The sequence below is a fragment of the Ranitomeya imitator genome, chromosome 2, assembly GCF_032444005.1.
Source record: "Ranitomeya imitator isolate aRanImi1 chromosome 2, aRanImi1.pri, whole genome shotgun sequence".
NCBI classification, from domain to species: Eukaryota; Metazoa; Chordata; class Amphibia; order Anura; family Dendrobatidae; genus Ranitomeya; species Ranitomeya imitator.
This window is the reverse complement of record NC_091283.1, coordinates 811361426-811631127: the sequence shown is the minus strand read 5'-3', so window position 1 is coordinate 811631127 and position 269702 is coordinate 811361426. Positions and strand designations below refer to the sequence as shown.

The window sequence follows — 269702 nt, the reverse complement described above, 5'->3', positions numbered from 1 at the left end:
ACACACTACATACTCACATTCCGGTGTCTGTCACGTCCCCCGGCGTCAGCTTCCCTGCACTGTGTAAGCGCCGTCCGTAAGGCAGAGCGGTGATGTCACCGCTGTGCTCTGCTTTACGGCCGGCGCTGACACAGTGCAGGGAAGCTGACGCCGGGGGACGTGACAGACACCGGAATGTAAGTATGTACTGTTTTTTTTTTTTTACATTTACAATGGTAACCAGGGTAAACATCGGGTTACTAAGCGCGGCCCTGCGCTTAGTAACCCGATATTTACCCTGGTTACCAGTGAACACATTGCTGGATCGGCATCACACACGCCGATCCAGCGATATCAGCGGGTGATCCAGCGACGAAATAAAGTTCTGGCCTTCTAGCTCCGACCAGCGATGTCACAGCAGGATCCTGATCGCTGCTGCGTGTCAAACACAACGATATCGCTATCCAGGACGCTGCAACGTCACGGATCGTTGTTGTTATTGTTCTAAAGTTGCTCAGTGTGAAGGTACCTTAAGCCTTCAAGAAAGGCATGGGAGAAGACCATGCAATGCTCTTAGGTTCCTCGGCATGCTGATACTGTAATATCCGATTACATGTGGTGATCCTCTAAGCCAAAATTGGTTATACCTGATGCAAAAGTTATAGAAACTTTCCCATTCATTACCCTTAAAGGGCATTGGTAAGGGAACCACATGTGTTGTGAATTCTGTGGCAGAGCTCCCTCTTGTGGTTACAAGTGGTACTTCGGCTGATTCTCTCTGTGAGCTTCCGTTGGTGGAGGAAAGTGGTACTGCGGCTTCTGAGTTTCCTTCCTCAGGTGATATGGTGAAGTCGTTAGGTGCTGCTCTATTTAACTCCACCTAGTGCTTTGATCCTGGCCTCCAGTCAATGTTCTAGTATTGGACCTGTCTCCTCCTGGATCGTTCCTGTGGCCTGCTGCTCTGCATAGCTAAGTTATTCTTTGCTATTTGTTTGCTGTTTTTTTCTGTCCAGCTTGTCTATTTGTTTTTTCCTGCTTGCTGGAAGCTCTGGGACGCAGAGGGTGTACCTCCGTGCCGTTAGTTCGGTACGGAGGGTCTTTTTGCCCCCTTTGCGTGGTTTTTGTAGGGTTTTGTGTTGACCGCAAAGTTACCTTTCCTATCCTCGCTCTGTTCAGAAAGTTGGGCCTCGCTTTGCTAAATCTATTTCATCTCTACGTTTGTCTTTTCATCTTAACTCACAGTCATTATATGTGGGGGATGCCTTTTCCTTTGGGGATATTTCTCTGAGGCAAGGTAGGCTTATTTTCTATCTTCAGGCTAGCTAGTTTCTCAGGCCGTGTCGAGTTGCATAGGGAGCGTTAGGCTCAATCCACGGCTGCCTTTAGTGTGGTTGGAGAGGATTAGGGATTGCGGTCAACAGAGTTCCCACGTCTCAGAGCTGTTCTTGTTTTTTGGGTTATTGCCAGGTCACTGTATGTGCGCTGACCTCTATGTCCATTGTGATACTGAATTACCTAATCATAACAGTACTGGAGGCCAGAGTACTAATGATTCTCAATAGAGGGAAAAAAGAAGTTCTGAGACCATTTTTTTTTCTTTGCACTGTGTTTTGCCTTTTTTTTCCCCTAGACATTTGGGTAGTTCAGGACACAGGTGTGGACATGGATATTCAGGGTCTGTGCTCTTCATTGGATAATCTTGTTATAAATGTACAAAAGATTCAAGATTTGGTGGTTCAGAAGCCTATGTTAGAACCAAGAATTCCTATTCCTGATTTGTTTTATGGTGATAGAGCCAAGTTTGTGAATTTCAAAAATAATTGCAAACTGTTTCTGGCCTTGAAACCTCGCTCCTCTGGTGATCCAGTTCAACAAGTGAGAATTGTTATTTCTTTTTTGCGTGGCGACCCTCAAGACTGGGCATTTTCCCTTGCGCCAGGAGATCCTGCATTAAGTAATATCGATGCGTTTTTCCTGGCGCTCGGATTGCTGTACGATGAGCCTAATTCAGTGGATCAGGCAGAGAAGAATTTGCTGGCTCTGTGTCAGGGTCAGGATGAGATAGAGGTATATTGTCAGAAATTTAGAAAGTGGTCTGTACTCACTCAGTGGAATGAAGGTGCGCTCGCGGCTATTTTCAGAAGAGGTCTCTCTGAAGCCCTTAAGGATGTCATGCTGGGATTTCCTATGCCTGCTGGTCTGAATGAGTCTATGTCTTTGGCCATTCAGATCGGTCGACGCTTGCGCGAGCGTAAATCTGTGCACCACTTGGCAGTATTACCTGAGCTTAAACCTGAGCCTATGCAGTGCGATAGGACTTTGACCAGAGTTGAACGGCAAGAACACAGACGTCTGAATGGGCTGTGTTTCTACTGTGGTGATTCCACTCATGCTATCTCTGATTGTCCTAAGCGCACTAAGCGGTTCGCTAGGTCTGCCACCATTGGTACGGTACAGTCAAAATTTCTTCTGTCCGTTACCTTGATCTGCTCTTTGTCATCGTATTTTGTCATGGCATTTGGGGACTCAGGCGCTGCTCTGAATTTGATGGACTTGGAGTATGCTAGGCGTTGTGGGTTTTTCTTGGAGCCCTTGCAGTGTCCTATTCCATTGAGAGGAATTGATGCTACGCCTTTGGCCAAGAATAAGCCTCAGTACTGGACCCAGCTGACCATGTGCATGGCTCCTGCACATCAGGAGGTTATTCGCTTTCTGGTGTTGCATAATCTGCATGATGTGGTCGTGTTGGGGTTGCCATAGCTACAAGTCCATAATCCAGTATTAGATTGGAAATCCATGTCTGTTAACAGCTGGGGTTGTCAGGGGGTACATGGTGATGTCCCATTTCTGACTATTTCGTCATCCATCCCTTCTGAGGTTCCTGAGTTCTTGTCTGATTACCGGGATTTATTTGATGAGCCCAAGTCCGATACCCTACCTCCGCATAGGGATTGTGATTGTGCTATCGATTTGATTCCTGGTAGTAAATTCCTAAAAGGTCGACTGTTTAATTTATCTGTGCCTGAGCACGCCGCTATGCGGAGTTATGTGAAGGAGTCTTTGGAGAAGGGGCATATTCGCCCGTCATCGTCGCCATTGGGAGCAGGGTTCTTTTTTGTGGCCAAGAAGGATGGTTCACTGAGAACTTGTATAGATTACCGCCTTCTAAATAAGATCACGGTTAAATTTCAGTACCCTTTGCCATTATTATCTGATTTGTTTGCTCGCATTAAGGGGGCTAGTTGGTTCACCAAGATAGATCTTCGTGGTGCGTATAATCTTGTGCGTATTAAGCGAGGCGATGAGTGGAAAACTGCATTTAATGCGACCGAGGGCCATTTTGAGTATCTAGTAATGCCATTCGGACTTGCCAATGCTCCATCAGTGTTTCAGTCCTTTATGCATGACATCTTCCGAGAGTACCTGGATAAATTCCTGATTGTGTACTTAGATGACATTTTGATCTTCTCGGATGATTGGGAGTCTCATGTGAAGCAGGTCAGAACGGTGTTTCAGGTCCTGCGTGCTAATCCTTTGTTTGTGAAGGGATCAAAGTGTCTCTTTGGTGTCCAGAAGGTTTCATTTTTGGGGTTCATCTTTTCCCCTTCTACTATTGAGATGGACCCTGTTAAGGTCCAAGCCATCCATAATTGGACTCAGCCGACATCTCTGAAAAGTCTGCAAAAGTTCCTGGGCTTTGCTAATTTTTATCGTCGCTTCATCTGCAATTTTTCTAGTATTGCTAAACCATTGACCGATTTGACCAAGAAAGGTGCTGATGTGGTCAATTGGTCTTCTGCTGCTGTGGAAGCTTTTCAAGAGTTAAAGCGTAGTTTTTCTTCTGCCCCTGTGTTGTGTCAACCAGATGTTTCGCTTCCGTTCCAGGTCGAGGTTGATGCTTCTGAGATTGGAGCAGGGGCTGTTTTGTCGCAGAGAAGTTCTGATTGCTCGGGGATGAAACCATGCGCCTTCTTTTCCAGGAAGTTTTCGCCTGCTGAGCGAAATTATGATGTGGGCAATCGAGAGTTGCTGGCCATGAAGTGGGCATTCGAGGAGTGGCGTCATTGGCTTGAAGGAGCTAAGCATCGCGTGGTGGTCTTGACTGATCATAAGAACTTGACTTATCTCGAGTCCGCCAAGCGGTTGAATCCTAGACAAGCTCGTTGGTCGTTGTTTTTTGCCCATTTTGACTTTGTGATTTCATATCTTCCGGGCTCTAAAAATGTGAAGGCGGATGCTCTGTCTAGGAGTTTTGTGCCCGACTCTTCGGGTGTATCTGAGCCGGCGGGTATCCTCAAAGAGGGAGTAATTGTGTCTGCCATCTCCCCTGATTTGCGGCGGGTGCTGCAAAAATTTCAGGCGGATAAACCTGATCGTTGCCCAGCGGAGAAACTGTTTGTCCCTGATAGGTGGACGAATAAAGTTATCTCTGAGGTTCATTGTTCGGTGTTGGCTGGTCATCCTGGAATCTTTGGTACCAATGAGTTAGTGGCTAGATCCTTTTGGTGGCCATCTCTGTCGCGGGATGTGCGTACTTTTGTGCAGTCCTGTGGGATTTGTGCTCGGGCTAAGCCCTGCTGTTCTTGTGCCAGTGGGTTGCTTTTGCCCTTGCCTGTCCCGAAGAGACCTTGGACACATATCTCTATGGATTTTATTTCAGATCTTCCCGTCTCTCAAAAGATGTCAGTCATTTGGGTGGTCTGTGATCGCTTCTCTAAGATGGTCCATTTGGTACCCTTGTCTAAATTGCCTTCCTCCTCTGATTTGGTGCCATTGTTTTTCCAGCATGTGGTTCGTTTACATGGCATTCCAGAGAATATCGTTTCTGACAGAGGTTCCCAGTTTGTTTCGAGGTTTTGGCGAGCCTTTTGTGGTAGTATGGGTATTGACTTGTCTTTTTCCTCGGCTTTCCATCCTCAGACTAATGGCCAGACCGAACGAACCAATCAGACCTTGGAAACATATCTGAGATGCTTTGTTTCTGCTGATCAGGATGACTGGGTGTCCTTCTTGCCTTTGGCTGAGTTCGCCCTTAATAATCGGGCCAGCTCGGCTACCTTGGTTTCACCGTTTTTCTGCAACTCTGGGTTCCATCCTCGTTTCTCTTCAGGGCAGGTTGAGTCTTCGGACTGTCCTGGTGTGGATACTGTGGTGGACAGGTTGCAGCAGATTTGGACTCATGTAGTGGACAATTTGACCTTGTCCCAGGAGAAGGCTCAACGTTTCGCTAATCGCAGACGCTGTGTGGGTCCCCGACTTCGGGTTGGGGACTTGGTTTGGTTATCTTCACGTCATATTCCTATGAAGGTTTCCTCTCCTAAGTTTAAACCTCGTTTTATTGGTCCGTATAGGATTTCTGAGGTTCTTAATCCTGTGTCTTTTCGTCTGACCCTTCCAGATTCTTTTTCCATACATAACGTATTCCATAGGTCATTGTTGCAGATACGTGGCACCCGTGGTTCCATCTGTTGATCCTCCTGCCCCGGTTTTGGTGGAGGGGGAGTTGGAGTATATTGTGGAGAAGAATTTGGATTCTCGTGTTTCTAGACGGAAACTCCAGTATCTGGTTAAGTGGAAGGGTTATGCTCAGGAAGATAATTTCTAGGTCTTTGCCTCTGATGTCCATGCTCCCGATCTTGTTCGTGCCTTTCATATGGCTCATCCTGGTCCTCCTGGGGGCTCTGGTGAGGGTTCGGTGACCCCTCCTCAAGGGGGGGGGGTACTGTTGTGAATTCTGTGGCAGAGCTCCCTCTTGTGGTCACAAGTGGTACTTCGGCTGATTCTCTCTGTGAGCTTCCGTTGGTGGAGGAAAGTGGTACTGCGGCTTCTGAGTTTCCTTCCTCAGGTGATATGGTGAAGTCGTTAGGTGCTGCTCTATTTAAATCCACCTAGTGCTTTGATCCTGGCCTCCAGTCAATGTTCTAGTATTGGACCTGTCTCCTCCTGGATCGTTCCTGTGGCCTGCTGCTCTGCATAGCTAAGTTATTCTTTGCTATTAGTTTGCTGTTTTTTTCTGTCCAGCTTGTCTATTTGTTTTTTCCTGCTTGCTGGAAGCTCTGGGATGCAGAGGGTGTACCTCCGTGCCGTTAGTTCGGTACGGAGGGTCTTTTTGCCCCCTTTGCGTGGTTTTTGTAGGGTTTTGTGTTGACCGCAAAGTTAGCTTTCCTATCCTCGCTCTGTTCAGAAAGTTGGGCCTCGCTTTGCTAAATCTATTTCATCTCTACGTTTGTCTTTTCATCTTAACTCACAGTCATTATATGTGGGGGCTGCCTTTTCCTTTGGGGATATTTCTCTGAGGCAAGGTAGGCTTATTTTCTATCTTCAGGCTAGCTAGTTTCTCAGGCCGTGCCGAGTTGCATAGGGAGCGTTAGGCGCAATCCACGGCTGCCTTTAGTGTGGTTGGAGAGGATTAGGGATTGCGGTCAACAGAGTTCCCACGTCTCAGAGCTCGTTCTTGTTTTTTGGGTTATTGCCAGGTCACTGTATGTGTGCTGACCTCTATGTCCATTGTGGTACTGAATTACCTTTCATAACACACATGCATCCAAAATATCTCTGAAGAACCGAGCCCCATTGCGCTCTACTGCTGGACATGTATCAGAATAAGGACTACCTCTAGTATGGCAGGCCAGCTTCTTGAGATAGATGCAGGCCATAATAATGGGACACACATCTGCCATACATGCATATTCCAGCCATATATAGACAAGAAGGTTGGTTAGGGGAAAGAAATGGCATGAGCGGTCTCTTGTGGTCCTCGGGACACAGGTTGTGCACCCCAGCGTTCTAGTAACAGAAAAACAAAACTCCTGCAAAAAAAATGGGTCCATACTGTGATGGACATAAACAACACCAGAAGGACCCCATTAACTAACATTGGGGTTCATTTGGTTTCTGGTCATTTTAATGTGAAAAAAATCGTGACATGTTAAGCAGTTTTTTTATTAAAAAAAAACAGAATTGTGACGGAGCTTCTTGATGGAGACTTCGATGTAGGTGTGAACCTAGCCTTAGACACACTTCCATTCTGCCTATGTTGTCAGGGAGGCAGGGTGCGTGCGCTTTATGGCAGCTAAAATGTATGAAAGGTAGTAGAAATGTCAACAGACTATAAGGCTATGTTCACACGCTGCAGATTTTGCTGCAGATCCGCAGCTGCGAGTCTGCAGCGGTTTCCCATGCGTTTACAGTACAATGTAAAACTATGGGAAACGCAATCCGCAGTGCAGATGCTGCGGAAAAAACCCTGCGGAATCCGCAGCGGTTTTACACCTGCTCCATAATAGAAAACTGCAGGTGTAAAACCGCACTGGAATCCGCACAAAAACCGCAGTAAATCCACGGTAAATCCGCAATAAATCCACAGGAAAAACGCAGTTTTTGCCCTGCGGATTTATCAAATCCGCTGTGGAAAAATCCGCAGAGGACATTCTACGTGTGCACATAGCCTTACAGAGTTCAGGAGCTGACGGAGTACAGACAGCCTCTCCCCCAGAGGACGAGGACTGGTAAGAGAGCTGCACACAGAGCCTTTATGTGTGGGCATACTTCTACTATCCCGACCTATCTCAGTGCAAGACCTTTCATCTCAGGAGGATAGACAATTTCTGTACTCTACATTTAGTGTTCGGAGGCTAAACGCTGAAGTTCGGAGTTGAGGGGGAAGTCTGTTGGAGTTTTTTCCAGTTGCAAAATCTGGGTTCCCATACATTTTAATGGGGATCGGGTTCTGGTTCAAGTTCGGGTACTCTAACTTTGGACTAAAGTTCAAGTCAGGTACCAAACCAGAGCTTCCACGGGTCTGCTTATCCCTACTCAGGAGAGCTGCAGTGGCCAAGAAATGTCAGTATATTGATCGCACCCTGTGGTTAGGAGGACAACTGCAATATTTCCAGATTTTTATTTGGATAGTCCCCTAAAAAATAATCAAAAGTCTATAATTAAAGCCTATAAAGGGATTGTCCAGTTAAGAATTAAAGGGATTGTCCAGTTAAGATAAATTATCACCCATCCACAGAATAGTTGATAACTTCTAGATTGGTATGTGTCTGACCGCTGATATCTGCACCAATCGGCAGAATGGGGCAACTTCATCTCCATTAAAATGGATCAGTGCTCATGTTAGACCACAACCAAGTGCTTTTCTATGGGTCTGATGAGTACCGCACACTGCTTTTTCAGGCAGTTGCTACATTTTCCCGCTGCGTAGCTGAGTTACCCCTGCCTAACGTTCCTGTCCTCCCTTTACAACCCCTGCTTACCTCTCAGCTGCCGCACCTTCAGAGAAAAAAATGCCAACATCCCCCTATAAACAAAGCACCACTTTATACAGTGACACTGGCTCCTCTATGTGCAGCTTCATTGCCCTCCTCTCCTGTATTTATTCTCTGCATAGAATAGTCAGGAGTTATATGCCCCCATAAAAACTTCTCCCCTTCCTCTGTCATGGAGGCCTGCAACATTTCCTACTGCAAGGCAAATTGTGGAATACCACCCAAAGGATCATCTTGTCAAAAACAACACACAGCACAAGGTTATGGTTGCAGGTACATACAGGTCCTTCTCAAAAAATTAGCATATAGTGTTAAATTTCATTATTTACCATAATGTAATGATTACAATTAAACTTTCATATATTATAGATTCATTATCCACCAACTGAAATTTGTCAGGTCTTTTATTGTTTTAATACTGATGATTTTGGCATACAACTCCTGATAACCCAAAAAACCTGTCTCAATAAATTAGCATATCAAGAAAAGGTTCTCTAAATGACCTATTACCCTAATCTTCTGAATCAACTAATTAACTCTAAACACATGCAAAAGATACCTGAGGCTTTTATAAACTCCCTGCCTGGTTCATTACTCAAAACCCCCATCATGGGTAAGACTAGCGACCTGACAGATGTCAAGAAGGCCATCATTGACACCCTCAAGCAAGAGGGTAAGACCCAGAAAGAAATTTCTCAACAAATAGGCTGTTCCCAGAGTGCTGTATCAAGGCACATCAATGGTAAGTCTGTTGGAAGGAAACAATGTGGCAGAAAACGCTGTACAACGAGAAGAGGAGACCGGACCCTGAGGAAGATTGTGGAGAAGGACCGATTCCAGACCTTGGGGAACCTGAGGAAGCAGTGGACTGAGTCTGGTGTGGAAACATCCAGAGCCACCGTGCACAGGCGTGTGCAGGAAATGGGCTACAGGTGCCGCATTCCCCAGGTAAAGCCACTTTTGAGCTACAGAGAAGCAGCACTGGACTGTTGCTAAGTGGTCCCAAGTACTTTTTTCTGATGAAAGCAAATTTTGCATGTCATTCGGAAATCAAGGTGCCAGAGTCTGGAGGAAGACTGGGGAGAAGGAAATGCCAAAATGCCTGAAGTCCAGTGTCAAGTACCCACAGTCAGTGATGGTGTGGGGTGCCATGTCAGCTGCTGGTGTTGGTCCACTGTGTTTCATCAAGGGCAGGGTCAATGCAGCTAGCTATCAGGAGATTTTGGAGCACTTCATGCTTCCATCGGCTGAAATGCTTTATGGAGATGAAGATTTCATTTTTCAGCACGACCTGGCACCTGCTCACAGTGCCAAAACCACTGGTAAATGGTTTACTGACCATGGTATTACTGTGCTCAATTGGCCTGCCAACTCTCCTGACCTGAACCCCATAGAGAATCTGTGGGATATTGTGAAGAGAAAGTTGAGAGACGCAAGACCCAACACTCTGGATGAGCTTAAGGCCGCTATTGAAGCATCCTGGGCCTCCATAACATCTCAGCAGTGTCACAGGCTGATTGCCTCCATGCCACGCCGCATTGAAGCAGTCATTTCTGCCAAAGGATTCCCAACCAAGTATTGAGTGCATAACTGAACATTATTATTTGATGGTTTTTTTGTTTGTTATTAAAAAACACTTTTATTTGATTGGATGGGTGAAATATGCTAATTTATTGAGACAGGTTTTTTGGGTTATCAGGAGTTGTATGCCAAAATCATCAGTATTAAAACAATAAAAGACCTGACAAATTTCAGTTGGTGGATAATGAATCTATAATATATGAAAGTTTAATTGTAATCATTACATTATGGTAAATAATGAAATTTAACACTATATGCTAATTTTTTGAGAAGGACCTGTAGATTTTTATAGGAATTCAACTCCATATTACAAAACCAACATTGGCCCGGCCGATAGGCAGCTATGATGTGATGGCAGCTATAATGTGACAGGCAGCTATGATGTGACGGGCAGCTAAGATCTGACGGGCAGCTATGATGTGACGGGCAGTTTTAATGTGACAGGCAGCTATGATGTGACGGGCAGCTATTATGTGTTGGCAGCTATGATGTGACGGGCAGCTATAATGTGACAGGCAGCTATGATGTGACGGGCAGTTATAATGTGACAGGCAGCTATGATGTGACGGGCAGCTATAATGTGACAGGCAGCTTTGATGTGACGGGCAGTTATAATGTGACAGGCAGCTATGATGTGACGGGCAGCTATGATGTGACGGGCAGCTGTGATGTGACGGGCAGCAGTGATGTGACGGGCAGCAGTGATGTGACGGGCAGCTGTGATGTGACGGGCAGCTGTGATGCGACGGGCAGCTGTGATGTGACGGGCAGCTATGATGTGACGGGAAGCAGTGATGTGACGGGCAGCAGTGATGTGATGGGCAGCTGTGATGTGACGGGCAGCTATGATGTGACGGGCAGCTATGATGTGACGGGCAGCAGTGATGTGACGGGCAGCTATGATGTGACGGGCAGCTGTGATGTGACGGGCAGCTTTGATGTGACGGGCAGCTATGATGTGATGGGCAGCTGTGATGTGATGGCAGCTATGATGTGACGGGCAGCTATGATGTGATGGCATCTATGATGTGACGGGCAGCTGTGATGTGACGGGCAGCTGTGATGTGACGGGCAGCTATGATGTGACGGGCAGCTATGATGTGATGGCAGCTATGATGTGACGGGCAGCTGTAATGTGACGGGCAGCTGTGATGTGACGGACAGCTATGATATGACGGACAGGTATGATATGACGGGCAGCTATGATGTGATGGCAGCTATGATGTGACGGGCAGCTGTGATGTGATGGCAGCTATGATGTGACGGGCAGCTGTGATGTGATGGCAGCTATGATGTGACGGGCAGCTGTGATGTGATGGCAGCTATGATATGACGGACAGGTACGATATGACGGACAGGTATGATGTGACGGGCAGCTGTGATGTGACGGGCAGCTGTGATGTGACGGGCAGCTGTGATGTGACGGACAGCTATGATATGACGGACAGGTATGATATGACGGGCAGCTGTGATGTGACGGACAGCTATGATATGACGGACAGGTATGATATGACGGGCAGCTATGATGTGATGGCAGCTATGATGTGAAGGGCAGCTGTGATGTGATGGCAGCTGTGATGTGACGGGCAGCTGTGATGTGACGGGCAGCTTAGCTCATCGATTGGCTGAATTGCAGTCGATGTAGCATCAACACTGCAGACAATAACAGTCACCGGGAGCAGCAGTGGAGTTAATGCTGGACCCAGGAAGGGGGAGTAAAGCCCAATTTGTTTTTTAAACAAACTGCAGGAGAGGAACAGGATTTTCAGAATCTTCATTTAATCTTTAAGGCGTTATCTGGGACTATTTCATTGCGTTTACTATGGGCCTAAGAACTAACAAGCAGTTATTTGCCACCTAGCTGCCTGTTCTGCTTCGCGCCGATCTCTGCCGCATAGATTGGTCACAGCTGGTTATTTTGTGGCTTCCGCTGAAGTCACGTTGACAGAGCTGCGGCTTCTCTTCCGCTGTTTTGAGTGACTGCAGACTGACAGCTGGCTCCCTACTACCTAACAGCAGGGAGACGGCTGTCACTCAGAATGACATCAGCAGTCACTGTCAACAGAGCGGCCTGGAAGAGCTGCTCTGCTGCTGTGCAGAAGCTGAGTCACCGGCAGGAGCGGTCGATGACCTGCTTGTTGTTTTTAAGCCCATATTTCAGAAAAATAAGTCTTCGACAATCCGGTTCACATTGCATTAAACCCGTCCGTTAGACGGACTACGTTACACCGCGGCATAACGCGGTCTGTTAACGCCGCCATTGAATCCAATAATGAGTGTGCGCTAGCGGTGTGCTGTCATTGTGTGACGGACCCCGAGACGCGGGCTGCAGCGTTTCCGGGTCCGTCCCCCTAGAGCAGATAGAGCTAGCAAATGCTCCATCTGCGCTAGCGTGCTGCCATGCCGGCACTTGCGTTAACAGCAGCCTGGTAACGTATGTGCTGAACGGGCTGCTATTAACACAATGTGAACCCAAATGGATCCATGTAGCTTCCCTTATTTAAAGAATACACCAGTTCGGCAGACTTTGTTCTCCGGCTCCCGAGTTTCCCACTACCGGACCCCATAAATAATACAATCAGTGCACAGCCACTTCCCTCAGCGCCAGTATTCGCAGGCTGCTGTCATGTGACGGGTACATGCACTGGCTGATTGGCTGCAGCGGTCACCGCCAAGAATAGCAGTGCTGACATCGCTGGGACAGAGTGTAAGCTGCTAATCCCTATGGGGTCCTCAAGAGATTACGCAGCGGTGGTCTAGTAGTAAATAAACGGATACAAAAAAACGGAAACATGCACAAATGTGTCCAAACGGATGGGTGTGATAGTCTATGCAGGCAGCTACGTGTCCGTGTGGACAGGTCCCTTCGCATAATGGAGTGTAATTAGCCTCAGTGAGTAGTCTGTACTCCTCTCCCTGCGCTCTGGGTGAGATTCCGTGGCAAAGTCCGCAATAAGTCACCACTACGGACTCCGCATGGCGCCGCAGCAGCAGCAGCAGCAGGCACCACCGGCCAGGCGGTCACAGTCAGACACAGACTGCGCGTGCGTGGCAATGATCACGTGACTGCACCAGGAAGTACTCCGCGTCCTTCCTTTCCTACGTCACTTCCGCCTTCTAAACATCGCGAGACAATCTGTGACGGAGACCGTTGTTTTGGTCGCAGGCCGAGGACCTTCGGTCGCTTTAGTCGCTGTTGCTGCTTGTCGGCGGTACGGAAGCCCGCAGGGGCCGCGCTGTTAGACGTCGCAAGTGGCTGCGTCCCCCAGAATGGAGGCGACAGAAGAGGAAGACATCTGCAGGGTCTGTCGCTCTGAGGGCACCGCGGAGAAGCCCCTGTACCACCCGTGCGTGTGCACCGGCAGTATAAAGTTCATCCATCAGGAGTGCCTGCTGCAATGGCTGAAGCACAGCAGGAAGGAGTACTGCGAGCTGTGTAAGCACAGATTTGCCTTCACCCCCATCTACTCCCCGGACATGCCCTCCCGGCTGCCCATCCAGGACATCTGCACCGGACTGGTCACCAGCATTGGCACCGCCATCCGCTACTGGTTCCACTACACCCTGGTGGCGTTTGCGTGGCTGGGCGTGGTGCCGCTGACGGCGTGCCGCATCTACAAGTGCTTGTTCACCGGCTCGGTCAGCTCCCTCCTCACCCTCCCCCTGGACATGCTCTCCACGGAGAACCTGCTGGCGGACTGTCTGCAGGGGGTCTTCGTGGTCACCTGCACGCTCTGCGCGTTCATAAGCCTGGTCTGGCTGAGAGAACAGATCGTCCACGGCGGTGCGCCTCTATGGCTGGAGCAAAACTTCCCTCAGCCGCAGAACGGCGCGGCCCAGCAAAACGAAGCGCAAGGCGCCGGCAACGTCGTGGTGGAAAACGCTGCTATGGACCATCCCGCCATCCCTCCGGTGGAGAACGTGGTGGTGGGTGAAAATCCCGATCAGGCAGAAGACGAGGAAGAAGACAACGAAGATGACGCCGTTCTCGAAGATGCCGCCGATGTCAACAATGGCGCGCAGGACGATATGAACTGGAACGCTCTAGAGTGGGACCGCGCTGCCGAGGAGCTGACCTGGGAGCGGATGCTGGGCCTGGATGGGTCGCTGGTGTTCCTGGAGCACGTCTTCTGGGTGGTGTCGCTGAATACCCTCTTCATCCTGGTGTTCGCCTTCTGTCCTTACCACATTGGACACTTCTCCGTAGTCGGGCTGGGATTTGACAGCTATGTGAAGGCCTCACACTTTGAAGGGCTTCTTACGACCATAGTCGGCTACGTCTTGTTGGCCGTCACGCTGATCCTCTGCCACAGCTTAGCCGCGGTTGTCAAGTTTCAGCGATCCAGACGAATATTGGGCATCTGCTACATCGTGGTGAAGGTTTCTCTACTGGTCGTTGTGGAGATTGGCGTTTTCCCCCTTATTTGTGGCTGGTGGTTGGACATTTGCTCGTTGGAAATGTTTGACGCCTCTCTGAAAGATCGAGAACTGAGCTTCCAGTCCGCCCCGGGAACAACCATGTTTCTTCACTGGCTGGTCGGCATGGTTTACGTCTTTTACTTTGCATCTTTCATCCTGCTTCTACGTGAAGTGCTAAGACCGGGGGTCCTTTGGTTTCTCCGAAATTTGAATGATCCAGATTTTAACCCAGTCCAGGAAATGATCCACTTGCCGATCTATAGGCACGTCCGGAGGTTTTTACTATCTGTGATTGTCTTTGGATCTATCGTGATACTGATGCTTTGGCTTCCCATTCGTATTATGAAGCACGTGCTGCCGACCTTCTTACCGTACAACGTGATGTTATACAGCGACGCCCCCGTGAGCGAGTTATCCCTAGAACTGCTGCTTCTCCAGGTTGTTCTCCCGGCATTATTAGAGCAAGGACATACTCGACAATGGCTGAAAGGACTGGTCAGGGCTTGGACTGTAACAGTTGGCTTTCTACTAGACTTGCACTCTTATCTTCTCGGAGACCAAGAGGATACTGACAACCAAGCAAATCAACAGGCCGCAAATAATCCTCTTATCCGAAATAATGCCATCCCTGTGGTTGGCGAAGGTCTGCATGCTGCTCATCAAGCCATTTTACAGCAAGGAGGACCTGTAGGATTCCAGCCGTACCATAAACCAGTCAGATTTCCTCTCCGGATATTTTTATTAATTATTTTCATGTGCATCACGTTACTGATTGCTAGTTTAGTTTGCCTGACGCTCCCAGTTTTTGTAGGGCGTTGGTTGATGTCATTTTGGACTGGGACTGCAAAAATCCATGAATTATACACGGCCGCCTGTGGTCTCTATGTTTGCTGGCTGTCTATTAGAGCACTAACTGTACTGTTCGCGTGGATGCCACAAGGACGTCATGTGATCCTCCTAAAAGTTAAAGAATGGTCGCTAACAATTATGAAGACCCTAATTGTCGCTTTCCTTCTGGCCGGAGTTGTCCCTCTCCTCCTTGGTCTTTTATTTGAACTGATTATTGTTGCACCTCTTCGTGTTCCTCTGGATCAGACGCCACTTTTTTATCCGTGGCAGGACTGGGCCCTCGGCGTTTTGCATGCAAAGATAATAGCGGCCATAACTCTAATGGGTCCTCAGTGGTGGTTGAAAACTGTGATAGAACAGGTCTACGCTAACGGAATACGCAACATCGATCTCCACTTCATACTTGGTAAACTGGCCGCTCCTGTCATTGCTGTTCTTTTGCTGTCGCTGTGTATACCTTACATTATTTCTGCCGCTATTGTACTGTTGGTCGGTGTCACCTACGAAATGCAGACTCTAGTCCAGCGACGCATCTATCCCTTCTTGCTGATGGTGGTGATATTAATGGGTGTCCTGTCTTTCCAAATCCGACAGTTCAAGCGGCTTTATGAACACATTAAGAATGACAAGTACCTTGTTGGCCAACGCCTTGTGAATTACGAACGCAAATCTGGAAAATCTAAAACTTCGCCTTTAACGTTTCCTTCTCATTTAGCACGAGAGTGAAGGGGACAAAAAAAGACTTTTTAATGCTGGAATCACATGTGCAGTTTTTGACCCTTTTTTTTTCCCCCCCGAAGTTCAAGCAGAGAGAATAAGTGTATGAATGTGCACATCGGTCTTATATGCAGCAGATGTTTTGGATGGGAAATCTGTTTATTACAGTGGCAGTATTGAGGTTGAATTTTGTTTTTTCTGAAATTTAGTTCACATTCTGCAGATAAAATCTGTAATGTAAATCAACCGGCGCTGTGGGTTTGAATTTTGCTGCTTTTAGGCCGGCTTTGTACATCTGATATTTGCGGTCCGAGAACAGACTGGTTACAGGTCTCCTGACAGCGTCAAAGGGATATATGAGGCTTTTGAGCTCTGGTTAGAGGACCTGCAGCCGATCTGTACTCGAACCATGAACGGTGGATGTGTGAATCCGACCTTATCTGCTAACTTCACTCTTTGCAATACAAAGGACGAAATATTCAGCATTTCTATGACAAAATTTGCAGTAGATTAGTCTAGTGTGCACAAACCTGAAGGGTGGCTCCATATGTGGCAGATTTAGTTGCCAGAGTTTCTGCAGCAGAGAATTATTTCCATTCATTTGAATGGGATTGTTTTGGTGGCAAGTGCATGGATTTCTGCAAGTTCCATTTACATGAGCGGAACAGGTGCAGAAATTCCTGCAATACATCTACCATGTGTAAATCCACCCATAGGGTATGTGCACACAGTTTTTTTTTTTAGGAGGTTTTGGAGTAGAAACTGAGCGGAGACTCCCCAAATCCTATTCAAAAACTTGAAAGTACTACTCCGAAAACTCTGCAAAAAGATTCGTGTGCACATAATCTTAGGCCGGTTTCACACAGGGCTGTGGAGTCTGAGTCAGTATAAAATTGACCGACTCGGACTCCTAAAATATAATAAATTGGATACAGTAATAAAATGCAGGATGTGCTATAAATGTTTTCATAAGAATTTAGGAAAGTTCTGAATTGTTCTTTAAATGTCTGTTCTGTTTCTAATCTAAGGATCTTAACTTTTAGTTGAGATGAATCTGTGCCGCACTCTATGCACGTGCTCAGTAGTGACCAGTGCTGTGGAGCACGGACTGATCGCATATCTGCCGACCCAAACTCATCAGTTTCATAGACATGAATAAGGCTGTTGAGTTCAGGCCAAGAGACAAGCAGCCAGTCCGAACTGCACCAAAAACTGTGTGGGTGATTCCAGCCTTATGGTATACCTCCAGGAACTCCGGCTGATAACCTTTTTTTTTTAGAGGAATGTATTAGCATTGGTGATCTACAGCACAGTACTCTCATAATCTTAGACGTTTGAAACTGCTCAGATGCATTGCCATTTTCATCATTGAAATTGTGTGGACATTGTACACCAGAGTGGATAAATGTCAGATATCTAATGAAGTGTTTTTGTCAGTATCTTTATTGTAAGTTTTAAAAATGATATAAATTTATTAAAAACTGCAAAGCAGTGTGATATGAGATCATAGAAGCCAAACATATGGGTATCACTAGATAATAGAAAATTTGAGAAAGGAACAATCATCTAATCTTTTCGGGTGCACGGCAAAACACTCCAGTAATAGCAACAGTCCAAGTTAAAGCTGGCACTCACACCTTCTTAAATAAATTGATTTATTGATACAGCAGCAAAAAAGGCACACAAATGGTTGAACACAACTGCACAAAAATTAAAAAGTCAGAAAAGAAATATCTGCTGCTCTCCCAGGCAACATGTTTCAGACCTGAATTGTCCTTTGTCAATTTAGGCTTGACAAAGGATCATGGAGGCCTGAAACATATTGCCTGGGACAGCAGCAGATATTTATTTTCTGACTTTTTAATTTTTGTTCAGTTGTGTTCAACCATTTTTGTGCCTTTTATACTACTAGATCAATAAGTCAATTCTTTTAAGAAGATATGAGTGCCGGCTATTGTTTGGACTGTTGATATATATGGGTCTCGCTGCTACCAAAAAGTGCGAATCGGTAAATGCTGAAAAGCAATGTCTCCAGCACTTTCTGGCATTTTAAAGGACACAATTCGCTCCGTGTACTACTCCTGTGGTCACTATTTAGTCTCACATCAATGGAAAATATAATTATATACAGTTTTTGCAAACTTGGGCAGCAGTCACACATTTTCTTGGACAGCACACGGACCCATAGTTTCATTGATCCACACACTCATCGGTTTTAGTAATGGATCCGTGGGAATAAGAGCGTGTTCTATCCTCATCTGTAACCACGGATCAGAATAGGATCTGCTATGAGTCTTGTGGATTTCACACTTTGATCTGTGAATTTCACGGATGCGTGAATAGATCCGGTCAATTCTGTGCTTCAATGTGCTGTCTGAGAAGAAGTAGGATAGGACACAGACATCTCACACAGATGTGTGGATGAAGCCTTAGTCTATGAGCACATTCAGGCGAGTCTAATAAAGGGTTTTTTTTCTGCCCATAATAAAGGCACAACACTTTCCCAGTTATCAGATCCAGATCTAGAGCACCACAGAATGCTATAATCCTACAGTTTTTAACGTACATTTACATGTCTGGGTGTTGCTGTCATAATACTGCCAAAAACATACCCATATTACGCTACTTTGAAAATGGCCTAATACGTAACCATGAGCTAGCCTACTGATTAGGGCAGAGAGTGATTGCCTAATCAATCCAGCGCATTGATTTACGGTAAATGAAAATTGCAAAAAAAATGGTTTGTGTCAACTTTTTAAAGTTATCCCCTATCCATTGAATGGGAGAATAATTTCCTGATTGATTGGGGTCCAATTGTTTGGACCCCCACTGATCCCAGTAAGTGGCCTTTAAACAGCCTCGACTTAATGGAACGGAGGTCGAGCATGCGTACCTCTGCTCCAGGCATTCGTTGTGACTGTCGGAGATGGCTGAGCCGCCGTACTCTGCTTTTCCCAGCAGTCCCATAGAGAATGAATGACGTGGAGGGGCACATGCTCGACCTGTTACATGCATTTGGGGTTTTGTAGAGCACAGTTTTTAGGATCGTAGGGGGTCCCATCATTTGGACCTTGATGTGATCGTGATGTTATTTCCTGATCAAATGCTAGCACAAACAATTAAAAAAAATTGTTTCTAGGAAATATAAATTATCGTTGAAAGACCTCAGAACATTGAAATAATATTCTCTGATCCCCCTTCTCGACACAAGGGAAAAGCATCTCCGCCAACCATGGGCTGAGACGGGTCACCACTGCCTTTCCCTAGAAGGGATTAGGAAGCACAGACCAGCGAGGACAGTGTAAGTGTAGGAATGGGAACTATGAGGGAAGGGTGCAAGTGATTTTTTTTCTTTTTTTTTACTTCTGGGCCTTTAAACAATAATCTTTATTCTTAGGGAAACCCTTTTAATTTAACACCAATGTGATAACACCACAGAAGATTTGATCACTTGTATTTAGGTTCCGTTAGTTTATCAGGACACTTTGTTGTAAAGAAGACAACGTATCAGTACTGAAATGTGACTTTTGTAAATAATTCACATTTAGAATATTTTCACCCTCATTGTATTTTGTCATAAAGCCAAGCTAAGCCTCTGTTTATAAATGGAAACTAATGAGTGCTGCTGGAGAACATAGCGCAAATAGGGTTTTATCCGGGATACAAATAGTTTAATATGATTGAATTGTACTCACCAGATGGAGCTAAAATTTAGCTTATAGAAGTATTTGCTGCAGCAGATCCACAGGTCCAATTTTGACCAACCGAAGGGAAAAAAAATGGGTAAACGTGGATTCACTCTGCTGCTGAATAACTGGAAGTCCGGGCGTATTATCAATATAAATTGTGGTTTTTATTCATTCAACGCATTTCAAAGTTCTAAGACTTCTTCATCAGGAAACACCACAAAATGTCCCTTTTGTGGTGTTTCCTGATGAAGAAGTCTTAGAATTCTGAAACGCATTGAATGAATAAAAACCACAATCTATATTGATAATACGCCCGGACTTCCAGTTATTCAGCAGCAGAGTGAATCCATGTGTATCCATTTTTTCCCTGTAAATGGAGACTAGAGATAGTGTATGCCACCAGATGAGGGGAGGTGTCAAGAGGTACAGGGTATGCCACCAGATCAGGGGAGGTGTCTAGGGATACCGTGTATGCCACCAGATCAGGGGAGGTGTCTAGGGATACCATGTATGCCACCAGATCAGGGGAGGTGTCTAGGGATACCGTGTATGCCACCAGATCAGGGGAGGTGTCTAGGGATACCATGTATGCCACCAGATCAGGGGAGGTGTCTAGGGATACCGTGTATGCCACCAGATCAGGGGAGGTGTCTAGGGATACCGTGTATGCCACCAGATCAGGGGAGGTGTCTAGGGATACCATGTATGCCACCAGATCAGGGGAGGTGTCTAGAGGTACAGTGTATGCCACCAGATCAGGGGAGGTGTCTAGGGATACCGTGTATGCCACCAGATCAGGGGAGGTGTCTAGGGATACCGTGTATGCCACCAGATCAGGGGAGGTGTCTAGGGATACCGTGTATGCCACCAGATCAGGGGAGGTGTCTAGAGGTACAGTGTATGCCACCAGATCAGGGGAGGTGTCTAGGGATACCGTGTATGCCACCAGATCAGGGGAGGTGTCTAGGGATACCGTGTATGCCACCAGATCAGGGGAGGTGTCTAGGGATACCGTGTATGCCACCAGATCAGGGGAGGTGTCTAGAGGTACAGTGTATGCCACCAGATCAGGGGAGGTGTCTAGAGGTACAGTGTATGCCACCAGATCAGGGGAGGTGTCTAGGGATACCGTGTATGCCACCAGATCAGGGGAGGTGTCTAGGGATACCGTGTATGCCACCAGATCAGGGGAGGTGTCTAGGGATACCATGTATGCCACCAGATCAGGGGAGGTGTCTAGAGGTACAGTGTATGCCACCAGATCAGGGGAGGTGTCTAGAGGTACAGGGTATGCCACCAGATCAGGGGAGGTGTCTAGAGGTACAGGGTATGCCACCAGATAAGGGGAGGTATCTAGGGATACCGTGTATGCCACCAGATCAGGGGAGGTGTCTAGGGATACCGTGTATGCCACCAGATTAGGGGAGGTAAAATAGGCGTCAGTGATAAATACAAAGTGCACATATATGGCGACTCAAAATCAAATTACTCGAAATTAGGAGAACTTAGACTCAAAACTGGCCACAAAATATAACAAAGATAATATTTATTAAATAAATTTGAAACAAAAATGCAGATAAATAATAATCACTAATAGCAAGTGCACAGCAACTGCATCCTAAGGTACATCCGTGTCACCCAGGTACGCAGGACAGGGCCCAAATTAAATGTAACAAACAGAACATATGATGAAAAAACATTAAGAACAAAGTACTATCTACACATGGGCTATACCATCTCAGACATATGGTGATCTTAGAAGGAATCTACATGCAGTGCCCACATAATAAAATAAAGATCATCACCTATGCCAAATATAATGATATACACATCAGAAGAAGTTCAAGTGGATAAATTACCCATGTGTTCAAAGAAGAGTCCTGTCCGGCTCCTGGGTGACACGGATGTAGCTTAGGATGCAGTTGCTGTGCACTTGCTATTAGTGATTATTATTTATCTGCATTTTTGTTTCAAATTTATTTAATAAATATTATCTTTGTTATATTTTGTGGCCAGTTTTGACTCTAAGTTCTCCTAATTTCGAGAGATTAGGGGAGGTGTCTAGGGATACCGTGTATGCCACCAGATCAGGGGAGGTGTCTAGAGGTACAGTGTATGCCACCAGATCAGGGGAGGTGTCTAGGGATACCGTGTATGCCACCAAATCAGGGGGGGTTTCTAGGGATACCATGTATGCCACCAGATCAGGGGAGGTGTCTAGGGATACCGTGTATGCCACCAGATCAGGGGAGGTGTCTAGGGATACCGTGTATGCCACCAGATCAGGGGAGGTGTCTAGGGATACCGTGTATGCCACCAGATCAGGGGAGGTGTCTAGGGATACCGTGTATGCCACCAGATCAGGGGAGGTGTCTAGGGATACCGTGTATGCCACCAGATCAGGGGAGGTGTCTAGGGATACCGTGTATGCCACCAGATCAGGGGAGGTGTCTAGAGGTACAGGGTATGCCATCAGATCAGGGGAGGTGTCTAGAGGTACAGGGTATGCCACCAGATCAGGGGAGGTGTCTAGAGGTACAGGGTATGCCACCAGATCAGGGGAGGTGTCTAGGGATACCGTGTATGCCACCAGATCAGGGGAGGTGTCTAGAGGTACAGTGTATGCCACCAGATCAGGGGAGGTGTCTAGGGATACCGTGTATGCCACCAGATCAGGGGAGGTGTCTAGAGGTACAGTGTATGCCACCAGATCAGGGGAGGTGTCTAGGGATACCGTGTATGCCACCAGATCAGGGGAGGTGTCTAGGGATACCGTGTATGCCACCAGATCAGGGGAGGTGTCTAGAGGTACAGTGTATGCCACCAGATCAGGGGAGGTGTCTAGAGGTACAGTGTATGCCACCAGATCAGGGGAGGTGTCTAGAGGTACAGTGTATGCCACCAGATCAGGGGAGGTGTCTAGGGATACCGTGTATGCCACCAGATCAGGGGAGGTGTCTAGAGGTACAGTGTATGCCACCAGATCAGGGGAGGTGTCTAGAGGTACAGTGTATGCCACCAGATCAGCCGTGCCTGCGCTGCAGGATGATTGTATCTATAATGTCCATTTAATTATTTTATTTGGTGGTATAAATTTTAAAAAATATTCTCAAAATGGCTCCAGCTGTGCCTGTGTAGTAGCGTCTATTGGCAATTCGATAGATTCTACTGTGGCGGCGCAATTTTGCCAGAGGAAAAAAAATGTCTCCACCAAGATGGCAGCGCCTGTGCAGTAGCATCTATCGGATCGCCAATAGATGCTACTGTGCAGGTGTGGCTGGAGACATTTTGAGAGAGCATTTTTTTTTTTACATTTATACCACCAAATAAAATAACTAAGTGGACATTATAGATGTGATCATGCTACAGCGCAAGTGCCGCTGCCTGCTGAATGTGATTTTCTTTTTTCCAATACATAATATAATCAGTATGTAAATTTGGGAGCAGGTCAGTGAGGGATCAGGGATCCATCATAAGCAGTGATGAGCGAGTGTACTTGTTGCTCGGGTTTTCCCCAGCACGCTCTGCTGATCTCTGGGTATTTGTTAGTGCTCGGAGATTTAGTTTTCATCAGCTGAATGATTTACAGCTACTAGCCAGGCTGAGTACATGTGGGGGTTGCCTGGTTGCTAGGGAATCCTCACATGTATTCAAGCAGGCTAGTAGCTGTAAATCATTCAGCTGCTGCGATGAAAACTAAATCTCCGAGCACTAAAAAATACTCGGAGGACACCCGAGTGTGATCGGGAAAACCCGAGCGACGAGTACACTCGCTCATCACTAGTCATAAGCCATCAGTATGAATACCTAAGCAGAACTCCACATGAAGCTACCCCGGAGCCTCAGAGGGGCACAATCTCTGCCAGACTGAGAGCAGAGCATAAAACAGCATATTTTGGGGGGTATACACGGGGAGTTGGGAGCTGATAGACATATTTGTGCGCTGCAGCGCAGGAGCAATTAAAGGTGGTGCCATTTGTTCAAAGGCTCAAAAACCGGTGACTGGTTCCCTTTAATCGATAAGGTTTTATCAATGCCAAATACCAGAAAGTGTCAAAAACAAAGTGGAAAGTGAACGACTAAAATGAGACAAAAAAAACACAGCAGAATTATATCAAAATGCAATGGAATAAGTCAGTACGGTAACCTAATTGGTGCAACAAACGCCCATTGTAGGAACTGAGCCGTAGGGAAAGTGTTTGGTTTTTTCTTGCATATTGCAATGACCATTTTCCTTTACCTACACCATTAATGTCAGGTCAGCAGGCAGTAATATCTAATGTAGAATATACTTCCCAGACCAGACACATTTTATACCTCTGCCGCCTGACTTTTTACTGCCACATTGATTTTCCTCCTGTAATAAAACGTAATCTTGTGTTAATGAAATAATTAGCCAGCCATTTATCTACTCTTATGGATAAAGTGTGTGAATGACGTCCCATGATGGTTTAATGTTTAATGAACAGCTCACGGTGACATTGGGACGTCCTGATACCGGTGTTTAATCTGATTATTATCATGACTACGGGTCCATGTACACTGCAGGATTATCGCGATACTGCGTTCCTAGGATTGCTGCTTTCCAGCTAGGCGGCCTGTTCACATAGTACGATTATTATCAACCGATGAATGAGAAAAACACTTGTTCGTCTGGTGCTGCTCAAAAGCCCATTATTTTCGACAGCACATTGTCCTGTGTAAACAAGACTCGAGCTGCCGATAACAATGGCGGCTTATGTGCATCGGTCAGGCTATGTGCCCACAATCAGGATATAGCAACGTTTTGGACGCGGCGTAAGTTTGCTGCATCCAAAATGCTGCGTTCTAATTACGCCGGTAAATCCGCATGTGTTGATTGAAGTATGCGGATTTACAGCATGTATTGAATGGCTATGGGTGAGACTAAAACTGGCGTCTCCACTGGAAGTAATTCACATGCCGCGGCTCATAAACTCGCACCCCGGATGAGTTTACAGTGTCAAATAGAAGCACGGTGGGCGTGGGATGTCTATAAAGCACATCCACTCTGTTTGTACCATTAATCATTAAGTCGAGGGGGCTTTGGTTTCACCAGACTAGTCGTTCCACTCACCTTGTTATCACACCCTTGTGCTTGTGATCCCATGCTTTGCAAGAGCCGTCATTCCCGCTGGCACTCTGCAAGTTTCACCCATGGGTGCGACTTTCATCATTTCATGTCAGTGCACAACGAAGCCGGGTGTACGTTCTTTGCCCTCATAGGCCCACTGCGCATCATGGTGAAGTATCCTGCCGTCCACAGAGGAGCCGAAGGCCAGTAGCTGGAAGGAGAATACTGATTACTGGGACGACTAGTCTGGGAAAATCAACACCACCTCGTCTAGTCGAATGCTAATTAGCATATAGCAAACATTTATTTTTTATTTTTTTTGCCATTCACTGCAGTTACATATATTGTAGAAAGGGCTTGTTAGACAGGAATAAACATATTCTGGTGGGTTTAGCCAGGTATGGGGGAACTGTCTGGTTCCCTTTAAGGTTCATTTACAAAAACTAACCAGCAGCACTAAATGGCTGCCAGTCAGTAGTTTGCTGATTGGAGGTCATTTCGTGCCACCAGTTGGTTTATGTAAATTAACCTTTAATTACTACTTTATATCATGAGCATGAAAAAGATAATTGTGAGTCGCCCGCCAGGGCCGTGGGCTACCCGGTACCAGGTCCAGTGTTCACAGTGGGATGTCACGGTGGCGACCCAGTTCGTGGCCCTGGGCGCCCATGTAAAAGGGGAAAGACTTTAAAGGGATTTGGTGAATAGGGTTAATGTTCGTGACGCCACCTGTGGTATTCAGTCAGTGGGGACCGACGCTGCTTTAAGGGGTCCACTGGGGTGATGTTTTGGCAGCTAGATGGTATAACTTCCCACAGATAAAGTATGTCCCCAGCGCTCCCGGTGTGTAGATGAAGATGGTGAATGGCGCAGTAAAGAACAAGGACACAGGTTTGCAGTCTCTTTACCTGGTTTACTGAAGTCTTCAGGCAGCCACAGTCCAGGGCACCAGATCACAGGGCAGGCAGGGTCCGGCCGGCTTGGAAGAGAATCCAGAGTCCCCTTTACCAGGCAGAGATGAAAGCCTTCCTCTAGCGTGGTGGTGTTGTCCCTTACTGCCTATGGCTTCAGATAAGGTCCTCACAGTTCTCTCTTTCCCCCATATAGGATAGGAGATAACCCGTATGACTGGTGTTGAGCCTTTTTACAGGGACTCTAGCACGCCCTGGGCTCTATAGGAGTCACCGTGCCTCCTGGGTACTAAGGCGGACAGGTAACTTGCAGTTCAGCTGTCCTGCCGGTCTCTGCTGTAAGTCGTAGAGTCCTTACAACCTAAGTGGTCCGGCTACCGGTTACCTGCACCTCAGAGGGAGGCAGCCTGCTCTTAGCCAGGCTCCCCTGATGTTACTCTCCTGTGCTTCGCTCTCCTGCACGCTCACTCAACAATGTTCGGCTTTCTGTATGTCTCTTTCCAGGAGCTGTGGTGCTTCAGACTACACGGCCCCTTCAGACGTTCTGACCCTCTAGGTCGGTCTGCTCCCTTCTCTCAGACAATCTAATCTGTTTCCCTCCAAACCACAATATACTGTATATAGGGGAGTCACCTAGGAAATAGGATCAAAAGCTCCCCCTTGTGGCCTGGAGTGTGAACATTTTGTGTGTATTGTGGGTACCTGATAAAAGATATCCATCAACGCTTCCAAATGTAACATCACTCTCCCCGTGAGGAAAGCAACGTTACTGTGATGACCAGGACCCTAGGGCGCCACAATTGCTTACCAGTAATTGGATTTTTCAAAACCATGACAGTACCGTACCGAGTATCCACACCTAGGAACAGGAAACCTATTGAAATGAAAGGGTGGTACCTCTCCATAGTCCTCAGTGTGCACAGAGAATACGAGGTAGCTGCACATATGCACAAACATGCCTTTGTCTTCACCACATACCAAAAGGCTTTTTTAGGGTATGTGCACACGTTGCCGATTTGCCTACAGATTTTTCCGCACTGAGTCCGCATCTCTTGGCAGAAAACGCAGGTGTGTTTTTTTATGCGGATTTGTATGTTTTTGAAAGCTTAATAAAGATCTATTATTGAACAAAAAAAAAAAAAGATTTGTGATGTAATTTCTTGTCCAACCTCCTCTTTTCTTTCATTTGTCCAACCCACACTCCATTACACACACAGATAGATATGGGATAGATAGATCATGTTATCTATAGATCTATGCATAGATCTATCTATTATCTATCTCATTCCTTCCATCTATCTATAGATCTATCTGTCTCATTCCTTCTATAGATAGGAGGAATGAGATAGATGATAGAAGGAATGAGATAGATGATAGATATAAGGAATGAGATAGATATATCTATAGATACATAGATTTATCTATCCATATATCTATCTAACCATATATCTATCTACATCTATCCATAGATATATAATAGCAAGGCCGATGTTTATTAATGAACAATATGTTTAATTTAAAAAAAAAAATGGTTTGGGCTCCCGTGCAATTTTCTGCGCCAGAGGGGGAAAGCCGACGGCCGGGGGCCTTATATTTGTAGCCTGGGAAGGGGGTAATACCCATGGCCCCTTCCCAGGCTATGAATATCAGCCCGCAGCTGTCTGAATAGCCTTTACTGGCTGTTAAAATAGGGGGACCCTTCCCCCCCAAAAAAAAGACGTGGGGTCCCCCTATATTTTATAGCCAGAAAGGCTACACAGACAGCTGTGGACTGATATTCATAGCTTAGAGAGGGGCCATGGATATTTGCCCCCCGGCTACAAATACCAGTCCACAGCCGCCCCAGAAATGGTGCATCAGTAAGATGCACCAATTCCGGCACTTAGCCTCTCTCTTCCCACTGCCCTGTAGCGGTGGGATATGGGGTAAGGGGTTAATGTCACCTTTGTATTGTAAGGTGACATTAAGCCTGGTTAGTAATGGAGAGGCTTCAATAAGACATGTATCCATTACTAATCCTACAGTAGTGAAAGAGTAAAAAAAAGACATAAGAATAAAGTATTTTAATATTCTTAATTTCACCATGCTTACAACTACGCCTAATTCCTGCAATGCCCTCGATCGCCTGCAAAAAAAATAAAATAAACCAACCGTATAATCCCTGTCCGACGCAGTCCTATTAATAACGAATGTCCCACAACAATCTCCCCTATAGAACAGTGACATCGGGGGATGTCACCGCTCTATAGGGCCTCCAGTGACACATTGACGGGAGACAATGGCTCCTGCAGTGCATCACTGAAGAGGTTACTTTAGTTCATTGCTCTCACTTTATGGCAATGCTGTGTGGGAATTTTCCCACGCAACAGTGCTGCAAGTGACAGTATGAACTATACTGTACTCACAGCGGAGGGACACAGTGCCGAAGGATACCTTCCGTCATTGTATCCCGAGGGCCGTGGAGAGTAGTCGCATCTGCTAATGTGGCAGCTCTCCACGGGAGATCGTCGTGAGACAATCGTTCTAATTGGATTACTGCGGACACAGGGAGTACGGTATATTTTTGGTTTATTATTTTAATTTTTTTTCAGGTGAGCGTGGGCTTCGGGAACAAGGTGATTGGTGAATGTGAACTATATATGGTGAATGTGAACTGTATATGTACTGTATGACACAAAAGCGCACAGCGAAGTGAAAAATACTCTGTTGTAAAAAATTCACAGTAAATAAGCAAGTGCTAGTCAAAAAATGAAAAAAAATACAGGGTATTTAGTTAATACGTTTTTTTGCAAAAAAATGTATGTTAAGCTGCTCCACCAATCGCCAAGGTATACCCATAATAGAGCAGTCCTATCTAATGTATATAATCCCTATCTGATGTATTTAAAACCTGATCATCTGTATAGTACCTGTAGAAGCAGGGTTCAGAGAGAAAATATCCATGTGGACATGCTGGATGGAACAGCTACAATGCAAATGACCCACAGAGGAGTGGTGGACTCCCCAGTCTTGTAGAAACAAGAGAACAATTATAGAACCAAAAACACATGGGCTACTTGCACAGTGAACAAGTCTGTAGAAACTATGTACTGTCTGTACTGTATATGTGTTTTTTTTTTTTACATTCAACACATTAGCCGGATGATGGGACTACTACTGTCCCATCATTGGCTAATGTGTCAGTTACTGTCACTGTAGCAGGCATAGCCGGATGGGACTTGTAGTCCCATTGGACGATGCCTGCACACACACACACACACACAATATGACACAGCCCCGCAGACTCCTAGACAGCCCCGCAGACCCCTGGACAGCCATGGCAGACCCCCAGACAGCCCCACAGACCCCTGCACACCCATGGACAGCCCCGCAGACCCCCAGACACTGACACGCAGACCCTGCACACACACATACACGCACATAGCTCCACCCACACTCCTCCCAATCTGCGTTTCATCCGCAGCAAAACCGCAGATCTTTTTTACATCTGCGGTTTTGCTGCGGATGTGCCTCACTCAATGCAAGTCAATGGGTGGAGAAACGGTGCAGATCTGCAAAAAGGATTGACATGCTGCGGAAAATACACCTCTGCGTTTCCGCGCGTTTTTTTCCGCAGCATGTGCACAGCAGATTTGGTTTTCCATAGGTTAACATGCTACTGGAAAACACATGGGAAATTGCTGCAGATCCGCAGCATCAAAAACGCTGCGGATCCGCAGGCAAATCCGCAATGTGTGCACATAGCCTCATAATTATTTTACCCAGTGGAAAAAAGAGGGAAAACATTCCACCACTAGAAAGAGAGCTAAATAGCATGGTGCTCTCATGGTCCAGGAAAATCCAACTACCGGTAAGCAATTACTTTTTCCCTGCACCATGACAGCACCGTACCGAGAGACTAACATACAGTAGAAGAAATCTCCAGGGAGGGACCACCGCTGAGCAGGGCCGGACTGGCCATCTGGCAAATGCCAGAAGGGCCTATCTGGTCATGGGCTGCCTTTAGTGATGAGCGAGTATACTCGCTCGCGTTTTCCCGAGCACGCTCGGGTGGTCTCCGAGTATTTGTGACTGCTCGGAGATTTACTTTTTGTCGACGCAGCTGCATGATTTACGGCTGGTACCCAGCCTGAGTACGTGTGGGGGTTGCCTGGTTGTTAGGGAACCCCCACATGTATTCAGGCTATCTAGCAGCTGTAAATCATGCAGCTGTGTGGACAAAAACTAAATCTACGAGCAGTCATAAATACTCGCAGATCACCCGAGCAGCGAGTATACTTGCTCATCACTCGCTGCCTTGTCTGCTATGTTGTTAACGGAATCCGTGTTCTCAAGACACCCATACTGTTTAGAGTTGTGATGGAGCACAAAGTTGCTGACTCCGTCACTTACCCCAGCAGGCAATGGGTATCATTGGAAATATTGGTCTTGTAGTAAATCTTGCTTTCCTCCATCCAGGGTAATATTAGTAATATATCTCATCTGATGCTTGGGGACGGAGACAACATGGGCCTGTGTGATTTCAAATGCCAGGGCTGAATTCAGCCCCAGTCCGTACTTGCCTAACAATAGTAGTCCCCAACCGATCAGCTGTCGTTTGCTTTGGCGGCCTCTGGATGCAAACACTTTAAACTGAGCGGCAAGATGCGTCTCCATTCCAGGTGTAGTGGCCATTGCCTTACTCTGCAGAACAGCAAACTATTTTGTTATAGAGAATGAGAATAAGAGCTGATCTGCGGCACTCGGGAGCGGCTGCGAAACATTGAAGAAGCGCCGTGCAGCTCCCATCCGGAGGCCACCAGAGCAAATAACAGCTGTCGGCGGGTGCTCCTATCGATAGGTCATCAGTACGTGAGACCAGACAACCCATGGAGGCTGCGTTCACACCAGCGTATAAAACAATCGTCAGTGTTTCATCCAAAAAATTGACAGGACCATTTACAGTATCTTAGGTTAAGGATTTGCAATGAATCTGTAACGATCGGATACTATACGGCTGTTATGCTGTGTCCCCATACAGAATCCGATTTTTTTCTGCGCACTCATAGACTTGAATGGGAGCATCTCATCCAGCATAAAGCAGACACTAGTGCAGGCTGAGATTTTTTTCACACAGATTGTCTGTGAAAAAAAAACGCTCACCCACACCGCCCCATTTAAGAACATTGGTCGAAGTGCTGTCATCCTATCAATCGGACTGAAAACCGGTTGTGTGAGCTCCGCCTAACGGGCAGATAGACCGCACCACAGTAGTGCCACCACTCCTTTACTCTGCCATCCAATAGTGCAGTAAGGTCAAGATCAAACGCATTTTCGGTCAGTTTTTTGCACGTCGACCAATACCAGTCAATGCGCCTCATCTACCATCGCTGGTGCCCCCGACAGCCAATCAGGACTCAGCTTCACTCTTTTAAGCTGCTCCTTGAAAATAAAAGCTGCACTGTGATTGGTTGCCACGGACATTGCAGAGTTTTTTTGTTTCAGTTTTGATAAAGCTGCCCCATGGTTTTAGTGCATTCTTCATTTTCCCCTCATGAAGAGTCCAATAATTCAGAATATCTAGTCCGAGTTTAACAGCTTAATAGATTTGACTGCAACTTTTTGCTTTTAACACTGTGGCATAACGTCCTGCATAACCGCCCTGCAGCCTTCATTGCAGACATGCGCAATGCGCATACATACATACAGCAGGATCTACTGAGCCATAGTCATAGTAAACCTGATCATGTGACATGTAATCACAGAGACCGCCCACTGGCTGCACACAATTTGGACTACGACAAAATGGCCGCCGGAATGTCTTTTAATGTTCTGGAGGCGGCGCTTCAGGCTGGGACCGGAAGTAGTGCATCAAAAAATGTGTCCTCCCATCCATCAACTTCCGGTTTCGCGTCTGTCATTGATTTTCAGTACTGATTCTCGTTGTCCCCCCCTACTTGCTGTCATGGCTGCCTGTGACTGGCCCCGTAGTATACCGCACTCTTAGGCCGGTGTCTGCACTCAGCGTCTGCTCGGTGATGTCCGGACCACGGTCTGACCTGCTGGCCGGGCGTCCTCAGCCTCCCATGCTGTGTTCTAGCTCCTGGCGGTGCCAGGCTGAGCTGGCATCTGTGCTGAAGTTGTCTGCCGCGGACTGTCCTGCCCAAAATGACGAGGAGACTCCCTCTAGGTGAGAACTCAATTTAAGGGGGTCTGTCACCCATGCAAGGAGTCTGCCACCCCTACAATTATTGGGGTATTTTATTATTAGCATAACCAGTTTATAGTCTTTTTTCCCCCTCCAAAATCATGTGTTTTCCAGGACTAGGGGTCGGCAATCGGCGCCATTCCCAGACTGCTGGGAGTTGTAGTTGCACAGCTGCAGGAATCCCACAGGTTGCAGACCCCTGGAATATAATGTGATGGTGTGGTGTGCCCCCCCGCCCCTCCCCCAGGATATAATCACGTGCACATATTGCCCTTTGCATTGCATCAGGGTGAGTGATGTCTGTGCCGAAACTTGACCCAGTGCGTACAGATTTCACATCGCAAAGGTCAAAACCGACAGCTTAAAGGGACGTCCGGCAGATTTAACCCCTTCTTTTCAGGGCAGTCTTTTATTTTTGTACTTTTATTTTTCCTCCCCTTTTTTTAAGGTTCATAACTTTTTAGTTTTTGTGTACACGTAGGCTTGCTTTTTTTTTAAATTTATTTATTAAAAAAAAAATGGAGAAATTTGTGTAATTAAAAAAATATTTGGTGTACATGCAATGTTTTTATTGCATTTTTAAGAGGGAGTTACTTATGATTCATCGGAGCACCAAGATGGTACGGAAAGTAAGCCCCCCAGATGACATGACAATTCATTGGTTTCCCACAATCTCATTGCAGTGGGAACTTATTAAAGTTGAAATATTGATGGCAGCATTCAAATGGTTAAACTGCAGCAATGAGAGCTGGCTCTGGTTGCTGCTTTTAGAGGCCAATGCCGCCCTATACGTGTGCTGTATGCTACAGGCTCAACTTCTGATCCCACTACATGCACCTGGACGCAACATATAATGTACCAGTACGTCCTATTGCAGGGAGGGGTTAAAATCCACATCAATATCCACTGCAGATTTTTTTAAATATTATTTTACAAAATTTCCTCCACTTTTATGCTACTTGCGACTCCCTCCCCCCCCTCACAAATCTGGACAGAAGATATGAAGAAGAATTAAGTCACTAATGTATATTTGTCATTGTGTTTCTTTCTCAGGGAGCATTGTGTACTTCTGGAGCTACCGACACCCTCTAAAGGAGACAACTCATGCACCTTGTCTTTACTGTGTGCAGCACAAGGGAAGGATCGGATCCTGGGGATTACGATCCATAGTGAAGCCCGGACTATTGAGATCTACAGCGCGTTGCAGAATGGCAAAGAAGAGGAGTACTTGGGTACCAGTCGAGGGGAGAGATTTTGCACTTTGGAGAGCAGTGGAGAAGAAAGTCCTGCAGTTTTGTACAAAGCTCACCTGAAATTCGAATTCCCGGTGCCGTCTTGTATTGTTAAAGTACGTTTTTGGCTAAACATGGCAGCAGATGAGAGTTCTTCACAGATGCTATTGAGCAAATATGGTGTCGATCTTGAGTCCACTCCATACACCAGCACCTGAGATATGATGTGTTCCTCACACCACAGGAAAGGGGTTAATTCAATCAATTTGGCATTACAACCAATCGACTGAAATTTTACTACTGTTTTGTAAATTTTCTATACGTTTTTATCAATGTTAAATTATAACCGTCACTTAATTTTTTTTCTTATAAATCGATAGCAAATGTGAAAATAAAAAGATATATTACAAAGTTTATTATAGAAATCTTCTTTCTCCTCCTATACTGATCATTCTTTCTCAAAATTCTCAATTCAAGGTAAAAATATGTCTTCAGGGAATAGAGACATTCCCATTACCGAGAGGAGATGATAGTTGGTGCTCATAAGGTTCTATGGAGAAGTGAGAACTTGCAGCAGAATGTCTGTGTCGGCCTCTAGCTCCTCCCCCTTCCATATTATTGTAACTACACCAACTGTCATCTTTCTCAGTAATGCAAAAATATGTCTTCACTTATTACCTATGCTACCCACGAACTGCGAGTGTAACCACAGTCCAGGAGGAGAAAAGAAGCAAATTTCCCTGATAACATATATCACAAAGTTTCTTACTTTCTTGTGTATTATTCATTTGTGTAATAGAAATTAAAATGACGGTTTGAATTCACCTATGCATCCAAATGGGCAGCGAATCGGCAAAACGCATATGAGGCAAAACTTTTCCTCATCTTCTGTCAGGAGCCTGAACTTTTTCACAAACTGAATATTATTTTTCAGCCATGTAATATGATGTCTCTGTAATATGCAGCCCATCTAATAGATAAGGATAGGTTGGCTTGTAAAGGGTTAATCCACAGGTCCACAGGAAGAGGACATAGCTGGTAGTAAAGGGTTAATCCATTAGAACAGGACATGGCTGCTTTTAAAGGGTTAATTTACAAGGAGGAGACATGGCTACTTGTAAAGGATTTATCCACTAGAAGTGGACATGGCTGCTTGTAAAAAGTTAATCTACTAGAGGAGAACATGGCTATTTGTAAAGGTTTAATGTAGAGGAAGACATGGCTGCTTGTAAAGGTTTAATGTAGAGGAAGACATGGCTGCTTGTAAAGGTTTAATCTAGAGGAAGACATGGCTGCTTATAAAGGTTTAATCTAGAGGAAGACATGGCTGCTTTTGTAAAGGTTTAATCTAGAGGAAGACATGGCTGCTTGTAAAGGTTTAATCTAGAGGAAGACGGCTGCTTGTAAAGGGTTAATCCACTGGAAGCGGACATGGCTGCGTGTACAGGGTTAATCAGAGTGACTGGAGAAGCTTCTACTAGATCTACCTTTGTTGTTGCAGCTTCTTGTCAACCTGTCTGTGGGGCACGTACAGAGTTCAGCCTATATATTTTTTTAATTTAAAAAGCCCCATAAATATCAATATTGACATTAAGCCTGTGTGTGTATGGGGATGCCATTCTGCTAACTGTTCTAGGTAAAACCACATGTCTCTTTCAGTCGGTTATATCTTTTACGTTCTGGCTAATATTTAGAAGTTTTACTCACTGACTTTTCTGTCTTCAGCTTCTGTCACTCGGCGGCCGGTGCAGTGTCCTGGTGAGCGAGATTTCAGTACAAATAACCCCTGTCCCTGATAGATGTCCTCAAGCGCCATATGTGCCGGGGTCGTCCATTAATCTGGATCGTGTGCAGAGCATTATGGACAGCATGGGCGGGAAAATGTCACCCGGGGCAGAGCAACTTATGAATATGGTGCGTGCACAGCAGAAGGTGAGCGCACATAATGCGGCATATAATAACAATGCTTGCTTATTTTCACATTTCTGGTTGGATATAAAATGTATTGAGATTTATTGTTTACTAGCTGAAGAGCCCGGCGTTGCCTGGGCATAGTAAGTATCTGTGCTTAGTTATAGCACCTCACTTCTCTCATTTTTCCATCACGCCTCTCATTTTCCCCCTCACTCCTCTTATTTTCCCCTCACTCCTCTCATTCCCCCCTAACACTTGTCATTTCGACCTCACATCTGTCATTTTCCGATCACTCCTCTCATTTTGCACTTGCACCTTTTCATTTTCACCTTACACCCCTCATTTTCACCTTACACCCCTCATTTTCACCTCACACCCCTCATTTTCACCTCACACCTCTCATTTTCCCCTCAGTATATACATGTTTGTCATCTCCCTTTTATATAATATACACCCATATGTCATCTCCTGTATATAGTATATACCTGTATGTCATCTCCCCTGTATATAGTATATACCTGTATGTCATCTCCCCTGTATATTGTATATACCTATGTGTCATCTTCTCCTGTATATAGTATATACCTGTATGTCATTTCCCCTGTATATCGTATATACCTGTATGTCATCTTCCCTGTATATAGTATACTAGATGGTGGCCCGATTCTAACGCATCGGGTATTCTAGAATATGTATATAGCAGCCACGTAGTCCGTTACCGCTGGCATTAACCCTGTGTGAGCGGTGACTGGAGGGGAGTATGGAGCGGGCGCCGGGCACTGACTGCAGGGGAGTAAGGAGGGACTAATTGGACTGTGGCCGTCGCTGATTGGTCGCGGTAGCTATGACAGGCGGCTGGCGAGACCAATCAGCGACTTGGATTTCCATGACAGACAGAGGCCGTGACCAATGAATATCCGTGACAGACAGACAGGAGGGCAGACGGAAGTGACCCTTAGACAATTATATAGTAGATACCTGCTGTATGTCATTTCCTCCTGTATATTGTATATACCTATGTGTCATCTTCTCCTGTATATAGTATATATCTGTATGTCATCTCCTCCTGTATATAGTATTTACCTGTATGTCATCTCCTCCTGTGTATAGTATGTACCTGTATGTCATCTCCTCCTGTATATAGTATATACCTGTGTCATCTCCTCCTGTATATAGTATAGATCTGTGTGTGATCTGCTCCTGTATATCGTATATACGTGTCATCTTCTCCTATATATAGTATGTACCTGTATGTCATCTCCTCCTGTGTATAGTATATACCTGTGTGTCATCGCCCTTGTATATAGTATGTACCTGTATGTCATCTCCTCCTGTATATAGTATATACCTGTATGTCATCTCCTCCTGTATATAATATATACCTGTGTCATCTCCTCCTGTATATAGTATATACCTGTGTCATCTCCTCCTGTATATAGTATATACCTGTGTCATCTCCTCCTGTATATAGTGTATATACCTGTAAGCCATCTCCTCCTGTATATAGTATGTACCTGTATGTCATCTCCTCCTGTGTATAGTATATACCTGTGTGTCATCTCCCCTGTATATAGTATGTACCTGTATGTCATCTCCTCTTATATATAGTTACCTGTATGTCATCTCCTCCTGTGTATAGTATAGATCTGTGTGTCATCTGCTCCTGTATATCGTATATACGTGTCATCTCCTCCTGTATATAGTATATACCTGTGTCATCTCCTCCTGTATATAGTGTATATACCTGTATGTCATCTCCTCTTATATATAGTATGTACCTGTGTGTCATCTCCCCTGTAAATAGTATGTACCTGTGTGTCATCTCCCCTGTATATAGTATGTACCTGTGTGTCATCTCCCCTGTAAATAGTATGTACCTGTGTGTCATCTCTCCTGTATATAGTATATATCTGTGTGTCATCTCCCCTGTATATAGTATATATCTGTGTGTCATCTCCTCCTGTATTAGACCGCGTTCACACGTTATTTAGTCAGTATTTTTACCTCAGTATTTGTAAACTAAATTGGCAGCCTGATAAATCCCCAGCCAACAGGAAGCCCTCCCCCTGGCAGTATATATTAGCTCACACATACACATAATAGACAGGCCATGTGACTGACAGGTGCCGTATTTTGAGTTTTGTGTGGCAACATGCGTGTAGCAACTTTTTGTGTGTCGAGTTGCATGTGCCTGATTAGTGTAGCAAGTTGTGTGCAGCAAGTTTTGCTCATGGCGAGTTTTATGTGTGGTGCGTTTTGAGAAGGTGCAAGTTTTGTGTGTTGCAACTTTTGTGCATGTAGCAATTTTTCCATGTAGGGATAGGGGCAAAATTGTTTGGTGAATTGGAACGCGCAGGGTTAAGATTTCGCCTCACAACATAGCCTATGACGCTCTCGGGTTCCAGACGTGTGACTGTGTAAAATGTTGTGGCTGTAGCTGCGACGGTGCAGATGCCAATCCCGGACACACACACACACACACACACACACACACACACACACACACACACACACACACACACACACACTTATATATACACACACACACACACACACACACACACACACACACACACACACTTATATATACACGCACGCACACACATATATGCACGCACACACACACACCTTTATATATTAGATGTAAATAAATGTAATTCGTTCTGTTATTAAGTGTTCTACAATACTCCAGTATTCTGTCTGCAGTCAGTCTTCATGGTTTTCAGGATCTCTGCTTGTTGTCATGCGATAGAAACTTTCTGTATTTTCTCCCTGTGTATAAATCTCTGCCCAGTTGACACCCAGGACCGGTATTTCTTCACCTTTTTCTCGCTGACGTTGCTATAGTCCTATAATATGTTGTATTGTAGTCAGGGGACACAAGTGCACGGTTTTGGAGCGTTTGGAACTACACACTGTCCACTACAGGTATAGCTCAGAGCTGGATCACCCTCTCACTTTATCATCTTTTCTTGTACAGGTGCTGTTGATCAGGTTATGTGATACTTTTGTATCTAAGCAGCCAGGAGGGATACTCTTGTTAAAGGGGCTGTCTACAACTTTGATATCGGATCGATGCTGATTCAACACCTGGCGCCGCCGCCAATCAGCTGCTACAAGCTTCATTGGTGATCGGCCCGGGTCCTCACAGCTCCATACACTGTCATTAAAGGGATTGTCCAACTTAAAGGGAACCTGTCACCCCGTTTTTTCAGATTGAGATAAAAATACTGTTAAATAGGGCCTGCGCTGTGCATTACAATAGTGTATGTAGTGTACCCCGATTCCCCACCTATGCTGCGAAATAAATTACCAAAGTCGCCGTTTTCGCCTGTCAATCAGGCTGGTCAGGGGGGCGTGGTGACATCTCTGTTTCTTCCCCAGCTTTCCGTTGGTGGCGTAGTGGTGTGCGCATGTCCAAGTGCCGAATCCACTGCGCGCAGGTTTGCATCTCGGCTTCAGGAAAATGGCCGCTGCGATCTCCATCTGCGCACGCGCGGCATCCCGCGGCCATTTTCCTGAAGCCCCGTGCAGCAGAGCACTCTATCTGCGCACGCGCGGCCTCAGGAAGATGGCCGCCCCCACCGATGACAAGGGTAATAGCGCAGATCGCGCGCTTTTTCTTCACCTGCGCGCAGTGGATTTGGCACTTGGACATGCGCACACCACTACGCCACCAACGGAAAGCTGGGGAAGAAACAGCGATGTCACCACGCCGACCTGACCAGCCTGATTGACAGGCGAAAACGGCGACTTTGGTAATGTATTTCTCAGCATAGGTGGGGAATCGGGGTACACTACATACACTATAGTAACGCACAGCGCAGGCCCTATTTAACAGTATTTTTATCTCAATCTGAAAAAACGGGGTGACAGGTTCCCTTTAAATAAAAGTTTCTGCAAAGCCATATATTGGTATTCAATAACAAATACTTGATTCCCCCCATCGCCCAAGTGCAGGCCACTCTTGGTATCAATAATATCTCTTCATTCAGTCACCGGATCTCTGTGGTCCTGTGATTGGCTGCATCGGTCAGGTGACTGTAACGGGATATGTATCAAATGATGTACTTGCACCTGACCGCTGCAGCCAGTCACATGCTTGAGTAGTCGGGTAACTGAGGAACGTCACTGTTTCCGATCCAAGCTGAGACTTCCGGACTGCCATGTGACTGGACTGGTGAATGTTCTTTTATTTTTTATTTTTTTTCCATACACTGTACTTTTTTGCCTTTAGAGAGACTTTCATGTAAATTGGACAATCCCTTTAACTGAAGATAAGCTCCCTTTAAAGGAAAATTATCTCTTTAGTTAAAGGTAACTATCTTTCCCTTGTAGCTCATTCTGGAGGACTGAATTCTTACATGCAGTGGTGCAAACCTGCAAGATCTGTACTCCCTATACGTGGGCAGACCCATTAGGATACACTTCTGCTATGTTTTCATTAATAGCGGAATCTTCTGTTTTCTATGGATTTTGGTCTGCAGCTATCACTAATCCTCTTTCTTTGCTTCCTTGCAGCATCAGGCACCTTTTGGGGCTCAGTTAATGCAGCTCTTTGGCAGTTTCCAGCATGGCAGAGACCAGATCAGGGAGGAGGCCAGACAACATAAGCATAACGCCAGCACGACTCCTGATACAAAAGTGGAAAACCAAGGTCAGGAGTCTGCGTCTCACTCCTCCGTTCAACAAACAAGTCCTGAGAATCCTATGAAGTCCGTTATGTCTTCACTACTGCAAACGACTGTAGGCTCGGCTGCCAGTCCTCAGGGTCCTGACGCTTTGGTGCCTCTCCTGCGTAATTTATGTGGACAAAACAGACAAGAACCATCCTCAGCACTAAAGTAAGTATCCTCTGCTGTTGCCCTATACATGACATAATCCTATATGACTGCAAAGGAAGTTTGCAGGGCTCTGGTTCGGCTGCCATGGAGTACCCATATGAATGCTAAACCAGTGTCTTGCAAACTTTTAGGCTCAACTCTACAAGTAGGTTTTCTGTTTTGTTTTCTTATAGGGTGACTGCTTACGGTCAGTGAATAGAAGCATTTTAAAGGGTTGTCTAGGCTTGGGTCTCACCCTATGTGTCTGCAGACCTGTAAATCATTGCAGCATGCTGTTAGGATTCTCTGGTGCTGGGAGCGCGTGGGTGTGCGACTGAACGTATGTAATTTGCATACATGCGGTCACATGCCGACTAGACGTGCACGGCCTCGCTCAGTATAAGTGAATTGAGCAAGGCTGGACATGTCTAGTCAGAATGTGGCCAGAAGTGTGAAATTGCATACTTGCAGTCACAAACCCGCCCGCTCCTGGCATCGGAGAATCCTGGCGGCGCGCAATGTGTGTATTCATAAGAGTACAGTCAGAGTCCCAAGCCTGGACAACCCATTTAATGTTTCCGTTCACAGGCTAAGAATGCCGTCCCAACCTTGTCGCACAGAGTCAATTACATTCATAGTAAGAGATATTGGTCTGTATTCGGCGGATTTGGACCTTTATTGTGTTTAGTGCACTAAGAACTGTATGAAAGAATAGTGTGCAAAGCTGGCCGTACTGCAGATTCATGGTCAGAAGGAAAGTATACAAAGTAATAACACAAAAAGGAAAAAAAATATAATAAATAACGGAAGGACATTTGCATCTAGCTAAAGTCTGTGTGTTTTATTGCAGAGAAGAAAAGATGGATCCGGCGTTAGAGAAGCTTCTGTCCGTACACATGGAGCGCGTGGAGAGGACACTTTTGGCACATATTGATAAGAGGATGAGAAGTTTACAGGAGCATCTAGATACCAGGCTGGACCGATTAATAAATCTAATGCAAAGCAATTCATTATCCCAAAACTCAACTGAAAAGCTAGTCAATGGCCAAAGTGAACACTGTCATCAGCAAGACTATGACTACGATGACTTGTCCATGGATTAGCTAGTGACATGTCCATCCTTCTCTCCGACTCCTTGCATGAACACTTTAGTGGTCTCTAGGTTTTCCACATCAGTTACCGTTGGGTTCTCGACACGAACGGTTTTCCTCACTTGGAAGGAATATAACCTACAGATCCAAACGTGACGCCAAAGCCAACATACATCATCAAAAACATTTTATAAAATGAATAAAGAAACTTTGCAGTAGGTTTTTAAAATTTCTTATCAATTTTCTTTCTGCAGTTACTACGCGGAGCGATGCATTGCCATGGTAACAGACAACAAACAATCTCTGTGTAGTCTGAGCCTGAAATCGTATTCCATGCTGGCAATTGTCTGTTAGTCAGAAGTACGAGGCTGCAGTATTACTCTGCACAGAATTTGTGGTCTTCTACCATAGACGCACATCAGTCTGCATATGAGCTGTAGACGCCAAATGATAGGAAATGTTTAATTGAAGGGTTATTCCCAATTGGCCAAATTATCGCCTATTCCCATCCGTTGACATCCATTGACAGTAAATGGAGTGACGTTTGCTCCATGGGGGCAGTTCTCTGGATCCATAGATATCTTAGCACTCAGCGATTATCATGCAGGTATCTTGAACAAATGGGAATAATCCTTGGAGAACTATTGTAAAGTTGTTCTCTTTTTCATTTTTGATGTATTGGGACAGCACAAAAATGGTTGCGGAGGAGCTCACACCCTTATGTTCTGTATACATTACATTACTCACTACCAGCGCGTCAGCTGTGGAGTCTCCCTTGCTGATTTGCAAGTATTTTGGTTATAGATGGTGTGGTATTTTCTTAGGTGCTGCTTATCTGGATGGTAATATATTCTCTACTGAATCGGAATTAAAGGGAATTGTAATTTTTGTCATAGCCCATAATTTGGTAATCTGAGCGACTCCAACAAAGGGTTACAGCATTAACCCCTTTGTCAGCAAGTTATGACATACCCTGACTGTAATGGGAAAAATCCTTTAGTTTTAACCTTTCTGCTTTGTGTAACTTTGCAAATACTTTGTTTTACTGATTTCACTGCGATCCTTAGTTATTTCTCCTGCATCCCTCCTTCCAACTTACTGTCACCAGTCTGCAGAGCTCTGTTTCCATCTTTTCAGCAGAATTAGGAATTTGGCTTCGGATAGGAGCGGAGAAGAAATGTTTCAGGTTACACAGGACTGGCAGAAGAAACGTTACGTACCAGCTGATGTGACATGTTGTCAGTGAAGGCATGTGGTTTTTCTTCTTGGTAATTCATACACGTCTTCAGTTCCTTTGTTAAAATTGCTATTGTGATTTTAATTGTTCAAATTAATTCAGTGAAAGAATCGAACGTTCTATTAAAACTGTTATTGTTGTCGCCTGTCCTCAAAATTGTGCCCCCTCTATATTTCTTTTATTACATCCGTATATAATGTAATGTGTAATATTTGCATTGACCGATGTGTTCTGATCTCCGTGTAGATGGTGTCCGCATTCTGATTGTAATGACCTGCAAAACTTACTTGGCCTGGGAGCACAAAGTGGAAAATTACTGCGTTTGGAAGCACTCCTAATAATTTGCCATGAATTCATCATTTTTGGTGCACCCTTACCCAGCGGCCAGGTCCGTGTCTCGTAACCGTTGCACTGGAGCTTGCAAATCTCTTTCTACCTCCCGGCTCCATGGCTTCTCTTCTGATTAGCCTTAATGGTGCACACACACCTTTGCACCATGGTGGCTTATCAAAAGAAGAGCCGCAGACACCGGCAGCTAGGAGGCGATTCACAGGACTTGTGTGCAGTGGACCCGGCCGATTTACCATTTCTGCTATCCTTACACATTGCTACCACTGCAGCAGTCTTTCCTGCAGTTTCCTTGCTCCACATTCAGAGTTTTTTAAGCAATACTTCACCGTATGGTGAGCGACCTATAATGCCATCTGTACAGTTTGCGATCTGCGCCATTTATTATTTAACATATTCGCGACACTTCTATTTCCAGAAGCCGGCATGTCTGATACTGCGATTTAGGGCCTCACCCTCTTTTTTCTGAAGACTATGCCACATTGACCCCTGGGGATGACCTGTAAAGTCTACACTCCCCCCCAGTCACTTCAGTCATTGTCACAGTTAGCACAGGCATCCATTTTATTTTTGTGTGCTCTGGACATGTTATCGTCGCTCAGGTATAAGTTGAAGAGTTAAAATGTCTGTACTTTTTCTGCTATTTAGATGGGAATGGTCACATCTGTGTTTTATCACAGGAGATAAGTAGAGTAACTAATACCAATGTGTGACAGTTTTCCAAGGTGACGGCGTTGCCTTCTTAATATTTCTTCACAGGTGTAAAGCAGCCTAAACAGCGCCAACTCAGTGATACCTGGAATCCACAAGACCTGAGAAGGTCTCCAGGGATATCTGACCTCTACAGCGCCCTGAAAAAGTATTCTTACCCCTACAACTTTTCCATGCTGCACCACAACCTTAAATATTTGTTATTGGGATTTTTTGTGATTATACCACACAGTAGCCAGTATTTGTGAAGTGAAGGGGAAATGATACAAGGATTTTTAAATAGTTTTTAAAATATAAATCTAAAAATTGTGATGTGCATTTGTATTCAGCCCCCCGAGTCAATACTTTGTAGGACCACCTTTCACTGCAATGTGAAATTGTTGTGGTATGTCTCATCAGCTTTGCACATCTAGGTGACATTTTTTGCCCCGTCTTCTTTGCACACTTGCTCTCACTCAGTGATATTGGATGGAGGTGTCTGAACAGCAATTTACACATCTTGTCACAGATTCTCAATGGGATTTAGGTCTGGACTGTGACCGGGCCGTTCACACGCATGAGTATGCTTTGATCTAAACCATCCATTGAAGCCCTGAAGTACTGGAATTAGATTTAGGGTTGCTGTTCTGCTGGAAGGTGAACCTACATTCCTGTCTCAAGACTTTTGCAGCCTTTAATGGTTTTTCCTCTACAATTGCCCTGTATTTAGCTCCATCCATCTTCTCATCAACTCTGACCAGCTTCCCTGTCCCTGCTGAAGAAAAGCCTCCCCACGGCATGGTGCTGCCACCACCATGTGTGACAGTGGGGATGGTGTTTTCAGGGTGATGTGCAGTGTTCGTTTCCCTTCACACATAGCATTTTGCATTTAGCCTAAAAAGATCTACTTTGGCCTTAATTGACCCGAGCACCTTCTTCCACATGCTAGCTGTGTCCTCTATATGGCTTTTTGCAAACTTGAAACGGGACTTCTTATGGCTTTCAAAAATTGCTTTCTTCTTGCAACTCTTCCATAAAGGCCAGAATTGTGGAGATTATAACTAAGGGCTCATAGTCACTTGCGACAAACTCGGATGAGTCTCGCACGGCAATACCCGACACTCAGGAGCGGAGCGTGCGGCTGCATGTATTGCTATGCAGCCGCACACTCCGCTCCTGAGTGCCGGGTATTGCCGTGCGAGACTCATCTGAGTGTCTCGCAAGTGACTATGAGCCATAATAGTCGTCCTGTTCCCAGATTCTCCCACCTGAGCTGTGGCTCTCTACAGCGCCTCCAGAGTGACCATGGGCCTCTTGGCTGCTCCTGTAATTAGTGCTCTCCTTACTTGGGATGTCCGTTGAGGTGGACAGCCATGTTTTGGTAGGTTTGCAGTTGTGCCATACTCCTTCCATTTTTGGATGATGGATTGCACAGTCCTCCATAAGATGTTCAGAGCTTCGGCTATTTTATTTATAAATCGTGATGAGTGAACTTGTTCAGATAAGGTGCTACCCGAGTGTTTTTGGTGTGCTCAAAAAAATGTGAGTCCCCCGCTGCATATCTCAGGGCTGTTTGACAGCCGCAACACATGCGGGGAGGGGATTGCCTAACAAACAGACAATCCCTATATATGATGCTGCTATAGAACAGCCACTAGACATGCAGCCGTGGGGACTCGAACATATTATTCGAGCACGCCGAAGACACTCAGCACCCAGGCAGGCCCAGATAACACCATATCTGAGCACGTTCGTTCCTCACTACTTATAACCTACCCCTGCTTTACTGTTCTCTATCACTTTATCCCTGACCTGTCTGGTGTGTTCCTTGGTTTTAATGATGCTGTTTGATCCCTGATGTTTTCAAATAAACTTCTGAGACCTTCAAAGAACAGCTGTAGTTATCCTGAGAAACAATCAATCAAACACAAGTGGACTCAGTTTACTAATTATGTGACTTCTGGAAACAATTAGTCACTCGGGATGGTATTTAGGGGAATCAGACTACAGGGGGCTGAACACAATTTTCAGATCTATATTTTTAACTTAATTATAAAACCATGTGTCATTTTCTTTATACTTCACAAATACTGGCTACTTTGTGTTGGTATATCACATAAAATCAAAATAAAATACATGTAAGTTTGTGGGTGTTTTGTGGAAATGTTCATTTTTAAGGCACTGTGCATATTAGCAATAGATCCTCTAAATCTCGTCCGGTGTGTTATGTCTCCATGGATCAGATTTATATATATTTTTCCATTACGTCCAACAGCTATTTTTTTTATTTATTTATCAGAGTGAGGTCTGGAGAATTTGGAAACAAGTCATCACCTTTATCTCCATCGTGTTCCTCCCACCATTCCTGATTCACTCTTGCCGTGTGACAGAGACATAGCTGTGCTGATAGATGCCCCTGCCATTCACGGAACATCAGTGCCATGAAGGGATGTATTTGATCTGTACAATATTTAGGATGGTGGTAGTGGTAAAAAAAAAATCCACCTGAAGTCCAGGACTCCAGACTTCCCAGCAGAACAATGCCAGTCTTCACCAGTAGTTCTCCTAGTACATCCTGTGCCATCTCTTCCACAGCCACCATGCACACTCACCCGGCTTTCCACTGAAAATTTGATTTATCAGACCAGACTACCTTTTTCCATTGCTGCATAGACCAATTTTATTTTTTAAAGAGTATTTCCATCTTGTACATTTGCAGCATATAATCAGAGGACATGCCATAAATTGTACAACAGGTCTTCATCCCATCGATGTGACTTCCAAAACGGGGTCTTAATACCCACCTCTGTCTTTGGAGAGGTGGGCAGGCAACTGGGCAAAATTCTTTTACATGGGCTTTCCAATCACTTCTCCCTGGAAGCTGCTTGCAATGGGCTACGTTCTCAAGATAGATTCACGTCCCATTGGTAGAACCCGTAGATATACTTTAAATGTGCAAGATGGAAATGCACTAGACATTGTGACCGGCCCCTGGTTACACAGCCACAAACTGTGCTACTGTGTGTTCTGACCTCTTTCTACCATAGCATTACCTTTTCCAGTAATTTCCCACCAGTAGCACTTCTGGGCTGTGGGATTACGCCAGGCAGGCTAGCCTCGCTTCACAGGTGTATCAATGAGCCCATGATCGTACACTAAGCTTACAGGTTGGGCTTCTAAGAAATCTAAGACAAGACATTGTTTGGAGATGTTCGGACCTGGTCATACAGCCATCATAATTTGGGCTCTAGGATCCAAAGGGTAACAGAGAGTGACATGCCAAGCCTGACATGCCACTGGAGTTCTAGTCCTCTTACTCTCTGAAGAAACAATTTGCAATTTGGGCTCTGTCGCTCAGAATCTTACACTTTTCCCTTTAAAAAATTTTTTTTTTCTTCCAACACATCTGCATTGAGGACTGACTCATCAATTCCAGACTAATATTTCCCACTGATGAGGAGTGCCATTGTCATGAGATGATATACACTGCTCCAGTGGTTGTTGGTTTCAGGTTCTTTGTGGCGCACTTTTTTGCCACAGGTTTCCAAAACGTTGGCAAAAATAATGTGGTCTTGCCATGAAAATTGCAGTAAAAAAAAAAAGTTTGTTTGCCACATGTGAATGCACTTAATTTTTACACATTAACTTGGTATCATTCATGCCAACCCAAACATACATAAGTCTTAATTATATCCTAATTATAACATTGTGAGTGGACGGAGGCGGCTCAGTAACGAATGTAGCAGCCATTAATTTGTTCAATGGTTCATCTTGTGTATTGTGAGAACTCGATTAAAAAAAATGTATTTTCAGAGAATTGTCTTTTTTTTTTTAGTAAATACTGAAGCAGGACAATGTGGAAGTCGGTCACTTATAGTTTTTTTTTTCTGTAGTGTTTAACATTTCTGCTTTTTGCCAAGTTTATTGGAGAATAGAATCTCTTTCCATGATTCAGGCTCAACCGCCTTTAACTAATGTTCACTAAAGTGTAGCCTATAGGCTCAGTCATAAACTGGGTCCAGTGTTTAATCTCCACAGCTGCTCTGCCTATGCAGGTGGCATCAACTGCTGAGCTCGGTGATCGGCTGCAGCGCTGTCAACATCACATTACCGTTGCATTGGAAAAAAAAATTGGGGCAGCAGAGAAACCGCACTTGACCCCAAGAGGATAACAGCCTATGGGCTAACTTAGTTGAAGAATGACAAACCCTTTAAAGGTGTGGTCTCATCTATTTATGGCAGATCTAGGGTGAGCCGTAAAGATATGTACTAGTCCCAGAGGTGGGACAAGTATCTATCTCCCGAACAAGGGTACTTTTGATTTAACATTTGAACTGGTTCCACCGCTGATGGAAAGGAGCACACTTGCAAGAAGAACCTCTGTTTTGGAGATAGGGCTCAACCTCTGGGGCGTGCACCTTTTATTTCGGACAGGGTGCTTCCCCGCATGTGATTACTGCCTGTGGATAGCGGTAACCAACTTTCTTAACTATTAGTGTTTCTTATAGACTGGTTTCACCTGTCTGAGTTTTACAGTCCATGTACGAACCACAATTATTGAACTGGCTATGGGTCTTCTGACCTGAACTCAACAGTCCATATGCCTAGGAGGTTGTTGAATTACCCACGACCAGTCTGGAAATCCAGGACTGCACATGTATAAACTTGTATACAGTATATGTATCCGGCCTTATGCAGATGTTTCCTTTAAATGCTTCCGTATACCAGGTATAATGCCGCTTCACACACAATAAAACTAGTTGACTACTGTGTGGTCCAGTATCTCAGCCACCCAGAAATTATTAGAGAGGAATTCATGGTTTTGTGCTTTTATTTTCAGAAGGTGTTCTGCTCCAGGGGAAGCACTGAAGTGCAGATATGTATGGAGTAATAGGTTATTGTGTGGCCACTGGGAGGTATCTGTATCCGGTCGGCTCCTTTCTGTAATATTTCAATAGCACCAGGGCGAAGATGGCAACATTGACCACCAGAACAGGGATCCCGACAACATACAAGCTGCCTTGATCGGTTTTGATAACTTCATCCTTCTTTTCATTGAACGAACCTGTCGAAAGAGCCAAAAACAGGAGATCATCGTAGTTGTTACGCTGTGGAACCTTGTGTAATATTGTTCATGTATCAACAAGTTGACGGACATAGACCTGCCATAACCTTGATGTGAGGAGGACAGTAAAGATATCGCAGGCTGTGTGACAGAAGTGGGCTACCAAGAGAAGAAGGTCATGTTTGGCAACCATTGTTGTGGTAGGGTATATTCTACTATTGGTTGATGCTAATGCTGTACTGTGGTACAATCGGCAATATGGGCATCTGAGGTTGACAAACTGGGAACCACATTGGTCTGAACCAAACTGTGGTCAATAATAACGTATCTAAAAATGTGACCACATCATGTGAGGTTGGGAGCCAGGTTGAGGTCTGCAGTCAGGTTGAGGCTCCACAACATCGGTTGCTGGTAGATTACGTGACTTGGGTTTGTAAAAAACAGAAGTATCCCACGTGCTAGAAATGTTTGCCCACCCCTGCTGTAGGGTATCTCACCTGACGCTTCCGATTCACTATGGCGCTTCAGACGGATTGGTCCGAGCACAGCGTGGGTTTTCCAAACCTTGGAGTTCAGATCTCTGCGCTGACGAGTGATACATCCCTTATTACAGCGGGAGCCGGGATCATTAATATCACATATTACAACCCGGCACTGGAGATACACAGAGGTGTGTGCATTCAGAAACCTAAAGGCGCTGAAACTGAACCGGGCATATCCACTGCCGGAAGGGAAGTTGTGGTAAGTGTCGTCTTTTGTACATCTGTAATAATAAAAAAAAAGATTAAGTAGTCAGTGGAGTTTTTCATTTGCAAACAAAATTTTTCTCCTAGAAACAGCGCCTCCCCTGTCTATAGGTTCTGTCTGGTATAACATCATTATCACACTCAAGTAACTAGGCATGGACTGCAATACCAGACTCAACCGGTAGACAGAAGCGGAGCTGTTTCCCAAAAAGAATGCAAAAATAGCCAAATTGTTATTTTAAATTATATCTATGAGCAATAAAACTTGTAAGGGTTTGGCGTTTCCCCTTCTTACCCGTTTCTGATAAGATCATAATTGGGTGCTTGGAAAGTTGACTGCGGGGATGTATAGCAGGTATCTACAAATACAGTCAGGTCTGGATCCTGGGTTCCTACTGAAGCTTGGAGGTATACGGTGTCGTTAAGGTCAATGAAGTAAGGAGAGTCCAGTACTGGAGAGTTGAAGTCTTGGGTGTGGTAGAAAGCCAGGCTGACGTCATATTTCCCGCTCTCCTGTTGGTCGTGGATGACGTCGTCCGTGGTCATGTACATGATCTCCGCTGTAGAGTCGCTGTCCAGCTCACAGGTCACAATGAACTGCAGCTCTTTGTGCCTTGTGATCACTCCACCACCAGGACGGCCATGGATTGTATTTGTGTAGTAAATGAGGTGGTCCTCAACCTGGAGAAAGGGAACCGAAAAATGTGAAGGAAATTGAGTATTTTTTTTTTTCAATTTGTTTCTTTATCAGAACTCTGTTGGTCACTCCAAGAAACACTCCGCCTATTTGCACAATGGCAATTCTTATTCTGGAGAATTTTTTGAGCATTTTTTTTTCATTTCCAGAAGTAGATTCAAAGAGTTTTTTGAAGCACTTTGGAAAAGATTTTTTTTTTCCCATGAAGCAATTTTTATTTTTCAATTTAGAAACTGCTTCAGTAAATGCTCCTTATTCTGGAGAATTTTTGGAGCATTTTTTTTTCATTTCCAGAAGCAGATTCAAAGAGTTTTTTGAAGCACTTTGGAAAAGATTTTTTTTTCCCATGAAGCAATTTTTATTTTAGCAGCCTTTTGATTAGACAGTGCCAAATTTGAGCGGATTGCATCAGTAACTCCTCAAAAACAACCTAAAAAAAATTTTGATTTCTTTTTTTTTTCCACCAGGAATTTTTCAAAAAAAGGAAGGGGGGGGGAAAAAGAAACACTCAAAACACTGAATAACTGATTAGGAAAAGATGAATAATGATTAGGAAAAGACTTTCTAGTGTTAAAGCAACTTTTCAAGTGTTTTTTTAAGATTCCTCTAAAAAACTTTCTTTGCACATATCCATAAACCAAGAAAAGAGATAAAAGGTAACATGGAAATTGTGACCGTACTGTTGGTCAGTCTACAGGATTTTCTGCAAGATGTTAGAGTGAACAGTTTTGTAAAAACAAGCACAAAATTGAGCAGTTGAATTGCTGCCATTTTTAGTAGATAGACACTTTAAAGAGTTGTCCTCAACACTAACACAAGCATCTTTGTAATTTACTTGTTATTAAAATGTCTAATTTCTCAAAAATAGAGGGAGGGTTTTGTTTTTTAGTTTTTTTTAGTTTACTGCCCTTTACCTTGATTACCATCCACCTATGCGGTCTTATCAGAGGTGGTCGGTTTCCCAGGCAAGGAACAGCTGCTTCTGCTTACAGAATTAGAGAGTGCACAATTTGGCGATGTCCAAGTAGAAATCCGAGAGGTAGGGTAAGCCGTGTGCTCTACAAGTACTACGGTGAGGGCATCCCTTTAAGGCCAGATTCTAGCCAATGGGTAGACTGAGTACAGGTATGATTACTGAGGTTCCAAGCAATCCCTGAGAGCATTGAATAGTAGTGCGCATGCACATCAGTCCCATAAAACTGAAGAGAATGGCGACTATGCATGCGCACTACCACTCCATTTACACGCGGGTCTTTGGACCCCTTTAAAAAAAAACAAACCTAGAGGTTTTGGCGATCCTGTGAACAGATGATAAGAGCAAAAATATAAATAATGATTATTAATTAGTGCAAATGAAATGATAAGCTTATTGTGTACTTGTACACCTCGTCTTCTCACCTTTTTAACTGTGCCGCAGCCTGAGAATGGCACCTCGAACACTAGAGGCTTTGCTGACTGAGCCACACAGGAAGGATCGATCAGTGTCAGATCAAGGGCATTATATCCCAGTCCGTTAATATAATCTGGATTAAGAATAACCGTCATGGAATCACCGGAGCAAGACAAGGAGCCTGTGACATAACACAAAAGCCATAAATGATAGACGCAGAGACATTACAGGAGACGGATACAGACGCTACAGTGGGAAAGAGGGCGAATCCAAAACTTAGAAAGCACATTTGGATTCTATTATGTGCCACCTTTTTCTTCTGTATTCCTGGTTATAAATTCATTTTTTAATTATTTTCATATAATTTTATTTTCAAATCTGATTTATCAGTCAAAATTGAACCTTGATGTGGCCATTAATCAGCTCAGAAGAGTTCAGGAGAAGAGAGATAAGGGTTACAGACGCTGCCATCTGAATGCTGAACAAGCTCAATTGGGCTTATTATGCAGTTTGTTGCACGGAGACCATAGAAGCTAAGAGGTCCAAAAAAGTTACTGAACCCAACCGCATAAATGCTTTTAGCCAAAAATACCAAACTATAATGTGAACCTGTCAGCATGTTCTTACTTATGGATGTACTGCTATGGCTGTGTATGTACTTGTCTCTCTATAAAAATTTTTTTTTTTTTTAGAGAGATTGAATGTGCCGGGCATGAAAAATGTAGCATAGAAGCCATATGCAAATCAATCCGGAAGTGCACTGGGGGCGTGTCAATGCACTTGGAAGAAGCAGTCCAATTGCTCTGAAACACCCCCCCCCCCCCCCCGTGCACTTACAGCATGATTTCATATGGCTTCTACAGGAGATGTCTCGTGAACAGTACATTAGACCTCTATCAAAAAGATATATAAATACACACAGTATAGAGTTGAGACCAGAAGTTTTCATGCATTATATAAAAAGACACATCTGAATGTTTTTCTCAATGTCTGACATGAAATCAGAATAAACCTTTCCCGTTTTAGGTCATTTAGGATTACCATAATTATTAATATTTGTCAAATGCCAGAATAATGAGAGAATGTTTAAGACATTTTTATTACTTACTGCAAAGTCAAAAGTTTACATACACTAAGATTATTATGCCTTTAAACAAATCTTGTCTGCCCATATGATGATGTCATGTGTTTGGAAGCTTCTGGTAGGTTTTTTGGCAACATCTGAGTTAATTAGCGACACACCTGTTGATGTATTTTAATGCACACCTGAAACACACTGCTTCTTTGTTAGGCTATCATGGGAAAGTCTAAAGAAATCAGCCAAGATATTAGGAAGAGAATTGTGGACTTGCACAGTCAGGCTCATCCTTGGGTACAATTTCAAGATACCTGAAGGCGCCTCGTTCATCTGTACAAACAATTGTATGCAAGGACAACCAAGATGGGAATTTCCAGCCATCATACTGCTCAGTAAGGAGATGGGTTCTGTGTCCCAGAGATGAACGTGCTTTGGTCCGACACATGCTTATCAACCCAAGGACAAAATCAAAAGACCTTGTGAAGATGATGGCGAAAGCTGGTAAGATTGTGTCAATATCCACAGAGAAACAAGTACTGTATCAACATAGGCTGAAAGGCCACTCTGCCAGGAAGAAGCCATTACTCCAAAAGAAGCATAAAAAAGATTAATGTTTGTAAATGAACACAGGACCAAAGACCTTCATTTTTGGAGACATGTCCTGTGGTCTGATGAAACTAAATTAAGCTTTTTGGACATAATGACCATCGATACGTTTGGAGGAAAAAGGGAGAAGCTTGGAAGCCTGAGAACACCATCCCAACTGTGAACCAGGGGGGTGGTAGCATCGTGTTGTGAGGTTGCTTGGCAGCAGGAGGGACTGGCGCACTTCACAAAATAGAGGTCATCATGAGAAAATAAGATTATGATTATCTCAAGACATCAGCCAGGAAGTTAAAGCTTGGGCGGAAATGGGTCTTCCAAATGGACAATGACCCGAAGCATACTGCCAAAATGGTAACAAAGTGGCTTAAGGATAACAAAGTTAATGTTTTGGAGTGGCCATCACAGAACCCTGATCTCAATCCTATTGAAAAGTTATGGGCAAAGCTGAAAAGGCCGATGGGAGCAAGGGACCTACAAACCTGGATCAGTTACACCAGTTTTGCCAGGAGGAATGGGCCCAAATTCCGACCAACTATTGTGAGAAGCTTCTAGAAGGATATCCCAAATGTTTGACCCAAGTCATTCAGTTTAAGGGCAATGATACCAAATACTAATGAAATGTATGTAAACTTTTGACTTTGTAGTAAGTAATAAAAATGCCTTAAAACATTGTTTCTGTCTCATTATTCTGCCATTTGGCAAATATTAATAATTATGGTAATCCTAAAATGGGGAAGGTTTATTCTGGTTTCAAATATATATATATATATATATATATATATATAAATATATATATATATATATATATACCGGTATGTACAAAATTTCTCTTGAGGGAGGGGGCTGGTAAGAACCCAACTTCTTTCATATGTAATATCGTGTTGATGCTCCCCTGGACTATATATATATCTATATATATAATTGTCTAAGGGTTTTTCCGTCTGTCTGTCTGTCTGTCTGTCCAGGAAATCCCGTGTCTCTGATTGGTCGAGGCCGCCAGGCCTCGACCAATCAGCAACGGGCACAGCGACGATGATGTCATAATGGTTGCCATGGTGACGATGATGTCATAAAGATTGCCTCGACCAATCAGCGACGGGCACAGTCTGCCGCGAATTCTGGAATCATCATTGTCCATATACTACGGGGACATGCATATTCTAGAATACCCGATGCGTTAGAATCGGGCCACAATCTAGTATATATATATATATATATATATATATATATATATATATATATATATATATACTTTGTGTCTCCTGTAAATTCACTGACTTGCCCAGGAATTAAAGCTGATTGGTCACCAGTTTTTATAGTGCAAACTACAGAAATTATTAAATAGATCTTAGACCTGATGACGCAGGTGTACTAACTTTGCAAATCAGTATCAGAGTAGCTATATAATTATTTTTTAAAAGCTTTCTTGCCTGTTATTAATATACTGCTAGTAAATTAGTATAAGGCTGGAGTCACACTAGATTGAGCGCTCAATAAAGATTTTAAAACCTGTGTGTTTCTTTCTTTCTTTCTTTCTTTCACTTTATTCTTAATGTGTGTGTTTTTTTAACCCTTTCAGACTAGTGGCTTAATAATGGATAGGTGTCTTATTGATGCCTCTCCATTATTAACAAGGCTTAATGTCACCTTACAATAGCAAGGTGACATTAACCTCTCATTACCCCATATGCCAATGCCACAGGGCAGTGGGAAGAGAGAGAGAGGCTAAGTGCCGGAATAAGCGTATCTTACAGATGTTCCATTTCTGGGGTGGCTGGGGGCAGATGTTTTTAGCCAAGGTGGGGGGGGGGAGCAGGGCAATAACCGTGGTCCCTCTCTAGGCTATTAATATCTGCACTCAGTCACTGGCTTTCCCTCTCTGGCGGAGGAAATTGCGTGGGAGCCCACGGCAGTCTTTTCCGTGAATTAATCCTTCAGTTTAACCCCTACAACTCCCAAATTTTGCACACACACTACTAACATTATTACGGAGGGACATATAAAAATCTAACGGATATGCAATGGTTTACTGTATGTAAACCATGTCTCATGTCCTGTCGGGTTCGGTAAGGATTTAGCAAAGGCCGACAATTGAATTACCGGCTTTTCTGCTATCTAGCTCTGTATGAAATATATATATATATATATATATACTAGATGGCAGCCCGATTCTAAAGAATCGGGAGTCTAGAATCCATATATACTTTATTTATTCAAATGTAAAAATAATACAATTAATAAATAATAGTAAGAAAGAACAAAAAATGGCTGCACTCACCAGCTCTTGACAATTCTTGTTATTTAAGGTACAGTTACACAGGATCCATGAACATGCTTATGAGGGGAGGGATGAAAGACATCAGACGACAACTTTGCGTGTTGTGGCAAATGCCACAACAACGGTTCTTTGCTTAAGAACAATGTCAGGTAGTAGAAAAATACCCAGTTAATAATAGGCAATAGTTCTTTGCAGGAATGCAGATATTAATAAATAGGCAGTTTATATTGCAGAGAAATTGCTGGGCAATAATGGACAATGTCCTTATGTGGCAAATAATAGAGCAATATACCCAATGTGGCAAAGAAGAGGTTAATAAACGGCAGTCTCTCAGTATAACAGTCAGTGAATAATAGGCAGTATATGGAGAAAACACCAAACAAAAGTTCAAAATTGGTGTGAAAATGTCACTGAACCACTTCACAACTAAATATATATAGTTTTGGTAAATGGTATTATCATTTTTTTGACGAAATTCGGCAGGAGCTTGAAGAGCAACGTCACTGGGCCCGCCTCCACGCAGTAGAAACTTGCTGTGAGGTAAAAATTCAAAAATCACACCAAAATGGCGGGCAGAGTGTGTCACAGTACGGCACGTTTCTGATTGGTCGCTCGCAGCAGGCGGCAACCAATCAGACACTGGACACTGTTGACGTCACTTATCTCCGGACATTAGCTCCGGACATTAGCTCCGGACATTAGCTCCGGACATTAGCTCCGGACAGGAAGTTGGCACAAATTGCAGGAAGTAGTATTCTAGGCAATTATATATTAGATATATATATATATATATATATATATATATATATCTCACTGACATATATATTATATATATATGTATATATATATATATCTAATTTATAATTGCCTAGAATACTACTTCCTGCAATTTGTGCCAACTTCCGTGGCTTTGTCCGGAGCTAATGTGCGGAGCTAATGTCCGGAGCTAATGTCCGGAGCTAATGTCCGGAGATAAGTGACGTCAACAGTGTCCAGTGTCTGATTGGTTGCCGCCTGCTGCAAGCGACCAATCAGAAACGTGCCGTACTGTGACACACTCCGCCCGCCATTTTGGTGTGATTTTTGAATTTTTACCTCACAGCAAGTTTCTACTGCGTGGAGGCGGGCCCAGTGACGTTGCTCTTCAAGCTCCTGCCGAATTTCGTCAAAAAAATGATAATACCATTTACCAAAACTAAATATATTTAGTTGTGAAGTGGTTCAGTGACATTTTCACACCAATTTTGAACTTTTGTTTGGTGTTTTCTCCATATACTGCCTATTATTTTTGTTCTTTCTTACTATTATTTATAAATTATATTATTCTTACATTTGAATAAATAAAGTATATATGGATTCTAGACTCCCGATTCTTTAGAATCGGGCTGCCATCTAGTATATATATATATATATATAGACTGTATATATGTTTCACGAATATTTGAGCCCATGGATCCATTATATGTCCATCTTGCAAGCCGGCAAGAAAATCACACCATACGGATGTCACACGGATACTTTGATGCAAGGAACTTGCATCCTCGCATTCCACATGGATCACTGTTCATGAAACATTTGTGCAATTCTCATCTCTTTTTAAACGGACCGATTTTTTTATACGTTGTGCGTGACGCCAGCCTAATACAGCCATTATATCGATTTTCAAAGTAAGTTCATCAGTCTCATCTGGACTAAAAGATATATTTTTTTGTATTTTTCTTCTTTAATGTATGACAGAGATATCTTCGACACTACTTTCAGCCAAAGATGTAAAAAAATTTTTTGTTACTTCTACTAAAAACGTAAGGTGGGGAGTCAAATACATCATACATGGTTATCCTGAGCCTATACCTGGGGGTATCATCTCAGAGTCATGTATGAAGATGGTCCACTTGTCCCAGTAAAGTCTACCTTATAGCATAGGCACTACATATAGGTCACCATGATTTATAGATTTAGCAGTGTCTCGGTACTTACTGTTATTAGATTGAGGTATTGCTGAATAATCAACAGAGAAACCATAATAGGAGTTTGCATAATCTGCGCTAAACAACAAGGTCAAAGTATTGGAAGTCGTCTCCAACTCAGCCACTGTGCGACCGCAGAGAATATCCAGCACTGGCGAATTAGTGTCCGGACCGTCATAGAGAGCAATGAGGTCAAAACGGCAGAGGGGATCAATTTCTATACTATATTGGAAGAACAGAGGAAAACAAAAAATTGCAATTAAAAAAGACACTAATCACAATGGATGAAGGGGTTGTCCAGCCGATACGTAATATTTAAAAAAAAAATTGTTTAGAGTTCCATAAAATATCAAGAGTCGCATCTCCTCCCCTTCACATATTAACTGGAGCTTCTGTTCTGGTGCTTCCCCAGTTCCCAATGGTCCCATCTCGACACCGCGGAAATGACCAGAAACACCAACACAGCTAATCACTTGTCACAACAGTGGCCAGGTTCAGCTTGTGGGTTTCTAAGCATGTTCTGTATTTCTGGGTGCTGAGAAGGGAGTACGTGAGTATCGGAAAGACGGAGTATTAATTCTATATTTTGTATTGAGTACCCAAGAAACATTTGATTCCTAAATGAGGAAACGAGTTGAGTTGTCAAAGAAACTTACAAGATTTCACTGAAGGACAGCTTCACTTTTGCATTCTTTGGAACTTCAAGGTGCCACAAACAGAATGCAAAGTGAGGATGGCGATTCGGATAATTGGGGCTTGAAATGGTTCCCGAATAACCTCGGAGGTTTCCTCCACAGTCTACAGCTGCGGAGAAGCCAAGAAAACGAAAACTAAAGAACAAAATATTTAAGGAAACAAAATAACAGATGGTCGACAAGTACGGACTTAATACAAACCCATGCATCTCCTTAAAGGAGGTTTTCCAGGACATTGGTTATTTTTTTTCTTACGGTACTAAGGACTTACCGACTGGTAGTTGCCAATCCCGGACATAACTGGAGCCTTGGCAAGTATAATGGGTTGTAATCCTTTGGTTAGAAGCAATTGCTCTCTCTTACCACTTCTCCGGAGGTTTACCTAAATTATGGCTACATCTATGGTCTGTATAGGATTACAGAAATTATTGTAGCATCGGTCTCTTACCATTTTCTGGAGTAACAGAATAGTACAAGAAATATGCAGTCCTCACAAACGCCGCGGAGTCAGTGGATACTCTGATATGCACACTGCCTGGAGATTCGTACACATTAATCCTGGGAGCGTTTGGACACAGGACTCCCAGAACGTCAAAATTCTCATCAAAGATCGTAATATTTTCTTGGGAACAGTCTGCTCCTGGGTTTAAACTAGAAAAACATTACAAAATAAGTCAATTATTACAACCAAATACTACAGAACTTTTATGGGTTATCCAAGGATAGGCTCATTCAGACGTCAAATTTTTACGTACAAGTGTTATCTACTCGCATCTGTGATAGTTTCCATTCACATGTCCAGTTTTTTTTTCCTTGGACTGAGCGGTCCACGGAAAATATCAGAGACATGTCTGATTTTGATCAAAATTGGCAATGCAAGTCAGTGGGTGCATGAAAAACATCGGACCACACTCGGATGACATCCAAGTGTGGTCCTATTTTTGCGAACTATCAGATTGGCCAAGGTCAAACTTTTTTTTTAATTTCTCCATGTACAAGAATATCGGATGACACTTGCACCACACTGTGATCAGATTAATCAGTCCAAGCTTCTCGAATGTGGGGAAAAAAAATTGGACGTCTGAATGAGCCCTTAAACAATAGAGTTTACTTTTTTTTTTAACAAGAGAGCATCACCCTCGACCATGGCATTATGTGGTAATGCAGCTTAGCCCTATTCACATACATATGTTAGATTATATTTTGGACAATGGGTACAACATGGCTACTGATCAGACTAAATTTAGTGGCTGGCAAAGAGTAAGAGCAATTAGATCTTTCATAGACTAGTATTTTAGATGTATACAGGTGTTGCTCCACTACTAACCATTACTGGTTGAACCTACATGACCATTAGTTCCCAGATCTTCTGGACATACATGACTCCTAAGTCTATCAATCATGGCACTTTCCATTAAATGGCTGCAAAGCCATCCAAGTAGTCTACAAACCAAAGACTATAGAAGAGGGCAAGAAGTCTGATCTTACTCGAGGATGGAGAAGATGACTCTGGTGGTCTCATTACTTGGTCTGTCTATGTTCCAGGTGCAGTCAGTATTTTCATTAACTTGGAGTTGCACTGGTTTATGGGATTCTGCAAAGCTGGCTCCACATCGTGCTAAAACAAAGGATAGAAAAAAAAGTGAGGTGAGATTCCTGGTTAAAATACTGGAAATTACTCATAACATGCAATAGAACTGGAATATAAAACTTCTAGAAAAATGTGAAGATTTTATGATTTTCACGGTTTACAGCAAAAAAGATCCTGCACTTTCATATCACCACTACAAGTTTTGCTTCCGACCTTCTTCCACTGTGTGCAGTATTATTAGTAGTATATTGCTACTACAGTATTAAATGTTATACTTTTATTTCATCTGGTTCATTATTATTAAGGTCTTTTTCATAAATCAAAAGTACAGTTCAATATAATAAACTTTTTAATATATCTTATCATAAAAATATGCTTCTTTCTTCCCCTTATCAGTCACTTCTCCTCTTTCTGACTCCTGAACTCATCATCCATTAAGAAAAAAAAAAAAACAGCTTCGATCCATCTTGCTCCAGACAAGATGGACTGCCAGCTTACCGTGGTGTCAGGATACACCTCTTATTATACTCTATGGAGAGAGAAAGAGAGAAGGGCAACTGATGAGCAGAGTCATAAAACAGGCACAGAGAACCATGTATAGGTTTTTCTGAGCGTTCTAACAAGTCTTTTACCTCACCCTAGAGCTGGATTCATATTTACACTGCTCAGTACTGTTGTATAATGAGGGAATCCTGCTGTGATGTGTATGGGAGAAATCATACAGAAAGATGTCTCCTCCCAGCAGCTCCAAGTCGAATGAAATGAAAATTAAGAGACATTTCAATCAAAATTACCAACCCGAATGACCACATTGTCAGTCAATGGAGTCCATTAGCAGGATCGGATAGAGACTGATGAGGAACCCTGTGCAAGAACAATATTTGGGCTTTTTACAGTCCAATAACTCATCATAATGCACAACTCCACCTGCTTTGGAGGTGGTAATGGCCCCCTCAACTCTTGGGCCCCTGTGGTACAGCGCAGGTTGCTCCAATATTATTGTCCACCCCTTTCCATCAGGCATCATTAGTGGCCATTGTATGACAGATTCATCAAGGTATAGCTTTCTAGACAGAAGCCACAGTGCAGATGTGAACAGAGTCTTACACGGGGCGCTATGTTAGGATGTTGAAGGGTGTACAACAGGTTTAGAAATTATTCCCTATTATTAGGATAACTTCACAGTAGCTGGGGGTCCAACTGCTGGGAACTCGACTGATCCTAAGAACTGAGGATCAGAAGAACCCCCGTGTGAATGGAGCACTGGTCGTTTATGCGCGCTTCCGATCCATTAATTTACTATGGAACCACCATTTGCATCCAGTTGGGTCCTATTGTAAAACCAGATCCTGTACAGGGGTTAAAGGGTATTGGGATTTCTCTGGAGTCTGCCAGATGGAGTGGCTTTTCCCAAGTCTGTCCAAGGCAGGCTTTTGAGCCTGTGGTCTCAGGCAGACATTACAACTACAAAAGGGGAGAAGCCAGCGCTGCTAGTGGTCAGAACGCAATACTAAAAGTGCACATGCACATATTAATTTCTGACTGTATATCAAAATGAGACATTTAGCAAACAATTGATCAATTCTTTGAGCCACCCCGCCACGTCACGGCATTCTCTTGGGGCAGTCCTACTCTACGATTTTTATATTCGCTGTGCCATTACGGCCTCCTTAATATGTTAGGAGAAAGACCACATTAGTCCCACTCTACGTTTTTTTGTTTTATTCACTGTGCCATTACGGCCTCCTAAATGTGTTAAAAGTGGGACCATATAGAATGCAAACCGTACCTGTAGCTTTTCTGAATCACTCCCATGGCGCCAGAGAGGGTATGCGACAATAACGGTCGACCAGGTCCAAGCATGGACATTTCAGATCTGACCTCCACAATGCCTGACCAGCACCATGGATAAAGAGAGAGACAGGCCCAGGCACAGGTGCACTAATTAAAACAGAGCCTCCTTAACACATTTAGGAGGCCGTAATGGCACAGTGAATAAAACAAAAAAACGTAGAGTGGGACTAATGTGGTCTTTCTCCTAACATATTAAGGAGGCCATAATGGCACAGCGAATATAAAAATCGTAGAGCAGGACTGCCCCAAGAGAATGCAGTGACGTGGCGGGGTGGCTCAAGGAATTGATCAATTGTTTGCTAAATGTCTCATTTTGATATACAGTCAGAAATTAATATGTGCATGTGCACTTTTAGTATTGCGTTCTGACCACTAGCAGCGCTGGCTTCTCTCCTTTTGTTTTTGTAGACATTACAACTACATGCAAAATTCCCAATGGAAGTTCTATCAGTCTCCCCTGCTCAGAAGTATGTGAGGATGACTTTTAGCTATCATGCCTTTCACCATGTACTACCCATAACACACAATTTCTTTGAACATTACATATAAAATAAGAAAATATTAGACCAAACATTTCCCAACATTTCGGATATTGAAATAATTTTTTCAAGGTGGTGTTATAAAGTATTCTAATTTACTGAGATAAAGACTTTTGGGTTTTCATTGGCTGTAAGCTTTAATCATCAACATTAACAGAAATAAACACGTGAAATAGATCACTCTGTTTGTAATGACTCTATATAATATGTGAGTTTCACTTTTTGTATTGAAGAACTGAAATAAATTAACTTTTTGATGATATTCTAATTTAGTGAGAAGCATTGTATGATTCCCCAAGATGGTCAACTATGACAAATTCTAAGAGCACAACAGAAAAAAAATGCCTGTTTGCCAACCCTAACAAGCCCAATTATGGTGGCGAGTCTGTCTATATGGTACTGTGCAAAAGATTTATGCAAGTGTTGAAAAAGTGCTACAAACTAAGAATGCATTCAAGAATAGAAGTGCTAACAGTTAATTTTTATCTATTAATCAAATATAATGTGAATAAACATAAGAGAAATCTAAATCGCTAATCAATGTTTGGTGTGATCACCTTTTACCTTCTAAACAGCGTCAATTCTTCTAGTTACACTTGCCCAAAGTCAGGGATTTTGTAGGGTTATATTCGGGTGTATGAGTAACCAATTATACCAAACAGGTGAGAATGATCAGCATTTTCATATGTAGGTCGAAACACAGTCTTTATCTGAAACAGAAACAGCTGTGTAGGAGGCTCAAAACTGCATGATGAACAGCCAAACTCAGCCACACGGGTGAAGTTGTGGAATACCCTTTCATGTCACAGGTCATACACCCTGGCAAGACTGAGCAGACACAACAAGACACAAGGCAGTTACACTGCATCAACAAGGTCTCTTCCAGGTAAATACTTCAAAGCAGGCTGGGGTTTCAAGATGTTGTTCAAGCTCAACAGAAGCAATAAGTACATGGCAATGACGAGGACCATATATGCAGTGGTCGGCCAAGGAAACTTACTGCAGCAGATGAAAAATACATCATGCTTCGATTTGAATTTGGAAGCAGTCTAGCAGTGCCATCAACTCAGAACTCAGCTAAGCTAAGATACATAACCATCATGAAATAATAGGGAGGCATCTGATTGCCTCCATATTAGTTCTGCAACAGGACATCGACCCCAATGCAGCAAATGTCATTAAAAATGATTTTCTAATTAAAAAACAACAAGGACTCCTGGAACTGATGATATAACCTCACTGAACCTTGATCTCAACATCATCCAGTCTATTTGGTATTACTTAAAGAGACAGAAGGATTTGTGCAAGCCTACATCTACAGAAGATCTGTGGTTAGTTCTCCAAGATGTTTGGAACAGCCTCCCTGCTGATTTCCTTAAAAAACTGCAGGTGTACAGAGAACTGGTGCGGTTTTGAAGGAAAGGAGTGAACTGATCACACCAAATATTGATGTGATTTAGATTTACTTTTTTTGTTTATTCACTTTGCACTTTAATTGATAAAAACAAACTATTAGCATTTCTATTTTTGAAAGCATTCTTATGTTGCGGCATTTTTGCCCACACATTTGCTCATTGCTGAAAATCACAAATGCTTAGCAGGTAAGGGTTTTATCATCCCCCAACTATCTTGAGAATAGGAGCCCCAACTCCCTTGGACTTCAGTGGAAGGAGAAGGCATAGCGAAATAGAGAAACTCGCTTCTCCCAATTCTGTAGATATTCCAAAGGTATTGGAGATTGGAAGATACTTTTAAAAATGAATTTTTGGTGAGCACCCAAACCTGCAAAGTCCTCAAACAAACTGATCGCCAGGATCACAAGGGACACCAGGTTTCCACTGGACCCCACTGGGTAATACTGGTTTTCAGTGGGTATGACAGTATATGATGGATGGCGTCTATAATGGTTATGGCCATTACTTACCCACAGGTACCACACCTTTCTCTTGAGCTAAACTAGTAGTGACAAAAAGCAGCAGGGTTATTAGACGTCCTGCAGAAGACATTGTAGAAGAAGTTGTTCGTAAATGAGCTGAGGTTAATATTGTGCAGAAAGTAAATAATGACATATATATATCAGCTTGTAGACCTGCCAAGTTCTTCATTGGGGGAACCTTCTGATAGGGACAGCTGGCGATTCTCAGTATGTGTCAGGACAGAATCGGCATGCGTAAGAAGTCAGCAGCTGCTCGTCTCTCATGGCTTCACGGTTTGGTACAAACATCCGTCATTTCCTTATTTAATACTGGAAATATCAATTAAAACTAATGGCATGATAAAAAAAAACACACAGATAAACCAAGATAAGTTTCCTAAAATGTTTCCCATTTACTTATGAAGGTTTTTTTTTTCTGGGAAGTAAAACTGATTGACAAAATGATTGGTTTGGAACAAATATATAAAAGAAACAATATTCGCCTCTCGGTTCCCCCGCCATTCTGGGTCCAGTGCTGCCTGATGCGCTGCCGATCTCTACTGCAGCTATGAATATACCATCGTAGGGACACAGGACACCTGTAGCCAACTAGTTGTAGTAAATCTGTGCTAGATATCATATACTGTACCCCCCTGCTAAAGGGAAAAGTCAGACTAGGACCATCCCTGTTCGTATGACAGAGCAGTCACACATGGAGACCATACAAACTCCTTGCAGAAGTTATCCTTTGGGATTTTAACGAGGATCCCAACCCTGCAAAGAAACAGTGATAACCACTAAGCCACTGTGGTGCCCAGCCCTGCAAAGCAACAGTGCTAACCACTGAGCCACTGTGGTGCCCAGCGCTACAAAGCAACAGTGCTAACCACTGAGCCACTGTGGTGCCCAGCGCTACAAAGCAACAGTGCTAACCACTGAGCAACTGTGGTGCCCAGCGCTGCAAAGCAACAGTGCTAACCACTGAGCCACCGTGGTGCCCAGCGCTGCAAAGCAACAGTGCTAACCACTGAGCCACCGTGGTGCCCAGCGCTGCAAAGCAACAGTGCTAACCACTGAGCAACTGTGGTGCCCAGCGCTGCAAAGCAACAGTGCTAACCACTGAGCCACTGTGGTGCCCAGCGCTGCAAAGCAACAGTGCTAACCACTGAGCAACTGTGGTGCCCAGCGCTGCAAAGCAACAGTGCTAACCACTGAGCCACTGTGGTGCCCAGCGCTACAAAGCAACAGTGCTAACCACTGAGCAACTGTGGTGCCCAGCGCTGCAAAGCAACAGTGCTAACCACTGAGCCACTGTGGTGCCCAGCGCTACAAAGCAACAGTGCTAACCATTGAGCCACCGTGGTGCCCAGCGCTGCAAAGCAACAGTGCTAACCACTGAGCAACTGTGCTGCCCAATATATCACTGTCCGAGAAAGGACCAGAGTACAGACCATGACTTCACACTAACAGGCTTTTTGAGTTCGGGTCAAGAGACCCAAGACAATTTACGGTCTGTACTTGGATTGTGTTGCAGTAATGTAATGTGTGAATTCAGCTTCTGCTTGAGGTTATAAAAAATTAAAATGAGCTTTATTTTTCTAGAAACAGTTCCTGGTTCCTGATGGATGTTGTAGCTTTACCCCATTCATGTAATTGGAGCTGCAATATATATTTATCTTGCTCGCTTATATAGCGCCATCATATTCCACAGCACTTTATAGGCATTATCATTACTGTCCTCAGTGGCATAGCTACGGGTTCAGCTCAGGGGGCAAAACATCTGAGTGGATCCCTAACTAGGTGACCTTGATCACAACTACGGTGGCGCATCCTAACAGTCGGTATTGGGGAACTCAGCAGAAAAGCATGCCATTAGTGAAAATAAAGTTCTATACAAAGGCCAACAATGATATTAGCATTATATAGTGACCTTATAGTGGCAGATACCAGTCCTGCAGAACACACAAGTGATTACAGTACAGTTATATATAGTGACTTACAGTTGGCATACATTTAGATGGAGTTGTTCACTGTTCCCATCTTTTCCATTTAGCCCAGACCGACATGACAACGAGATTACAGCAAAGACAATGTTAAGACGGTGTAGCAACTCACTTGGATAAATAGGTAACACATTAAAAACTGCAACTGACCCTGCCGATTCATGAACAAACTGAAGCTCCTGACCCCGCAATGGTTCCTGCGAGAACAGAGGTAACCCTAACCACAGACTAGAAGATGGTAACTTGGACCTATGCTGCCCAAAAGGCCGTCAAGCTTTTCACATTTCTCCTAAAGAATCAGAGGGCAGGGCAGAGCAGAGTGAAAATTACCTATTGAAAATAAACGCTGCTGAAATAGGAAGAGATCCCAGAGTGAGTAAAACAAACCACAAAATTAAGGATCAAGTATGTACTGTTATAAAATGTGCCACCTAGTTCCAAAAAGAGGTAGAAAATAAATGCAGGAAACAGAATATAAACAGCTAAGAGATAAACCTTAGCCGGTCTTTCACTGAGTGTCTTAAACTAAAGCAGTATGGCTGGACATCCAAATGAGACTATCACCAGCAGGAAATACCAGCAGGGGGAAAGTATATAAAGCTGCACCCAAAAGGTGATAGGACTGACAAATGAGTAAATGAAAACACCTGTCAGCCTAAAAAGACTGAAGCAAGGGTAACAAAAACTGTTGTGGCTCGGCGGAAAAAGGAGCCGACCACAAAGCACAGGCTCAAGGGTTTGAATTCAGATGCATGACAGACACATTTGACTTCTCACATTTCCAGCACCGTCTATAACCAACCTGCACATACTCCTCATTCTGCAGATGCCCTATTGCAAAGCCGCTGCTGCCATTTGTGGTCATATCTGCTGTGTGGTACAAAATCTGGGCTCCTCCTCTGCACAATATAATAATACCACTGTCCCTCTTAAATAGCAAAATGCCCTCTAGAATATACAATTGCCGCCTAGAAAATATTAATGTGTCCTAGAAAACAGTGTCCATATTTTTCCCCTAGAATGTAAAAATGTCCCATGTTCACCTTTCACTGTCACAATACTCTGAGTGACCCTATAACAATAATGCGTAAGTCCACACTTAACAATTTAACAATATACCCTGAGTCTCCCCATGTACATCTCCCTCACACACAGATTGATGGGCTCACTGCTTTCAAATACAAAATATAATGACTCCACGGCTCCTGTATACACAGTATAATTTCCCACCGCACTCTATGCAGAGTATAATGGGCCCACAGCTCCCCTATATGCAGTATAATGCCCCCACAGCTCCCCAATATAATGAGCCCACAGCTCCCCTGTACACAGTATGATAGTCCCACAGCTCCCTTATACACAGTTTGATGAGCCCATAGTTCCCCTGTGCACAGTATGATAGTCCCACAGCTCCCTTATACACAGTTTGATGAGCCCATAGTTCCCCTGTGCACAGTATGATGGGCTCAAGGCTTTCTTATTAAAATTATGATGGGCCCACAGCTTCCCTACGCATAGTAGGATGTCCTCACTGCTCCCCCAACAGAGTATAATGCCCCATACAGTAGTCCTAACACTCAATAAAGGCACTTAAACTGTATAATGGCCCTCACACTGTATGATGGCCCCCTCCATAGTCCACACACTTTATTATGGCTCTCACAGTAGTCCCCAAGCTTTAGGACTTTATTTTGGGCCCCACATTAGCTCAGTATGGGGTACTGTATGGTGGCCCCCATATTAGCTCTCACATTGTATAATGGCCCCAGCACGTTGAGGACCCTCAACAGTAGCCCCTAAAGTGTATGTAAGCTCCCCTCACACTGTAAGATGCCCCCACAGTCACACCAAAAGTTCTAAGTAGGATATCAAAAAGTTATATACTCACCTAATCCAGGATCTGATTCCGGACGAGTCCACTGGGCAGACCAACGAGTTGATCTCTCTGAACTACCGCTCTCAACCAGGACAGGATGATGGAATGGGATTCTGACCTCCTTGTGCATGCGCCGGTGCCTCTGCTGTAGCATCATCCTGTTGTGGCTGAGAGCGGTATTGCAGGGAGATTGTGTCTCCCTAGTCCCTACTCTATCGCAGAGCTTAAAGGGACTCTGTCACCTGAATTTGGCGGGACTGGTTTTGGGTCATATGGGTGGAGTTTTCGGGTGTTTGATTCACCCTTTTCTTACCCGCTGGCTGCATGCTGGCTGCAATATTGGATTGAAGTTCATTCTCTGTCCTCCGTAGTACATGCCTGCACAAAGCAATCTTGCCTTGCTCAGGCGTGTACTATGGAGGACAGAGAATGAACTTCAATCCGATATTGCACGACATTTAAAGCACCACACCAGGGGTGCAATATAAAAAACGCCAAACTGGTGCTTTAACGTGTGCACATACTTTTATAGATAAAGTCCACAGAATAAAATGGAACTGTTTTATATTTTAAAAACAAACAGCAAAGAAAAAAACTATCTTTTTTTTCTAAATTTCAGAATATTACTTTGAGGAAGAGTTGGATACAGAGAGGGCAGAAAAACAGTTAATATATATGTTTATGCCAGAATATACTGCAACTTCTGATAGAGGTCTAAACATGGTTATCTGGATTTTTTTCCACCTGTTATCTGCTCACTCTTGGTGTAGTATTTACTTACAGCTTGTCACATATGCAGACTGTAAAGTACAAGATGGAAAAAATGTTTTTGTCTGGTGCTCAAAGTAATTAATACAGGTAATATTTTGCTTTGTCGTACTCCAAATCTTTTTGGAGATGAAGCACCGCTAAATCTTAATTTAATAAATCGCTCTGAATTTGCTTTAACATTTTTCTGAATTCGCTGCTGCTGTTATTCAGATATCATCCTCTTTACTCACTTGGTATGGTTCCATTTTACAATCAACAAATACGCTGAATAAATTGTACACACAGGGTGTGAAAGCACAGCAATGAAGATTAGTTTGAGAGAAGGACAATAGTTCCATATAGGTTTTCAGGGCAGATGGAGGCTTTGGACTACTTTCGATTGGTGAATTCAAATTTCAAAAGATTTGCTCATTTCTGATTATTTTTTACATTTACAGCATATGTGCAGGATATGCCATAAATGTATGATAGACACGGGTCCATATAGTTACATAGTTACATAGTTAGCAAAGCCAAAAAAAAGACATTTGTCCATCCAGTCCAGCCTATATTCCGTCAGAATAAATCCCCAGATCTACGCCCTTCTAAAGAACCTAATAACTGTAAGATACAATATTGTTAGGCTAGGGTCACATTGCGTTAGTGCAACCCGTTTAGCGCTAGCGCTAGCGGGTTGCGCTAACGCAATGTTTTTAATGTGGCCGCGTCCCGGGGTCGCGGTAACGTCCCCGCTCTCGCAGATTCCCGATCTGCGAGAGCGGGGAACGGACCGCGGGCGCACCTCGGACGCTGCTTGCAGCATCCGCGGCGCGCCAGGAAACACCGGCGCGTCGCTAGCGCGTGCCGAACATGGCACGCGCTAGTGCTGCGCGTTCCCATTGCCGTGAATGGGCGCGCTAACGGACGCGTTGCACGGCGTTAATTTCGCCGTGCAACGCTGTCCGTTAGCGCGTTCCCATTAACGCAATGGGAACCTAGCCTTACTCTCCAGGAAGACATCCCGGCCTCTCTTGAACCCCTCGACTGAGTTCGCCATCACCACCTCCTCAGGCAAGAAATTCCAGATTCTCACTGCCCTAACAGTAAAGAATCCTCTTCTATGTTGGTGGAAAAACCTTCTCTCCTCCAGACGCAAAGAATGCCCCCTTGTGCCCATCACCTTCCTTGGTATAAACAGATCCTCGGAGAGATATTTGTATTGCTCCCTTATATACTTATACATGGTTATTAGATTGCCCCTCAGTCGTCTTTTTTCTAGACTAAATAATCCTAATTTTGCTAATCTCTCTAGGTATTGTAGTTCCCTTATCCTCTTATTAATTTTGTCACCCTCCTTTGTACTCTCTCTAGTTCCATTATATCCTTCCTGAGCACCGGTGCCCAAAACTGGACACAGTACTCCATGTGCGGTCTAACTAGGGATTTGTACAGAGGCAGTATAATGCTCTCATCATGTGTATCCAGACCTCTTTTAATGCACCCCATGATTCTGTTTGTCTTGGCAGCTGCTGCCTGGCACTGGCTGGTCCAGGTAAGTTTATCATTAACTAGGATCCCCAAGTCCTTCTCCCTGTCAGATTTACCCAGTGGTTTCCCGTTCAGTGTGTAATGGTGATATTGATTCCCTCTTCCCATGTGTATAACCTTACCTTTATCATTGTTAAACCTCATCTGCCACCTCTCGGCCCAAGTTTCCAACTTATCCAGATCCATCTGTAGCAGAATACTATCTTCTCTTGTATTAACTGCTTTACATAGTTTTGTATCATCTGCAAATATCGATATTTTACTGTGTAAACCTTCTACCAGATCATTAATGAATATGTTGAAGAGAACAGGTCCCAATACTGACCCCTGCGGTACCCCACTGGTCACAGCGACCCAGTTAGAGACTATACCATTTATAACCACCCTCTGCTTTCTATCACTAAGCCAGTTACTAACCCATTTACACACATTTTCCCCCAGACCAAGCATTCTCATTTTGTGTACCAACCTCTTGTGCGGCACGGTATCAAACGCTTTGGAAAAATCGAGATATACCACGTCCAATGACTCACCGTGGTCCAGCCTATAGCTTACCTCTTCATAAAAACTGATTAGATTGGTTTGGCAGGAGCGATTCCTCATAAATCCATGCTGATATGGAGTTAAACAGTTATTCTCATTGAGATAATCCAGAATAACATCCCTCAGAAACCCTTCAAATATTTTACCAACAATAGAGGTTAGACTTACTGGCCTATAATTTCCAGGTTCACTTTTAGAGCCCTTTTTGACTATTGGTACCACATTTGCTATGCGCCAATCCTGCGGAACAGACCCCTTCGCTATAAAGTCCCTAAAAATAAGAAATAATGGTTTATCTATTACATTACTTAGTTCTCTTAGTACTCGTGGGTGTATGCCATCCGGACCCGGAGATTTATCTATTTTAATCTTATTTAGCCATTTTCGCACCTCATCTTGGGTTAGATTGGTGACCCTTAATATAGGGTTTTCTTTGTCTCTCGGCATTTCACCTAGCATTTCATTTTCCACCGTGAATACCGTGAGAATGGTGTCCCCTCGCTCACTTATGTCAGCGGACAGGTGGCCACGCAGTCACAGCTCTGTCCATTAATTTCTATGGAAGTTATGAAAATTGCCGAGAGCACTTATTACCTTGTGTGACTGTGCAAACTTTACAAGAATAGGAGAGATTAGGAAACTTGCAAATTTCTCCTGTGTTCAGGGAACAAATACTGTATCATCTGTTATTCCTTCTTAGCAAACATTGGCTTAAGGTCAGCCTTGTGCTGGTAGAACATTTTGTAAATGTTTTAGTATATTGTTCTCTTAGTTTGTACTTGAGGAACAAACATATAGCACGGCACGATCCATCATGCACATCTGTGTCTTACCGAACACATAGAAAGTATGCCCCACCAGTATTTAAAGCAGTATGGTTTTTGGCCTGAGACCTAAGCAATAACCCAAAAGTTATATACTGGGGTCCTTGTAACCCTTGGTCAATTTCACTAAACTGAACGGTGTGAGACTTTGAATGTTCAATGCTTGAAGTGAATATTACAAGTTTATATATATAGGATTGCCAACTTTTGAGGAACATCTTGGAGACTCCCAATAAAAGGAACACACCCGGGAGAATTGACAAATTTCCTGGGTGCTGCTCAGACCTTCCACAAGGCAACACTTTCCCAATTTTTTCTTTGATGTGCTGCTGAGTCAGATACATCCAGAAGACAGGAATGAAGCACAGTCTGACAAGGGGGTGCGGTTTGTGAGAGGGGAAGCGTTTATGTCAAAATAATTTCTCAGTCCACAAACTGTGTACTTCATCTCCAGAATAAAGTATTGAAAAAAAATGTATCTAGTGGTGTTTTGGACTCTTCTTGCATATTGGATTTTTTCGTAGATCAAAGTGGAATCCGCCACCAGATTAGCACCGCCTCAACCTCCCTTTGAGCATACTACTTTTTTGCAAAAACATCAGTCATGCATGCGAGTCCACCACTACATTTAAACTCTTTTAAGGTTTGGACCCCTTTTCTGTTGAACCCAGGTCCAAGCTCAGGCTTAGTTGATGATAAGATATATATATATATATATATATATATATATAGCCTAATATTTAATATATATATATGTATATATATTAAAAATTAGGCTCCAAATCTGCAGTCACTCTATGTGGCTGCAGACCTGTGAATGATTTCCTGCTGCCAGCGCTGGGAACATGCCCACTAGTATGTGATTTGCATACATGCAGTCACATGTCAAGTTGATGGGCATGACCTCTTTCAATGCAAGTGTATTGAGCGAGGCCGGACACCTCTAGTTGGAATGTAGCCGGAAGTATAAAACTTGCATACTTGCAGGCACATGACTGCCTGCTTCTGGCACTGGAGAATCCTGACAGTGTGCACGGTGGGGGCAATGTGAGGTTCACAAGTCTGCAGACTGACTTGCAGCTGAAGGCTGGACACCCCCTTAATATCAAATGTGAACTGCGCACAGGAGAAGGTTCTTTATATGTAGCAGTACAGTATATTATACCTAGATGTGGATACGATCATATTCCTACACTTTCATGTCTACTTAGATCTTTATATCCCATGTGCTCGGTGCTGCACATTGTCTCCTCTTTCCTTCCTATTGTTGTATCTATAGGATCAGATGATGATATATTTATTAACTGACGTCTTATAAGAAGAGAATCAGTGAACTTCCAGGAAGCCAGAATCTATTCAGAAATCTTCTTGGGTTAAATTACCATTTATTTGTCCTATTTATTAGGCTCCACCAGGAGAGAAGAGTAGACGACGCCACTGACGTAAGCTGTGGGCCTGCACTATCATATATTGTGGTAATATGACAGATTATTAAGTGAATTGTGCACGTGGCATTATAAGATGGCAATACATTTATTGAATAAAACTATAAATGCAGCACTTTTGTTTTTGCTCCCATTTTTCATGAGTTGAACTCAAAGATCTAAGGCTTTTCCTATGTACACAAAAGGCAAATATAGTGTGCAAATTTGTCTAAATCTGTGTTAGTCCCCGCACACACGTCCGTTTTTTCTGTCCGCATGCAGTCTGTTTTTAAGGACCGCAAATACGGACATTTGCACACCCATAGTATTCAGTAGGGGTGCGCACATGTCAGGTTTTTCACATGAAACGTGCGTCCCTGTGGTAAACCCACAGATATGTCAGTTTTGTTAGTGCGGTGGCATTGCTTTTGACACTGTTCTTTTGTTTCGACAAAATTTTATTTTTTTGGGTAAGTTCACACAGGGCGTTTTTGCTGCGTTTTTTATGCTAATTTTCAGCTGCTTTTTCCATTACCAGAAAAGCCTATGAGATTTCAGAAATCTCATGCACACACATTGGTTTTTTGTGTCCTCAGGATTTTGTGTTTTGCTGCGTTTTTTGGACATAGAGCATGTCGCTTCTTTCAGCGCTGAGATCTCATCTCTCAAGAACTAGGTGCCGAGATCTCCATCTGCGCATGCGCCGCCCCCAGCAGCAATTTTCCCGGAGTCCACCGCATAGGAATCCATGAAACTGTGAGGGCTCTGGCCTTTCACAAAATGTCGGCAGAGCCCCCAAAGCAGCACCGACACCCGCAGCAGCACCAAACACCCGGAGCACCCAAGGCAGCGCGCTGCACATCCGAACCCCCCCTCATCCCAGCCTGCGGTCTGCAGCAACGCTCCACTCCTGCCTCCTCCAGCAGCGACCCTCGGACCCCGCTACCCCTGGTAAGCAATAAGACGCATGGATTATAAGAAGCACCACCATTTTATTAAAAAAAAGTTTTTATCCTATTTTTCTCCGCAAAATTTAGTGTGCATCTTATAATCTGGAGCGTCTTATAGTCCGAAAAATATGGTAATCTACAGACCTCTCTAAGGCTTCTTATCTTCCACAGCAACAGCAGATTGGCTGGTTAGGCCATGTTCACATGTTTCAGATTTGCAGCAAATTTTTGGTGCACATACAAGTAAATTGTTTTTTTTTTAAATGCCATTTCACGAAAGTGAAAAGATGCAGTTGCTCATTCTAAAGGTACCGTCACACTTAGCGACGCTGCAGCGATACCGACAACGATCCGGATCGCTGCAGCGTCGCTGTTTGGTCGCTGGAGAGCTGTCACACAGACAACTCTCCAGCGACCAACGATGCCGGTAACCAGGGTAAACATCGGGTAACTAAGCGCAGAGCCGCGCTTAGTAACCCGATGTTTACCCTGGTTACCATCCTAAAAGTAAAAAAAAAAAAAACAGTACATTTCCAATAAGACCTCATGCCATGAAATGGTTAAGTTGCGCCTTTACATAGGATGCTGATGTTTTGACAATCGTATGAAATATTACCAGCATCAAAGGAAACACAATTGTGTAGAGTTTGTTTGCATTTTTTTTTTACCTTTTCATTAAAGGGATCTCTCCCCTGGGAGCCGTACAGACACCTAATCTCTCCTCCAGTCACTGTATCCCATCTCCAACCCTTTATATCAGGCTCAGTGCACGCTATGTAGAATCAGAGCAGTATAGAATGGGGAGGTCACTGGTGTTCCTGTGCGGGCTATGGATTCTGAACAGCACAGGTAAGCAGCTTGTGATATAGATTGTCAGGATATCTTGTGCACTTATTGCTAAATCTGGGCAGTCTGATGAAACTACTACTCCTAGCAAGCAGCTGTGACGGCATAGTAGGAGATGTAGTTTCACCACCGATGGGGAGTAACATGGTGCAGACCATTGGAATTGTTTCAAAAGTTGTCATAGGTTCCAATTCTACAGGATAGAATACTGGTGCTGTATATTCTCTCTGCTCATTTTTTACATATGGGACATAAGTATTTAGGCATTTTAAAAGGGAATTAAAAATTCAAGGCTAAATTGATTCACTCGCAATAGCTCAATGAAAAAAAAAATCTAAATTACGGAAATGATAATGGAAACCACATACAAGAAAATCTAAAAAAAAACCACAAGATATCTTAAGATGTACAATATAGCAAAAGATATTATCAACAGCTAAGCAGAAAAGATATTAAAAGATATAAAATAGAAATAAAATGTATAATACTCAGTCTCCGGGGGAGTTCTGCTCTGCAGCACAGAGTTCCAGGTTAATTTCCATTCCGTAGTTTCATCTGGTCTTTGTCCTATTAGCCCCGTGATATCTCTGGACAGAAAACAAAGATGGGACTTTGCAGAATAATATACGAGTGTATATAGTTCGCATGTTCTAAACTAATTATTTAGGAGAGTGATCAAACGCCTGCAAGTCCCTTGTTCCTCAATTTTCAATGGCTAAATCAAATCTGAAGCTGAGTATTAAAGAGGTACAGTCAAACCGAACCATTACATTATCACTTTAATATGGCTGTTTTTTTTTCAGCAATTTTTTGGTTTGCAAACAAAATATCATGAATTTAAATACCGTAATTTTTTATAAATTATTTTTGTTTTGTACTTTATTTTGCTAACATATTTTGAGGTATTTTTCCCTGAAAAGATAAACGCCTGAAAAATGTGGCCAAGAATCTGGTGTGTTTTGAAGAAAACACCAAAATCTGTTTGTGATGAATTTCTTCCCCAGACAAACACGTGGGTTTCACTCCAGGTTATTTACTTTTTTTCCCTACCACCCAAGTCTTTTATGTTGGCTTTGGTTGATATGTAGATAATAACATTTATTTTAATATTCAGTATAATTCTATAATTGTTTGGCATCCTTGCAGTTCATGAATTAACATGCTGGGTGTATTTTTATTGATTTGTGTTCTTTTATTTTCAACCTTATGACATCTTAGTTATCTCATAGTGCGTTCTGTGCTATGAGGGATGTTGATGTTAGTTCACATTACCTACAAGTGACAGTGGATTGTTTTTGGTTTTAGATGTTTTTTATTTGTATGTTTTTTTTCCCGTAATTTATGTATAGTATCTAATAAAGCTTTTTATGTCTTGCTGAATGCTGGGTGTGCAAACTGTTTTTGTATTGCCTTTTTTTCAATTTTTATCAATAAGCATAGCGATGCTGTCGTGCGTCACAGGGCGATCGCCGCGGGTGAGTATAACAAAACTGGTGACAGGATCCCTTTAAATACCTTACCGTTCCTCAGTAAAGATATCAGTGAATTCTTTTTTTTCAAAGACCCACATTTTGTGGCTGGGATTGTCTTTAAGAATATTATGCCAATATAGGAATAAGGTGGGGGTCTAAGTATAACTATAAAGTCAGTGCAAATTACTAAACTGTTATCCATAAAAACCATCATAGGGTCACGTTCCCAAGTAGCATAATCTGTGAATTTTTCCTCTGCCATTTTTCTGCATTTGCAGGATTGAGATTACTGGATGTAATTTTTTGAAAACTGCCATAGCGTATTTTGATAAAGATACCTATGTGTCCCGCTGTGCAACATCACTATTTCCCCCATGTCTTTTTTTATGACCTTTGCCTATTACTCACTAGTTTGTATTTTCTCTTGTACTACAGGTTTCACCAGCACAACAAGAAGACTCAATGGTATATTCAATTTTCTATTTTTTTTAGATGATACTGTAATAATTGTGTATGTGTCAATGCAGCAGAGCTGAGTTTGCAAATTTGCCCAGCTCTTCGGACATGTATTATGAGCGCTGTGGTTGAATAATCCCAATGATGGAGATCAGTAAGTACAGTGATCGGCTATCTCCATCAGTTCCATAACTAATAGCGTGGCATCGAGCACTTGTGACCATGTCACTCCATTTAGTCCTGACTCTGGAAAGGAGGAACGGGGGATCAGGACTAGTGATGAGTGGGTTTTCCTGAGCACACTCGGGTGGTCTCCCGAGTATTTATGACTGCTCAGAGATTAAGTTTTCGTCGCCTCCGCAGCATGATTTACAGCTATTAGACAGCTTGATTACACGTGGGGATTACCTAGCAACCAGGCAACACCCACATGTACTCAGCCTGGTAATAGCTGTAAATCATTCAGCTGCCCTGATGAAAACTAAATCTCCGAACACAAATACTCGGAGACCACCCGAGCGTGCTCGGGAAAACCCAAGCAACAAGTATACTCGCTCATCACTAATCAGGACCTTTGTTTAATTTATGCCCACAACTCCCAGGAGTGAAATCCATAGAAGGAAAGGGTTAACGGCAGCACCACATCTTGTTTTAGTTAGCTAAACTAAAGAAAGAAAAAAAAGATCTGACTTCCCAAGTAATTGTATAATATGCAAAAACTTTATTCAAATGAACAGGTACAAGGGGGAAGGAGAAAAAATGTACACATGCAAACAATGGGAATCAAACACTAAAGTTAACCCACATTCATATAAGCATTAAGTTATGCGGGTACAATAATCTACTTTTATAAATCCAACATCCCATATGGCCTGGATCGATGTCTACCTAATCAGAGGTACACTAATATAGGAATCTATTAAGAGTTTGTAAGTATGCATGTGTACCTCAATGAGTCTAGCCAAATAGGACAGTGACATCCCTGGGTGGACGTGCTCCCACCCCGATGCGCGTTTCGGCTGAGTCCTCGTCAGGGGGCATACATGCATGTACACTGCTCAAAAAAATAAAGGAAACACTTAAACAACAGAATATAACTCCAAGTAATTCAAACTTCTGTGAAATCAAACTTTCCACTTAGGAAGCAGCACTGGTTGACAATCAATTTAACATGCTGTTGTGCAAATGGAATAGACAACAGATGGAAATTATTGGCAATTATCAAGACACACTCAATAAAGGAGTGGTTCTGCAGGTGGGGACCACAGACCACATCTCAGTACCAATGCTTTCTGGCTGATGTTTTGGTCACTTTTGAATGTTGGTTGTGCTTTCCCACTCGTGGTAGCATGAGACGGAGTCTACAACCCACACAAGTGGCTCAGGTAGTGCAGCTCATCCAGGATGGCACATCAATGTGAGCTGTGGCAAGGTTTGCTATGTCTGTCAGCGTAGTGTCCAGAGGCTTGAGGCACTACCAGGAGACAGGCCAGTACACCAGGAGACCTGGAGGGGGCCATAGGAGAGCAACTGTTGTGAATTCTGTTGTCGAACTCCCTCCTGTGGTCGTGAATGGTACTTCGGCGAGTTCTGTCTATGGGCTCCCTCTGGTGGCTTTGAGTGAAGCTGCTGCTTCTGAGGTTCCTTACACATGTGACGTGGTTTATCCTTTGGTTGGCTGCTCTATTTAACTCCTCTCAGATCGTTACTCCATGCCAGCTGTCAATGTTTTTGCATTCCTTCAGTTCGCTCCTGGATCTCTCTGGTGACCTGCATTCTCCTGCAGAAGCTAAGTTCCTTATAGTCTTATTTTGTTCTCTGTTTTCTTGTCCAGCTGGTTTTCATGATTTTGTCTTGCTAGCTGGAAGCTCTGGGATGCAGAGTGGCCCCTCCGCACCGTGAGTCGGTGCGGAGGTCTTTTTTTGCACACTCTGCATGGTCTTTGTAGGTTTTTGTGCTGATCGCAAAGTTACCTTTCCTATCCTCTGTCTATTTAGTAAGTCTGGCCTCCCTTTGCTGAAACCTGTTTCATTTCTGCGTTTGTGACTTTCATCTTACTCACAGTCAATATATGTGGGGGGCTTCCTTTGCCTTTGGGGAATTTCTCTGAGGCAAGGTAGGCTTTATGTTCTATCTCTAGGGCTAGATAGTTCTTAGGCTGTGACGAGGCACCTAGGTCTGGTCAGGAGCGCTCCACGGCTATTTCTAGTGTGTGTGATAGGATTAGGGCTTGCGGTCAGCAGAGTTCCCACATCCCAGAGCTCGTCCTGTATGAGGTTTAATTATCGGGTCATTCTGGGTGCTCCTAACCACCAGGTCATAACAGGCAACAACCCAGCAGCAGGACCACTACCTCAGCCTTTATACAAGGAGAAACAGGAGGAACACTGCCAAAGTCCTGCAAAATTACCTCCAGCAGGCCACAATTGTGCATATGTCTGCACAAATGGTTAGAAACCGACTCCATGAGGATGGTCTGAGTGCCCGATATCCACAGATGGGGGTTGTGCTCACAGCCCAACACCGTGCAGGATGCTTGGCATTTGCCACAGAACACCAGGATTGGCATATTTGCCTCTGGCACCCTGTGCTCTTCACAGATGAAAGCAGGTTCACACTGAGCACATGTGACAGACATGACAGAGTCTGGAGATACCATGGAGAGTGATCTGCTGCCTGCAACATCCTTCAGCATGACTGGTGTGGCAGTGGGTCAGTAATGGTGTGTGGTGGCATTTCTTTGGAGGGCCCCACAGCCCTCCATGTGCTCGCCAGAGGTAGCCTGACTGCCATTAGGTACCGAGATGAGATCCTCAGACCCCTTGTGAGACCACATGCTGGTGCGGTCAGCCCTGGGTTCCTCCTAATACAGGACAATGCCAGACCTCATGTGGCTGGAGTGTGTCAGCAGTTCCTGCAAGATGAAGACATTGAAGCTATGAACTGGGCCACCCATTCCCCAGACCTGAATCCGATTGAACACATCTGGGACATCATGTCTCGCACCATCCACCAATGTCACATTGCACCACAGACTGTCCAGGAGTTGGCGGATGCTTTAGTCCAGCTCTGGGAGGAGATCCCTCAGGAGACCATCCGCTGCCTCGTCAAGAGCATGCCCAGGCATTGTAGGGAGGTCATACAGACACGTGGAGGCCATACATACTACTGAGGATCATTTCCTTGGCTTGAGGCATTTCCACTGAAGTTGGATCAGTCTGTAACTTCATTTTCCACTTTGATTATGAGTATCATTCCAAATCCAGGCCTCCGTGGAATATTAGTTGTGATTTATGTTGATAATGTTTAGGTTTTATTGTTCTCAACACATTCCACTATGTAATGAATAAAGATTTACAGCTGGAATATTTCATTCAGTGATATCTAGGATGTGGGATTTTAGTGTTTCCTTTTTTTGAACAGTGTATTTTTCATGAGTCTTTTATGGTATATTGTTTAATTTGCACAGCAGTGCACCCAGAGTCAGGCTCCTGCTCAGCAGCTCCACTCAAGGACTACAATAGGAAGAGGGTTGCAATCACATCTGTGCCCTGGTGCCTAAAGGGCCCCAAAAATCCATTTGGCCTATATTAAAAGACCAATACTAATAAAGACTTGCATTGATTGAGGGCCCTATTTGAGTTATTGCATTGCGCCCCTTGAGCTTCAAGTTACGCCACGGGCTCCACTGGTAAGAAAAAACTCACAAGACTCCAATAATTTCTCAAAAGCAAAAATGACTTCATTTATTCCATTAAAAAAAATGGGAAATGAGTTACTATTTTTGGATGATTAATAAAGTGCTGCAGTTCTTTTTTGCAATGGTTTACCCCAGGGATTTATATCATGGACCTGTCTAACCCTGTACCTAGGATACCTACCATCCATTCAAATGAGTGGTAAACCATGCAATACATGAACAGGCTGGACTACCAGAGGGGAGAACCTTAGTAATGGTTTTTCATATTTTCCATCACCACTGTTATACTTCACTTTTTATGTCCATTGTTCTGCTACTGATTGGGGTCTCTATGTGTCACGCTATAGATGAGCCTTATTATCAGCAATCATAATTGTACATATTCATTATTTCAACTTCTTCCTGCTTAACAGCGTCCAGCAGCCCGACCGTCCAGGATGGTGAGTCACTTATACTTTATGGATTAAAGGGGTGTTTCGATTTTAACCAATTATGCCAGGTCCATTAGATTACTGTGTGTCATTGCCTTTCCCTTCACCCTTCTCCAAAATTCATTTTGCTGTCCTAGTCCTGTATTGATGGAAGATGTGGTAGCCATTGGCCCAATCTTACTTGTTTAATTTATTTACTTGTTTTAACTGCTTATTTATAGTTTGCTGTTTTATATACAGTATCGCATAAAAGTTTTAGGCAGGTGGGGAACAATGCTGCAAAATAGGAATGTTTTCAAGATTAACAAAACCCAAAGTGAACAAATAAAAGAGAAATCTAAATCTGATCAATGTTTAGTGTGACTGCACTTTGCCTTCAAAACAGCATCAGTTCCTTTAGTTATATTATTTATACAGCTTTTGAAGGAACTCTGCAGGGAGGTTGTTCCAAACATCTCTGAGAACTGACCACAGATCTTTTGTGGATGTCGCTTGCATAAATCCTTCTGTATTTTTATACAATTCCTCAAAGACTCGATAATGTTGAGGTCAGGACTTTGTGGGGGCAATATCATCGCTATCAGGAAACCATGTTCTGCTTTACATAGAAGACAGTTTTTAATGACATTGACTGTATGTTTGGGCACGTTGTCCTGGCTGGGTCCTGTGTAGCTGGGTCCCACTGGTTGCTTCCATTTTTCAAAACAAAGTAATCATGTTGTTGTTGTATCTTCCAGTGTTATTGGTGGACCACTGTCTTTACAAGCAGGGGTGGGGAACCTTTCTTTCTGCAAGGGGCCATTTGGATATTTATGCCATCATTCCAGGGCCATACAAAATTATCAACTTGAAATTTATCCTGCTATATTTGATAATTCAATTAACTCACTCCTAATTTGATGGCTGGAGCTGCTTCTCTTTCTTATCATCTGATGATGTTGCTACTCGCAACTGATTTTCAAGTTTTCAAGGTTTCCTCACAGTGCGAAATTGATCACCAGCAAGGTGGAGGTGGGGTACTGGTATGGGCTGGTATCATCAAAGATGAACTTGTGGGACCTTTTCGGGTTGAGGATGGAGTGAAGCTCAACTCCCAGACCTACTGCCAATTTCTGGAAGACAACTTCTTCAAGCAGTGGTACAGGAAGAAGTCGGTAACGTTCAAGAAAAACATGATTTTCGTGCAGGACAATGCTCCATCACATGCCTCCAACTACTCCACAGTGTGGCTGGCCAGTAAAGGTCTCAAAGAAGAAAAAATAATCACATGGCCCCCTTGTTCACCTGATCTGAACCCCATAGAGAACCTGTGGTCCCTCATAAAATGTGAGATCTACAAGGGGGAAAGCAGTTCACCTCTCGGAACAGTGTCTGGAGGCTGTGGTGGGTCATCATAAAGAAAGGTGGCTATATTGGTCACTAATTTTTGGGGGTTTTGTTTTTGCATGTCAGAAATTTTTTTTTCAAAATTTTGTGCAGTTATATTGGTTTTCTTGGTGAAAATAAACAAGTGAGATGGGAATATATTTGGTTTTTATTAAGTTGCCTAATAATTCTGCACAGTAATAGTTACCTGCACAAACAGATATCCTCCTAAGATAACCAAATCTAAAAAACTCCACTCCAACTTCCAAAAATATTACGCTTTGATATTTATGAGTCTTTTGGGTTGATTGAGAACATAGTTGTTGATCAATAATAAAAATAATCCTCTAAAATACAACTTGCCTAATAATTCTGCACACAGTGTACATCACAGGAGAGGCTAAGGCATATTCATCACAGGAGGGGTTGGGGGCATATATATCATAGGAGATGCTGGGGCTGCTGTCCGCGGTGAGCCCAGAGCGCGCTGACTCCATCCACAAAGTACGCCCTGACGCTGGCACTGGCCAGCATCAGAACATAATCCTTCATTGCACGTGCCGCAGCGATCAGTAGTGAATGCTGCATGCATACGTGATGGTGCGATATCGTGTGTGGGGTATCATTCTGTCTGTATGTTCATAATTTTACTGATTTTAGGAGTGTTTTCTTGTTGCTCTGTATCATGTTGTGCATTCCCCATCTTGTCTAGAGTCTTAATTACCTTACAAAAGGTCCAGTAATTGAATTAGCACAGTTACCATCTGCAGCCTGAGTGTGTCCATGCCTCTTGATGAACCACTGCTGACATTTCCTGACTGTCCATTCATGAGCCTTCTGATCCTTTGTGGGTGCTGATACTAAGGCCAGCACCCCAGAGAGACCTGGAGAAACCCTGATTACCCTGGAAAATACTGCTGAAGGAGCCCTTTAGGGAGAAGTATCTGGAGCCACACTGCCATATCGACCTCTAAGCGAAGGATTATGACTCTCATCTCCCGGGGCATTTATCCTGTTCCTGGACTGTATCCGTGTTCCTGGCTTATTTTATCCTCTGTGTGGTGGATTGTTTTATGAACCTTTTGGTTTGCATGTAATAAAGGTTCTTAGGACTGTTCACTCATCTCTAGCTTTGTTGATTGTTTGATAACGGAGTAGGACCCCGTGACAGCATGTATTCACAGTGTCAAGAGCAATAGGCTGTTGTTTTGTCAGCCGCTGACCCAGCCACTGCGGTCCCCAGGAATCTGGCTGGGGACTAGAGAAAAGACCACCAGACAGAAGTCCCTCACCCCTGGTTTATAGTCTTCACAGTTGCCCGCTTGTTGATGTCCTCAACCCTGTGGAATACAGGTAGATCTCCTGGCGTCGAAATCCGGCGGGGTGTCATGTGACCTTTCAAATAGGGAAATGCAAGGCGCCAATAATTATTCATCATTAACTAGATCAACTTTCATTAACTACTCTACAATACTAAACAGAAAAGCTGAGAATTTTCCATTGATTCTCTTGTTTATGTGATTCTCTTTTATTCTGCCGTACAGCCCCGGTGGCGCTGCGCTTGGCACAGGGTGGGCATGTGTGCGCTGGTCTTGTGGAGCTATACTACAAAGAAGCATGGTCCCCGGTATGTGATGATGGCTGGAACAGAATCAATGCGGAGGTGGTGTGTCGGCAGGCTGGTTGTGGGAGCCCCATCCTGCCCCTCGCTAGATATGGACGAGGCAGCGGGAATATCATCATGGATGATGTCAGCTGCGCTGGAACAGAGCAGACGCTGTGGCAGTGCTTACACCGTGGGTGGTACGTACATGACTGTGGCCCTCTGGAAAACGTAGGAGTCATATGCTCAGGTACTTGCACTCTTTCACTTTCTTTTTGTGTATGAAATGTTTTATATTATTAAAGAGGATGAGGAACTATCAGTTGCCATAAGGATGTTTTTTTTTTAACTTGGTCCAAATTGCACCGATCTTCTGAATCTGGCCTTATTTTTTGTTTCGTCTCCTCTCCATTTCTGAGATTTAGATCCCTCTTCCTCACAGAGATTATTGGGGATTGCAGCACCACCCTTGTCCACAGGTTGTGTTTGGTATTACAGCACAGTCCCATTCCCTACAATGATTGAACTAGACTTGTAATGCCAAAGTTTGAAAAAGAAGAGAATCCTTTAGTTTGTGTTATATTTTCTGGTTTTGCACTAAATATGTGTTGTATTTCTCCTATTTTATTTTAAGCAAATTCCAATTTTTCTGCACCTCAACCTCAAAGTGAGTACTCACTGATTGTATTTGTTGATTATTGATATAATGTAACTAGATTGTGGCCCGATTCTAACGCATCGGGTATTCTAGAATATGCATGTCCCCGTAGTATATGGACAATGATGATTCCAGAATTCGCGGCAGACTGTGCCCGTCGCTGATTGGTCGAGGCAACCTTTATGACATCATCGTCGCCATGGCAACCATTATGACATCATCGTCGCTGTGCCCATCGCTGATTGGTCGAGGCAACCTTTATGACATCATTGTCGCCATGGCAACCATTATGACATCATCGTCGCTGTGCCCGTTGCCCTGCCGCCAGGCCTCGACCAATCAGAGACACGGGATGTCTACGTCCTTTATGACATCATCGTCGCTGTGCCCGTTGCTGATTGGTCGAGGCCTGGCGGCCTCGACCGATCAGAGAGCCGGGATTTCCAGGACAGACAGACAGACAGACAGACGGAAAAACCCTTAGACAATTATATATATAGATTCTAAGCAACCAATGCTGGGGATAAGGTTTATATGCGAATTTAGGTGTAAGTGGCACTGATATGTACACATGATAATAACATATCTGCATTCATCCCTGCTATGTTATACTGTTGGTAAAACTTTATAGAGACAGCTAAGCAATTTAGGGAAATTTTAAATGGGTTGTCCATCTTTGGGGACGTTTCTTTTTACCAATATGGATATATTTCCACCTAAAATAAATTTTAGCCTTTGGGTTTCATTAATTTTTTGCCCCGTTTGCCTTCTATTTGTAACGTTTGCCCTGTTACTGCCGGTTGCAGAATGAGTTATCTGAGAATCCATCGCTGTGTTCTGACGATCTGACTGTAGACTGTGTCATTCTTTTACCCGTCTGCAGGGAAACAAAGAGTCTGTAAAAGCCAAATGGTGCAATATTTTTAAGGAAACCTAATTGAAAAAAAATATTTTTTAGTTTCAAAACATGCATTTAAGTAAAAAAGAAAATAATATACTGTCCCTAAAGATTCTTTAAACATTACAAAGTGCCTTCCATCTTCACCTTGGTCTTGAAGGCCACTGACAATCACTAGGCCTAAATGCTACATCATGATGCCATGGGGCAATGCACATTATGATATTATGTGAAGCTTTGGCTGGTTTTACATTTGCGTTTGTGCGCGCAGCGTTTGATCTGCATAGATCCGCATGCATCATGTGTACATATATTTAACATGATGTACGCAGGGACATGCGTTTGTATGCGTTTGCATGCTTTTGCGTATGCATGCGCCGTTTTGGGGTCCAGTTGCATTTTTGGAAAAATTGTCAAATATGTGCAGGCATGCGCATGCGGATGAGTGCGCAAAAAACCCGCAATACTGTCTAAGGGAATGCATGCATACGCACGTCATTGCGTACGCATGCGTTCTATGCGCTTGCATACTTCGGACTGTGCATGCAGCGCCCCAGAGTTCTGGTCATTGCAGTAATGTCGCTCTGCCACTAAGGGGAGCGATGTTATGTCTGATTGCACTAAAGGAGTTACTCTGACCAGGTATCACAAACACACATTACACATCACACTCCGGCCACCAGGGGGAGTGGTTCTATCTACTAGGCCACTCCTCACACTCTGGTAAAACTGGGGGAGAAGCAGAAAGAGCCCGGGAGAGTTTGGGAGAGGACCTGTCAGGGGTGGGATCCTGAAAAGCGGCCTAGAAAGAGGACACTACCTTGCGGCGGCATCTTAAGAAAGGCCACGAAGCGAAGTATAGTGTGGGAAAGTGAGAAGCGTGATCACAGCACAAAGGAGATAGAACCAGAAGGAGTCGTGCCCCTGAGATCATGGCAACATCCTTCTGAGGCGCGTAACCGGTGGCCAGAGCACCGAGAAAGTAAGAGACTCTACGCATTACTTTGAACCATGGCAGGACAGTTAACTCTAGGTTGGCTGTCTCACCTAAATCACCTAAGCAGACAAAGGAGGCAAGTGTGGGAGAGGGGCGACTCTAGGGTCCCGGAAGAACTCCAGGCCAACCCCATCATACGGGTGCGTCCTAGCCATATCATCTGGGGGACGGAGAGAGGAAAGAACATCAGAAACAGACATGACAGTTGTGAGGACTATCCCGTGGTGCTCAGCAGGGAAGGACTACAACACACAGGCGCTAGTTGGTAGGCACTGATTTCCACCTGCAAAGGGAACTCTAGATGTGCCTTCGGACCGGCCGGTCTCAGCCAGCCTTGTTAGCAGTGCTCTGGATTGCGGATCCCTAAGTCTCCAGTAAAGAGGTAAAGAGACTGCAACCCTGTGTCCTTGTTATTCATTGCACCTTGCACCACGCACCAAACCTTCACCTTTCATTGGACGCCCCTTAGCAGGGTCACGGACCGGGTCTAGCCACCGTGATATCCTCAGAACAGAAGAAGAAGAGGCCCGGTACCGAGTACCCCGTGGCCCTGTGTCTGGGGGCGCTCCACGCATGTCCAGGAACTGATTGAGACACGCCCATTGAGACACACCCATCAGGAAATATCGAATACATGCGCATAAAAATGCCAATGCGTAAGCTGATTCTGATAAATAATGCTGCGTAAACATGCGTTTGCGTATGCAGATGATACGCTGCGCACAGATACACAAATGTGAACTTAGCCTTAGTCACATGAAACCTAGTCATGCACTTCGCAAAATGGTGACTTATTCAGTGACTTGGCCTCACGACATGCCTCACCCTGTAGCATCATAATATCGCTTGAGACCTGGTGAGTTTCAGGGGCTCCAAAAAGCATAGTGAAGATGGAAGACTGGACCTCAGAGAACTACGTGAAGGACTGGCTGGGGAGTCCTTTGGAGGGACAGGTGAGGGCTGTGGCAGGGGGAGTGTAATTTATCTATTTATTTTAACCCATACATTTATTATGCCCTCGGGTTTGGAGAGATCTCAGACTATAATAACACATATTTGCATCAAACAAGTTCAATGAGAATACAATTTAGACTTTTTCAGCTGAATTTGAGCAAATCTGCCCAAATAATATCTGTATATTATTATTTTTTTTACATACAGTAGTATGTCCTTGTTGAGATCATAAAAAAGGATTTTAGGGATATTTGACCTGTTTTGTGATTTTATTTTTTGCACAGTATTTCAAAATGCTAATATAGAAAAAAATAATTATCTAATAACTTGCTAACGGTAAAAAACATAACTTTTGGGTCTTTAATTTGATGGGATCTAAGGTGTAACATTCCTCCTTGTGGAGAATGACAAGCCAAGCTTGGCATCTCAATGTGAGGAGGCTTATAAGCCTTGCAGTGCTCCAATGGGAAATATAATAAATATGCAAATTGTCTTTTCAGAGAGGAGGAGGATGTGAACTCTAGAGCCACCCATTGGAAGTAGCAATCTTAAAAGTCAACATCGACCCTATAGCGAGCTTTGCACTATGACTGTTAGGATGAAAGGCAAACTAGAATCTCAATTTGCAGACACTTGTTTCGGAGTGTTGCCCCTCATCAGTGCAAAGTATGACATCTGATTTGACTTTATGAGAGGCTTCTTACTGGGATTGAAAACTAGTGGTAGGGTTCCCCATCATACACTATGTGCCATTAGTAATACTGCTGTCTTTTTACAGTATTTGGTAGAGAGGCGCTTGGGCCATCTCAGCTAACAGGAGGTGCAATTGCTGCCTCTGTGCCCCCTATGGCTACACCCAGGGCCGGCGTCAGCACCCGGCGTACCGGGGCAAATGCCGGGGCCCTGAACAAATGGGGGGGCCCACTTGTGGCCGGGATACCAGGGAGCCCGGGCTGCTCCCCCAGCAGCTTCGCCACTACTTGAGCTCAGCCGTCACTTAAATAAACATGGCCGCGCACAGTGCACTCTGTAGCGATGTCTCTGCTTCTGCTAGTAATGACGCGGCCGGGCGGACACACAAGCAAAGTTAAAGGCACAGTGTCTGCCTGACCGCATCATTAGTAACAGACACAGCTGCAGCGTGCACTGTGGGTGGCCATGTCTGTTTAAGTGACGGCCATCGATCAGGCAGCACTCCCTCCATATCCACATGCCAGAGGAGCCTGATAGGTGACAAGCCTGGGGGAGGTGAGTGAGGCTTGTGTCTGTCTGTATGTCTGTGTATGCCTGTATGATGTGCATATCTGTGTATATCAGTGTGTTTGACTGTACATATTTATGTATTTTTGTGAATTTGTCTTCAAATATATGTATGTAAATATCTGCGTATTGTATGTGTATATCTGTGCATTGTATTTGTGTGCATGTCTGCGTATTGTATTTGTGTGTATGTCTGCGTATTGCATGTGTATGTCTGCGTATTGTGTGTGTGTGCGCATGTCTGCGTATTGTGTGTGTGTGCATGTCTGCGTATTGTGTGTGTGTGCATGTCTGCGTATTGTGTGTGTGCATGTCTGAGTACTGTATGTGTGTGCAGCATGTCTGCATACTGTATGTGTATGTCTGTGTATTGTGTGTGTGCATGTCTGCGTATTGTGTGTGTGTGCATGTCTGCGTATTGTGTGTGTGTGCGCATGTCTGCGTATTGTGTGTGTGTGCATGTCTGAGTGCTGTGTGTGTGCATGTCTGAGTACTGTATGTGTGTGCAGCATGTCTGCATACTGTATGTGTATGTCTGTGTATTGTGTGTGTGTGTATGTCTGTGTATTGTGTGTGTGTGCGCGCATGTCTGCGTATTGTGTGTGTGCATGTCTGAGTGCTGCGTGTGTGTGTGCATGTCTGAGTACTGTATGTGTGTGCAGCATGTCTGCGTACTGTATGTGTATGTCTGCGTATTGTGTGTGTGTATGTCTGCGTATTGTGTGTGTGCATGTCTGCATATTGTGTGTGTGTGTTCATGTCTGCGTATTATGTGTGTCCATGTCTGCGTATTGTGTGTGTGTGTGAGTGCGCATGTCTGCGTACTGTAGATGTGTGTGTATGTCTGCGTATTGTGTGTGTGTATGTCTGCGTATTGTGTGTGTGCATGTCTGCGTATTGTGTGTGTGTGTTCATGTCTGCGTATTATGTGTGTCCATGTCTGCGTATTGTGTGTGTGTGTGAGTGCAGCATGTCTGCGTACTGTAGATGTGTGTGTATGTCTGCGTATTGTGTGTGTGTATGTCTGCGTATTGTGTGTGTGCATGTCTGCGTATTGTGTGTGTGTGTTCATGTCTGCGTATTATGTGTGTCCATGTCTGCGTATTGTGTGTGTGTGTGTGAGTGCGCATGTCTGCGTACTGTAGATGTGTGTGTATGTCTGCGTATTGTGTGTGTGCATATCTGCCTATGTGAAGGATGAGGGGGAAGGCTAGGCCCTATGTAGTATATCTATATTTCTCCTCCGTATCTGTGCATCATGAATCGTGGTATGTGGGCCCACTGAGACTCTTTTGCCCGGGGCCCACAAAATCCTGGAGCCGGCCCTGGCTTCACCCATTATGATAGTAATGAGTAGATGAGTCCAGGATGAAGTATAATGGAAATAGTGTAATTTTTCCTGATTTATCAGTAAAACAATGACAATATTAACATTGAAAACTTTGTATTCACATTTCTCTAGTATTTCCTGTTGAGCTGCGCTTAGCCGACGGGTGGCATCGGTGTGCCGGCCGCGTGGAGATAAATTACAATAACTCATGGGGCACTGTATGTGATGATCTATGGGACATCAATGATGCCATGGTTGTGTGTAGACAGTTGGATTGTGGCACGGCTGTTTCTGCCTATGGATTAGCTCATTTTGGTGAAGGAATCGGAAACATTGTCTTGGATGATGTCAGTTGTGTTGGAACCGAGACTGCACTTAGCCAATGTCCTCATCGGCCATGGGGGACCCATAACTGTGTGCACGGGGAGGACAGCGGCGTTATCTGCACAGGTAAAATTCTTAAGGATGTGTATATTTATTGTTTTATATTGACCTTCTTCCCAATTCTGTCTTTTTCCCAGTCTTGAAAAATTCCATCTGACTATTTCCTAGTTATATCTACTTTTGGAAAAGCATCAGAGTGACCATTAGGGCAAATCATCTCAGGCGTTATTATTCTTACCAAACAAAAATCACAATTACTCTTAGGTAGCTGTAGATTTATACTAGGGTAATTCTTATCATGATTAAGGGTTAGAATAGCAAAGTGCTTGTAGAAACACACAGCTTGGCAATTAACTTGTAATTAAAAATCCTCTCCTTTATCAAGAACAGAGGGATTTTTAATTGTGTAGTTTACACATCACCTAAGTTAATGGCCACCACTGTGGAAAGTACCGTAATCAGTGGCAGATCTCCTAAGCAGCGCAGTGTTTACAAGATCTTTTCTAAAGAGCTTGTAAGAGCTTCTTTGAAGCTAGTTGGATAGCTAGATCGGAAAATCTTCAGTGTTGCTGCTCTCCTCCGATACTGCCTCTGCAGTATATTTAGGCACCCTGACAAGGGGGAAATCTAAATTGAACACTACTTTCAAGTCCACAGTGTTCTTTTTGCGCACCAAGAAACCTTGAAAGTAGTGTCCAATTTAGATTGTACCCAGCCAATCAGCATAATGTTTTTTGTGCTTTATTGGCTACTAGAAGAATGGCTGGCTGAATATACACAGCAAGGTATATAATGTACTTCCATGTAGTTCTGAATTATAAATGACACATGCTGAAAATGGACCTGTCATTTGTCTAAAAATATGACATATAAAGCACCATGAAATAAATGGCACTATAATAATAAATAATAATAATCTTATTAAAATCCCTGAGCTCCCTTGATTCTGCTGCTCTTTTCCGTTTTGCGCTGCGTCACTCCATTGCAGAGATATTCATATTCATTGAATTTGGAGCGCAGCATGTGAAATCTCTGCCTCTGATTCAACTGGGCATTTACCTTCAGAATTTTTATTCATGCCTCCCAGATGCTGACAGTCACAGCTTAGCTGCTGATTTACCAGTATCATACGCTGCCGTGCTGTGACTGGCAGCATCAGGGAAGGGTAAAAGCATCCCCTCCATAGAACGCTCTGAATAAACACTTAGATGGTCTGCAAGGAGAGATTTCACATACTGGCCTCCAAAAGCAACACATGTGAATATCTCTGCCATGGAGAGACGCAATACAAAATGGAAAAGAGTAGAAAATTTAGGGGAGGTCAGTGTTGTGTTTTTTTTGTTAGTTTTGCAAAGTATCTAACGTCAATATTTTTTGAGCCAGTGACAGATCCTTCTTAACTAAGTTCTCAATTTCCCCCCCCCAAAACAAAAACCTTCTCACAGTTTCATTCTCCTGCCAGTACAGCACAGGCTCTGACAGTGCTAGGGATCAATGACAGCAGAGGTCATCATCAGTTAAGTGTAGACCTATAATGCTAGTAGAATGGCTCGTGACCACTGCGGCTAATGATTGGCTGCAGCAATCACTTGCTGATCACTTGTAAGGTGTAACACAGGATCAGAAGAGGTGAGTGATGTTTCTCTTGTTTTAAAGAGTTTCCTGTTTTTTTTATTGTGCTTTTGGAAGCTGGTGAACGCTTTACGCTTATGCTTTTTATGTGTTTCTTTTTTTTCTCGTTCTTTTTCGACACAGGTGCTGGTTTTCAAACCAAAAAATCCCTAGGTAACATAAGCCAGAAAGCTTTTTTTTTCTTCACATTTTCACCATCTTTTACATATAATTTATTAATATCTGATTTTAATATATTTTGTCACGTTTTAGAGCCGCCTTCCACCACAGCAAAACAAAATGTGACAGGTGAGTTGTCCTTATTACACATGTAGATTGTTAATTACTGCCACAGTTGTGCCGATGCTCCATTGATATAACACTGGTTATTGTTTGCTGCCTGCCAGCTATGACAAACCATATCAGCGTGTGAAAACTGCAGCCAATCAGTGGCTTCTGTGGTCATGCGCCATTTTTCGCCACCGGAGGTCACATGATGGCATGGCACTCCATTGCTAGCAGCCCGTGATAGTGTTCTTTTTACGCTAAAAATGACTGAGCAAAATAAGTTTCCAGGCAAGTACGATTATGGCAATACCAAATGTCTTCACGACCTATGACCTAAAGCTACATCATAGGTCGCTTCCCTCCCTTTGTTGCCGGTTCTGGCACTGAGCAGCCATCTTTTCCAGTACATAACAGCTGATTTGATCATGAGTCATGTGCCCCTATTATCTCAGAATTTTTTACAGACACCATTGTGGGGAACATAATGATATCTTTATGACTTTTCTTTTCTTTCTGCCGGGTATTGAGGCGAGAGACTCACGCGGGTTTCTCGCATTGCAGTTGCAAGTGTGACACCGGCCTTACAAATGCACCCTGACTGTGACATACAGTAATATCAGGGGGTAATTACTATAGTTCCAACAACCAAACCTTCTATCTGAGAGGTTCTCTTAATACCCGAAAATAAAGTTGTGTAATATTGTCTGTATTTGGCAGGCAGAAAAATATAATAAAAAATGACGAAATGTCAGAAAAATATGACAAAATAATAACGAGCAGCATAAAGTTGTCATGTTCTTCTTTTCTACGTCCTTTTATCTTCAGAGATTCCTCTAAACCTGCGTCTTGTAAATGGAAGCCACCACTGCAAGGGACGCCTTGAAGTATTATACCAGGGTGTGTGGGGAACCGTGTGTGATGACCTATGGGGTCTGTCCTCAGCTGTGGTTGTTTGCAGGCAGCTTGGCTGTGGGCGCGAGCTGCAGGCTCCACCATTGGCGTTCTTTGGTCGTGGAAGTGGAAGCATTTTGCTGGATGATGTGAACTGTGTCGGCACAGAGTCTTTCCTGTGGACATGTCCTCACCGGCCATGGAGAGTGCACAACTGTGACCATAGCGAGGATGCAAGTGTAATGTGTGCTTTAGGTATGAAGATCCTTCCTTTACTTCTCATCTTTTTCTCAAAAGCCTTCAGGAAAATTTACTTTTTTCTACTTACATGCAAATATATTGGGTTAAAAATATTTTTTGCAGTTCAGTTTCATTCAAAATTTATTTAGCATTTTTGGCTTTTTCAAGCTCTTCGTTTCCATTCTGATATATTATTGTATTGTACCTGTCGCTTGCTAAAAAAAAATGAATTAAATGTCTACTAAAATCCCTGCGCTCTCCTTATTCTGCTGCTCTTTTCATTTTTGCGATGTGTCGCTCCATTGCAAAGATATCCACATTTGTTGGTTTTGGAGTGCAGTATGTGAAATCTCTGTAGTTCACCTGGTTGTGATTTCAGAGTTTTGTTCAGGGGCATGCACTTTCACCCCTCCTTCCCTGGCGCTGCCAATCACAGCTGAGCACTCTCTGAGACTGATAAGACCTATAGATCAGCTACTGACCTGTAATTGGCAGTGTCTGGGAGGGCTGAAAGTGTTCGCGCCCCAGTTGTACTGCAAAGCAGAGATTTCACATACTGTGCTTCAAAAGAAAAAAATGTGAATAATTCTGCAATTGATTGATACAGCTCAAAATAGAAAAACTGGCAGAATAGTTTGGATTAGGAATTTTTACAAGGTATTTAAATAAATTTCTTGAGCCAGTGACAGGTCCTCTTTAATTTCAGAACATGGCAGCCTATTGAGATCAATATGATGTACTGGTTACTCATACAGTAAGGTCTTATTCAGACGTCTGATTTTCACATATGAAAAACGGATTAAGTGTCAGCAGTGTTTTAATCCTAGTATCATCAGAGTGTGGTCAGTGTGTCAGTTTTTGCCATCAGTGTTTTATCAGTGATATTCACTGCTGAAAAAATAAATAAATTGTAAAGCTTCTCCTATACGCTACAATGTTTATCATGGACATGACATAGATAGGACATTGACGCCATCCATGTGCTGTCCTTGATTTTCATTCCCATAGACTTGTATTGGTAATTTTGATCTATGACGTGGACTAAAAACAGACAAACCTCTGTGGGTTTTTTTTGTGGACACATAGGGCCCAATTCATCAAGACTGGAATTATTCACACCGATGATGTGGGGCCGTGCTGGAGTCAGACGCTATTGATTCATGAGTCGGACAAACGGCCTACAACTCGGTTTACGTCTTGCCACAAATCCTACTCCAGTCCCTGCTGGAGTAAGATTTGTGGTGTAGGAAATGCTGCCGCTCGTCATGAATTTAACGATCAGTGGTCACCATGCTCTTGTCCCGCTCTAGCTTCGGCCATTTTGTCGGATCTGGAAAAAACTGTCGTGAGAATGTCACAGTTCACAAAATTTTGGCCTAAATTTTACAACTTTTTAAAACTTTTATGCCACATTTCTGATGTGAGAGCTTTGATGAATCGTGCCCATACTCCACTGAAAAACATGGACATGTGAACAGCTCCATGGATTATAACTGGAACATGTTCTTTCTGTGAAAACAGCAAAAGAAACACATAAATGAAAAATGGAAGTCTGTATGAGCCCTTAGGTAGAGATTTTTTACCTTGAGCTTCTTCTTGAGTTGGTATCTGATTCTGTTGAAGAGGGAGCTGCCTTCGAGTGATGTCAATGTGCCCAAACTGCCGTAAGTTGTTCCATTGTAGGAAAATTTGAGAACATAATTTCTGCACTGGAAATGATGAAGTTTAATGAGGGCTGAACATTACTCTAACTACTTATTTGCCCACTAGAGTATGTGTAACCAGCATGCCTCAGAGCTGGCAAAATATCTTTTTATGGTACGTTTAAGTGGATCCATCCCCAAACATCATAATACAATCTGCATGTATTATTAAAGGAGTTGTCTACTACTAGGACGGCCCCTTCTGAATCACTATGTTTCCCCCCAGTAAAATAATAACACTTATACTTACCTCCGGTACTGGCGTCCTTCCATTGGTGTTTGCACTGGCTCTCCTGGAGATCGTGTGACATTATGTCATGCGATCCCTGCGTCCAATCAGCAATGGCTTCACTCTCCTCTCCTACGGATGTAATTGACATCTGGAGGAAATGAGAGATCATCATCAGCAGCAGCAGTTCTCACTTCCTCCAGATGCCTTGATGTGTCCAAAGGAGAGGAGAGTGAAACCAGTGCTGATTGGCCTCAGGGATTGTATGACATAACAATGTCATGCAAGCCCTGGGAGAGCCAATGCCAATAACAGCACCGACACCGGAGGTGAGTATAAGTGTTATTATTTTACTGAGGGGGATACAGAGATTCGGAGGGGGCTGTTTAAGTACTAGACAACACCTTTAAATATATGTCTTAGACCTGATGAGACTGGTGTGCTAACTTTAAAAATCCATATCAGCATGGCTATATAATCCTAGTTGAATATTTCCCTCCTTGATACTAACATTTAGAGCTCGACTCAACTACTGGACTGCTCTTTTTAATAATAGGATTCTACAATCGATCTTATATGGATTTTCAAGGTAAATATACCAGGCTCACCAAGTCAAAGAGATGTATTTAATAATGAATGCAGTTTACATTGTGACATCTGGTGACAGATTTGCTCTTAATGACACATGCCATCTATGATCCTGTGCTGTAACATGGGCTTTATATTCTTCTTCCACAGGTTAGTGTCACATGAAGGCTTCCCGTTGGAATGGCAATCCTGAAGTTCTGAGTTTCTGAATTTCTGGCAAGAGATGTCTGAGTACTGAAAATACTACTGCATTAGCGTTACATATGTGAACATCTAAAGCTGTAATTGTTTTGTTCCTGTATTAGTATATGGACCAATAGAATAATTGACACCAACTGGAAAGTGGGTAACCGTAATGATATAACATTTTTGGGAATAAAAAATATCATGCAAAGTCACCTCTCCTATAGAACGAGTTGTAAACATGGATATAGATGTAAATAAATGTATAGCTTATTCCAGCCTTCAGTCTCAAAAGTGATTGTGGAGCGCCCCCAGACACAGGGCCACGAGTTCTCGGTACCGGGCCTCTCTAGTTCGGTTCTGAGGCTGTCACGGTGGCTAGACCCGGTCCGCGACCCTGCTAAGGGGCGTCCAATAAAGGTGGTACAGTCTATCAGGGATTCGTGACGCCACCTGTGGTGTTCGGTCAGGGTGACCGACGCTGCTGTGGGGTCCGCTGGGGTGATGGAATGCCAGCCGGATGGTATACCTTCCCACAGGTGAAGTGTGTCCCCAGGGCTTCCCAGTAAGGTGGATGGTGATGGTGTGTGGTGCAGGCAATAACGAGGACACAAGGTTGCAGTCTCTTTACCTCTTTACTGAAGACTTCAGGATCCTCAATCCACAGCACGCTTAACAGGGCTGTCTGAGACCGGCCGGTCCGATGGGCACTTCCAGAGTTCTCTTTGCAGGTGGAAATCAGTGCCTACCAATAGCGCCTGTGTGTTGTAGTCCTACCCTGCTGAGCATTCAGAATAGTCCTCACAACTGCTGTTCTCGTTCGTTCGTTCTTTCTAATTCTCTCTCGCTTGTTCCAGATGTTACTAGTTTCTCGTCCCCCAGGTATGTTATGGCTAGGACGCACCCGTATGACGGGAAGGCTCGGAGCTCTTCCGGGACCCTAGAGACGCCCCTCTCCACGCGTTGCCCCCTATGTCTTCGTAGGAAATTTAAGGTAGACAGCCAACCTATAATTAACTGTCCTGCGGAGTTCGAAGTAAGGCCTAGAGTCAGTTACTACCACGGTGTTCCGGCCACCGGCTACGCGCCTCAGTAGGATGTTGCCTCGGTCTCACGGCACGACTCTTACTGGCTCTCCTTTGTGCTTGATCTCGTTTCTCACTGTTCCACAATATCCTTCCCTTCGTGTCGCTCTCTCAGGATACCGCCGCGGGGTGTGCAGGCGCAGTTCCGTTACGTTCTGCTCTGTTCGCTAGGCACCTGCCAGGTTCCCACGCCTGACAGGGACCCCCCTGTGTCTTCTCCCTGCAACACCCCCTGCCACGGGATGTTGCCTGAATCCAACCCAGTCAGCTTCTGACTAACTTTCTATCCAACCCCTAGTTTTACCAGTGTGAGGAGTGGCCCAATAAATAAAGCCTTTTTCTCCCCCTAGTGGCCGGAGTGTGAAGTGTAATGTGTGCTGGTGATACCTGGTCAGTAGAACTCCTTCAGTGCCATCAGACGTACCATCACTCCCCTTAGTGGCAGAGCGTCATACTGCAACAACCAGATCTCTGGGGCGCTGCACTTGAAATGTACACCACCTCACATGCCATTATAACACATGCGACCCTTTGAGCCTCAGGACTTGAGTGCAAATTCACCCACCCTAGCAAAAGATTTTCCAAGATTAGCCACTTTTGGCATACTTATTTCATAGGTGGAGGTCCCATATACTGAAACATTTGTTCATATGCTGTATACTGTGGTGTTGCCATAAAAATGTAAGGTGGGAACAATCCCTTTGACAGAAACTAAAAATGCAAAATGTTTGCCTTAAAGGGAACCTTTCAAGTCATTATAACTCACTAAACCACCAACACGTCACTATATATGATACGAGTTTCATATTTTTTTTATTATTTGTTATTGTATGATCATGAAAAATATCTACGTGTTTCACACGCACTCCAAACCTTTATCTTGGAGAAAGAAAACTGGGTTGTGTTTGAACCGCGTAGCTTTTTTACATGGTCATATTTTTTGTAATTCACACGTATGAAAGGGAACCTGTCAGCAGGACTGTGCACAGTAACCAACACACAGTGTCAGGTGGACGCCGTCATACTGATTACAATGATACCTTGGCTGATGAAATCCATCTTGTGGTTGTTGTGTGCTCTTTATTTTCAGTTTTTAGCTAATAATATGCTTGTGCTCCATGGGGGTCTGTGGGGGTCTTCATGTGGTGCTCTGCTTAGGTGTATATAATGAAGACTGTCGACAGGTCACTGATCCCTCACTGACCCGCCCACTAGTTAACATAATGAATATATGTTATATACAGTATATATATAATCTTAAAAAAAATCCCCTTCTGTAGGCAGGCGCCGGTGGTGGCGCCTGCACTGCAGCACTATCGCATATGTAATGTGTATAACTACAGGTAATTTCTTTGATGTTATCCTTAAATTCCTAGAAAAAAAAATCAGTTTGAAAATGGCGCCTGTGCAGTAGCAGCTATCGGCGATCGGTCACTGAGGGATCACTGACCTGTCAGCAGTCTGCATTTTGAATACCTAATCAGAGATCAGAGCACCACATTAAGACCCCCCTAACTCCCCCAGAAACATCCCATCTAACAATAACGAGGCAAAAACAAAGAATTGATGGGCGAAGGTCGGTCACAGCTTTAATTTTTTCATAGAAATATATAACAATAAAAGGAAGCACATGAAACTTAACAAAAAAGACCAGTAGCCATATGGTTAGTCCGGTCTGTGGCACAGTGGCTCCAGAAACCACGTGCGCCACTTAAAGGAGCATAGCACAATTTATTTTAGCCAAATTTGTGCTTCAAGATTCAAATTGTGCTCCTTCCCTTCCAAGCCCTGCCGTTTGTCCAAACAGAGGATTCTGGCCACATGTGGGGTTTCACTGTGCTCAGAAGGAACTAGGTAAAACACATTTTGAGGACCATTTTCTTGGGCTATTCCGTGTAAAAGTGAAAAATTGGGGCAAAAGCAACATTTTAGAGTAAAAATTATAAAAATTGTTTCATTCAGCTTTGCATTAATTCCTCTGATCACTTGAAGGGTTATAACATTTCCTGACAGTAATTTAGAAGTATTTGGGGTGGTGGGGGGTGTTTTTATAACAAATGAAATCACTTTTGGAGAGTTTGCAATATATAGGCCCCTCAAAATCCATTTAATTCTGAATAGGTCCCTAAAGAAACAGGTTTTGTAAATTTCTTGAAAAAATGAGAATTTGCTACTAAAATTTTAACCCTTCTAACACCCTAACAAAATAAAATGGCTTTTGAAAAATGATGCAGATGGAAAGTAGACTTATAAAGGTGCGGCCAGCCTTTCCTTTGAGCTGGGTATTATATTGATGTGGTCTCCCATGGTTGTGTGTCCACTAATTGGGCCCAGTCCTTCCTCCCACCAATCACAGACAATATCCTCTTTAACGCCTGACTGTTGCGTGTCCATCACCTCTTCCTCTACGTCCTCCTCAATTTGTTCCTTGGCTTCTGTACTTTCACAAACAGTTTGCCTGGTACCAGGACCCCACCTCGAGCACTCTAATCCACCCTCCCATGAGGCTAGCTGCTACGCTGAGAGAGGGTGGAGTAGGGTGAACATGAATGTGAGTGAGGTGCAGGCAGAGATGTTATGGTGGATTGAGAAAGATGTGTTGTGCTAGGTGACACAAAAGCAGAAGGCATGTCCACTTCCGGAACAGCTGAAGGGCTCTCCCTCACCCCAAATGTAGGGGGTAAACAAGTGGAGTTTCTGTGGCCGGAGAGCTGTGTGAGAACACTTGACCCGGTGACGCAGGAGGAGGAAGCAGCATATGTAGTTGATGGAACTGCCAGTGGTTGGCGAGGACTGGTAGTTGGAATTTTAGCGCAGTGAGATTCATAGACTAAGGCATGTTAATTGTACATGTGCCAGTTCATGCATGTAGTTGTCAATTTATTGCAATTTTTGCCTTTGCTTAGTATTTTTTTCAAATTTGGCAGATAACGTGAGTTGGGCTATCTGTTGCTGTCTCAAAAAACACCCAGGCTAGGCAATCCTTGCTGCCCCTGTGAACTGCAGACTTGCAACTGGTGCTGGCCACAGCCAGAGATGTGGCTGAGGATGTGGTGCTTGTCGTAGTTGCATCACTCCATGTATGTGCGAGAAGCTGCAATGCTACCTCCTCATTCTCCTCCTGCTCCACCTCCTCTGCTTAGCTACTCAGCTGCTTACCTCTGGCTTTACACCAAGTGGGATCTACAACCTCATCATCATCCTCTTTGTTCTCCTACTCCTCACCCCGAGAGTCACCCTCCTCATCTTCATCAGCTCGTTTCATATAGTCATTGACTTTGAGAGCATACCAATGACCCAGCCTACCTACCTTTATGAAGGGGGTAGTGGTGGAAAACAAGGCTCGTTTAGACTTTGCTAAATGGTAAACAGTATAATCCTGTAGACTTTGGCTGATAGACCTTTCTCTTGATGTTTATACTTATGCATTACTACTCAGAATGTTGGCATTTTGCTCTGCAATTGTGACCAGTCTTTGTGCCATCTTTATTAGTCACATGTCGAATATCAACATCTTGCATAGTTTTTTTTATAAGTGCTTGCCTCAGGGTGTTTTCTGGTTTAGGATTCGGTAAATTGTTTCCTTTTTATTACTACGTAGTCATTTTGACAGATTGGTTTAATGGCAGAATTTTAGCTGGCCTTCCCTTCACTCAGTGCAAAAATTCAGTCCAAGTTCTGCATTAATCACCCTGACCCAAGGAGGTTGTTGGGCTGGCATCTAGCAGATTGGGCACATGATTATTATTATTATTATTTATTTTTATAGCACCATTAATTCCATGGTGCTGTACATGAGAAAGGGGTTACAATGATCACCTATTGGCCCCTCACAAAGGGCATCCAGCGTTCACACCATGCCCCCTAACCCTATTAGATTAATAAAACTTATGTTCCTTACATTTGAGATTTGCTATAGTTTTAAAATTTCATCTTCCCCTTAGGCAGGGTTCACATTGCGTCAATGGCAATGCGCTGACGGCATCCGTTACACAGCGGCACTAACGCTATGTAACGGATGCTTCAGCACACCGCATGTCATAATCCGCATGCGTTAGCGATGTGCCGTCATTTTGTGACGGACGCTTGGATGTGGTCTGCAGCATTTCTGGGTCTGTCACCGCTAGTGTAGGTGGAACATCAGCGCTATCGCGATTGCATAACACGATCTTTAAAAGGCACTAGCATTGGTGCAGTCCGTTTAACGCATGCGTTGAATGGACTGCACCAACGCAATGTGAACCCAGCCTTATTGTTGGGGTTCCTCAAGGATCAGTCCTAGACCCCCTCCTTTTCTCTTTGTATATCGCCCCTATTGGACAAACAGTAGATTTGGGTTCCAGTACCATGTCTATGCTGAAGACACCCAATTATACACTTCTGCTCCTGATATCACGCCTGCCTTTTTAGAAAACACCAGTGATTGTCTTACTGCATGTCCTCCCTCCATCTGAAACTGAACCTGTCAAAAACTGAACTCCTCATGTTTACTCCCTTTACTAACTTGCCTGACATTGCCATTTCCGTGTGTGTTTCCACCATTACTCCCAAGCAACGTGCCCACTGCCTTGGGGCCATACTTGATTCCGAGCTTTCATTCACCCCCCACATCCGATCACTGGCTTGCCCTTGTTACCTGCACCCCAAAAACATTTCTAGAATTTGACCTTTTCTTACTTTCGACTCTGCAATCTGGACTATTGTAAATCTTTACTAATCGGCCTCCCTCTTACCAAACTCTCCCCTCTCCAATCTGTCCTGAATGCTGCAGCCAGGATTATATTCCTCACCAACCGTTACACCGATGCCTCTACCTTGTGCCAGTCATTACACTGGTTACCCATCCACTCCAGAATCCAGTACAAAATTATTACCCTCACCCACAAAGCCCTCCATGGCTCAGCTCCACCCTACATCTCCTCCCTGGTCTCAGCCTACCACCCTACCCGTGCCCTCCGTTCTGCTAATGACCTGAGGTTAACATCCTCAATGATTAGAACCTCCCACTCCCGTCTCCAAAACTTTTCATGTGCTGCGCCAATTTTTTGGCATGCACTACCCAGGTTAATACGATTAATCCCCAATCCCCACAGTTTTAAGCGTACCTTAAAAATGCATTTGTTCAGTCTGGCCTACCGCCTCAACGCATTAACCTAACTATCCGTGTTGCCCATTCAAAAAACTTAAACCATAATCAGGTTCCTCGCATCATGTTCCCATACACTTTATGTATTTAATAGCCCTCTGTATCTGTACTGCTACATACTTAGCTGATAACCGGTTCATGCAGCATTACATGAACATCCGAATAACTAAAGCAATTGTTACCATCCACCCCTCGTGTCTCCCCTTTTCCTCATAGTTTGTAGCTTGAGAGCAGGGCCCTCATTCCTCTTGGTATCTATTTTGAACTGTATTTCTGTTATGCTGTAATGTCTATTGTCTGTACAAATCCCCTCTATAATGTAAAGTTCTGCGGAATATGTTGGCGCTATATAAATAATAATTATTATTATTATTATTATAAAATAATCACAAGGAAAGACAAAGCTTAGGACATTTTGTATAAATTATATATATCATCAGTATATAATCCTCAATTTATAGACAACTTAATGATTATTGGTGGAATATGTCTTCTTTATATACTCAGCCAATATCTGGAAGAATGTGGAGTCAGGATTTAGTGGATTTTAATAGCTTCTTTCTTCTTTCAAAACCTAAAGAAAATGAGATGAAGAAGTAGTATCCTGCCAGCCATGGAGGATCTCGTAGGCCCCGATTCATTATTAACATTGCGCCTGCTTTTTATCTAGTATTGTGTGTTTGCACCTCTTTATTGCTTGCCCCAATTTATTATTCTATTTGTGCCTTTTTTTTTAAATTCTATTTTATATGGCCGAATTTTAGCAATTTTAGATTAATTTATTGTGAGTTTTTAAAAAGTTGCTAGTTTTGGCCCAATTTCACTCTAGTCCCTTCATGGTGTACTTTTGAGTGTGGCCAAATTTGGGTGCAAATGTTTTTGGATCCAAATTGTGATTTTGGTGCCAAATAGTGATGAGCGAATATACTCGTTGCCCCAGTGTAAGTACATGGGGGTTGCCTGGTGGCTAGGGAACCCCCACATGTACTTATGCTGGCTAACAGATGTAAATCATTCAGCTGCGGCAAGAAAAACTAAGTCTCCGAGCACTAAAAAATACTCGGAGGACACCCGAGCGTGCTCGAGAAATCTCGAGTAACGAGTATATTCGCTCATCACTAGTGCCAAACATTGCAAAACCTGTTCATAACATGCAAAAAGTTTTTTTTTTTTGCTTCAAATTCTTGAATTGCCCGTGACATGTTGATGAATTTGGCGGCAAAAATGGAAACCAACATCACTAGACAAAAAAGGAAAGTGACTTAGAAAACCCTCAAATGATTAATCAGGGCCATAATGTGTAAACTATAGTGAGCAACTAAACAGTGCCAACCACAAATTCCCCCCAAAAGCTTGCCAAAATATCCTTGGTGTCAGTTTCAAACTGGCTACAATTTTTGTTGGAAGTGCTTTTTGTTGGAAGTAATCGAGGACATACTGTAAGTAGAGTATAGAGTCATTCATCGTTGTCAGATCTCTCATCAAGTACAGGGCGAGTTGTATTCTGCAGTGGCATGTTCATCTAAAAGACAAATGTATGATAGATTATTTGTTGTGGTAGTAAACAATCATCTCAAATAGTAGAATTTCAAGACTATTTGTTTTGAGATGACCACCCAAAGTTTCATTGAATAGTGTTATCTTAGTGGTGGTCTCAACGCAGATGGCCGGTATGCCGACTATATGGTGAAAGTCACAAGATATCTGCTCCGGATGAGAGGTGGCTTTTTGAAAAAGTTTCACTGTACGTGTTTTACGGTGAGCGCTTATTCATAGCTTAAAATGGAAGTCCAGCTTGAGAAAATATCCTTAAAGAGTATCCGTCTTTTTAATTCATATTTTGTAAATCAATAGTACACGTGAAGATAAGAAAGTTTGCAATATATCTTATCAGACAAATCTGCTTCTTTCTTATCCTGGATATCTTCAGATTGAGGCTAGTCAAATAACGACATAATAAAATGCTAACTACATGCAGTCACAACTGGGGGATGGTAACGTCATGTGGATCTGACCACCAATATTAAATGGAACCTGTTACCATGTAATCTGCAGGCATCAGGAAGAGTAGAGGAGATTGAGATATCATTTTGTGAAAAATGTTTCAGTATATCTTGTGTTTTAATCATTTAATCCTCCGCTCTTTTTGTGATTTTCGGTCTAGTGGGCGGTCCTATCCTAGTGACTGACAGCTTTCTTTGTATAAGAGTGCATATGGAGAGAGCTGTCACTCACTGATAGGACCGCCCACTGGACAAAGAATCCCAGAAAGAGCAGAAGATTAAATAATTAACTAACAGTTAAGGCAGGAGTCACACTGGTTGTATGTTTGCTCGTGCAACAGAATCGGGGCCGATTATGCAATTGGCACTCGGCTCAAACTCTGTCACAGTTTGAGCTGAGTGTCAGTGCTCTGTGCTCCGATCCTCTCGCATGAGAGAAAGTAAAGAAAGTAATTTCCCCATCTCCTCTGCAGTAATTGCACTTAGTCTTGTATGGGTGAGAGCAATCTGATTACCGGATGCATTCGCAGCCCCATAGAATAACACTGTTATATCGTATAGGACTCAGCCGTGTTATACGCTCTTGTGTGCGAATCCTTTTCTCCCAAAACTATATATCAGCTGCTCTATAACATGGGGCGACAACTGAGAGTCATAAGATGAAGGAACCACCCTCACCTTTCTCATAGTAATCATAGATCTTAACAGCTGCTGGCTTTAGGTTCATTACTGGATATTCCTGCTCAACTAATAATGAAAAGCTGGAGATGATATGTCCAATCTAAGGTTTGTAGGAAGAAAGAAAAGAGAACGTTGAGTGACAAGATGACACAAGCAATAACAGCAAATATAACCAGAGAATTATATCTTCCTTGGTTAGGATAATAGTAACGTAATTTGTGATCTCAGATGTTGGAGCTGCCAGCAGCGGATCTTGATGATTTGCTGGCCAAATGTACTCAGTGTGGCAGAACATACGTTAGGTAATTGGTGAGTTTTTTTACCTTAGTATTTGTAAGCCAAAACCAGTAGTGGAATAATCAGAGGAGAAATATAAAAGAAACACATCACGACTTCTGGATTTTTCACTGACTCCTGGTTTTTGGCTTACAAATACTGATATAAAACACTCACCAAATACTCAATGTATGAACGTGGCCTCAGAATGAAGATTCTCCCAGATAACTGAATAACATCACTGAAGAAGACCACAGAATAGGTTAGAAATCTGTATCTATAATGTTTTACTGAAAAGGATTTTCCCACTAACAAAGTACATTTCAATTAATCGATTTTGGAATAAAAATAAGTTGGATGTGTTAATAAAAAATGTTCTTGAGTAGAATAAAAAAGCTTATAATCTCCTCCGGTGCTAGTGCTGTTCCAGCAATGTCGGCACTTGTGGTCCTGGGGCTCTCGTGCATGACACGTGGTGCCTGACACCCAATCAGCGCTGGCGTCAATGCCCTGGCCTTCTGTCGAATTGAGCATGAAGAGGAAGTCAGAGCTGCTGCAGCCCAGGCTTTCTCTTCATGTTCAATTCGACAGAAGGTGGGGCCAGTGATGTTAGCGCTGATTGGGCCCCGGGCATCACATGTCATACAACTGCATGAGATCCCCGCGACTGCGAGTGCCGTCACTGCTGGAACAACGCTGGTACAGGAGGTGAGTATAAGCTTTTTTTATTTTATCGGGGCCAAATATTTAAATGAAGAAGAGGTTGTCCTAGTAGTGGACATCACGTTTAATACTATGATAAGTATGTATTATTCCTTAATTGAATATAAGATTAGAAGTAGATCAGACCTCATCCAGGTAGAGAGTCAACATGTCCTCCTCTTCTTCTGCCCGCTGAATTATCTTAAATGTTTTTAACTAAGTATGCACAAAAAAAGATAAAAACACTGATTTAGTATTCACAAGTATGAAAAATTAGGAAATTCTGAAAAAGCAAACACTTAGAGTAGCTGAGTCTAGATATCTTGAATGTATTAAATTAGATTATTCTTTTCGACCCAAAACTACTACTGTATATTAACGCTGCCATAAAATGGCTTTGCGCAGGAGTTACAAAAACAAGATTAGATTCCATCATGTGTAATCAGAGCAGATTTTTCTAGAAAAAAGTCATGCTACTGCTATTAGAGAGGTATACTTAAGAGCCTGTAAGCTTTGCTCTAAAGCTTCAGCACTCCTCTAATGCCACAGTGGCAAATCTGACTCTTCTAGATAGAGAGTATGGGAAACTATACCGCTGATCCAAACCTTCAAACTTCAAGAATGTACTGCCCCTAACAAATAGAATTTGGGAGGATGGGGAGCTGTGCGCTCCTGAAGAAATAAATGGTCCTTTAAGCTCATAGTTGAGCAGAGGTTGGTCTTTAGATATACTTTATGCCCATTGTGGGCTTTGTCCTTCTGTAACCTGGATCCTACTTGTGACCCAAAGTCAGGAATACCACCCTAAAGAGGGCATTTCAGGGTTTCTCATATCTTCCCTATGAAACACCTCCAATATGATTTCTCCAAAGATGGGTATCTTTTCAACACTTAAGTGCCATTTTTCAAGGCAGTACCCATGACTTATACTGCCAATAAGGCTTCAGTAGAATTTTTTTTGCACCAGTATCCTTCTATGGACTCATATATCCCAGAGCAAAACTGAATGAAGGTACTTTTATTTTTTATATTGTAAAATCATCTAAGGTTTTAAGGATATAACTAAAAAAATTAACACTTTTAATCCAGACAAAGCATTTCTAGTGATGCAATCCAAAAGTTTATTTAGCATTTTTTCAAGATGCAGTGAATTTAGATGAAAGCTATAAGGTGCTCACCAGTTCTATTGAGCTTTTTACTGGAGAAAAGCCTGACAACATCTTCACTTCAATTAGAACCATGTTCGATTTCTGACGTGATCCGGTGTATCTAGAAAAAGCAAATATTGAACACAATGGATCACTTCATTGTGAAACCTACTTTGCCAGGTTCCTTTAGGTCAGATCAATGCATACATTGTTCTAGTTGCCAGTGATTTTGTTTTTAGACTCTAGTATAACGTCCTAGTAATGTTATGGCCTTAAACTATTTGTGTATTTTTAGAACTTTAGAACTTTTAGGGTATGTGCACACGTTGCGGATTCTCTGCAAATCCGCAGCGTTTTTTGCAGTGCAGAAACGCTGCAGATCCGCAATTGATTTACAGTACAATGTAAATCAATGAGAAAAAAAAAATGTTGTGCACACTTTGCGGAAAATCCGCTGCGGAAACGCTGCGGTTTAAAAGAAGTAGCATGTCACTTCTTTTTTGTGAATCTGCAGCGATTTTGTACCCATTCCATTATAGAAAACCGCAGGGGTAAAAACCGCAGCAAATCCGCAAGAAAACCGCAGCAAAAACCGCAGGTGCGTTTTCTGCCAGGAAAGGCAGAATCCGCACCAGAAATTCCTAAGCCTAATCCGCAACGTGTGCACATAACCTAATTATGGCAACTCACCGTAAATTTGGAGGATACTTTGTAGCTGTAAATTGATTTTGGGTTGTGAATTGACATACAGAATAATTCAATGTGGACTTTAGAAATGGAACTTCCAACCCCATTCCCCACCTATCCATACTTGTGCCCCTTCTCATAATGACCAATTTCCCACTTCACTCAATGATGAAATATCCTAGACATTTTTATTTACGATTTTTGGTAAGTTTGGTGGGGCCCAGAAGATTTGCACATGAAATTTGGAGACATCCCTATATTTCCGAGGCCTCCCATGCATTGCTGAAAAGTTGACAAGTGCATTATTCGTGACTATATCTTGTCAGAATCCTCAATGACTGAAGATTTAGAGTTGCGTTATCAAATCCACCTCAAAATCTTATAATGAATGAGTTGTGGGAGAAAGGCACAATATTGAGTAAATGATGGCAGATTTCTATGATTGTGGAGGTCTGACAGCTAAAACCTTATCGACTTGCTAGATAGAAGGCACTCCCATTTTTGGGGACTATAACTGCACCTTATGAAGTCTTCTCTGATCATATACACACTATGCAACTAAACTTCAGGTTGTAGTTCGGTACATTGCCTTGACATTTGAGGTCTTGTGCAAAAAAAAATCCCAATGAACCCCAGACACATTATTTAATGATCAGTCTTGATTCCTAAATTTGAATTTTTTTTCACAACCTCCACTGCCACTATTGCTCCATTTCTCTATTTTTACCAACAGATTTAATTCCACAATCAGCAATTCTGTGGGTCCACTCGCTCCCTCACATTTATCAACTGGTACGTCCATTGCCACTTTCCTAGGCTCCATACTTTCCTTACTTATGCTGTGGCCTAGAATTCTTGTCATAGTCAGCTATTTTCTTTTATGCTTTAGGTTATTTCATTTGACCATTGTTTTCCATTGTATATACTTTTGTTATTTCATGCACATATGCACTTTGTTTATTTGTTATATTATTTATTATTTTATTTTTTGACCCGGTAGTTACTGATGAAGGTCCGGATGTAGGACCGAAATGTTTCTGTTATTTTTTGGACACCATTAAATCACCTGTCTTACGGTAAGTTGAGTGCTGAGTTTTTGCTATATATTGATTCCTAAATTTGACCTTAACTGATCAACAAGTTGTTGAACATCTGTAAAATAAGCCACCTCTGAGAGAGGAAAGATCCATCACTGGATATTGCTTATATGGCATAATTTGGGAGATTTTACAGTGCGTTGCCCCCTGGAACTTTTCAACCTTTTCTCACATATCATGCATCAAACATAAAGATACCAAATGTAAATTTTTGGTGAAGAATCAACAACAAGTGGAACACAATTGTGAAGTTGAACGAAATTTATTGGTTATTTTAAATTTTTGTGGAAATTCAAAAAACTGAATAGTGGGGCGTGCAATATTATTTGGCCCCTTTAACTTAATACTTTGTTGCACCTCCTTTTGCTGTGATTACAGCTGCAAGTCGCTTGTGGTATGTCTCTATCAGTTTTGTACATGGAGAGACTGAAATTTTTGCCCATTTTTCCTTGGCAAACAGCTCGAGCTCATTGAGGTTTGATGGAGATTGTTTGTGAACAGCAGTTTTCAGCTCTTTCCACAGATTCTCGATTGGATTGAGGTCTGGACTTTGACTTGGCCATTCTAACACCTGGATACCTTTATTTGTGGACCATTCCATTGTATATCTTGGTTTTGTTTGAGATCATTGTCTTGTTGGAAGACAAATCTCCGTCTCAGTCTCAGGTCTTTTGCAGACTCCAACAGGTTTTCTTCAAGAATGGTCCTGTATTTGGCTCCATCCATCTTCCCATCAATTTTAACCATCTTCCCTGTCCCTGTTCAAGAGAAGCACGCCCAAACCATGATGCTGCCACCACCATGTTTGACAGTGGGGATGATGTGTTCAGGGTGATGAGCTGTGTTGCCTTTACGCCAAACATATCTCTTGGTATTGTTGCCAAAAAGTTTGATTTTGGTTTCATCTGACCACCTTCTTTCACATGTTTGGTGTGTCTCCCAGGTGGCTTGTTGCAAACTTTAAACATCACTTTTTATGGATATCTTTTAGAAATGGCTTTCTTCTTGCCACTCTTCCATAAAGACCAGATTTGTGCAGTGTACAACTGATTGTTGTCCTATGGACAGACTGTCCCACCTCAGCTGTAGATCTCTGCAGTTCATTCAGAGTGATCAGGTTCTTCTTGGCTGCATCTCTGATCAATCTTCTCCTTGTTTGAGATGAAAGTTTAGAGGGACGGCCAGGTCTTGGCATTGGTGTGATACTCCTTCCATTTCAATATGATCGCTTGCACAGTGCTCCTTGGAATGTTTAAAGTTTTGGAAATCATTTTGTATCCAAATCCGGCTTTAACCTTCTCCACAACAGTATCACGGACCTGCCTGTTGTGTTCCTTGGTCTTCATGATGCTCTCTGTGCTTCAAACAGAACCCTAAGACTATCACAGAGCAAGTGCATTTATACAGAGACTTGATTACACAGAGGTGGATTATATTTATCATCATTAGGCATTTAGGACAACATTGGATCATTCAGAGATCCACAATGAACTTCTGGAGTGAGTTTGCTGCACTGAAAGTAAAGGGGATGAATAATATTGCACACAACACTTTTCAGTTTTTGAATTTCCACCAAAATTTAAAATAACCAATAAATTTTGTTCAACTTCACAATTGTGTTCTACTTGTTGTTGATTCTTCGCCAAAAATTTACATTTGGTATCTTTATGTTTGAAGCATGATATGTGGGAAAAGGTTGAAAAGTTCCAGGGGGCCGAATACTTTCGCAAGGCACTGTACACAAAAATATAAATGAGTTCTGCTCTAAAAGAAATACATCTGTTCATACTGTAGCTGGATCTCCATGATGAGCAACCATACCCCAGAAGTTTAGATTATTGCAGTTATACATTTAATAGTGTGAGCAAATCTGCTTAAATTCCAATTGGGCAGTCTGCTTTAATTTGGTAAGGAAATTAAATTTGCATCTAATCGAATGTTCCAAAATATTATCTGATAGACCCCAGCGCATAATAAATGCAGCTTGTGAAGAAAAAATGTTCACCTCACCAGTGACTTTCCACCATATGGTTATGTGTTCCGTCCTGCTTCTTCTTCTTTTCTCCGGCGTGTGACAGCGTCTTTGGGCATGTTCACACTCTACTGGGCTTTCTGCACTGTATAGGCCTCTGACATCATGATGAATGTTGTAAAGTCACAATATGCATTGCATGGGCCTAGCCAATGCCATGGGTGGCACACATGTGTCATTATGTCAGGGGCCTATGCAGCGCAAGAAACTACTGCACAAAGTGAAGAGGACATCGCATGCATGAGGAAAGAACGGAGCTTGGCTGTGGCGAAAACAAGATAGGTGAACAGTGAGATATGTATCATATTTTATTTTTAGTCCCTTCCCCAGACTTCTACAATTCAATAAAATGGTGGCTGACATATTGTTGAATTCGCATGAAGAGAATTGCAAAAAAATTCAGGTTCAGGAAATTCAGAGATTTTCTAAAATTCAGAGGGAATTAAGTTCGCTTTGAGCAAATTTTCTCATCTCTACCATTCAATCTACTTAAACTCACGCTACAAAAATGGTGATTTGAAGCTTCGCGGGGAGGCCTCTGGTGCACTGAATTGGTCTTACATCCAGACGGATCATAAAAGAAGCATCATTTCTCTCGGGAGGGACGTTATATTTCAGGAGGGCCTGCAGAATAATGAGCTTTATTAGAAATTACAAAAAAAGAAATAGAAGCAGAAAAAGAACCAAACTTGTATACGTCAAAGGGTTTTTCCCATATTCATAAATCGGTGCTGTTGGATAGGGCTTATAAATACAAGCAATTTTGCAATTTACTACTTGTTTATGAGATAGTAACATTTTTCTTTTGTTTACAGCTTGTTGCCTTTGAGACCGACCTCCCCAGGCAGACCGCAGACCATGTGCAGTGCTTACAGGCTCTTTTCTATTGAGCTTGTAAACACAATGCAAATTTAGCCTTAAAGACTATAGAATAAGAAATGCAGCTCTGGATTTCATTACATACTGAAACTTGGTAAATAAAACGTAATGCAAGATGGCTCAAGCTTTACTATATGACGATTAGTATCAGTAGTGTAAGTAGATTAGAGTAAAAGAAAATCAGAAAATTATACCAAAATATAAATGGTTTATTAATATACATAAAATTACATCAGGCTCTACATTTATGGCCACATAAGTTTAAAAAAAAGTTCAATATATAAAGTGCAAAATGAAGTGTACAAATAATGTATTTAACAGATAATTGACATTTCGCTCACCTGCACATAGACACAACTATTCCCGCTCGATGTTACTGTGTACTCTCCCGGGATGTCTGGGAGTGATGATCTCTGAAGCAGAAGTCGGTTGTCATTTTTCACTCGAAACCGTTCCTGAAACCCCTTGGTTGAAGTCAACGTCACAGTAGAATCTCCCTTGTCATTGAACGTGGCTTCTGCATATAAAGCCAAGGCCTGAAGAGCCACAATAGTGTCCTTTGCAAGTTGGAAAATGCAAAATTATTTTAAGAATGAACTTCAATCTACATCCAATTCTTAAAGGTAAACGGTCTCTTACTGATAGAGATAGCACGAGGTGGGGGGGGGGGGTTGTGCACAGATCTGTAGCGGAGAGAGGGGAAAGTATCTAAAGATTTATGGAGAGCAGAGAAAACAGACTTTAGACAAGGAGGAAAGAGGAAATAAGTGGAATGTTGGACTTGTTCTGATGCAGGAAAGTAAATGAGGTCAACAGAACCTTGGATATACACAGAGCTCAAATTCAGCATGCTTTACAGGGAAGGATATTCCTACAAGAGAAAACACTGACATTTTTGTGGGATTTTCCTTCCCTGTATTACATGCTGAATTTGAAAAATGATCGGACTGCAAATAGCTCTTTAGGGGGTATGAAAATGAATGAATAAAAATTAAAGACTTCACCTCAATGCCATTTTAGTACCTACAGAAAACCACAAACATATGTCAATATCAATGTTTCATGTCAAAAGTGTCCAAACCTTTGAAAGCGATTTGTGCTACAGTAGATCTGTTGTGAAATTAGACATTTGCCCCACAATTATGAGCCGTGAGTGCCCATGACCCCTTTGTTTCCTTAGACCACCTTGAACTATGTATTCATTGGGACATCTTGGGGAGCAGTTTTCTCATGAGATCACCATTTCTGAGTTAGATGATTGGGTTAATAACAACTTTCACTCTGACACGGTGAATTATCTTTCAAAACCGTTTGCCAGCCTTTTTCATTACTCTTATTTTTGACCAGCAGCCCCACATAGAATGAAAGAGATGGTGATCAGGCATTTGACCTGACAGCACAGATTTTTAGGACCTCAAAGATTGTCATTGAGCTATAAATAATTTATAAATAGTTTTGGAAGACTATAAAAAACTTTACCTGAGTAGAAGAAAAGCCTCCAAAGGCATTTTGCTGCTTGCTCAACCAGCTCACAATCTGTGCCGCATGGAACATGTCTTTTGTAGTAGCCGAGAGCAGAGCCAGTAGCACGTAAGACGTCAGTTCCACCTCCGTAGATGAAGCCCGTTGCCAGAAAGGCTCATTAGACACCGGTTGGGGTTTTGGTTGCCAATATAGTTGTCCATCTTTACCAATAGGCATAGTAAAAAAAAAACACATATAAAAAGGCAAATAAGACACACATGAGAGATAATAATAATAATAATAATAATAATTTTTATTTATATAGCGCCAACATATTCCGCAGCGCTTTACAAATTATAGAGGGGACTTGTACAGACAATAGACATTACAGCATAACAGAAATACAGTTCAAAACAGATACCAGGAGGAGTGAGGGCCCTGCTCGCAAGCTTACAAACTATGGGGAAAAGGGGAGACACGAGAGGTGGATGGTAACAATTGCTTTAGTTATTCGGACCAGCTATAGTGTAAGGCTCAGGTGTTCATGTAAAGCTGCATGAACCAGTTAACTGCCTAAGTATGTAGCAGTACAGACACAGAGGGCTAATACTGCATAAAGTGTATGAGAACATGATGCGAGGAACCTTTTTTTTTTTTTTTATTATAAATAGGCCACACAGGGATATTTAGGTTAATGCATTGAGGCGGTAGGCCAGTCTGAACAAATGAGTTTTTAGGGCACGCTTAAAACTGTGGGGATTGGGGATTAATCGTATTAACCTAGGTAGTGCATTCCAAAGAATCGGCGCAGCACGTGTAAAGTCTTGGAGACGGGAGTGGGAGGTTCTGATTATTGAGGATGCTAACCTGAGGTCATTAGCGGAGCGGAGGGCACGGGTAGGGTGGTAGACTGATACCAGGGAGGAGATGTAGGGTGGTGCTGAGCCATGGAGTGCTTTGTGGATGAGGGTAGTAGTTTTGTACTGGATTCTGGAGTGGATGGGTAGCCAGTGTAATGACTGGCACAGGGTAGAGGCATCGGTGTAACGGTTGGTGAGGAATATGATCCTGGCTGCAGCATTCAGGACAGATTGGAGCGGGGAGAGTTTTGCAAGAGGGAGACCGATTAGTAGAGAGTTACAATAGTCCAGACGAGAATGAATAAGTGAAACAGTAAGAGTTTTTGCAGAGTCGAAAGTAAGAAAAGGGCGAATTCTAGAAATGTTTTTGAGATGCAGGTAAGAAGAGCGAGCCAGTGATCGGATGTAGGGGGTGAATGAAAGGTCAGAATCAAGGATGACCCCAAGGCAGCGGGCATGTTGCTTTGGAGTAATGGTGGAACCGCACACGGAGATGGCAATGTCAGGCAAAGGTAGGTTAGTAGAGGGAGAGAACACGAGGAGTTCAGTTTTTGACAGGTTTAGTTTCAGATAGAGGGAGGACATGATGTTAGAGACAGCGGTAAGACAATCACTGGTGTTTTCTAAAAAGGTCGGTGTGATATCAGGAGAAGAAGTGTATAATTGGGTGTCGTCAGCATAGAGATGGTACTGGAAACCAAATCTACTGATTGTTTGTCCAATAGGGGCAGTATACAACGAGAAGAGTAGGGGGCCTAGGACTGATCCTTGAGGAACCCCAACAGTAAGGGGAAGGTGAGAGGAGGAGGAACCAGCAAAACATACAATGAAGGATCGGTCAGAGAGATAGGAGGAGAACCAGGAGAGAACGGTGTCCTTGAGGCCGATGGAGCGGAGCATAGTGAGGAGGAGCTGATGATCCACAGTGTCGAATGCTGCAGAGAGATCCAAGAGAATTAGCATGGAGTAGTGACCATTAGATTTAGCTGTTAGTAGGTCATTAGAGACTTTAATGAGGGCAGTTTCAGTAGAGTGTAAAGAGCGGAAGCCAGATTGAAGAGGGTCGAGAAGAGAGTTATCTGAGAGATAGCGGGTAAGACGGGAGTGGACCAGGCGTTCGAGGAGTTTAGAGATGAAGGGAAGATTAGAGACAGGTCTATAATTAGCGGCACAGTTTTGGTCGAGGGATGGTTTACATTTCACAAAGCTTCAAACATGATGGTGAAAAAACAAATAGAATTTTGTAAACAAAATTGGTTTGTGTAGCCATTTTCTGTGACTTAGGGCTGATATTTTACATGGCCGATTGACATTTTTATTAATATAATTGGTATAATTTGGAGTACATATTATGTTTTGATAGATTTTTATTGCATTATCATGTCAAACCCCCAAAAATATAATTTCTGGCTTTTCAAATTTTTTTTGCTTTATATAATTTAGCGTATAGGTTAGATAATTTTATAGATTGATAGAGCGGACTTTATGGACAGGATGATACTAAATATATTTTTTCATTTATTTTTGTAATGGGAAATGGCGAATAATTCTCAGCCATATCCATTAAAGCATTGGGCCTCCCAATTTAAAGGGAACCTGTCAGGTAAAACAATGCTATTACCTTGTAGACATGGGGTTAATCTGTAAGACTGGTGGACTGTACTACTATGTTCCTACCCCTGAAGACACCAATCCTGTCATGTAGATAATTTCATGTGTTTTAAATATATATATATATACATATATATATATATATATATATATGTATATATATATATATATATATATATATATAAAGAAAAAAGGAAAACAGCACAACAAAAATAAAAAAAGTGGACTTTAATGCCTGAACTTGAGAAAGGATAGTATATCCGAAACGTTGCCACGCCGTTCAGGCATTAAAGTCCACTTTTTTTCATTTTTGTAGTGCTGTTTTCCTTTTTTCTTTTTATATTTGAACCACCTGCAATAGTGGTTTGGAGAGCTTTGCACGTTATTTCAAGGCAGTATTTTGATGCTGTTCCTTTTTTCATCCTATATATATATATATATATATATATATATATATATATATAGTGTCATGTGAAATATGAACTATGTACTGTGGTTTTAGTGTATATTGTGAATAGCCTGTGATATTGCAGTGAACAGCATAGGGTAAGATATAGAGTAGGATCTAAGAATTAAGATAAGGACAATAGCCTTAGTACATACTGTTATAGGATAGTAACTGTAGTTAGCTGAAGGTAGAGTATAAGATACATTTAATGTTTGGGACTAGCCCACAGTGGGAGGAGGTTAGCAAGGTTAGAAAAGGGACTTCCTGATAGATGAGCAGATAGGGAAGTACAGGCAGATAGGGAAGTACAGTAACTAAGTAAAGTTCAAGTTCAGTAGGCTGCTAAGGCCAGCATGTACCTATCATTCAAGGCAGTAGGAGGCCATACTAGAATACCACGTGGACATTCCGGCAAAGTCAGCAGCTCAAGGCATGACACAGGGGCTAAAAGGCGCATGGCTTACTCCGGCACAAGGGGTATATGGATGCAGAACCGTGTGAAGGGAAGGTAACGAATCCTGGGTGCACTGCGGAACTGGGCAGCAAAATACTCTGAGGCTAACGGAGCCATTGGACATAGGGAGAGTGCAGGAGGAACTGATGGTAGGGCTGATGGTGTGATGGTGTGTTGTGCTAAGGAAGTAAGTAATAAAAAGTGTTGTACCCTATTCTACAGTTGTGCTCAAAAGTTTACATTCCCCGGTGTTGCTTTCTTGGCCTTTTTCAGAGAATATGAATAATATCACCAAAACTTTATCTCCACTCATGGTTAGTGGTTTGGTGAAACCATTTATTGTCAATCTACTGTGTTTTCTATTTTTAAATCATAATGACAACCCAAAACACCCAAATGACCCTGATCAAAGTTTACATAACCTAGTGATTTTGGCCTGATAACATGCACAGAAGTTGACACAAATGGGTTTGAATGGCTACTAAAGGTAACATCCTCACCTGTGACCTGTTTGCTTGTAATTAGTGTGTGTGCATAAAAGCTGAGTGAGTTTCTGGGATCCAGACAGACTCTTGCATATTTCGCCCAGCTATTGACATTTCTGGATTGTGAGACAGGGAAGGCAAAAGAATTGCCAACGGATCTACGGAAAAGGTAGTTGAACTGTATAAAACAGGAAATGGATACAACAAATATCCAAGGAATTGATAATGTCAGTCAGCAGCATTCAAACTGTGATTAACAAATGAAAAATCAGGGGCTCTGTAAAAATGAAGCCACAATTAGGTAGACCAACAAAAATGTAGTCCACAACTGCCAGTAAAAATTGTTCGGGATGCAAAGAAAAAAACAAAAATAACATGAACTGAAATACTAGACTCTCTGAAAACTAGCGGTGTGGCTGTTTCAAGATGCACAATAAGGAGGCACTTGAAGAAAAATGGGCCGCATGGTCGTGTCGCCAGATGAAAGCCATTACTACTCAAATGCTACAAAGTATCTCACCTACAGTATGCAAAACAGCACAGAGACAAGCCTCAAAACTTCTGGAACAAAGTAATTTGGAGTGATAAGACCAAAATTGAACTTTTTGGCAAAAACCATAAGTGTTACATTTGGAGAGAGGTCAACAAGTCCTATGATGAAAGGAACATCATTCCTACTATAAAGCACGGAGGTGGATCACTGATGTTTTGGGGATGTATGAGCTACAAAGGCACAGGAAACTTGGTCAATGTTGATGGAAAGATGAATGCAGCAGATTATCAGCAAGTACTGGTGGTAAATTTGCAATCATCAGCCTGGAAGCCGCACATGGGATGTACTTGGACGTTCCAACATGGCAACGATCCAAAACACAAGGCCAACTTGACCTGTCATTGGCTATGGCAGAACAAAGTGAATGTCCTGGAGTGGCCATCTCAGTCTCCTGACCTCAATATCATTGAGCCACTCTGGGGAGATCTCAAGCGCGCAGTTCATGCTAGACAGCCTAGAAATTTACAGGAACTGGAGGCTTTTTGCCAAGAAGAGTGAGCAGCTTTACCGTCTGAGAAAATAAAGAACCTCATCCACAACTACCACAAAAGACTTCAAGCTGTCATTGATATTAGCGGGGGCAATACATGGTATTAAGAGATGGGGTATGTGAACTTTTGATCAGGGTCGCTTGGATGTTTTGGGTTGTAATTATGATTTAAAAAGAGAAAACACAGTAGTTTGACAATAAATGGCTTCACCCAACCACTTACCATGAGTGGAGAAAAAGTTTTGGTGTTATCATTCATATTCTCTGAAAAAAGGCCAAGAAAGCAAAAATTCTGCCAGGGTATGTAAACTTTTGAACACAACTGTATATGTCGCAATCTGATGAACTTACATAGTAACATAGTAAAGCCGAAAAAAGACATTTGTCCATCCAGTTCAGCCTATATTCCATCATAATAAATCCCCCGATCTACGTCCTTCTACAGAACCTAATAATTGTATGATACAATATTGTTCTTCTCCAGGAAGACATCCAGGCCTCTCTTGAACCCCTCGACTGAGTTCGCCATCACCACCTCCTCAGGCAAGCAATTCCAGATTCTCACTGCCCTAACAGTAAAGAATCCTCTTCTATGTTGGTGGAAAAACCTTCTCTCCTCCAGACGCAAAGAATGCCCCCTTGTGCCCGTCACCTTCCTTGGTATAAACAGATCTTCAGCGAGATATTTGTATTGTCCCCTTATATACTTATACATGGTTATTAGATCGCCCCTCAGTCGTCTTTTTTCTAGACTAAATAATCCTAATTTCGCTAATCTATCTGGGTATTGTAGTTCTCCCATCCCCTTTATTAATTTTGTTGCCCTCCTTTGTACTCTCTCTAGTTCCATTATATCCTTCCTGAGCACCGGTGCCCAAAACTGGACACAGTACTCCATGTGCGGTCTAACTAGGGATTTGTACAGAGGCAATATAATGCTCTCATCATGTGTATCCAGACCTTGTAACTTGAGCTGTCCAATAAACTATTGTTTCTTTAAATGAACTTGGTGTTCCCTGAGTTGTGTGTGGCGGCTCTAGAAGATGGAGGCCTGAAGACCTGCGACCTATAAGTCAGTGTGATGCATCCCACACCTGACAGCACACTGGGACACGATTTTCCTGTAAAGTGCCAGGGTGTGATGGAGCAGTATCTCAGTCTTGGTGTCATGCTCATGCCCTGACTGGTGGGCATGAGCTTGGGGGGTTTGGGCCCCACTGTGCCACGAACCAGACTACCCTAGAAGGGGCGTGACTATGACAGCTGCCTTGGTCTTCACTGGAGCCTCTGATGGTGAGGTCAGGCTTGTCCGGCAGGCAGCTGCCAGGTGCTACTCCAGAGTGGTGTCTGGCTGTGGCTGCTGATCCCACTTGGGAAACAGGAACACCAGGATTGGTGCGGGCATCAGGCAGGACTAGCAGATGAGCACAGATGAAACTCAGACGAGTAGCCTGGCACGGCTGAGACACAGAGCTGGCAGAGACACAGGACTGGCAGGAATGGCAGAGACACAGGGCTGGCAGGCATGGCAGAGACACAGGGCTCGCAGGTACAGCAGAGACACGGGGCTGGCAGGCACGGCAGAGACACAGGGCTGGCAGGCACGGCAGAGACACAGGGCTGGGAGGCACGGCAGAGACACAGAGCTGGCAGGTACGACAGAGACACAGGGCTGGCAGGTACGGCAGAGACACAGGGCTGGCAGGTATGGCAGAGACACAGGGCTGGCAGGTACGGCAGAGACACAGGGCATGTTGGAGTGGTGTATGAAGGAACAGGTAGGGACCTGTTCACACAGGAGGTGACGGTAAGGAAACAAGCAGGAAGGAATGAAGCATGAAGGAACAGGTTGGGACCTGTTCGCACAGGAGATGCAGGTACGGAAACAAGCCAGAAGGAAAAGAGTATGAAGGAACAAGTTGGGACCTGTTCACACAGGAAGAGAACCGCAAGGCTGCAGATAGGAGCGGTAGAGTAGCAAGAGATAGCGCATCAACAAAAGTTAAGCAGAGCGGACCTGTGAGGAATGCGGAGAGGAGGTCAGGCAAGAGATTACTGCAGCAGCAGAAGCAAAGCAGAGCGGAACCACAAGGAATGCGGAGGAGAGCTGCAGCAAGAGATTTCTGCAGCAGCAGGAGCGGAGCAGAGTTGAACGGAGCAGAACCACAGGAGTGCGGAGCAGAGGCAAAGCCGCAGAGAGACAAGGGTAGAACCACAAAGTGCAGAGCCAAGAGCAGAGTGAAGGCACAGAGTACAGAGCCAAGAGCAGAGTGAAGGCACAGAGTGCAGAGCCAAGAGCCAAGAGCAAAGCAAAGGCACAGAGTGCAGAGACAAGAGCAAAGCAAGGTCGCAGAGTGCGGAGCCAAGAGCAGAGCAGAGAGGCTCTGCAGGGAAAGAAACCACAGACAGGGAGACAGAGATAGGACAAAGTTCAGACAAGGCAATGGAACAAGGCAAGGTACAAGAGCAAAGACACAGGGGCCAGGATATTCAGCTTCCTGGAGGGCAGACAAACAAGATACAAGGCAAAGCAAGGAGAACAGCCTTCAGAGAAGGCAAGACACAGAGCAAGGCTTGGCAGCTCAGAAGCAAAACACAAACTGAGCTAACACATTGCACAGGCCTAGTCCACTGGGTGGAGCTGCACTAAATACTGGAGGCCTCTTGGTAATTGGTCAGGAACAGATTAGACAGGTGCACCTGATTCCTATAAGAACCAGAGAGTTCAGGCGCCGCCCCCCTATGCACACAGCCAGGAAGCATGCAGAGAGCAGAGGCACAGATTATGGAGCTGGCAAGAAACAGAAACCACAACATGACCTGGAGCAGCGAGTAAAATAGTGTGAGAGATGAGAGGCCATGTCGTGATGCCAGCAGAGTTGTTACACTTGGCTACCGCTCGCTGTCACTTTACAAATCTGAAGGTTAATACTTCTGAAGCCATGCAGCGCCCACACTGAGATCCTCACTGCCAGGAGGAAATTACCTTTATTCAACCTGGAAACCTCAGGCTTTCAATCATAGGGGTGCGGCCGGCACGGCTTGAGTCACCACTCTGTGTATAGAGTGGTGGCTGTACCAACGTTCCCGGCACTGAATGACAACCCCTCTAATGCTGTCAGTCAGTGTCGATACGTGGTTTCAGCCACCAATCACTATGTATTGATCAGTGACAAAAACCACGAGAGCCGTACCCCTATGACTTAGAGCCCGAGCTTATTTCCTCCCAGTAGCGGGGCTCTCAGTGCGGGCACTGGGCAGCTTCAGAACAATTTTAACCTGCAGGTTAACCCCATATCTACAGATTAATAGCTTTTTTTACATGACAAGCTCCCTTTAAATTTACATAAACTACCTTTAAGCTGGTTAGTGCTAGTTACAGCTGTATTACCAAGCCACACTGCTGCCGCAACTGCTGGGATCAGAGATAACTCTGATTCCAGCAATTTGTCCCTTTTAAATGTCAATATCAACTGCATCTACAGAACTTACGGTGTTTGACAGAGAGGGGTGCTCCATGCAACACCTTCACAGCACACAGATGGGTTATTATTATAGTGAGGCCTACCTATTAGGATCTGGAGCCACATGTGGCTCAGGGGTCCATGATGTGTGGCTCGTGGCTGTCTTCATTATCACAGGTCTAACAAATAGCTGTGAAGCGCAGATTTCCAGATGGTAAGTTTTTTGAGTAGTTCAGCACTAAAGAGCAGATCTGGATGTCTAATACTTGCCTTGGGAGTTTAGAGATAATTTAAGTATTGTTAGCTGGAGACAGGATGATGAATAGGTGCTTGAAGCTGTATGCGACAGTGTGGTGGGAGCCCCTGTATAAAGGCTTGATGTGTGCATACTAAATGTGAGTATTGTGAGAACTATTGGATGTACGTATACTGCCTCGGTGTGATTTCTGTTTAAAAGTCATGATGCCAGTAATGGGGGCTCTGGTTGTCAATATTGTGAGGGGTGCTGGAGCTGGATGTGGCTCAGGACCCTCTGTCAGAGCTGAATGTAGCTCTCAAGATCAGAAAAGTTGGGGACCACTGTATTTGGCCAAGACAGTGACATGAGGTAGGTGCTTCAACTATTCAAAAATTGCCACCAGACGTACCTTTTTTCACAGCTTTCTGCTCCAGTTTGTCCAATAAGATCTTCCTGTAATAAGTGTCTCCATATAATGTGAAAGCATATGCAAGCAAGGCTTGGGTGTACATATTATTCACATTCAAAGCTAATTGTTGCAAGCAAAAAATTGAATCTCTAACAAGAGGGTCCTGGAAGACAAAGGCACTCAATTAAAAACAGTTTTTTCCAATTAGCTGCAGTAAAAAGACAAATAACAAACTATCGAGAACTGATTCAGAGTTTCACTTCCTGGCAGAAAATTCAAAGTTTTTTGTCTGTAACTGAGTCTATATCTGTCAGACCAGAAATGATAAGATTTTCATTTTTTTTTTGCTTAGGGGTATCTATTGGCCCCATTAGGAGCTCAACATTAACAGTAGAAGGAGCGTGTGTTTTTAGTGAGCAATTTAATCAAGATCTGAAAGATACAAAGAAAACCTCCCACAAAAATACACTGGAAATTAATAAGTACGGTAAGTACTTCTTCCCTTAATCACCTTCTTTCTACTCCTATTTTGTTCCATATTAATGAATGAATGAATTAAATAATTAAAACTAAGAAACCTATTTGTGTCTTAGGAACTCAATTACACCCCTTCTCCCTCTCACTGTCTTCTGTGTGTTGGTAAGACAACTGGCTGCAGCAGAAGTCTTCCCTCTGCCTTGTATGCAGTTGGACAAGATCTGATAAGCTTCACCCCTTGGCTTAGGTTCACATTGCGTTAGTGCAATCTGTTAAGCGCATACGCTAACGGAATGCGCTAACGCAATGTGCAAAAAGGGACTGCGTTTAGCGATCCCGCAAGCAGCAAGCAAGATGCAAGCAGCGTTCGAGGTCCGTCAGAAACTAACGGAACATCGCTAACGCATGCCAAAAATGGCATGCGTTAGCGATCCGTTAGTTACATTGCAGTCAATGGGTGCACTAACGGATCCGTTACATTGCGTTAGTGGCTCTATGTAACGGATTCCGTTAGCGTACTGCCACTAACGCAATGTGAACCTAAGGGAATCAGGCATCAGCTGATCAGTAACAAAGAGTGATCAACCTATACCTAAAGGAAGTGTGCAACATGGAGAACATCATCTATGATAGTTATAATAGTAGCAACAACAATGTAGTGAATATCAAGTTCTGCTTTTCCTTCTTTCTCTTCGTAGTGAAGGTTTATCTGAAAAGTCTGAAAAATGTTCAATCATTTTCACTCCTTTCAGCAACATAACTGACTCTATTGCAAATCTTGCCATGAGCATCAAGTAAAGCCCAACTGCTAGCATTTTTATTCAATATTGTATGATTGTTTCTGTTAACACAGATGTCTAATGGAGGTCTAACTCTTGAGATCCTTCTTGGAAAAATGAATCTTGGGAAATTGCCCAGTGTACAATCCTCTAAGAGCAGCCCTGCAAGTGCACTTTGCATCACCGTGACACAAGATCTAAAAATGTACATGTTACACTAATCCATACTCCATTCGTGCAGTTGATTACTTACTTGTGGAGATTTGCCTGCCTCCAGCAGTGCTATTGTAACATAAGTGGAAAGGGACACATCGTCTTCAACACCCCCCTGTAACATCAGTATTATTTCAGCATAAGAACCGAGGACATAGTGATATGTGGATATATAATCTCTCTTAATTCCTAAAAACATGTAATACAGTGAAGTACCTTCTTCCACTTAAGTCCACAGTGTTGGCACACATGGCAAAATGGAACCGACTCAAGGGTCATAACTTAAGTCAATCTTTTTCTCCCACAGAAATGAAAATTAAAACGAAAGTCACAAAAAGGAATTAAAATTCAAGAATTAACACAGCAAAAAAGAGCGTGCCGTGAGCGGCACGGTGGCGCAGTGGTTAGCACAGCAGCCTTGCAGCGCTGGAGTCCTGGGTTCAAACCCCACCAAGGACAACATCTGCAAAGAGTTTGTATGTTCTCTCAGTGTTTGCGTGGGTTTCCTCCGGGTTCTCCGGTTTCCTCCCACATTTCAAAGACATACTGATAGGGAATTTAGATTGTGAGCCCCAACGGGGACAGCAATGATAATGTGTGCAAAACTGTAAAGCGCTGCGGAATATGTTAGCGCTATATAAAAAAATAAAATAAAGATTAAAAAAGATTAAAGCAACAGTATTTATTAGCCCAGGATGGAGCAAACCCACAAAATAAAGATGGCGGCAACACGAGCAAAATACTGATGAGACAACTACTCACAACCTACCAGTTCATGGAGGAGGTGATTGGTTAGTATTAAAACTGCACAGAAAAAAGTCTTGTCTGATCATACCTTCATGGACGTTTGGAACAGTTTGCCCACATTTCGGAAGCAGCCGGTATAAAATCGGTTTCTTGTTAACCAAGCATAGGAGGTGCTGATCTGAGCTTCATCAATAAAAATGTGAGGTTTTGATTTACTGAACGTCTTCACAACAAAAGCAGTCAGCCTTAAAAAATCAAAGATGATGGTAAGTGATTGCTATTAGAGCTGCTCTTACATTTGGTGCCCCATGCCCTGTAGGTGCCCCCACATATTGTTTACTGTTATACAGTATACAAGCAATAATGCAGTTTCTAATATCAATGACGTCACCAGCAAATTGTTAAAAATAATTGTTAGCACTGTCACACAATGACAAAGTAAGCACCACAGCACCACGCTCATGTAATACTAACATACACTGTGGTGACCACTAGTATTATGAAATGTGCTCATTTTACACCCCAAGAGCCAGGATGTCAGTTAAGTTGGGTAATGCCTTACAATGGATGATGCCTTGTAGAAACCTTCTTGTTGTGCCCAATTATAAGTTATATTTGGTGCCCATACCAAATATTGACTAAATAATCTTTCTATATAGAAGCATAAACAATAATATATTACAATAGCGCAACCACTGTAATATAAGCACAGCGCCATTATAGCAGTGCCCTATAGACAGCAGAATTAGTGTTATACGATGTAGATATGAAACCACAATAGCAAAAAGGTTGTATGCCGCTAACAAGGGCTTTAACCTGTTGAGGACACACACCTCTAAGACTTGCCAGTCATCCATTCAGCTTTATGAATTTTCAAGTATTCCAGAATACTCACCACATATTTCCTTCAGGGTCATCTTTACCATATGCACTGTAGGATCCGTCATCACGTTTATACCGCAGCTGCCTCTGGTACCCTGAAAAACAACAAGTATATTCCAGGAAATCGCAAATAAAACAAAGCATTTTTCTTTCTTAAATTTGTGGTGAACTTGTCCTACCCTAGTAGGCTTACCAGGAGTCTAAGACATTCATACATTCTCTCTCTGTCATTCTGCAACAAAACTGATGTCACCCTAGCATCAGCACACATCTTCGAACCCATGGATCCCCAATCTGTGGCTCAGGAGCCACATGTGGCTCGCGGGCCTTTGATGCGTGGCTCGCGGCTGTCTGGCAGCTTGGAACATTATCATCAAATGGTGCCATTTGTGAGAATCCCAGTGCAGAAGAGCAGATCTGGAGGTGCTTATTGGGTTGGAGGGATAAATTAAGTACTGCAAGTGCTACGCTGGAGATAGAGCAGATGCTTGATGCTGGAAGTGATTGTGTGGTGGGAGAACTAGATACGTGGATACCAAATGGGGGTGCAGTGTGAACCCTTGGATGCAAGTTTTCTTCCTCAGAGTGTTTTCTGTTGGGAATCTTACAGTAGGCTGTCATTATACCGATAATGGAGGCTCTGGGTATCACTAGAGTGGGGGAAGTGGGAGCAAGATGTTATTAATCGAGGGGATTCTGGTTGTGACTCTCAACCCTCTTTGATCTGAAAGTGGCTCTCAAGTTAAGAAATATTGGGGACCTTGGCCATAATGTATAGTCAAGACTAAGAAAATTTTTTATAACTGCTTGTGGCTTCATGGGTTGGACTTCCCTAACCTATTCTCGTCTACACATTGTCTGTGACTATATCGATGAGATCTGAGCCAGTAAGTGATGTAATTTAATTCAAAGCTATAAGACAAGTGAACAAAAATTGGAGGAGAAGGAAGAACTGTCTTCAGTCGTGCAACACAAGAACACAAGTCATAATCAGATCTGTAACTCAACTCAAAGTGATGAACTATGAAGTACTTCTTGTCTCACCATTCTTCATGAAGTTGGTAGCTTTACTCTTAATTTCACTGCTCAGCTGATTAGTCTTTTCCAGATATTGCAGTACAAAAATATTTGGGGCAAAGCGAACCATGTTTTGTTCACCGCAACCAAAAGGCATGGTCAGAAGATTGTCTAAGTGCTCGAGGGTTGTACCCATCATATCTCCTGTAGGAAAAAAATAATCAACAGTGACCAAAATATATTAAAACTAATAGAAAGTGTGTATTATGGAAACATTCAAAAAGTAAATTAGAAAATGTATAATTCAGTTTTAGGGAAGAAAGAAAATATATGGTTCATTTTTAGAAGCAAAGTATAAAACAAAGATTAGAACCTGCGTTGCCAACAATCCTGAAATTCTAGCACAGTCTGTAAAAATAGAGCACTTTTATGCCCTGTCCACAAAAAAAAATTGATGGAGTCCGTGTAGAAATATATGAAGAGTATTCTGACTGTAAATATTACCATTTAACAGTTCATATAGAATGCAGCTGATATCTTAATGATGATAATGATTTATAATGGTTTTACAATGTGTCCTTAAAAAATATTGTCTGCTCATGATTTTTGGATAAGATGTCCAGAAAAAATAAAAAGTCAAGTTGACGACCCCACTACAGACTACTTTTGTAAAAAATATTGATAAAACAAGGTAGAAAAGTAAAAATGGGTAGAAGTTGATAATAATCACTTTCAGCAATATTTTAGCCATTAATAAAGTATGTAGATTTCAATGAAATAATTAAAATATGTAGCAATAAAACCGAGCTCATAATGAAAATTTGAACTTATGTTTTAATACAATAATTTGGTGTTTCTAATTTTACATAGAACTGCATATATTTATAATGCTTCACAAAAGAAACAGTTAAAGGGTTTTTTCCCTTACAGAAAAATTTTGGGTATAAACTTAGGTTCTATAAAAAACCCTTACTGAGTATTATTTAACCTCCGCGGTGCCAATGCTGACTCTTTGCCACTTTCCTGGCCTGTGTTGGTTGTTTGCAGAGCTGACATCACGTCAACAGAACAGCAACCAATCAGTGAAATCAGGGGCTCCTCGTGTCTGCAAAGACGAACAACAGAGACTGGCACAGTAGTGAAGAGCCGGCACGGGACCCAGAGAGGGTAAGTAATGCTCAGTTGTTATTTTATTTTATCGACCAATGTTAATATCCAAGTTTTCTGAAAGGAGAAACCCCCTTCAAAGTGAACTCTTAGTCCAATTTACAGGGCTAAACCATGGTCAAATCTCAACACTCTGCTGACAAAATAAATATAATATATCAAAAATGCAAAAATGACTTTTAAAAACAGCCACTATCTTTCGAGTCTGGGGTTCAGTGCTACAAAGAGGACTAATCAAGCGGCAGGACTGGAGTCCTGGGTTCAAATCCCACCAAGAACAACATCTGCAATGAGTTTGTATGTTCTCCCCGTGTTTGCGTGGGTTTCCTCCAGGTTCTCTGGTTTTCTCCCACACTCCAAAGACCTACTGATAGGGAATGTAGATTGTGAGGCCCAATGGCAACAGTGATGTTACTGTATGTAAAGCGCTGTGGAATTAGTTGGTGAGTAAAATATATAGATGTTTTTACTGCTAGCACAGCACTAATCTGTAATTCATGCTCCAGCTAATTTTTAGGTGGACCTATAAGCAATAATGCAAAGCTTTTCTTACCCACAACAGTCACATAAGCTCTCTCTGAATCTTTAAGAATATTCACAGGTAACGTTAGGGAGATCTTTTCTGTTTTAGAATTTCCTATAGAACAAAGATATTGAACAAGTGGAAGTTAAAAGAGCATTATTGTGTCATACTCAATCTCCTTCTTCGATGGTAAAATAATGACGATGCTTACCTTGTCCTGCTTGGGTGCAGATCATAGCGCTGTGAGACTTCTCCACCAAAACTCCACCAGGCTATAGACCCAAAGAAAGGATGAACTTGTATGGTTAGAGGGTCACATGTCATACTGAATCCCTTTACCTCCCAAAGGCCACAATAAATTTTAAAGGATTATTCGTTTTTCAAAAGTATATGTCATATATGACAGGTGTAGGTTGCACTTAAAAAAAATTCAAAAAGTTGGAGAATGAGGGTCTCACCTTAACAATGAGTGGCTTTATCACTGCGTCAACATTTCCCTGTTTAGGAACAAGGGGAACCTCATTATTACACAGATCTGGGGTGTTCATAGCCTCGGACCTCACAGTGATGTTCACCTCCCCTAGAAGATGTTATGAGACACAATTAGAAATCTTGAAATATTGCCATTTTCACATTTGTCACTTTGGTTGTCACCTTCTGCTTCGTAGAGTTCATTTTTCATCTCTTGCACACAGAACGGGAAATTAAAAAAGTTCTGAGTCTCAAGTAGAGGACATTCATAATCCTAATAGGTCATATGATCAGGTATCAAATCTTCAGATAAATGAATATTTTTTTGTCTTATAAGTCCCATAAAGTATTGGAACCACTGAATAGTTTATGGAAATGAATTATGATTTACAATAGTTCTTTCCATTTGGAAAATGGAGGAAAGCGAGGAATTAAAGGACATCATGATGCTATCTTGTATTCTGGCACGCTGATGCCAAGGTACAGAAGGATACATAAGTCTTCATCATTTCCAACGTAATTATTTTTTATCTTTGCATATATTGCAATAATTTTTTGATATTTAAGTTAACGGCTAAAAATGTTGAGTCGATATCCATTGCAGATTTAAAACAAACAAAAAAGAAGCAACGACTGCTAAACATTTGTTTTATTGCCTTATCCATTTCTGCCAACTTTTCACCTAATTTAGTTGAGTTCATACTTTACCCAGTTTGGAAGCTTTAACATTCCAGCTAAATATTTTACTTTCATCCGCGCACAGGCAGCTGCTGTACTGACACTGGGGGCATGCTTCCAGTTCTAACTCAAGAGAAGGTAATAAAGTGGTTTGGACCTGCCCAAAAAAACGGATCAATGAGTATCAATTATTTTAACATATTTGCATTGTACAAACAATTGGCAACGTGAGATAACAAAACAAAAATCAGAAAGGTGAAAAATTGTAAGGTCATAAGAACCATAACTATAATATAAGCGTAAGACAATGCTCAAGTGCAGAAGAGCCAAGCAATGAAGGCTTAACTTTTATTAATGCCTTCACGCCGTGGCCAATTTCATTTTTTTCCATTTTGGTTTTTCCTCCCCTTCTTCCAAGAGCCATAAGATTTTTATTTTTTCATCGACATACTGTAGCAATATGAGGCGTTGATCTTTGTGAGACAAGTTGTACTCTTGAATGACACCATTTATATTTAGAATTGAGAGTCCTCAGTGGTTGATACCTTTCAATGGCCAACTGAAAAGATGGTAATAAATTGCAAGCTTTCGAGACTACATACGTCTCTTCATCAGGCAAAGACTAAAACAAATTATGAAAGAATTTGTTTTAGTCTTTGCCTGATGAAGAGACGTATGTAGTCTCGAAAGCTTGCAATTTATTACCATCTTTTCAGTTGGCCATTGAAAGGTATCAACCACTGAGGACTCTCAATTCTAAATATTTTTCTATTTACTGGCTAACACGGTACCAAGATATATTTCTTTCCTGTACCATTTATATTATGAGATGATGCATTGGAAAGTAGGAAAAAAATTCCAAGTGCATTGAAATTGCAGTAAAAGTGAAATTCCACAATGGTTTTTGATCTTTTCATTTGCTATGTTCACTATATGGTAAAACTAACCTGGCAATATGATTCTCTAGGTCAGCACAATTATACAGATACTGAACCTATCTATTTTTTTTATTTAAGTGGGGGAAAAAATTTCGGAAATTTGTGAATTTTTTGTTAATGTGTTGCCAGTTTACAAGGCCTGTAACATTTCACTTTTATGGTAAAAATCATGATATCTTATGAAAGGAGAACTGTCATGACACACAGTTTTTCAGCAGATCCCAAGCTGTCATGGCAACCGATTTGCACCCTGTGATTACGTAACTGGTGCGCTAATGGGCAGGTGGAATGATGCTCCTCGTACCGCAACACATCAGAGATTGATAGAGGCATTTAACAGGTAAACAGCCATGGACGGAGCTTTGCTCCACCAACGGCTGTTAAGGGCACATGATCTATGAATAATTCAGCCACTATCTATCGAGAAGGACGTGGGCTCAGTGTGCGAGCCCGCATCAAAGTCAGGGACCTGTTGTATGATATAACTGTATACCAAATATTGGGAAAGGGCTAACAAAGGAAATAAAAATGAAGAGGGAATAAAAACACTTCAACACTTGAAATGAAACCATCAAGAATATAGGCATAAATGGGTCATAGAAAATCTCTAGAACCATTTTATAATGAGCTAAAAAAGTTTTTGTACATTTTCAGATTTATAGTTAAAAAATAATTAGAAAACCATGTATCATTTCCTTTACACTTCTCATAAAATCCCAATAAAATACATTTAAGTTTGTGGGTATAATGTTTAAAAATATGGACTTAAGAGGCAATTTACATATTATATTTCCCAGAGGAGCATTGCACGGCAAATAAGCCTCCTTACCTTGACAAGCCAGAGATGGTATGTCACTCTCCATAAGGAGAAACGATACCCCTTTGACCCCAGTCCAGAGCCTCTCACCTAGCCAAATTAGTTCTCATGCTTCACACTGACGAGGGCCAACAGCCCGAAACACCGTGTCTGTGAAGTGAGATATTGATTTGGCTTTTATCCTAAGTCATATTGCACGACTTGTTAAAGGGTTGATTGTGACTTGTAGGATCGCTACTTCCAACAGGTGGCGCTATAGAGTTTAAGTCCTCTTTTTTCTCAGAAGAGGCAATTTGCATAAAATATGGAAAATTTCACAGGGTATGAATACTTTTTCAAGGTACTGTATCTGAAAATGGGGACTTTTGTTTCTGCTCTCGTTAAAACAATAGTTGGAAGCACTTAGATTTTTCCCAAACTGTTAAAGTTGACAAGCTTTCGACATGATGTGCCCAGTTGCAAAAATTACTTGGACCCGCCTAGTGACTGCATATGTGATTAGGTGCCATCAAAAATGTCTGTGTTATTCTGCATGTAAAACATTGGTCTCCATCCTAGAACTACCTATTTTTGTGAAAGTACAAGTTAGAGAGGCATCAAGTTTGGAGAAAACTAATTTTTGTATTATTCCAAAACATATGTGACCATTTCTGGTACAATTGTTTTATTATGTGGCAGAGTAGGGGTTTCCTGGAGAGAGTGGGATATCTAAAACTCTAACCACAGTCACCACTAATACTATGCCACCCAACAAGTATCAAATAATGATGTGACAAGTAATTATACTGGGACCCGTCAGCAAAAATATCAAGCAGGCTTCTTTCCGCAATGACCATGATCACTGGATGTGAGATATGTAATGAAATATCCAAATAGACTTTGATCATTTTATCACCTTGATACACTGCTTCAAGTAATTAAACACATTGGCTTTCAGAGTAAATGTCTCTCCCCGGACCACAGAGTACGGCAAGGCAAGCTCCACGAAGTATGGCTGGAAAACTCTAAGGGGTACAGAGGGTGAAAGGCCAAATCCTTCCGGGCCCATACAGATGGCTCCTGCCGTCCAATCTGTAATAGTATCTGGAGATACGTGCTGGAGCTCAATCACACCGGAGTTACTGAAAAAAAGGGAAAAAGGGTCAGTTAATTATGATTAATACATAAACTTCGTAAACTATGGTCTCTAAGATTACATGGTCACAGGTTAAAATACAGGGTGTCCCTAAAGTCTGGATACATAGGACTCATAGGCAAAAATATTCACAGGTTAAAATACAGGGTGTCCCTAAAGTCTGGATACATAGGACACATAGGCAAAAATACATATTTTCAGGAAATGAAATTTCTGAATATTTTATTCAATCGGAATTTTAAATAACTTCATCAACATTCTTTCCACATTTGCGATGCAAAGTTTGATGCACTGTGCAAAATTCTATTATAGTTAATTAAATTAATTAAAATGATAGTTAATGAAACTTCCTATGTGCTCTAGGCTTTAGGGACCCACTGTATTTGTGTGTGTGTGTGTGTGTGTGTATATATATATATATATATATATATATATATATATATATATATATATATATATATATATATACATATATATATATATGTATATATACAGTGGGGCAAAAAAGTATTTAGTCAGTCAGCAATAGTGCAAGTTCCACCACTTAAAAAGATGAGAGGCGTCTGTAATTTACATCATAGGTAGACCTCAACTATGGGAGACAAACTGAGAAAAAAAAATCCAGAAAATCACATTGTCTGTTTTTTTAACATTTTATTTGCATATTATGGTGGAAAATAAGTATTTGGTCAGAAACAAACAATCAAGATTTCTGGCTCTCACAGACCTGTAACTTCTTCTTTAAGAGTCTCCTCTTTCCTCCACTCATTACCTGTAGTAATGGCACCTGTTTAAACTTGTTATCAGTATAAAAAGACACCTGTGCACACCCTCAAACAGTCTGACTCCAAACTCCACTATGGTGAAGACCAAAGAGCTGTCAAAGGACACCAGAAACAAAATTGTAGCCCTGCACCAGGCTGGGAAGACTGAATCTGCAATAGCCAACCAGCTTGGAGTGAAGAAATCAACAGTGGGAGCAATAATTAGAAAATGGAAGACATACAAGACCACTGATAATCTCCCTCGATTTGGGGCTCCACGCAAAATCCCACCCCGTGGGGTCAGAATGATCACAAGAACGGTGAGAAAAAATCCCAGAACCACGCGGGGGGACCTAGTGAATGAACTGCAGAGAGCTGGGACCAATATAACAAGGCCTACCATAAGTAACACACTACGCCACCATGGACTCAGATCCTGCAGTGCCAGACGTGTCCCACTTCTTAAGCCAGTACATGTCCGGGCCCGTCTGAAGTTTGCTAGAGAGCATTTGGATGATCCAGAGGAGGTTTGGGAGAATGTCCTATGGTCTGATGAAACCAAACTGGAACTGTTTGGTAGAAACACAACTTGTCGTGTTTGGAGGAAAAAGAATACTGAGTTGCATCCATCAAACACCATACCTACTGTAAAGCATGGTGGTGGAAACATCATGCTTTGGGGCTGTTTCTCTGTAAAGGGGCCAGGACGACTGATCCGGGTACATGAAAGAATGAATGTGGCCATGTATCGTGAGATTTTGAGTGCAAACCTCCTTCCATCAGCAAGGGCATTGAAGATGAAACGTGGCTGGGTCTTTCAACATGACAATGATCCAAAGCACACCGCCAGGGCAACGAAGGAGTGGCTTCGTAAGAAGCATTTCAAGGTCCTGGAGTGGCCTAGCCAGTCTCCAGATCTCAACCCTATAGAAAACCTTTGGAGGGAGTTGAAAGTCCGTGTTGCCAAGCGAAAAGCCAAAAACATCACTGCTCTAGAGGAGATCTGCATGGAGGAATGGGCCAACATACCAACAATAGTGTGGGGCAACCTTGTGAAGACTTACAGAAAACGTTTGACCTCTGTCATTGCCAACAAAGGATATATTACAAAGTATTGAGATGAAATTTTGTTTCTGACCAAATACTTATTTTCCACCATAATATGCAAATAAAATGTTAAAAAAACAGACAATGTGATTTTCTGGATTTTTTTTTCTCAGTTTGCCTCCCATAGTTGAGGTCTACCTATGATGTAAATTACAGACGCCTCTCATCTTTTTAAGTGGTGGAACTTGCACTATTGCTGACTGACTAAATACTTTTTTGCCCCACTGTATATATATATATATATATACACAGTACAGACCAAAAGTTTGGAGACACTTTCTCATTTAAAGATTTTTCTGTATTTTCATGATTATGAAAATTGTACATTCACACTGAAGGCATCAACACTATGAATTAACATATGTGGCATTATATACTTAACAAAAAAGTGTGAAACAACTGAAATTATGTCTTATATTCTAGGTTCTTCAAAGTAGCCACCTTTTGCTTTGACGATTGCTTTGCACACTCTTGGCATGCTCTTGTTGAACTTCAAGAGGTAGTCACCAGGAATGGTCTTCCAACAATCTTGAAGGAGTTCCCAGAGATGCTTAGCACTTGTTGGCCCTTTTGCCTTCACTCTGCGGTCCAGCTCACCCCAAACCATCTCGATTGGGTTCATGAAAACACACCTACAGAAATAACATGGGTCCCACACACTCGGTGTGCAGTTGTAAAGAGATGTTTAACTATACCCATGTATATACAAGGACAGTAACGTATACTCCGGATAATCATTGATCAAAAGAAAAAAAGGAGTTCTATACGAGATATTTCAAAAACAATGTTTTATTACAAAAATTTTTTTTTAAAATGTCAATGTGGTACAAAACGTATATATGTAGGAAAGGGGAGACCCTAGTACAAGAACATCCAAATCACAGGCACATAAATGTGTAAGTCACCATGGTATATATGTATAAATAAACATCCATGTTAGCACACAATGGTAGGATATAATACCAATTTCCATATGGACAAGTGTCCTCCATGCAAAAATAAGCAAAGAAACCAATTGTGGTGCATATCAAGTGAGAAATTTCTTACCCATAGTGAAGTGACCAGTGCCTGTGACTCTGGATACCCCCTGACGCGCGTTTCGCGTTGCTCCTTCCCTCTTTGATAAAGCAACGCGAAATTTTTGCATGGAGGACACTTGTCCATATGGAAATTGGTATTATATCCTACCATTGTGTGCTAACATGGATGTTTATTTATACATATATACCATGGTGACTTACACATTTATGTGCCTGTGATTTGGATGTTCTTCTACTAGGGTCTCCCCTTTCCTACATATATACGTTTTGTACCACATTGACATTTTTTAAAAAAATTTTTGTAATAAAACATTGATTTTAAAATATCTCGTATAGAACTCCTTTTTTTCTTTTGATCATCGATTGGGTTCATGTCTGGTGACTGTGGAGGCCAGGTCATCTGGTGTAGCACCCTATCACTCTCCTTCTTGGTCAAATAGCCCTTACACAGCCTGGAGATGTGTGTTTGGGGTCATTGTCCTGTTGGAAAATAAATGATGGTCCAACTAAACTCAAACCGGATGGAATAGCATGCTGCTGCAAGATGCTGTGGTAGCCATGCTGGTTCAGTATGCCTTCAATTTTGAATAAATCTCCAACAGTGTCACCAGCAAAGCACCCCCACACCATCACACCTCCTCCTCCTCCATGCTTCACGGTGGGAACCAGGCATGTAGAGTCCACCCGTTCACCTTTTCTGCGTCGCACAAAGACACGGTGGTTGGAACCAAAGATCTCAAATTTGGACTCATCAGCCCAAAACACAGATTTCCACTGTTCTAATGTCCATTCCTTGTGTTCCTTAGCCCAAACAAGTCTCCTCTGCTTGTTGCCTGTCCTTAGCAGTGGTTTCTTAGCAGCTATTTTACCACGAAGGCCTGCTGCACAAAGTCTCCTATTAACAGTTGTTGTAGAGATGTGTCTGCTGCTAGAACTCTGTGTGGCATTGACCTGGTCTCTAATCTGAGCTGCTGATAACCTGCGATTTCTGAGGCTGGTGACTCGGATAAACTTATCCTCAGAAGCAGAGGTGACTCTTGGTCTTCCTTTCCTGGGGCGGTCCTCATGTGGGCCAGTTTCTTTGTAGCGCTTCATGGTTTTTGCCATTGCGCTTGGGGACACTTTCAAAGTTTTCCCAATTTTTCGGACTGACTGACCTTCATTTCTTAAAGTAATGATGGCCACTCATTTTTCTTTAATTAGCTGCTTTTTTCTTGCCATAATACAAATTCTAACAGTCTATTCAGTAGGACTATCAGCTGTGTATCCACCAGACTTCTGCACAACACAACTGATGGTCCCAACCCCATTTATAGGGCAAGAAATCCCACTTAATAAAAGTGACAGGGCACACCTGTGAAGTGAAAACCATTCCCAGTGACTACCTCTTGAAGCTCATCAAGAGAATGCCAAGAGTGTGCAAAGCAGTCATCAAAGCAAAAGGTGGCTACTTTGAAGAACCTAGAATATAAGACATATTTTCAGTTGTTTCACACTTTTTTGTTACCGTATATACTCGAGCATAAGCCGAGATTTTCAGCCCATTTTTTTGGGCTGAAAGTCCCTCTCTCGGCTTATACTCGAGTCATATACCGGGAGGTCAGCAGGGGAGGGGGAGCGGGGGCTGTGTAGTTATACTTACCTGCTGCGGCACGGTCCCTGCAGTCCCTGGCTTCCCCGGCGCTGCAGATTCTTCCTGTACTGAGTGGTCACATGGCACCGCTCATTACAGAAATGAATAGGCGGCTCCACCTCCCATAGGGGAGGAGCCGCATATTCATTGCTGTAAATGATCGGTAACTGTGACCGCTCAATTACAGGAAGAAGCTGCAGCGCCGGGGAAGCCAGGGACTGCAGGGACCGCGCCAGGAGCAGGTAAGTATACGGGGAGCGCAGCGCTGCACAATATTTACCTGCTCCTCGCTCCGGTGCGGCTCCGTCTACAGCGTCCTCTAGCAGTGACGCTCAGGTTAGAGGGCGCGGTGACGTAGTCAGTACGCGCCCTCTGCTGAGCGTTAGTGCTGGAGACGGAGCCGCACGAGGAGCAGGTAAATATTGAAAGCGCCGGCGTCCTGAGCAAGAGAGGTGAGTGTGTGACTTTTTTTTTTTATTGCAGCACCAGCAGCATTATATATGGAGCATCTATGGGGCCATAATCAACGGTGCAGAGCAATAAATACATGGGGCACAGCTTTATAAGGAGCATCTATGGGGCCATAATGAACGGTGCAGAGCAATAAATACATGGGGCACAGCTTTATAAGGAGCATCTATGGGGCCATAATCAACGGGTCAGAGCAATATATATGGCACAGCTTTATAAGGAGAATCTATGGGGCCATAATCAACGGGTCAGAGCAATATATATGGCACAGATTTATAAGGAGCATCTATGGGGCCATAATCAAAGGTGCAGAGCATATATATATATGGGCACAGCATTATAAGGAGCATCTATGGGGCCATAATCAACGGTGCAGAGCAATATATATGGGGCACAGCTTTCTATGGAGCATCTATGGGGCCATAATGAACGGTATAGAGCATTGTATATAGCACAGTTGTATATGGAGCATCTGTGGGGCAATAATGAACGGTATGGAGCATCTATTTTTATTTTTGAAATTTACCAGTAGCTGCTGCATTTCCCACCCTAGGCTTATACTCGAGTCAATAAGTTTTCCCAGTTTTTTGTGGCAAAATTAGGGGGGTCGGCTTATACTCGGGTCGGCTTATACTCGAGTATATACGGTAAGTATATAATTCCACATGTTAATTCATAGTTTTGATGCCTTCAGTGTGAATGTACAATTTTCATAGTCAAGAAAATACAGAAAAATATCTAAATGAGAAGGTGTGTCCAAACTTTTGGTCTGTACTGTATATATATATATATATATATATATATATATATATACAGTACAGACCATATATACACTGTATATATATATATATATATATTATATTTATATATATTTATATGGTTTGTCTCTTGGTTAAAAATGAAGATCCTACTATGAAGTGAAGTTATTGACTAGGATGAGATCTGTCATCAAAATACAAAAGTACATACAGTTTTTGTCATTCTTTTTCAGGTATTTAAACAATGGGTCAATGGGAAACTCAAACTTTTCTTTAGGCAATTGCCTTAATTATCTCTTTGGACAACATTTTTGGTGGACATTTTTAATTTTCTAATTAATTCACCAAGAGTTACATTTTTAGTTTTCTGAGGACCACTTTTGGTTTTGCTATTTTTTTTAACACATGATCACTTTTGGGGCAAATTTATTAAAGGGAGTCTATCAGCAAAAAATGACTGTTCAAACCAAACACACGCCCTTTGACATGGCACCTTCTTACCAACCTACCAACTTGTTTTCCATCTGTTTCTTCTCTGATTCCTTTAACCCCTTCACCCCCGGAGCTTTTTCCGCTTTTTCATTTTCGTTTTTTGCTCCCCTCCTTCCCAGAGCCATAACTTTTTTGATTTTCCGTCAATATGGCCATGTGAGGGCTTATTTTTTGCGGGACGAGATGTACTTTTGAAAGATACCATTGATTTTACCATGCCATGTAACAGAAAACGGGAATAAAATTCCAAGTGTGATGAAATTGCAAAAAAAGTGCAATCTCACACTTGTTTTTTGTTTGGCTTTTTTGCTAGGTTCACTAAATGCTAAAAATAACCTGCCATTATGATTCTCCAGGTCATTACGAGTTCATAGACACCAAACATGTCTAGGTTATTTTTTATCTAAGTGGTGAAAAAAAATTCCAAATTTTGCTAAAAAAAAAAAAAATAAAAAATGCGCGATTTTCCGATACCCGTAGCGTCTCCAATTTTCGTGATCTGGGGTCAGGTGAGGGCTTATTTTTTGCGTGCCGAGCTGGCGTTTTTAATGATACCATTTTGGTGTAGATACGTTCTTTTGATCGCCCGTTATTGCATATTAATGCAATGTCGCGGCGACCAAAAAAACGTTATTTTGGCGTTTTGATTTTTTTTCTCGCTACGTCATTTAGCGGTCAGGTTAATCCTTTGTTTTTATTGATAGATCGGGCGATTCTGAACGCGGCGATACCAAATATGTGTATGTTTGATTTTTTTTAAATTGTTTTATTTTGATTGGGGCGAAAGGGGGGTGATTTGAACTTTTATATATTTTTTATTTTTTTTATATTTTTAATCACTTTTTTTTTTTAATTTTGGCATGCTTCAATAGCCTCCACAGGAGGCTAGAAGCATGCATAACTCGTTCGGCTCTGCTACATAGAGGTGAAGTACAGATCACCTCTATGTAGCAGAAATGCAAGGTTGCTTTGAACGCCGACCACAGGGTGGCGCTCAAAGCAATCGGCCATCAACAACCATAGAGGTCTCAAGGAGACCTCTGGTTGTTATGGCGATGCACTGCTGACCCCCGATCATGTGACGGGGGTCCGCAGTGCGAGCACTTCCGGCCGTGCGGCCGGGAGCGCTAGTTAAATGCCGCTGTCAGCGCTTGACGGCGGCATTTAACTAGTTAATGGGCGCGGGCGGATCGCGATTCCGCTCGCGCTCATTGCGCGCACATGTCAGCTGTACAAAACAGCTGACATGTCGCGGCTTTGAGGTGGGCTCACCGCCGAAGCCCACCTCAAAGCAGGGGATCTGCCAGCTGACGTACTATTCCGTCAGCTGGCAGAAAGGGGTTAAAGCCAGAGCTGACAATATGATAAATCACGGTCGAAAATAGATAGTGGGTGGGAAGATTCATTCAATTGTATGAGCCATCAAAAGGGTGCACTGAGCATCTGTGCTTAGTTTGAACAGTCATTTTATGCTTTAATGTAGTGTCACCAATTTTGTTGTAACTGAGTTTAAAAATATGATATTGGTCTGAACACCTCATTATATTGACTTGGACACCTTTTTTTTGACTAAAGCAAATATGTCTCAAAATGTTAAAGAAGTAAAGTCACACCGAGCTGCTCTGTCGATGTGACGTCACCGGAGACTGCAGAATCGCCGGCAAAAGCGGTCCATGGCCTCTCTGAGCCATTCCAGATCGGCACCGGGCAGTACAGGAAGGTAGTTAGCAGCTACCTGACTGTTAGTTCTTAGGGTACCGTCACACAGTGGCACTTTTGTCGCTACGACGGTACGATTCGTGACGTTCCAGCGATATCCATACGATATCGCTGTGTCTGACACGCAGCAGCGATCAGGGATCCTGCTGAGAATCGTACGTCGTAGCAGATCGTTTGGAACTTTCTTTCGTCGCTGGATCTCCCGCTGTCATCGCTAGATCGGTGTGTGTGACACCGATCTAGCGATGCGTTCGCTTGTAACCAGGGTAAACATCGGGTTACTAAGCACAGGACCGCGCTTAGTAACCCGATGTTTACCCTGGTTACCATCGTAAATGTAAAAAAAAACAAATAGTACATACTTACATTCCGGTGTCCGTCAGGTCCCTTGCCGTCTGCTTCCCGCACTCACTGACTGCCGGCCGTAAAGTGAAAGCAGAGCACAGCGGTGACGTCACCGCTGTGCTGTGCTTTCACTTTACGGCCGGCAGTCAGTGAGTGCGGGAAGCAGACGGCAAGGGACAGACACCGGAATGTAAGTATGTACTGTTTGGTTTTTTTTACGCTGGTAACCAGGGTAAACATCGGGTTACTAAGTGCGGTCCTGCGCTTAGTAACCCGATGTTTACCCTGGTTACCGGCATCCTTGGTCGCTGGAGAGCTGTCTGTGTGACAGCTCTCCAGCGACCACACTACGACTTACCAATGATCACGGCCAGGTCGTATCGCTGGTCGTGATCGTAGGTAAATCGTATAGTGTGACGGTACCCTTAGGCACATAGAAACAAAATAAATAGTCCTGGCTAACCCCTTTAAGTATTACCAGTTATTTGGATATTGAGACAACTTATCTGGATTTCCATTTATGAAGGCAACTCTTGATTGTAGACTTTGAACATAATAACTCTACCTCACAAGAGAGAAATCTTAAATTGGCTTGATGTTGTAAAAGAGTTCTTCAACAAGAAAATAATTCTGGGATCACCCAGTTCAGTTGTCTTGCCTTTCCAGGCATTTTTATGTTGCTGAGCTGTTCAATGCATTGCTTAATTTTTGGAAAAATGTACTAATTTATTGACTTCTAAAGTTTCTGCTTTCTCTCTGACAGTTTTCTTTCTTTTAACCTAGTGATGGTCTACTCCTTGAATTGTCACCTCTTTCAATTTCATATTGCGAATTCTGATGAACAGCTACCAAATGCAAATTCACCACTTGGAATTATCTCCAGACCATTTATCTCCTTAATTTCTCATGAAATAATAAAGGGACAGATCATACCACCTCAAAATCGCTGATGAGCTAGTTATACTATTACTTTTGAGTTTGCAACAATGGAAGGACTTTCTAAACGATGACTGTAATCCCTAAACAATTAACACATCATTTTGGTTAAAGACCTTGCAATTAAGTTGAAAACCTACTTTTCATTCATCACTTTTTGAAGGCTTTATTGCAAATCCTTGGTGGCGGGGTACAGAGACAGCATTATAAAAACATGCCACTGTCTAAATAATTCTGGAAAATAACTGTCAAACAATCATATGCATGTATTTTTTATCGAACACTATATTTCTAACCAACACTCACCCAATAGGTGTCAGTTCCCATATCCAAGTTTCTGGAAAATACTTTCTAGTGACCCCGACTTTTTCTAGAGGATCTATAATTTCATTGCCAAGCTGAGGAAGAGCTCCTATTCCAACAGCGCCTATTCCAGCAACACCACCAGCTCCTATTCCAGGGGCTGCACCAGCCCCCGCCGGTATACCTACTGGCATGACTCCTCCAAAACCGATAATGAGAATTAAAACAATAAGCATTAATATTTTTTTTCTTGCACAGTGCTTAAAACATTGTACTTAGTAAGCTCACACAAAGAAGAATATGTCCATTTTATGAAGCGGATCTCAGTACAAGCCTGTTCCACCAACACCATTATATTATATCTTGCCCATGGAAGTGAAAAAAATAGCAAATTTATTTTAAATGTTAATTTTAAAGGATGTTCTAGAGTTTGCAACCGCTTGCACTTTTTATTACAAACAGCCGTATTACATGCAAATACTAAAGCATTCTATGTAATTAGGGGGGATTCTAATTTTACTAGTTACCAAAAATGTGTTAGCATAATACTATAAAAGAAGGGAGGAAGAGTGGGAAGGAGATTGTTGCAGCATAAGCGGCAGTAGTGACCGCTGTGACTAGGGGTGAAGGCAAAGTTGCTGCATCTTAAATGTCCAAGTCCAATTCTGCATGTGACAAATTCCCATGTAACTTTTGCAATATAATTTAGAATTGAAAAATATATAATAATATATTTTGTAATATACCCCCCAAATGCCAGTATGGTTAATTTGGAGACTGTATATAAACCCCCAGATAAAGCAACACGCGAAACACGAATCAGGTCATGGGTGGCTATCCAATTTTCAATGTTCCCTTCGTTTGGTAATATATGAATATTTTTTTTATTGTTTATCCGCAAAGGCACCTTTTATATGATTGACTCTAATACTATTTCAATCCCACCTTGAGTCCTTGTATAATTTTTTTTGTCTGCATTTGACCAATATGTTTATTTATGTATATTTATATATATATATACATATATATATATATATATATATATATGTATATATATATATATATATATATTTGTAACAAATAAGGTACAGTGGGTATGAAAAGTATTCATACCCCTTTAAATTTTTCACTCTTTGTTTCATTAATGAGAAAATAATGAACTTTTATGAATTTACCAAATGGCTGCAATGAAACAAAGAGTGAAAAATGTAAAGGGGTCTGAATACTTTCCGTACCCACTGTACATTGTGATCGGGCTGCCTCCTCTCTTTATCCCATATTTGTGTAGCATCACTTTTTATTTATACTTTTTATATCTCAATAAAGATTATTTTTATACTGAATGATTTTGGATCACATCAATACTTATCATTGACTTTTTGCCTTACACCATATTTTACATGTTGGTACCTTTAAAACGTATAAAAAGTGAAAGATATTACAGAGGATGTATTGTCTTTAGATTTGTTTGAAATGTATTTGCATTTATAAAACTATCCCATTATTCAGAGATCAGCGCCATTCCAGGTCTCGGCAGCTCGACTTAATGCAGGGGAGAGCTCCTGTGTCAACAGCATTTCATCTGTGCTTGTGTGACAGGGGCTGGCTGACTTGCTTAATTTAATAACTAAACCAGTCCCATTTTATGTCATGGTCAATGCATTAGCAGAGAATCATACAGTAGAAGCTTAGCTATTGTACTGAGCCAGGAATCCAGCCTCCTTCACACACAGCAGAGATGATGTACTGACACAGGAAACCTTCTTCCTCAAACCGCAAGTGGAGATGCCTGGACTTGGGACTAATTTGATGTCTGAAAATCTGGATATATATTGTATATACAGATATATGTGATTTATGGAAGTGTGCTAGACAAATAGATGCTCCTCTCCACAAGTCTGGCACTACTTTAAATCCCCTTTATGCAGATGTGAGTCTGTCATATTCAAAAGGTCATTGCACCCTTGTGCACTCAAAGTACTAAAGAAAGATGTAAGGAATCATCAGAATATAATGAAAGCCAATAAAAGATCTGTCAACCACAAGTATCCTATTGGCTTAGGTGCAGACAGTGTTTGATGGATATTATTAGGCTTTTTCATGGATTTTATAGGTCTAAGGTTGAAAAGGAGATACAAGTCCATCAAGTTTAACCTGTACCTTAACATGTTGATCCATAAGAAGGCAAAAACCCATAAGGCAGATGGTAATTGCCTCATACTTTTTTAGGGAAAAATTCCTTCCTTACTCCACATACGGCCATCAGACTATTTGCCTAACGGTACCGTTACACTATACGATTTACCAACGATCACGACCAGCGATACGACCTGGCCGTGATCGTTGGTAAGTCGTTGTGTGGTCGCTGGGGAGCTGTCACACAGACAGCTCTCCAGCGACCAACGATGCCGAGGTCCCCGGGTAACCAGGGTAAACATCGGGTTACTAAGTGCAGGGCCGCGCTTAGTAACCCGATGTTTACCCTGGTTACCAGCGTAAAAAAAAAAAACACTACATACTTACATTCCGGTGTCTGTCCCTTGCCGTCTGCTTCCGGCACTGACTGACTGCCGGCCGTAAAGTGAAAGCACAGCGCGCTGTGCTCTGCTTTCACTTTACGGCTGGCAGTCAGTCAGTGCCGGAAGCAGACGGCAAGGGACAGACACCGGAATGTAAGTATGTAGTGTTTTTTTTTTTACATTTACGATGGTAACCAGGATAAACATCGGGTTACTAAGCGTGACCCTGCCCTTAGGAACCCGATGTTTACCCTGGTTACAAGCGAACGCATCGCTGGATCAGTGTCACACACACCGATCCAGCGATGACAGCGGGAGATCCAGCGACGAAAGAAAGTTCCAAACGATCTGCTACGATGTACGATTCTCAGCAGGGTCCCTGATCGCTGCTGCGTGTCAAACACAGTGATATCGTATGGATATCGCTGGAACGTCACGGATCGTACCGTCGTAGCGACAAAAGTGCCACTGTGAGATGGTACCCTAAGTCAACGTTTCTCTTGTAGTGCTACAAAATAAGTTTAACCCTTAAGTGATGGTCACGTCACAGTAAACAAGATTGCATACACCTATATTTATTCCTTTAGACTGCCGATGTCGCTCAAAAAATGTAATTAAAGGAGTTGTCCACCTTTGGGGACATTTTATTTATTTAAATGCATGTTTTGGGGGCTAACAATCATTTATGCAATTAGGTTTAATTAAAACATTTTCGGTATTTAGCTTTTACAGGCTTCTTGCTTCCTGGCACATTGTACTTTGATGTGATCTGTGATTATAAATCAGCTGAGAGGAGCTCAGAAAAGGATAAACCAGTTACAAAACCCCTTGACAGACCATTAGAATGGGTTAATTGACAGATTTTCAGCTAACTCATTCTATCCAGCAATTGACAGTGCGACACACAGGCTATAGAAGGATAACTGCAAAATTTTCAATGAAACACAATTGCTAAGTTATCCCTATTTTAGGTGGCAATCAACAATGCTTCAAATAGTCTGAGTGTGGTGCAGGGCTATATGTATTACCTCCAAACGGCACTCCAAATCCAACTCTTTCATTGGGATCAGGACAATGCACAGGTTTCTTAACCTCGGCACTTGTAATTATTTTTAATTCCATGTCCTGAAATTGAAAGTATAATAATTTAATAAACATTGAATGTGGAGAAGAATCAAAACCATCTGGAGTCAGGAGAAATTAAATCAATCATGTAGGGAGGTGATGTGTTTATCACTTTACTGGCGGTGCATAATAATACATACGGCAGGTGAAATAAGTATTCAACATGTCACCAATTTTCTAAGGTGCTATTGACATGAAATCCTCACTAGATGCCGGTAACAACCCGTCCAATCCACACAGGCAAAGAAATCAAACCATTAATGTCCATAAATTAAGTGATGTGTAATAATGAGAAATGACAGAAAAAGTAGCCTGATACTCAATAGCAATCGTTAATAAGCCATTGTTACTTTCTCACACAACTTGGCATTCAAGTCCTCCATGCCCTCCCTATAGGTCAACAAAGGTGGACCCATTGATGATACCTGGGGCTGTGTGTCTGCCATGCTAAACTTTGTGGATTATTTGAATAGTAACAATTATAATCTCAAATTTGCTTCACTTTTTTCACTCTCTTTTTTGGATTTTCAGCTCACTGGTATACATAACAATATCATATCTACAGCCACTGATAATACCATCATGCATGTCCACAGAAGTCATCCTAAACAGGATAATAAACCTGTACTATTCATGAATTTTAGTCCTTAATTTAATTAGATTGAATCTATTCTACATACATTTTTACCATTATTATATGAAGATCCATCATTGTTGTACGATACGCAAACTTAATACATACATGTCGGAACATATTACCTATATACGGAAATTAGTGTGGCAATAATCGCACCACATCAGCTGCATCAAAACTTTTTTTATAACTTACCATCAACTTCAAACAAATGTCTTCTTTTCAAATGTATGGCATAGAAAGGGTGAATAAGTCCATTAGGGGAGGAGACCACAGGAGGCGTTTTCTCATGAGGGAATCCTTTTGGATTAACCATCTAGGCACGTGCATGCCCAATGGTCTGGAGGTAGTGCTTCATTGTTGAGATTTTTCAAATATCTTTTATTTTTGTTTTCTAAAAGTTGCTTTTATTCATTTTTTTTTTCTGGAAAATGATTCATTATCAATCATTTTATTTTTCTTTATTTTATTAATCACGGTTTGGGTTTAGACTAGTCATGTGATCTTTTCAAACACCTGTCCCATTTGACCAAGTTAATATTAGGAATGAGTTTTACCTTCATATCAGCTCAGATAAAGGACGCTGATAGCATCTGAAACGCAAAGCTGCTGTAGCCCTTTATGTACCTGTGACTACAATGTTTTTTTTGTATCGTGGAAGTTTGGTTTTAAATTATTTTTCATGAAAAATATAATTTTGAAAAATGTTCTCGGCATTGGATACAACCTTTTTCGATAGGTGAGGGTGACAGATTTCGCATAGGTCATCATAACAATTGTAGTAGATTTCTTATTTCGGTGGCTGTCCTGCTAATTTCAAGGAATGATCCCTTCTCTTGTGTTCATTAAGACAAGTCAAAATCTAGTGCTTTCCGAATAGTGATGAGCTAGCGTACTCAGATATCGTCTTATCCGAGCATGCTCAGGTGTTATCTCAGTATCTTGGGCAGGTTCAATTAATATGTTCGAGTCCCCGTGCCTGCATATTTCCCCGCATGTGTTGCGGCTCTCTAACTTCCATGAAACATGCAGCCGCGGGGACTCGAACATATTAATCGAACACTTCCAAGATACTCAAATAACACCCGAGCATACTCAGATAAGACAATATCCGAGCACACTCGCTCATCACTAGTCCTGAACTTTAAGAGAGCAAAATGGCAGCTTTGAAAATTATCTTTATCTACAAACCTTGAACATGCTGTCGGACTTCTACTATAGATTCTATATAGTACAAAATAAAAAAAAATACTTGTTTACCACAAAGAGTTTATCAAGTTCTTCCTCTGTAGACCTATAACTAAAAGGGTTAGAGTAATAAGCTCCAGCTGGACCATTTTCACATGGAACAAGAACCACGTCGGTTGACATTGACATTCCAAATAGACTTGGATGGTGTAAATCAGGGAAGAGATCATAGACCTAGAGAAAAAAAAACATCATGGACTTTAGAGATATAAAATCAAAGGGTAATAGAAGGACAGAATTAATGTCTATAAAGGTGAGAGGATCATTTGGAAATTAACAGAATTCACCTTAGAGTTCACAAAATAAATGTAAGTTCACCAGAAGTTTGCAATTGGATTCAAAAGGGCTAGGAAACGGTTGCAAAAAATAGAAAAGTAATTAATACTCGCCCAGCTTTCTCCTGTCCACTTTGTCTTGTCACTGCTGCTCAGCATCTTTAGCATCTCCGGTGGTGACGAGTCGCACGATGTCATAATGCTATTTGTTAGTCATGATTACTTAAATAGCACCATCATATTAAACGGAACTTTACAGACATCATTACTGTCTCCATCGGGGCTCACAATCTACATTACCTATCAGTAAGTCTTTGGAGAGTTGGAGGAAACCGGAGAACCCGGAGGAAACCCACACAAACACAGGGAGAACATCTAAACATCTATTCAAATGTTATCCTTGGTGAGATTTGAGCCCAAGACTCCAGCGCTCCAAAGCAGCAGTGCTAACCACTGAGCCACTGTGCTGCCCACAAAGTTGTGACCTAATCAGTGCAGGAGATGCTGAAGATGCCAAGAACCAGAAGACGTTGAAGATGGTTGGCACTGGAAGATGCCAAGGATGGCCCAGTGATGACCACAACAGTGACAGGAGCAACAAAGATGACAGGACAGAAGCAGGGCTGCACAGCAAGAGAGGGTGGACCAGATAATCACAGTATACTTTTTTTTCTTTTATGTGTTTGTTATGCTTTGAAGTTTGGAGAGAACTCAAAGCATAATATTGCTCATTCGTTTCACATCGAAACAAATTACTTGGCCAAATTCTAGTGAAGTCCTGGATTCGATTTCAGTAGATTCATTCTTCACTAAATGCTAATGAATTAAGAAATATTCTTTGACTTTAGAAATACTATAGTAACGTTGTAATGTCATGTGATGCCACAGCGTGCAGTAATGTATTATGCCTGTCTTATTCTAGTTGAGCCAGAAAGCCATGGACTAGAGTGAAGAGGCCAAAAAGGGTGGATGCAATGGGGAAAGGGAGATTAGATGCCGAGGACTGGATGTCAGGCTACATGGACAGTGACATGTAACACTTTGGGCGCCCAAAGAAACTTCTGTCATGGAACGTAATAAAAGCAGTGTTTTTTTTTTTAAATACTCACTTTTTCAGCAGTTAACTCATTTTCTGGTCTCATCAGTACCACACTCTTATCCACCACCCTCAGACCACAGAGAGACCCAGGAGCAGCCTGAACCTGTAGAGAGACATCTGATCCTGGAAGAACTTCATCTGATGAGAATCCTACTGAAACCTAGATAAAGATGTGGTTTCAAAATGTTCACAAAGTTTTATAAAATTTTCTACATACAGTTTTTGAGCTTGATATATTTAATTTATACATTTTATAAATATTTAAATGTATAAGGCCAAAAAATATAAAATAAAATTGTATTACAGACTATATCCTCTTGGTCAACTCTTAACTTGAAATTTCTGCACTGATCAACTAATTACCACAGATCAGGAATTGTTTAATCCCTAGTGATGAGCTACTGGAAGTGAGAAGCTTTTGACACTTAGGTTTGCGATCTTTTGCAAGATAGAAGCTACTCTGTACCTTTACTCATGATCAGGGGTGGACATACCATTGGTGCAACCTACGTAGACACATAGGAGACCAAGAGGTCAGGGGGCCCTGAATACCATCTGTAATTCTGCAGTATAATCAACTATTGGATTGCAAAAGACCCATATTCTGTTCTTGCACGACTGCCCTATTCTGTCTATGTCTGTTCCTGCTCAAGATGATCAATCAGAGAACCAATTTCTGTGGTGTCAATGTAAAATGGTGCATTGTTCCCATTGGAGGGAAAACATTCCTTCTTGTATTACTATCTAATTTTTAGAAATCCACCAGCTATATCTCCCAGTTTTTGATTTTTCAAGAAAGATATCCAAGTCCCTCTTGAACTCGTGTGGTGGAGAGCTCCATGGTCTCACAACTCTGATAACAAGGAATCCTCATCTATTACAATGAAGCATCATTGAAGGTACCCTTATGCTACAAAAAATAATTATTTAAAAAATATTCAATATTTCATAATTGGGTTTAATGTCAAAACCGCTTATTAACATTCTTTTTGGAGAATTTAGGGACTTTTTACTAAATTTCTTTTTAATATTTACTATTCTCTTAATTACCTTATTCTTAAAGCATCTCATCATCTTGATTTTTAAGTTGTCAGCTACCATTTCTCCACTTGGTAGAAAAATATACGCCAGCACATGAATAAATGAAGAATCACTAACATTTACTGAAAATTTAAAAGAAAGGTCCCCTTGTAAATCTGTAAGAAAACAAAAAAATGTTATGACAACTAGTAATTTTTGAAATAACGCATAACAGCGAATCCTAAAATCAAAGCATAATATGATCATTAAATGGGTTGTCCCATGAATAAAGTCAATTTTAATCAATAGATCTTGGAATAATAATAAGTTCCACGATTGGATGTGTTAAAAAAATGTTCCTGTGCTAAGAGAATCTTATAAATGTGCTCCTGCTATGTACTGTGTAATGGCTGTGTCTGATCATGCAGAATCATGGTCTGGTCAAACCACAGTTCCCGGGCAGGGGAGGAATGATAGGTTATTATACTGATATCAGAGAAGCAGTTTTTGTGAGGTAAAACATTTTCCTGCCTTTTTTTTTAATCAGAGGAGCAAACTCTGGTCCCTTGAGCTCATCATAAATCAAGTCGGTCAAATGCAATATGAGATCAGCAGCAGTCGGAGCTCCTACCTTACTGATTTGATTTATGATGATCTCAGGAATCCGAAGACACAGCAGAAACACTTGCTCCTGTGATAAAACACGCAGGGAAATGTTTCACCTCACATAAAGCAACAGCTGCGATCCCATGCTGCCTTGTCTGTTTTCTTTCTTCTGTTTTTCACTCTAGGAGCTGTGGTACTGTATGTTCCGACCATTAATTGGAAGAGCTCTGCATGTTTAGATACAGACATTGCACAATATATACCAGGGGCAAATTTATAAGATTATCTCAGGACCAGAAATTTTTTTTGACACATCAAATTGTGGAACTCATTATTATTCCAAGATCTAATAATTGTAATATACTTTATTTATGGGACAACCCATTTAAACATTTATAGTTTTTCAAAAATAATGAATGCATAGAAGTAAGGCATTCTCACCTGTAACAGAGCTCTTTACCATGATTATCTGAGAACCAGATAATTCTATTTGACCCTTAGAAGTTACCTGCACCGGAGGAAGTAGGAATTAATATTTTGAAATTACCTGTTCATGTAAATAGACATCAGAAATCAAATTTGCCATGCCATGTAAAGAACATCCTTGTATGTGAATAAGTCTTCATTTCATATATCAAGATTAGTGATGAGCGAGTATACTCGTCGCTTGGGTTTTCCCAGGCACGCTCGGGTGGTCTCCGAGTATTTGTTAGTGCTCGGAGATTTAGTTTTTGCCCAAGCATCTGCATGATTTACCGCTGCTTGCTAGCCTGAGAACATGTGGGGGTTTCCTGGTTGCTAGGGAATTCTCACATGTATTCAAGCTTTCTAGCAGCCGCAAATCATGCAGCTACGTCAAGAAAACCGAAATCTCCGAGCAGTCATAAATACTCGTAGACCAGCCGAGCGTGCTCGGGAAAACCCAAGCAACGAGTATACTCGCTCATCACTAGTCAAGATGAAAGATGGAAATTGATTAAGATGTAAAATATATTTTTGCTAGTGGATGAAACAAAATTACTGGTGATCTTTGTCAACTATAGAAATTTACAGATACACAAAATGGACAAAGTATTGTGCCCTCTCCACATTACATCTACAGGAGCTTTTATTACCTCCCATTCTAAATCCACAAGCATTGTTATGGAGCTGGTTCACTTTTCCAGCAATAACAGCTTCCATTTTTCTGAGAAGGACTTCTACAAGATTTTTGAGGTGTCTGTGGGAATTTTTGCCCATTCATCTAAAAGAGCAATGTTGGGGGAGGCTGGGCTCATAATCTCTGGTCTAGTTCATCACAAAGGTCTTAGAAGGAGCTTAGTTCATGTTCTCCTACACGGAACTCCCCCAACCATGTCTTTATCAATCTTCCTTTGTGCGCTGGGGTACCGGCATGTTGGAAAAGAAAAGAGTCTTCCCTAAACTGTTCCTCTATGATTTAAGTTTACAATTGTTTAAAATGTCTTTTTTGCTGAAGTATTAAGATTTCCCTTTATTGGAATTAAGGTCGAATTAATCCATGAAAGAAAAGTCCATGGCATTATCCCTCCTCCATCAAATTTTACAGATGGCACAATACAGTGTCAGGCAGGAAACATTCTCTTGCAATTCACCAAAGCCAGACTCATCCATCAGATGCCAGATAGAAAAGTGTGAAATAGCACGTTTGGAAGATAGAAACTGCATTACTGTCATAGAAAATAGGAAAATGCTACTTTATGTACATATGGAAATTGAAAAAATGGAGCTGTAATATTGCTACAAGAAAATTACAGAAAAATTAAAGAACGGGCTTAGCTCATAAATTGACCAATTCATGGGAGCCCAACAGCCATCAACAAGGCGTAACTCATTCTTGGGACCCTAAACTGATGTCACCTCTCTTGGGCTTAAAAGCCTACAATTTATAAGGCAGGAAGGATCCAGGTAAGGCTGGGTTCATACTGCGTTAAAGCAGCCCGTTCAATGCCTAGCGTTGACGGGCTGCATTAACGCTATAGCATACATGCCATCGCGTTATGCTATACCGCCAGTGCAGATGATTCGTCTGTGCTAGCGGTGACGGAGCCTCAGACGCTGCAGCCTGCATCCGAGGCTCCGTCACTGAATGACGGCACATCGCTAGCACATGCCAATTATGGCATGCGTTGGTGATGCGCCCGATAATAGGGGTTAATGGCAACGTTAATGGACTGCGTTACCCCGCGTTATGCCATGGAGTAACGCAGTCCATCTAACGGACTGCAATAACTCAGTGTGACCCCAGCCTAATTAACACCGCCTTAGGCTGATGGGAGTAGGAGTGCACATGTCATGGGGAGTATACTATATACAAAACTGTTACTGCACCCCTACTCCCATCAGCCTAAGGCTATAATTAGCTGGATCCTTTCTGCCCTATAAATTGTAGGATTTTCAGCCCAAGAGAAGTGACTTATCAGGTTAGAGTCCCAACAATGATGTACGCCTGGTCGATGGCTGTTGGGTACTTTTTTCATTTTTTTCTGTCATTTTCTTGTATCAATTTTGCAGCTCCATTTTTCCAATATTCCATATGCACATAAAGTAACATTTACCTATTTTTAAGACAGTAATGTAGTTCCTATTATTCCTTTATTTTCTCAGTTTTAGTGACTTTGTTAGCTTGCACCTGTACACACTGGTTTGGATGTGCTGGTCAGTTTTTTTGCAGATCGAGAAGTGTGATCTGTCACTGCACAGAACATGTTTCCACTGCTCCAAAGTCCAGTGGTGGCAGCTTTGCACCACTCCATCCGATGCTTGGAATTGTGCTTGGAAACTCATGCCTTAAAACTCTTGGTTCAGTGTTTGTGCTGATGATAATGTCAGAGGAGGTTGTGATTCTGCAAGATCCTTTGTGACTTTTATGCCTACTGTTCTTCAGCACTCAGCATCCCTGCTCCATAAAAACATCAGAAATTTAGACTTCATGGTGAGGGCTCGGAAGTTATACATCGAAGGCAATGGGACTGAAAGCAAAACCTAAAATTCAATGATCAAGACTTAAGAGGTGTCTCCCAATACTTTGATCCATATTGTGTAATTGTTTTACATGTGATTAATTTTTCTCCAGGGGTTCAGATCAGTCATCATAAGACATGTGAATAATGTGTTGTATATAAAATGCCTTTTGGAAATTATGGCTGTTGCAACTTATATTATATCTAGCTACACTATTTATACACTTTGAAGTTATAAGCTAAGTTTCTAAAAAGTAAAAACTATATGCATAGAATTATCAAGATACTTTGCCTTACTAGAAATAGGGCGATACTCCATAATAATCCCCAAAAGGAGACTTTCCCTTCTTTTCCACATCAGATCCAGTAAGACTCAACCACCGCGCAGACTTCGAAAACTTTGCAAACATAATAAAGTTTGTATTGCACGTACCAGATAATATAAATCCATTTGCTTAGTATCTTTCTGTAGTGCTGAATTTCTTATTATATAGTGTACAAGCACCTCCTGCTGTGAACGGCATGAATTATCCTTCCCCAAAGATTTCAGGTTTAAATAACATTTGCTCGAAGAATAAAGGGGAAAAATTGTTAGCCGAGCATCATTTGGGTTCCAAACATATAATCTTGATCTTGGTTCGGGCTCCGTGGTTGTTGAAGCCTGTAAATGTGTCAGTAAATGTGACAGTAAATGTGACAGTAAACATATGAGGGCTCAACAGCTGAGTGACATTAGAAGCATGGCGCACATGTACCTTCAACCCAATCTGTTGTGTCCAATTGGTTGTATTTTCTAAGATGCAAGAAGCATGTCCATTGTCATCTGTCACCAAAGTCTCATTGATGGTTACATCACATTGTTCACAGGTGAGATGCACTTTTTGGCCAGTAACTGGGCTGTCCTTGGAGTCTGTCACCTTCATCTGCAACACATAAAAAAAAACAAAAAACAAACTCAGTAGAAAAAGACAACACTTCTACCATAAGGTTAATGGCATAACATTGTAACACGATTCTGAAAATTCCATTTTCTAACAAACTTTTGGAATTAGTAATTGATTAGGTTAGGTCACTTTAGTTACAGGTAACGTCACTGATGGCTAAGTGTGACTTTTCCATTATATCGCATTTCCACAGTTGATTCTTTTTTGGGATTCTTACAAATAAATCTACAAATCCGGTCTTGCACTTTTTTTTTTGAGTAGGTTGTAATATATCTGAATTGTGCATCTCATGTTACTGATACGTACTGTGACAGTGTAGGGCATGCCAGGTTTGTAAGTAGACCTTGGATCCAAAAATGATACACGGTAACTGTCAACTATGCTGGTTTCACTTGTTGTAGAAAGCAAAATTCCTACATGAGAATGGATTATTTAAAAACAAATAAAAACAAGAAAAATAAAAATTAGTGGTTGTACTTAATGGAGGAGCAGATTTTGAACATGTGTACGCGTTAAGTATTTATTGCAATCTTTTTAGCATGAAATGCTGAAACGCGTCTCTTGGCAGGAAGACGTTGCGCAAAATATGTACATTTTTTGCGTCGGTTTTTTATGCGCTTTGTTGATGTTTTTTATCTTTTCCTATTCATGTGATTGGGTACAAAATGCTGCAAAACCGCTGGAAGAATTGACATGCTGCAGATTTGAAACTTCTTCAAATCTCAAAGGAAAAAATTAGGAGCATGTGCATGAGATTTCAGAAATATTAGTCCCTTTTGCTAGTACTAGTGATGAGCGAGTATACTCGTTGCTCGGGTTTTCCTGAGCATGCTTGGGTGGTCTCCGATTATTTGTGACTGCTTTTTGTCCACGCAGCTGCATGATTTATGGCTGCTAGCCAGCCTGAGTACATGTGGGGGTTGCCTGGTTGCTAGGGAATCCCCACATGTATTCAAGCTGTCTAGCAGCCACAAATCATTCAGCTGCGTCAACAAAAACTAAATCTCCGAGCACTCACAAATACAAATACTCAGATACCACCCGAGCATGCTCAGGAAAAACCCGAGCAACGAGTATACTCGATCATCACTAGTTAGTACAGTAAGCGCTGCATTTTTTTCATGGAAAAATACAGCAAAAATGAAACATATGATCAAGCCCTTTTAGTTATCTGGGACTTTTGCATTTTTTTCTTATGATGCTAAGCACTTAGAAGTTAGCACTTACCTCACTGTTCTGTCCGGTGCCAATGTCTGCAAGCTCAGAGACCACTCCTACTGGTGATTTTGCTGCTTCATTTGACCTCACATCAACAGAGCAGCTCTTTCTCTTCTGGTCTGCCCTGTCGATGGTGGATCACTGTCAATGTGATGTCATATTGATTAGATACTTGGCTCGCCATCGCGTTAGGCTGAGCTAGCTTTCAATCAGCATGACATTGACATTGACACCCCATTGGTTAAGTAGAGTACAAGAGAATAAGCTGCTCGGTCAATGTGACATCAATGTAAGCCATAGAATCACTGGCAGGAGCGAACCGTTAGATCAACACTGGGCAGGACAGGCAGGAATTTAGAAACTGCCTGCATGTAAGTTCTTAGCCCTTAAGAAAAAAATTATAATGGATAACCCATTTAATCATTTATATTTCTTTATTTCTTTATTTCAATTTTTTATATTATTTTTTAAATTTTTCAATTTCAGTTATTTATACGTTTATTCTTATTTTAGAACATTTTTAAACATACTAGTTTCGGGTGTATAATAACGAACTACATCTTTGTACAAAAAGAGAAACAACTGCATTTAGTTAAACAGTTGTAAGCATGGGGATCATCATCATTCAAGTTCCTGAAATGCTGTATTTCTTAAAGAAGAAAAAACGAAAAGAAAAACTAACAAAACAGAGAATTCTTCCACTTTAAAAAGCCCAAAGGCTGACATATTTTGGACTAAGAAACATATCATTTGTCTTTGATGTAAAGAGATTTGGCGTTTGATATTAACATTTCATGTATGATGACAATACTGCTGAGCACTCAGTAGTTGGCACTTTTCAGCAAACCTACTGGTCATACAAAAAGTTAAGAAAGGCATAGAAATTTCAGAAAACAATGGCAAATTGCCATATTCTTAGATGCAAGGTTGCCTAGAAGATGCTGTACCTGGTAGTAGCACCCATTCTGTTAAGGCGTCAGGAGGTGTGATAGCTTAGAAATTGAAAGGTGGTTTGGCTATAATTGAGTCCTTACCTGTCCCTTCCTCTAAAATACTGACTGTTCCTTCAAGTTTTATTGGTTCAGTTCTATACACGTCACTTGATAATTGAAAACTGGAAGATCTCATAGTGTCAGAGAAGAGCAACCAAGGTGATCCAACTAGAAAAAAAAGGGAAAAAAAAACACATTTTTTTGATTTAGCATATAGCAAGCCATATAGAAAAATTACCATTTAAAAGTCTCTGGAGGAAACAATCCTTTATTCATATAGTGACAAAAGCTTTCTAGCTGTTGACAAATGTAGATACTGTTTTGTTTGTATTGATGCAATGAATAAAATAGCATTATTTAGCCTGGCAAAGCTGGATGTTGGCACCAGACTATAACAATAATGTCAGCAAAGAAATATACCATTGGGAATATACAGTGTATCAACCAGCTGTGTGACTTGAAGCTCATGATTCAGGATACAAAATCACCTACCGAGTCCCCAACTAGGTCATTAATAGTAATAGTCTTTTCATATTGGCCACAGGGATTATTTGGCTCCTTCCTAGGCTCCAGGGCCCAGGTGCACTTGCAAACCCTGCACCTACTATATAATTGCCACTGGTAGCCAGTTTCATGAAATATCAACCATTTTTTTTTAATTATTTTCATGTATCTTTAATGAAAAATAAAACAAATAGTTTTCAGTGAAAATTCAACCATTTTGTGTTTACAGTTCTTATGAGTTCCATGCATCGCTATGGGTACAGACAAAAAACAAACCCTAAATGATCTGCTTGTGTAAGTCATACATCCTTCCATTTGTTCCCCCTCTTCATTCTAACAAACATTTGTTAGAATAGCAGGAGATAGGGAATATTTGGAGAGATGTATAGCTACAGAATCAGATTACTCAATGTTTGCTTTCTACACATTACCATGGAAAAGTATTTATTGTGAATGGGAATGCAGACTTTTACTGCTTGCCTATCAATGATATTCAATGTGTTAGAAAAAAACAAAATCACAACTTTTATAAGGTATTAAAAAAAAAAGGATTTGGATTTAGATCAAAACAATTTATATAAAAAAAGGTTAAATTTAGTTTACTGAATAGCATAGATCTCACCTTTCCTTCAAAGTTAATACAGTTGCCAGGGGACCTAACAGGTGAAAACGGAACGAAGAATGGAGAATTGACAATTCTTTGACACAAGCTTCCCTGGTAAGTGCCTTGGACTGGTTTCCCGTAAGTGTACCTGGGAGATGAAACAACAAATAACAATAAAATAAATCATAAGATTACTTTCTAAAGCTTTTTTTTACCAAATAATTTTGCATAGTTGTAAAATAAACAAATGGATGTTTATTGTGTATGTTGAATAATTACAGTATATTGTATCTTGTGTGTACTGAGAAAATATATGGTGGCTGAAGTGGGTCTGGATTAAGCAGCCCTGCTATTGCCACAATTGTCTGGATTGGTGAAATTCAAATCTCTAACTTGGACAAAAAAAGTTAAGTAATTAATGTAATATAAAGATTTATAAAATGAAATCTCTTCTGTCTTCATGAGAACTTCTTTCCTTCACCCTTATGTGTTCCTCTCCAAGACTTCTCATGAGCATCCCCCTTACTATGGAACTCACTATCTCAATGTATCAGATTGTCTTCCACAATTGAAGCCTCGAGATGCATCTTGAAAACCCAACTCTTCAGAAACGTCTACAAACCGGCAATAATAATGTTAGCCAAAGCATTTTCTCTTTTGATTTTGAAACGATATTCATCATGTATATTTTATTTCCCTTACCTGCCACACGTCTTTACTGGAAAAGTTTGCATGCTTTTTAGTATACTATTCGGGAGCTCGAGGATGACTTCAAACTTTGGTAATACTATTAGGTAAAGAAAGAAAATACAAAAAAAGGCAAGTGATAAATATTTTACACCAGCACAATTCTGGAGAAAAAAAGAATCTGCTTAGGCTTTTTGAAGTTCCTCACCATATTCTTCCACTTGGAAAGTATGGACTTTGTTTTTTACCCGGATGGAATATGTTCCGAGTAAGGGCTCAGAGGAAAGAGAAAAAGATAGATCAGCTATTCCTTGTGTAAGACTTACATTCAGCATCTGGCCAATCCTGTTTTTTCCTGGATCCTATGGGAAAAAGAGAAAAGTTTTTGTATTTTTGTTACATTCCAAAAAAAAACATTTTGATGCTGAACCCAATGTAGAGTTGTTTGCAAATGACCACTCGGTAGATTGGCTAATACTGTAATGGACTGATCTTTTTTAAAGATAATCTGTCAGTAGAATCATCCCTCCTAAGCTATCTATATGGGCATGCAGGTCATAGAAAGTTAAATAGCATGATACTTTGATATCTGTGACCCGATGTCATAGGTCAGAGAAATCCTTGTTTTTCTTATTTATAACGAGCTGTTAAAATCTATGGGTGGCCACAAATCTAACTGACAATCTCTTTCCATAGCTTTAAAATAAATAAATAAATAAATAAATAAAATTAGCATTACCAGTATGAGACATCTAATGCCCGACACTTTGCTCTCATAATCACACATAGCTCTGCAGTTAGATCAGAGCTACCACAGTACAACGGAGATGAACTTTGTCTCATTACAAACATTTGCAGCAGCAGTTGTCCTTTCATACTGCTGTCAGGTCTGCTTTAACCAACACAGTACAGCAGAGTTGAACCATGTCTCATTACAGGCACAACAAGCTAATTTGCAGTTGTCCTCTCACAGTGCTGAAAGCTCTGCTGTACTGCCCTCCCCCACACTGACTGCCTATAAGATGGAAGCTGAAGCACTATAAAAGGAAAACTGCAGCTGCAAATGTGTTTGCAATGAGACAAAGTTTACTTCTGCTGTACTGTGTTAGTTCTGCTGCATTGTGTTAGTTCTGATCTTACCGCGGAGCTGTGTGGATTATGAGAGCAAAGTGTCAGTCATTGCATGTCTCATGCAGGTAATGCTCCATTTAACCCCTTACCTGCATCGGACGTACTATACCGTCCGATGCCGGCTCCCCTGCTTTGATGCAGGGCTCCGCGGTGAGCCCGCACCAAAGCCGGGACATGTCAGCTGTTTTGAACAGCTGACATGTGCCCCAAATAGGCGCGGGCAGAATCGCGATCTGCCCGCACCTATTAACTAGTTAAATGCCGCTGTCAAACGCAGACAGCGGCATTTAACTACCGCTTCCGGCCGGGCGGCCGGAAATGACGTCATCGCCGACCCCCGTCACATGATCGGGGGTCGGCGATGCTTGTATATTGTAACCATTGTAGCCACCCTGTGGTCGGCGCTCACAGCACACGTGCAATTCTGCTACATAGCAGCGATCAGCAGATCGCTGCTATGTAGCAGAGCCGATCGTGCTGTCCCTGCTTCTAGCCTCCCATGGAGGCTATTGAAGCATGGCAAAAGTTAAAAAAAAAAGTTTAAAAAAATGTGAAAAAAATAAAAAAAACATAAAAGTTTAAATCACCCCCCTTTCGCCCCAATCAAAATAAATCAATAAAAAAAATATCAAATCTACGCATATTTGGTATCGCCGCGCTCAGAATCGCCAGATCTATCAAATAATAAAAAGTATTAACCTGATCGCTTAACAGCGTAGCGGGAAAAAAACTCGAAACGCCAGAATTACGTTTTTTTGGTCGCCGCGACATTGCATTAAAATGCAATAACGGGCGATCAAAAGAACGTATCTGCACCAAAATGCTATCATTAAAAACGTCATCTCGGCACGCAAAAAATAAGCCCTCAACCGACCCCAGATGATGAAAAATGGAGACGCTACGAGTATCGGAAAATGGCGCAATTTTTTTTTTTTTTTTTTTTTAGCAAAGTTTGGAATTTTTTTTCACCACTTAGATAAAAAATAACCTAGTCATGTTTGGTGTCTATGAACTCGTAATGACCTGGAGAATCATAATGGCAGGTCATTTTTAGCATTTAGTGAACCTAGCAAAAAAGCCAAACAAAAAACCAATGTGGGATTGCACTTTTTTTGCAATTTCACCGCACTTGGAATTTTTTTCCCGTTTTCTAGTACACGACATGCTAAAACCAATGATGTCGTTCAAAAGTACAACTCGTCCCGCAAAAAATAAGCCCTCACATGGCCAAATTGACGGAAAAATAAAAAAGTTATGGCTCTGGGAAGGAGGGGAGTGAAAAACGAACACGGAAAAACGAAAAATCCCCCGATCATGAAGGGGTTAATGTAAAAAAGCCATATAGCCAAATTCTCAGGGAGATCTATGTCAGGCCCATAGATCTTATCAGCTCATTTACATATAAGAAAAATGTGAATTTATCTTGAATAAGACATTAGATCACAGATATCAAGCCATCATTTTATTTAACTTTAAGACATACATACCCACGTGGATGGCTTATGAGGGTAGATACTACTGACAAATTCCCTTTAAGTGAACATACTACCACAATATACAATACAGATGAAAACCCAAGCCGGATTAAGAACAGAAGCCATAATGGTGTTGTGAACAGAACCTTACTGCAGTTATGAAGATCTAGATATACCCCTAGATATACCCCTAGGTCTAGATATACCCCTTCCAGGTACCTAATTCTAAATGTAAATATATTTCAATCTGTTATAACAGCAAATCCTCATGATTTTTATTACCTGTAATTCGACAAGTGGAAGCTGAAAAAGAAACAGCGATTAGTGTTAAAAATACACAAATGATCATTTTGATATTATGTAGAATAAAACACAATATTTTTAGATAGATACAATGAAGAAGTTATCCACTACTATAAGATTTATGAGCTATCCGTAACATAAGTTATCAATATCAGATCGGTGGGTGTTCGAAATCCAGTACCCACACCAACCAGCTGTTACAAGATGGATCGAAATGATGTACAGACCAAAGCTGCACCAGTTCATTCCATTTATTCTTATGGGAGTGCTGAATACCACCTGAGTACAGCACTTGGCTTTCTCTGGCTGTCCCTTTAAGACTGATTAGATGGCAGCGTGCATGATTGACCACCATTCCATTTGTACTTGATTTTTCAAAGCCACAGTTCTCAAGATTGGTGGGGTTCCCAGTGGTTGGCCCCCCCAGGGATCAGGAAATTTTCTCCTTTAACATGTTTTGGCCATTTAGATCCTGCTATGACAGTGGGGTGTTTTGGCCTCAGATTCCATGGTTGGTGTTTAACTAGACACTGATGGGTCTTCTGGAGTGTGTGAATTCTGAATTTGTCAAATGACCCTGAGAGGCTAATGACATATTTCGATCTTTTTCCGTCAATTCGAGTGTATAGGCCAGGTATGAGACACAGACCTCTCCTCTATGGCTATGTGTGCGAAAATTCAGGAGGTCCGAGATTATTATTATTATTATTTATATAGCACCATTAATTCCATTGTGCTGTACACGTGAAAAGGGGTTACATACAGGGTTATAGATATTGTTAACAGTAAACAAATTTACAATGACAGACTGGTACAGAGGGGAGAGGACCCTGTCCTTGCGGACTTACATTCTTCAGGATAATGGGGAAGAACAGGAGGTTGGTATGCTGCAGCACTGGTGGTGGTGAGGCGGCTGCTTGGTTGGTCGGTGGCGTGGCAGCAGCTCGGGTGGTCGGTGATGTGGCGGCAGCTCGGGTGGTCGGTGACGTGGTGGCAGCTCAGGTGGTCGGTGACGTGGCGGCAGCTCGGGTGGTCGGTGATGTGGCGGCAGCTCGGGTGGTCGGTGACGTGGCGGCAGCTCGGGCGGTTGGTGAGGCGGCAGAATAGTTATTGCAGGCTGTAGGCTTTCCTGAAGAGATGGGTTTTCAGGTCCCATCTGAAGGATCCGAGGGTGGTGGATAATCGGACCTGTTGAGGCGTGGAATTCCAGAGGATGGGGATATTCGGGAGAAATCTTGGAGGCAGTTGTGTGAGGAACGAATAAGTGTGGAGGAGAGTAGGAGGTCTTGGGAGGATCGGAGATTACATGAGGGAAGATTTTGGGAGATTAGTTCAGAGATATAGGGAGGGGACAGGTTGTGGGTGGCTTTGTAGATCAGTGTTAGTAGTTTGAACTGGATTCATTGGGGAATTGGGAGCCAGTGGTGGGATTTGCAGAGGGGTGAAGCAGGGGAGTAGCGAGGAGAGAGGTGGATTAGCCAAGCAGCAGAGTTGAGGACAGACTGGAGTGGTGCAAGGGAGTTAGCGGGGAGGCCACAGAGGAGGGTGTTGCAGTAATCGGGGCGGGAGATGAGGAGGGCATGCACAAGAGTTTTAATAGATTGTGGGCTGAGGAAGGGACGGATTCTGGCAATATTTTTGAGTTGGAGGTGACAGGAGGTGGCAAGAGTTTGGACGTGCGGTTTGAAGGACAGGGCAGAATCGAGAGTTACCCCGAGGCAGCGGATTTCAGGTGCGGAAGAGAGCGTGATACTGTTTACTATAATAGATCAGGTAGGGGGGATATGCGAGATGAGGGAAAGATGATGAGTTTGGTTTTGTCTACATTGAGTTTTAGGAAGTGAAAGTTGAAGAAGGAGGCTATGTCTGACAGACACTCCGGGATTCGGGACAGAAGAGAGGCGACATCTGAGCCAGAGAGATAGATCTGAGTGTCGTCCGCATATAGGTGGTACTATAAGCCATGGGACTTTATGAGTTGTCCTAGGCCAAGGGTATAGATGGAAAAAAGTAGAGGTCCTTGGACAGAGCCTTGAGGGACTCCAACAGAGAAGGGGTGGCGTGAGGAGGTAGTGTGGGTGTGGGAAACGCTGAATGTGCGGTTGGAAAGGTATGAGGCCATCCAGGACAGGGCAAGGCCTTTGATGCCGAGGGAAGAAAGAATCTGTAGCAGTAGGAGGTGGTTGACTGTGTCGAAAGCAGAGGACAGGTCAAGAAGGAGGAGGATGGAGAACTGTCTGTTAGCTTTGGCTGTGAGTAAGTCGTTAGTAATTTTGGTCAGAGCAGTTGACAGTTGATTATTGCCTCCACAGATGGAGATTGACCGCGAAGGTTCAGGATACTGAAATCCACAAATTACTGTGCCTAACAAAACCAACTTTGCTACTCTGCTCAAAGTTGGACTGTTTCACTAACATTCAGGATCTTTGCCTTTCTGGTGAGAAAAAAAATGATATTTTTGTATCCAACTCCTGCTTTAAACTTCTCCACAACAGTATCACAGACCTGCCTGCTGTGCTCCTTGGTCTTCATGATGCTCTCTGTGCTTCAAACAGAACCCTGAGACTATCACAGATCAGGTGCATTTATACGGAGACTTGATTACACACAGTCAGATTAAATTTATCATCACTGGCATTTAGGACAACATTGGATCATTCAGAGATCCACAATGAACTTCTGGAGTGAGTTTGCTGCACTGAAAGTAAAGGGGCCGAATAATATTGCACGCCCCACTTTTCAGTTCTTGACTTTCCACAACAATTTAAAATAACCAATAAATTTCATTCAACTTCACAATTGTGTTCCACTTGTTGTTGATTCTTCACCAAAAATTAACGTTTGGTATCTTTATGTTTGAAGCATGATATGTGGGAAAAGGTTGAAAAGTTCCAGGGAGCTGAATACTTTCGCAAGGCACTGTATATGTTGTGTCCTCAAATGTAATTATACTTCAGTGACTATTAAAGGTAAATTGTGAGGTGTGAGGTCCTTGAATGAAACCCCATAGTGCAGCAATACCCACTTTGGCTGCTTATAGTTCATAGTGCATGTTCATCCTTTTTCCATTCCAACTCAGATCTGGGCCATCTAATTCCTTAGCTGCAGCTGTTGAACCAGTACAGGAGTAAAGTAGATAAAAATCATTTACACTGAGCCACCATTCTACTTAATCAACGTAAAAAAGACTTTAAAAAAACATAAAAACTTGATTGTTATATTTGGATTTTTTCTGATGAGCAGTTCTTAAAATCTATTGCTAGATGTGTGAAGAAAACTAGAAGAATGAACAAAGCATGAGCCTCATAAGTCATCTAGGGCTTATGTGTTTATACACGACTTACCTCCACATCTTCTGGTTGGAAGTTACTGTTAAGTGACACAATGCGAAATTTTACTGTGAAAAGAAAGCACACAATAAATATATAGGGCAGCCATGTTGAAGATTTGTTAGTTGTCCTTTACACGACAGCTCTTTCCAAAAGGGAGAAATAGAAGACTAATTGTTAAGACTCGGCATTGTATCTTAATTACCCAGACGACTATTTTTAGCAAACCAAGAATAGGCTGTCATCTACATTTTTTTGCTTTTGTAAGCCTGTAATAGTGACTTGTAAGCTGATATTTCACATAACATTGTGTGCTCTTATCTTGACTATGACTAGTGGTGGTTGCTGATATGCTAATTATGTCTTGTGTTATGGAGACAGTTTATTGACTTTGAAAGCAGAGAGGGAAAAACTATGCAAAAAAATTAAATAATCAAGTAATGCTACTTGATCTCATCACCATTCTTCCCCTTAATTGTGATGCTGGACTGAAGGACACTTGTTAAATCTATAAATAGGTTAAATGCCTCTGTATAAAGAGACTAAGAGACATAAAGACTGGGAGGGACATCCAGAGATTCTGCCAAGACATCCATACATCCAAAGGACCAGAGACCGGACAGCAGCCAATATCATGGCTCCATCATGAGGGAGACGGATCTTTTATTCTACAGGAAACAACCTAGGGGTTTTCGGCCCTGGTTGGAAGAATACAGATCTGCCCCATTGAGCATCGCTGAACCATGGATACGTTTGGAGAAGCCAGGTTGTGATCCTCCGATCAATTGGCCTTGTACATTGTATGGAGTCAATGGACTCATCTTTCTACGCTTGTCGTTACCTCCTCTCTGTAAGCATGCCACAGGTGAAGTAACCGACCCTGGAAGATGAAACCAGGTTGTGATCCTTGGATCAATTGACCTTCTATGGACTAAATGGACTGTCATCTTCCTATGCTTGTCATTACCTCCTCTCTGTGTGCATGCCACAGGTGGAGTAATTGACCCTGGAAGATGAAGCCAGGTTGAGATGCTCGGATCAACTGGCCTTGTACCTCAATGAACTGTCATCTTCCTACGTTTGTCACTACCCCCTCTCTGTGTGCATGCCACATGGTGGGTAGCTGACCCTGGAAGCTCTGATGTAACAGCTGCCATTATCCCGGCGAGTCAGTGGAAAGGTGAGACTCTGTAATGTGCACCATCTTGGGGTATTTTGCTGGGACTATACTACATGTTATCTGCCTGTTTTGTGGCTCAATAAAACATTGCCACACTGTTTGACCCTCACCCTGTTTTGTCTGAGTAGCGTTACGCTCACATTAAAGGAAGAGTGAGCATTTGGCGGAGCGATCCTTGGTCCATGTGGTTCCGGCTAGCGGACCTGGGGCTCCCGCCAACCCCCCCATGTCTGCACACTAAACTATATCTCCAAAGCAGTAGACTTCATGGGACACAACAGAGGAATTTATACTGAAGGTCCAACCTGCATCTACACATGTCCAGCTGACATGTACACATATAAATTGTTATAATTGTGCATATAGGACTTGACATTAATAGGAGGTAATAGGCTATCAGGCCCTTTATACCTGGACCTTTGGGAATTTCAGGTATAAAAGACCAACATCATATTTAAACTTCAACCTTCTAAAATTTAATAATTGTAATACTCTGCTGGACAACTTGGACCTTGCATGAGATATTGGACATTATTTCAGTCTACATCTACCCCAATAGTAAGATGTCTTTCCATTTATTAACATTTAATACCCAAGTTTACCAGTTTGGCCAGGCTTATATAAAGGTTTGTCAGTCTGGATCAAAATTTGAGCATCTGTCTTCCTTTTCTTTTCAATATCAACTCTTCTGCTTTCATGGATCAACTCATCAGCAGTCTGAATGGAAAGGAATAATGTACCAGTTTGACGAATTATGTCCAATTCATTAGGGATCTGTAAAATGGTAGAAAAGTACAAATACCTAAATATATGCCAGAACTATGCAGTATAATAAACAAGGTTTAAAGGGTTATTTCCAAGATAGTAAGTTATACTTTATCCACAGGATAGGGGATAACTTACTCATCTCTGAGGGCAAAGAGGTCCCGTTGACCGTGAATAAATTGAAGATCAAGCTGGTTCTCTGGATCACTTGCATCCCAGCTGTTGGATGCCTGCCTAGCCATCAGTAAAGGTGCCGCCACACTAAGCGACGCTGCAGCGATACCGACAACGATCCGGATCGCTGCAGCGTCGCTGTTTGGTCGCTGGAGAGCTGTCACACAGACAGCTCTCCAGCGACCAACGATCCCGAGGTCCCCGGTAACTAGGGTAAACATCGGGTAACTAAGTGCAGGGCCGCGCTTAGTAACCCGATGTTTACCCTGGTTACCATCCTAAAAAGTAAAAAAACAAACGCTACATACTTACCTACCGCTGTCTGTCCTCGGCGCTCTGCTTCTCTGGTCTGGCTGTGAGCGCCGGGCAGCCAGAAAGCAGAGCGGTGACGTCACCGCTCTGCTTTCCGGCTGACCGACGCTCACAGCCAGAGCAGGAGGAGAGCAGAGCACAGCGCTAGAGGACAGACGGCTGTAGGTAAGTATGTAGTGTTTGTTTTTTTACTTTTAGGATGGTAACCAGGGTAAACATCGGGTTACTAAGCGCGGCCCTGCGCTTAGTTACCCGATGTTTACCCTGGTTACCAGCAAAGACATCGCTGAATCGGTGTCACACACGCCGATTCAGCGATGTCTACGGGGAGTCCAGCGACGAAATAAAGTTCTGGACTTTCTTCCCCGACCAGCGACAGCACAGCAGGGGCCTGATCGCTGCTGCCTGTCACACTGGACGATATCGCTAGCGAGGACGCTGCAACGTCACGGATCGCTAGCGATATCGTCTAGTGTGACAGTACCTTAAGTATTCCCTTATCTTGAGGATAATTAAATTTCCTTACATTAGCACAAAAATAATCTATTATTGTACCTGGAAAGAATTGCAGGCAAATGATGAATTGTCCTGGAATAGTTTAGTTAACAAGGGTGTGGTCTTTCTTCCTAATGTTAGGGTAATCATGACATTGCTATCTCCCTTCATATCTTCTAAATGCAAGCAGATATGATTTTGATGATTAAAGTACATCGTGCTAGGGAATACGAGGGCATAGCGTCTAGAAGACAATGAAAGAAGTACACACATAAACAACAATTAAGATCACATGAAACATTCTGACGTGAACATTCAATTTACTTGTATCAAATATATTTTCTAGAGTTCTAGGCTAAGAACGGTCTATGATTGGGTGACTCCCACCTCCATGACCATTATCGTCAATGACATTATTACATACAGTGGGTACGGAAAGTATTCAAACCCCTTTAAATGTTTCACTCTTTGTTTCATTGCAGCCATTTAGTAAATTCAAAAAAGTTCATTTTATCACAATAATGTGCACTCTGCACCTCATCTTGACTGAAAAAAACAGAAATGTAGAAATTTTTGCAAATTTAATATAAAAGAAAAACTGAAATATCACATGGTCATAAGTATTCAGACCCTTAGCTCAGTATTGAGTAGAAGCCCCTTTTGAGCTAGTACAGCCATCAGTCTTCTTGGGGATGATGCAACAAGTTTTTCCCACCTGGATTTGGGGATCCTCTGCCATTCTTCCTTGCAGATCCTCTCCAGTTCCGTCAGGTTGGATGGTGAACGTTGGTGGACGCCATTTTCAGGTCTCTCCAGAGATGCTCAATTGGGTTTAGATCAGGGCTCTGGCTGGGCCAGTCAAGAATGGTCACAGAATTGTTCTGTAGCCACTCATTTGTTATTTTAGCTGTATGCTCAGCGTGATAGTTTTTCTCACAGTACTAGCGGGGATCTCACCGAAGTGACCGCAGTTCAGCCTGGCTGGAAACAGAGCTTCAGTGACCATAGGTAACCTCGATGACATCACCTCCAGTCACTGAGGCTGCTCTCATAGCAGTTCATTTCCTAGTGGTTCTCAGCATGGATGGTCGCATCTGGGCACCGTCCAGGTTGAAAACTATTTAGTCCCCAGACATGGATTACGGCATAGTACAGAACGACGGACAGGTATGGTATATTGTTGTTTTATTATTTTTGTTTTTTTTACAGGAGATCGAGGGCTTCGTTGGAATTAGGCGAGGTCATAAATATGGTTTAATTAAGATTATTAAAGGAGTCTGTGTCTTTTCTTTCAATTAAAGGACTTTATTCTTGCTGTGTCTTTATTTACAATACAACTGTAGGATTAATAATAATGGATAGGTGTCTTATAGACGCCTCTCCATTACTAAGCCGTGGGTTTGATGTCACCTGACAATACAAAGGTGACATCAACCCCACAAATATGAACCCCACTTGCCACCACTACAGGGCAAGTGGGAAGAGCTGGGCAAAGCGCCAGAATTGGCGCATCTAATAGATGTGCCTTTTCTGAGCAGCTGCTATTTTTAGGCTGGGGGGCCAATATTTATGGCCCCTTACCATACCCCAGCTGTCTGCTTTAGCAAGGTTGGTTGTCAAAAATATGGGGGGACCCAACACCGTTTTCTTAAATTATTTATTTAAATAATTAAAAAATACGGCATGCGGACCCATCTATTCTTGATAACTGGCCCTGCTGAAGCTGACAGCTGAGGTGTCATGCACCCTGCATGGTACTTACAGACAGGTCCTTGCGGGTTTCCTGAAGCTGGGTGAAAGTATACCGGGCACACAATCAGGGATCTTGGAGGAGTGGCGTAGCCATCGTAAAGAGTGGTATTTCAGAGGAACAGGACCTTAAACATGTGACTGCCGGGGGAGTGTTCGGGGCAGAGCCAAACCCGAAGTCTCAGAGAGCTATACACTGCTGGGTGAAGCAGGAGAAGTTTCAGGCAGGCGAAAGTCAAAATCAGAGGACGGCACAAATAGCAGAAGGGGCAGACAGGAACGTGGTCAGGGACAAATACTCAGGTCAGAACCAGAGAGATAACATGGTACCAGAGGGGTCAGACAAAGGGGGTAGTCTAAAGGTACCATCACATTTAGCGACGCTGCAGCGATATAGACAACGAGCCGATCGCTGCAGCGTCGCTGTTTAGGTCGCTAGGAGACATCAATCACCGGCAACAGCTGAACGATGCAGGAGCGATCCAGTGACGTACTTATCATTCTCTCTGGTTGTTCGCTCCATGAAAAACCATTGCAGGCATCGTTGCTTTTGCTGTCAAACATGATGAATCACGCCGACCTGACGACCAAATAAAGATCCGGACTTCTAGCTACGAACAGCGATATCACAGCGGGATCCAGATCGCTGCTGCGTGTCAAACACAACGAGATCACTATCCAGGACGCTGCAACGTCACGGATCGCTGTCGTTCTCGTTGGAAAGTTGTTCAGTGTGAAAGTACCTTAAGGGCAAAGCAGGAGTCAAAAAACCAAGCAAGCAAATAAACAGCACCAAGACAGCAGACAAACGCACAACGAGGGGACAGACCGTGTGATAACCAAACGAGCAACAAGATAACAGGCACACAAAAGGTCAACCAACTCAGCCAAGGGCAGGAGTATAACTGACACCGGACCTAGCAAGATTGGCAACTAAATAGCTGCCCTCTGCCAGAGGCAGGCACAATTAACTCCTGTCTGACAAGGACGGGATAAAGACAAAACCCCATCCTGGATCATGACATGAGGGTTGCAGCCCCAGCTGTGAGTTTTGCCTGGCTGGTTAACAAAAATACAGGGGAACCCAAGCCTTTTTTAAAAATTATTTATTTACAGCGCAGGAGCGGTTGATGAATACTCCCAGCAAGTGATGGAAGATGGGAGCAGTTGTCCCATCAGCTGACACCAGTGACCGGAGGTAAACTTTATACCTCCGATCACAACTGAGTAGTGACACTGTCTTTTGACAGCGTGGGACCCGCAATTCTCTGACCACTGCCAATCTGAAGCAGTGTTTACCGTGCTGCCATGCACATGACAGCGCAACAAACACCTGGTGTTCAGGCCCCCCATTCAAGTGAATATTGGGGCAGCCTGTGGGTGGGGCATTATATTATATGCATTATGCGATAGATGCTGCTGTGCAGGCATCGGTGCCATTTTGCTGGATATATTTTTTTTCTAACCTTACAATATTATATGCATTATGTAAAATAAGGAGCAGGTCATTGAAGGATCAGTGACCTGTCATAAGCCCATACTGATGACAATGGAAGCAGAGCACCACATAAAGCCCCACCCACAGCCCCGCCCACAAGTCACCCCGAAGCACAAGAATCTTATTAACTGAAAACTACAATTAAAGATTAAACAACAACCAGAAGACAGATTTCATCAACCAAGGTATCATTTTAATCAGTATAACAGCACCAAACTGACACTGTCTGTAGAGTACGGAGCACAATCCTGCTGACAGGTTCAATTTAAAGGGAACCTGTCACCCCCCAGGCGTTTGTAACTAAAAGAGCCACCTTGTGCAGCACTAATGCTGCATTCTGACAAGGTGGCTCTTTTAGTTCTTGGTGCTGTAACTGCAGAAATAATCGATTTTGCAATTTATCCAAAATACCTTGAAATAGTCCTGAGGGCAGGTCTTTCCCTCCTAATGCAGACGCAGCACCGCCGTCACTCATGCCCTCTTGGCGCCAGGTGCCGCCTCCTCAGCGTTATTTTCAACTGTCCCGGCACATGCGCTGTTATCTTATGCCTTGGGCATGCACAGTTAGCGCTGCCCGTCTTCTGACATCATTTGATGTCTTGCTGACTGCGCCTGTGCGGCCGCGCTGTCCGAGGTCCCGCCCCACAGTGTGAATAAATCAGAAGACACAGAGGGGCGGGATGTCGGGCAGCACGGCCGCACAGGCCGCACATTTGTGTTACAAATAATAATAATAAAATAAGGTTATTCTCACCCTCCGACGTGGCGTGCTGTCCTCGGAAGTGCAAGCGGCAGGTTCCGGTGCCAAGGATGCTATGTGAGAAGGACCTTCCATGATGTCACGGTCATGTGACCGTGACGTCATCACAGGTCCTGTGCTCATACCAATCCTGTGACCGGAAGCTGCTGCGTGCACCGCACACAGGCGCCGGGACTTCAAGGGGCCTTCGGAAGGTGAGTATATGTTTATTTTTTATTTTAAGTCTTTTTTAACCATGCATACAGTGCCCACATTGCTATATACTATGTGGGCTGTGTTACATACTGCGTAGGCTCTGTTATATACTACATCTCTGCCATATACTATGTAGCTGGGCAATATACAACGTGGCTGTGCAATATACTAGGTGCTCTGTGTTTTATACTATGTAGCTGTGCAGTATACTATGTGGCTCTGTTATATACTATGTGGCTGTGCAATATAATACGTGGTTCTGTTATATACTACGTGGCTGTGCAATATACTACGTAGCTATGCAATATACTCCGTGCCTCTACAATATACTACGTGGCTATGTTATTTATTACGTGGCTCTGTTATATACTACGTCGCTGACCAATATATTACGAGGCTGTGCAATACACTACGTGGCTGTGCAATATACTACGTGGCTGTGCAACATACTACGTGGTTCTGTTATATACTACATCGACTGTGCAATATACTACATGGCTCTGTTATATACTACATGGCTGTGTAATATACTATGTAGCTATGCAATATACTACGTGCCTCTACAATATACTACGTGGCTATGTTATATACTACGTGGCTCTGCTATATACCACGTTGCTGACCAATATACTACGTGGCTGTACAATACACTACGTAGCTGTGCAATACACTACGTGACTGTGTTATATACTACGTGGCTGTGCAATATACTACGTGGTTCTGTTATATACTACATCGACTGTGCAATATATTACATGGCTCTGTTATATACTACATGGCTGTGCAATATACTATGTAGCTATGCAATATACTACGTGCCTCTACAATATGCTACGTGGCTATGTTATATACTACGTGGCTCTGCTATATACTACGTTGCTGACCAATATACTACGTGGCTGTGCAATACACTACGTAGCTGTGCAATACACTATGTGACTGTGTTATATACTACGTGGCTGTGCAATATACTACGTGCCTGTGCAGTATACTACGTGGCTCTACAATATACTACGTGGCTATGTTATATACTACATGGCTCTGCTATATACTGCGTGGCTGACCAATATACTACATACCTGTGCAATACACTACGTGGCTATGTTATATACTACGTGGCTGTGTTATATACTACGTAGCTCTGTTATATACTACGTAGCTATGTTAGATACTACGTCAGTTGTGTTATATACTACGTCACTGTGCAATATAGTACGTAGCCTGTGCTGTATACTACCTACATATTCTAGAATAACCGATACGTTAGAATCCGGCCACCATCTCGTAATTGTATAATTAGAATACAAGTAAATCAATAAATATAAGAGGATCCAGGAGAAAGAGTACATACTGCAAACATCAGGAAATAATAACAGCTGGGATGGATATATCTGATGCCAACAAATCCAATGAATGTGGTCCTCCTCTCCTACACAGCCCAACCCTGCCCTAATGAAGCTCTACATTCAAAAATAATGTATTTGGATAAGTGGAGCGTTTTTTTTTACTGAAGAGCTTGGTCAGTATGGGATTGCCGTAATGACCAAGCTCTAGAGTCAAAAAGGCCTCTACTTATCCAGCATACCTGTGACCAAATTAATTATTTATAAAAAAAAATGCCATACCTAGCCCACAGCATTTTAAAAATCACTGCAACATACTGTGAGGCAGTGACCCCTATAACAGGTAGGGGGTGCTGCATGGTCTCCCCAGTATGCGCACGGAGGCGTATTGAGGCTGTGAGAGTGCGTGACAATTGTGTGCATGGATGTGATAGTGGGACAGTGTCTGGCATTGTGGTTAATGGGAGGTATGTGTCACAGGGATGGATGCTCCCTGCGATGCAACCCGGAGTATCTTGTCTTTAGAGCACGTGAGCACTGAAGATGTCATTTAGTGCACCTGGGTCCGGGTTGCGGGTAGCTATGAGAGATGGGAGGGTCTGGCTACCCACATACCTCACTCTCTGAGTGGGGGTGCTCACTGTATCTTTTTCCCTGCAGGAGTTTGAGGACCTGCAGTGATGTCATGATCATGTGACCAGTGCATGTGATGTTACCTCACCTGTGGGTGTGGTTACAGGCTACCTAAAGGAGGTGTGTTAGCACATGGAGTGAGTGTCGGTCAGTCTGTCAGGATGGACAGACTTCCATGTGTCCAGGCAGGACACTACAGAGCAGTCCTGTATGCTCTCTGAGTGTGGACCTGAATGGTCTACATGCAAGGCCCTGGCAGATACCTCGGTGTTGGGGGTGCTAAGCCCTGAAGAGCACGTGGTGGGACTTTGCTTCTGGTAACCTGGGTATTGGACGGACCCAGCTGGGGTTGGACGTCCTGCATTGTACCCGGACAGGCCACCTGTGTGATCCCGAGTAACCTGGGTGTTGGGAAGTCCTGGGAGGAGGACTGGATCCCTGAAGAGCACAAGGTGAGGACAGGGATCTGCAGAGCCAGAAACAGGTCCCGTGTGGTACTGCCAGTGGAAAACCTGCAGCACTGACGAGCAGGTAATACCAGACTGTGTGTTTGGCTCCAGAGCGAGCCGGAATATTGGACTCGACCAAGAGTGTATGGTCACCGTCCTGGTGGAACAGAGTGACGCTGTGAACATTGTTACTTTGATTTGCCGTGATATGAAGATTGTTGTTTTGTGTTTTCTGCCACTGGGGTTTATGGAGTAATAAACCCAGTTGAGTTTTTGAGGAGAAAACGTATTGCTGTGTCTTTTGTCGCTGCCAAGCGAGTATTCCCCAACCCGCAAGTAAGTGCAATCTTACAATACATTGAAGGAAAAAAATGGAAAACAATATAAAAATGACAGTAGAAAACAAGTTCAAAAACACAAATCACTTTTCTCACAATACTCACAGTTTTGCTTCTACATTGCAGATTTGTAAAAGTATCAGACCGACATATATGAACGGTGGCAGCATCCTTCTTACAGGTCTTGATCTCCAGTCGGTTTAAGTCATTAACTATTAGCTGACTATTAAAATCTGTTATACTTTTTTGAGGAGGAGACTGCACAGGCTGAAAACTGCAGGATTAATGTTTGCTACGTTCTGACCAAACCAGTTCAAGGTCAGGTTTAAGTAAATGAGAGCAACAATTATTGAATTACTGAATCTGGCTATAACTATTGTTTTTCCTCTTTTTCTGATTACAGAATTATCAGCAGGTCTACATGCCAAATGTTTGCATGAAGAGTCCAAATTAGATTTTGAAATCTTATGGTGCCAGCTACACCTCGATGATTGGTCTGATGTCATGACGTGTGCCTCCCCAGGAGATCGATGAGAGGGTGCACACATTCTAATGTTATGAAATCAGAATGTTTGTCGAAGCCTAACTGGCACCAGAAGTGGTGGTGAAGAGTGGAAAAGAAACTGGTGCGTGTAAAGGTGGAGATGATGGCTGAACACCCTCTCTGAAGATTATTGATATAACATTGATATAATATTTAATGTTACTTGTTGTTTATTCTCATGTAGGCTTCAATTTCCTGTGATTCAGGGGTGATAGGGTTAACTGTAAGGCTAGCCTGTAGTGTGGGAGGAATTGAAGAGGTTGTCCCACCAACAAAAGAACATTTTAATCAATACATCTTGGAATAATAATAAGCTACACAATTGGATGTGTTTAAATAAAATGTTCTTGTGCTGAGAGGCTTATAAATGTGCCCCTGCGATGTACTGTGTAACGGATGTGTCTGACCATAAAGGTACATAGTCTGATCATACTGCAACTTCTGGGCAAGGGAGGAATAATAGGTTAATATACAGATAACATAGCAGCAGTTTTCTTTGAGGTTAAACATTTCCCTGCCTTATTTTTAATCACAGGAGCAAACTCCAGTTTCCTGAGCTCATCATAAATCAAGTCAATCAAATACAGCGAGAGCAGGCGTGGCTGATGAGTGTGTTCATCAGCCGGCGCCTGCGCAATAAATAAATAAATAAATAGAAAAAAATAACATGGGTTTCCCGTATTTTTGATAACCAGCCAGGCAAAACTGACACCTGTGGGCTGAAGCCGTTAGTTGTCATCTTTAGTTTGCCTGGTTATCAAGAATAGAGGGATCCCCACACTGTTTTTTAACATATTTAAATGAATAATTTAATAAAACGGCCTGGGGTCCCCCTCATTTTTGACAACCAGCCTTCCTAAAGCAGACAGATGGGGGCTGGTATTCTCAGGCTGGTAAGGGGCCATGGATATTGCCCCCAGCCTAAAAATAGCAGCCTGCAGCCACCTCAGAAAAGGTGCATCTATTAGATGTGCCTATTTGTAATTTGCATGGATCTACCCACTTGCTATATGGCGGTGGCAAGTGGGGTTCAAATTTATGGGGTTGATGTCACCTTTGTATTGTCCGATGACATCAAGCCCATGGGTTAGTAATGAAGAGGCGTTTATAAGACATCCATAATCCTCCGGTCACCATTCTGGTCGCTCTTCTCTGAACTTGCTCCAGTTTGTTCATGTATTTTTTAAATTGTGGTGCCAGAACTGGACACAGAATTCCAGATGACATTTGACCAAGGAGAAGTAGAGAGGAATAATTACTTCACATGATCTAGACTGTATGGTTCTGTTAATACAACCCAGAATTGTCTTTGCCTTTTTTTGCTGCTGCATGACAGTGTTGACTCATGTTCAGTCTGTCATCTACTTGTATTAATGTACCCAAGTCTTTTTCACATGTGCTGTTGCTTAGCCCTATTCCTCCCATTCTGTATATGTTTTTAATCATTTTTCTTACCCAGATGAAGGACTTTCGATTTCTCTCTGTTAAAAACCATTCTGTTATTTGCTGACTACCGTTCCAGTTTGTTTAGAATCCTAAAATAAGGCTCGTTAAAGGGTCAGCATTGACTGATAGGATTGCTACTTCCAATAGGTGGCACTAGAGTTCTAGTTCTCTTCCTCTCTGAAGAGATAATTTGCATATTTCTTAGAGGAGCATTGCGGCTTTAAGTCTCCTCACCTCGACCTGCTTATCATGTCACTCTCCGCAAGGAGAAACGATACTTCTTGGATTCCGGTCAGACGCCTCTCAATCAGCCAAACCAGATCTCCGCTTTGCACTGACGAGGGGCAGTACCCCGAAACACAGTGTCTGCAAATTGAGATTCTGGTTTGGCTATTATCCTAAGTCATGTGACAAGGCTCGTTAAAGGGTCGACATTGACTGTTAGGATTGCTACTTCCAATAGGTGGCACTAGAGTTCTAGTCCTCTTCCTTTCGGAAGAGACAATTTGCATTCTGCTCTGTCTAAGAACTCATCACCTTCCTTAATAATTTTCAATGTAGCTATTCTCTCTTCTAGACTTTACAACTTTTCCTCCAATAGGGACACAAGCTTACATTTCTGGCAGGTGAAGTTTGGATTTTCCACTGGTAATTGTGTGAACATATAGCACACAATGCAGCTCATCAAATGGCTAATCGTCTCTTCCATGTTCTCAATCTTTATATAATATCAAATCGGTGAAGATTGTGCCAAAATTTGGCAGTTTTCTGATTACCTCCTTTCCACTGCAACAGCCAAAATCCAGTGTTCCTTGAGTTTGTTGGGACTTTTCACTTATCCCAGAATGCACTGGGAATACGCAAGTGATCTTCGCAGGACTCGTCCCCTGGTTTTCCTTTGGTTATTTGCCAGACCTGGGGGTCTTAGTGAAAGAATACTAGACCGGCCAGGCTGGGACACAATTTTATAAGGAATAACAACTGGAAGAGCTGCCCTTATATACTCAGAATGTAAGATTGTGTACAGAAAGACACAGCAACAGATGTTGACCCTTCTGACTCTTATACTGACAAGATGGAGGCGTTCAGGGAAGTTTCTGTACAATTGTAACATCCTTCACAAGTTATGTGATGCCACTTATAACGGTCACAATATTTTACAGAAGGTATCTTAACAAAGTGTCATTCCTGCTACCACTTGTATATATGTCTTAAGTTCATCCAGCAAATCAAAGTTTATTTTCTTATCCCTGCCTCTCTCATTCCTCTGGAAGTCATTGGGTCCAGGCTTGCCACCTAAATCGGCAGTGTGCAGCCTGCATATGCTTATACATATGGTAATAACTCACACACCCAGTCAGGAACCCTAGTTATGGTATTTAGGGACGTTAAAGCAACCATAGGCCAGTGTTGTCCCTTACCCCAGAGCAGTGTAGGTGCTTTAGAAAGCTATCAGAGAGCGGTGGCCTGGAGGGGCTAGGTGAGTAAGTAGTTTTGAAGAACTTATTGACCCATCCGTTTATTACGCATGTGAGTTTGAGAGTCCAGAGTATAATAATAAACATCATTTTAATGGTTTTACAATAAATAATTTTGATGCAAATTGAATATTTCCAGCAGAATTTGAACAAATCTGTCAAGTGCAAACATTGTCTTTACAGAAAATGTATATATGGTCCAAAGCTATTTCACGTAAAACCCCTCATAAGACAAGGATGCACCTTCTCTGTCCAAAGATATTAAGGTTCAATGTCAATAGGAGACAGGCTTTGTTTACAATGAGAACTATTAAATTTTGGAACAGCCGTCTTAGGGATCTGATCATTGTTGGAGCCGTCAAGAGTTTCAAAAAGGGTTTAGATCTTTTCTTAGAAGAAAACATTCTTATGTAAATGCATAAAAATCTTGTTCTGAGTGTTGATCCAGTGACACTGAGGATGCAGAGTGAAAATGTCCTCTTTTAGAGAAGATTAGTTCATGAATTATGGTTGCACACAGATGCCTTCCCATTACTGAATCCTTTGGTTGAATGAGGCGGATATAAACATTTTTGAAATGCAGTAACTACAATATGTAATATATACCAGTATAAGACGGATGAATACTAAACTGGAGAATGTCCTTGGGGTCTACTAGCCATGAAGAGTGAACTGTGATTGTTAAATTGCTGGATTTAGCGTCTGCTCATCTAAAAAGCAATTTATTACATGTGAACTATATTGACTGGAGAATTCTGGTATATATAATGCTATCACATTGCTGTCCTATCAATTTATACCATCAGCCGCCAAAGTGGGGGAGCCAAGGGGTCGGGGAAAGCAGCAAAATGTGTGTGTAGTGTGTACGGGATACCTAGTCTGTTTGTACACTTGGCAGAAAAGATAGTCTGAGCCCCCTGCTAGATGGCCAATCAAGTTGTCTCCCCAATTTGACCAGTTCAAGGTCATTATGAATCTATTTGATGCACGTTTGTGTCAGTTATTAGACTAGGCTGCCTTGTTCAGTGTTCTGGTGTTTCTACCTTGTCCTGACCCTGCTTGTTACCTGATACTACTGTACTTTTGGATTGTCCACTTATCTGCCCGTATACTTTTTGCTGACCTTTGGATTGTTTGACTTCTCTTTTGTCCTTGAATTTGCTGTTACTGCAGAATATTGAACTTAGCTTGCTGCTGATCTGCTTTAGTTTTGTGTGTTACCCAACTACACATCTTTGCCACATTCTAATCGTTAGTTATAATTTGCCAGTCAGTGACTATTTCATGAATCGTGACCAGGGGACTCCCAAAAGTCTAGAGCATTGTACAATGTAAGGGATTAAAAGGTTAAAAATCAAGTGTCTCCTGTACCCACTGTTTGCTTTAGCTAGTGTCAAATTGAGTGTGATTTTCTTTGCCTTGTTGGTAGGCACAGTCTCACCATCAGGGCATTACTGTCCTTACTGCTGTATGGGCCCAGAGAACAGAAGTAAAGAGTGGGGGCCTGGGCCGGTGGGTGAAAAACCATAATTCTGGCTTTTTGATTCTTTTTCTCATTACGTCATTTACAGATCAGGTTATTTTATGTTATATTTTGATAGATCACACTTTTAAGGAATGCAACGATACCAAATATTATTATTACTATTTATTCATATAGCACCATTAATCCCATGGTGCGGTACATGAGAAAGGGGTTATGTACAGAGTTATAGATATCGTTTACAGTAAACAAATTTACAATGACAGACTGGTACAGAGGGGAGAGGACCCTGTCCTTGCGGACTTACATTCTACGGGATACTGGGGAAGAGACAGATGGTCGGGGGTGCGGCAGCTCTGGTGGTGGTGAGGCGGCGGCGGCTCTGATGGTGGTGAGGCGACAGCTCTTATGGTGGTTGGTGAGGTGGCAGCTCGGGTGGTTGGTGAGGAGGCAAATAGTATTATTTTTATATATTTATTTTAAATGGTGTAAAGGGGGTGATTTGAACTTTTATATATTTTTTTCATTTTTATTGTACTTGTTTGTCTTGGGAATAGAACCTGCTATCATCTAGTTGCTTGTACTATACACAGCAATAGTACTGCTCTGTAAAGCAAAAATCACGGTCTCCTATGATCTCCACGGTCTTCTATGAATGTTGTGATGACAGGCACAGGGTTCTTCAGCTGACCCCCCAGTGGGCAGCCAGAAGATGTGAGGCCGGTGTGTTTTTTGCAATGGAAGAAGCCATATGGTAAGAAATCATGATGGGTCAAGAAAGGAGATGTGTGGCTGTCTAAGATCAGCTATGGCAGCAGCTCTACTGTCTAGCACTATAAAACACAGTGAGCAGCAATGAGACCTGTGAGTGGCATGACTGTCCAGTGACAGAAGCAGAGAGTTAGGACAGAGCATGCAATGAGATGCCTGGCAGTTTAGGGCTAGCAACAGTAGCCCCGAAAGCAGCAGAACTGCAGTATTGATGACATATTATAAAGGGAGTAGATGTCCAGCTGAGCACGGACCATCGACACTTGCAGAAGCAGAGTGGTGTAGGAAACAGACAATGGACACTCAAGCACGCTGATGGTATGGCTGATTTAACCATTGATGAACGAAAGTCGACATAGATCCCTGCCTTCTTCATTTTGACAAATGTTATGTTTTCTAAGCTTGAAGTAGATAATCTGGCATTATACACTCCACTAAGGGGAGAAGGACGCAGAATCGTGGGTAGCACAGGACTCTGGCTTATTGGGCTCTAGTGCCGTTATTGTAGACTAGGGAACCTTCTGAAGTACTGTGTTGGGTTGTGGTGAATGCAGAGGAACAAACTGGGGTAGAACAGATTGAGGCCAGGAAGGAAAGAGAATGTGTATGAAGATGTTCTATGTTACTAGAGAAAAGTCCATGAAGTTATACACCCGCTATCTGCTGTACAAAATTCCCACTAAGCTATTCTTAGCTACACTTGTGTTTTTGTTTCACTGTTCATATACATCAGGGGTTCTCCAAATGCGACATAGAGTCCATTATCCATTCCAGCAAATTTTGCACTCCAAAAGTCAAACGGTGCTCCTTCACTTTTGAGCCCTGAAGTGCACCCAAACAATAATTTTCCATCACATATCAGGTATCGGTGTACTCAGGAGAAAGTGCACAACAAATTGTGTGGTCCTTTTTGTCCTGTTACTTTTATGAAAATGCAAATTTTGCAGCTAAATCAATGTTTTGGTGGGAAACAGTTACATTTTCATTTTTTACACATTGCGCTCAATCTGGTGAAGCCCCTAAAGGGTTAATAATCTTCTTGAATGTGGTTTTGGGCACTTTGAGGAGTGTCATTTTTAGAATGGTGACACTTTTTGGTATTTTCTGGCCCTGAAAGTCACTTCAAAATGGAAGTGATCCCTAAAACAATTGGGTTTGTAAATTTGGTTGGAAAAATGAGCAATAGATGATAAATACTGATGAGCACGTGTACTCCAAAGAGCATAGTGAAGATGGAAGGCTGGATCTTAGAGAACTATGTGAAGGACTGGCTGGGGAGCTGAGAGGAGGGATAGGTGAGCGCTGTGGCACGGTGTGTGTAATTTATTTATTTATTTTAACCCATACATTTATTATGCCCTCGGGTCTGGAGAGCTCTCAGACTATAATAACACATATTTGTATCAAGTAAGTTCAATGAGAATACAATTTAGAATTTTTCAGCTGAATTTGACAGTAGTATGTCCTTGTTGACATAATAAAAAAAGGCTTTTAGGGATATTTGACCTGTTTTGTGATTTTATGTTTTTGCACAGTATTTCAAAATACCAACATAGAAAAAAATAATTATTCGTGATGAGCGAGTGTACTCGTTGATCGGGTTTTCCTGAGCACGCTCGGGTGGTCTCCGAGTATTTGTGACTGCTCGGAGATTTTGTTTTTGTTAATGCAGCTGCATTATTTATGGCTGCTAGCCAGCCTAAGTACATGTGGGGGTTGCCTGGTTGCTAGGGAATCCACACATGTATTCAAGCTGTTTATCAGCTGTAAATCATGCAGCTGAGGCAATGAAAACTAAACCTCCGAGAGATCACCCGAGCAACGAGTATACTCGCTCATCACTACTGATAAACTTTTAACCCTTCTAACTGGCTAACAAAAAAAAATATGTTTCAAAATTGATGCTGATGTATAGTAGACATGTGGTTAATGTTATTTATTTCTCTTTTTTTGCGTGGTATAACTCTCTGGTTTAAGGTAATAAAAATTCAAAGTTTTGAAAATTGCTAAAAATTTTGTAAAATTTTCAATATTTTCATAAATAAACACAAATAATCTTGACCTAAATTTACCACTATTATGAAGTACTGCATATCATAAAAAAACCTTCTCAGAATCACTAGAATATATTGAAGTGTTCCAGAAGGTATTGCCTTATAAAGTGACACTGGTCAGAAATGAAAAAAGTGGCCTGGTCAGGAAGGCGAAACAAGGTGGGTATTTAGAAATCGGCAGTCGTTTAATGCCACAGATTACTGTAACTGCCCCTAAGTGGTAATACTGGCCAGGCAAATAGAAGACAGAGCAAGTAAGCTGATAACTCAAAATAAGAGATATGTTTGTCATTCTATTTTCTCTTTTTATTGTTATTATTACATTTTTATTTTCAGACTATTGGTTTCCAGTACTTGTTTGTAGATACTGATGCAGTATACAGGACAGCCAAGTCTCATCTTGATTTTCCAGACTTATCTGTTGTCAAACAAATAACAGAAGGTGGATCATACAGTATATAGAAAGGTAGCACACTACAAGGTATTATTGCATCACCGTCCCCTGATTTAGTTTTTCTGACACCTCTGATTCTTTACATTGGTTTGAAATTTCTTTTTAAAGTCTTAATGCAGAAAATATCTTTGAAGATTAAAATTGTTGTGAACCTTTATGAGAGGATATTTAGAGCATTCTTTCTATCCCCTTTATGTTACCATCTTACAATTTAAATGACTCTTTAAAGGGAATCTGTCACCCCATTTTTCGCCTATAAGCTGCAGCCACCGCCATCAGGGCATTCTGTAATGCTGTAGATAAGCCCTCGATGTAACCTGAAAGATAAGAAAAACAAGATTATACTCACCCAGGGGCGGTTCAGTGTGGTCCGAGTGCGATGTGCGTCGCAGGTCCGGGTCCTGCACCTCCCATCTTCATGCGATGACATCCTGTTTCTTGCTTCCTGTCGCGGCTCCTGCGCAGGCGTACTTTATCTGCTCTGTTGAGGGCAGAGTAAAGTACTGCAGTGCGCAGGTGCCGGGAAAGGTCAGAGAGGCCCGGCGCCTGCGCACTGGAGTACTTTGCACTGCCTTCAACAGAGCAGATAAAGTACGCCTGCGCAGGAGCTGTGACAGGACGCAAGGAAGAGGACGTCATTGTATGACCCAGACCGTGATGCCCATATACTGGGTGAGTATAATCTAACTTGTTTTTCTTTTCTTTCAGGTTATATTGGGGGCTTATCTACAGCAATACAGAATGCATTACAGAATGCTGTAGAAAAGCCCCTGATGGCGGTGGCCACAGCTTATAGGCGAAAAATGGGGTGACAGATTCCCTTTAACCAGTTCATGACTTGCCATTTGCCACCCTTTGTGTACAATACACTCTCACTCTTCCCATCTTCGGATGAATCAGACATCAAAAGGAAGTCAGATCTGTGGCTGGCCACTTACTTCCTCTTGGTGCCTGATATGTCTGAAGGTGAGGAGAGTGATGCCAAGGTTGGATGCAGGCCCCGAGAGAGCGAGTTCCGACAACACTGGAATGGTGCCAGCATTGGGGGTGAGTATAAGTGTTACTTTACCGGTGCACACATGCTGATTGAGACAGGGTTGTCCGAGTAATAGACAAGCCCTTTAAATTTCTATCTGACAGCTGCTAGACAGGAATTATACACATAAACGAATTGGCTGATCTCAACATAATCTATGACACACACCAAAACTCACCACCGATTCACTGTCTGCAAGGGTGTTTGTAATCTACGATGGCATGTTCATCTAGGAGATAAAAAAACAGCAATAAACTCCATATTGTAGTGTTAGCATTTAAAAATCTTAATAATATAAAAAGCTTTAAAAAATGACACATGTCCAATTAAGATTGATGATCTAGAAGAAAGCAAGAACCCCCATAAAGGTGTCTAACACAGCACAAATATATAACAATTGTATAGCAATAGCTAGAGTCTGACATCTAGATAAATGGATCATTGTACCGGTCTCATAGTAATCGTAGACTTTTGCTGTAGCTGGTTTTAGGCCATTCACCGCAATGTCCTGTTCCACCGTGAAGGAGAGTCTTACTGGTTTGCGATCAACCTATAGTGAGAGAATATTCCCGTTAGTAGTACCTCAGGGGATCTTTGTGCCTCCAGCAAATAACTCATAAATGCAGATACCCAGGTTACCTGAGAATGCACTATTAAAGATTTGTATTTGTAGCAAGTTATAGAGATAAGAAAATTTATTTGAGTGGAATTTAATGCTTCTCAAATTTTACAAAAATCTTTATTCTCCAGAATATGGATTTTTTAAGCTTGAGAGAGCAAAATGCCAGTCAGCGGTGGTCTACAGCCCACTGTCTGGTTTTCCAGTGCCTCTTGTCCTCTTTCCCTATCACCTATATTCTCTTCGATAATGTTCACTCAAGATTGGGACTTCCACCTTGACTAGATAGCGGGTGTCACTCCTTGCTATGCCATCACTCGAGCAACGCACATCGTAATGTTACGAGGTTACGACACAACATTTCTGTAGATGCTCAATTATGTCCGTTCGTCTAGTGGTGATAGAAGCCATGGCCTAGAATGAAGATTTCTATAGAGAATGCATGCAGAGGAAGGTAGGGATGAGAAGAGGTGCTGAGGAGCGAACAACAGAGTAGAGAGATGGCATGACAGGTGAGCGTTGAGGTGAGAATTAAAGGGAACCTGTCAAGTTCTCAATGACCTCCAATCTAGCAGCAAGGAGTCTGTCATGTTAAAAAAACACTATTAACCTTCAGATATGGAGTTAATCTGCAGGTTAATGGCATCCTGAACCTGCCCGGTGCCCATACTTAGGGCCACGCTACTAGGAGGACATTAACTTGAGTCCTCTTGCAGCTTTCGGCATTCAGTCACGGGGTCAGCAGGGGCACAGTTTCAGTCACCGCTCTGTGTAAAAAGAGAGGTGGCTGTAACCACACCCCTGGCACTAACTAAATACAGCTTCTCATTGGAGCCAGCTGTCAGTCAGTGACGAGGTGTGGTTACAGCCACCACTCTCTACACAGAGCAATTTCAGAAATCGCGCCGGCGCCACCCCCATGACTGAACACCGAATGCTGCCGAGAGGAATAAAGTCAATTACCTCCCTGCAGTGAGGCTCTAAGTGCAGATGCCACTCCCCTTAAGAACAATATTAACCCACAGATTATCCCCATATCTGCAAGGTAATAGCATTTTTTCATGTGACAGTTCCTTTTAATTTTTTTCACTTCATACATTTATTATGCTTTGGGCTCTGGAGAGATCCCAGAATATAATAAGAAACATGAAATTTGAATGGAATAACTTTGTAGAGAATCGAATTTCCTTTAAAATCTGCACAATTTGACGAATTCAGATTTTGGCTGATTCGATCATCTTTTCCTAGTCATCATAGAAGGAAGTCGGATGTTGGAAGAAAACACAATAGCAGAATGAAAGTAATAACAATGACTGATTCAGACCTGGTCCAGGTACAAAGTCACCAAGTCAGTCTGGATCTCACTTCTCTGGATTAACTTGTTTTTCTCCAGCTGTGAATAAAAAATGGTTCCAATGGGGAATGTAATGGACAAATTCCAAACTTCGAATAAAGAGATATTGATATTTAATATTGGTGGTTTGCATTATTTCAGCACATATGTTACTACTCTACTTGTTCTCCTAGAAACACACTATAAGAGAACTCATTGGCCTTGATTCATGAAGTTATTTTGCCAGTTTCCCTGGGTAAAACGCCTTCAAATGTTGAAAATTTTGTCAGAATTTGTGCTAAAAATTTTGCGACGTTTGGTACTTCACAACAATTTTGGTCAGCTTTCCCAAAATAAGCAGCGGATAGGAGAGACCAGTTGTGGCTAAGCCCACCGGTTAGATTCATAAAATTGTAGTAGTGTAAATTTTGCAAGAAATGTACTTTAGTCTCTGACAGTTATAAGTTACTGTACTGTAAGGGCTCACTCACACCAGTTTATACATCGGAAGAGTGCTACCTGATGTTTTATCAGACATATCGATTTGGCATGAGAAAAAAAATTACAGCATACTGCGTAAATCGGGATGTCATGCACCTGGGGTGCAGGTGCATGCAAACCATCTCCTCTGAATGGAGAAGATGGAGAAATTTTGTCCTGCATTCTTTCCTCACCTGTGCTATGAGAACCAGATCACAGTAAGATGTCACTCTGATTAGAGTTTGATCCCACAATTGGTCAGATTTTCTTGTATGGCGGACTCTGCGTTCATTCAACCCTGGCCTTGGATGTTCCTTTTAGCTCCAGAAAGTGAGACTAAAATTTCAGTATTTCTTATACTATGAAGATACTTTTACAAACCTAATGTTTCTTCTTTCTGATCATTTCCAAAGGAGTGTTGGATGAGTTTAATGTAGTAATAATAATAATAATAATTTATTTATATAGCGCCAACATATTCCGCAGCGCTTTACAAATTATAGAGGGGACTTGCACAGACAAATCCCCAGATTTGTAGTGCAAATCTGAGAGAATTCTTATCTATTTCTCTCCGTCTTTCCGAGCACAATCAGCTGAATCACTTCTATTTTCTCCCAACAGCAAGGACACATGTGAAGTAGAGGAGACGGACAAGATTCTCTGGCCATCTCTCACGTCTCATCCAATTACTAGACCCTTCTTGTCTTTTGTTATGTAATGTGAGTTTTAAAATCATTATAGGAGAAGGATTATTTTCTCCTTTCGGGATTATGTATCAGCTCAAAGTTGTGTTAGTAAAAGATCTTAGGGCCCTAGGACAAAATCTGTAACAGAATCCACCATTTATATAATGCTGGCTTCCTTTAAAGCAACTAAGGAGTCGGATCCTTAGGTTGCCTTTATGCATCAAGATCTTGGTATGACTGCTAGTTTCGGCCACCCATAGCTTCGCCCCTGGCTTTTACAGTCATACTTTTCAAATATGCTACGATTAAGACTGTTCAAGTCGAAACGCGTCAGGATCAGAACACTGTCCTGTTTGAGACTTGACTTTTTTGAAACTGTAATAAGGCTGTCAAGATTGTATCAGAGACGCCGGCCTTTTGTTTTATTGGCTACTTTTCAAATACTCAACCTTTCGGTATTAGGCCCAAGACATTTTCACAAAGAAAAGAGACCAACTTCACTCTAGCAACCAATTTTTCTTTCTAAAGTGATGCCTAACCCCGTCACTCACTTGCTTTATCGTGCTCTTTATTGGAATGTATCCAGATAACATTTTGACTTCAATGACGGCCATGTTAGATTTCTCCCGTCTACCGGTATAACTGAAAGAATAAAGAAAAAGAAAGGACATATAAATATTCATAGATTTCATTTTTTGCTCCATTCCATATTGTTCAATGTAATATTGAAAGATTATTTTTTTTCAGTTTGGCATCGTTATGGGTTTTTATCGATTAGCTCATTGGTTACAAATAATAGTTGCTATACACAGTAGGTGTGAAAGAGGAAGCAAATTTAAAATAACAAAAAAAGAATGAAAAAATAAAAAATACTCACCTGACGGTGATGCGAATTTGAAATTTTGTTATAGGATCTGATAGACATCTTCTTCCAGGATATGGTGAAACACTAAATGAGAAGGCGGCCGCTATTTTTGGAGGAGGAATATTGTATCTCAATACAGCCTGTGAGTGAAGAGACAAGACATCTCCAAATAAAAAATAGAATAGGTTTATGGTACTTTATTATGACATATAAAAATGCTACTTTTGTACATTTGAACAGATAGTTTTAGCCGCAAATTCACACTACTCAATATTATGCTACAATGAATAGGACACAACATTATAACACTGCAGCTATGCAGGTAACTGCCACTTCCACTAGATGGCAATAGAGTGGAAGGATAGAAACTAGACTGCAAGGGCAGACCTGCAGTGCTGCAGTGAAGCTATCACCAGGTGGCAGCAGAATAGTCAAACAAGCCAAGTCAAAACCAAGACCATCACGCAGTACAAAGGGAAAAAACAAGCAGAGTCAGTGGAGAGCCAAAGGGTCAATACCAGACAAAAGGCAGAAGCACCAGGAACCAGACGCAAAGTCAAGTCAGAGTCAAAGCCGAGTCAAACACTGGGAAATCCAAAAGCAATCGGGAAACACTAAGAAAGGATGGGCAGGGAAGGAGGAATAGACACAGGCAAGGTCAGAAATTGCAGGAGGACCAATCAGGGTACTACCAGAGTCAGATACTCATGTCATAGTCAGAAAATATAACTGACACCGCCTGCAGGATTCCACGAAGCTAAATAGCAAACTTGAACCCAGAATGAGGCAGAGCAAACTTAACTCTTGACATGATCAGCCCGGGAAAAGGGCAGACAGGATTCAAAACCCAGACTGGATCATGACAAACATACTACATATACTGTAATGACTGTTCTTTACTTAGTGGGAATTGGAGTGACAAACCATTCAATGTTATTTCAGCTTACCTGCAAAGGGAATCTGTTAGCAGGCTTTTGCCATGTAATATGAGAGCAGCATGATGTAGGAGAAGAGAGCCTGATTCCAACGATGCATCATTTACTGGTTTGCTTGCTTCAGTTTCGATAACATCAGTGTTTTCTATGTTGCAGATCTAGCTATTCTCTAAATGCTGAGCTGTGCATAACCCCACACATACCACTGATTGGCAGCTTTTTGTGTACACTGTGGTTACATAGAGCATGAGGACTACATGGCACCAGACAACTAGTCCTCAAGTGATAATCTCCTGCTGATGAAACAGTGATTTTATTGAAACTACAACATGCAACTAAGTAAGTGACACATCATTGGAATCAGGGTCTCTGCCTCTTCATTACGCTGCTCTCAGATTAATTATATAAAATCTGCTGATAGATTCCCTTTAAAGCCATATGAAGCTGAGTGAGGTATCTCCTCTCTGGACTTTCAACTATTAGATGCATTTAGTGTGGTGCTGGACTTTGCAATATTGTAGTTGTTCACTGAAATTGGCATTGGTAAAAACAAAAATCCAGTCATTTTCTAAAATTCTATAGCAGTTTTTTTTCCACAATTATTTGAAAACCGTGGCAAAAATTTGGAAGGCCTTCCATGTTTGACCACATGGCTGCCAGGTCTGAGGGGTGCTTTAATCTGAAAAGAGTTTATAAAGATGTTATCAATCACCCCTAGTTAATTTCTTGAGAAAAAGTGATGGTGCAAAAGTTGGTATAGTAAATGATTACAGTAAATACCTTAAAGTACAAAGAAAAAAATACATTTCCATATTTTTTTTACAATTCACTTTAAATGTTTTACTTATTTGTTGTATTTTGTATTACTTTCCATGAGACTTACACATTGACCCAAATTGTATGGTCAAATATAACTTCATCTCAATGATGATGTAATTTTATAAATCTTAGGATTTCTGAAAACCAAGAGTAACTAGGATTTTTTTTTAACTGAAAGCCCAAGATTAACTTTTTGTCATGGGCACTGTTCATGGTAGCATGGCAGCTGTTAATAGGATTTCCACAGATGGGCTTAGTGCAAGCCCCTTCATTTGACAGAACCCAGGAGTTAAGGTACCGTCACACTAAGCGACGCTGCAGCGATACCGACAACGATCCGGATCGCTGCAGCGTCGCTGTTTGGTCGCTGGAGAGCTGTCACACAGACAGCTCTCCAGCGACCAACGATGCCGGTAACCAGGGTAAACATCGGGTTACTAAGCGCAGGGCCGCGCTTAGTAACCCGATGTTTACCCTGGTTACCATCGTTAAAGTAAAAAAAACAAACACTACATACTTACCTTCCGTGTCTGTCCCCGGCGCTGTGCTTCTCTGCTCTGGCTGTGAGCACAGCGGCCGGAAAGCAGAGCGGTGACGTCACCGCTGTGCTTTCCGGCTGCCCGGCGCTCACAGCCAGACCAGAGAAGCAGAGCGCCGGGGACAGACAGCGGTAGGTAAGTATGTAGTGTTTGTTTTTTTTTACTTTTACGCTGGTAACCAGGGTAAACATCGGGTTACTAAGCACGGCCCTGCGCTTAGTAACCCGATGTTTACCCTGGTTACCAGCGAAGACATCGCTGAATCGGCGTCACACATGCCGATTCAGCGATGTCAGCGGGAGAGCCAGCGACGAAATAAAGTTCTGGACTTTCTGCCCCGACCAGCGACATCACAGCAGGGGCCTGATCGCTGCTGCCTGTCACACTGGACGATATCGCTAGCCAGGACGCTGCAACGTCACAGATCGCTAGCGATATCGTCTAGTGTGACGGTACCTTTACCCAGGTCTTTATCATTCAACCTCTGTCCAGGGATCTGGACTTACAAAGGGAACCTTGGGATTTGGCCATAGAATAAGCTGCTGACCAGTGGAGCAAACTGGCAGCAAGAAGGGTCGTCATGCAGGGTCAATATCAAAAGGTCAAGTCAGGGCCAAATTTTGTGAGAAAGCAAGTAGTCAAAATACAAGATGAGGTTAAAAAAAAACCGGAAAAACAAAATTGCACAACATGAGCAATGGATCACAGCTGTAGTCAGGCCTGGCTGAACTAAATAACTAGCAGCCAGAATCTGTCTGCTGGGGTTTATATAGAAAGGACCCCTGATGAAGCTATATGCGAAACGCATATTGGGTTACTGGGCAGTGTGGTTTGTTCATTGTCGCATCAATGATGGCTGATAATAGCTGTTATTGGTGTCCTAACCCTTTTGCATTTTAACTGTAGCTCTGGTTATATTGATATATAGCTTATTTATTTAATTATTCTATCCTGTTCTCGAGGTTTGTTGAAAAGTGTTTTGTTAAATTATTAATTTGTTATAGGGATTATCGTGATATACATGTTTTTGATATTTATTTACATCCTATGGCTTATTTTATGGTGGTGTAGGCACCTTATCTTCTATCTTTTTTTTACTATCTGATCAATGTCTTATGAAATGATTTTTTTCCCATGATGATACATACCAGTAACCAATATTCGATGTATACTCTAATGGGGGATGACTTTTATTAGACTGACAGTCATTTGCTGCACTGGCCATTTAGGAAAATCCGAGAAAAATATAATTTGCATAATAATTTGCAACATGGTGTACATCAGCTAGTTCAACCATCATCATTAGTCTAGTCTGTGTGGTTGCCTTAAATTTATTTTCCCCTGAAACATGAACTTGGTTGCAAAAGTATACTGAACCTTAGTTCCACACTTCCCACTAAATTATTCTTAAGGGCCTCCCTTAAGCGCCACACAGCCTGACTAGTCCAAAAGCAACTTCTGATGTACAAAATCAGTAATAGTTCTATCTATAGCACCAGAATGTTAGATATTTTTTCTCCTTACCTGGACAAAAATGCAACCACTCCCTGTTCCCGTCACCGTGTAATCTTCCGGGACTTTAGATAGTGTGGCCCTTTGGAGTAGGAGCCGGTTATTCTTGTCCACATGAAACTGCTGAAGAAATCCAGACTTGGAACTGACTGCGACAGTCACATCTCCTTTGTCAGAATATGTCTTCTCTGCATACTTAGCCAAAGCCTGAAGAGCCACCACCGTGTCCTTCAAAAGGAAGAAGTTGTAAATTTACAGTAGGAATAAAGGAAATATATGATAAAAACAACTTTCTTGTACGTCATAGAGCTTAATCATTAGGTATAGTACATTGGACCATCTACAAATTTTGTCTTAAAAAGTATGTATTAACGAAATAAATGAGACCCTGGTGGAAATTAATCTACTATCCAGAAAATGGTAGGAAACAATTATGGAATTACCTACACCAGGCCCTATGGGTTTTTTGCGCAGCACAATAGTCTTTTTCCTATAAGACTGTCCAACTTTTGCCTCTTATTATTGAGAAATGTCTTTATATTAATAAAGAGACACCCCTTGATACAGATAACTTTAAAAATAATAAAATTCGACCATATGCTTTGTGTTGACTTGGTCCAGTAAGTTCTCCACTGCTTAGATCCTTACTTTACCTGTGTAGAAGAGTAGCCTCCATATGGATTCTGCTGTTTGCTCAACCAGTCCACAATCTGAGAAGATTTAATTAAATCTGGAGTTGGACCAGACAAATGAGCCAGGAGCACATAGGAGGTCATCTCCACCTCTGCTGAGGGAGCTCGATGCCAGCGTGAGTCTTCAGGTGGAGGAGCAGAGTCCCACTTCCAGTACAGTTTTCCATCTGTAGGGGAGTTAAGCAATTTGTGTAAATCTTTATAAGGATGTCTTTCGAAAAATTCTGCGCTGTTGAAAAGATTGAGACGTAGATCCAGATAGGATTTCATAAAAGAATAGTGGTTTATTCTACGCGTTTCGAAGTTAAAAGTACTTCTTCATCAGTAACCACATGTATGGTAAAAAGCATTTCTTTAGTTGGCAAGTTCCCTTAATATTTGCTCACCTCCACGCACTGCTTTTATCTCCAATTTGTCCATCAAAGCTTCTCTGAGTTCAAACTCTCCAGACAGTGAGAAGGTGTAGGCCAGCAGAGCCTGGGTGTACACGTTGCTGACATCCACTGAGACTTTCCTCAGACAAGATAGAGCATTTCTTAGTAACAGATCCTGAAAAGGGAAAAAAAATTCTTCAAACTGTATGACACATCGTATCAGAAGATCTCCTACAGATCCATGCTGCATTTCTACCATGATTGCAACTGGAACCATAGCTTTGTAAAAGAGTTGCAAAATGTTTTTACATGTGGTTTGACATGATGCTTCATGGACTACAGGATTTGCTTAAATTCAACCCCTTTTGTGCCTGGGACATAGCCAAATTTGCCAGGATTGTTTCTCAAAATTCAGGATTATCCTAGCTAAGCTAGTATTGTTGGAAGTTATGCCTTTGGTACTCCGTGGAGCAAACTGGACCCTTCACATTGTGATAGCAAAAAATTATACGTGCAGGTACCTAAAGAGAAGGGACTCAAATTCGTGGCCTGCAGCAATTTCTTACGGTCCACAACTTGGGATGGATTATAATGAGGGCAAACTGGGACCTAAGCCTCTGGAATGCGGGAGGGGAGATATATGGCAAGATTGCCCTCCTGGCTTTTTCTCCACTGTTGGCTCTCTATTTAGGACAAGTGTGGCCATTGCTTCTTCATCCACAAATCTACTTCAAAGGTTAGGGAACTCAGTTTTTTTATGTTGATATGTTGATGACTAATGGTGCACACCTGGTGAAAAGGGTTCAGGTTTCCTTCATCCATGATCAAAAGCCTGAACTGGGCATCTTTTCCCTACGATGTCTAAAGTAAACCAATGTTCTGACACTATAGTATACACTCTTGCTTCCAACATTCAGTTGAAGGTTTTTGTCTCCTGTACCCATCTCCTTGGACCTCACTAAGACCATTAACCAGTTATGTTTTTAACCCCTTTCCATAGACAGATGCAATCCGAAAATAACAGTAATATTTGTCTAGAAGGGAAATTATCCTACATGTCAACACTTCATACCTTACCTGCAGAGATACACCAGCCTCCAAAAGGACAATAGTTATATAAGCAGAGAGTGAAATTTCATCTTCTACTCCTCCCTGGAAAACGAAAGTTAGAGAATTATCACCTCATTTATCCATGTAAATAATTATTAGAAAAAAATATTGCCTTTCTTCTAATTTATTTGATTTATTTTATTATTTCATTTTTTATTTACATGATTATAGAGCCAGTTATCATGCCTGAGCTGCCTCAGCGACAGAGCCATAAATAAAAAAAAGCTTTTTTAATAAAACCATTCATTGACATCTTTATAACTTCATGAGCAGAGGTAACTGTGCAGGGAGGGTGGAGGGAAATGAGATATGACCCTCATCTAATATCAATGCTTTAAGCCTTCCAATGAAAATATTACCTTTCATTGTTATCTGCCCTTATATTGCCCTGTAACGAGATGACTGCTGACAGTGATCAAAGTGTACACAGCACTAGCTGGAAAGCGCCAGCGTGCTGGGAAGACTCAGCGGCCGATATGAACCATGCAGCTCCAGTGAATTTGATTACACTATCAAACTGTATAGACGATATAAAAACAGTAAACGTTCTGTATAAATGAAGGATAAAACTTCAAAAGAATTTCTTATGGTAGGCCACCTGATCCCAAGTTCAAAATTGTGTACCATAAAGCAAAAAAGTAATGCAAATGTAATACATATATATATATGAAACTAATTAAAAGGAATCTGTCAGCAGGATATCATACCCCAAAAATTATTCACTGTATATGCACATGCAGCATTTTCAAAGAGAAATCCAGCATAACCTTTACATGACCAGCCCGTTCCTTCATGACTTAGAAATCAGCTTTCAAATTGATAAGCGAATGAGGCTGTAGATCTGAAGCCTCTGTCACTCCAGATCTATTTCCTACTGAACACCACCTCTTCCTGCTTCACTGACAGCCTCTATGCTATGTGACTTCAGGCAACGGAGCTGTTAATCAAGTAAGAGGAGGCAGCACTGGCCGGGATTAGAGCTGGAGTGACAGAGGCTTCAGCTTTTCAGCCATATTTGCTTATAAATTAAAACGCTCATTTCTCAGGAACAGAAGAATGGACTGGGAATGTAAAAGTATTACTGGACTTCTTTAATAAAGTGCAATATATAAAGAATTTGAGGTGTGAAATCCTGCTGACATATTCCCTAGAACAGGGGTCCCCAACTCCAGTCCTCAAGGCCCACCAACATGTCATGTTTTCAGGATTTCCTTAGTCTTGCCCAGGTAATAATTGCATCACCTGTGCAATGCAAAGGAAATCCTGAAAACATGACCTGTTGGTGGGCCTTGAGGACTGGAGTTGGGGACTCCTGCCCTAGAATGTCTAACAGATCGCCTGCTGACTATCAAATAGACACTTAGTAGGGAATTTGGTAAAAATGTACAATTTTTGTTGCACCTTACAGTATAGAGAATATTTAACCTGTTGCATCAAACACAATGGAAATAGATAATGTCTCCCTGGCATAGAACCCCACCATACACATATCCATAATTACCATACCTCGATTTTAATTAAGGACTCCAATTTTTAATTATATGTATTCCAAATGGTTGAACATTCAAAAATATCAAGTTTATTTGCTATTTTTTGGACATCTTGTGTCATTCCTAAAAATATTGGAATAAAAACTGTATTTACCTCTAATGATAAAAAAATTGTGCATCTTTCACCCCCAAACCTGTTTTCACCTTCCTGACCAGGCTCAATTTTACCAGTATCACTTTATGTGCTAATAACTCTGGAATGCTTTAACATATTCCAGTGATTCTGAGATCGTTTTTTTTTTTTAGACACATTGAACTTTGTTTAACGATAAATTTGTTTTGATATTGTCTCCGTTTATGAAAAATTGGATACAAATTTAGAAAAATTGGATAAAAATTTTCTATTTTTATTTTGGCTTTTAGGCACACTGTGGGTCTCAGAAGAGTGAAGGAATCTGGATTTTGGGCCTCAGATTTTACTATATTTATTTTTTCTTTCTTATTGAGCTCCATAGTGCTTTTCTTTGCTATCAGTAACGTGGAAGCCCTTTATATTTCCATGGACAGATGACGGACCTGAGTGGGGGCCTTATTTGTGGATTTATTTGATTTTATTGGGAACATTTTACATAAAGATCACATTTATCCTGCGTTCTACTCTGGGCGCTCATATCGGGGTATCCATCTAAATCTCTGAATGATGTGATTCAGATGAAAACTCGGAGGGATGCATTCACTATAATGAGGAAGCAGAGTTACTCTTGTCTCCGACTGTTCAGCGGTGTCCTTCTTTTCAGAATTGCACAAAACTGTGGTCGACCACTGTTATGATCTGGTGGTTAGGAGCACCCGGCACGACCTGATAGTTAAACTCACACAGGACAAGCTCTGGGATGTGGGAGCTCTGCTGACCGCAGGCCCTAATCCTATCACAACAACTAGAAATAGCCGTGGAGCGTTCCTGACACTCCCTAGACGCCTCTTTACAGCCTAAGAGCTAGCTAGCCCTAGAGATAGAAAATAAAGCCTACCTTGCCTCAGAGAAATTCCCCAAAGGAAAAGGCAGCCCCCCACATATATTGACTGTGAGTAAAGATGAAAGTCACAAACGCAGAAATGAAACAGGTTTCAGCAAAGGGAGGCCAGACTTACTAAACAGACTGAGGATAGGAAAGGTATCTTTGCGGTCAGCACTAAAAACTACAAAAGACCACGCAGAGTGTGCAAAAAGACCTCCGCACCGACTAACGGTGCGGAGATGCCACTCTGCATCCCAGAGCTTCCAGCTAGCAAGACAAAATCATGATAACCAGCTGGACAAGGAAACAATGAACAAATAATAACTATCAGGAACTTAGCTTCTGCTGGAGAAGACAGGTCACCAGAAAGATCCAAGAGCGAACTGAACCAATGCAGGAACATTGACAGCTGGCATGGAGTAACGATCTGAGTGGAGTTAAATAGAGCAACCAACCAAAGGATAAACCACGTCACCTGTGTAAGGAACCTCAGAAGCAGCAGCTTCACTCACAGCCACCAGAGGGAGTCCATGGACAGAACTCGCCGAAGTACCATTCACGACCACAGGAGGGAGTTCGACAACAGAATTCACAACAGACCACGCTTTCATGCACACTTAAAAAGATGGACATGAGCAGATTATAGGCCAGACAGCATCACTTTTGGGGTGGGGAAGGGCATAAAAACCGTGGAGCTTTCCAGTCTGATAATATCAGCTGACAGCTTTCTTCTTTAACTTTGCTGGTTTCCTAAAATAGGGGGAATCCCACCTTGTTTTTTTAAATTAATTATTTATTAGGCTAAACAAGTCTAAAAAGCTCAACAATAAACCCATATGAAAGGCACTGCAAGGGTGCAAGTTTATAATATGTTGGGGCATATAAAATTATATATCTACAGGATTTCTTTCTATTCTATCTATTCTGTCCATCTATCCATCTATTCTCAGAGTTCGGGCTGTGAATGTCCTGTGGGTTGTGGCACATTGAAAACAAATGAAAGACACAAAATCAAAAGTACAAAAAAATTGAAGCAGTGGGCAGAATTAAAAAAGTTGTCATCTTGACACTCCTTTGAATATTCTTTCAGAGCCGGTTTCACACATATGTTAATCATGGTCTTTGCTCGCTAGATTCCCTGACCTTATCTACTGACCCATTGACATATCTCATAGTTAGATAAGACCAGGAGGCTTGGTCAAAGTATTTTGATCTGAGCAGGGACAGTATTTTACAGCCATGTCAGACCGGCCTTTTCCTGTACTAAGCTCACCTTCATGGCATTATTGAAGAGTTTCCCCACACTTCGGAAGCATCCGGTCTCTTCCTGATTCCTTTTCAGCCATGAGAAGGAGTGGTTCAGGTGACTTTCATCTATGAAGATATAGGGTCGGGCTTTACTGAAGGACTTCACAACAAATCCAGTCAACCTGAAGAAATATAATGAGGTTATATAAATAATGAATTTTCTATACAATCATAAAACATGACTAAACTACTTTTACAAAATTTTTATCAAGAGCATGTGCGAGCACAACTCATAACCTTATGAATTCCAATTCTTTAGCTACTCTCACTTGTCACTATTTTCTATAATTTGATCTGATTAAAAAAGCCAGGGTTGTCGCAGATAATGACCGTCGGCTCAATGCAGGCTTCACCAATCTGTAGTTGCTACAAGAGACAATTGAGGCCAGTAGGTACAGTGATCATGTCTTGCAGATGATGTCCCTACAACATGTAAGTAATGCTTATTTTGTAATTTTACAGATCATCTACTGTATTTTTCCCAAAATATTCTGGAATGAATGGCAATAATTTAATTTATTGTAATACCAGCAGCCCAAAATAGTGTAACAGTCTTGTAGTGATGACATCTTGCACATTATTCATATAAAAGCTGCAGCCAAATCACTGATGTCAGCAGTGACGTGACTATAACACCCCAGCTCTGTAAAATGTACCCAAATCCACAAACCATGTATTTCCGTCTTTGTCACTCTTTCCAAAAGCGCTATATGAGCCATCATCACGTTTATATGTAAGCTGTCGCTGATATCCTGTAAGAAACAAGAAAATCTTTTAAATATAAGTTTACACATCACATATATTGTACCAAGTGATGTAGGCTAGGGTTAAATCCTAGCTCTACGTGTTCAAATTAAGTGCACCTTTCCAACTCTGCATATAACCAGGCTAGGTGTTCACTTTAGTCAGTCTGCTGGGGGGAAGCTGACCTGAGTGGATTGTGTTGGGAGTGGGACTCGAGAAAGACAAACCAGACCAGAATCTCTCTGGGAAGAGACAGCACAGACCGCGTGCACCAAACTGCAAGTATCATAGGTTGCTATGGAAAATAGCTGTTTTGTTTGATCGAACTTGGACTAGCTCAGCCGTGTAAGAGTAATCAGGGTGATTTTATGTTTATGGATTTGTTTTTTCGGTGCTCTGTAACTTGTTGAAGTAAATATCAAATTATTTTGACAGAAGAATCCAGTGCTCACCTACTGCGAGCGTGAATCCTTGCAATATATATATATACAGTTAGGTCCATATATATTTGGACAGAGACAACATTTTTCTAATTTTGGTTATAGACATTACCACAATGAATTTCAAACAAAACAATTCAGATGCAGTTGAAGTTCAGACTTTCAGCTTTCATTTGAGGGTATCCACATTAAAATTGGATGAAGGGTTTAGAAGTTTCAGCTCCTTAACATGTGCCACCCTGTTTTTAAAGGGACCAAAAGTAATTGGACAGATCCAATAATTTTAAATAAAATGTTCAGTTTTAGTACTTGGATGAAAACCCTTTGTTGGCAATGACTGCCTGAAGTCTTGAACTCATGGACATCACAAGAATCTGTGTTTCCTCCTTTTTGATGCTCTGCCAGGCCTTCACTGCGGTGGTTTTCAGTTGCTGTTTGTTTGTGGACCTTTCTGTCTGAAGTTTAGTCTTTAACAAGTGAAATGCATGCTCAATTGGGTTGAGATCAGGTGACTGACTTGGCCATTCAAGAATATTCTACTTCTTTGCTTTAATAAACTCCTGGGTTGCTTTAGCTTGATGTTTTGGGTCATTGTCCATCTGTAGTATGAAACGACGACCAATCAGTTTGGCTGCATTTGGCTGGATTGGAGCACACAGTATGGCTCTGAATACCTCAGAATTCATTCGGCTGCTTCTGTCCTGTGTCACATCATCAATAAATACTAGTGACCCAGTGCCACTGGCAGCCATGCATGCTCAAGCCATCACACTGCCTCCGCCGTGTTTTACAGATGATGTGGTATGCTTTGGATCATGAGCTGTACCACGCCTTCGCCATACTTTTCTCTTTCCATCATTCTGGTAGAGGTTGATCTTGGTTTCATCTGTTCAAAGAATGTTCTTCCAGAACTGTGCTGGCTTTTTTAGATGTTTTTTTTAGCAAGGTCCAGTCTCGCCTTTTTATTCTTGATGCTTATGAGTGGCTTGCTCCGTGCAGTGAACCCTCTGTATTTACTTTCATGCAGTCTTCTCTTTATGGTAGATTTGGATATTAATACGCCGACCTCCTGGAGAGTGTTGTTCACTTGGTTGGCTGTTGTGAAGGGCTTTCTCTTCACCATGGAGATTATTCTGTAATTATCCACCACTGTTGTCTTCCGTGGGTGCCCAGGTCTTTTTGCATTGATGAGTTCTCCAGTGCTTTCTTTCTTTCTCAGGATGTACCAAGCTGTAGATTTTGCCACTCCTAATATTGTAGCAATTTCTCAGATGGGTTTTTTCCGTTTTTGCAGCTTAAGGATGGCTTGTTTCACCTACATGGAGAGCTCCTTTGACCGCATGTTTACTTCACAGCAAAACCTTCCAAATGCAAGCACCACACCTCAAATCAACTCCAGGCCTTTTATCTGCTTAATCGAGAATGACATAACGAAGGGATTGCCCACACCTGTCCATGAAATAGCCTTGGAGTCAAATGTCCAATTACTTTTGGTCCCTTTAAAAACAGGGTGGCACATGTTAAGGAGCTGAAACTCCTAAACCCTTCATCCAACTTTAATGTGGATTCCTTCAAATGAAAGCTGAATGTCTGAACTTCAACTGCATCTGAATTGTTTTGTTTAAAATTTATTGTGGTAATGTCTATAACCAAAATTAGAAAAATGTTGTCTCTGTCCAAATATATATGGACCTAACTGTATATATAAAGTGTTGGCACCCTTGAAATAGTTTCAGAAAATGAAGTATTTCTCCCAGAAAAATATTGTAATTCCACATATTTGATATACACATGTTTATTTGCTATGTGTGTAATGGAACAACACAAAAAAAATAGAGAAAATAAAAGCAAATTGGACATAATGTCACACAATACCCCCAAAAAGGGATGAACAAACATGTTGGCACCTTTCCAAAATCGTGGGTAAACAACTTTGTTTCAAGCTTGTGATGCTCATTCAAACTCACCTGTGGCAAGTAACAGGTATGGGCAGTATGAAAATCACACCTTAAACGAGATAAAAAAGGAGAAGTTGACTCAATCTTGGAATTGTGTCTCTGTGTATGTCACACCAAGCAAGGAAGAAAACAAAGAGGAGAAACGAACTGTCTGAGGATTTGAGAACCAAAATGTAGAACAATATCAACAAACTCAAGGTTACAAATAGATCTCCAGAGATCTTGATATTCCTTTGGTCACGGTGCACAACGTAATCAAGAAGTTTGCAAACCATGGCACTGTAGCTAATCTCCTTGCACATGGACGGCAGAGAAAAATTGATGAAAGATTGCAACGTCGGATAGTCTGGATGGTGGATAAGCAGCCGTAATCAAGCTCCAAAGAAATTCAAGCTGTCCTGCAGGTTCAGGGTGCATCAGTGTAAGTGCAAACTATTCGTTGACATTTGACTCTATGGCAGAAGACCCAGGCCAAGAGGACCCCACTGCTGACACAAAGACATAATAAAGCTAGATTGCAGGTTGACAAAATGTATGTGAGTAAGCTAAAATACTTCTGGGACAGTGTCTTGTGGACAGATGAGACCAAGATAGAAGTTTTTGGTAAAGCACATCATTCTACTGTTTACTGAAAACCGAATGAGGCCTACAAAGAAAAGAACACAGTACCTGTAGTCAAATATGGTAGAGGTTTAAAGATGTTTTTGGGCTGTATTGCTGTTTCTGGCACTAGGTGTCGTGACTGTGTACAAGCATAGTGAAATCTGAAGATTACCAAATAATTTTGGGTCGTAATGTAGAGCTGAGTGTCAGAAAGCTGGGTTTGCTTCTTAGATCATTGGTCTTCTAGCAGAACAATGACCCCAAACATACTTCAAGAAGTATGAAGTGGCCAGCAATGAATCCGGATCTAAATCCCACTAAACACTTGAGGAGAGATTTTAAAATTGTTATTGGGAGAAGGTGCCTTCAAATATGAGAGACCTGGAGCAGTCTGCAATAGAAGAGTGGTCCAAAATTCTATTTGAACGATGGAAAAAGCTTGTTGACGGTTATAGGTAGTGATTGATTGCAGCCAAACATTAAGTTGAGGGTGCCAACAATTTTACCCTGCCCATTTTTATAGTTTTTTATTAAATTATGTCCACTTTGCTGTTTTTTTCTCATTTTTTTGTAGTGTTCCAATAAACACAAAGGAAATAAACATGTGTATAAGAAAACATGTGTAATTGCAATAATTTTCCGGGACAAAATACTTCATTTCTGCAACAATTTCAAGGGTGACAACACTTTTGGAAATGACTGTATATATATATATATATATATATATATATATATATATATTGATATATAAATATGTATATATACGGTTCCATATATATATATACATGGTATATATATATTTATATACTGCATATATATATCTATATATAAATATAGAATTCCAAGAAAGAGGCAGCACTCCATTGTTTCAGTGGGAAAATGTGCAGAATTTTAATCAACCCACATGTCTGGGCGACGTTTCGGCTACAAATGAGCCTTTCTCAAGCCTTGAGTTTGATCAGAACATCAGCATAGAATGATCCCATTCTCTCAGATGAGGGGAAGATGGAGAACAACATTTCTTAATTTTCTTTTTTCTCACAGGAAAAAAAGACTACACTCGGATGTCCTCCGAGTGCTGTACAAAGTTTTCCAAGCACACAGACTTGAATAGGTGAGTGTCATCAAATTTCAAAGTGAAATCACAGCATGCAGCGATTTCTTTTTTCACTGACCAATTCAATCAGTGAAAAAAAATTAGTTATCTGCAGTACCCCTTGGAATAACATTGGCGCGAGAGCTATCCGATAAAAAATCTGATAGCAGTCCTCCAATCTGTACTCTGGTGTGAACGAGCCTTAGAGTATTTAATTTATATGGATAAAGAGTAATATTTTTTATTTTACTGGTTCTATATACCTTTTATATGGGTGTATAATCCCTAAGTGCAAGGATCCACTTTTTCAGAAAATGAAAACAAGTAATAGAATAAAAGAAACAGAATTTCTCACCGCTCTCCAGGAATTTCTTGGCTTTGCTCTGGATTTCATTGTTCAGTTGATGAGTCTTCTCCAGATATTGCAGGATGAAGATATTGGGAGCAAAGAGAACCATGTTCTGTTCTCCACATCCATATGGCATGGCCAGGAGACGATCTAGGTTCTGCATGGCCGTGCCCATCAGATCTCCTGCATGGTGATAACAAAAGAATTATTTTCATCTAAATTTAAAAATAAAAAACTAATGGGTCATAATATGAAGGGGACATTGTTGTATTCACTATTTACCAAGGAGCAGGGCTAGGTATGTGCAGGTTTGCGGCACCATATTCGTTAAGAGGCACACACTTACTAAAACACTTGGCGCATATTGAGCACACCACGTGATACAAACTAAAATCTATGCCAGCTGTCAACTACAGCTATAATTTGTAAAAGCTTCCTCTGCCCCCTCGCACTTATACCCATCTACCTTTTGCATGTATAGGTTGTGCAAAAATATGTTACTCTTTTGGGAAAACTGGCATAGGGCTCCAAAGTCAACAAAAAGTAATAGAACTTTTAATTTATATAGTAAGTAAACTTTATTTTATGTACAGCTTTACTGGAAAATCCCTTTAACCACCTTCCTTGGGTTCCTACCAAAGGTGTGGAGCATGGTACAATACTGAGGTTTAAGGACATTGACTGTTTGCCAATACAAAACTTAGATTTCTGATAATGTTCCTGATAAGCATATCTACATATTTGACATCTCACCCAACACTGTTACATGAGCCCTTGCAGAATCCTCCAAAATATTATTTGGGATCTTCAGAGATATTTCTTCCACTTTAGGCTTGTCTACAATATGAAATTAAAAAAGTGTTTATATCATAGTATTAAAAAGTGTAGTATATTAGCTGATCAGTCAAAATTAGTCTTTGCCTGTTAACGGGAAATTTCAATTGTAGAGAAGTTATTCTCCATGAATTGATCATTCCATGTTATGCTCTGGGGTTTCTCTAAACATCAGTGCATAATAAACGTAAGATGTAAAATTGAAAAAATACTGATACTCACCTAATCGCCCAACTTTTCGGACCCTCTGCTCCTCACCATCATCCATGTTGTACTCATACATCTACTTATGACAGCTGCTCATGCTAGAACCCATGGGTCTCCTTACACTAGGTGAGGACTGGCAGCTCTGATGAGGCCCAGTACGTGATGAGTACGCATTTGTAAGGTCACTGCATCATGCCACAACAATGTGTGCTATGAACCTGTGTGCCCGTGCGTGGAGACATCCCGAGCCTCATCAGAGCCAAAAGTTGCGCCCTAGTGAGAGGAGGCCCAGGGATTTCAGCAAGAGCCGTAATGATAAGAAGATGTTCCAAGGACCAGATGGTTGAAGGTGAGGAGCGGATGTGTTGGAGAAGTGAGTGAGAAGATGAGTATAAGTTTATTTTTTTATGGCCCTTTACAGCAGCCACTTCACTGAATCTGCACGGAAGTGAATTACAAAAAAAATCCACATTTTGAAGAAGGTGGATTTATGTAATATTTAAGCAGAACTCAATTCCACTAGAATATGTTTGCTCATCTTTAGTTGAGTGTCATCCTCTGAAAAATTTAAAAAGCAAAATCACAGGTTTCAATGGTTACGTGACCGAAGATCTCTGGAGTGACAGAGGTTACAAATGGTGACTATATCTTACTTTAGTATTTTATCCCATGCTCTGCTCCTTTACAAAAATGTTGGGGGAAATTGGACAACCCCTTTAATTCGTTCATCAGAACATCATTAGGCACATTAACATTCACATTAACAGCGCAAAACAGTTTTTAACTTGCCAAAATCTCTGAGTGGAGGCAGTATTTCTGGACAGCCGTTTTAGCATCTTGATGCATGGATTGTATCTATCAGAATCTAAAGTTATTTAGAATATTCTATATTGGGAGCAGAATTCTGAAAAGCCCAAGATACAGGACTAATGTATAGCATAGGACAGGATAGAGGCTGCGCCATGTGCGTTAGTATTCATCTCACATGCATTGATGACCTCAAATTTACTAGAGGCAAGATAGACTAGAAAGTAGGAAGCTTAGAAAAAAAGGTCAATCTTGATAAATGCATTAACTTCAAATATTTATTTTTGGGATTTGTGATAAAATAATATGAAAGAGATCTCAATAATATAATATAATATTTTTGATACTTTCCCAAAATAGAAAATGAATGGCAAATATAGCAAAAAAAACTTTATCACAATGGTGTTAATGGCAAGATAAACTCTTTTCTCCACCTAATAGCTGGCACATATTGTCTATAAATAATGTACATTTGATCATTCTTCTTAAGGCTCGTCCAAGAAAATCAGTCAGATTATGTTAATCACACTCTGATCAGAGTTTTGAGTGTGCTCGGAGTGTAATTGGATTTTCTCGGATGTGGAGGGAAAAAAAAAGTTTCTCCACCTTCTCTATTCAGTCTGTCTGTGAAAATCAGGCCATGTTCATATATGTTCAGTATTTGCTCAGTATTTTACATCAGTATTTGTAAGCCAAAATGAGGAATGGAACAATCAGAGGAAAAGTATAATAGAAACATATGCACCACTTCTCTATCTTTCACCCACCCCTGGTTTTGTCTAACAAATACTGACCAAATACTGAACGTGTGAACTTGGGCAAAGAAAGCATTCAGATGTTATTGAAGTGCGGACTGAAGTTTTGGACCTCTAGACTTGAATGGCCGAATGTGACCTATTAGGCATTTGTGTTAAACTTATTTAGTAACAAATTTTGGGATTTTTTTTTTCATATTATGAGCTTTATTAAAGAAAAAACTAATTAGTATTTTGTAATCTTGCAATTTTCACACTGGCCACTGGGGAATTTTAGACTCTTCCTGTCTCTTCAAGAAACATTTACAGGAATGTTCCATATTATCAGAGGCAGGATTATAACGGCAGGTGACACCTATATATATGGGTGATAACAAAGGATCCATAAATCCCAATAGGTCATGGAATGGCTAATATGTTGCTTACTGAAACAATAGGAAGTCTAAAAATCCACAACGGCTGGTGTGAAAATTGCAAGAGTTCTAATTTTTACTTTTAATACAGATTGTACTCCTTTTTTTCCCCATGTTTTCACTTTTAAACGAATGTCAAAACTCTAAATAAAAATAGATTTAACACAAAAATTAAATTCAACCACTTACCGACATCGGGCATAATAGTACACCGATGTCAGTATCCCCCGCTGTGATGTGGCCTCCGGCGGTGAGCCCACGTCTTTTCTGGGACATGTCAGCTGTTTTGAACAGCTGACATGCACCCACAATAGCTGTGGGTGGAATCATGATCCACTCGCAGCTATTAACTAGTTAAATCGCACTTCCGGCCATTGTGCCGGAAATATGGTCATCAATGACCCCCATCACATGATCGAGGGTCATCGGTTCATCGGCATGACAACCAGAGGTCTCCTTGAGTCCTCTATAGTTGTCAGTGCCAGATTGCTATGAGCGCCACCCAGTGGTCGGCACTCATAGCAAGTCAGTATATCTGCTATATAGAGGCGATCTGAACATCGCCTCTATTTAGCAGAGCCGATCGAGTTTTGCCAGCTTGTAGCCTCTCATAGAGACTATTGAAGCATGGCAAAAGTAAAAAAAAAGTTTTAAAAAATATAAAAAATATATATATACTGTATATATTAGTTCAAATCACCCCCTTTCGCCTCATTCAAAATAAAACAATAAAAATAAAATCCAACATAAACATATTTGGCATTGCCGCGTTCAGAATCGCCCGATCTATCAATAAAAAAAGGATTAACCTGATCGCTAAGCGGCATAGCAAGAAAAGAAGTCAAAACACCAGAATTACGTTTTTTGGTCGCTGCGACATTGCATTAAAATGCAATAATGGGTGATCAAATGAACGTATCTGCACCAAAATGGTTTCCTTAAAAACGTAAGCTCAGCACGCAAAAAATTAGCTCTCACCTGACGCAAGATCACGAAAAATGGAGACGCTACTACGGGTATTGGAAAATGGCACAATTTTTTTTTAGCAAAGTTTGGAATTTTTTTCACCACTTAGATTGAAAAGAACCTAGACATATTTGGTGTCTATGAGCTCATGATGTCCTGGAGAATAACAATGGCATCACAATTTTAGCATTTAGTAAACCTAGCAAAAAAGCCAAACAAAAAACGAGTGTGGGATTGCACTTGGAATTTTTTCCCCATTTTCTAGTACATGACATGGTAAAACCAAGGGTGTCGTTTAAAAGTATAACTTATCCCACAAAAAAATAAGCCCTCACTTGGCCATATTGATGAAAAAAAAAAAGATAGGGCTCTGGGAAGAAGGGGAGACGAAAACGCATAATCGAAAAAAAGCTCCGGGGGTGAAGGGTTTAATGAAACACTCCAATCAACGGTTTTATGATCTTAATATATTGCAGTTATCATATTGTATAGCATTGTATACTTACAATTGCTCATTTTGCCCTTATACTCGGTTAATTCTTCTCTTTTCCATTAGGTCTATGGCATCATGTGATTAAAAACAGACTTGCTGAATCCTTCTAAGCTCTATGTAGAAACAGGAAGTCACTTTATCCTGCCTGAGTTATCATTAGAACTACATCACAGCAAAGTCCAGCAACAGGCAGGGGAGAAACACAGCAGATGGGTCAGGAGTTGAAGACAGGGTAGAGCTGGGCTGTCAGGGAATGTAGTGATGTAGAAATGTAGTTCTGATGATGACTCATACAGACGTCCTGTTTCTACATAGAGCTTAGGAGGATTTAGTTAGTCTGTTTTTAATCAAGTGATATAATAGATCTAATGGAATACAGGATAATTAACTGGGTAGAAGAGATAAACGAGCAATTGTAAGTACACAGTGCTATCTAATATGATGACTGCAATATATTAAAAGGATAAAACGTTGATGAGAGTGTTTCCTTAAACAACAGCTTATGTTCTATTGACAGTTTCCTTTAAACCACATACTGTTTTCCAGCCTTTTTCCAAAACAGAGGTGTAAAAAAATGTTCATTCATACTAAATTTGACGCACACCCGGTACTTCATTGCATTAAATTTCCAGCACTGGGTAATAAAATGTGCCCTTACCTCCCTCTGTGATGCAGATCAGAGAGCTGTGTGCTTTCTCCTCTAGGACACCTCCAGGCTAAAAAGACAATTATATTACAATTAAATATTTAGTTTTTATTAATACCATAAATCTATTTATCAAATGGAGAATATTAAGGGTAAGTTAGATTTTATGATAGTTTTTTTGCAAGTCAGCAAAGTGTGTGAACAAGTCCATCCTGTCTCATAACATGTATTATTCCCCCTCAAAAACAATTGTTTCTTTTTAATTGCTGTGACTATGATGATGATGTGTATGATCATTCTCAGTATTGATATTATTATTTTTATTATTTTTAGTCCTTTTTGAGAATGTTTATGTATGTGGTAACTAGTGATGAGCGAGTATACTCGTTGCTCGGTTTTTCCCGAGCACGCTCGGGTGGTTTCCGAGTATTTGTGTCTGCTCAGAGATTTAGTTTTTGTTGACTCAGCTGCATAATTTACAGCTATTAGCCAGCCTGAGTACATGTGGGGGTTGATTGGGAATCCCCACATGTAATCAAGCTGTCTAGTAGCCGCAAATCATGCAGCTGAGGCAACAAAAATGAAATCTCCGAGCAGTCACAAATACTCGGAGACCACCCGAGTATACTCGCTCATCACTAGTGGTAACCCCTTATGGCGAGACGAGGTCAGAAGGGAAGGAGTGTTCTCTAGAATCTATGTGGCTGCTCAGCTTCTAAATTCAGTCCACAGAGCCAACATGACAGATAATGATCAGACTGAACGCAGTGAAACACATGGGGGAAATAATGTAGGACAAGTGTACAAAGTGGGAGTTGTGGCCTGGTTGCTAGTCGCCAAGTGTAAGTATAATGGTGCTTTAAAGTTTGTGAGTCAGTAAAAATTTCCAACATTTCTGCAAAAATGTGACAGGTTTTCATAGCAAGTAGTAGAAAAGACAGCGCCTCAAACGTTGGTGAAAAAAAAAATCACATTTTATTCTGCCTCCTGTGGCAAAGTTTCGATCCAACAGATCTTTCTCAAGCAGCTTGCTATGAAAACCTGGGCACATGTGAAGCTCTATCACATCTGTGAATGTGGTGTGCAGTGGAGTGGTGGTGCTGCTTTCCACAGCCTTAAGGCCCGTCACACATAACGAGATCGCTAGCGAGATCGCTGCTGAGTCACAAGTTTTGTGATGCAACAGCGATCTCAGTAGCGATCTCGCTATGTGTGACACGTACCAGCGATCAGGCCCCTGCTGTGAGATCGCTGGTCGTGTCGGAATGGCCTGGGCCATTTTTTGATCGTTGAGGTCCCGCTGACATCGCTGAATCGGCGTGTGTGACGCCGATTCAGAGATGTCTTCGCTGGTAACCAGGGTAAACATCGGGTTACTAAGCGCAGGGCCGCGCTTAGTAACCCAATGTTTACCCTGGTTACCATCGTTAAAGTAAAAAAAACAAACGCTACATACTTACCTACCGCTGTCTGTCCTCGGCGCTCTGCTTCTCTGCTCTGGCTGTGAGCACAGCGGCCGGAAAGCAGACCGGTGACGTCACTGCTCTGCTTTCCGGCTGCCCGCCGCTCACAACCAGAGGAGAGAAGCAGAGCGCCGGGGACAGACAGCGGTAGGTAAGTATGTAGCGTTTGTTTTTTTTACTTTAACGATGGTAACCAGGGTAAACATCGGGTTACTAAGCGCGGCCCTGCGCTTAGTTACCCGATGTTTACCCTGGTTACCAGGGACCTCGGCATCGTTGGTCGCTGGAGAGCTGTCTGTGTGACAGCTCTCCAGCGACCAAACAGCGACGCTGCAGCGATCCGGATCGTTGTCGGTATCGCTGCAGCGTCGCTAAAGTGTGACGGTACCTTTAGAACAGTACTGGGGTGATGACAACACAGGGGCATATTACTGACAGTCAATGAGTGTGCAGTGGGTCGTGCTGGACACTGAGGCCGGGCGGTGAAAGCTCTGGCTGTGAGGTTAGATAATGCACACAGTGCTGTCAAGTTTGGTAGACCCGCAGGTAAACAAAGTGAGGGCAGGGAATAAAGTGAAATTCAGGAGGAACAAAAGACAGAAACAAAAAACAAAATGTATAGGAACGTTGTATATGACAATTTTTCAAGTACCTATCTAAATATAGAGATTGTGTACAAAATTTTTGAGTTAGTTGAATGACAAGCTAACAGTGATTCAGGGTAACAAGGGTAAAATTAATTTCTCACTCATTTTGTGGAAAGCAAAATGTTGCACCCTCACCTGTACTAGTACGGTCTTCACAACGGTGTCAGTTCTGCCTTGCTTAGGCACAACAGGGTTCTCATTTCCACAAAACTCTTTAGTGTCTATAGCTTCTGTTTTTACGGAAACATTTACTTCTCCTGAAAATGCATTTAAATGACAAATTAAATAGTGAGAAAAAAAAGACTTTACATAAATAAAAAATAAAAAAAATTAAAAAAGTAGAGGCCATGAATATGACATAGCTGAAGATGGTTTAAAGAGTAAGTTTTCTTCTTGTGGAAAGCAATGTGTTGGCATAGGTAGACTTATAGGCCATCCAATGCTAACCTGAGAATTTAAATATCCAAATTGACTTTTCAGAGAGAAGGAGGACAGGAACTATAGTACCACCAATTGGAAGAGCCTTGCAACATGTCTTAGGATAAGAAGCCAGACCAGAAACTTAATGTGCAGATACATGCTTCAAGGTACTTGCCCCTCATCATCGCAAAATCGAAGTACTGGTTTAGCTGGGGAAGAAAACTCTGATTGGGGCGTTAAGGTTTAAAATCTTTCCTTGTGGAGAGTGCCAACTCAGCATTGGGATACTTATAAGACTCTCTCTCTGAAGAGGCAATTTGTATAGCTGAAGCTAAAACAAAAATATTTAATATAAAGTATGTGCTCCTCGGTCTGTGGTTTTGGTGAGGTATGACTTTTTTGTGGAACAGGACTCTTACAGAACATCCTGGTGCAACAAGAAAGCCATATAGCCTATCTGTTTGGAACCACAACATGTGCTGGATTCTTAGTCATGGCAACTTTTTGGCTGGCTTAGCAACATACTTGTGTCCTTGTGTGTTTATCATCGAAGTGGAAGTCCATCATCCTAAGCAATCCTTTTTAAACAACCTCTTTAACGTAAGCCTCAGCCGCCCATTTTATGACCCTAAATCAACAGCTTTTGTGTTTCAATCAAGAGACCCTCGGAAATTAAACTTGGACATGTGCAACTGGCCTGGTGCTACTAACCTTAGGTCCCTGACCTTAAGTGTTACACTCATCCACCACCATCATTACCTTTTATATCCATAACTCCAGTCCCGTGGCAGCATCTTGTGACCGCTACTTCTAACTGCCTGGAAGTCAGAGGTAAAGGTCACAAGCGTTCTCATAGAGTTACATTGAAAAGTGACCTCTGGAGCGATCCGGCAGGTCACAAACTGCTGAAGAGCAATGGAAGCAGCGGCAATAGAAGGCGAAGATGGCGACAGGGACCTTAGATTAAAAGCACCACTCCAGCTCTTCAATAAAAAAATGGGGGTGGTGCTTTAAGTTCAGATTAAAAGCATGAGGGCTCAGGTGTTGTAGCCATGGAATAGGTGGGGATATAGTGGGCTACACTGCCATCATAACAAGGTCTCATCATACCCAGTTTAGAGCCTTTCAAGTTCCAGTAGAAGGTTTTGCTCTCATCCGCACATACACAGCTGCTATATTCACAGTCAGCACAATGTGTCTCTTCTAACTCATCAGTAGTCTGCATGGTAATGCGCACCTGACAAATAAAGAGTTAAACCAGTAAAAATATGATATGCTATAACTCCTAGCTAAAGATGTATGTACAATGTTTTACGCATGTAAAATCTAGATGTTACTTGCATTTCATAGACTAATTATATATATATATATATATATATATATATATATATATATATATATTAGATTTTTTTTAAACTTTTCTGTATTTTCATGACTATGAAAATTGTACATTCACACTGAAGGCATCAAAACTATGAATTAACATAGTCATTAATAGTCATGAAAATACAGAAACATCTTTAAATGAGAAGGCGTTTCAAAGCTTTTGTTCATTACTATATATATATATTTATATATATATATATATATATATATATATATATATATATACAGTGCCTTGCGAAAGTATTCGGCCCTCTTGAGCTTTTCAACCTTTTCCCACATATCATGCTTCAAACATAAAGATACCAAATGTTAATTTTTGGTGAAGAATCAACAACAAGTGGAACACAATTGTGAAGTTGAACGAAATTTATTGGTTATTTTAAATTTTTGTGGAAATTCAAAAACTGAAAAGTGGGGCGTGCAATATTATTCTGCCCCTAACACTTGATTACCGTAATTTAAATGCCGCTGTCAGAGATTTACGGAGACATTTGCATGGCTATAGAAACATGTGCGGGCTATTTAATATAGCCAGTATCTGCCATGTCTAGAGAGAGTTCTGCCCCTGAGCCACCTCCACACATTAGGATTCGGAAATTTCACAGGACCTGAATGCAACATATATTTGCAGGAAGGGGTTAAGTTGGCATGTCAATGATCAATTTAACAGAGTTACATAGTTAAGATGGTTGAAAAAAGACAAATGTTCATCAGGTTAAACCTAGGGATGAGAAATGATAAAAGTGCTGGGATACGGTATATGCAGAATGTACAAAAATAATGCATGATCCAGTCCTGCCAAAAGATTTAATCAAAATGACAAACAAAAACATAATGATATGCTTTTATCAATGTTTGACTGGTCTAATGGGGTAGCAGGGTATATAAAAAGTGTCCATAAAGTCCAGCAGCTACCAAGAGCTGTCACATTTAGTTGGTTGAGAAGCTTTGGAGAAGGACAGAAGTGGATACAAAATAGGGCAACACTGTCTGGTAAAGGATAAGTATACGCGATGGTGGTGCTCACCTGAAGGTGCAGGCATAACGCAATTGGGTTTCATTAAACCAACGAGTTTCTGCACTGGACCGGCATATTTCTCAAACTATAAAAGTCAAGTGTAACACATTTGGTTTTTATATGATGTAAAAGGCGCCGGTCTGATGCAGAAATGCATTGATGTCAATAAAAAACTGTTTTGGACTTCCAAGGCTCTCCATTCCCACCACACCGGCTGGCTAATCTTGACAGTTTCTTTTTTACCTTCATTAATTATAATGTGATTAGTGAAAACCAGAAAAATAAATGGGATTATGTTCTGCACAGTTGAAGTGTTTGAAGCTCAGATTCTTTTCTCTATCCAGACCTGTCTTTGGCATGATTAACCCTTGCACTTCTAAGAGAACAAGTTATACTTATACATCATCACATTAATTACCTTTATACATTGTTTCAGGTAGTTAAAGACTAAAGCTTTCAGGGTAAACGTCTCTCCTCGGACAACAGAGTATGGAAGGGTAAGATCCACGAAGAATGGTTGGAAAACTCGTAAGGACAATGATGGTGAAAGTCCAAATCCATTGGGTCCCATACAAATGGCTCCTGTATTCCAGTCAGTGATGGTATCTGGAGCTTTATGGTGGGTTTCAGTTTTGCCAGATTCTCTAGATAAAACAAGAATATAAAGGGATTTGTGTAGTAATATTTTAGCAATTGTTTAAAAAAAGTTTCCTTGCAGAAGCTCAGAAGACATATAACTGGGTGTATTATCCTGATCAGTGGGGGTCCGACTGCCAGGAGTCCCAGTGTTCTGCATTATGAGTAGATGAAGGCTGTGAAGGTGCAGAAGGGGCTTTTATAGGTTGTGTCACATCCAGATAAACCAGATGCTTTTTGACCAGCAGGGAGTTCCATCAGCCAGTCCACAGTGCACCTGTGTGTGCATTTGACCCAATTCAACCCGTCCGATGGACCACTGAGTCCCATTAAAAAAAAGTATGCATATTGAGCTATTGACTACAGTAGGTAGTGTGCACTATGTTGTGAACTGAGACAGCAATTATTTTATTTATTCATTCATATTGGGATTTCAGCATAAAATTGAACAATGCTGAGCTGCAATATCAAATATAACCTTTGGATTGTTGTGGCCCTGTTTTGCTAATCCTGGGCAACCCAATGAACGTTGGCCAGTGATGTCAGTGAAGTAAATGACAAAAAAGGCACAAAGCGATGGGTGTCTGTGGTTTCTGTGCTGTTCCCCAGATATAATTACTATTCAGCCGTTCAGTTTGTATATTTTACAGTATAAGTCTTGCACTGCTTCATCAGTCAGGTGTATTACTATTGGTAGACATATTGTTGAGTGCTATCGGCTGGCCAATATTTGTTACTCATTATATCTGTAATTCTAATTTAGTATTCATATGGGTGTGTCTTCACTGCAGTTCATGGGTCACTTGCTCTCAGCAGCCATTTTCTTTTATTCATGCTGTGAGACAAGACACACACTTACTGGGCCTGTGAAGGCATCAATTTCTGACCCCCACCACCACCAAACATTAGCAAACAACTACCTGTGCCAGCGACATCATAGAAAGTTTCTGCATTGTACCCACAAGTATTGTGCTGTATTCAGGTTCTAATAAACCAAGATTTGAATTGTACCAACGCTGTGGTTCTGCATTCAATTCTGCAGATCCTGAGTGTACAAATGGTCCTGTTTGCTCCCCATCTAGGAATACGGAAGTAAGGGTTCCCACAGCCCCTTTATCACTCAGCTAAACCTCCATTCGCCTTATGTGGAGGCAGAACAGTTTCCTTATCTTGTCAACAGCTGATATATTTTTAAAAGCATTTTTTATAAAGACTTTAGTATAAAACTTACCCAATTGCCACAAGTTCCCAAATCCAGGTTTCAGGGAAATATATTCTTAATTTTTCAATTTTTTTTGGCTCTCGTGAATATATGATGTTATCTTCCGTATCAGATTCAACAGAGTCTTAGAAAAAAAAAAGACACACAAGGATAAAAAAGCGAATAAAAAATAACTAAAAATCAGACTGCATATCACGTTCTACTGAACAACTTATAGAAACAGATGTAGGTGAGGCATCTTATTAAGGATTGTTGTTCTAGGACATCAGGCTGAATATTTATTTATCTTGGTTCCTGTACTGCCCAAAGTGGGGACGCCACTTTATCCGCCATTGACTTCTCTTAGTTTCCACCAGGAAAGATGCTGCTAGGCCATAATTGCAGTGATGATCAGTATTCACAGACCCCTGGCTGTTGACAAAGACCTGTATGATGCCTCTATCTATAGAGCCGCTGCACATATGTGAGCAGAACTAGACATTGATGGGTTCTCGGCAGGGGTAGAGTTTGGATGTAAGGCAACAGGTGCAGTTGCCCCCATAGACCACTTGGCCAGTATGTTTAATTGGTCACTATCTATTGAACTACATGAAAAAAATGTAGCCCTAATTCAGACCCCACTGTGTATCTACAGTACTCAATCCTTAGCTTTATTCCTGGGTCAGCTCACCCATAAGGTACTAAATATTCAGCATCAAGACATCTTGATAATCTACCCAGATAGATTAGCGAAATTAGGATTATTTAGTCTAGAAAAAAGACGACTGAGGGGCAATCTAATAACCATGTATAAATATAAAAGGGGACAATACAAATATCTCGCTGAGGATCTGTTTATACCAAGGAAGGTGACGGGCACAAGGGGGCATTCTTTGCGTCTGGAGGAGAGAAGGTTTTTCCACCAACATAGAAGAGGATTCTTTACTGTTAGGGCAGTGAGAATCTGGAATTGCTTGCCTGAGGAGGTGGTGATGGCGAACTCAGTCGAGGGGTTCAAGAGAGGCCTGGATGTCTTCCTGGAGCAGAACAATATTGTATCATACAATTATTAGGTTCTGTAGAAGGACGTAGATCTGGGGATTTATTATGATGGAATATAGGCTGAACTGGATGGACAAATGTCTTTTTTCGGCCCTACTAACTATGTTACTATGTTATTATGAGTTGAAAAGTAGTCAGGAGCAAGGAGGATAAGATTGTCAAGAAGTATTCCCTACAGTGTGGATTTAGGGGTCTGGTCTGGTATCTCCATTAATTTATACTGTAATCTAGGGTCAGAGTTGAGTTAGGGTTTTAGTCTGTGGTCTTTAAGGGAATCTGTCATTAAGTTTTTGTTACACACCATGATGTAGGGCAGGGGTCCCTAACCTGTAGCTCGGGAGCCACATGTGGCTCGCGGTCCCATGAATTTTTCTTGCGGCTGTCTGCCAACTTGGTGCATTAGCTCCAGGTCTAGCAAACAGGTATGAAAAGCACATCTGAAAATGGTGAATTTTGTGAGCAGCCCTGCACAGAAGAGCAGATCTGGATGCACATATACTGGTCTTAGGGGTTTTGAGATGATTTAAGTATGGTACGCAAGATGACACCACCCGTCAGAGGTGCGTGAAGCTGGATGTGACTGTGTCTTGGGAGTGCTTTACAGGAGAATACTGAATGGGGGTATTGTAGGAACCCCTGGATCTTTGTATACTACTTTGGAGTGATTGATTTTTGTGGAAAAGCTTTGGTTACCATTATGCCTGTAAGGGGGGGGGGGGGCTTTGGTTGCCACTATTGTGAGGGGGTGGGAACTGAATGTGGCTCGCGACCCTCTCTCGAGGCTGGATGTGGCTCGCGACCCTCTCTCAAGGCTGGATGTGGCTCGCGACCCTCTCTCAGAGCTGAATGTGGCTCTCAAGGTCAGAAAACGTTAGGGAAGTATGATGTAGGGACATACTATCTAATTGCAGGGATGTTTCACTTATTACTCTATGTGTTTTGCTGTTGTAATAAATTCAGTGTTTTATCAGTTGGAGATTATCTCTAGAGTACTAGTCACATGCCACCTGATGCAACCATGCACCCCACCACTGATTAGTAGGTTTCCGTCAATATACAGTGTACACAGAAAGCTGTCAATCAGTGATGTGGGCGGGGTTATACACAGCTCAGCATTGTGATCACTGCTAAATCTACACCAGATAAATGTGATTGAATCGTAACTGCTGCACTCAGTAAACTATGTTATATAGCGCAGGTATTAGGGTCTCTGTCTCTACAGTTTGCTGTTGTCAGTTTGCATAGCAAAAACCTCCTATCAGAGTCCCTTTAATTAATTTAGAGTGTATTCTTGGGTCAAAATTTATTTAAGAGTATGGTCTTGAGTCTGAAATAATTTTTGGTTTGAGGTATAAATATATTTGGGTGTATGACGAAGCAACGTGTGAAACGCGCGTTGGAGTGGGGGGGCAGCAGTGGCACCACACGTAGGATGAATCCTGGTTAGTATACCTTATTTCTATTGTTCATGGAGATGTTTATAGACTATCAGTTGTACTTTGGCACTTTGCGGTGTTTATAAACATATATACACCGTCTTGACTGTATTAGGCATTCCATTTACGGTACTTTTTCTAATTTATATTTTTTCCAATACCATTTGGATTAATTATATGCACATTACTTTATTAATTAACAACACGTATTGATATTCATGCTTATGAAATTCTCCTAATCTTACCACAGATCAAGTTTATATTTTATGTGATGCCCTGCTCCCCTTGTTTTTAATTACATGTTCTATGTTTTTATCATGTCTAGTCTTTTTCTTTTTTATTTTTCGTCGGTGTATCTTGATTGGTGTTCCAGTAAAGTTTTGTCATTTTTTTGAATAAGATTTTTTTGTACTATTGTTTTTTTGATTGATTTCATTGTTCAAGTAGTTTTGTATGTATTAGCTCGAGGTGTCTACTTGAACCGACTTTGTATATATATATTTTTTTATTTAAATTAGGTTACATATACTCCCTTTCTTTTTTGGTATAATATGTTAAAAAGAAGAATGCTTCCATTCATTGACAGCAAAGAGAAATGGTTAAAAGGTGAATTTATATTTTAAAATAATCAGTGCAATGCATTACTGTATAATAACAAAGGGTCGACATTGACTGTTAGGATTGCTACTTCCAATAGGTGGCACTAGAGTTCTAGTCCTCTTCCTCTCTGAAGAGATAACTTGTATAATAATAGTAAGGCGGAACATATAGTCTCAATTTCTTCTTTGATTTCGTTATATATCTATAGCGAACTTACCTTCTAAATCTATCGTAGTTGGCATCATGGAATATGAATGTTTTTCATCACATTGCGGAAGCTTCCTAATATCTGCACTGGTAAATACTTTTAAGCTTAGAGCCTATGAGGAAATGCAAAGTAATGTGAATTGATCATAAATGTGAAAGTATGTTTTTTAAGCAATGCAGCTACTCTTCGGATGCAAATTTTTTCCCTAGTTATAGGAGTATTCCAATCTCCAAGATCCTACGTAGTAGGTGTAATTATAATAATAATGTTAGCAAATACCTCCAATTAGAAACGTAGTATAGTTTTTCTGATTCGCTATGTCTCTTTCCTCATGTGCAGGTGAAAGGAGATGGACCGGACCGCGGGTACCTGCATGCCGGGTCCGGAACTGAAAGGGATGCATTCTCTGTCTCCCGGGGAAAGCGTGAGAGAGGCGGACCTTCCCCTGCTGCCGGAGGGAAGGAAGAGGGGGACAGGGCTTCCTGCTGAGAGGAGGGGGTGGGGGGAGCCAGAAAAGGGCGCACAGCCAGAGAGGAGGAAGCGTGCGCAAGAGGAGAGTTGCGGGCCAGAGCATAGCAGCGTGCAGAGCAGCGGGCAGAGCGCATTTGGTCTTCCTTGCCCTCAGAGAGTACTGGTGCTGTAGCAGGCTGCATAGAGGAGGCCCCGTCACCTGCAGAGACAGGCGCGTACAGTAGCACGCCAGAGAATGAAACCGCGGCAGAGATGTACAGAGTGGAGCAGAGCCATGCAGAACAGAGGTGTCCAGAGCCGTGCACAGAGGGCCGCAGCAGACATAGAGAGGGGTGCTCCAGGCGGTAGCACCAGCACCAAAGAGACCAGCGTCACCTGCCGCCAACAGCGGGGACTTAGGAGAGCGGGACGTCCGGTGTGTGCCTAGTGACAACCAGGGAGTACCAGGTGCTGTACACGACGTGACCATGAGTACTGCACACGCGCTGCCCCCCAAGAGAGATCACACAAGGGACTGAGACTTGCACCCTGACGTGGGGAGAGAGTAGTTGTCCTGATCATCTGTTACCTGACCACCCCCCATTTGAGATAGTTAATGAGCCACGTTGGGCTCACACATGACTGTGGCCCGTGCCTTTAATAGCCACAGTAGTGTATGGACTAGGCCCAGTGGAAGGTACCGGAGACCGACCACTGCTGCCAGAAGATGGAGCCAGCGACTACAGTACCCTCCAGGAAAAGGCACTACTTAAAGTGCGGCAGGAGCTGCAGTGTGAGAACTTCCATATACTCTTCTTTCCTAATTGTTGTGTTTGAACTGTTGCATTTTACCGTGCCTTTAATACCGTTAACTCTTTACCTCCCTGCGTGGAGTAGCTCCCCTGTAAATAAACCTGTTAACCCTTGCTCTGCTTCCCGTCCGTCACTGCATCCCGCGTTCCTGCTTGATATCTTACACAGGCATTGCAGGACCTTAGGTATCTATGGTGATGAACTGACAGTTAGGTACAGTAGCTAGTGGTAGTAACCATGGATTCCTAAGGTCCTGCGATGCCTGCACAGGAGGAAGAAGACATAGTGAATCAGAAGAACTATACTACATTTCTAATTGGAGGTATTTGCTAATATTATTATTATTCCTACTACATATTGGGATAGGATCTGATGGGAATACCCCTTTTAAAGCCATTCAAAGTGCACTATCAATTGTATGAAAGCATGTTTTTTTATTACAGAACTAGAGTCGTGCAACTAATCTAAGTTCCCTATTCCTAGTCTCATACTCTCCAACTGACATCTTCATCTTTTTTCGTCGCCGCTCCTGACGGTCTCCAGCAGTTTGTGACCCGTCAGATCGCTTCAGAGTTTGTTGGGCAATCCACAAGATACAACGCAATGTAAGTCTATGAGAGCCAGAACGATGCTGAAACGAGGCTCTCATAGACTTCCATTGAGAACTTGTGACCGTCACCGCTGGCTTCCGATCAGTCAGAAATTACACATAAGATGGCAGATCGGGACAAGAACAGTTGAGGACAGAGCCTGGTAAGTGTAGAACTAGGGGCAAGGATCTTAGATTAGTAGCATCACTCCAGCGCTGAGATAAAAAAAAATGGTGGAGTGGTGCTTTAAGAAAGGATTATAGTGAAGGAGTGCGCACAATTTTCTAAATGCATTTGTAGAAGATTCTGCTTGTAAATAGTAACATGGTTCCTGCTGTGAGCTACACATATGAGACAGAGTTACACATTACTACACATTAGCACTCGGACCAATGCTATACACTATGGGGCAGTGCAGATCTACAATTTTTTTTCATGCTGATTCAGCAGGAGAAAACAATGGCAGCAACCAATAATCGGACGAAATGCACCCATACAAATCTATGGGTGAGTGTGAAACATCAGACTGCACCGGGATGTCATCAGAGTGCAGTCTGAGTGCCGCGAACACAGAGACAATGGAGAAGATGGAGAAATTAAGTTCTCCATCATCTCTGCACCTGTGATATGATCACACTACGCAGAACAAACCTTGATAGAGTTTGAGCTGAATGTCATTAGTCATTCCTGTTAAAGGCACATGATGGCTGATTAAATCAGCCATCATGTTCAAGGAAATATGCAAGCTTGGCATGCCACGGATTGAGGCTGTAATAGGAGCACTGTTTGTGGTCATTTGAAAGCTCTAAAAAGGACTACTACAAATAGGCTTGGCATTAGCTACTCTGTTTTCCAGATCTCTAGTCTTTACACTTTAATTCCTTTTTTAGGGATCTAGACTTAACAGATACACCCAGGTTGGAGCTATGAAGTCAGCTGCCATTCTGCGGTGCCAGCTGACAAGAAGAATGGTCTGGGAGCCAGGTCAGAACCAGGAGGTCAGTAAATGGTCAAAATCACAAGACAAAAGAGTAGTAAAAAAACCAGCCGCTGTAAAACGAGGAATGTCTACAGGGAGTCAAATCAGGACACTGAGACGTTCTCTTGCAGCAAGTCAGATTAAGGGATCATACTCACATGCAATAAACTCCGATGAGTCTCGCACGTCAATACCCGGCATTGCCGCTGGCACTCAGGAGCGGAGCATGCTGCCGCATAGCAATACATGCAGCCGCACGCTCCGCTCCTGAGTGCCGGGTGCAGTGCCGGGTATTGACGTGTGAGACTCATCTGAGTTTGTCACATGTGAGTATGATCCCTTAAACTGTCATTGGGCAGCAGGATTTCAGGAGCTTAAATAGCTTGCAGCCACACCCAGGCCACATAGGAGGAAGCAAACACTGATAAGTTAACTTATGATCTCCCAGTACGGTGGCTCAGTGGTTAGCACTGCAGCCTTGCAGTGCTGGGGTCCTGGGTTCAAATCTCACCAAGAACAACATCTGCAAGGAGTTTGTATGTTCTCCCCGTGTTCCCTGGGTTTCCTCCAGGTTCTCCAGTTTCCTCCCATGTGCCAAAGACATGGTGATAGGGAATCTAGATTGTGAGCCCCAATTGCAACATAGATGATAATGTGTGTAAAGCACTGTGGAATATAATTGCGCTATATAAGCAAAGCATAATAAAAAAAATACGGAAAGAACTAGCATCAGAATACACAAAACTAGAATAATCTCCTTGAGTCACCCGTAACAAGATCATGGTGCCACCTGGTGCCAAAAGTAGAGCCTGGAAGGGCAGGCACTGACACAGAGGCATACTATATCACATGTGGTATTATAAAATTATTTCCCATTACGAGCATTTATTCTAGGAAGAATGACCTTAATTATCAAGTTGTATGAAGGCACCATATTGCAGCAGATGGAGGGACTCTGAGACTCTGTACAGTCTCCTACATGCCTGTCTGTCATATTCATGAGAATTGAGGACCAATATTGAGCTCTCATTTTCTTAAGGCATTGGCTCACTTTGTACACTTGAGCTTCGTGCCTTTTTGGAATATAGTTTCTTTCACCTATCACAGTGCTTGCAATCATTTATCGCTTGAAAATGGAAATGATCTTTCAATAGTCTGCAATCACAACTACAACTCTTTCGTGCTTTAGATCTTGAAAATATGCATTGTCTATTAGAGAGTCGTGCTATAACTATGCACTATTTTAGGGGCAAGATTTTCTTGTGACTCCACAATTATTTTTGGCCTTTATACGGTGCTATGTATAAAGACACTTTATGAAATGTAGTTTTCCTGAAGCAATGTTTTACCTTAAATACACTGTATACATCCACACTGCCACTATTTTCCTGGTTAATGAGGTCATCAGAAAAAAAGGGAGGTGAGTCAATAAGTAATCCATAGTCACATTTAATTTCAAGTTCCTCCTGGATACGATAATCATACCCTCCAGAATGAATGGAGGCGAAGAGGTCAAAAACCTTTAAAAAAATGTAAAGATAATGTTAGGAGTTTGAACATAAACAGCATCCTGAATAGAATCCTAGTGCACAAACACGTGTCTACTTGTCTTCCTGTATTACAATTTCTTGTAATGTTGAAAAATGGCTCCTGGAATACGTTTGGAGAAATGGATGTATCATTTATCAAATTAATGTAATGATCAAATCAAAGTGTTAGATTACCTAGAATGAAGACTAGAGGGGTCCGGCTACAGTGCATTATGTCACCCGATACTATAATACTGAGAGTAAGACAGGTGTGATGTTCCCTTCTGAAGGCCTCTTCATGGTGTTGCCTTTGTGGTCTTCAGAAAGATCAATTTCTAGCTATAGTTGTGTCCAGGATAAAAGCGGGACCAACTGCTGAAGAGGATATACATCTATTACCGTCTTGTACAGTATCCAGACTCTTCTAGTCTTTATTACAGGTACACTAACAGCTAAGAATTACATAAGTCAATGATATATGAGAATATATGAAACTTTAGAATAGACTATTTCATCTTTCATTCTGAAACACATCTAAAAATCTATCCTACGCATGTCAGTACATAATACCAGGTCAACGTGGAATAACATTACAGCTTTCTATTGAAGTCTAGGCAAAGAGTCATGTGAGAGGAACAGAGTATGGGCTCACTCACACTGGAATATATGCAATACAGTGTTCAGGATAAGACAACCTGGTTCAGGGTTCAAGAAGAGTGTTGAGCTAATTTGCTTGGGTTCCCTCTTATTCGGCAAGCTATAGCGCTTGCCGAATAAGCTGCAGAGGGAACCTGGCTTCCTGGATCGCGCCGGGCGATCAGCTGATCGGCACCGCAGCTTCATGTGTCACGGCTGTGTCACAGTCACAGTACATTAATGGGGAGCCTGTTTGTTGGGCTCTCCATGCATGTGCTGTGACACAGTTGTGACACATGCAGCTGCGGTGCCGATCAGCTGATCGACTGGCGCGATCCAGGAAGCCTGGTTTCCTCTGCAGCTTATTCGGCAAGTGCTATAGCTTGCCGAATAAAAGGGAACCCGAGCAAATTCGCTCATCTCTGTTCAAGAACATATTCAGGCAGGATGAATACAGATTCAGGGTTCAGGATTAAATTCAGGAACAAATGATTCAGCAATAGGTTCAGGTTCAGACTGGGACAGGTTCAGGAACAGGTTCAGTTTCAGAATAGGACTGGTTTGGGAATAGGTTCAAGGGCAAGACAACAAACTAACGGGAGCAAAATCAAACTAAACGCTAAAGAGGGAGGATGCCTTGGGTGCTAGATGCCTCCCAGATATTGGCTAGGGGCTAATCTAGAGTGTGTGCTCTGCCCTTTTAAGAAGCAGGGAGCATGAGCGTGTAAGCTCATGAGGTGGACTGCTGGGACACATGTGCTATGCGCAGGCCCTGGTGGCAGGGAGCCGTGGCAGGGTACAGAGATGCCTCCGAGCAGTCGTGGTGGTGAATATGTTGACTTCCCTGCCATTAGGTGGGAGGGGCACATACAGGACATCACATTAGTATATGTCCTTCCAATAAAGGACCTTCGTGGGGTGGTGATTTGCTTAGGGATTGCTTGTGAGAGGCCTCATATTAACTAGTATGAACTAGTATTTTCAGATTTAATCTCTGACCGTTGTTTCTCTTTGTACTACCTTGTTAGATGGAATTTTTCAGATACCTTGTATGTCCTAATGAATACAATATGGAGGAAAGTTAATGGATGTTTCCAAGTTCATCAAAAACATTGCAAAGAGGGAAAATTAACCTAAAAATATTATGACAGTTGGATTATAGGAGCAATGAGAATATACAGCCAGTTCATAGTTATAAATATCATATTTGTGAGGTGTACCTCCTTCTTCCCTTGCTTCTCTTGAAAAGGACGAAGAACTTTCTTCACAAGTCCATTAATTCATTCACACCTACTAATAGCCAAATGGAATAGAGCCGAATACAGCGTATTGCACTAAGGGCTCGTTCAGACAAGCATACAGTATAAGCCGTCTGTGTGTACCACGGACCGCACATGGAGTTATTATTGCCAGTCTGTTGTATAGACCAGAATAATGCATGTAATGTAATGGTAGCTCCTGCACCCATTCGCAATGCACATAGAACTGCTTTTTTTTTTTTTTTTTTAAATAACTTGTTGCCTAGGTTTGTGGCCACCTCTGCCATCTAGGAGCATTTGCTGAACATGTGCAGTGCTTACAAGCTGTTATCTATTGAGCTTGTAAGCGCTGCACTGAAGCTCAAGGGGAACGTGCTGTTGGCTCACGATTCCTGCCAGTTTTGATATTACTGCATTCCTCCAAAGTTGCAGAGGAAAACCTGTCTTATATATTTTTATTGGAGAGTGCACTGCACATGTTTAGCCATTGCCTTAACAATTCCTCTGGTCCAAACTGTCAATCAAGCTGCAACATTAGCTCCCCAGGAAGCCAGGAGTTTGCGGAGCTTTCAGGGGGCTCCTGAAAACAGAATACAGGACAACCTCCTTCATTTAAAAAAAAACATATCCCAATAACATAGAGCTCTGGCAAAAATTAAGAGACCACTGCAAAATTTTCAGTTTGCCTGATTTTTCTCTTTATAGGTATATTTTTGAGTAAAATGTAAATTGCTCTTTTATTCTGTAAACTACTGACAATATGTCTTCGAATTTCCAAGCATTAAATTTTGTATTCATTTTCAGAAAATGAGAAATGGTCAAAAGAACAAAAACATGCAGTGCTTGCAGACCTCAAATAATGCAAAAAAACCCAAGAAGTTCATAATCATTTAGAAACAACAATACTAATGTGTTAACTCAGGAAGAGTTCAGAAAACAATATTTAGTGGAATAACCATGATTTTTAATCACAGCTTTCATGCATCTTGGCATGCTTTCCACTAGGCTTTCACACTGCTTTTTGGTGACCTTATGCCACTCCTGGTACAATAATGTAAGCAGTTCTTTGTTTGATGGCTTGTGACTATCCATCTTCCTCTTGATTACATTACAGAAGTTTTCAATGGGGTTCAGGTCTGGAGATTGGGCTGCCCATGGCAGGGATTTGATGTGGTGGTCCTTCATCCACACCTTGATTGACCTAACTGTGTGGCATGGCGCATTGTCCTGAGGGAAAAACCAGTCCCCAGAGTTGGGAAACATTGCCTGAGCAGAAGGAATCAACTGTTTTTCCAGGATAACCTTGTATGCAGCTTGATTCATACATCCTTCGCAAAGATTAACCTGCTCAATTCCAGCCTTGCTGAAGCATCCCCAGATCATCACCAATCCTCCACCAAATTTCACAGTGGGTCCTCTCCAGGTCTCTGTCTAACCATTAGATGACCAGGTGTTGGGCAAAGCTGAAAATTATACTCATCAGAGAAGATTACCTTACTCCAGTCCTCTATGGTCCAATCCTTATGGTCTTTGGCAAACTTGAGCCTGGCTCTCCTTTGCTTCTCATTGATGAAAGGCTTTTTTCTAGCTTTACATGATTTGAGGCCTACCTCTAGGAGCCCGTTATGAATTGTTCTTGCCGTGCACTTCGCCCCAGCTGCCATTTGTCATTCCTTTTGTAGGTCACTTGATGTCATCCTGCAGTTGCTGAGTGACATTTGAATAAGATGACGGTCAGCCCGGTCAGTGGAGAGTCATTTTCACCCTCTGCCGGTGTGTAGCTTTGTTGTCCCCAATGTCTGCTGCTTGACCTTGTTGTAACGGACTTCTGTTTTAGAAATTTTAAGGATGGAAGCAACATGACGCTCACTGTATCCCTCTGCTAGTAAATCCAGAATTGAGCCCTTCTTTTCCTCTTTCAATACTTTTCTTTTCAACTCCTTTGGCATGGTTAAAAGTTGTTTTTTCATTCCTATTACTTTTCCGATATTACTAGCGCTTGTTTTGCCATCCAGCTTGTCCTATTGCAAGAGGATTGTAAACACCACAGCAGGGTTCCTTTGTTAAATAAGATTTGGTTCAGGTGATCACCTAGTCAGAAGCACATTAAGTAGAATGAGTGTACTCTGGTTGGAATTCAACTGACACTGGAATGGAATGGCTGTCAGACATGTAAAGAAGCTGATTTTTTATATAACTGTGAAGTGGTCTCTTTATCTTTGCCAGAGCTGTACTTTGGTATACACACTAGCTGTCCTATAAATGATGTGATCACTCACTTTCTTAGCAGTCAGCTCTTTCTCTGGTCTCATCAGTACCACACTCTGATCCACCACCCTCAGACCACAGAGGGATCCAGGAGCAGCCTGAACCTGGAGAGACACATCTGATCCTGGAAGAACTTCACCTGGGGAAAACTCAGTTGACACCTGGAAAAAAGTCGCAACTGAATAAGAAAATTGATAATAACATAAAACCACCATTGACAGTCCATGTACCTAACTGAACCTCTATCTATGGATGTTACTTGGCTTTTATGTCCCGGCGCACACTTTTTCACCTCTACTGTGCCACATGGTGTTTCATGTCCCACCTTTTTCCGTGACCACGAGTGTTAGGTGTCGAGTTCCCGCCGCTGCACAGGGGGAATCTCAAACCACCTCCACTGTGGTCTCTCATTCTCCTCCAGCCGCAGTGGAACCTGCTCAGCGGAGACGTCGGTCCCAGCGTCTGGCTCAGGCTGATACTCTGCGCTTGGTTACTGCTGCTCTTCCAGGCTCAGCCATTGTAGCCAGTACTGGTCTGCTGCGAACAGACGTCTCTGGGACTAAGTGCTGCTTTTTCCTTTCTGTGCATGCCCAAGGGAGGAACTCTCATTGGAGGTAGGGGGTCACATGCTCAGGTCATGTAGCAGCCTCAATTGGTCCTCTAGGAAGGTCCTGAAGTTGCTGCAGCTATAATAGGTTCGCATAGCCACATGGCCAATGCGCTAGTATCATTTGTATTTTGTTGCCAGTCTTACTCTGCCACTCAGGCTACACTTGGAAAGTGTCCGTTAGCCGTGGGAATTCTGTTAGGCAGGCAGCTAGTGTCAGTGGGGGCAATTAGTCGCTTGGCCTAGCATCTGGTACCTTCATGTGTGTGGTTAGCACAGAAGAGTCCCAGAGCAGGCACAACCCTAGTTAGGGTCTTTAGTCTCACTAATCATTCCACGACCCTGTGAAGCAACAGGGGTCGTGCTATACTGACCGAGTGACGGAACTCGCGTCTAATTTGACATTATACTGCCATATAGGGCCACAATTCCTCTTGCAGCAGGCTTCTCTCCTGCACGGTGGACCCCGGGCTGTGAACGCACCAATAACAATTCATATCATTACTCGGGCGTTCCCGAACAACGAGTCTCAGTGCACCATTTGTTTTGCATATCCCCGCCTCCCTCACTGGTGAGTGACAGCACTCACTTGACAGTGCACTCTTTGCAGAGAGTTCTCACTCTTAGTCAGTAGGTACTGTCAATCACCAGTGAGGAAGGCAGGAACTTAGAAAATCAATTGGCGGAAAGGTGAACTGAGTTTTATGGCTACACCAAGGGTGCACGTAGCAACCTAATTAGTATGTTTATGTTATTAAATTTTAGTTTATTTTAATCATTACTCATAAGGATACACCATGCTCAGTGTACCTTTTCTATCTCCAGGGCATCCTTTCTATGAACTGATTACCAGATTGAACTGAATATTCCAAATTAGTCTACGCTAAATTTTTGTAAAGTTGTATTATTATATCCCTGTCCTATGCATTTATACTTTCAGATTTTTTTTTCAGTAAAAATATGGTTACGGCTTGTTGCTGCTCTCTAGTGTACTATGAATGAAAATTGTGTAATTGTAATTTAAGTGCAGATTTTGATTCATGACAGTATCCTGCTACCCATAGCTTCTAATTGACACACTGGGGGACTTGGACAGAAGAGGGACCCTGTGCAAGAACAATATATCAGCCCCTTGCAGTCTAATTATTCATCAGTCATCAGAATGCAAAACTCGACTTATTTTGGAAGTGTCAATGGGCCCCCTTACCTCTTGTGCCCTTGTGCAACTAGAACAGGTTTCATCAATGGTATGTCCACACCTGGATTGACATTGTATGCTGTTATTTATTCTATGATCTACAAGTGCACCCAGATCCTTCTCTACAAGTGACTCTCCTAGTTTTACTCCTCCTATAACAAATGGTGTCCTCATGTTATTAGTTCTCAAATGCATAACTTTACACTTCATGTCATCTTCCACGTGGATGCCCAAAGTCAGCATGTAACATATACATCTCTCATAGACTGCACTATTCTGTATAGTAAATGACGTCTGCATAAATAAAAGCAACACTATTAATCCAATCTTTTGTTTCATCATTAATAAATATGCTGACTAGTAATTGACTCATCAGTTATTCACCAGATGTTAAGTGCAAAGAAATAAAAAAAAAACCTTACTTTATTCTTGAAACATTGAAGTACGTCAAATCTTGCAGCATCGGCCAACATTTCTCCATTAGGCAGCAAAATGTAAATGAGGACATAGGCAATCTTAGAATTGCCTGCACTGATAGGGAGGTTCAAGGTGACTTTTCCTTGGATATCTGTTAAAAAAAAGAAAACAATACAAACAATTATTACTTTTATCTTAATAAATAAGTCATGCTACTTATTGCTCTTCGGAGTTTAGTTTATTATGAGCTGTGCCACTGACCCACATATTTATTCATGTACTGTGAAAACTGCAAAAGTTAGTTAAATTTGCCCCCAAAATAGTGGAAACAAAAATGACAACTTATCCCACAAAAGTGTAATATGTAAAATGGCTAACTTTGAAGATCAATTTTGGGTTTTAGATGTATAATCTAAAAAAAAGTTGATCTATTTAGAATTCTGTACTGGCCAATGTGAAAATTACAATATTTCACATTTTTGCATTTTGATAGTGACAATAATGTACACGCTTTGCATAGAGAAATCTGGTGACAGATCCTTTTTAAGTGGCGTGAAAGTGGAAGGTAACGCACATGTGTGATATTTAATGATTATCTCATTATGATTCCATTCAGATGGAGACGTTTATTCTCAGAGAGGTAGGTCAAGCGTAGGGCCTCGTATAAGAGAGATGCCTTATCGTGGCTACGAGGTACACATAAAATTGGCCATTTTTATGCGCTAAAAGCTCTCATTTTTCATATTTTCAGTGCAGTAATGCAGTTCAAATTTTGTGTTTTCAAGTTTGCATGTTTTGGCGCTGCAGTGTGCTGCCCTATTTATTTAAATATATACGAGTTGGCGACTCTGGGTTCAGCACCTGTTCACACTGTGTCTATGTTTGGATGTGCAGATCAGGTTTTTTGAAATGCATCCGAGATATAGACTTGCTTAGGTGCATGTAATCCGATTATATTGGATGCACTCGCAGCATGCTGCTATTGTTTTCTCTTGCCGATTCGGCATGAGGAAAAAAAAATTGCAGATATGAAAAGCCCCATAGTATAACACTGGGTCGAGTGCTCTCCAATAAAACATCACATAGCGCTCGGCCGTGCTATACGGCAATGTAAGCGAACCCTGAAAGCAACTGATGTGTTTTTAGGAGCTTGTCTTACTTTTATTACTATCTTCAGTTATAATTTCCATGGTCCCCGAATCTTTAATAGAAACTTCGGAAACCAACTGTAAAAAAAATAAGAATCATTGGATGATGATGATGATAAGTATAATAAAGGACATGATTATTTCGAAGAGGGAAATAAGTAATATATTAATGTCTACTGTAAATTCACTTAGCCTTTTGGCTACCTTGCACAACTCTACCACCACTACTGTTCCATTTGCTAATTTTGTTACATTTACCCCTGTATTTTTCCCAATCTTTGGGGATTTTGGTTACCACGGCTAGCAATTGCTCAAGATCCTACTTTATGAGAAAATCCTTCAAGTAACCTAAAACCATTAAGGATTACAGGATGGCGCCAGTGAATATTTCAGTTGGATGTGCACCCGAGGACATACATTTAGCTGGAGTGGATTATGGCACAGAGACCGGCCGGCTCCCTGCACTGCATTAAACACCAGCAGCCAATCAGAGGCTGGCAGCTGACATCAGTGTGCCTGTCACAAGCAGGGCTCATGGCAGTGACACTGTCACAAGCAGGGCTCATAGCAGTGACACTGCCATACACAGCCCATGGCTGGCACACCAAAGTCAGCAGCAGGCAATAAAAAAGGATGCCGTACATCATAGGAGAGGAGGAAGGTAAGAAGAATCTTTTCTTTTTTTCATGTGTTGGCAAATAGTGGCAAAATATGCATGATACCAGGAAGGGGCCCAGGATTACTTACATGATACAAGGAAGGAGCCTAGGGTGAAGAACAATATATCAGGCGGGGGGCATTATACCAAGAAGGGCCCATGATGGAGTACATTACACCAGGAAGGAGCCCAGGATGGGGTCATTATAACAGGAAGGTGCCTAGGATGGGGTCATTATAACAGGAAGGAGCCCAGGATGGAAGATACTATACCTTGATCGGAAACATCATTATATAATGAGGGACATTATACCAAGAAGAGGCACATGATTACAGGAAGGGGCCAGAATAGGAAACATTATTAAAGTATTGAGCTCAGGACATGAGACATTACACCAAGAATGGGCCCAGGATGGGGGACATTATACCAGGAAGGGGCCTAGGATGGAGAACATTATTACAGAAATTGGACCAGGATGGGGGACATTATTCCTGAAATGGGACCAGGCCAGGGGACATTATTATGGGAAGCTGCCAGCATTATTACATGGTAGGTGTCTTTATGAGATCCAGAATGCTACAAAAGACTCATACATCTGACCAAGATGGAGGTGGGGGCCCATGATGATATTTTTCACTGGGGCTCTTTGGACTTCTGTTACGCTACTATTTAGCACTGTATAGTAACATTATTTGGGAATACATATTTCATGTGTGTTATTATCCGAGAGCTCTAGTATATAGTAGTATTGCGTGGCCTCTTTAAGTAGCCTACTAATCAGACCCAATTCTATTAGTACAAATAACTGCGCACAACTTTTAAGATTAATTTATCAAATAGATAAATTGAAATTATAAAAGGGCCTATGAAAAATAAAGATAAAAAAAATGTTGCTCATATTTATCAATATAGTGAACCATAATTTGCACCAAATATTAAGTTTACTTATTTCAATTTTACATCTTCAGCTGTGTCATAGGTGTGGAAGATGTGGATGGAAGTAGTGGTGGAGAGGTGGATGAGAGGAGAGGTGGACATGTGGTAGAGGTGGATTTGGGGGTGGTTGGAATCTCCAAATAAAAGAATTGTAATTCTGACCACTTTTCCCCGATTGTGCGCAAAATAGATTTGGGTCCTATTGGAAGATCTGCATCTACTACACAGTGATGGCATACTCTGTTGATATCCTTGGTTTCTAACATTTTATACAGTACCCTGTTAATAGGGGATTTATACACAGGTTTTTGAGCAGCTTCATATGTAACCCTTGGACTTTGCTCAGCATCTTTTATTTCAGATGGTCAATTGATGACATTCATTCTCTGAGCTGAAATATCCTGCATGTCTATTGCTCCAGTCCCTGACAGCAAGCAGCTTGGATGGTATCTGAGTCATTCTATCTTCGGCATTGAATCCTGCATGTATCTATATATGTTAGTCATCCTATTATGCCTTTGTTTGTGTTTATAGATATTTAACTCACTTTTGCATGTCCTTACTCAGAGAGATCACATAACTGTTTCAAAGTGCTTTATGATCCATGTAGACCTGGACATTTGTTTATCTGATCACTACATTTATTGTGTCCTGTTGTCTCAACTGAGTTAGATTGATTGCTAACGAGCTTTAACACAAAAAAAAAAAAAAAAAGAGATCTAAGGGCTAGCCTTCTATAAATGTAGATGTAGCTTGGGGATGCATTCGTGCAGGGGTGCATTCGTGCACTGTTATTCGTGTATTTTTTATTCAAAGTACTTTTTTTTTCTAAGTACTCGGCAGTTATAACTTGGCAGTTAGACAGGGCAGGAGACAGGTAAGAAAAACTAAATCTAATCCATATTCACTTGAAACAGCACAAATACTCACCATATTTATTTGTATAATCTATATTCTGGCTGCTGCATTCACTCACATTCACCGCCCTCGCATTAACTCTCTACACTCCATCCATATCGGCCCCTCTGTCCTCTCCTCTCCTATGTATAGCACTCATGCTCTATTCACATTGCTTAACAGCACAGATCCATTCAGTCCCAACATCCAACACAAGAGACGCTCTCACAAATCACTTAACCATCTGCTCACTCTTTCGATCCTCCTTCTCCTAGTCGCTGGAGACATATCTCCAAACCCCGGCCCCCCATGTTATAGCCAGTCAAACCTCCCAATTGCTACACCCAGAAACCCCTCTAACCTTATTAATATTCCCTGCATGCCTGCTGTCTCTTTCAATTGTGCCCTTTGGAATTCTCGCTCTGTGTGTAATAAACTCTCCTTCATTCATGACTTCTTCCTTTCTAATTCTCTTAATCTCCTGGCTCTTACTGAAACCTGGATCCAGCAGTCAGACACCACCGCTGCTGCTGCTCTTTCATATGGTGGACTACACTTTTCTCATACCCCAAGATCAGACAACAGAGCAGGTGGAGGCGTTGGTCTGCTCCTTTCACCCAAATGTACTTTCCAAGTTATCCCCCAAGTACCCTCACTTGTCTTCCCTTCCTTTGAGGTCCATGTGGTCAGACTCTACGTCCCCTTCTCCATGCGAGTGGCGGTGGTGTATCGTCCTCCCGGCCCCTCTCATCAGTTCCTGGATCACTTTGCCACCTGGCTAACACACTTTCTCTCCTGTGACACCCCCACCCTTATCATGGGTGATTTCAACATCCCCATTGCCTCTCCCCTCCCCCATCTGCTTCTCACCTTTTATCTCTATCCTCCTCTTTTGGCCTCTCGCAGCATACTAACTCTCCAACACATGAAGATGGAAACTCCCTTGACTTGGTCTTCTCCCGACTTTGCTCAGTGGATGACTTCACAAACTCCCCTCTCCCGCTCTCTGACCACAACCTTCTTTCATTCTCTATCAAGAACTGCCATCCCGCTCAGGTCACCCCCACTTTCCACACCTATAGAAACATACAGGCCATTAACACCCAGAAACTTATGATGAACTTGCAGTCCTCATTGGCCCCTATTTCCTCCATCTCATGTCCTGATTCTGCATTGAAGCATTACAATGAAACCCTGCAAAGTGCTCTGGATGAAGCTGCTCCTCCTATACATAAAACAACTCGGCACAGACGGCAACAACCGTGGCACACGCTGCAAACACGTTTCCTGCAGCGGTGCTCCAGGTGCGCAGAACGTCTGTGGAGAAAATCTAATCTACCCGAAGATTTCATCCATTATAAGTTCATGCTAAAGACATACAATTCTGCCCTTCACCTCTCCAAACAAACCTACTTCAACACCCTCATCACCTCCCTGTCCAATAACCCTAAACGTCTCTTTGACACGTTCCAGTCCCTACTCAACCCAAGAGAGCAGGCCCCAACCACGGATCTCCGTGCTGACGATCTGGCCAATTACTTCAAAGAAAAAATTGACCACATTCGACAGGAAATCATCTCCCAATCTCTTCATACCATGCACTGTCCTCCCTCCCCCACTGCATCTAGTTCACTCTCTGACTTTGAAGCAGTTACAGAAGAAGAAGTAAGCAGGCTCCTTGCATCTTCTCGCCCGACCACTTGCACCAGTGACCCCATTCCGTCACATCTCCTCCAGTCCCTTTCCCCGGCTGTCACCTCTCACCTAACAAAAATATTCAACCTTTCCCTCACTTCCGGTATTTTTCCCTCCTCATTTAAGCATGCCATCATACATCCATTACTTAAAAAACCATCCCTCGATCAAAACTGTGCCGCTAATTATAGACCTGTCTCTAATCTTCCCTTCATCTCTAAACTCCTCGAACGCCTGGTCCACTCCCGTCTTACCCGCTATCTCTCAGATAACTCTCTTCTCGACCCTCTTCAATCTGGCTTCCGCTCTTTACACTCTACTGAAACTGCCCTCATTAAAGTCTCTAATGACCTACTAACAGCTAAATCTAATGGTCACTACTCCATGCTAATTCTCTTGGATCTCTCTGCAGCATTCGACACTGTGGATCATCAGCTCCTCCTCACTATGCTCCACTCCATCGGCCTCAAGGACACCGTTCTCTCCTGGTTCTCCTCCTATCTCTCTGACCGATCCTTCACTGTATGTTTTGCTGGTTCCTCCTCCTCTCACCTTCCCCTTACTGTTGGGGTTCCTCAAGGATCAGTCCTAGGCCCCCTACTCTTCTCGTTGTATACTGCCCCTATTGGACAAACAATCAGTAGATTTGGTTTCCAGTACCATCTCTATGCTGACGACACCCAATTATACACTTCTGCTCCCGATATCACACCGACCTTTTTAGAAAACACCAGTGATTGTCTTACCGCTGTCTCTAACATCATGTCCTCCCTCTATCTGAAACTAAACCTGTCAAAAACTGAACTCCTCGTGTTCTCTCCCTCTACTAACCTACCTTTGCCTGACATTGCCATCTCCGTGTGCGGTTCCACCATTACTCCAAAGCAACATGCCCGCTGCCTTGGGGTCATCCTTGATTCTGACCTTTCATTCACCCCCTACATCCGATCACTGGCTCGCTCTTCTTACCTGCATCTCAAAAACATTTCTAGAATTCGCCCTTTTCTTAATTTCGACTCTGCAAAAACTCTGACTGTTTCACTTATTCATTCTCGTCTGGACTATTGTAACTCTCTACTAATCGGTCTCCCTCTTGCAAAACTCTCCCCGCTCCAATCTGTCCTGAATGCTGCAGCCAGGATCATATTCCTCACCAACCGTTACACCGATGCCTCTACCCTGTGCCAGTCATTACACTGGCTACCCATCCACTCCAGAATCCAGTACAAAACTACTACCCTCATCCACAAAGCACTCCATGGCTCAGCACCACCCTACATCTCCTCCCTGGTATCAGTCTACCACCCTACCCGTGCCCTCCGCTCCGCTAATGACCTCAGGTTAGCATCCTCAATAATCAGAACCTCCCACTCCCGTCTCCAAGACTTTACACGTGCTGCGCCGATTCTTTGGAATGCACTACCTAGGTTAATACGATTAATCCCCAATCCCCACAGTTTTAAGCGTGCCCTAAAAACTCATTTGTTCAGACTGGCCTACCGCCTCAATGCATTAACCTAACGATCCCTGTGTGGCCTATTTATAATAAAAAAAAAAAAAAAAAAAGGTTCCTCGCATCATGTTCTCATACACTTTATGCAGTATTAGCCCTCTGTGTCTGTACTGCTACATACTTAGGCAGGTAACTGGTTCATGCAGCTTTACATGAACACCTGAGCCTTACACTATAGCTGGTCCGAATAACTAAAGCAATTGTTACCATCCACCTCTCGTGTCTCCCCTTTTCCCCATAGTTTGTAAGCTTGCGAGCAGGGCCCTCACTCCTCCTGGTATCTGTTTTGAACTGTATTTCTGTTATGCTGTAATGTCTATTGTCTGTACAAGTCCCCTCTATAATTTGTAAAGCGCTGCGGAATATGTTGGCGCTATATAAATAAAATTATTATTATTATTATTATATTGGGCACTGGAAAAGACACATTGATTCCACTACAGTTCACATGTCTCACCAGGTAATGCAGGGATAACTTTTTGACCTCATTCAGTTCTGAATGGCTAATGATGTATTCCACAAGGACATCTTGACGGCCCTCACATGGGAGAACACGATCCAGTGAGCTGAGTTTCAAGTAGCTCTTGCTCCGAGAGTAGAAGGGGACGACACGTCGTGAGGCTTCATGAAACTTATTCTGAAATCTATCAAAACTCTTTAGTTCCTTCTTCGCGTCTATTTGAGCCTTTAGGAAAAAAATACATTTCATGGTCTTTTACTGGAAGAAAGTATAATCTCATTTATATTTTCAATATTTAGTATGTTAACCATCAACAAAACCTAGCTATGAAGATGTCTCACCAATCACACCTACAGCTGATGAACATGAATAGTCATACCGTTAGGTCTATGGTGTTTTCCCAGTTGGCTGTGTCCAAAATAAACAAAGCTTCACCATTCTCATTGGTCACTAAGGTCTGGCTTGCTGAATTATACCTCAGAAAAACTTTAATATTTGGTTGAGGAACACCTCCAGTATCCTCCACTCTAATCTGGAATAAGATATTATAATATGTAAACACTGAGTTTGACTTTAGAAACCTAGTATATGAGGACTAAGTGACTCACCAAACCTCTATATGGTATTCCACGCTTGTAGTTAGTGTGAGCATTAATAAAAGACACTTTTTTGATGACATTGGTTATGCTGGTTTGACCGGTTGATGATATCTCCACTCCTACATAACGAGGTAACATTGGGAAAAACATCTTATAGTGTTTTATAAGAAAGTAATTTGTGTTGTCACATTTCTTTTGAACATAATTATTATAGACGAAAAGAACCAATAGAACTACAAGAAAAGTTTTTAGCTCTCCAAATACTTTCTGGCACCACCCATTTAAATTGTGGCATTGTTGTTATCATTACGTAATGGTGATGAAGTACCAATCATGTCCCTCTGACCCTACTCAACTGAGTGATGTGGTACCAGTCATGTCCCCCTGACCCTACTCACCTGAGACCCACTTCTATTTCATTCGAGCTCAAACCCAGATAGATTGGACCCCCTCAAAGAGCCATCCCCCATAAACTGGACATATTATCATCAGAACCCTACCTCTGCCCACTATCCTGCAATTTTCTGTTGCTTTTTCTCCAACTTTTTCTCCAAAAGTTCCTTTTTCCTGAGTTTAGCTGAAGACTAAAGTTTCTATAGTCAGAAAAATAAATGGAAGCAAGCTCTTGGCCCCAGTGGAAAACAGATCGACATCTACCATGTGACATTTATATTTCAAGTGTGTTGTTATATAGAAGAGGGGACTTTGGGATCCCAAAGACACCAGGGTCCAGATACAACTACAAATACTGCACACTCTTATAGCTTTATTCAAGCTACAGTACAGCTACAGAAAGTCACTAATTACATAAAATCAAATTGCGGTTTGACTTTCATGCACTGCAATAACATAGTTGAATATCTAAATGCACAGTAGTAGTGATGAGCGAATGTGATCGGATAACGTGTTATCCAAGCATGCTCGGGTGTTATCAGAGTATCTTGGGCATGCTCGGATAACATGTTCGAGTCTCTGCTGCTGCTTGTTTTGTGGCTGTTACACAGCCGCAACACATGTGAGGATAGTCTAACAAACAGGCACGTGTTGAGGCTGTTTAACTGCTGCAAAATGTGCAGCCTCAGGGACTGGGAGATATTATCCAAGCACGCCCAAGATATTCTGATAACACCCGAGTGTTGAATGTTGATTGAACCTGTACATTTCGACAGGTTTGCCTGATAGTCTATGCGTGTATGAGGGCCTTGGACAATTGTAAGTTAGGAGAACCAAGAATCCAGCAAATATGTTTTTGGACTACCAAATTTTTCATTTTCCCAGGGAAAACCTGCAGTGAGACATGCTTGGCAGTGGCTCTCTCATAAAAAATAAAGGAATACTTGGCTGAACAACCACTTCTACATATAGAAGGGCTGGTCGAGATGGTCACTTGCCGGCTGAACAATTAGCCAAACCATTGTTTAGAAGACAGCCATCTTATGTGTATACAGACTTCACAGTCTAAGATAAATCAGACTTACCAGTTCCTTCCTCTGTAATAGAAGCAGTACCTTTCAGCTCACTTCCGATGAGGCTTTCATTCAGCTTAATGAGCGAAGACTTGACCTCAATGGTATGGCAACCAGATCTGTCCAACTGTGTGAAAGAAACAACTCAGATTCAAAAACTATTCAATTACTGTAGCTAAAACAAATGACAAAATTAAGAAAAGTCCAGACAGCTGCCATGTCACCAGCGATGTATAGGGGCTTAATGGGCTTCCGTTGTACCTATAATTACTGTAGTTGTGTTGAACTAAGTATTTGGTGAGCAGTAACATTTATTAAAGAATTGTTCACTGATACTAGTGGTATTATAATAGGAGCCACCAGCTTAACAAGTCAGTCCCTGACATTCCTCCCTTCTAAATCTTCCCCCATAACCTTTGAGTGACATTACTGAGAAGTTGAAGGAACCACAGCAACTCAGCCTCAACGTGGAGACCATGCAAAGTTACAGAGTCGGGTCACCGAGTATTGAGACGCAGAGGGCAAACAAGTCACCAGACTTCAGACCTCCTCTGGTATTACCATCAGTAAAAACACCGTACTCTGGATACTTCATAGCATGGTTCATGGCAGAGCAATTTTATGAAACCCTTACATCACCAAACACAATGCCAAGTCTTGGATGGAGCAAAGCTGCCATGACTAGAGCATTGGAAATGTGCTCTGTGGAGGGAAATATCACATTTTTGTTATCTGGCATCTAATGGGTGAGTCTAGGTTTGGCAAATGCCAGAAGGATATTATGTATCTGACAGCATAGTCCCAGCTGTAAAGTTTGGTGGAGGAGGGGTAATGCTGTTAAATTAGCAGAGAAGGGATATTAATGCATCAGCATACAAAGATATTTTGGACAATTGCAGCTCCAACATTGTGGGATCAGTTTCTTTTCTATCATGACTGTGCCCAAGTGCTCAAATCTAGGTCTGTACCATCATTTGGGTGAAAGAACTTGTCTATAGCCCACGTTAAATTATTGATCTTAAACTTATCGTACACCTTTGAGATGAAATAGGATGTTGCGAACTAGACTCTCTCGTCCAACATCAATGTCTTGCCTCACAAATGGTCTCCTGGACGAATGGGCAAAAATTACATGACACCACAAAAGAGAGGAAGTTTTTATAGCTCCATAGTGCTGATGGAGAGGGGGGCACTCATTTTGTATTAATGCTGATAGATTTAGAAAAGGAAGCCATAAAAGCTCCAGTAGGTGTAATGTGGAGGTGTCCATATGAGGAATCTATTATCACTATCCTTTGGCTCAATATACCATGAAACCTGCACAAAATACCGTATTTTAGCATTTTTATTCAATGTTCTTTTCAGTTATATTCCTATTATTTTGCTCTTCCATTATGTTTGTAAAACTGCAATTTAATATGACATTTCATCTGTGAAAATATTTTAAACCTTTAAGAACAGATTTTTGATGACAGCATCATGATTTACAAAAACTGTCTTACTCTGCAGATACATGGAAATGTATTCTAATTAGTGATGAGAGAATATACTCGTTACTCGAGATTTCTCAGCATGCTCGGGGGTCCTCCGAGTATTTTTAGTGCTCAGAGATTTAGTTTTTCTTGCCGCAGCTGAATGATTTACATCTGTTAGCCAGCATAAGTACATGTGGGGGTTGCCTGCCTGCTAGGCAACCCCCACATGTACTTATGCTGGCTAACACATGTAAATCATTCAGCTGCAGCAAGAAAAACTAAATCTCCGAGCACTAAAAAATACTCGGAGGACAGCCGAGCGTGCTCCGGAAATCTCGAGTAACGAGTATATTCGCTTATCACTAATTCTAATCCATGCGTAAAAAAATTTGGTGTTATACTCGCAATTGAAATATGCAACCATATGATACGTGGTAGTACCGCGTCTTAAGAGTATACAGACCGAGGCCAATTAGCTAGTTTGATTGAAGATTATTTAACACCAGATTTAGAGATAAATTCTTCAGTTATCTGCTACTTTTTCACAACTGTAAAATTTGTACAACAGGATCTCACCTTTCCAGTAAAATCAACACATTCAGCGGGGGCACTCCACCAATGGAAGGAAATATGTTTACAGCAAATTGAAGCTGTAAAATCCCCCTGGACTGGCTTCCCATATGTGTATCTAAAAGAAAATGAGATACAGTTTAATAATAGACAAATAATTATTTACATGGTAAAGACAAAAAAGGTTCAGTGATATAGAAAGAAACATGAAATTGTCACTTTAGGAAAAAAACAAAAAACCTGTATAAGGTATTCATTCTTTTGGAAACTGTGGTTGTCCCTAACCGACCAGTCAGTATTAAAAGTATGATCAATTGGTCTAACAGAATTGGAGTTCTGGACTCATATAGAGGAAACATTTTTTGTAACTCACTTGCCACAAATTTTAACCTGAAACTGATCACTATTAAACAGGATACCCTTGGGGAACTGGATGCTGACCTCGAATCTTGGAAGTACTGAAATAAATCATAGGTGTAAGTTAAAAAAGAATAAGAAAACATATTTTAGATATTGGACATAAAAGAAAGGCTTTCTCACCATATTCCTCTACAGTAAAGGTATGAGATGTGTCTTTTATCCTGATGGAATATTCCCCCAGGATGGGCTCAGAAGACAGAACTAGGGAGCGCTCAGCAATCCCCTGATTGACTGTCACATTTAACCATTGACTAATCCTGTTTTTTGCGGGGTCCTAAAGAGAACAATATCAGACTGCATATTACCAACTGATTACATTTTCTAATACTTTTCTTTTATAAAGTTAACAGCAACAAAAAATAGCAAATTTGAAAGCAATCATACAGATGTTTCTGTTTTTAGCCATATCAACTATTAATCCAATATGAAGTTTTATTGTTATTATTATTATTTATAAATTAATATTTAAAACTATTCTTATATTTTCTATTATTATTATTATTATATTTTAAATAATAATAATAAGTTAAAATATAATCATTCTAATAATACTATTTTTCAGATATTTTCTTACCTGTACTTCTACTACAGGAATCTAAAGTAAAAAAAAGAAAAGAAAAAATAACATTTTTAAAACGTTCTCAAGTTCTTAAAGTGAAGTTTTTAAATACAAACTGCTGCTAATTGTTCTTCTCCATGATATACAATGGAATGATGGCAAGATTTTCTTTCTAGAAAATTCTATATAATATTGTAGATTTATAGAGGAACAGTAGTCAAATGACTTACTTTTATTTGGACTTACCACAATGTTTTCTGGTTTGAAATCTTCATTAAGGGACAAAATTCTAAATTTTACTGAGTTTAAAAAAAAACAAACGAAAATACAAAAACAGACAGTTACTGGAGAAACTTTTTGTTCATTACTTAAATTTTAAGTGAGTTTTTAATTAAAAAAAATTGAAAAATTTACAAGAAACAATGGAAAAGTGAGTCACATCGCCAAGCAAGACAGCAACACTAACCATACACGTCAATATATGTGCACAATCACGAAGCCCATGGAATAATTTGGAGCTTTACTAGTACGGTTCAGTTACTCAGAGACACTCAATTTAAGCCGTCAAATTCAATATGATTTTCATAATTTTATAATAGCTGAAGAGATAATATTCAACAAAAAGACCGTACAATACAACTACAATATGCACACAAAAGAAAAGGAAGGAGCGGTATAGGGGAGTGTGAAGAATAAATAATATGAGTATTTTTGAGCCAAGTAAAAGTCCTAAGGAGCCCCAAACAGTATTAAAATAGCCTATTAGTTATAAAGTGTAGTTGTCAAGGACTCTATGTTCTACTAGATCTGAATCTGAAGATCCACTTTGTTTCCATAAACGAGCAGTTAAAGGGAACCTGTCATGTCCGATAATGTTATCAACCTGCAGTTATCAGGTTAATCTGCAGATTAAAAATATTATGAAGGTGACTTGCCATTGCATTTAAATGGCTATACCCAGAAATATTTTCACCGCTCACAGCACTAAGTGCAGTGGCTGTAAGCATGCCTTGGCATTTTGACTAACAGTCGGCTCTGAACTGAGACACAGTTGAGTCTTCTGTCAGTCATTGCTGGGGCATGCTTACAGCCGCCACTCACAGTAGAGTGAGCAATGACTGTATCCACACTGTCACTTTTGCATGACTGAAAGCCGGCGGCTCCCTGAAGAAATAAAGTTAATTTTCTGTACAATGGACGAGCACCTTCATAACACTTTTAAATTGCAGATTCACTCTATTTCTGTAGATTAATATCATTATTAGACAAGACAGGTACCTTTTAAACATCTCGCATCAGTTAAAGGGAACCTGTCACCCCTAAAATCGAAGGTGAGCTAACCCCACCAGCATCAGGGGCTTATCTACAGCATTACAGAATGCTGTAGATAAGCCCCCGATGTATCCTGAAAGATGAGAAAAAGAGATTAGATTATACTCACCCAGGGGCGGTCCCGGTCCGGTTCTGGTCAGATGGGCGTCGCGGTCTGGTTCGGGGCCTCCCATCTTCTTATGATGATGTCCTCTTCTTCTCTTCACGCTGCGGCTCCGATGCAGGTGAACTTTGCCTACAGGGCAGAGCAAAGTACTGCAGTGCGCAGATGCCGGGCCTCTCTGACCTCTCCCGGTGCCTGCGCACTGCAGTACTTTGCAGACAAAGTACGCCTGCGCCAGAGCCGCAGTGTGAAGAAGAGGACGTCATCATAAGAAGATAGGAGGTCCCGGACCGGACCGCGATGCCCATCGAACCAGAACCGGGTGAGTATAATCTAACCTCTTTTTCTCTTCTTTTAGGATACATCGGGGGCTTATCTACAGCATTACAGAATGCTGTAGGTAAGCCCCTGATGCTGGTGGGCTTAGCTCACCTTCGATTTTGGGGGTGACAGGTTCCCTTTAAGATAACTAACAGCAATCTTTAATTCCTTTAACGAATGTGGTTACTATATAAAAATATTTCTGGATTAGCTTTAAAACAGGCTTGTTTTTCATACTGGACTAAAGGAAATAACTGGACCAGAGAGGCGGGACATGTGAAGTTCAGGTGAGCATAGCTTGCCAATCAATGTCAGTGGGTGGGGAATATTTAGTTACATTTTCATTTAAATGACAAGTACACATTAAATATTATATCTAGTGATGAGCGAATGTGCTCAGATAAGGTGTTATGCGAGTATGCTCATGTGCTAACCAAGTGTCTTCAATACGTTTGAGTCCCCGCGGCTGCATGTCTCGCGGGTGTTTGTCAACACATCCAGGGATTTCCTGGTTATTAGGCAATTCATGCATGTGTTGAGCATGCTCGGGATAAAGCCTTATCTGAGCACATTCGCTCATCACTAATTATATTCATATGTTTGTAAGCCTGAATGTTTTTGGCATTACAAATTTACATTCATATTCTAAATAAAACCTTTTGGACGTCAACTGATAACTAAAAAAACAATATATCCTAACACCAAGGACCATCTAAATATCCAAATTTATGCCCCCAAACAGTTCTTTCCCTATTAACTAAAGAATCTGTGAATCTAAGAACACATTGAGAACCCCTTTAATTTTTCTTACCGGTTTGTCCTGGTTTATACACAGCTTTATCTGTCTGGACTAGAGTTTTGGTGCGCAGCTTCTTTACAAGAACCTTACTGGTTTTGGTTTCTAGTTCCCCTGAACTGTGAATGGAGAGGGTTAGTGTGCCGACCGATGCATCTTCTTCAGGAGTGGGAACCTAAAGCAATTAACAAAGATGTGTTGAATATGTATCTAAAGATGATGCTTTAATTTCAATGGCAGCTTGGAAACACATGAGGAAAATTTTATGAAGAATGATGCCCACAAATGTAGCATTAAAAAGTAGCAAACTTTCGCAAATTTTTACCCTTTTCTGCTTTACTATAAGTGGGTTAACTGCCACTGCTCGAAGGATTTATGGCAGAAACTTGTCTAAATTACCACAATCCAAGTCAAGATGTTTGTAGCACACAAGCTGCTTATAAAATAAAGATTTGAGGGATTTTGTTCATTGAATAGGAAAAGTTGTGTAAAGGGAACCTGTAATGTCCCAAATGCTATTAATCTGCAGATAAAGGGTCAGTCTTTAGGTTCATAGCGTTGCAATGCTTTTTGACTGCCTTACTGAAAGCCTGGCTGCAGGGAGAAAAATTAACATATTCCTCCCAGTAGCTGCTGGCTTTCAGTCATTGAGGTGTGCCTGCAGTGGCTACAGTCACTGGCACTGCTCTGTACACAGTGAGTGGCGACTGTAAGCACACCCTGGCACTTTGATTGAAAGCTGAGTCTTCAAAGAGGTGCTGGATAGCCAACTGTCAATCAAAGTCCTAGGGCGTGCATACAGCCACCGCTCACAATGATGTGAACTATGGCTGAAACCGCTCTGCTCTCACCTATACTGTATGACTGAAAGCCGGCAGCTCCAGTGAGGAATAAAGTAAATTTCCTGCTGGTAGCCAAGCTTTCATTGAGGTAGCCAAACCAAGAAGCTTTACAATGCTATTAGTCTGCAGATTATTCCTATTTCTGCAGGTTAATAGCGCTTGGTGATATGGCAGGTTCCCTTTAAATGGGTTGTCTTATAAGGAAACACCTTCAGGGAGGTCATAAAGAGTGCTCCCATTTAAAGTCTGCAGTTCAGAAAGATTCAATCATATAGATTATATATCATATAAGATATATTTTTTTTATTTATGGACGGGTCCTAGGAATATGTTCATGTTGAGGTTTTTTTTTAAGAATGCACAAAGCATAAGTTATAAAGCAGAAAGCAATATAGGAAACTCTCCTTTTTGGGGAGTTTTCGGAGGTGTTTTTCTTTTTCTGAAGAGTTTTTTAAGCTGCTTTGAAGAAGTGTTGAACAGATTGAATATGTGCCCAGGTGGATTCCACCATGGATACTGCCTAAAAAAACATTAAAAATATGTTCAAAACAATGAACATATTCATTTTTATGTAAAAAACGATGTGCTGTGCCAATATTCAGGCTTTTGAATTCCTTTTAAACACTTCAGGTTTCTAAAAAAGGCCAAGAGGTTAAAAGAAGTGACATGTTCATCCTTCTGGTAATTTCCGCTCGGAAGATGTTCTGTTCTCTACAGCAGAAATCAATAGGAAAAGCTCCAAAGACGGGAATAGCTAAGGCCTATACAAGAACTCGCCTCGTCTGTATCCTCAGGAAAAATATAGGAATAGCTATGGAGGATATCCACTAAATTAAAACATAACTTTTAATAAATGTAAGTACTTACATTTATTAAAAGTTATGTTTTAATTTAGTGGATATCCTCCATAGCTATTCCTATAAAGCTCCAAAGACGGCCAGATATTTTTGCAGTAATTTACCATTGTTTTTGTGTAAAAAAAAACATTAGCAGCTTTTTCAGTCACTCGCTGGAGTAATAAAAGTTAACAAAAACTACAGTAAAAAAACAAAGACTTAATAAAAAAAACAGTGTCTTACAACTTTCAGAAAAATTTACCAAAAAAATGACTGTAAAAAACCCACAAAAGATACTTCAGGAAAAAAATCAATTTTCCTCAAGCGTCTTCTGCTCAAATTTGTTGGGTTCACTTGAGTTTATAAGATGCTGTGTGCACATAGGAAGATTTTTTTGCTTGGAGTGTTCTTTGCACCCTTTTGATTGGGCAGTGTCTAGTTTGGTAGTTTGAATACGTTTCCCTCAGGATCTTGTTCAAAAAAGTGTCATGCTGCACTTTCTCTTTTTCATCAGGCATTTTTCAAAACATCTTAAAGAAAAAACAGCTAAAAATAACTTCATATGAAGCAACAAAGTGGTTTTCCTTAGAAGTGATTTGGAAGACTTGGAGAGAATCTACTCCAAATAAGTCCTCAAAAAACTCAGTTTAGACATAACCTATTAAAGCTATTTTTTACCTGGAAGTTGAGGCAGGAGAATTTGGTGTCTTGTTGGAATTTCTTTTCTACCAGTGTGGTGTCCTTGTTATCCAGGTTTAGAGATATTTTCACATTACTCTCTCCTTTTGCATTCTCAAATTGCAGACAGATGGTTTCTGATTGCCGGCTATGTAACTCTGATGGGAAGATGACAGCGTAGTGTCTGGCAAGAAAGACATAGAAGATAGGATACCATTACAAAGAGTACGAGTAGGTAAGAGACAACGATAAAGGTTGAGTTTCACCAAAAGACACATGGCTATGACTGTGTCTTCTGTCATGGCTGACAGTGTTGACCCGCAGCATAGTCACGCCATTACTCCAAACTATGCACTCCCGCTGGCTGCTAACAGAGACAGCTCTACCTCTGTAACATGTGAGAAGTGTATTAGCAATGAGGCTGGTCAGATGCGGAAATCTGGTCAACTTCGAAAAGCTGCAAACAGGTTGTATAGTATAGAGGCTGCTATCAGTGTGAACGCCTTACATCGGTAACTGGCCACTCTGAGACAGCACGGTGGCTGGTGACCTGAACAACGAGCCGTATGCTATAAAATTTCAAATCCGAGAATAGAGAGCGCTATTAATAAAAGGAAATTATAAAGTTCCTTGTTTTTACAAGCACTTTGCAGTTTTAACCATAAAAAAACATGAGTCAACCACTTTAAGATAAAACCGCAAAGGGTTTGGGCCACGCATATCTGTGTTCGTACAACCTGTGCACTTATCTCAGGGTCCATCATTGTGCTTGGTTTTACTGCACTATGGAATTGGGTGGTCTGTGTCTGGACTCTCTCTGCACCTGTTATGTCTCCTCCTTTCTGCACCCTGATACCTGAATCTGCACTTTGAAACCCATTGCTTGCTTCTACAGTAAAGGGAATTATGCAAAAGCAACTTTTTAAGCAAAGTAGTACATTTTTCTAACACCAGATAACAGTGAAAGCAATTAACTAGAAAAAGTGAATGGACAACACCTTCAAAAAAATCATACATTGATCTTTTGCCGCTAGGCAAAAATATATATAACTGAACATGAGGTTCTTAATTTAACATTCTGATCAGACTGGATCAAGCCCACTGCAACGTCACGGTGAACCTCTCAGTGGGTCCTAACCTCTATTGCCTTAAAGGAGTGGCGTCATGCGCTAACCACTGCCTGCATTAGACTGTATGAAGCGCAATAATAAATATTTTTGCCTAGCGGCATTAGGTCACTGTATGATTTTTAGAGGTGCTGCCCATACTTTTTTTCAGCATTTTACATGATCTGTCCTTTTTTTCTTTTTAGCTGTGCACTCCTCCCATTTGGCAAAGGTGATTTTAATTAGCTGGAGACTGCAAAGGGGGTCCAGCCTATTTTTTACTCTCATTTGAGAGCTTGAGGAAGGTGAGTTTCAGTGCTCCTTTTTTGATGTTGAGGCTGTGTGGCGGCCATTGTTGCTGTGGTTTTGTGCTAGCAGTGGGGTCTGGAGTCATGGGGACTCAGTCTTGCAGCATGGGCGCTAATAAGGCTAGGTTTACATTGTGTTAGGGCAATCCATTTAACAGATCCTTTTAACGGATGCGCTAAAGCTGATGCCCAAAATCTGTTTTTTTCTTCAATCGCGCTAACGCATGGTACCATTGTGTTGGCATGCATTAGCAATAGAGGTCTATGCACAGCGAATGCATCCGTTCGGTGTGCTTTAGACCTAACGTACTCAAAAACATAGAGACCGCGCTCAAGGATGCGTCACAAAGTAACGCATCATCACTAACGCATGCTGATTTTGACATGCGTTAGGATGCGTTACGATAATGTATGGCGTTAGTGCCACTTAGTAATAGATCTGTTAAATGGATCTCCCTAACGCAATGCGAACCTAGCCTAACTCATAGCACACCTTTCAGGCCACCTCCTCTGCCTGTACAATTCTCACCGCCACATGCTGAAATCCTGACCTTTTCATGCTAGACTGGGACTTCCAGTTCTGACAAAGCAAGGGCAAGGACATCCTGGGCCTAATCACGGCTAGAAATGTGCCACAGCCTTAGAAGCACTCTCAAGACTGAGATTTCCGGCCCCAACTAGGCCTGAGACATCACTACCTAGTTGCAGTTGGAAGTCCCAGCCTGGCATGAAGATTCTCGGGTTTTACAGCTAGTGGCGCTGAGAACTGTATCAAGAGCAGTGAGCAGTGGAAGTAAGCAATGAGGTATTAGTTGTTTTTTCTTTTTCTATTTTTCTACATCTTACGTTTATTATGATCTAGGGTTTCTCCAAGACCCCAAAGCAGATAAGAGACTTTCAATTTGAGAAAATAAATTTGTGATTAAATGGAGGGTGGGAGACAGGACAAAGTACAGGGATTTGTAATTAATTTTGTGGTGGAACAAAACACAGGACAGGCACTTGTTATGAAATGTGGGACGAGAGGACAGAAGACAGAGAATTATAATAAATTGGTAAGAGAAAGGACAAAGGACAGGGACAGGAACTTTTGGGGGGTGTACACTACTCAGACAACCCCTTTTCAACCCCTATGTTTCTCCCCAGTAAAATAATAACATCTACACTCACTTCCGATTGCGCCGCCATTACAGTGGTGTTGGCACAGACTTTCCCGTGAAATGCGTGACATTGTTATATTACACAATCTCTGCAGCCAATCAGAACTAGTTTCACTCTCCCCTCCTTTGGAGAAATCAAGGATCTGAGGGATGTCAGAGAGCTGCCACATCTTTCACTTCCTCCAGATGTCTGGATTTGCCAATCGGGAAAGTAAAGCCAGTGATAATTGGCCACAGGGATCGCGTGACATAAAAATGTCAGGCGATCCCCAGGGTAGCCAGTGCAGAACAGGGCATGTATTCAGTTTAAACTTTTTGCTTTACAATAAAAAAAAAATGCTACAAGTGTCTTATCCACGCTACAGTATAGTACAATATATAAATATATAACACTTTTTAAATATAAGGTAAAATATTTATTCTGTACTTACAGTTTTGCTTCTAGTGTTGCCAAGATCTGCAATATGACCAACCACACACAGAAAAACCCTTGCCCCATTCTGCAAGTGAACATGGCATTGACTACTGTGAGTGATATATACGTCGGTAACCTTTACAGAACGGAACAGTGACTTCATCATGTTATGCAATATTTACACCGCCAGATAGACTTGTAGTTGTATGCACACCATGGACATTGCACAGGAACTTTGAATATCAAATATTTGTTAAGCACTGACTGGTCAGATAAAGGCTTTGGACATATTTCTCATTAATCATACACAAAATTGGGCTCAGATATGAACTGATTACTCCTATGAGAATGCAATATATAGGAGTCTTTATACATATAATGTTTGAATGCCACATTTTCAATTAGTAATAAAGACTTGCAACTTTTATTTAGAGGGAGTTCATTAAGGAATTTCCAAATTCGTAAACATATTTAGATTTTTATTTAAGCAAATTAATTTTTAAAGATGAAAAATGTTCCTTCTATTAAAAAATAACTTTTTAGAAGTTATATTTAATAGTACTTATAAAGTGAAATCACCGTCCAAGATTTCTGATCTTCCCAAGAAATATGCTGATAATAGAGCCATGTAAATGATCAGTTACCTGCTAAACTGAGATTTGCTACAAATTATCAATAGTCATTTATCAAAACTGACTAAAAATCCTCTTTGTTACCCATAGTTACCAATCAACGATCAACTATTGTATTTTAAAATTATTATTATTATTTTTTTGGGGGAAAAAGCTTTGCTGTGATTGGTAGACGTTTTCTGCAAAAATAGCTTTTGTCATGTTCACACTGATTTTTTTTCAGTTTTTGCAACAGATTCCCTCTAAAATAAAAACTTCTTGAAAATGCTTGGAAAATTAATTTTTTGAAGAAATCTGCTTAGCTGTCCACATGGGAAGTTTTCTTTAACTTATTTCTTCATAATGAAATTTGGAAAAACGCCTGGTGGAAAAAAGGAGGTGCATGTCACACTTTTGAAAATTATCCTGAAGAAAACTTCTCCAAACTAGACATTGGGCAATCAAAAGGCTGCAGAGAATGCATTAGGAATAATTCTTTTAAAACCCTTCAAAATCTCTTCAAGAAATGCTTCAGGAAGAAAAAACTCATCTGAAGCCTTCCCAGAAGGTTTCTGCTTGAAAAGGTTTTTTAATTTTTCAAAAACTGAGTTTGAACATTCCTGTACTGTCATAAGGACAGACGTGTCCATCCTTTCTTAACCCCTTAGTGATCAGGCCACATTTTTCAAATTCAAAATTTTATTGTCAAATTTGACATGTGTCATTTTATGTACCAATAACTTTGGAGTGTTTGAATTTATCTCATTCTTGTTGGGATTGTTTTAAGGACACATTATACTTTATGTTATTGCACTTTAGGACCTTAGGTTGATATGTATAAGATTTAAAATTTAGCTTCAATTTTTCATTTTTTTCAAAGAAATTTTCAGACCTCATTGTTTTCAGGGACATATTCGGTTCTGAAATTACTTTGGGGGAACCTACAGATGTGGACAAAACTGTTTGTACCCTTCTGTTAAAGTGAGAAGAGCCCACAATGGTCACTGAAATTACTTGAGACTGACAAAAGTCATTTTCATTTGAAATTTACTGAATCTCAACGTAATGAAATTCCGACACTGCTTTTAAATTGTTGATCAACATGGAAAACTAAATTGTGGTTCAGTATTAAAACTGAAAAAAACCCTCCAAAAACAAATGTAAATGGCCTGGACAAAAATTTGGAGACCCTTAGAGAAGAATGAAAATAATTTGACCATAGGGACATGTTAACCCTTTCTAAAGTTGAGCCAGCATCTTTTCCGGCAGATGAGGTCTGTGTTATTCAGCCATCATCTGCCTCTAACAGCTGTATGTGGAGCATTAGTATGGTGTAGCACTATAATACACAGTGGACAGAAAGGTGATATATTGCTGTGGAGTGGCATTAGCAGCAGCGGAAGCTCATGGGGAGTTGGGATGGGCTATGCTAGGAGATGCCTAGCAATTTATGGGCAGCAATGACATCTCCAAGACCAGCAGAACTACAGTATAGTTAACATGATAGATAAGGAGAAGGAGGAGATGTCTTCTAAGCATGGGCCATTGGCACTTGCAAAATCAAGATTAGCATTAGCTGTGGGTGAATGAAAGTTGTTACTGACCCTGCTTGACTAATTTGACAAAAGTTAACTTTTACAAACTTGCGGCAGATAACCTGGTCTGCTTGAGTGTGACAAAGTCACCAGCTATGCTGAACGCTATCTTTGAAAGTACACTAGAGGCTGAACACAACAATAAGCCCCTAGCGTACTGTGCCAGTTCTTGCCATTAGTCTATCCTGTTTACCCAGAAGTCCATGGGATAAGGACCCAGGGTTCTTGCCAAACAAAAGATACAGACTAGGTATGAGGGAACCTGGCTATTCAGCTGGTTCTTGAAATGAGTAGACATTTTGAAATTTGAATTCGCCAGCTTAGCTGAATTTTTCTCAAAATTCAGTTACCGACAAATAAATTCAATTTAATGCACAATTAAAAAGTCTCTAATAGCCTGGAACGGAAAGTTTGCTGTCATTGTGCATAGCGCATAAAGCACAGCATGCAGGGACTAGCCCAGCTCTTGAAGTGAACATTCCTGCCTCTGCCCCTGATAACGCTTCGAAGTGTCATCAAAAAGGAAGTAGGGAAAAAATAGAATAGCAGTTAGATAGTGGGCAGTGGTCAAAATTACTGTTATTGTGAATTGTTAAGCAAGTTGAAGATGAAATGATCTCTACAAGGTCTAAAGTTAAAGATGGCACATTTACTTTATATTTTAGGCCAAATATATATATATATATATATATATATATATATTGTCATTAAATAGGTAGGGATTCAGAATGAAATGTACTTTTAATTAGACCCACCCCTTTAACTCTTTGGAGCTATCTTATATGTTTTAGGTCCATTATTTCTGAGCAGATTAGTGCAGCAACGTGTCCTGAGACCCCCTTCGATTGCTCACAAGACCTTCTTAAAAGTGAACAGCTCAGGAGACAAGGCTCTGACTTTCTACTGCATTCCCCCTGCTCTGTGTGCCCTGTTGACACGGTCAGTATTTTACATCAGTATTTATAAGCCAAAACTGGAGTGGAACCATCAGAGGAAAAGTATAATACAAGGTGGGCCATACATGGGGATAAACCTGGATGGGCCATGTATATGGATACACCTAAATAAAATGGGAATGCTTGGTGATATCAACTTCGTGTTTGTGGCACATTAGTATATATGAGGGGGAAAACTTTTCAAGATGGGTGGTGACCATGGCGGCCATTTTGTAGTCAGCCATTTTGGATTTATCTTTATAAATGGCCCACCCAGGCGTATCCATATAAATGGCCAACCCTGTAGAAACACGTCACCACTTCTGTATTTTTCACCCACTCTTTGTTTTTGAATTAGAAATGCAGATGTAAAATACTGACCAAATACTGAAAGTGTGAACATGGGCTATGGATAAAATGCAGTTTTATATAAAACACTATCACAATAAACATGACTATACAATTCAACTTCATGTTGACACGGCATCATCTTCTCATCACCTTACACACGAAGGGATAGGCAAGGCCAAAGAAGCACCAATGTGCCTTCATTTGCATACATTTTTTTAAAGATTTTCCATTATTGAGTTAAACTGTATATGCCTGGTATGATTTTTATATTAGCTAAACACATGTTAATGCAGTTTAATTGACATTTCGATGCCGTTTAAATATCATCTTTCTTGACAGCACATTATCCAGTGAACATACAGTATGCTGCCAAGAACCATACACAGGATGATAATTTTAAAGACCGTACCTTATTTTTTTTTTATTCCATTTGTACAATAGACAACATGGGCATTACACAAATTTGCACTGTACTAAATATTTCAAGAACATTGGCTGCTCAAGGTTTTGAAAGAAATATCAAAATAAAAGAAAAACACAGTGGATCAACTTTTCACTGTTGCATAATCGTATACGGTAATCCCATGATTTCAAAATGAAAGTTTACTTTATTTCAGTTGCTTACACAGCGCCAACATATTCTGCAACACTATACGATAAGTGACCTCACTATCATTAGTCCCTGACCTCAGTGGGGATCAAAATCTAATTTCCTCATTCAGAGACACTAAGGTGTATTTCATTGTAAGCATAGTAATCTATTTTTTATGGTAAGTGTAGGAGGAAGCTTTCGCTAACATTGGTGTCATTGCTCTTGTAGGATTTGCTCTCAGGTTTCAGTGCTGCAAGGTCATTTTGCTAACCACTGAGCCACCGTGTTACCCACTATTATCTCAAATATTCTTTATTCAAGAGCATACTTCTCCACCAGCATCAATTCTTTTTTCTTTTAGGCTGGATTTTTTGACCCCTGTTATTTTAGGCTCCAAATGCTGTGTCAGAGCCAAGGGGCGATTCATTAAGACTGGTGTAAAAAGAGTACACTGTAGTAAAGTAAGCTTATTCATTAAGAGATGTTGGCTGGTTAATGAGTATGGTGCATCTGATATCCAGCATGCGCCGGTGCTACCTGCCTCATCCTCAACCTTGGACTGCCTGACTACACATCAGTTTCACTCCAATGTACCTTGTAGCGTGCCTCTGATCTTTTGGTCAGTTTCCGCAGACCCAGTGACTGCATTGGAGTGGTACCTAGTGACTACCGGAGCCAAGTCTATCCTCACCATCAGAGGCATTAGCAAATACCTGGTAGTCACTTAGTTACACCCCTCCTAGGTAAGACTGGCCGTGGCGCAGCGGGTTCACACCAACTAGCGTTACTCTGACTGTCTTGCACCTTCTAGTGTGTATCAAACAAAGAACCTTCATAATAGATGAATGTGGATAAAATCCACACTGCTGTGACAAATGATGGATCCAGATATAGTTATAAGATGTTCGGGTGGTTTATTCAACGCGTTTCGAAGCTCATGGCTTCTTCTTCAGGAAGGCTATCTTTCTGTGGAAAGCTATAAGATGCGACCACTGCCTTTCAGGGCTTATCTACAGCTTTCTGTAATGCTGTAAATAAACCCCCGGTCCGACCTGCAAGTGAAGAAAAATAAGTTATATTATACTCCCCCGGGGGCGGTCCGGTCCGATGGGTGTCGCAGGTCCGGCCAGGGCTGCCACTAGAAATTTCGGGGCCCCATACTGGCAAAATTTTCGGGGCCCCCTTAAGACTTCGCCTAGGCTCCACCCCAGCCCCGCCTCCAGGCTCCACCCCTCGAACTGTCCACAGTCCCACCGCTCTCTCTTGGAAAAACTCCACTTCTCACCAATCACACATTAACAGTTCCCATCACCAGATCACACATATAGCAGGCAGCTTTTGTTTTGGCCAAAAGATTTTTTAAGCCGCCACCATAACACGGTAGACACTTTTGGCCGGGCCCTACTCTACTGTAACCTATTAAATATTTGTTAAAATATGCAATACAATTTAGGTATATTTTTATTTATTTTTCAATTTTTAAAATACCCAATAATATCACATAGAAGGAACAAATACCACAACACCATGACCAGATGACATATTACCACCACAGTGATCGAATAATATCACATACAAGGAACAAATACCACAACACCATGTCCAGACCACATATTACCACCACATAGTGACTGAATACTACAATTCTGATCAGTAATTTAAAAAAAAGCACCATACTATCACCATAAGTGCCATTATACACAGGAGATCTGTACTTAGTATGCAGTGTCTGTGTACAGATAATATAGTGATCACTAGTGAAATTATACACAGGAGCTCTGTATACAGTGTATAGTGTCAGTGTATAGGTAACACACTGACTCACCAGTGACGTCTCTAGGTGAAGTCCTTCATCTTTCATCCAGCACAGACCGCCATCATTTCATCCAGCCAGGACTTCTCTCTGCAGGAAATAACACAGTTATCTCGAGCTCCGCTTGCAGAACACATTACTTAATTTTTCACTTCTACATTACACCACATGAAGAAGGCGACATAGTATCACTCTATACAGTAACAGGACCGCCCCCCATTTAAAACAGTATACTCAAAAAATAAAATAAATACATCACTGCAGTAATAATATCCCTAAATTAGCCCCTATGGTATTAATAATATCCCCCAGCCTGGCCCCGTGTGTCTCATTCCTGGCGTCAGCCAGATGTTCTCCCATCCTGCCCTCATGAGTATCCATTCTTCCCCATATGATCTCCCCATCCTGCCCCATATGATCGCCCCATGTGATCTCTCCATCCTGCCCCATCTGTCTCCATCATATCCATCCTGCCCCATGATCCTGCACGATCTGTCTCCAATTCTGCCCCCAGTGTCTCCAATCATGCCCCATGTCTCCATTCTGCCCCCTATGTCTCCAACCATGCCCCCATGTCTGCAATCCTGACACTTGTCTCCAATCATGCCCCGTGTCTCCATTCTGCCCCATCTGTCTCCAATCCTGCCCCATCTGTCTCCAGTCATGCCCCCATGTCTTTCATCCTGCCCCGTGTCTCCAATCATGCCCCGTATCTCCATTCTGCCCCGTGTCTCGCATTCTGCCCCAATGTCCAGCATTCTGCCCCTGGGTCTCACAGTCTGCCCCTGTGTCCAGCATCCTGCACCTGTCACTGTGTCCAGCATTCTGCCCCTGTCACTGTGTCCAGCATTCTGCCCCTGGGTCTCACAGTCTGCCCCTGTGTCCAGCATTCTGCACCTGTCACTGTGTCCAGCATTCTGCCCCTGTCACTGTGTCCAGCATTTCTGCCCCACTGTGTCCAGCATTCTGCCCCACTGTGTCCAGCATTCTGCCCCTGTCACTGTCTCCAACATTCTGCCCCACTGTGTGTCCAGCATTCTGCCCCACTGTGTCCAGCATTCTGCCCCACGGTGTCCAGCATTCTGCCCCACTGTGTCTCGCATTCTGCCCCAGTGTCCAGCATTCTGCCCCTGTGTCCAGCATTCTGCCCCTGTCACTGTGTCCAGCATTCTGCCCCACTGTGTCCAGCATTTCTGCCCCTGTCACTGTCTCCAGCATTCTGCCCCACTGTCTCCAGCATTCTGCCGCACTGTCTCCAGCATTCTGCCCCACTGTGTGTCCAGCATTCTGCCCCACTGTCTCCAGCATTCTGCCCCACTGTGTGTCCAGCATTCTGCCCCACTGTGTGTCCAGCATTCTGCCCCACTGTGTGTCCAGCATTCTGCCCCACTGTGTCCAGCATTTCTGCCCCTGTGTGTCCACCATTCTGTCCCACTGTGTCCAGCATTTCTGCCCCTGTATCCACCATTCTGCTCCACTGTGTCCAGCATTTCTGCCCCACTGTGTCCAGCATTTCTGCCCCACTGTGTCCAGCATTTCTGCCCCACTGTGTCCAGCATTTCTGCCCCTGTGTGTCCACCATTCTGCCCCTGTGTGTCCAGCATTCTGCCCCACTGTGTGTCCACCATTCTGCCCCACTGTGTCCAGCATTTCTGCCCCACTGTGTCCAGCATTTCTGCCCCTGTGTGTCCACCATTCTGTCCCACTGTGTCCAGCATTTCTGCCCCTGTGTGTCCACCATTCTGCCCCACTGTGTCCAGCATTTCTGCCCCACTGTGTCCAGCATTTCTGCCCCTGTGTGTCTACCATTCTGTCCCACTGTGTCCAGCATTTCTGCCCCACTGTGTCCAGCATTTCTGCCCCACTGTGTCCAGCATTTCTGCCCCACTGTGTCCAGCATTTCTGCCCCTGTGTGGCCAGCATTCTGCCCCACTGTGTGTCCACCATTCTGCCCCTGTGTGTCCAGCATTCTGCCCCACTGTGTGTCCACCATTCTGTCCCACTGTGTCCAGCATTTCTGCCCCTGTGTGTCCACCATTCTGCCTCACTGTGTCCAGCATTTCTGTCCCACTGTGTCCAGCATTTCTGCCCCTGTGTGTCCATCATCCTGCCCCCCGGGCCCCCCTGGATCGCAGCAGCTCTCAAAGAAAAAAAAAAACCACGACTTCTTACCTGGCCATGCTCCTGCGCCGGGAGAAGATCCCCCCAGGCTCCACACAGACGCACTCGCCGGGCCCGGCGGCTGACAATGACGTCAGACGCCGGCGACGCCGGCGAGTGCGCACTGCGGCCTTATTCAGCTGCCAGCCTCAGACTGGCTGGCGGCTGTTAACTATTGACGTGCGGACGCGGGCCCGCACGTCAATAGTGTGCCGCTGCCGCAGCGCCTGCAGGGGGGGCCCGGTGACCAGATGAGACGGGGCCCGATGCGGGCCCCCTCTGCTCACCGGGCCCCATACGCCAGTCACGGCTGTCATGCCCTGATGGCGGCCCTGGGTCCGGCGCCTCCCATCTTCTTGAGCCACCAGCCTCCTGCTTCTTCATTGCTCCCTGACATCACGCTCCTGTGCACGCGTAATTCTCTGCCCTGTTGAGGGCAGACCAAAGTACTGCAGTGCACAGGCGCTGGGTTTCTCTGACCTTTCCCAGTGCCTGTGCACTGCAGTGCTTTATACTGCCCTCAACAGGGCAGAGAAGTATGCCTGTGCAGGAGTGCCGATGCCAGGGAACAATGAAGAAGGAGGGTGGTGTCAGAAGAAGATGGGAGGCGCCACACCTGGACCTGCAACACCCATCGGACCGGACCCCCCCGGGTGAGTGTAACATCACTTATTTTTCTTCACTTGCCGGTTAGACCGGGGGCTTAGCTACAGCATTATAGAATGCTGTAGATAAGTCCTGAAAGGCAGTGGCCGCTTCTTATAGGGGCAAAATCTGCTGACAGGTTCCCTTTAACATATATGCTATGGGTAAACAAATTATTCAACCATTATCTGCTTCTAATAGCTGTAGGGGGAGCGTTCCGCTGCAGCTGTTAACCTGTTAACTACTGCTGTCAATCTGTGATAGTGACATTTAAATCGTGCTGGCAGGGGGGTGTACTGTTGTAACCGCTCATCGGTACTCCTGTGACACAATTGCGGGATGCCGATGAGATGCCATGTCGGCCTGGATTCTAAGGAAGACTCCTATGTCTGTCATCACGGCATTTCTGTAAAAGCTAGCTTGTGATTAGACAATAGCAGGATCAAGTCCCCTAAGGGGACTACTAAATGCAGTGAACTGAAAAAAGAAATGAAAAAAATATATGGTATATATAAAAGTTCAAATTACCCTAAATAAAAAATAAAAACTCTAGAATTGCATTTTTTCGTGCAACAGCACAAAAGAATGTAATGACAGGCTATAAAAATCTACCTCAAAATTATATCAATAAAAACAGCTCAGGGCACAAAAAACAAGCCCTCACCTAGTTGCATACCATGAAAATTGGAAATGTTACTGCAACACAGGCAAAGTTTTTTTTCTTTACAAATTTCACATTTTTTCTTTACTACTTAAATAAAACAAAAACTGTGCATGTTCACAGTAATTGTACTGATCTGGCGAATCATATTACCTTGTCAGTTTTATGGTAAAAATAAGCTGTAAATAAAAAAACGAAAAACAACTACAGAATTGCGTTTTGTCAGCTGTTTCTTCCACACAAGGAGTTTCTTTCTCACTTTGCAGTACATCACATGATAAAATGATTGGTGTCATTCTAAAGTAAAACTCGCAGCGCAAAAATCTAAAGGGTAAAACAAACCCGACAAAATATTTTTCTGTATAAGAATTATTCTCAGAAAAAAACATCTAAAGACCCCCAAGTACGATTAATTACCACTTTTTATGATCAGTGGAAAGATTTCAATAATATTTTTTAAAAAATTAGAATATACCGTTTACAGATTCAATTTTGAAAAGAATTATCCTACCAGTCTCGTCAGTAGTATCAAGACACTCAAATAACTTACAGTACGTGATATTCTAGTGCACATCCATTATAAGGGACCCCCAACATGGTAAAAACAGGACAAAACCCCATGTGGGTTGTGTAAAGTGTGGGCCAATCTAGTGAAAATGAAAACATTTAAAAACCAAGATCGATCTAAAAACATTGACATTAGGAAATATGTTTCTTGCGTGACCAAGGGATTTATTTACGATGGAGTGTCCTTGTGGTAGAATCTACATTGGTTTAACCACAAAAGAGGTTAACCCCTTCATGACCCAGCCTATTTTGACCTTAAAGACCTTGCCGTTTTTTGCAATTCTGACCAGTGTCCCTTTATGAGGTAATAACTCAGGAACGCTTCAACGGATCCTAGCGGTTCTGAGATTGTTTTTTCGTGACATATTGGGCTTCATGTTAGTGGTAAATTTAGGTCAATAAATTCTGCGTTTATTTGTGATAAAAACGGAAATTTGGCGAAAATTTTGAAAATTTCGCAATTTTCACATTTTGAATTTTTATTCTGTTAAACCAGAGAGATATGTGACACAAAATAGTTAGTAAATAACATTTCCACATGTTTACTTTACATCAACACAATTTTGGAAACAAAATTTTTTTTTGTTAGGAAGTTATAAGGGTTAAAATTTGACCAGCGATTTCTCATTTTTACAACGAAATTTACAAAACCATTTTTTTTAGGGACCACCTCACATTTGAAGTCAGTTTGAGGGGTCTATATGGCTGAAAATACCCAAAAGTGACACCATTCTAAAAACTGCACCCCTCAAGGTACTCAAAACCACATTCAAGAAGTTTATTAACCCTTCAGGTGCTTCACAGCAGCAGAAGCAACATGGAAGGAAAAAATGAACATTTAACTTTTTAGTCACAAAAATGATCTTTTAGCAACAATTTTTTTATTTTCCCAATGGTAAAAGGAGAAACTGAACCACGAAAGTTGTTGTCCAATTTGTCCTGAGTACGCTGATACCTCATATGTGGGGGTAAACCACTGTTTGGGCACACGGCAGGGCTTGGAAGGGAAGGAGCGCCATTTGACTTTTTGAATCAAAAATTGGCTCCACTCTTTAGCGGACACCATGTCACGTTTGGAGAGCCCCCGTGTGCCTAAAAATTGGAGCTCCCCCACAAGTGACCCCATTTTGGAACCAAGACGCCCCAAGGAACTTATCGAGATGCATAGTGAGCACTTTGAACCCCCAGGTGCTTCACAAATTGATCCGTAAAAATGAAAAAGTACTTTTTTTTCACAAAAAAATTCTTTTAGCCTCAATTTTTTCATTTTCACATGGGCAACAGGATAAAATGGATCCTAAAATGTGTTGGGCAATTTCTCCTGAGTACACCAATACCTCACATGTGGGGGTAAACCACTGTTTGGGCACATGGTAAGGCTCGGAAGGGAAGGAGCGCCATTTGACTTTTTGAATGAAAAATTATTTCCATCGTTAGCGGACACCATGTCGCGTTTGGATAGCTCCTGTGTGCCTAAACATTGGCGCTCCCCCACAAGTGACCCCATTTTGGAAACTAGACCCCCCAAGGAACTTATTTAGATGCCTAGTGAGCACTTTAAACCCTCAGGTGCTTCACAAATTGATCTGTAAAAATGAAAAAGTACTTTTTTTTCACAAAAAAATTCTTTTCGCCTCAATTTTTTCATTTTCACATGGGCATTAGGATAAAATGGATCATAAAATTTGTTGGGCAATTTCTCCCGAGTACGTCGATACCTCATATGTGGGGGTAAACCACTGTTTGGGCACTCGGCAGGGCTCGGAAGGGAAGGCGCGCCATTTGACTTTTTGAATGGAAAATTAGCTCCAATTGTTAGCGGACACCATGTCGCGTTTGGAGAGCCCCTGTGTGCCTAAACATTGGAGCTCCCCCACAAGTGACCCCATTTTGGAAACTAGACCCCCCAAGGAACTTATCTAAATGCATATTGAGCACTTTAAACCCCCAGGTGCTTCACAGAAGTTTATAACGCAGAGCCATGAAAATAAAAAATAATTTTTCTTTCCTCAAAAATGATTTTTTAGCCTGGAATTTCCTATTTTGCCAAGGATAATAGGAGAAATTGGACCACAAATATTGTTGTCCAGTTTGTCCTGAGTAGGCTGATACCCCATATGTGGGGGTAAACCACTGTTTGGGCGCACGGCAGGGCTCGGAAGGGATGGCACGCCATTTGGCTTTTTAAATGGAAAATTAGCTCCAATCATTAGCGGACACCATGTCACGTTTGGAGAGCCCCTGTGTGCCTAAACATTGGAGATCCCCCAGAAATGACCCCATTTTGGAAACTAGACCCCCAAAGGAACTAATCTAGATGTGTGGTGAGGACTTTGAACCCCCAAGTGCTTCACAGAAGTTTATAACGCAGAGCCATGAAAATAAAAAAAAAAATTATTTTCTCAAAAATGATCTTTTAGCCTGCAATTTTTTATTTTCCCAAGGGTAACAGGAGAAATTTGACCCCAAAAGTTGTTGTCCAGTTTCTCCTGAGTACGCTGATACCCCATATGTGGGGGTAAATCAGTGTTTGGGCACATGCCGGGGCTCGGAAGTGAAGTAGTGACGTTTTGAAATGCAGACTTTGATGGAATGCCCTGTGGGCGTCACGTTGCGTTTGCAGAGCCCCTGATGTGGCTTAACAGTAGAAACCCCCCACAAGTGACCCCATTTTGGAAACTAGACCCCCAAAGGAACTTATCTAGATGTGTGGTGAGCACTTTGAACCCCCAAGTGCTTCATAGAAGTTTATAATGCAGAGCCGTGAAAATAATAAATACGTTTTCTTTCCTCAAAAATAATTATTTAGCCCAGAATTTTTTATTTTCCCAAGGGTTACAGGAGAAATTGGACCCAAAAGTTGTTGTCCAGTTTCTCCTGAGTACGCTGATATCCCATGTTTGGGGGTAAACCACTGTTTGGGCACACGTCGGGGCTCAGAAGGGAAGTAGTGACGTTTTGAAATGCAGACTTTGATGGAATGCTCTGAGGGCGTCACGTTGCGTTTGCAGAGCCCCTGATGTGGCTTAACAGTAGAAACCCCCCACAAGTGACCACATTTTGGAAACTAGACCCCGAAAGGAACTTATCTAGATGTGTGGTGAGCACTTTGAACCCCCAAGTGCTTCATAGAAGTTTATAATGCAGAGCCGTGAAAATAATAAATACGTTTTCTTTCCTCAAAAATAATTATTTAGCCCAGAATTTTTTAATTTTCCCAAGGGTAGCTGGAGAAATTTGACCCCAAAAGTTGTTGTCCAGTTTCTCCTGAGTACGGTGATACCCCATATGTGGGGGTAAACTACTGTTTGGGCACATGCCGGGGCTCGGAATTGAAGTAGTGACGTTTTGAAATGCAGACTTTGATGGAATGCTCTGCGGGCGTCACGTTGCGTTTGCAGAGCCCCTGATGTGACTAAACAGTAGAAACCCCCCACAAGTGACCCCATTTTGGAAACTAGACCCCGAAAGGAACTTATCTAGATGTGTGGTGAGCACTTTGAACCCCCAAGTGCTTCATAGAAGTTTATAATGCAGAGCCGTGAAAATAATAAATACGTTTTCTTTCCTCAAAAATAATTATTTAGCCCAGAATTTTTTATTTTCCCAAGGGTTACAGGAGAAATTGGACCCCAAAAGTTGTTGTCCAGTTTCTCCTGAGTATGCTGATACCCCATGTGTGGGGGTAAACCACTGTTTGGGCACACGTTGGGACTCAGAAGGGAAGTAGTGACTTTTGAAATGCAGACTTTGATGGAATGGTCTGCGGGCGTCACATTGCGTTTGCAGAGCCCCTGGTGTGCCTAAACAGTAGAAACCCCCCACAAGTGACCCCATATTAGAAACTAGACCCCCCAAGGAACTTATCTAGATATGTGGTGAGCACTTTGAACCCCCAAGTGCTTCACAGACGTTTACAACGCAGAGCCGTGAAAATAAAAAATCATTTTTCTTTCCTCAAAAATTTTGTTTTAGCAAGCATTGTTTTAGATTCACAAGGGTAACAGGAGAAATTGGACCCCAGTAATTGTTGCGCAGTTTATCCTGAGTATGCTGGTACCCCATATGTGGGGGTAAACCACTGTTTGGGCACACGTCAGGGCTCGGAAGTGAGGGAGCACCATTTGACTTTTTGAATACGAGATTGGCTGGAATCAATGGTGACGCCATGTTGCGTTTGGAGACCCCTGATGTGCCTAAACAGTGGTAACCCCTCAAATCTACCTCCAACACTAACCCCCCCTCACCCCTAACCCTAATCCCAACTGTAGCCATGACCCTAATCACAACCCTAATCACAACCCTAATTCCAACCCTAACCCTAAGGCTATGTGCCCACGTTGCGGATTCGTGTGAGATATTTCCGCACCATTTTTGAAAAATCCGCGGGTAAAAGGCACTGCGTTTTACCTGCGGATTTTCCGCGGATTTCCAGTGTTTTTTGTGCGGATTTCACCTGCGGATTCCTATTGAGGAACAGGTGTAAAACGCTGCGGAATCCGCACAAAGAATTGACATGCTGCGGAAAATACAACGCAGCGTTTCCGCGCGGTATTTTCCGCACCATGGGCACAGCGGATTTGGTTTTTCATATATTTACATGGTACTGTACACCTGATGGAACACTGCTGCGAATCCGCAGCGGCCAATCCGCAGCCAAATCCGCACCGTGTGCACATAGCCTAATTCTAAAGGTATGTGCACATGCTGCGGAAAAGCAGCAGTTTCCCATGAGCTTACAGTTGCACGGAAACTCAGCGGTTTACATTCCGCAGCATGTCACTTCTTTGTGCGGATTCCGCAGCGGTTTTACAACTGCTCCAATAGAAAATCGCAATTGTAAAACCGCAGTGATATGTGCAGAAAAAACGCGGTAAATCCGCCATAAATCCGCAGCGGTTTAGCACTGCAGATTTATCAAATCCGCAGCGGAAAAATCTGCAGAGGACCAGAATACGTGTGCACATACCGAAACCCTAGCCCTAGCCCTACCCCTACCCCTAACCCTACCCCTAACCCTACCCCTACCCCTACCCCTACCCCTAACCCTACCCCTAACCCTACCCCTACCCCTAACCCTAACCCTACCCCTAACCCTAACCCTACCCCTAACCCTACCCCTAACCCTACCCCTAACCCTAACCCTATTCTAACATTAGTGGAAAAAAAAAATTTCTTTATTTTTTTATTGTCCCTACCTATGGGGGTGACAAAGGGGGGGGGTCATTTATTATTTTTTTTATTTTGATCACTGAGATATAATCTATCTCAGTGATCAAAATGCACTTTGGAACGAATCTGCCGGCCGGCAGATTCGGCGGGCGCACTGCGCATGTGCCCGCCATTTTGGAAGATGGCGGCGCCCAGGGAGAAGACGGACGGGACCCCAGCAGGATCGGTAAGTATGATGGGGTGGGGGGGGAGCACGGGGGGGGGATTGGAGCACGGGGGGGGGGAATCGGAGCGCGGCAGGCGTGGAACGGAGCACGGGGGGGCTGGAAAGGAGCACGGGGGGGCTGGAACGGAGCACGGGGGGTGGAACGGAGCACGGGGGGGTGGATCGGAGTGCAGGGGGTGTGATTGGAGCACGGGGGGGTGATTGGAGCACGGGGGGAGCGGACAAGAGCACGGGGGGGAGCGGAGCACTGGATGGAGGGGAGCCGGAGCAGTGTACCGGCCAGTTCGGGGGGCTGGGGGGGCGATCGGTGGGGTGGGGTGGGGGCACACTAGTATTTCCAGCCATGGCCGATGATATTGCAGCATCGGCCATGGCTGGATTGTAATATTTCACCCGTTATAATGGGTGAAATATTACAAATCGCTCTGATTGGCAGTTTCACTTTCAACAGCCAATCAGAGCGATCGTAGCCACGAGGGGGTGAAGCCACCCCCCCTGGGCTAAACTACCACTCCCCCTGTCCCTGCAGATCGGGTGAAATGGGAGTTAACCCTTTCACCCGGCCTGCAGGGACGCGATCTTTCCATGACGCCACATAGGCGTCATGGGTCGGATTGGCACCGACTTTCATGACGCCTACGTGGCGTCATGGGTCGGGAAGGGGTTAAAATTTACGACAGAATTTCAAAAAAGCTAAAACCATTGAAGATGATACTACTTTAAAAACTCTCCCAAAACAGTTAAAAAATATAACTGTAATCCCAATCTTTTGGAAATTTAGGGACTTGATGCTGTTTCTCTAAGTTTCAGGGATGGGAATCCAGGAAATCATTAGAGAAGCTTGAAACCAAATTGATTTATAGTGTTGGTACTTTAAGTTCTCAAGGACTGAACAAAAGTTTTGCCTTCAGCGCCTTTTTGTAAATAAAAACGGTAACTGCATTATTTGTGCAACTTATCCTGAAGTATTAAAACATAAGGCAGGGTTTTAGTTTTGCTTGATTTGATTAGTTTTTTAATTTATCCTTCCTATTTTCCTTTCTCTTTTTTGGTTTCTACTTTAAGCAATGCATCGGTTACAATATGCAATATTATGCAATATAGGAAGACAGAAGATGCCAAGGCGCCTCTGTGGAAAACCTTGGTTCCATTCACAACACTATGCCTGATGTATCATAATTTCATTTAATATCCTGTTTTTTATTTTATTTTATGGAAGGATACTTTAGTGTTTGCGACATAGTTGAGTTGAGTTTTCCATCATCTGTATTTAGACCTACAGTATGTATAGCACCCAGTTTTTCAGAAAGAGCTTTCCAACACTCTTCTAGTTCACTCTTTTAAGTGTGAACAAACTAATTAAACTTCCAATAGTTTCATATTATCTTTCTCTCATTCATTGTTCCCCTAATTTCAGACACTACACCCTCCGCTCCCCATCACTCAATCAACTCACCTCCAATTCAACTCCTTTATTTCAGATCATGTTTTCACATATATTCAACTCTGTGTCACATTAGTCACTTTTCCTTACAGTTACCATGATCTGTTACAGTATTTTCATGTCATCCATTCCACACTTAATATAGGCACTCCATGTATATACCGAATGTAGAGATCTCTTAAATGTACACAAATACAGTTATATGAAAAAGTTTGGGCATCCGTATTAATCTTAAGCTTAATGTTTTATAAAAATTGTTTTTTTGGCAACAACTATTTCAGTTTCATATATCTAATAACTGTTGGACACAGTAATGATTCTGCCTTGAAATGAGGTTTATTGTACTAACAGAAAATGTGCAATCTGCATTCAAACAAAATTCGACAGGTGCATAAGTATGGGCACCCCACCAGAAAAAGTGACATTAATATTTAGTAGATCCTCCTTTTGCAAAAATAACAGCCTCTAGTCACTTCCTGTAGATTATTTTTTTAAAATCTGTTTATTGATTTTTTCAACATATAACAAAACAGTCATACAATAATAGTAATTTCAACAGTAACTCCCTTCCCTTGAACCCGCCCTTAACCCTCCCTCATAACCTCTGTGTGCACATCTATAGCCATAAAATTATGGAATTGGTGAACGACCACTTATCCGTTGCAACAGATACCATTGCGTATTTTTTAAATTGGGTTTGTAATTTCTCCCTGGTTTCTAAAGGAAGCGAGGGAATAAAAAGAGACCATATACTCAAAAATTTACTCGATAACCTCTCCTTATTAGTCTGAGCTTCCAACCACTCCATTTTAAACAAAAAATTAATCTTTGTGTGTATAAGAGAAAGCGGTGGGGCCACCGGATTCAGCCAATGCTGTAGTATGCTTTTTCTAGTGGCCGAGGCCCAGATCACTAAAGTTGCCTTAATGTGTTTAGGCCAATTCTGATTTGCCTCGTCTATAATGTTAAAGATGGCCCATTGCGGCGTAAGTGTAAAGCTGATCCCGCACAGCCTCTGTAGCTCAGAATGTACATTGACCCATAGATCCCGGATCATTTTGAGCACAAGTACACATTTGAGGGAGTCATTCTAGATTGCAAGTAGGGAGTGACATAGGCTCTATGTAGAATCAGAAGGGCCATGTCAGTGTAGCTGCTGTATGTAATAAATTTCCTTTGTGTCGTGATTGCTTCAAGGAAGTCTCCTGCTTGGTAACCTGTAAGATCCCCAGACCACCTTGCGACCCCTGTGGTCAGACTTTCCCACAACCATTTCCTTCTTATTACTGAGTAAATAGAACTTATTGACATCGGTTGAGACCTCGTGTTTCTAATAAAACCATCCAGATTAGTCCTCCCTCCCTCTGTCCCCCCTGTAAGAAGGCATTTTTGAACTAAACTGCACGCCTGAAGAAATAAAAAAGGATTGTTGCCAAACGATGAGAATCGGAGCGACGCAGATTCAAAAGAAGATACAGAAAAATTAAGGTCTAGCAGATCTATTGCCTGTCTGCATCCCTGAGTCGCCAATTGAGTATAGATTGAAGGAGCCTTGCCCCCCAAAAATCCTGGATTCTTAAGGAATGGCTGAAAAGGGGAAATCCCTGCACTCAACCCACATAGTCTCCTACATCGTCTCCAAGTCAACACTGTCTGCCATAGCGTTGGGTATTCCTGTATTTCCGCCGGGACCTCCTCCCCCCTCAAATGTAGCAATGCCGCCAGCGAGATATGTGGGCACATCTGTTGTTCTAAACTCACGTTAGCAAAATGAGAGATACCCCTTATCCAATCAATGGCAAATCTGAAGTTAGCAGCAAGATTGTACCTGCCTATGTCCGGAAAATTTACTCCTCCATCTTTTTTTGTCGCCTGCAGTCTAGCAAGGCCAATGCGTGTCCTACCTCCCACACCCCAAATAAATTTTCGAAACCTGGAGTTAAGTAAGCTAAGGTCTGTCTTGGACAACAGAAGGGGCAGGGTCTGAAAGGCATATAGCAGTTTAGGGAAGACTATCATTTTGATTAAGTAGCACCTGCCTGAAAATGATAATGTGAAGTGTTTCCATGAGTGGAGGAGATTGATTATTGAAGATATCAGTGGTTTATAATTGGCTGTGTACAAATTAGACATTTCTGCTGTCAACCATATCCCCAAATATTTTATAGACCCATGGCTCCAGTGAAATGGGAACATTGGATCATGCAGCCTACCAGTTCTAAAAACTGCCAGGGCCTCTGATTTACTGTAATTAACTTTAAAACCCGAGCACGAACCAAAATCTTTTAAAATTCTCATAATAGCCGGAATTGCTCGGGCTGGATTGGCGATAAATAAAAGAATGTCATCTGCAAATGCTGAGAGTTTAACAAAGTTTGTTCCCACCCTAACCCCCTCAAAAACCGCTTCATTCTGCAATGTTTTCAGGAGCGGATCCAATCCCAAATTAAATAGCAGAGGGGACAAAGGGCATCCCTGGCGAGTTCCCTGTTGATTTTCGAACGGTTTAGATAGAATGTTATTCACAGACATCCTAGACATCGGATTTTTATAAATTGTTTTTACAGCCTCACAAAACCAGGGGCCAAAATTTCGAAATGCTAGTAGGTCATGTAGATAATCCCATGCCACTCTGTCGAAAGCCTTATCGGCATCCAGGCTGACCACGATTGATTTTGTATGTTTTTGTGCTCTACAATAAGATATGGCTCCCAGGGCCGTTCTAATATTGTAAGTAATAGATTTCCCGTGAACAAATCCGGTTTGTTGTGGTGAGATTAAGTTAGGGATGATCCTTTGAAGTCTGTCAGCCAAGATTTTTGTAAATATCTTAAAGTCAGAGTTGAGTAGAGATATTGGCCTGTATCCTTCCACCTGCATGTGATCTTTGCCCGGCTTTGGAAGTACTATGACTACCGCCTCGTTAAATCGGTCTGGGAGATATCCTCCCCTAACCACATCATTGTATAGTTCACAAAGGTGAGGTGCCAAACTAGGTCCTAGCATCTTGTAATGTTCGTTGCTAAACCCGTCCGGGCCCGGTGCCTTGGAAACTTTGAGATTATTGATAACCTGCAAAATTTCCGTAGTGGATATGGGGGCATTGATTGCCTCCCTCTCGTCCTCAGTTAGTGTTGGTGCTAAGTGACTTTTGAGCAAATTTTCCCTTCCTTCTCTCCCCTTAGAATCTGCTTTATATAATTCACTAAAAAAAAGTCTAAATTCTTCCACTATTTCTGCGTCATTAGTTATTTGATGTCCGTTGCGGTGCTGTATTTTGTGTATCTTTGCTCTTTTCCTATACGGCTTTGTAAGTGAAGCCAGGACCCTACCTGGTTTGTTGCCCCATTTGTAAAATTTGTGTTTCTGGTAATCCAGATTTAACATGGCCCTCTCATGTGCTAAAGCATCAGCCCCTTCTCTGGCCTCTAAGAACTGTGTTTTTGTTAATGGGTTATTATTAGTGTTGAGCGATACCGTCCGATACTTGAAAGTATCGGTATCGGATAGTATCGGCCGATACCCGAAAAATATCGGATATCGCCGATACCGATATCCGATACCAATACAAGTCAATGGGACATCAAGTATCGGAAGGTATTCTCATGGTTCCCAGGGTCTCCTTCAGGCCCTGGGATCCATAGGGATGTGTAAAATAAAGACTTAAAATAAAAAATATTGATATATTTACCTCTCCGGCGGCCCCTGAACTCAGCGCGGGTAACCGGCAGGCTTCTTTGTTCAAAATCAGCGCTTTTAGGACCTGAGAATCACGTCCCGGCTTCTGATTGGTCGCGGGCCGCCCATGTGACCGCCACGCGACCAATCACAAGCCGCGACGTCACCGCAAGCTATTAACGCGCTCATTTTTAAAAATGAGCGCGTTAATGGCTTTCAAAGACGTAGCGGCTTGTGATTGGTCGCGTGGCCGCGACCAATCACAAGCCACGACGTCACCGCAAGCTATTAACGCGCTCATTTTTAAAAATGAGCGCGTTAATGACTTTCAAAGATGTAGCGGCTTGTGATTGGTCGCGTGGCCGCGACCAATCACAAGCCGGTACGTCTTTGAAAGTCATTAACGCGCTCATTTTTAAAAATGAGCGCGTTAATAGCTTACGGTGACGTCGCGGCTTGTGATTGGTCGCGTGGCCGCGACCAATCACAAGCCGCTACGTCTTTGAAAGTCATTACCGCGCTCATTTTTAAAAATGAGCACGTTAATAGCTTGCGGTGACGTCGCGGCTTGTGATTGGTCGCGTGGCCGCGACCAATCACAAGCCGCTACGTCTTTGAAAGTCATTACCGCGCTCATTTTTAAAAATGAGCACGTTAATAGCTTGCGGTGACGTCGCGGCTTGTGATTGGTCGCGTGGCGGTCACATGGGCGGTCCGCGACCAATCAGAAGCCGGGACGTGATTCTCAGGTCCTAAAAGCGCTGATTTTGAACAAAGAAGCCTGCCGGTTACCCGCGCTGAGTTCAGGGGCCGCCGGAGAGGTAAATATATCAATATTTTTTATTTTAATTCTTTATTTTACACATCTCTATGTATCCGATACCGATACCCGATACCACAAAAGTATCGGATCTCGGTATCGGAATTCCGATACCGCAAGTATCGGCCGATACCCGATACTTGCGGTATCGGAATGCTCAACACTAGTTATTATTGGACTTAAATGCCTTGTAGGCCTGGGTCAGCGAGTTTTGAGCATCTATGGTTCTTTTCATTAGTTCTTTCTTTTTATGACTGACATAGGAGATAATCTGACCTCTTATTACTGCTT

At 42.1% G+C, this 269702-nt stretch overlaps 5 protein-coding genes and 1 pseudogene across 6 annotated transcripts; 3 read left to right on the top strand and 3 right to left on the bottom strand.

Annotated features, from left to right (window-relative positions):
- The first annotated feature begins 12961 nt into the window (after positions 1-12961).
- MARCHF6 (membrane associated ring-CH-type finger 6) lies at positions 12962-17242 on the top strand. The gene has a single exon (XM_069753857.1). The coding sequence runs from the start codon at positions 13104-13106 to the stop codon at positions 15825-15827; it is 2724 nt and encodes a 907-aa protein (XP_069609958.1). The 5' UTR covers positions 12962-13103; the 3' UTR covers positions 15828-17242.
- A 14135-nt stretch (positions 17243-31377) lies between these two features.
- Positions 31378-42146, top strand: C2H10orf88 (chromosome 2 C10orf88 homolog). Of its 2 annotated transcripts, none has more exons than XM_069753859.1 (5): positions 31378-31679; positions 32751-33045; positions 34655-34843; positions 39365-39687; positions 40517-42146. In XM_069753859.1, exons 1-5 carry the CDS (start codon positions 31528-31530, stop codon positions 40767-40769), a joined length of 1212 nt encoding a protein of 403 aa, XP_069609960.1. In that variant the 5' UTR covers positions 31378-31527; the 3' UTR covers positions 40770-42146. The 2 variants fall into 2 exon arrangements, with proteins under 2 accessions (XP_069609960.1, XP_069609959.1); XM_069753858.1 differs by having other exon boundaries at positions 34655-34861.
- A 5701-nt stretch (positions 42147-47847) lies between these two features.
- CUZD1 (CUB and zona pellucida like domains 1) lies at positions 47848-63704 on the bottom strand. The gene is made up of 9 exons (XM_069755899.1): positions 63463-63704; positions 59043-59172; positions 58003-58205; positions 57516-57663; positions 56870-57081; positions 50939-51111; positions 49139-49524; positions 48595-48860; positions 47848-48097 (listed from the first exon to the last, which is right to left on the bottom strand). The coding sequence occupies exons 1-9, from the start codon at positions 63641-63643 to the stop codon at positions 47928-47930; spliced, it is 1869 nt and encodes a 622-aa protein (XP_069612000.1). The 5' UTR covers positions 63644-63704; the 3' UTR covers positions 47848-47927.
- A 10464-nt stretch (positions 63705-74168) lies between these two features.
- LOC138667808 (scavenger receptor cysteine-rich domain-containing protein DMBT1) lies at positions 74169-95715 on the top strand. The gene is made up of 10 exons (XM_069755898.1): positions 74169-74220; positions 76125-76154; positions 80259-80285; positions 83186-83494; positions 83879-83911; positions 89474-89791; positions 91481-91510; positions 91610-91645; positions 92450-92770; positions 95426-95715. The coding sequence occupies exons 1-10, from the start codon at positions 74169-74171 to the stop codon at positions 95428-95430; spliced, it is 1161 nt and encodes a 386-aa protein (XP_069611999.1). The 3' UTR covers positions 95431-95715.
- A 7455-nt stretch (positions 95716-103170) lies between these two features.
- Positions 103171-173837, bottom strand: LOC138667807 (alpha-2-macroglobulin-like protein 1; annotated as a pseudogene).
- A 7939-nt stretch (positions 173838-181776) lies between these two features.
- Positions 181777-248232, bottom strand: LOC138667806 (alpha-2-macroglobulin-like). The gene is made up of 36 exons (XM_069755897.1): positions 248158-248232; positions 245153-245336; positions 242812-242971; positions 240491-240543; positions 240260-240280; positions 239806-239959; positions 239639-239723; positions 239272-239383; positions 237233-237347; positions 235764-235873; positions 235535-235687; positions 235153-235380; positions 229008-229074; positions 227854-227999; positions 225638-225787; positions 221284-221454; positions 217112-217214; positions 213827-213941; positions 212378-212603; positions 210666-210792; positions 209271-209392; positions 207038-207095; positions 202658-202741; positions 201911-202087; positions 197385-197466; positions 196680-196836; positions 192865-192939; positions 191800-191962; positions 191375-191580; positions 190734-190949; positions 186929-187056; positions 186603-186693; positions 184877-184945; positions 183381-183483; positions 183112-183162; positions 181777-181861 (listed from the first exon to the last, which is right to left on the bottom strand). The coding sequence occupies exons 1-35, from the start codon at positions 248223-248225 to the stop codon at positions 183119-183121; spliced, it is 4323 nt and encodes a 1440-aa protein (XP_069611998.1). The 5' UTR covers positions 248226-248232; the 3' UTR covers positions 181777-181861; positions 183112-183118.
- Between the last annotated feature and the right edge of the window lie 21470 nt (positions 248233-269702).

What these genes read in the sequence shown, in the direction of transcription:
- LOC138667806 (XM_069755897.1), bottom strand. Translation starts at nt 248,225, where the DNA reads ATGGGGCAAGGGTTTTTCTGTGTGTGGTTGGTCATATTGCAGATCTTG. An exon ending in GCAACACTAGAAGCAAAACT is followed by an intron (nt 245,337 to 248,157) that starts GTAAGTACAGAA and finishes CTTTCTTGCCAG; the next exon opens with ACACTACGCTGTCATCTTCC. An exon ending in TCTCCTGCCTCAACTTCCAG is followed by an intron (nt 242,972 to 245,152) that starts GTAAAAAATAGC and finishes TAATTGCTTTAG; the next exon opens with GTTCCCACTCCTGAAGAAGA.
- C2H10orf88 (XM_069753858.1), top strand. Translation starts at nt 31,528, where the DNA reads ATGTCCGGACCACGGTCTGACCTGCTGGCCGGGCGTCCTCAGCCTCCC. An exon ending in TGCCGTCTTGTATTGTTAAA is followed by an intron (nt 33,046 to 34,654) that starts GTACGTTTTTGG and finishes TTCTGTCTTCAG; the next exon opens with CTTCTGTCACTCGGCGGCCG. An exon ending in GAACCATCCTCAGCACTAAA is followed by an intron (nt 39,688 to 40,516) that starts GTAAGTATCCTC and finishes GTTTTATTGCAG; the next exon opens with AGAAGAAAAGATGGATCCGG.
- MARCHF6 (XM_069753857.1), top strand. Translation starts at nt 13,104, where the DNA reads ATGGAGGCGACAGAAGAGGAAGACATCTGCAGGGTCTGTCGCTCTGAG.
- LOC138667808 (XM_069755898.1), top strand. Translation starts at nt 74,169, where the DNA reads ATGGGGAGGTCACTGGTGTTCCTGTGCGGGCTATGGATTCTGAACAGC. An exon ending in TTCTGCACCTCAACCTCAAA is followed by an intron (nt 83,912 to 89,473) that starts GTGAGTACTCAC and finishes ACATTTCTCTAG; the next exon opens with TATTTCCTGTTGAGCTGCGC. An exon ending in AGCAAAACAAAATGTGACAG is followed by an intron (nt 91,646 to 92,449) that starts GTGAGTTGTCCT and finishes TTTTATCTTCAG; the next exon opens with AGATTCCTCTAAACCTGCGT.
- CUZD1 (XM_069755899.1), bottom strand. Translation starts at nt 63,643, where the DNA reads ATGAAGAACTTGGCAGGTCTACAAGCTGATATATATATGTCATTATTT. An exon ending in GTCATCTTCTCCATCCTCGA is followed by an intron (nt 58,206 to 59,042) that starts GTAAGATCAGAC and finishes ATGTTTTTCTAG; the next exon opens with TTTAAACCCAGGAGCAGACT. An exon ending in CTGTCCTTCAGTGAAATCTT is followed by an intron (nt 57,082 to 57,515) that starts GTAAGTTTCTTT and finishes CTTCCAATATAG; the next exon opens with TATAGAAATTGATCCCCTCT.